Source organism: Canis lupus, chromosome 21 (genome assembly GCF_048164855.1).
Source record: "Canis lupus baileyi chromosome 21, mCanLup2.hap1, whole genome shotgun sequence".
NCBI lineage: Eukaryota > Metazoa > Chordata > Mammalia > Carnivora > Canidae > Canis > Canis lupus.
This window is the reverse complement of record NC_132858.1, coordinates 53966580-54253926: the sequence shown is the minus strand read 5'-3', so window position 1 is coordinate 54253926 and position 287347 is coordinate 53966580. Positions and strand designations below refer to the sequence as shown.

At 51.5% G+C, this 287347-nt stretch overlaps 2 protein-coding genes and 2 long non-coding RNA genes across 9 annotated transcripts; 2 read left to right on the top strand and 2 right to left on the bottom strand.

The window, feature by feature from the left end:
• Window positions 1-1516: 1516 nt before the first annotated feature.
• On the top strand, window positions 1517-4642 carry LOC140613551 (uncharacterized). The gene is made up of 2 exons (XR_012014542.1): window positions 1517-1868; window positions 4432-4642. It is a non-coding gene; the product is annotated as an uncharacterized lncRNA (long non-coding RNA).
• Window positions 4643-41175: 36533 nt separating this feature from the next.
• LOC140613196 (protein cordon-bleu-like) lies at window positions 41176-66960 on the bottom strand. Of its 5 annotated transcripts, none has more exons than XM_072791701.1 (8): window positions 66283-66420; window positions 57969-58063; window positions 57682-57755; window positions 55249-56993; window positions 54296-54415; window positions 53213-53479; window positions 44594-44752; window positions 41176-42496 (listed from the first exon to the last, which is right to left on the bottom strand). In XM_072791701.1, the coding sequence occupies exons 4-7, from the start codon at window positions 56932-56934 to the stop codon at window positions 44609-44611; spliced, it is 2217 nt and encodes a 738-aa protein (XP_072647802.1). In that variant the 5' UTR covers window positions 56935-56993; window positions 57682-57755; window positions 57969-58063; window positions 66283-66420; the 3' UTR covers window positions 41176-42496; window positions 44594-44608. The 5 variants fall into 5 exon arrangements, with proteins under 5 accessions (XP_072647802.1, XP_072647804.1, XP_072647801.1 ...); XM_072791703.1 differs by having other exon boundaries at window positions 66265-66402; XM_072791700.1 differs by lacking the exon at window positions 57682-57755 and having other exon boundaries at window positions 66402-66960.
• A 28199-nt stretch (window positions 66961-95159) lies between these two features.
• LOC140613197 (protein cordon-bleu-like) lies at window positions 95160-239369 on the bottom strand. The gene is made up of 8 exons (XM_072791705.1): window positions 239294-239369; window positions 192109-192312; window positions 181690-181900; window positions 179538-179766; window positions 173162-173259; window positions 147080-147262; window positions 105134-105272; window positions 95160-95363 (listed from the first exon to the last, which is right to left on the bottom strand). Exons 1-8 carry the CDS (start codon window positions 239362-239364, stop codon window positions 95320-95322), a joined length of 1179 nt encoding a protein of 392 aa, XP_072647806.1. The 5' UTR covers window positions 239365-239369; the 3' UTR covers window positions 95160-95319.
• Window positions 220148-221826, top strand: LOC140613198 (uncharacterized). 2 transcript variants are annotated; one of them, XR_012014362.1, is made up of 2 exons: window positions 220148-220412; window positions 221533-221826. It is a non-coding gene; the product is annotated as an uncharacterized lncRNA (long non-coding RNA). The 2 variants fall into 2 exon arrangements; XR_012014363.1 differs by having other exon boundaries at window positions 220148-220420.
• Window positions 239370-287347: the final 47978 nt, after the last annotated feature.

The window sequence follows — 287347 nt, the reverse complement described above, 5'->3', positions numbered from 1 at the left end:
TTCCGTGTCCAACACAGCACGTGTCCCGAGGCCCGGGGGGGCTCTGGGCGCCGGGCAGGGGCCCGAGTTCCCTCTCTTACAATGTGAGCGATCCCACCGCCTTGCCCGCAGCATCGGAGGGCGGCCAGGGAGGTCCTGGGGGCATCTGTGCACAGACGACAGCGGGCCATGGCTCTGGCTCGTCAGCACAACGTAGTAGGAATGACCAGACGCCTGGTTTTGCTCACGCCAGTGCTGGGGCGGGGGTGGGGGGGGTGGGATCCCTTGGGTCTGTGGCCCGGCCTGCTGTTCCCACTCCTATGGACGGACCTTCGGGACTGGCCCTGTCGGATTAAGCCCAACACGTTCCGTTGACCCTGGTGTTACCGGGTTCTCACTCACGGCGTCGGGCCCCGCACCTTTCACCTCTTGGTTGTCTCGGGGCGCCGGCTGTCATGCCTTCAGAACCACTTACTGAAAAAAAAAAAAAAAAGGAACCACTTACTGAACCGATGGGAGGTTTGGGGCGAAGCAGCCCCTGCAGAAAGCGCCTGGCGGCACCGGGACCCAAAGAGCACGTGCAGCAGCGCAGAGCTCCGGTGCAAACCCGGAGGCCCCACAGGTGGTGCCCAGTCTGGGGGGCCAGGCCCTGGGTTGTGCTTGGCCCCCGCCCCTGTGCCCCGCGGCCTTCCAGCCCCATCAGCCTGGCCCACAAGTCTGCCTTCCAGCCGAGCACCGCTTATGAGCGCCGCTCTCCCTCTGGGGTCCTGCTTTTCCTTCCACTCAGGTTCGGGGATTCCTGATCACCTGCCAGACCTTTGCTTCTAAGAAGAGTGACTTGTCTCAGCTGTTTCACATGATTTCTTATTATTTTGAGCAGTCGTGGGGGCGCCCGGGGGGATCCAGGTACTCCAGGCTGCTGTTAAGGAGGCAGGAGGAGCCCCTCACGTCTGCAGAACTTACTGTTCCTCCTTAAGCCTCAGTTTCCTGGGATGCCTGGGGGGCTCAGCAGTTGAGCATCTGCCTTAGGCTCAGGGCATGACCCCGGGGTCCCGGGATCGAATCCTATGTGGGGCTCCCTGAATGGAGCCTGCTTCTCTCTCTGCCTGTGTCTCTGCCTCTCTCTCTCTCTGAGTCTCTCATGAAAAAATAAATAAAATCTTTTTTCAAAAAGCCTCAGTTTCCTCATCTGTAAAATGGGGACAGCCAATCCCACTCATGCTGCAGGTGAGGCGTCTGGCACCCCTCCCTGCCCATCACTAATATCAGATTTTCAGATCTTTCAGTTTACAAAGATGTACAATTCTGCAAGCTTTGGGAGAGATCATTGCCTCCTTCCCTGAAGTGCAAAAGAGGAGCCGTGGTGGCAGCAGGCCCGTTCCTGTAAGGCACGCTTCCCGGGGGCAGCCAGCCGATCCCGGGGTCTTGCTGACACACATAAATCAGAAGGCATCCGAGCACGTGCAGAACGGGCACACCTGTTCAGCGCTGTAAAACCTTCCCAGCTGCGCTCGGCTGGCACTCGGGTCCTGCCCAGGCACAGACTCCGTTTCCTGTCCCCAGTGGACACAGGGTGCCCGGGACGCAGCTGTCACCTGCCTCAATCCTGCTCGTTCTCCAAGAGCAGCTCTGGTGTGAACAGTCTCGCTTCACAAGCCTTCACAACACCCTGGGCCTCACCTGCCTTTTGCAGCTTCTGTGTGAATTGATTCCCCCCCCACCTTCCGTCTCCACACTGGTCCAGAGCAATCGCGCAGGAGCTCCGGGTGTGGAGGAAATGCGCTTCCCCGTGACGGCAAGGTGTGGGGTGAGCAAGGACGCACGGAAGGACCTTGGTCCACAGCAAGGGGAGCAGTGCTTTCTGCGACTCTCCTAGGAGCAGCGGTCGGGTGAGTTTCGCACCTGCGTAAAGTCCAGCCAGTCCCTGTTGCGTAGGTCCATGTCACCCCGAACCCAACCCAAACTGAGGTCAATTCTGGGGGTCTCTCATCAGCCATTTAACAATGACCAAATTCAGTCAGGAACACTAAAAATGACAGCAACAAAGAGCAATCAGAAAAAAAAGATAATATAATAATGATAATAACAGCAATTGGCAAGCAGGCCAGAGCCAAAGAGTTCACAGAAGTCCCAAACCCTCCATTTCCATATTTGCACAACACGTTTATTCTAACCCCGAACCCTGAGACCCTGAGGCACGGGGAATGAGATGCAGCAACGTAAGACGAGCTGCTCTGGGAAGAGCCGTCTCCCGAGTCCACCATGAGCAGAAGCAGGGGGTGGTTTCCTGGTCTCTTGTGGCTCGGGGACCCGGAGCTGCACGTTGGTGGCCTGTCGGGGTCACCTCCTGAGTGCCGTGGGGGTCGCGCGGACGCTCCCTGGTGTTGGGCAGCAGGGCAGCCTGGCCCCTGCCGGGGCCCCAGGGGCTGTCGCAGGGATGGTCCTTCTAGAAGGAACGGCTTCGTTCACAGTCACCCTCTGACCCCCGCTGGCCTAAAAGATCAAAGACAATAACTCGGGGACTGGCCTTTTCTTCCTGGCTGTCCTGGGCAGCGTCCTGACGGCAAGAGCACCTTGGCCATGGGCATTGCGCATCGCTGGAGACGAAGTCGTGCAGCCGAGGGCTCACAACTGGTCAACGGCTGGGCCTGCCTCCAAGTCCGCGCCCCGACCTGTGGGCTGGGTCCCCGTAGCCGGAGGCTGAGGCTGCAGAGCACTGTGTACTCCCACAGGCTCCCCTGCCTGCCTCCCGTATGGCAGGAGGGCTGAGGCCTGTCCGTCCAGCCGTTCCGAGCACTGACTGTGCGTCAGAGGCGCTGTCGGAGGCCTTGGGAATTAAATACGAGCAAGACACAAGAGGTGGACGGTGCGAGGCATAGCATGCCCATAACAGGGGAACAAGAGGGTCGACGGTGCCACGCTCTCTGGCCCAGGGGACGCGAGGCAGGAAGGGGAGGGCTGCTGGGTGCAGGGCCAAGCCCACAGAGCCTGAGATCGATGGAGAAGGGGAGGACATCAAGCGCCGGCCCAGGAGGAGGAGGATGGCGACCAGCAGCCACGGGAGGTGTGTCCAGGGGCCCTTGGGGGCAGCCAGCGTGGTGCGTTAGAGCAGAGCTTCTCAGCACCCCTGCATTAGTCAGCTCGGGCTGCTGTAACAAATAGCACAGGTGGGGGGGGGAGGAATTTATTCGCACGGGGTTGGGCGGCAAGACGGAGGGCGGGGCTGGTTCCTTCCAAGGCCTCTCCCCTGGCGTGTCCTCAGCAGGTCCTCCCTCTGCGTGTGTCTGTGCCCAGTCTCCTCCTACTATCAGGACACCCGTCACATTGGATTGGGACCCGCTGCAATGACTGCGTTTTAACGGAATCACCCCCTTTGGAGGCCCCGTCAGTAAACACTGTCGTGTTGGGAGTCAGGGCTTAAGCTTTCGAATTTGCGGGGAGCGCAGTTCAGTCCGTGGCGCAACCTGAGGTCTCGTTACAATCCAGATGGCCAGGCACAGCCTCTGAGGCCGTAGGTGTCAGTTGGGGTCTGAGAATCCGCATTTCCAGTCAGTTCCCAGGTGCTGCTGCTTGTCCGGACGCCCAACTGTGAGGAACCCTGCACAGTGACCGAAGGTCCCCGAGGTGGCCCCAGAGCGAGCAGTGACCAGCAGACAGATGGGGAAGGGACCTGGCCCTGGCCTGCGTGTGCAAACCCCGGCTTCACGTCCTGTTAGCCCCGTGACCTTGGGGAGTGATCTAAATGACCTTAACCCTCGAGCCCTGGTCATGCATGGACGGCTGCCAGGGGCTTTCGTTAGCAGGAACAGAGGGCGTCCAGCCTGGGCAGGGGGCTCCCCCCACTGGAGACCCTGCAGAGGAGTTACACGCATCACCCCGGGGACCCTTCCCGCCTTGTTCCTGTGGCTCCGCCTCGTGAAGCCCTGGCCTGGTCCCAGCCATGCTCCTGGGGGGCAAGTAGGAGAGAGGGGCCCACCCCATGGTCACCTCCTTGACCTCCGCAGGCAGCACACGGTGTCCAGGGCCGCAGATGCTGGCTGCTTCTCGGGGTGGCCGCTCAGGCCGCCTCGGGCTGGTTTCCAGGCTCCGCTCTCTGGGGGAGCCACCAGCTGCCCCTCGGTCCTTCCGTCCTCTGCAGGGGGGCGAGGTTTGGCCTCTGCAGACCTGGGGAGGCTGAGATCCACACCACGAAGGCTTCTTTGAACCCAGATGACTGGTCTTTAAGGAGGCACAGGGGCTGAAGGCCAAGGGGGGGCTGGGTTCAGACTCCCCCAGTTCCGCTGCGACTGCTCTGCGTCAAGCGGTGGTTTCCCCATGACGGGGGTGGAGGATGCCCAGGCACAGGGCCAGCCCCGAGAGGCCGCAGGGCATCCTGGAACTCTGGGGGCACACGCCTGGCTGCACTGCGGATCAAGGCAGGACCCCTCTTTTTAAAATAACTTTCATTTGCAGGGACGCCTGGGCGGCTCAGTCGGTTACGCCTCCGAACCTTGCCTGCAGCTCAGGTCATGACGTCAGAGCCGTGGACTGAGCCCCGCGTCGGGCTCCGTGCTGGGCGTGGGGCCTGCTTGAGGTCCTCTCTCCCGGTCCCTCCGCTGCTCACTGTCTTTCTCTCTAAGGTACTAATGATGATAAAATAAAATTCCCTGTTATTAGGAAATCACTTCAAAGCTGCAAAGTCATATATGAAAACAGGAATAGCACAAGGATCCTTATCCAGAGTCCCCCGTTGTTGACATAAAAAAAAAACTTTCTTAAATGGACTTTTAAAAATGTCTCAGATATCATATTACAAAAACTGTACTGCAAGGACTTGGGCTCGTCTCTGAGCCCCTCCTGGCCTGTGTAAGAGGTGGGAGGATGTCACAGAGTCGACGCTGCAGCGGGGGAAGCTCCGTCTGGCTCCCACGGGTGGGCGCGGCGTCGGGGCCGTGGATTTGCAGCTCCAGAGGAGGCTGGGGCCCTTGGGGCTGAGGGGGGCCTGGGCCAGGAGAGACTCCTCAGAGCCACACTCCAGGGCAGACGGCATTTCCCTCCGGGACAACTGGCCTAGTCGGTATTCCCAAGCCCAGAAACAAGACTCAACCTACTTGGACTGATCCGTGTGTCCCGAAATTCATAGGTTGAGGCCCTAACCGCCCCCCACATGTGACAGCGCTGAGAGGGGAGGCCCGTGGGAGGTACTTAGGGTTAGGTGAGGTCGTGAAGGTGGAGCCCCGCGATGGCACTGGTGGCTTCACAGGAAGGAGAGAGGGATGACTGTCCACGCCCTGGGGACGCAGCAGGAAGAAGGCGCCTTCCAGCCATGCGGGCTCCTGGCCCCGGACGCCCCGCCTGCAGACTGGGAGAGGCTGGCCCCTGCGGGGTGGGGCCCCCTGCGGCGCCCTGTCATCAGCCCGAGCAGGCTGCACTCCCTCCTGCCCACCAGCCCCAGCGATACGGAGTTAATTCTAGAAAAGCCCATGCTCCTCCCCACCTCCAAGGCTTCACCCCCAGAGCACGTCCCCCCACCCCTGCCGTCTTGTTTCCTGCCTGTCACTTCCTCGGAGGCCTCGCTTCCCTGGGCACCCTGAGAAGATGCCCCGATCGGGGGGGCTCTTCCCTCCGCTCATGTTTCAGGGCAGAACCTGAGCAAAGCGTGGAGTCCCCTAGCTCACGTCCCTCCTCGACTCAGGGCTCAGGCATGGGCTCCTCGTCCCTGCCACGCCCTGGCGACTGGCTGGTGCAGGTGCCCCCAGATCCCAGATGGGCGGGGGTGCGGAGTAGGCCGTGCTCCCTGGGTGGGCTGTCGGGGTGGGGGTGCCGGGTGGGGACTCGGGGAGCTGCTGGCTCAGAGCGTGAGCTGGGCGCTGGCTGGGATTCCAGGTGGGTGTCACCACCTGTACTGCACACCTGCCGTCCCCAGGGCGGCCTGGCGAGGGGAACGTGTCAGTGTGCCCAGCTCGCCACAGAACAGCCAAGTTAGCCCCCTGCCTCCCGCCCCCTCCCTCCCACACCTGCTCCTGCAAACCGCCTTCCCCTGTCACCTTTCTGAAAGCCAAGCTCAGGTCTGTCTTGGGGAATCCAAAGCCATCCCAGGTTCTTAGCCACAGAGGACTGGAAAGGAGACCCGTGGTTTAATTTATGTGCCTCGAACAAGCACTGGAGTCTTTATTTTTTTTTGAGATTTTATTTATTTATTCATGAGAGAGAGACACACACACACAGAGGCAGAGACACAGGCAGAGGGAGAAGCAGGCCCCATGCAGGGAGCCCAACGTGGGACTCGAACCCGGGACCCCGGGATCACGCCCTGGGCCAAAGGCGGCGCTAAACTGCTGAGCCACCCGGGCTGCCCTACACTGGAGTCTTTAAATAGCAAGTTTGATTTTTTCCCCCTCTTTCATATATAGGATGACAAGCTCAAAGGAAGTTACACAGGAAGATGAGTGATTTGCTTTTCCTCTATATATTTCTGTAATTCCCCAGGTTTTCCCTAATGACTCTACATGATTTTTACAGTCATATAAAAATAAAGGTCATTTCTGTACAAAGGCCCTAAAGTTGGAGCTAACAGTATGGGCAAAGCTGATTTTCCTAATAGCAGAATTTCCTTAAAGAACATTATTGACTGGGATCCCTGGGTGGCACAGCGGTTTAGCGCCTGCTTTTGGCCCAGGGCGCGATCCTGGAGACCCGGGATCGAATCCCACGTCGGGCTCCCGGTGAATGGAGCCTGCTTCTCCCTCTGCCTGTGTCTCTGCCTCTCTCTCTCTCTGTGTGTGACTATCATAAATAAATAAAAATTTTAAAAAAAAGAACATTATTGACTAATGATATAAGACTTTTCAAGGGAGGTTTGCTGGGATATCCCAGAGGGGCAAGTTCCCCATTAAATCAAGGACAAAGTCAGACCCAACAAGCTGCTCCTTTAGTTCCTGGGCCCAGGGAAGGGCACTTGTCACCTCCATGATATGAATGAAATGACCCAAGAAGGGTCCCTGGGCCCCGTGGGCTCCAGGACTTGGAAATCTCCCCCAGGACATGAAACCCTTCAGGATAGAACATTTTCGTTGCAAGAGGTCCCCACAGAAGTGTCGCTATCTGGATGGAGCCCTTGCTAAGCTTCTTCAGCTACTGATGTCTTAGTGTCATTGAAATGATTGGATTTCCTTTTTTAAACAAGATTCCACCAACATGATCTTGCTGGTGCTGGGGAGGGTGGGGGGCGCTGGAGATGTCGTTCAGAATCCGAGTCCTCTCTGTGACCAGGAGCGCCCTGGCTCGAGCCTTCCCGTGGGTGAGCCAAGGGCTTCTCCTTTCCTTGCTGTCCTCTGGCCATGACACACAGCGGCATTGTGTGCACACCCATGTGCCAGAAAGTGTAATTCAGTAGTCAAAGGGGAAGGACTTTAGGAAGAAGGGATGGGGGTGGGAGGAGGCTTGAATTTCAAACCGAAAGGACACCTGCCAAAGTAAGATGACACAGAGGACACTTGAACAATTTCACCCAGATTGACCTACTCTTGCATTTCCCCTCTTGGCTTTATCGTCTGCTCTCCGTTTTGCCCAGAACCAGTTGAGAGCATGCTATGCACACCTCGGCCCCGAGGACGCGGTGCACACGTCCCAGGAGGAGGGACGTTCCTCTGGGAGCCACACAGGGCACCCACCTCGCTGTGTGGGAGCCAACACAACACTCAGCTACCTCGGCCTTCCTTCCATTGCTGGCGCCTGCCCGGCGATGTCTGTCGGGCAGGCGGGTCCCCTCCAGGAGAGTGCCAGGTCAGGGACTACATTTTCTGGTCGTGGCTCTTTCTCCTCCAGTCTTCCCTTGTCTTTTATAACTTGGACACTTTCGAAGAACTCAGTCCCAGCCCCCAGCCTTTTTCCATTTTAGTAGAACAGCCCTCATGTGGGCTTCGGTTGATGCATCCTTGCGTCTCTGCACACTTATTTCTGGCCCTGAGGGTTAAGCAAGAACCCTCCCTTCCCCCCCACCCCATTAAGTGATAAGTCAACATACTTATTATTGGCGTGGACTCCTACGAATCCCATTTTCCCTAGTGGTTTATAATTTATTGCCACGTCTGTTTGTTCGGGGGCTCCTTGGTGACGGAGGACGGGCCAGTGGGCGCCCTTCCCGCTGGCTCCACTCGTCCTGGTGACATGTCCCCTCCTTTGTTGGAGCTCTTCCTCCCTTTCCAGGGGAACAGGCTGCTCTGGGCTCCACCTACTTTGCTCCAACCTGGAATCTGTTATTTCTCTAAGGAGCCCTGGTTGCCTTGGAGACCAAAATTGAGCTCATGTGATTGGATAATGTTCTCAATACTTCTAAGGTGCCTTTCTTTCTTGTGTGGACAGAGCCAGGCCCCCCGATTTAAGTCCATCCCTTCAAGGTCTTTCTCTTCTTTGCCCAGGTCATGTCTGTGTGTCCTTCCTACCACAGTGGAACCCTAGGTCCCATGGATCCTGCACGTTCATTCCTTTGCCTAATCTTATCATAGATCAATTATCGTTTCAGGATAGCTTTCCCCATACCACAGCAATGGCTAATAGGAATTCAGGATTTCCCTGCCATTCTTCATTCTCCTTCCCACCTCCCCAGCAACCCCCCCAAAAAAAAACCGAGAGAAATTTAACAACAAATTATAGTAAGAAATAGGATACAAGTGAAGTAGGAACATTATCCCCCAATTACTTCTAGTTTGATCCTAATTTGCAAAGGAATTAAGCAACCAAAGTGGACAAGAGCGAGTGTGGGTTGGCGGGAGGAGGGAATGGAAATACATTGTAATAACCGGCCAGCTCTCCCCACAGTAACCAAGAGCTAACTTCACTATGGAGATGGGGATAATGTTTTTCTCTGCCAGGAGAATAACTGGGATTGGCTATGTAAGAAAGAACTTGGTGCTCAAACATGGACAGAAATACATATAATAAAATTCAGAGTGGGGACAAGGACGCTGAGTCTAACTGTTGAAGTCCTACGCTGGGCACACAGATGGGTTCTCTTTTTCTCCCCACCTTTGCAAGGTGTCAAGGCGGGGATGGCTTGATGCTTGCTGTTCCACATCACCTGGCTTTCTCTCTGAGTCTCTCCAACGTACTAACAGGTTGTGAGATCCAGTCATAACTGCAACAGCAGAGCAGCTCCCAGAACCATCAGACTCATCAGATAGGCAGCCATTCATGTAGAGAACAAAGCTTGCTTTGCACATATTCTCATAAACCTTATTTGTGTCAGACAGACCTATTTTCCACTTAGACACCCTGTATTTTAGTTGAGAGGTGGCCCCTTGTCTTTACGTAATGAGCACTAGCCTGAAATTCTACATCAAACCCACAGAAGGGTTTCAAGCAAGAGATGGCTTGAGTGGATTTTTCTATCAGAAGGACATGAGGTAACCCAATACCTTTGCCCGACTCCCCTATCCATCTTTCCACCTGTCCAGTCATTCAGAGCATGTTTAATATTTAGAATCTGCAAAGGACCAGGCTATGGCAGGGGGCTGGGCAGACAGGAGTTGTGCACAGTGAGGGCTCCCCCTACCCCAGAGGCAAGGGAAGCTGGGAAGGTGGGGTGTTCTTTGAGGAAGTAATGTTTAAGCCAAGTCCCTGATGTTGAGTAACGGGTAATCCACCCAACAAGAAGGAAGTGTGTTCTGCAGGGGGAAGAGCATGTGGAACAGAGGATGGAACAGCGGTGAAGGCCTGGGGTGAGGCCAAGGGAGCCAGGAGCCTCGGCTTCCCTCCCCAAACCCTCACTGGAGCCTCTAGACCACAGCACCCACATCTGACCTCTGTGGGGGTGGTGGTCACAGGGTGGTCGAACTTCTTACATGTAGCTGCCTTTCTCCACAGTGAAGGACCCACAGAAGTCAGGTGGAAGCTTCACAGCCTTTTATGACCCAGCCTTGGGCATGACATAGCCTCACTCCCACCTGACTCATTTGTTGGAACAGCCCCAAGCCCACCCAGGTTCAAGGGGAGGGACGCAGGTCCTACTTGTCCACGTGGGAGTGTGAAGGCACCAGAGGAATGTTACAGAACTGCCAGAGTCTGCCTTCTGGTCTCCCGTACCTCTAATCACACATCATTTATATTCCTTCCTTCAAGAAAACCCACTTCCTTTCCTTGCGAGCCCCTTACAGCCCTTCCATTATAGCATTAGGCTGCAGCCTAAGGGCTGGAATCTCATCTCTTAAGTGACACTCAGGTGTGGTGAGGTTCATCCCATGCAGCTCCTGGGATATAGCTCCTCAAGGCACTTTTCCTGACGTGAGCACCCATGAGGTCCAAAGTGATCTACGCCCCCTTTGCCCCACATGTGATCACAGGAGCGGAATAGGATACCTGCTTGCAGTGGATGGTGAGTGGTGGACCCCCCACTACTACCACCAAAGATGTGTCCCACTCCTAACCCCTGGAACCCTTATTTGGAAAAAAAAAATCTTTCAGGTGTAAGTAAGTTAAGGATCTCAAGATGATATCATCCTGGATTTAGAAAGGTGACAGATACCCTCATGTGAGGAAGGCAGAGGGACATTTGAGAGGCAGAGACACAGAGAAGGCCCTGTGAAGACAGAAGGTGAGATGGGAGTCCTGCAGCCCTAACCAGAGGAGCACCTGGGGCCACCAGAAGCCAGATCATACCTGGAAGGACCTGCTTGGAGACCTCTGGAGGCACCCCTGCCATTACCTTGATTTTGGACTTCAGGCCTCCAGAAGTCTCTGCTGATTAAAGCCACCCTGTTTGTGGTAATCTGTCACAGCAGCTCCAGGACACTATATACCCTGCTCTCACAGTCCACTCACAGGGAGGCCTGAAGGCCCCGGCTGCCACTGGAGCTTGAGCCTGCCCCCTTGCCGTGATTCACGGCAGCGCTTGACTCTGCCATCTGGGGCCTCAGCTCAGGCCAAGGTCATCCTTTCCTCTCTGGCCTTGTTTGGGGTGGATGCATCTTTCAGATAGCCCTCTCTGTCACAGCTGGGGGTCCCACATCTCCTTTCACTTTCCACCATCCCTGGCCCTTCCAGTCTAAGATGATACCATTCCCTTCTCTGGTTATTCCAACCATGCCAACTGCAAAGTATGAAAACAAAGATCCTGAGCATGAGCTCCTAGCTCGGAGCTCAGAAGGTAAAATGGAGGTGAGCACAGGTGTTAGTATCAGCTACTTAATTATACTTAGAAATTTTTCATTAAAATTATGTCATCTTTTTTGTTTGTTTGTTTTTAATTGTGGCAAAATCTATATAACATTAAATTTCTCATTTTAACCATGTTTACGTCCACAGTTCGGTGGCATTAAGTACATTCACCTTGTTGGGCAACCACCCCTACCATATAACTCCAGAATTATTTCTTCTCAAAGTTAAACTCTGTACCCAGTAAATAATGACTCCCCATCACCCGCTCCCAGCTACCGGCAAGCACCATTCTGTTTCCTTTCTAGTAGAAGTGGAACGAGACGGTGTCTGTCTTCCTGTGACTGGCTTATTTCACTTCTCATAAAGTTTTTGAGGTTCATCCATGTTGTAACGTGTCAGAATTTGCTTCCTTTTTCAGGCCAAATCCTATTCCACTGTATGCACCTGCCGCATTCTACTTATTCCCTTCGTTCATCAATGGACGCTTGGGTTGCTTAGAGTTTTGGCGATTGTGAAGACTGCTGCTCTGAACAGGGATGTACAAATACTTCGTCAAGACCCTGGTTTCAATTATTTTGAGTTCATATCCAGAGGTGGGATGGCTAAATCATATGGTTATTTGATTCCTAATTTTGTGAGGAGCCACCATACTGTTTTCAATCATGGCCACACCATGTGACAGTCCCATCAGCAGTGTGTAAGGCTTCTGATCCAAGCACGTGAAACACCATTTACAATACAAATAGCTAACTCCACACCTCCCCCTAAGATAATTTTCTTCTCTTTCCTCCTTCAACAATAGGAATAGTAAGAAGCATATCTATTACTGTTTGGTCTGCTTGGTCACCCCAGCTTATCACTTGCTCTATGATATTCAGTAAGGACTAATTAAAAATTTCAAAGGATGCTTTAGACCATGTTAATAAGAGTTGCCACAAAGCTGACAGGAGAGACACGTCACGATGTGATGTGTACGTGAGCCAGATGGTCTGGCTCACTCACCATAAGTGATTCTCTGAGGAATACATGTGGCCCAACATGGTACCTGATTTGAGGAGGCTTCAATGATACTCCTTCCCTCTAGGACTGGAACTAAAAGTTAAATCATTAATAATTCACACTGTTTGTCACCTTGTCACTGATTTTTAAAAATGTTATCAGCTGAAGAAAGTCATTTTCACATAAAGCTGTACATGGGTCCCCAGTATATAAATAAAGGAAAGGGGATTTTTCTGATCCCCTAAGAGGTGAAGTGAATTGAGTAGGAAATACCACCTCTCATTCTTTCTCCTACCTAAGGAATTTCCTTCAGAACAGTTTGAAAACAAATACCCTAAAACCAGGATTGGCTAACTATGGCCCATGAGCCAAACCCAGCCCACTGTCTGCTTTCATAAATAAAGTTTTATTGGAACACAGCCATGTCCATTGGCCTATGAATTGTCTATGACTTTCTTGATACAGCGACAGCATTGAGTCATCACAACAGATCCCATAAAAGCCAAAAAAAAATTACCTGGTCCTCCACAGAAAATGTTGGCCAATCTGCTTTCTAAAATTGAGCCCAATTGGCGGAGAGACGTAGGAATAACCATGATCACAAGGGCACAAGACACAGCTGTCCAGGGGCAGGGCTCTCTGACGGGTCAGCGGGGGCACACACAGCCTTCTGTGGTGAGGGGATAGTGCGTGGTAGTCACGGCCTGGCCAGGAGCACTTCAGGTAGGAGACTGGTGGTTCCTTGAAGGGGAAGAGGGTGCTATTTGCAGAAAGAGGACAAAATACAAGCCGAGGAGAACAAATAGGGATGCTGCAATGTGTGTTTTTAAGAAAACAATGGAAAACTAAAGAAACGATTAAGTAAATTTTAAAAAATAGGACACGAGTGTTTTCTTCACAGACATGCATATTGTCAGTTCAATTCCTCTTTAAAAGGGAAGCAGGAAGGATGGTGTTGTGCCCAGACATTGGCAAACGCACAGAACACTTTTCAATGTCCAGCCACCTGGGCTTCCAGCCTTCATCTCAGAGAAATGCCGCGGTCCCACAGCATTCCTTAATTACCCGAGAGCAGGTGGGAAACCAAGGGGCTCTCCTACTCACTCTTACCAATTCGACAAGCCACCGCGAAGGATGCCAAAATTTAAAGATATAATTAGCAATCTGAAATTCATCGCCACCTGGTCTTGAAGCCAACGACGTGGACAAGTATTTGATGAATGTGAGTTGGCTAAGAGTTCTGCATACTTCGTGGTAGAGAAATAGCAAGTGTGTCTCCCCCTGCACCGCTGCTCCCTGTGTTTGCTGACAAGTCTTCCTGCAGCCTTCGGGCCCCAAACCCTGCTGAGATCAAAGAGTTTTTGAAAGGAATCCAGACATGCTAGTGACATGTATATAGCCACCCTCGCTTTTTGCACATTGTAATAATCGGAGCACTCTATACTTTATTCCAGGGTCCCACACGGTAATAAACATGTTCTTTGGAGACAAAGAGAAAATTTGAAGAGTAATCAATTGTGATATCACTCCTTGATTATGTTCATATTTTCTCCAGTACTGTGTAATTAGTAGCTGCGATTGCTTAGCCAAGTAGGGATTAGGAGGAGGGACCTAAATGTCACCCAGCTGACAGAGTGAATTACTCATTCCTCCCAGTGCACATACATTCAAATATTTATGGGATTTTACCTCCAGCACTATCGCGGCTGCCCAAGGTCGTGATACAATACGGCACTCAGCTTACTGACTCTGTAGCCACGTTGTAAAGAAAATCCAGGCAAGCTGAATTTGTCTCGAGTAGACTATTTCATTGAGTTGGCTGATGCCTAGAGTCTATGTCATGGCCACGGTTGACATGACTAGAACTTTCCATTCACGTGGGTCCGTCTGGGCTGCGAGTTCTGACGCAGGTGCTCCACCGCACATACCTAGTGTCAGCGACACCCACCTTCAACCCACCTACCGTCAGAGCTGAACGTGGGGTAAAAGCAAAGTGAAGGAGCAGGGAAAACTTGAGGGTGTGGCGGAGTCTGGGTCTCGAGCCAGATCCTGAATCGTGTCCTGGAACCTGGCCACCGGGACTGGCATCCCTTTGTCCTCCGAGTGACGGGGAAGGGCCTTCTTCTGATGCAGGCAGGACCTACAGCTCTACGTTCTGTTCAGTGGTTTGAGCAAATTCACCGGACAATATTTTGCTCAGATGGATCAGACTGTAAAACAATATAGGATTGCTGATTGTCTTTTTTGCTTCATATTTTTAATGTCTTTTCATCTAACTAAACATATTTCAATAACACCACTAATGATGGCTGCAGATGTTGCTTCTATTGAGCTAAACCACAATTTATTTTACCAATTCTCTGTCACTGAACATTTTCTCATACATGTTTTTATCTTTTCACTGAAACTGAATTCTAAGAATAAGAAACGCTAAATTATAAGTATGTCCATTTGTAAGGTTGAAATATATTTTCAAATGGCCCTACAGGAGCACTTTAATCATTTCTACTCTCACCAGTAGCTACATGGAAGGGTGATCGCAGCCCAACACCTCCTTCAGTATATTTGCTCATTTTTTTATTGCCTTAGATAATTTTGAAGATGACAGGATTACCTCACTTGTGTTTCAATTTGCATTTTCCTTAAGCTCCAACTGTTCACAATGACAGCCCACGGCCTTCGTCTGGCGGGTTGTGGCCTGCTCCCTGGGGTCCCCTGGTCCTCCTTCCTATAGGGGGACCTGCAGTGCCTGCGCCCTGTGGGCTGTCGGGCCAGGGCCAGCACTGGGACCCCAGCGTACCCGGCGGGCAACGGGGACCCTCAGTGCTGGTGGTGGCACAGCCCCGTGTGAGGATGGAGGATCGCCAGAGCATCCCAGTGCCGACATCCCAGAACCACTTCATTTCCAACACCGGCTAAGCTTGGGCTTCATTCTCTGCCTGTTGAGCAGTATCACCTTAAGATCCAACCCATGGTTCCCACTGTTGTGTGGATTTCTCATGCTATTAAATGCAGAGTTGCTGGGCCTGAAAATGACATCTCGCTGGTCCATCCCTGGCCTGGGAACACCGTCCTGTGGTGAGTCATGGGCTCTGCAGAAGGGGCAGGATGTGGGGTGCAGAAGACCAAAATCTGTGTCTGATTTTTCCTGTTGGCTGTCTCTGTCCCTTTTTGTCCTTCTGCTCAGTTTCTTAATCTGCAAAAGGCAGTTCATAAGGGGCACTGCTTCAGTTTTTGTGAGCATCCAATGTGGCAGCCACATGCTAAGATCCTGTACATGTGTAATCTTTTTTTTTTAAAGATTTTATTTATTTATTCATGAAAGAGAGAGAGAGAGGCAGAGACACAGGCAGAGGGAGAAGCAGGCTCCATGCAGGGAGCCCGATGCAGGATCCGATCCTGGGTCCCTAGGATCACGCCCTGGGCCGAAGGCAGACGCTCAAGCGCTGAGCCCCCCACACCCCTGTACATGTGTAATCGTATCAACAATGGTAGCAATGGATCTTGGCAGTTCTGTGCCACCTCCTTTGTCTCCTGTTGTCACAGCGAATCATTCTGTGAGTGGTTCTGGGATTTTTTCCCTTCCTGAGGCACAGGGGGTATGGACCGAGGTCTGAATGTGTGGTGCCTGCCGTTCCCCCAAAGGGGCTGGCTGGACCCGGACCTTCTCCAGGGCAATTCATGAAGACGACGACGTGTCTACACTACAAAACCCAAGCGGATGGCAAGAAGGGTGTGGTGTGGTGAGAAAGGGAGCCCTGCCCCTGCACTATTCCCATCCCCTCCAACTCCATCTCCTCTAGCACGAGCCCATTTCACAAGCAGCAGCGATCTGTGGAGACGTGCAAAGTGGATGCTGGCGAAGGACCCTGGTGCCCTCAGGTTGGAGGTGCTGAGCCACAAGGATCTTACTTGCCAGCTGTGATGGCTAATTGTATGTTGGCCTGACTGGGCTAGGGGGTCCCAGATATTTTGGTAACCCTTGTTCCGAGGGCGCCTGTCAGTGTGTCTCTAGAAGAGATAAACGCTGAATTGGTAGACTGAGTGACGCAGAGTGCCCTCCCCGCTGTGGCAGGGACCCTCTGAAATGGCTCCACAAGAGATGCTTCTTCCCGCCTCACTGCCTTCAAGAGGGGACAGGGGTGAGCTGTCATCGGACTCAGAATCCAAAGGAAACTTTTGCCAATAGCTCTCCTGCGTCTCAGGACTTTGTACTCAGGTTGGAAGCACATCACTGGACCTGCTGAGTCTAAACTTCTCAAACTCTGTTAACCACATGAGTCGATTTCTTAAAATAAACCAACACATGCACACACACACACACACACACACACACACGCTCCTACTCCTGTTTCTCCAGAGATGCCGACGGCCACAGTGACCTGTCTCAGGATGTCACCATGAATGAATGCTTATCCTTTGTACGCCTCCCCTTCTTCTGTGCAACAGGGTTGATAATGTTGACGTCATGTGTAAAGATGTTGAAGGGATGAAGGGGGAGCGCTTAGCATGTGGTGTTGGGTTCATAGTGAGGCTCCCCCGGCCGTGGCTTTGCCAGAGGCTTTACAGAGTGGATTAGGAAGCACACGGCATTTCAAGCCGCTGCCTTCTTGGGTTCGGGTTCTTACCCTCTTTGGCAAGCCTGCCTCTGGCCCCTGACAGGAGTCTGCAGGGCTCACGTCTACCACGCGCATCTCTTCCTCCTTCCACTGCTGCTTCTTGCTATTCGGCAAGTGCTTCTCAGTGCGCCGTCACAGATACATGCACTAGAATTACCTGTAGATTTACGCGTGGATCAAATAGGCAGTTCTTGAATCCCACCCAGAGCCACACTCAGGACACCCTGGCAAGGAGCCAGGGAATTTGCATTTTTAACAAGCTCCCTGGGTGATTCTCTGCCTTAGGCCCTGCTGAGGCCCTTTATTCCACGCAGATGTAATTAAGCCCTTTAATTACACTCTGTGCCAAGAATTAACAGTCTTAATTATCTGAGACATTGACTGACAATAAAAAGGCATGAAGTAGCTTGGTTTTTATTCAAAACGAAGGTAGGACTTGAGCATCACTGAGAGTAGCCATTCCCTGGCATAACTAACTGGGGCTTCAGTGTGAAAATGCGGTGTTGGCCAGGACAGCTCCCTCCACTCCAAGGTGGAGTCCAGTTAGTGAAATGGGACTCACAGGGACGCTTCTGCAGATCTCCAAGGCTCTAGTGACATCAAGGGGTAAACTTCTGAATGAAAGGGGGGCACATCCCTCACATGGTGTCCATTCGGATATCTACAGATGTGACCCCAGGATAGGTGGCTATCCTGCCACATCCCAAGGAGGAGGTCAGTATATGAGAATTACCCCCCATGAGTAAGGCGAACGTTAGCTGCCATCCATTTTCATGTGCCTGTTTTACTAGAATAAGAATGGAGGCGCAGAGTGCGAATTGACCTTGTAACAGCCCAGATTTTCGATTCTGACTGCAGGACCAACAAGACCATTTCTGCTCTTCCTTAATCTCCATTAATCTCAATGGTCTGTTCATGTTCAGGCCAGGCCCAATCGAGCAGGAGACATGTGAGAAGAAAAGTGGGTTCTTGGTCCTGCTGTAAAAAGGTCCTGATCCAGGGAGCTGGTCTTACACAAGTGAAATAGCCAGTTATTTATGCAGCCCAGCCAGCCCAGCCAGGCCCTACTCCACTCTCCCCTCATCATCACCTGTCATGAGTGGGAGGCCTTGGACCCGGACAAGGCTGCTGAGTTTCCTGGGAGTGGAACACCATAAGCTCTTACGCCCCACCACTTGCGTTGTATATTCCAAGTCATCCTTTTGTTGAATGACTAAACCACAGTGAAAGCCCCTTAAAGAATGGGATGGAGCCAGAGTCGTTTAGATGAAAGCTGGGGGGAGAAAGGCTTTCAAAGCCTCAGTTATAGACTGTTCGTTCATAGGCTAGTGGCAGGTGCAGGTGGTACAGAAAGGGATGGGGAAGGAAGTACAAGGACAAATGAAAGCACAGGCTATAAATCTCCTAATTCTGACATCTGCCTCTGCTTTTGCTGCTTCCTCAGATTCTCCTTCCCAACCTGAACAACGAGGGCTCTTTATGATGGCCGGAGTCGTTGAGCTCAGGAAACTCTCAGCCCTGGGTTATTGGAATATTCATTCAGGATTCAACCTTGTAGTTTTTTCCCCTTGAATCCTTGGTTACACTGCTGTTGTTTGTGACAATATTATCTGGGACTTGCAAGATAATATAGAGAAACAGAGACTTCCTTCTAAGATGTAGAAAAAGGAGACTGGATTTGCCCTCCTGCTTGAAATGATCAAAATCAAGGCAAAATAGATGAAACATTCACTTTTTAGACTTTGGAAACCAGGCAATGAAGGCTACTGATCCCTGAAAGATGGGTAACAAGCCAGGTGGGTCCTATAATTTTCCCACTTTCCTGCCCTGAAAATGTTTTCAGGCTCCATGCATGGAAAAGGATTGAGATAGAGCTTAGAGGACACTTGAGGTAAGGAAATTGAAGGAAATTTACTGATTGCTGGGTGCCGTAGAATGGAAAGCCTCAGAGAAGGAGAAATCCAAGATCTGAGAAGGTTCTGGCTCACGTATTCAGCTGAGTGCCAATGTGGGGAAACTGTTTGGGGCTGGGGAAAGAACCATCAAGAGGATGGGAGGGAGCAGCACCCAGCAGTTACATAGGTCAGGGAATATACTGTTCCCTTAGACTGGAAGCCTTGGCATCCATGTGGAATTAGGTAAATCAAGCAGAAGTATCTTGTCTAGGCAGCAGAAAATAATCACTCCTGGCCTGAGCGCTATTCTAGTTCCATTTAACCAATTTGAAAAGAAAGATCTGAAAGGATGCAACAATTTCCAAGTAACTTAATGGTATCTCACAATAAGGACATAAATCAAGGAATCAAAACTACCCCCAAAAAGGGGTGCTTGGGCAGCTCAGTTGGTTAACTGTCTGACTCTTGATTTAGGCTCAGGTCATGTTCTCAGGGTCCTCAGATCGAGCCTCGCATCAGGCTCTATATTAGGTCTGGAGTCTGCTTGACATTCTCCTTCTCCTTCTGCCCCTCCCCTCTGCTCTCTCTGTGTCTCTCCCTCCATCTCTAAAAACAAAACAAAACAAAACAAAATAAAAACTAACCTATAATGGACAGATGCTAGAATCAACAGACAAGGATATCAAAATAGGAACTGCAGCTGTATTCTATATGTTGGAAAGTTAAGTTGGAACATGGAATATATAAAAAGTACTCAAAAATTAAAGAGATGAACAGTATAGTGGATCGAGTCAATGGTGGAGCAGACATTGTAGGAGACAATTTTAGTGAATTGAAAGAGTGATAGCAACTATGCAAAGTGAAATATGGGAAGAAATACCAAGAGAAAAGAGGATTAATAAAGTAAATGCAGTGAGTTGTGGGAAACTCTTAGGAAGCATAACATATATGTCATTGTAGTCCTGAGAAAGAGGCAAGGAACTTGAGACAGAAAAAATATTTAAAGAAATAACACCTGAAGTTTTCCTAATTATGATGAACACCATAAGTCCACAGATTCAAGAAGTCCAAGGAATGCCAACTATCAGGAACATGAAGAAAGCTACAGGGCATATTAAGACCAATAATAAAAAGGAAAAACTAAAACTAGCCAGAGGACAAAAAAACAACTTTTTTTTTTTTTTTGGAGGAACACATAGAGACAATGAGCAGATTTCTCATCAGAAACTATAGAAACAAGAAGACAATGTATGGACATGTGGAAAGAAAAAAACCAATGATGAGCCCAGTCTTCTTTTCCCAGTGAAAATATCTATCAAAAACTAAGGCAAAATAAAATATTTTTCAACGGTGAAAGCTGAAAATTCATCACCAACAGACACACACCATGAGGAATGTTAAAGGAAGTTCTTCAGGCAGAAGGAAGCTAATGCCAGAAGGAGTACAGATCTACACAAATGAATGAAAAGCTCTAGAAATGGAAACTAAATACCTGAGATTTTTTTGGTACATGTATATCAAATCACTATGATGGACATTTTAAATATCTTAAAATTTGTTTGCCACTTATACCTAAAAATACTTTTTTCCTATCTTTCAAATCTCTTGAAGAGATAGTTAGTTGACTGTTTTCAGCAAAAATAATACCAATGTAGTGCAAGGTTTATTGCATATATAAAACTAAAATGTGACAAAAATTGGAAAAAGGATGAGAGGGAGGATGGAAGTTACTAATAGAACATATTACATGTGAAGGGGCATGATACCACTTTTTTTTTAAGATTTTATTTATTTATTCATGAGAGATACTGAAAGGGAGGCAGAGGGAGAAGCAGGCTCCCTGCAGGGAGTCTGATGGGGAATTCAATCCTGGGACCCCAGGATCATGACCTGAGCCAAAGGCAGACACTCAACTCCTGAGCCACCAGGGGGCCAGGCATGATATCTCTTAAAGGCAGATTGTGATCAAGTAAACGCATATATTATATATCCTAAAGGAACCACTAAAACAACAAAACAAAGCATTATACTGATAAGTGAAATAAAAGATAACAAAATCATAAAGATATTATTATAAAATATTATCTTTAACCTCGAAGAAGGCAGGGAAAAAACAGAGACTACAGATAAGAAAGCAATATCCAACTACACACTGCTATGTTAGAATAGGAAATATATATTTAGTTTTTGTCTTAGGTCCTAGCACAGAGCTCCTTAAAACCCTTGGAATTTCCTGAGCAACACAAGTGATAGAAGCAAATTTTTACTCATAACAATTCACTTTCCACCACAGCTGAGTTTATCCTAATGAGTTATCTCTTGACTGGCCCCTAGCCAGCTCCAAGAGGGGACCTGATGGCTGGAAAGATTGGGCTATGATTCAAAGGTTGGAACTTTCCATCCCCTGACCTCTGGGGAGAGAAGGGAGGCTGCAGATTGAGTTCAATAACCAATAGCCAAAGATCTAATCAATCATGCATGTGTAATGAAACCTCCATAAAACACCCTAAACAGTAGGGTTTAGAAGCTTCCCAGTTGAAGAATGTTCCAGGAGGGTGGCATGTCCCAACCCTATGAGGAAACAGCTATCCAGACACCTTGGGACCTTGGCGTATGTACTTCTTCATCTGGTTGTTCATTTGTATGCTTTATAATAAATTGTAATAGTAAATATAGCATTTTCCTGATTTCCGTGAATCTAGAAAATTATCAGACCTTAGGCAAGGTGGAATTTGTGGGAACCCCTACACTTGCAGCCACAATAGAAAGAAGTGTCGGTCACCTGGGGACCTGTTGCTTATGACCAGCAGCAGGGTTATGGACAAATCGATCTTTAAACCTATGGGTTCTGATGCTGACTCTGGGTAGTTAGTGTCAGAGTAGGAGTGAATTATAGGACACTCAGCTGATATTTGAAAATCAGAGTTGGAGAATTGATGTTGGAAAATGCAACACATATTTTGTGCCAGAAAGAACTTGCTACAAGAAATCCATTTCAAATGTAAATGCAGGTCACCTGGGTGGCTCGGTTGGTTAAGCATCTGCCTTTGGCCCAGGTCATGGTCTCAGGGTCCTGGGATCCAGTCTTGCATTTGGCTCCCTGATCAGCCAGGGGTCTCCTTCTCCTTCTCCCGATCCCCCTTCCTTGTGCTCTCTTTCTCTCTCAAATAAATAAACAAAATCTTAAAGACAAAAAACCCCCAAACTAACCAATGTAAATACAGACAGGTTAAAAGCAAAAAGATGGAAAGAGTTATGCAATGCTAATGCTAAAATAAATAAATAAATATATAAAATGACTATATCAACATTGAACAAAATAAACTTCTGAGCAAAAAATATTTATAGGGACATAAAAGGCCATTATAGAGGTCAATAAAGGGATCAGTTAATCAGGAGGATATAACAATGTTAGAAGTCCATGGACCTTATAACAGAGCTCCTAAATATATTAAACAAACTCTGATGTAACCGCATGGAGATACAAACAAATCCACAATTATAGAAATAAATTTCAATGTTTCTCTCTTAAAAATTGGTACAACAAATGGAAAATTATTAGAAAAGACTTAGAATAGTTAATGACCTAATTTATAGAACATTTATAGAACATTTCACATAATGAGAGTAGAGCAAATATGAACATAAATATTTACCGAAAAAGATAATATTCTGGATCAGGAAAGTAGCTTTGATAAGTTTAAAAGGATTCAGGTCGGGATCCCTGGGTGGTGCAGTGGTTTGGCGCCTGCCTTTGGCCCAGGGCGCGATCCTGGAGACCCGGGATCGAATCCCACGTCGGGCTCCTGGTGCATGGAGCCTGCTTCTCCCTCTGCCTATGTCTCTGCCTCTCTCTCTCTCTCTCTGTGTGCGTGACTATCATAAATAAATAAAAATTAAAAAAAAAATAAAAGGATTCAAGTCATACAACTTGTGTTCTCTGACCATAATGGAATCAACACAGAAATTAATGAGAGGAAGACCACCAAATACTTGCAAACAACACACTTCTAAATAAAACCTGGGGCAAAGAATAAATCAAAAGTAAAATTAAAATGTAATTTGAGGGGATCCCTGGGTGGCTCAGTGGTTTAGCACCTGCCTTCGGCCCAGGGCGTGATCCTGGAGTCTGGGGATCCAGTCTTGCATCAGGCTCCCTGCATGGAGCCTGCTTCTCCTTTGCCTGTGTCTCTGCCTCCCTCTCTCTGTGTGTCTCTCATGAATAAATAAATAAAATCTTTAAACTGAAGAACTGAAAGAAAAAAACACAACAAAATATTTTAGATGCTTTAAGTGGGAAATTTTAAAAGTTAAAATCAATGACCTCAGCTTCCACCTTAGAAACTAGAAAATAAACCCAAGGTAAAAAGAAAAGAGGCCACAATAAATATCTGAGTGGAAAAAATGAAACAGAAAAACAGTAGAGAAAATCAGTGAATCCAAGGATGGTTTTTGAGAAGATCAACAAAACTGCTAAACTTTTAGCCAGATGAGAGATGACACAAAATATAAATTTCAGAACTGAATGTGGTGGCATCACTACAGATATTAAAAGAATGCTAAGGGAGTGTTGTGAACAACCTCGTACTAGTAAATTTGACAATTTAGATCAAATTCAATCATCTTTGAAACATATACAGTTATCAAAATTTATATCAAGAGAAAATATCTAATATAAGTAGTCTTATATCTATTAAAGAAAATAAATTTACAGATAAAAACATTCCCCGGAAGAAAACTATAGGCTCAGGTGACTTCACTGGTAAATTCTATCAATCATTTAAGGAATATTAAATAATAAAAAACACTAATACCACATTAACTCTTCAATAAAATTGAAAAAGAAGGAATACTTTTCAACTCATCCATGACAGTTACTGAAACCAAAGACATTATAAGAAAACTGTAGACGTCAGTCATGAACATAGACATAGCAGTCTCAAAGCTAGTTTTAACAAATGAAATCCAGCAATATATAAAAAGGATATTATAATTAAGTGGGTTTTACCCCAGGAATACAAGATTGCCTTAATACAAGATCGATTTGCTAAGTAATCAATACAATTCATCAAATTAACAAATTAAGAAAGAAAAACCATATGGTCATCTCAATAGATACAGATATCCACTCCTGATAAAGTCTCCCAGCAATGTGAGAGTAGAGAAAAAAAACTTCAATCTGATGGAGGACATCTATGAAAAACTAATGGCTATCATTGTATTTATTATCAAAAAACTGAATGCTATTTCCTAGGATAAGAAATAAGTATAACTATTCACACTGCTTCTATTCAAGTTTTAACTGAAGGATTAGCCAGTAAAATAAGGCAAGATATAGAAATTGAAAACATTCTGGTTAGAATGAGAGAAATCAAACTGTTTTTTTATTCAACAGATGACATGATCATATACGGAAAAACAGGAGAATATACCAAAAAAAAAAAAAAAAAAAATCCACCAGAACTAAATAAGTTTAGCAATGTTAGAGGAAACAAGACCGATATAGAACAATTGTATGTCTATATACTAGCATTGAAGAATCAGAAATTTTAAAAAATAATAATTTACAATAGTATCTAAAAATATGAAACATTTAGGGACAAATCCAACAAGAGGTATAAGCTCCATACATTGAAACCCACAAAAAATTGCTGAAATGCACAAAAATTGAAGAATACCATATAAGTGAAGAAATATACTCTGCTCACTAAGTTTTGGGCACTCAGTATTGGTAAGATTGATCAATAGTTTCAAAACAACACCAATTATAATCCCAGCAGACATTTTTGTAGGAATCAATAAGCTCATCCTAAAATTTATATAGCAAATCAAAGGACTCGAAACAGCCACAATGAAAACCAAAGGTTTGCAGAAGAGAATAAAGTTAGAAAAAAAATACTCTCTGATGTCGAGTTATGATATACACCGACCATAATCAGGACAGTATGATATTAGCACTGAGACATATAGAACAATGCAACGGAGAGACAAATAAAATAAATAACGTGACAAATAGAAAATATAACAAACAGAATATTGTAACAGACAAATAGAACAATGTAACAGATAGACAAGTGGAATAATGTAACAAATAGAAAATATAACAGATAAACAGGGCAATGCAACATACAACGTGAACAATGTAACAGGTAAATAGGATAATGTACTAGAAGGAAAAGTCTAGAAATAGATACACATGAATACAAACAACTGACTTTTGATGAAGCTGCAAAGGCAATGCACTGGATAAAGGATAGACTTCTCAATCGGTGCTGGAATAACTGGATATCCATATGTAAAAAAGGGGAGAAAAAAGAACTTCTAGCCATATTTTTAATCACATACAGAAATTAGTATGAAATAGATCACAGACCTAAATGTACAGCCTAAAGCTGTGGAATTTCTAGGTAAAAACTAGATGTCAAACTTCTGTGACATGGACCAAGGAAAGATCTCTTTGATAGGACACTAAATGCATTTTCTAAACAATAAAAAAATCCATCAATTGGATTTCATCAAATTAAAATTTCTGCTCTTCAAAATAAATAGTTATGAAGATGAAAAGAGCAGAAATTTTAATTTGATGCATTTCCCCTTCACTAGACACAAACGCCTCAACAGAAGGGAGCCGCCCCGATATTTGAGGGAGAGAAGGCGCTCGCTCACTACACGTTGGGAGAAGGAATGGACAGATACAACTTGATTTGCTCTGCGGTTTCTGCGTTTCTACAGATTCTCTCTAGGAGCAGAGCGTTATTTGGGGGCATAGATATAGGTTCCCACATCAACACCCCTGTATCACGGTCCCCCGAGACCCGGGCTTGTGGATGCCTTTCTGGATCACCTGATCTCCGGCAGCAGACCCCCTGCCAGCCTTCCTTCCGCAGCCCCCCTCCCCTCGGTGGGACGTGCTAAGCACCTCCCCTCCTATTCTTTCCCAGAGTTCAGCTTCTCTTTTTATCAGTTCCGGCTGCTTTTCTCCCTTCACCAAGACAGCCCCTTGGTTATGCTCACTTAGGCGCAGACGGTGTTCAGCTGGGGCTGGAAGGAGCCCCGGCCAGGAGACTCTGCTCTCCAAACTCTCAGTTTGCTTCCAGAGGCAGCTCCTCCCAGTTGGGGGAGAATCAGAACAAAGGGGGTCCCGCCCTGGGGCTGGGGGTGGGGGTGGGGAATGAAGATTCCCCTGGTGTCTGCACGCTCGGGGGCAAAATCTGACCTCAGGCTGTGTTTGTCGAGTGAATAATTGACAGAAAAATGCGCACCGTACGTACGGAGATCACCAGCTGTTTGCTTTCCACAGTCCTTAAGGATTTATCAGTGTTTCACAGATTTGTGCTCTTTATAAATATTATGAATATTACAGGACATATTGTGTATTTTTATTGTTACTATTAGGTTATCGCTTAGTGAGGATGAGCAAGGGTTGACCAAGTCATGTTTCCTGGGGCTGATTAGTGAGTCTCTCTCCTGATAAGACTTTAATAAGGTTCTTTCTACCAACTTTCCTGAAACAAAGGTTTTCCATTTGTAGAGCAAAGCAGGTGATGGGCAGAGGATGGTCTTTGCTACCACCTCAGGGCACAGCCAGTCGGCATGCTCCTTTCTAAAAAACACAGTGCAAAAAAAAAAAAAGAAAAGAAAAAAGAAAAATGAGTGGGAAATATCAGAAAGGGAGACAGAACATGAGAGACTCCTAACTCTGGGAAACGAACTAGGGGTGGTGGAAGGGGAGGAGGGCGGGGGGTGGGGGTGCCTGGGTGACGGGCACTGAGGGGGGCACTTGATGGGATGAGCACTGAGTGTTATTCTGTATGTTGGCAAATTGAACACCAATAAAAAATAAATTTATAAAAAAATAAAAATAAAAATAAAAAAACACAGTGCTGGTTTCATCTACTTGTTTAAAAGTCTCCAGATCTCACTTTTCAGCACCCGCCATCTCCCGGTGTTTACCCAACATGCTGGATGACAGAGGAAGAAAATTTGCCACACAAGAAAAAGAAGAAAAAAATTCTAATCCTTTCCCTCGGAGGGCAAAAGGGAAAGCGCTAGTACAATATTTGAAGCAGATCTTACTTAGTAAGTGATTCTCTTTCCATTTGAATCATCCTCCTGATGCTCTCCCAGTATTTGCCATCCTCGAGTGCTTCTTGGGTGGCAGTCAACGCAAGCGACACTTTCAATACAGCAGCACCTGGGCCTGCTGCGTGTGCTCAGAAGAATAACAGGAGATGAGACCACTATTAATATCCGTGTTATCAATTCCTTAATTTTAACATTCAGGAAAAAAAATGTTAGGCTTTGGCTAACAATTATTTTCAGCTGAGGCAAAGGCGTCCGTGGCTCTATTACAAGAAGAGAAAATTTTCTCGTCTTCTTTTATTTGGAACGCGCGGATGTGATCGGAGGTTTCAAACGAAATATTTTAAACACCACGACGATTGACGTGAAGCCCGGAGGAAGCGGTTCTGGGTAAAATCAGCATTTCCAAGGCTCCTTTCAATAGCGTACCCGATATTGAGACTCCCCCGTGGGACTTTGGATACACGCTCTCACTTTCCCCTCTGGCTTCTAAGGCACATGAAACATGTGGCTCCCTGTCCTCTGTCCCGGGCACGCGGCACCGAAAGCCCCGTAGTATCTGCTGCAGGTGGCAAGGGCATCTCTTGCCCTCATATTTAGTTTTGTTCTGTTAAAAAGCCAAATTGAACTGAGTAACTCTGGGGATCTGACTGGCGCTGTTAAGGTGGGGGGGGGGCGCCGAGGAGTCTAACCCAATAGCAGGTTTTTGTAGGAAGGAAGGTGGGGCCAGCAGGTTAGCAGCAAAGGAAAAGAAAGGATTGTTTTGGGCGCTGGGTTTCCCTTGGGGGCAGGGAAGTGGGCCTCAGTGTGCGGATGACCTCATCTCCCTTGGGAGGGAGGGGGCCAGGCGACAGGTCGCCTCACCAGGCCCAGCCCTTGAGCCTGGCCGGCTGGGACTGCGTCTCCGTCTCCGGGGGAGGTTGGAAGGGCCGTCAGTTAGGCATTCACCCCGCTGTGGTGACTCGGCCTGGCCCAAGGGACTCCATTTGGGGCCTGTGGTTGTCTTTTTACCTACTAGCCGTCCCGAAATAGTTGCAGCATGAGGGTGAAATGGTATCTATTGTTAGCTGCACCGGGAGCCTCTGTCAACCACACCTGAGTTTCTGCTAATGTGACTTGGGGCAAGCCCCAAAGGATGGGGGCTTGTTGCCGCGGAAACCAAGCAAGTGACTGGAGGGTTGGAAGGTTCAGCCGACCCCCACCTCCAGGGAGGGGAGAGGGGCTGGGGATTGAGATAATCACCCCTATCTGTGTAATAAAGCCTCATAAAAATCCAAAAAGGAGGGGTACGGGAAGGGTGAATCCGTGAGCACGCCGAGGTGCTGGGAGTGGGAATTTTATTTAGTGGTGAATTTGGTGGTGGCGGTGATAGCATCCAAAGGAGACTTCCGGTGGCCCTGGAGACTGTGACACCTGCAGGTGCAGCACCGCAAGCCCTTTGAGTGCTCGCTCTGACAGCTTCCCAGGATGGGATCCGGGATCCAGGGTCCGCGGTCAGCTGACCTGGTGGATGGTTCCCCCTGCAACCTGAGGCCCCGCCTGTGGGGGGCCCACAGTCCCCATTTGTTGGTCTCTGCTGGCCCAGTCTGTAGCTGCCGGTGGGGAACTGCTACTGGATGCACCACAGGCCTCTGGTGGGGGCCCCTATTTGGTTACTGCAGGTGTCCACAGTCCCCTTTCTTCAGTTACTCTTGGTTTCCGTTACCGCACCCCGGAGGTAAAGGCTACTGACAAACGGGAATCTTGAAAGTCACAAAGCTGAAAAATTTGTGAGCATGGGGTAAGGCCTTGAGAGCGCCTAGAGCCCTCACCGCCTAACCCTGCGTGTCCCGTGTTAGCAGAAGTTGGTCACAGAATGAGGGGCTGACACAAGGTCACCTGCCAACCTCAAGAACATTTCTATGCAACATAGTGTAAGACACCACGCAGTCCTCAAACCAGCAGCACACCCTTCATAGGTATTAGTTTAGCTCTGAGAGACCCAAGACTTAAGTAAAGAAGTAAGATCCTTAGAATCCCAAAGAGTTGAGTGCACTACTTTCTGGTGCACCAGCTTATTTGTGTCTAAGAACGATAGTCCCCAAAAGCTACAGACATCTAAAAAATGGTGAAATGGTACTAAAAACAACCTAGAAACACAATAGCCACTATGAGGAATGTTCCAATGAGACACGATGGTGCATTTAAGAAGTGTGTTTACAAGCAGGGTTTCCCAGGGGCTCCTGGATGGTGCAGTCGGCTAAGCATCTGGCTCTTGGTTTGGGTTCAGGCCCTGATCTCCTGGGTGTAGGATTGAGTCAGGCTGTGCGCTGAGCAGAGTCTGCTTGAGACTCTCTCCTTCTCCCTCTGACCCTCCCTGCCCTGCTGCGCTCTCTCCTTTTCAAATAAATTAAAAAATATATATATATATATATTTTTTTTTTGGGGACACCTCTATTAATAGGTATGCAGAAGCTTCCAAGAGCTGCAAAATTCCAAAATAGTTTCATTGAAGAATTCATTACAAAAGGCTAAGGAAAAATTTAAGACATAAGAGGCATCTAAAACAAAGGACAGTACGACTAATATGACCTCTATGCTCTCCTTGATCCTTCTGTCCCCGAGCACTCAGGTTTTACCGATGCTCCATCCCAACAGCTTTTCTGCTCTGAAGGGACTATTTTGTCCCCCGAGGCTGTGGGGGACCCTCTGCAGGCATCTCAAATGCCAAACCAGGAGCAATAGCTAAAGAACTCCCCAGACGCAGGGAGGTCCCCAGAAGCATTTTGAATAATTTAGAGTTCTTCTCGGGGCCTCTGGCCCTGGGCTGCCAAATCTTTCTCGGTTTGTGCGCCTGTGAGAGAGAGGGAACTGGTGAACCCCCGAAACGGATGTGTGAACAGACATGGGATGTGTGACCCCAAGAAGAACCTTCAAGATTTTTATCTTCCACAGGGTCCTCTTACGGACTAGAAAAAGCTTGCAACATACCAACCAAGCCTTTGAAAGCCTTTCCTCGAGTCCCCCCTGCCCACCCTGACTGGTCCGTTACTCAAACATGCCTACAAAAGCCGAATCTGTGGCCGACTTGAGGGCCCCTCTGGATGCACTCTCTTCCCACAGCATGCTGGGTCCCGTACAATACATGCTGCAACCCAACCAGCTCTCGCTGCCCTATTTGTAAATGGATAAACTCCTGAGATTAGCGGATTGATAAAAAGGCAGAAAATAGGATCAGAGGCTACTGGTTTGACTGAACATGTGACCGTAGCTGAGTCCTTTGGAAGGACCTTGGAGCAAGTCTGGAAGCAGAAGTCTGCCAAGTTCTTAGCCTTACAGCTGCAGCAGCCCCAAGGCCAAGAGCCTGAAAAGACACATGGGCCTCCCACATTGCACCCTCCTCGGGGTCTGTCATCAAAACACTGGCCCACGGTTGGTGCTCATTTGTAAGCAATTGGAGTACTGGAGAAAGGCATGACCTCGAAGGTCCTGGGCCAGTCCTCCACAGCAACTCAAACACCCCCATGTCTTCCCCCCAAAGAGGCTCCCCCCAGGCCCCTCCCAGAGCTAAGACTCTGGGGGATTCTCCTATATATGGCTACCAAGTAATTATGTAATCGGCCAAGGGGAAACTAAAATTAGATCAGTGGAAAACCTTGCCAAATTCTGTTTGATGCTAGGGCTACACTCTCTACTTTAAACCCCACTGTCATAGGACTACAAATCTCTTGGCGTTCAAGAGAAATGTCATGGTAGGGATATCTAAGAAAATTCAGAGAGTCTCTATCTCAAACTTTTACTGAAAAACACCCCTTTTTTGCCGTGTGACACAGCCCTCGTCAATCTGTTTGGCACGGACCTGCTTTCCAAATTAAAATACCTAATCTATTTTGCTTCCAGGGGAGATCTCACCATAGAATTTCCTGAACCTGATCTTTTCTGTTCCTTACAATCTGCCCTAGATATAGAAATGGAAGAAGTTCAACGGAAGTCCCCTTATCTAGTCAATGTGCCCAATACTGACCTTGGGAGAATAAAAAGGGAGAGCCTATAAAAATTCAAGTGGACAGAAGTCAGCCTCTCGCTGCATCACCTCAACATGCACTATGCCTGAAGCCGTATCAGCCCTGATGCCCACAGTGGAAGGTCTCATGACCCAGGGGCTCACCACTGCCCGTACTACCCTCTGGGACAGGCCAATCTTGCAGGTCTGGGTGCTGATTTGTCCAGGACTTGAGAGCCACTAACACTACAGTTACTCCCTCTTCCCTAGTAGTTCCAAACCTGGACACCCGCCTGTCCTGAGTTCTTCCAGGCTCACGGTCACTGTTGGGGACCTAGGTTCGGCCGTCTCCAGCATCCTATGGACCCCAACAGCTGATCTCTGTTTGCTTGACCTGGAACAACCAGCACTGTACCAGATAGTCAGGCCTCCGGAGTCCGCTGATACCCCTTCTTACTTCCCAAATGCTCCACCAAGAGTGAAGCACCTCCAGGAGCCCTGGGGGAAATTGGCCCTCTGCGCTGTGTAGATGACCTCTTGCTGTGCTAGTCACTCCAGAGGCTTCCATAAAACATTCTGTTTATTTGCTGCAATAGTTTGCTGAAGAAGAACATGAGGTTGCTAAGGAAAGATTACAGTCATCTCCAGACGCGGTAGCTGGGTCACAGCGGAAGCACTGAAGGGATCCGGCTATCTCCAAAAAGAATTAGGCTGATCCAAGGGTTCCTGGGGCCCACAACGAAGCAACAGCCTCAGGGGCTCCCAGGCCGGGCTGCATACAGTAGACTACGGCTTCCTAATTCTCCTCTGCGGACTTACTACCCTTCAGCTCCCAAAGCCCTTCCTTGGGAAGACAAACATGAATAAACAAGAGTAAAACAAGCGCTACGAGAGCCACCGACTGCAGGGCCAGCTGACTGTTCAAGGCCGTCCACCTCGTTGTGCCTGAAAGGGACCCCGGGGCCCTGGGGGCGCTCGCTCAGCCAGGAGCCAGGAGCCGTCAGCCTGTGGGCCTGGGGCCTGTTCTGCACGCAGCCCTCCTGGGCTCGCGCCCACCCACCGGCCGGGAGGCTACGGCCACGGCTCCGGAGCTGGTGGAGGCCTCAGAGATCTGACCCAGGAAACAACATTTAGTCACAGAAGCCTCAACTCTGAATCGGTTCAACATTTCCCCGCAAGCAGAGGAGCCTCCTAGAGATGCTTCAGCTTTCCCCACCGAGTCTGCGTCTGAAACGCAACGTCCTCAACCCTGCAACGTTACCACCCCCGGCTGAGGAAGGCGAGCTCCATGGGGGTGAGGTAGTAATGCCCCGGTTCACGACACCGTGTCCTGGTTTACCAGATGCCCCTTTCACTAGTGCTGATCTAACTCTGTTGGTCGATAGGTCACACAGTAAAAATGCAAAGGGGAACTTCCAAGCTGGTTAAGGCTGTTACTACACCCGGTAGGAACCACTTCAGAAGAGAAATCTCCCACAGGCTAAGTCAGCCCGAGAGGAGGAGCTTCAGGCCCTCCCGGGACATGACAAATTGTTCATACTCATCTGGCAGCCAGCATGCCTTTGGGATCGTCCATAATTTGGGGATGTTATGGAAACAAGGGGTTTTCTTGCGTCCTCTCTGACCCCAATCAAAAATGGTACGACGAGTAAACCATCTTCTTACCGCGATTCCCTTACTTCTAAAGTCTCTGTCTTCAAAACGGAGACACTGAAAGGACAACCTGCGCATCAGGGACCCGCCCTGGCTGCCCGTCATGTAGCGGCAGCGGCGACTGAAGCCATGAAGCCGTGGCAGCTGCGGGTGAAGTCCACTCACTTCTGGCCCCCCCCGGCCCGACCTTTGCCGGCCTGCTGTCCCTGCAACATGCAACACTCTGCTGCCGAGCCAGGGAGAGTAAGGAGGGGGAATGGCTGTGAATCAAATGCGTAATCGAACTCGGGGAAACCCACGACGGCCATGTGGTTCTTCCTGGCTCTCTCACAAACCTGACTTTATTTTTTTTACATGTCTTCACTGACCATTATATAATTAAGATGACTCAAATTATAAATAGACATTGGCGGGGAGACACCTACAAAACTGCAAAAAACAGTCTACTGGCAATGTCTGACTTGTCAGGTCCATAGTTCTGGAAAAACTAATTTTGTTTCCAGAGCCCTGAGACCTCCCCTTTCTGGATACTTTGAGCACCTGCAGCGGGACTTCATTCAACTACCACTTAGCATGAGTTATCAATATGTTCTTGCTATTGCAGATGTGTTTTCTAGATGGTTTGAGGCCTTTTTCTGTTATAAGGTTAATGCCTTCATGGTGGCAAAGAAATTGTTGGAGAATGTGTTTCTCACTTGGGGTTAGCCTTCCATAATCTCTAGTTATCGAGGCACCCACTTCACTGGGCAAATCATACAAGCCTTAATGAAAGCCTTGCAAACTTCTTGGTATTATCACTGTCCTTATCACCCTCAATCATCAGGCGAAGTTGAGAAAACTAATGGGATTCTCAGACTTATAATTTCATTTTTTTTTAATTTTAGAGAAAGAGAAAGAGAAAGAAAGGGGGGAGGGGCAGAAGGAGACAGAGTGTCTTAAGCAGGCTCCATGCCCGGTGTGGATTCTAACGTGGGGCTTAATCTCACCACCCTGAGTTCATGACCTGAGCCGAAATCAAGAGTCAGACATTTAGCCGACTGAACCACCCAAAAGCTCCTCAAACTTATAATTTCCAAACTTGCTTAAACCACTGGACTCCCTTGGCCTAAGATATTGACCTTGGTCTTATTGACTGTTCACAGTACTCTCTTTAGGAAACATACTCTCTCTACACTAGTCATGAGCAGACCAGTGTCTATTGGTAGACAACTTCTACTGATCCCTTGTCTCATGCCACTATGACCAGCTACTGTAAGTCCTTATTGTTTTATGCTCAAGCCTATCACCAAAAGGTTAAAGAGGCTTCCCCAGATCCCAATTCAAAGGATCCTCTTGTTCACAGTCTGGAACCTGTTGGCTGGGTGTCTTGGGAATGTCATCAGAGGAAGACAATCTTTGAACTCCATTGAAAGGGACCCTCCAAGTGCTCCTGACACTGACATTGTTGCCAAACTGAAACATATTGAGTGTTGGGCACACGTGGCACAGCTAAGAAGGCTCCACCAGACACCTGATCCTGTGTAGGCTCTGGAGACCTCCGAATCCAATGGATGTGGAAGAGAAGTAGCTAACTTTGAGGTGGACTGCTTCTGCCCAAGACATGGATCAAGACTTCCTACTTTAACTGAATGTGAAACACCCCTTTTTTCTCTTTCTTTCCTTTGCTCTGACCTTGGTATGAGAAGATAACACCATTATCTGTATCTTCCAGGCCACCGCTAGGAGGAACAATCTCTCAGACTGACTAATTTATCCTCAAAAACCCCAATCCATGGTTCTATAGAACTTTCATCATGCCTGTGACCAGTATTTCGTCTATACCCAATGTCGCCATAAACTACAATCAACCCTCCTTAGAAGTCACTCACTTATGGAGTCAGACTTTTATGGACTGAACATCGTGCCTTGTTTTTACCTTTCTCTGGTTATACTACTTGCTCAGACATGAATACCTACATCTGCACCCCCATGTTCTCATGATCATCCAGATCAGATATGCTACCAGCCATGGGAAGATCTCACCAGCAGCACTCATCTCTGCAAGGAATTTAAAACATCTTTTTATTCTAAGCTAAGAGGTTTACCTCCCAATACACCGAAAACCTAGTTGAACCTGACTTGGATGGGCAAATGCAACAATCCTTGTGAATGAATCTATTAGCAGAGCCACCTTAGCAGGAGTGGCATGTGCTCTAACAGGATTTATCTTTGTCTGTGATGGCTTTCATTCTCTTTGGGCCTATGAATGCCCACATGTCCAGCATTGGGTGGATGTATAACCCAGCAATGCCTCTGAGGTTATTAATTATGCCCCTAACCACCCACAAACTGAGACATCTTATTGGCCACCTCCCCAGAATTTACATCATCAAACTAGAAAGGACCTACTTGGAGTCATTCAGGATTCAATATTCACTTCCTTTGGCAGATCCTAACTTCCTGTCTAGGTGTGAATACAAATGAGACTACGATCCAGAAACTCTCCTTAACTCTTGAAAGTGTTGAGAAATCCACTGCCAAAGCAATAGCTGCTCAACAGAAATCCCTGGACTCTCTGACCAAGGTTGTCTGTGATAACAGGATAGCCCTTGGTTGTCCTTTAGCTGCTGAGCCCGGAGGTGTCTTGTGCTGTGGCCAGCACCACTTACTGTACCAGGATCAACACTTCCCAGTTGGCCTGGGAAAGTGACTCCTTCAGTGGGGTCTCTTTTTTTTTTTTTTTACTTATTGGATTTTGATTGGTTTGGGTCTTGGGGATGAAGGCTGTGAAGTGCACTGCAGACATTGGGAATTATCCTGCTCATATAATCACAGTAAGTGCCCTAGTGCACTGTATTCTCTGCAGAGCTTCAAATGTGTGTTTATAGCTGCTAACCACCAAGGAGATGATCTCTCTAAAACTGGAATATCAGAAAAAGAATGAAGATAATGACCAACTTAAACAAATGTGAACCTAAGGCCAATATCACAGAGATTCAGCAAAAAACATCGTGAGTTGTGAATACCATACAGGATTAGCAGAAGGTGCAAGAAGCTCGGAGCAGTAGCTGGGGTGGTGCTAAGGCCTTAAATTTTGATCACAGCTTCCAGTTAAGCTGAGAGTCTGATCAAAGGGGTGTAGGGGAGGGATTGTTGAAAAGACAAGAAAAAGACAAGAAGCCTAAAATGGAGTCACCTGTGCTAAGCCCACATACCAAGCAGAGGCTTAATACCTTATCTTAATCTCAGTTCAATCTCTCAAAGGGCCGAATCCTAAATCTAAACCACTCAGTCTGAAATCACTTGGTCAGCACTAGAGAGGCAACCTGCCTGCTGGACCCCGGCGTCCCCCAGAGGAAGTTGACTTTGCCACAAACAATCCGCTCATTGCTAGGAACCTCCGTGTCCCACTGCCTGCTTTTCATGAAGACTAAATCCTTCATTTTATACAGTTCTTTGGAGCCCCTTTCCATCTGCTACATGGGATGCTGCCTGGCTCACAAATAGTTGAATAAAGCCAGTAAGATCCTTAAAATGTACTCAGTTGAATTCTGGGGTTCACCACTATCAAAGTCATTTTCTAAGTAAAAGTTTCCAGAAGAATCTTCCATTTAGGTTGATGATCCACTTCAAGGTAACGTTTCACTATAGAAAAGTTTTAAATTTTCTTTAAAGAGTTTTAATTTATTTATTCATGAGAGACACAGAGAGAGGCAGAGACACAGGCAGAAGGAGAAGCAGGCTCCCTGTGGGGAGACTGATGTGGGACTTGGTCCCGGGACCCAGGATCATGACCTGAGCCAAGGGCAGATGCTCAACCGCTGAGCCACCCAGGCATCCCACAAGTTTGAAATTTGTAGACTAGTTCTGCACAAGCCACGCAAAACCCTTCTGCATGTGCTACTCAGTGCTTCATGAGACACAAGGTTCTGCAGCCTCTCCTACGGGACAGGCACCCTTCTCAGCCTTGCGTGAGTCCCTCTAGTCCTGTAGAATGGTTCCTGCTCCTGCCTCTGGTGGCTTCCTCACACACATTTACCTATTAACACTCAGCTGAGTATCTGGGAGGGACCCTGTGCAGGCTCTGGAATTCCCTCTGTGCAGCAGGGCTTCCTAGGACTCCTTTCTGGGAACTCCAGTTGCCGCGCTGTCCTTGGACTCTCAGCTCCATCTACTCCAGGACAGTCTCTGCCTGGCTTCCTGCTCCCCGCCTCTCCCTGGAAACACTCCCAAAGCAAGAAGCTGAGAACTGTAGGGCTCACCTATTGGTTTTCTTTCTTTTAAGGGTCACTTAATTGCCAGACGTTCACTCTCTGTCGGTTTTCAGTTGTTTCAGGCAGGAGGGCAAATCTACTTGGATAACTCTACTTTGACTAGTTATGAAATACATATTAAAATAGTACATAACCAGTATTACAAGCCAGACACATTGGTTAAATTAATAAGTGTAAATTGGCTTAGCTCACACAACAAAGTAAAAGATTATTGTATAAACTAACAGAGCAAAATCCAACTCTGCTCTTTGCAAGACTCTGGCTTATATGGCTAAGATTATGGCTAAAAGAAGGAGATTCAGAATGTTCAAAATAAAAGTTAGAGACAAGGTCTTGCCAGGCAAATACACATAGCAAGGAAATAAGAGTTATGGTCTTGGTGGCGAGAAGGGACACATCAGGGCAGTGCTCACATCCCTCGTTCTGTCTTCCACCTTCCAACTCTTGTTTCTTTCCATGATGGCTTTGTCTGGCACCCACTGTCCCTGTTAACCATGAGGCAGGCCAGAGTGCCAGACGATTCACATCTTCTGGGAGCATCCCAATCAGTCAGTGACGGGAGCTGGTATTTGTGCACCCTGGCACCTTCTCCCCTTGGATAGAATAACTGTGAGGCATGGAAGCTGGGATTGCCGAGTGGGATGAAACCCCAGTGCACTGTGGCACATGGTTTTATGATGTGCCGTTTACTGGCTGCCCACAGTTCCCGGACACCCCTTCCCACACTTTGCCAGTGTTTCTTCACTTCCCAAATAAGCCACTTGCTTTTGAATCCCCCATCTGAGAGTCTATCGCAAGGTGACCCAAATGAAGAGGGTATCAGAAAAGGCAGAAGGCAGGTCCCCAAACAAACCCAAACACAACAAATCCAAATATTAACGGTGTTAATGGTTAAATTTTGTAAAGAAGATAGAAGAGTTGTGAATGCCTGTGCCTTCAGTATCGGGGCAGTATATTTTACAAAGCAGAAACTAGAGAGGACGTGAAGGGAACTCACCCAAACACATTCAGGATAGGAAACTTCTCAGTCTAAGATAGGTTCTCACTCCGTGGGGAAATCGGGAGAGTCCTTTCCACCAAAACCTGGGGGACATGGATGCCTCCTATCACCACTGCTACTTACCACCATACTGGAGGAATCAAAGCAACGCAAATCCAAGCATGGGAATAGGATGTCTATTTACAAGACATCATTGGGTATCTGCCAATCCAAAAGAATTGATGGAAAATACTACTAAAAATAATGAAATGATTTATAAGGTAGCACTAACAATCTTCAGGTATATAGACAAATCTCTTAGCAGAGATGATGCTATCATATACAGCAAATATATGTAATTACAACAGCAAAAGTCTTATAAAAGAACTAGGGATAAATCTAGCAAAAATGTGCAAAACCCATATGAAGAAAACTATACAATGAAAAATAGACTTGAACAAATGGATAAACGGATATTTATCTGTGTGTGTGTATGGGCCTATTTTCTCAAATTTAATTTATAATTCATTGATATCTCAACAAAATACCTTTTTCCCCCTAAAGCTAAACAAGTGGGTTTTTAAAATGTATTTAGGGGGCACCTGGTTGGTGAAGCATCTGACTCTTAATCTCAGCTCAGGTCACGATCTCAGGGTCCTGAGATGGAGCCCGCACTGGGCTCTGGACTCAGAGTGGAGTCTATTTGAGATTATCCCTCTCCCTCTGTCTGTCCCCTGCTTTCAGTCTCTCTTTCTCTCTAAAATAAATCAATTTTAAAAATATTAAAATTGATTTGGAAGGATAAATGATCTAGACTTGCCAGGAAATCCTGAAAATGAGCAATTTTTGCAGGGAGGGATAGCCCCTGCATACATTCAAACACAATACTAATTAGTAAGATGGTGGCAAAAACAACGTGTCTTTGTGCATGGATAGACAGTAAAACAGATGCGGAAACCCGGTCATATACCCAATCGCATGCGGATATTTAGAGAGTTGGCAGTGGAAGAGGAGAAAAAAGGACAGAATGAAATTATTCTTGGTTTTTATGAAACAAAATGGAGCATTTTCACCGTGGATGGTCTAGGGGATGAGGGAGAGAATTCCTTCTGGGTTTTTGGCTCATGTGATGGATGGCGTGGCAGAAAGGTAATGTGGGTGGTTGACCTACCTAGCGCCTACTGCCTCTGGAATATTGGAAATGCAGGAAAAACTCCCTTACCGTAGTAATAATTAAAAAAAAAAAAAAAGAAAACCCTGCAATAATAGAAGACAGAACATAACCTGTAATTGTGTTAATTGCATTAATCTCATATGAATGACGGGAAGCTCCGTGGGTCCTTGGCGTGACGCATTGTGTTCACCAGGTCTGTGGGTACCTGCACCGGATTCCCTTGTTGGCCACGTGTGGCTTATCTTGGTGACCCTGTGCCTGCTTTCAGCTGACATTTTCTGGGCCCCGCCTGAGCTCGGGCTCACAGGTAGCCAGGAAACCCCTCCGTGGGTTCCCTCGAACTGCCAACTCCTAGGCCTCCCTTTCCTGGCGTGGGAGCCTGCACTCCCTCCTCAGTGCCTACCCCTGCCCATCCAGCCCCTGTTGTAGGCAGAGACAGGTTTGTAAGTGAATTGTGTCACTATCTGCTTACACACCCCACAGGACACAGTCCGTGCTGGTGGCTTAGAAAGCTCCCGTGCATTCAGGTGTCCTTGTGTGACACCACGGCTCCTATGTTGCTCTCACCCCTGCTTTTTGCACAGCTACCTGCTTCGGACCCGTTGTGCTTGCCTTGAGCCTTGATGTCCTGTGGTCTCGGGGGGTTTTGGGTGGTCAGCGTTTGGGTGGCGGCTGGAGCTCCCTGAGCTGGGATCCCCCTCCACCATCTGAGGGGAGGACTTTGACCTTTCCTGGTCCTGTGCTTGTCCTCCGTGCTGTGTCCCCACGCTCCTGGCCCGGCTCCCAGTGGCTGCCCCCCCCGGAGCCCCCAGCCCCCCTGAGTCCTAAGCCTCCAGATGCCCCCTCTGTGGTTGCAGTAATCCGACTCTCCTTCCCAGCTGCCCCTTCCCTGAACTCCCAGCTGCCTCCTGAGCGGGCTCCCCTGCTCCCCACAGTTGGCCCTGCTCAGTGGACATTGACGAAGAAAGTCCTTCTGGAGTTTTCTCCCTGGGGTGCTCTGCTTTCCTGCCACAGGCCGCGCAGCACAGACCCAGAAGTGCAGGCCACTCCTGGACTCCGGTCATTGGGCAAGCTGACCCTGGGGGCCCCCTGGGGCAGGCCCGCTCCAGTTCAACCAGCAGCTGAGGCACTGGGCTCGGTTCCCGGACCTGCAGACCCTGGGTGAGTTCGAGGTGGATCCCTCCTGCCGCAGAGGCCAGTGGATCTGTGTGCAGGTGCCAGGCAGCAAGAGATCGGGACTGTGCGATCTGGGTGGTATTTGCTTCTCTCTGCGGGGCAGGACAGCATGGCCATCGGAGAAGGTTCCCTGTGGGGGTTGTCTGGGTTTTGCAGGATGAATAGGAGTTCTGGCACCCGGTGTGGAAGTGCGAGCCCCTGCGGTGTGTTGGGGACACACAAGCAGGCCAGTGTCTGCAGCTGGGAAGGCTGGTGGCCCGGGCCGGCGGCACCAGCAGCCACAGCACAGTGGGCTCTGGGAAGGCACCAGCCGGCGCTGTGGTTTCACCTTGGCCTCTGGGGCTGAGTGTGTCCATCAGGGCTGGCCCAGCGCCCGGGCCTCAGGGTGGCCTCAGAGGGGTGCGGGGGCACGTGGGCATCAGGGGAGGCGTCTCCAGGTTCTGCAACCAGCGGGAGGGATTCGACACCCTGGCCCTATCATGTGACCCAGGCCGTGGGGGGGTAGTAGGTGGACGCCCACCTTCCACTTTGCCCCCTGCTCCTCGGAGTCTGCGCCCATGGGGGCCTAGGACCTGAGAGTCCAGCAATGTCTTTTTTTTTTTTTTTTTTAGAGAGACAGTGAGCGAGAGAGCAAGCACTGATGCGTGGGTGGGGGGTGTGGGGGCAGGGGACGCCGAGTCTCAGGCAGGCTGTGTGCTCCTTGTGAGGCCCCTGCAGGGCTGGACTTCATGACCTGAGAGCGTGACCTGAGCCCAGATCAGGAGCCCGACGCTCTACCGGCTACACCAGCAGGTGTTTCCCAGGGTCCAGCAGGTGCTCTGGGCCCAAGAGCCTCTGCAGACCTGCCGCCTGCCCCAGGGCCAAGGCTCAGGGGTCCCAAAGGCTGGGGCAGGCTTCACCACGGGGAGGGTAGTGCTCAGGGACAGAAGAGCCTGCAGGGAAGTGGGGAGGGGAGCAGACCCTGTGTGTGCATCAGAAGCAGGGCTCTGAGTGCAGGGCAGGTCACCTGCCCAGGGCACCCGGCGGCAGGTGCATCACTGGCGAGGGCATCGCAGGTGAAGGAGTGAGATGTGGGTCGTGAGGTCTCCGGGGGCATCGGGCAATGATGCAACAGGGAAACAGGTGGGGGGAGGAGGGAGCAAAGACAGCGGGAGCCCCCCAGGTGGAGGGAGGACCAGGGTGAAGATGGCGGGAGCCCCCAGGATGAGTCGCACAAGCTGTGGCATAAGGTCATGGAATTCACACAACAGCTACAGTTTCATTTTCTTTTATTTGTGGCACTAAAAGACACAGAGTAGAGACAGCGCGGTTTACGAGACCCCGGTTGACATTCTAGCCACAGCAGGGAGGTGAGCCGCGGCTGTCAGACCGTGCAGAGCAAAGCTTCCACTCTGGGTGATGCCTCGACGTGAAGCAGTCGTGAGACCTTAAAGTGATCTCCCCGTGTCTGTCATTCCATCAGGACAGAGATTTTATGTCACAGACTCTTGATTTCCATTCGTCTCTTTAAGAGCTCTTTTCAAATAAAGAGGCTTTAGATGGAGATGTGGAAAGTAGCGCTGGGTCTACGTTTCCTCGTAACTACCGGTGGCTAAGCACCGGGCGTGAAGATGAGCCTTCTGTAGGGCTCAGGGGAGCCACCGATCTGTTGGGCCAATGAGCCCGCACCAAACCCAAACTGTGAAATACCAGCATGGTCTTGACTCAACGGTGGCGACACGTGGACACCCAACGTCCCCGCTCTTGGCTGTGCACAGGGTTTCAGAAGGTTCTCCGGTAAGTAAGTCACTGGGCTCCGTACACGGCCGCCGTGGGGGAGGCTCATTCTACTTCACAGCCCACCGGGGACGCCGGCACTGGGGGGCACCGACCGTCCACACCCGGGTCACTCTGATCTTTGTCACCGCTGCCCTAGGAGGATCAGAAGTGCCAGACGTCAAGTGTGATTTTATTCTGGTTGATAATCATTGGTTTTCTACAAAGCTTAGTTGGTCAGATCGTGGCCTGTGACCTCCCGTTAGGCTGTAACCCCCAAATTTTTGAGGCATGAACATCCAAAGGTTTCATTACTCAACAGTCATCTTCCAGTGCTGTTCGTACTCCTAAAACGTCAGAGTGTATTACACTCAGATCGTTTCCTCTGATTTATGCGTATTTCCTTGGAATTCAGAAGATGTCAAACCACTAAGTGGTCTCAACCATCTGTATGCGGTAAAGCGTCAAAGGTCCGGAATCAGTGTAGTCACCGTAAGTAAGTGTAGTGTTGGGCTCCAGCGTTTGTATCCCCATTAACCTGCCAACAAGAGTAGGCTATTGGCAACTTCAAATATTCAGAGGCAAACACGTTTCCTTGGCACACCAGCCGTGCAGCCGAGCAGCATCTCGCCCTCCCTTGGAACCGTTTTGCAGGACTGGAAATCGATTGTGTGAGTTTGGCCTGTAGACAAGAAGATCCACCAAGTTGTGATGTCCTCGCCCCACTCCCCCCGCCACGTGGCATCCTCGTGGAGGGCTCACAGGTGGGTCTCCGCCACGGTCTGATGTTCTTGATGATTTACACGAGCAAGGGCACCTGTGGTGGAGAGAGAGCCACAGTTACTCGGGGGACCGGGAGGAGCCAACGGGGTTGGCCCAGGACGCGCGGATTTGTGTACTAAGGAGCCAAGTGCAGGATCACCCTTGCGATTACGTTCCCGGCGTGAGCTTCTACATCAATACCTGTTGTACTCGCAGCCCCAAGGAAAGTATTTCTGAACCACAAACGTGCTTAAACACTTCCAGGGACTTGCTACCACAAGTCTTTCTCAGGAAACAGTGTGTACCCACTGGAGATCTACAGGTCACCTGCCATTTGGCTGGAGCTGTTGGCTGCCCCCAGGCTCCAGCCCTCCCTGAACCCCTCCTGGCCTCTGGGATCTGCTGGGGTCTTTCTGTCCTCTGGACCAGCTTTGCAGGGGGTGCTTTTCTGTTGGGGATGCCCCTTTCTGACTGGAAACCTATGACTCCTTTGGGCTATCTCCAGAGAAAGGCTCTCCTGACCCCAGTCCTCGTCAGGGCCAACCCGATGCCCAGGGGTGCTGTGGGCTACCCCAGTTCACTACTGTGTCCCAGACTCTCTGCTCCCTCACTGCCTCAGAGCGGCTCCTCCAGGAGGAACCGTGGGACTCTCACTCCCTCCTCTGGGCGCAGAACTTACTGAGTGCTCAGTATGTAACTGTGGTATGAACGAGTGGATGCACACACATGACCCCATTCTACTAGACGCACAAGCTCAAACGTCCACTCTTAGCTCCGCCCTGCACCCTCCTGTCCAACTGCAGAAAGTCTGATTTGTAGAATTCCAAAGGAGATCTTTCACTGGCTTTAAGGGCTAAGGTTAGGGTGTCCGGGTGGTTCAGTGGGGTAAGCATCCGACGCTTGATCTCAGCTCCGATCATGACCTCAGGGTGGGGAGACTGAACCCCATGTAGGGCTTTGCGCTGGGCACAGAGTCTGCTTGGGACTCTCCCTTTCCCTCCGCCCCTCCCTCCATTTGAGCTCCCTCTCTTTCTCTCTCCATTTCTCAGATAAATAAATCTTAAAACTAAAAAAAGGCTAAGGTTAAGCGGTGTTTTGATGACAAGTAACAGGTTCACGTGAAGTCCTGTGAAAGTGACAATGGATTTCTCCATGTTGTTTCGCTGGGTTCATGCATTTGAAATCCGACTGCGCTGAAGCTCAGGCGTCTTGCTCCACCTTCTCCAGGGTGTCATCAAAGTGAACACCCAGAGGTCACGCCACAGATCGCCTTGAACACAAACAGCCACCACCACCACCACACACAGAATATTCCTGTGTGTGCCATGTGCCAGGTACCACGTGTGCAGGTACCACGTGTGCAAACCGTGTGCAAGTCTCTCACTGAAACTTGAGCTCAACCAATCAGTGATGCATCGCTGCCATAGTATCATCGCAAGTACTGCCTCCACTATACAGATGAGGACACTGTGGTTTAGACGAGGTAACCTGCTCCCGATCAAATACCAGGAAGCTGTAAACCCGACTCTGCTCACCTGACAAGCGCTCATGGCCCCAGACCATGGACCCACGTGGCTCTGCATGCGTCATCTGGACAAGCACACCAGCCCTCAGCCTCTTGGCTCCCTCAGCCTCCCCTTGGCTTCAGGTGCCTCCATTCCCAGCTGAGAGATGAAATAGGACAAGAATTGGGGCGTGGGGGGTACTGAGGGAGACGACTCTGTTCTGAGCCTCTTGAGGCCGAGCCTGTGGAACACACTGTGCATGTCAAGGGGGGGGGCTGGAGTCAGTGTCGCCTGTAGGCCCAGGAGGGGGACAGTCTGGGGCTTGCGGAGGCCCAATGAAGGGTCTGCTCAGGGCAGCGAGGGCATTTGCAAGAGAAGAGGTTGTAGGGCTAAGTCCAGGGGCCTCTGCATGGAGCCCAGGACAGGCCTGGGCAGGGGAAGGGGCGCCCAAAGGAGACTCCAAACACGTGGCCAGAGGTGGGGGTCATTGGGAGCCTGCTTGTTGAGAGGCAGGGAGAGTCTCGCAAGGAGGGTAAGTAAGCACATCAGCAGCAAGCAGTGCCAGGCGATATGAAGAGCCCAGAACGCGGACCACATGGATGAACGCACTTTAAAGGCGTATGTTAGCTTCTCCAAACACTACACACCTTCGCAGGCGAGTGTTAATCTGAAAAAGCACAACACGTTCCTCGCAGAACGTCCAGGAGGTCCAGAAATATGGCAGACAGTGTGGGTGCAGGTTGAAGAGAAACAGTGCGGCCAGCATGCTGCTGACAATGTCGCTCCATCTCCTGACCTTGCAAAACCTAAGGAGCAAAGGAGACGTGTCCAAGGACACAGCAGCAGCGCTGACCTTGCCGAGGGCAGTTCTGGGAGCGGTGGGCACAATGTGGTGGCGGAGGGACGGGGGCGCCTGTGCCGTATGGCTGGGAGCCTAGCCGTGAAGGTGGACACAGCGGGACAGGTGACCCACTTTGACCCACTCATGACCTTTGCTAAAACCAAGAGTTGGGCGCTCGGGGGCGGGTGGACACGGCGGAGGGAGGGACTTAGAAAATATTTACTTACTGTTACTGTTTTCACGGTGTAACTGCACGTTTAAAGTGTGAAATGTGATGCATTCTGATAGACACAAATGCCCATGAAGCCATCGGCACAATCGAGATCGTGAACATATCTACCACACCCAAGGGTGTCCTCATCCTCCTTTTAATCCCTCCTCCCTCCAAATCATCTGCTGATGATCTCTAACACCCTATCCCTATGGCTTAGTCTGCATTTTCTAGAACCTTATTATTTTTTTTTTAAGATTCTATTTTATTTTGAGAGAAAGCAGCACACCTAGCATGTGCGAGAGAGGGGGAGGAGGAGAGGGAGAGAGAATCTCAAGCAGACTCCCCGCTGAACGTGAAGCCTGACATGGGGCACAGCCTCATGACCCTGAGATCAGGACCTTCGCCAAACCCAAGAGTTGGGCGCTTAACTGACTGAGCCACCCAGGCGCCCCTCTAGAACTTTATACAAATAATGTACTTCTATTTCCGGTCTGGCTTCTCTCAGCCTAAGTATTCTGAAGTTCATCTATGCCATTGCAGGTACCCACATTCCTTACATGGCGATGTAGTGATTCACTGTATGGATTTACCGCAGTTCGCTTATCATTAACCTGTTGATGGACATTGGGTTGTTTCCAGTTTGAGGAAATTACCGATAAAACTGCTACGTATACTGCATGTGAACACGGTCCCTGTATTTACATAGGTTTCATTTCTCTTGGGTAAGGAGCAGGATGGCTGGACCACATGGTAGTTGCAGGTGTAACTCTTTAAGAAAAGGTTCCTAACTCTGGGAAACGAACTAGGGGTGGTGGAAGGGGAGGAGGGCGGGGGGTGGGGGTGACTGGGTGACGGGCACTGAGGGGGGCACTTGACGAGATGAGCACTGGGTGTTATGCTGTATGTTGGTAAATTGAACACCAATAAAAAATAAATTTATATATATAAAAAAAAGAAATGGTTGAACCAGATTTCAAAGTAGTTGTGTCATTTTACATTCCCACTCACAGGTCTTGGGAGTCCCATCTTGTCGACACTCTGTGCTATCATTTTTAAATTGAACTGCAGCCATTTTAGTAGGTACGAAGGCGGGTATCCTATGGTTTTAACTTGCATTTTCATGATGATCAAGATGTGGAGCATCTTTTTGTGTGTCTGTTTGCATCTGTGTATCATCCCTATTCCAATATCTGGCCCACTCTCTGACTTGTTTGCTTTCTTATGGTTTCTTTATGAATCCTAAATATATGTCCTTTATCAAATAAACGTTTTGCCAATATGTAGTCATAGTCTGAGGCTTGCATTCTCATTCTTCTGGTATGTTCTTCTGAAGGGCAGAAGGTTTTAATTTCAATGAAATCCAATTTATCAATCCTTCTTTATATGGATTGTGCTTTTGGTTTCCAACCCAAGATGTTTTTGCTTAAGCCAAGGTCACAAGAATTTTTCTCCTATGTGTCCTTCTAGAAATTTTATAGTTCTCAGTTTCAGATTTAGATACATGATTAATTCTGAGTTTCATAATGTGAGGTATGGATCAAAGTTAATTATCATGCATAAGAATATCCAATGATTGCAATGCCAATGCCATTTTTGAAAAAAAAAAAAACTGTCCTTTCTTCAGAGTTGCCTCTCTACCTTTGTCAAAAATAATTTATGTAAATATGTGGGTCTATTTGTGGGCTCTACTCTGTTTCATTGCCCTATCTGATGTCAGCACCAGATTGTCTTAATTACTTTGGCAGCATAATAAGTGTTGAAATGAAGAAGCAATAGTCCACCATCTTGAATCTTTTTCAAAGTAGTTCTGACTATTCTAGGTGTTTGCATTTCTATCTCAATTTTAGAAGCAGTTTGTCAGTTTCTATGAAAAGCCTGTTGGGATACTGACTGGGTTTACATGGAATTTACAGTTCAACTTGGGGAGCATAATCATCTTAAGTTTGCAAAATAGGATATACCCACCTATTTCTTTAGGTCTTCTTGAAATTCTCTCAGCGATGCTCTGTGGTTATGTACACCTTTGATCAGATTCATCCCTAAGTGTTAATATTTTTTTGATTCTTGAGTCAAAATAATTCTTGAAAATTATTATTTTAAAAAAATAGAATTTCTGATTGTTGCTAATACTAGAAAATACAGCTGTATTTGTAATGTTGCTGTATCCTCTAACATTGTCAGGCTTATTTATTAAACTTAGAATCTATCTGTAGATCCCATTGGGTTTTCTAACATAGACCATTATATGGCTTTTTTTTTTGCAATCAGGATGCATTTCTTTCCCCTCTTCCTTCCTGAATAGAAGCAGTGAAAGCAGACATTCTTGCTTTTTTTCTGATTCCAGGGGAAAGTGTTTGCTCTTCCATCATGATCTATGATGTTAGCTGTGGGTTTTTTATTGATGCCTTTTACCAGTTCTTTTTTATTTATTCATGAGAGACACAGAGAAAGAAGTAGAGACACAGGCAGAGGGGGAAGCAGGCTCCCTGCGGAGAGCCCGATGGGGACTCGATCCTGGGACCCCAGGATCATGCTCTGAGCCGAAGGCAGGTGCTCAACTGCTGAGCCACCCAGGTGTCCCTTTCATCAGTTATTTCTTTTCCTACTTTACATAAGTTTTTTTAAAATCAGATATGAATGTTGAATTGCCAAATTCCTTTAACGTGTCCTTTTTTAGTTTGTGAACATGAGGAATTCTCAAATATCAACCCAACCTTGCATTGTTGAGTTAAACCTCACTTGAACATGATACTCTTGTTACATATAGTTGGATGTGATTTGCTAAACTTCAATTTATATATATATATATATTTTTTTTGCATTTGTGTTCCTGAGGACTATTCTTCTATAGTTTTCTTTCCTTGTGATATCTTTGTCTAGTTTTGGTATCACGGTAACACTGTCTTTGTAGAATGAGTTGGGGGGTCATCTCTCTTCCTCAGGAAATTGTGAACAGAATTTCTAGAAAATTTGGATATGCTGCTCAGTGAATGTCCTGTGTTTAGCAGAACTCCCTAGTGAAGTCACCTGGTGTTGGTGTCAGTGCTTTGTTTTTGTTGTGTGTATGGGTAGAGGAAGACTTCTGAGTTGTAATTAAATTTAATAGATATGGGGCTACTTGGGTTATCTATTTCCTTTTGAGTGAGCTTTGATTTGTGTCTTTCAAAGAATTTGTCTATTTCATAAAGTTGTTCATAATGTTACCTTATTATCCTTTTAATATCTTTAGAATCTATAGTGATGTTACCTCCTTCCTTGCTGATCTTGACAAATTGTCTTCTTTCTTGTTCCTGATAAGTCTGGCTAGAAGTTGATCACCTGTATTGGTCTTGTAAAAGAATAAGCCATTAGTTTAAATGATTTTTTCTTTTTTCTTTCATTGATTTCTGCTCTTTTATGATTTATCTTCTTCTGCTCACTCTAGGCTTGATTTTTACTCTTCTTTTTCTAGTTTCTTAAAGATGGGAGTGAGGTCATTCATCTGTGGTCTTTCTTTTCTAGACAGTGATGTGGTGCTATATGGTGCTATAGGATTCTCCCCCAACTACTGACTTTATAGAAGCAAATGTACTTTATATTGTGTTTAAACCTACATTTGGTTCAAAATACTTTGTAATTCCCCTTTTAATTTTTTTCTTGACCCATGGGTGATTAAGAGCCATGTTATTTAGTTTTTAAACATTTGGGATTTTCCAGGATCATTTTGTTATTGATTTCTAATTTAATTCTGTTGTGGTCACAGAACATAAATGGTAATATTTGGTTTCTTTAAAAATAATTATATTAACTGTCTCCATATCCTCCTCTGCCAATTCTAACATCTGTGTCTATTTTAGGGAGGTTTTCATTGATTCATTTTCAGCATACAGTATTTCATATCCTCCTGACTCTTTGTGGTAAGGGTAATCTTTGGTTGGGTGCCGGACACTGTCAATTTTACCTTGTTGGGTGCTGCATATTTTTGGATTCCTACAAACATTCTTGAGCTTTATTCTGGGATGCAATTACGTGGAAACAGTTGGATGGTTTTGGGTGTTGCTTTGAAGATGTGCCGTGCAGCCTGAGAGCCACACAAAGTTTTCTAGTCTGGCTGTGTGAGCTCTAGGTGCTGTTTCTTCTGACCCTCTTAAGTTTTTGAACTCACCAGATGGTGCCCTTAAGGTGTGTGCATTTCGTTGTACAAACATTTTGTCTCAGAAACAATTAAAAAATATGAGCCTCTAATAATATGCACATTAAAATATTTAGGAGGGAGGTGTACTGGTGTTTGTAATTTACTTTAAAAATCCATAAAAAATAAGACTTTGTGTGGGTGGGTAGGGGGTGGATAAGTCGATAGATAGGCTAAATAAAGTAAGTCAGACAAGAAAACTACTGTATGATCTCACTTATATATGTAATCTTAAAAAAATTCAAATGCATAGAAAAAGAGATCAGACCTATGGTTACCAGAGGCAGGGAGAGGTGAGAGGGGGAAACTGGATGAAGGGGGTCATATGGTACAAGCTTCCAGTTATAAGATACATACGAACCAGAGATGTAATGCACAGCACGAGGACTACAGCTCATACCGCCATAAGGCATGGAGGGAAGCTGTTGAGAATGTAAATCCTAAAAGTTCTCATCACAAAGCAAAAAAACAAACAAAAAAACAAAACAAAACAAAAAACCTTTTTCTTTTTCTATCTCCATAAGATGAGGAATGTTAACTTACTATGGTGATCGTTTCACAGCATATGTTAAGTCAGGTCATTCTGTTGTACACCCCAAACTTACATAGTGCTCTGAATCAATAATATCTCAATTAAAGTGAAAAAAATTAGGGGCAGCTGGGTGAGCTGCTCAGGTGCCCCCCACTGTCTCCTTTCACTGAGCTTTCCGGCGGATGAGTTGGGGTGACAACTGAATGAGGGTTGGGAGTGGGCAGGAGTGGCTTGGTGTGCCTCTGTCACCTGAAGTCGGGCACATGGGGAGAAGCTGCCTTTGTAGAGCGGTTCTGTGCTGCTATGGTCAGTCTCTCAGGATCTAGAGGGTCCAGGGGAGTGTGGGTGGCTGGGCAGTCGAGGGCAGGCTGGTGAAGCCGGGATGGCCTGGCCATCACCTCCTCCCCCGGCAGCGAGCCTGCTCCGGGCGGGCCCGTGACACCCGAGTGTCAGACCGTGGGAACCCTGGGCCGGTGAGTATTTGAATCGATGGCCGGGCTGGAGACCTGGAAGGCGTGCTCACCACTGCAATTACCAATGTGATGGTTGGATCCAGATTTGAAAAGGTCTCAGTAAATTAAGAAAATATTGAGAAGGGGAAAGGAAAAACTCCTTAGTGTTGTATAAAAATGGAAATGCATGAGGACAGCACTAAGAAGACCTGGCTCACACAACAATTCAACGGCAGGGAGCTTGGTGAACCAAGCAGTTTACCAGAGTCAACCCTACGGATGGCCGCTGGCGTTGACCCAAATTTAAGCCACGTCGGTAGGTGACTGCTCTCTGGGCTGAGGCAGGGACAGCGCCTGCTGACATGATGAGTGGGCCAGCGCCAGCACAGATGTGACCAAACCAAGGTGAGCACAGAGTGGGGTGGGCGCCCACCCAGGCAGAGGGTGTGCGGACGACAGCACCGCATGGCCCAAGAGCATCGGGATGGTCCCCTGTGTCCCAGCAGCTTCAGGCTTCCCGACAGGCCCCCTTTTGTTTTGGTTGAACAAGAAGAAAGTCAACGAAGGGACAAAGCTTAGGGTTTGAGGCCAACCCAGAAAGTCGTAAAAATATCCACGACTCGTGGTGTTTCCTTGCCTGCCAAGAGGAATGATGTTAAGATGGAAAGAGGCAAAAGGGACAGTGGTGACAGGGCAATGGTGTCCAGTGGAGGAAAGGAAGTGTGGGAGCAGCAGGACTGTCTACCGAGCTCCCTGCTCCCGCTGCGGACAGATTAGCTCCGTCCGGGGCGCTGCTGAGCTACTGGCCAACTTGGAAGAATGGGAACAGGACGAAGAAGGGGACACGGGGGAGGTAAAGAACGCATCTAATTTTCCAAAGGAAAAGAGGACAGTTTTTTCCAGCTTGAAGCCGGTTCTCGGCACGGTGTTACAGGGCTGATGGAATAGGAGGGCGATGGGCGTGCGGGCGCAGGGGGTGCTGCGCTCCTAGGCGGGAGCCGGGAACCCCACCAGGCTACGGGTAAGTTAGTTCCCTCTGTCCCTTGTCCCTGGGAACCGGTACCCAGCACCCTCTGTGCGCCAGGCCCGGGCACGGTGCTGCCGTGCGCTAGGAGGGGTGAGCACCAAGCCGCGGCACTGATCATTCTAGAAGTTAGAGCTGTGGTTGGGCACGAAGGGAGCTGGCGTGATGCTATGAGAGGGGAACCCACGCGACGTTTCGGAGGCCCTGTGTGCTGAACGCAGGAACATGTGGGGTGTCGGGGGTGGCTGGGAAACCACGGGGGACTGGCTGCCAGGAGGGCTGCAAGGGGTCACCGCACTGGTGTCTTCCCAGGGAAACAGGTAACCGGATAGATGTGAACCGGGCCACACGGTCCCATGCCCCAGGGCAGCACAGCCAGGACTGACCCGCCTGAACTCTGACCTTGTCCACTTTGACCCACACGTCATCGAGGTTCACATAACGAGCGGCCCAAACTGAGCGAGCGGCGCAATTACGGCTCGGGGTGACTTGCATGTTCCCACACAGGTCACCGTTTGTGGCTTCTCTGATTGCCCCCAGGAGGACACCCACGGGCCTGGAAGCAAGAGGTTTGCCTCTGCCATTGGTTTGTCTCCTGGGCATTGATGGAGATGGGGTCACCTGCCTGATGGCGTCTCTTGGGGTCCATGGTCAAGACCATGCATCATGAGGCACGAGTGGCCGGCACCACTCCCCTCCCGCAGTCCCACGAGGCCCCAGCAGAGGCGGGAACGGGGGCAAGGCCCCTTGCGGGGTCCCCAGAGCCACTGGGCTGCCCGCGCTGGGCCCATAGGGAGCCTCAGCAGCAGTGTCCCCCCTGGTAAGGCCTGGGGTTAGTCGTCATGTCTGCCCCCCGCCTGCCTGTCCAGGGGACAGAAGCCACAGCCTTTATGCCCAAGTGGGTGACAAAGCATAAACCTGGAGGAAAGCTACGACACACGAGGAGGGATCTCTGGGCCTCTCATCACGTCCCTAAGTTGGTGAGAAGGCCCTAGGGTCAGCGACATGCTCCACACCCTCCCTTTGTGGCTGAGAGCCGGCGAGGGCGCAGACCCTGCCTCGCCCATGGTCTGTCCTGAGCAGGACTACAGCCCTGGACCCCGGGGGCTCCTCGGGAAATGCTTGCAGCCTAGATGGTTGGACGTGTGAATGTCTTATATGTAAACACAGATTAACCGGGTGCCTGGGGTGCGTTCCAGGCTCCCCAAGTTACGCCCTTACGACAGACCAATGAGGGCTGTCAGGTGCATGCAGGCTCCCCGTTACCGTGAGCGCAGGATGGACTCGGGGAAGGAAGTGGGTGCTGGCCGTCCAAGCGGGCCCTGCATTCAGGAGGGGCAGGTGCCACTCAAGAAGGACCCACAAGTGCTCTCACCAGAGCTGGAAATTTCTCCCACAGATACGGAGGCCGAGAAATTATCTCGTTCACGCCCTGAAGGCAAATGTACTTTTAATTGCCTTGAAAAATGCCAGTCGTTTTTTGACTTTTTTTTTTTTCTAAATAGGCTCCACTTCCAGCGCGGGGCTGGAACTCAGGACCCTGCCATCAAGACCTGAGCTGAGACCAAGAGTCAGGTGCTCAACTCACTGAGCCAGGTACGCACCCCGGTGCCGGCCATGTCTAAGGATGATTCCTTCTGTGTCAAACCGACCCTGTTGCATTTTCCCGTAAGTAGCATCCCTGGCAACGCAGAACTTGTATGATATGGGGGGGGGCTTCTGAGTTTTACCCCGATGGTCCTGCATCTCTGAGGGTCCTGCCAGAAAGGCTGGGCACCCCAGGGAGGACGAAGAGGTTGGCGTGACAACAGGCCGCCGGCCTCCCCTGGACCAGAGCGGAGGGGGTGGTGCAGATGCAGTTAGGGGTGCAGGTGCGGAGGGGACCCTGCTGGGACCCCGGAGTTGGTCTGCAGGCGACCCCATGGTGAAGGCGCTCTCCCTCTGCTCCCTGGGGCGAGGGACTTACTGCCACGTGGCTCCTGGGTGACCTCCCAGGCCCCCCACGAACGATCGCACGGCCACCCACTGTCACCTTTCTCAATCTTGCGGCCCCTGTGCCGGAGCGGATGGCGTCCATCAGGGCCTGCCTGGCTTCGGCGGGGCTGCCTGAGCTGGACCTGGATGCCGTCCTGGGCGCAGGGGGAGCCTGGGTGGCTGGAGGGCGCGGGGCCGGTGGGGCTGGCGGGGCCGGGATGCCAAGCTCAGGTAGTGCTGGGGGCTCCAGCGGCGATCCGCATTCCTGCTGTGACAGCTCGGCGTCCCGGAGGCTCCGCAGCTCCTCGGAGGCGAAGGAGGACACCTAGCAATGACAGTGGTACACGATAAGGTCCCAGAGGGCATCTGGGGGGGGCGCCCGCCGCCTCGCTCAGCCCGCAGTGCCCCCGCGGGTGCAGCCTCGCTGCCTCAGTTCCCCAGCCAGCGCTGAGGGCAGGGAGCGGGGTGGCAGTGCCGCCTCCCTGAGCCACCCTGCCCTCCTGCTGCGCCTCGGCGGGTGAGCACACACCGGAGGCCACCTGCCCACTCCGCCCGGTTTTCGGGGAGTAACACATTGTCACCCTGGGCCTCGGGTTGTGCAGCGGGATGCTGGAGAACTGTGTCCTGCCCCCAAGCCCGAGCACCTGGGCTCCTGAGGCCTGGCCAGGCGAGCATCCCGGCAGCAGCCCCTGTGCCCGGAGGTGAGGCAGCCCCGCAGCCACGCCGGGTCCCCAAGAAGGTGCGACATGGCCCCAGCCGACCCGGCAGGTGCACGGCTCTGGGGGCGCCCAGGCCTCAGCCACCCCGGGTCCCCGAAGGGGCGGGACACAGCCCTAGCCAGCCCAGCAGGTGCACGGCTCCAGTGCACAGCAGATGCACGAAGCCCAGGCCTCGCATGCAGGGGCTGCCCGTCCCCGCAGCCACACCGGGTCCCCGAGAGGGCAGGATGCAGCCCAAGCCAGCCTGGCAGGTGCACAGCTCTGGGGTCACCCAGGCCTCGCGTGCAGGGGCTGTCTCTCTCATGGTGGCTTAGCAGATGCTCCCGACCCGGGGGGAGGGGGCGGCCCCGGCCTGCGTGGCGCCGCAAGGGGGCTGTGGGGATGGGGGACGGTGCCACCGCGCCCTGCCAGCCTCCTCTTACCTTCCGCAGGCTGCAGGCCCCGCTGTGCCCTCGGATGGCCGCCAGCAGCGCGGAGCGCTCGCCCGCTGGCTCTGCGGAGGACGGCTTCCTCGGGCCGCCCTCGGAGCCGGGTTCTGCAACCTGGAATACTCAGGGTCAACACGGGTCACCCGGAAGGGGAATGCGGGCTGGGGGCGGCCCGCAGGAAAAGCAGTAGCTGCCCGGAGGGCTCTGGGGTGATGCACAGCTCCCCCCCACCCGGAGGAGGAACACCTGTCACGGGGCGCTGGGGAGGGAACACTGCAGACTGGGCTCCGGGCGCCTAAGGAGCAAAGGGCCCGCGCGCGGGTGAGGCTCGGCACGACGGACTCATGCAGCCGGTGTGCGCCCTGAAGCCTCGCAGGCCTGAATGAGGACCCTGGTCCCTGCCTTCTGGCAGCGTGACCTAGGGCGTGCCCTCGACTGTGCCCTGCCTCGGTTTCCCATCTGCAAAATGCAGCAAGGCTCTCCCCGTCTTGGCCTTCGGAGCCGAGTCCCCAGTACGTTTGGGGGTGGGGGTGGGGGCAGCGTCACAAACCGTCCCTATCGTTACTGAACGGCGACCCTCCGAGCTGCTGAAGTGCAGGAGCGTCAGGTGCGAGGGGCCCTGGCCTGCCTCCTCATGGACTCACCCCTGGGTCCAGGACCGCTCGGGGATGCTCTGCCCCGACCCCCGACCCCCACCCCGCCGCTCCCCTGGGCCCGGATGTGGACATGTTATTGTTGGTCCCCAGGGGAGTCGGGGGCTTAAAGGCAGGGGGGTCGACCCCAGGCTGTTGGTTTGTGTCCCCCCCCGTGGTTCTATATACTGTGAGGCAGCCGGGGGGAACCGGAACCCGGGCACCCGCCCCGCTGTCCCACTCGCCCCTCCCCTCCTCTGGTGCCCCCCGGCACCTGCGCCCACGCCTGTGCCCTCACGTGGGCCCGCTGCTCACCTTGCGCAGCCTGTCCTTCCCTCCTGCCGAGTGGATGGCCTCCATCAGGGCGCTGTGCAGCGACGTGTCTTTCGGAGCTGGCTTCTGGACCACTGGGCGGAATTTCTTCTTTGGCCCGAAGATGCTGGGGGGCAGGGTGCCATCGGGTTCGTGTCCTGTGCACGGCACACTCGGTTTTTCCTCCTGTTCCAGGGGCTCCTGCCTGGCGCCATCATTGGTGTCCAGCCCGCCCGGGGAGCGAGGGGGCTTGGTGTGGAGGGGGACCCACCTGGACCCATTCGCCAGGGTCCTGCCAGGGGTCTGGTCGTCTCCTGAGCGGGGGCGGGGGGGACTGTCCAGCTTGCACTGGGGGGCGGACGCGGGGCTGGTGCCGGGGTGGCCTGGGCTTTGCCTTCCCCGGAGGCTGCAGCTCTGCACCGTGCAGACGCGATCGTGCTGGGACACGGTGACCGGGGGGACACAGGGGCTCCTGCGGAGGCCAGCAGGAGGGGCCTGGGCGGACGACGCTCCCTCGAGGCTGCTGCCCTGGGCGCCCCCGGCCGCCGCCCCCGGGTCAGCACGGGCGGGAGGCTGTAGGGCCGGCGCCCGGCCTTCCCCGTCCTGCTGTGCGTTCCCGGGCATCCTCACCGCAGCGGCCGGGGCGCCCTGGGGCCCGATGCGCTTGGCAATGGCAGAGGCCACGTACTGACTGGAGGTCCTCCTCTGAGGCTTCAGAAATGAGACTTCCGTGGCGCTCGCTGCTGGCACGTTCACGGGACAAGTGGCCGGGGCGGGCAGCCGGCTTCTGGCCTCCTCGGGGCGCGCGGGCTGCTGCAGGGGCTGCGGCGCTGCGGGGCCCGGGAAGCTCGGTTCCGCCCCGCGTCCCACATCTCGAGGCTTCGGCTTCGGGGGTGTGATAGGGCCGGGGGTCCCCTGGCCTGAGCGTGTCTCCGTGGAGCCGGACCTCCAGAATTCTTTGACTTTTCCAACGGGCTGGGTTTCCACGTCGAGAGTGGATGACGACGGGGTTATGGTCCTGCCCCCGTGCGCGTGGGGACTCACCAGATTCCCCAGCTCGTCGATCTTGATGGCACCCGTTGAGAGCGACACTCCTCGGTCGTAACACCTCATCTCCGACCTCGGGGGGACGATTTTGTACGTCGTGAGGCCGTATTTCAGTCCGTAGCTTCCCCCGGGGCTGGGGTCCCGTTGATACCAGGGCGGTGGAGCTGGGCCACTACCTGCCCCCTGGGCCTCCTTGCCCCTCGCGGGCTGCAGCCTCGCCGCCTCGTGGGCCTGCGCCTTCCCGCCGAGGCCAGGGCCGGGCCCCTCTCCGCCCCCCTGCGTGTCTGGGGGGTGCGTGTGCAGCGCCGCCGCACAGCCCGTCTCGGGCTCTGTTTTATTCAGATTTTCAGCATCACAGGGGTTGGCCGAGGCAGGCTTGCTTTCTGTCCCTATGTCGTGGGGAGGAGCGGGTGAGTGGGGCACGTGTGTCCTCCTTCCGAGTGGCCGGCTGTGCTCCTCCGGCGGGGGCGCGGGGGGCATGGGGGGCGCCCCCCTGTCAGCCACGCCCCCTAGGTCAAAAGAACCAGCGTTGTTGTTTCTATTGGAAAACAGCCCCGAGTCCACGGGGTCATCCAAAACCTCCCCGATGAAGGTGACCGGGATCACGTCGGCCTCTCCGTCGGGGCCGGTGGCGTCCGGCATGCGGTGGTGGGAGACGCCGCTCGCGGGCCCGGTCGGCAGGTGGGGGGTCCCGTCTCGTTCTGCAAAGAGGGACAAACAAGCACAGGTTGGCATCACTGGGAACGGTTCCGGGCCAATTAGTACCACATTTTTGCCAACATCCTTCAATTATGAACAAGATCTGTGGGTTGGGGCCCCTGGAAACAGCCTCCGCATGGAACCTGAAGGGGACTTTGGGGTTTCGACCTTCAGCTTGCTCTCGTTCATCAGAAGCACCGCGAGCCACATGGGACGACGTGCTCACGCCTTTAAGACGTAGGTGATGAACCTCGGGCATCTCTGAGGGATGCAGCACACGTGGTCCGAGCCACAGGGACACGGGACGCCCCACTTAGCGTTTCAGCTCTGTTTACCACGTCTTCTGAGGACAAAAGGCAGACAACGAGGGGACTACCCATCGGCTCTGCCATCTGTTTCCTTCTGGCTTTTGTTTTGTTCTCCCTTAAGGCCCGGCCAGGATCTAACTTCTGCACCACTGTCGCTGTGGGCTCTTGTTTGGAAGGCTCCCTGGTGGCCTCCTGGGAGCTTCTGCATCTGCTGCAGCTGTGCAGCACTATCTCCCCACCTCCCAAAACCTGTCTGCACAATAGCAGGTGCTTCACCACCAGCGGGTGGGTGGTCCAGGCGGTGCCTACGGAGTCGCCCTTCGAAATGTGCTATAGGTCAGCAAGCAGCGGGGTGGACATCTCAGTCAGGGAAGCTGCTCACCTGTGTCATCCAGGGTTTCCCAAACCAACTTGGGGCCGGAGAACTTTGCTTTCCTGACGTGTGTGGAGTCCCTCCTAATGTGCAAAGTCGGGATGGTCCAGAGAGCATGTGAGCAGCTGTTAGACGTCCCCACAGCACCAGCCCCGATGGAAGGCGACCTCTGGGGCTGTGCTCACCCACCCAGAACCTTCCCTCCTGCAGCTGCATGGAGCTTGATGGGACAAAACAACCCCCAGGGTCTAGGGCCACAGGGTGCAATACTGCAGCAGGAGGGAGGGGGGCCTCACCTGCCAGCTCCTCGTCCAGTTCCTCAAGGGTTTTCTGGAACCGCCCGGTGATAGACAGGTCTTCCTTGCTGTCGGAGGTTAGGGCAGCTTCAGGTCTAGGGAAGACCAGACAGAAAGGAAGGGCATTCATTTCTCTCATTCTCCTTTTTACTATTTTCTGGAAACACGTGAGGAAGGCACAAGGCACAGTCATGTTTGCTCGTGGGGGTCCTGCAGCCCCCGGGGCACAGACCAGGTGTGTGTGTGTGTGTGTGTGTGTGTGTACACGTGTGTGCACGCAGAAGCAACAATGACAACAGCAGGGACAGTGATGACCGTCCCCTCGAGACTGGAGGAAACACCTCCCGGGAGCCCAGGGCAGCCTGCACCCGCCACAGATGGGACTGTCGCACGGATTATCTGGTTATAAACCCCACAAGCCATGTATAAGGCAGGTAGTGCTCTCGTTGTTTACAGATAGGAAACCAGGTGCCCAGAGATGGAGATACACGCCCAAGGTCACCGGGGCTCCAGACCCTGGGCGGGGGGCAGGGGAGGGGGAGCCGGCCAGGTCTGAGGTCCAGAGGCACGATGTGGCCCCCGCCACCCGGACATCTAGGAAGATGTCAAGCCGCCCACGGAGGAGAGCCGGATCTCGCCTTGCGTCACCGGGGCAGTACCGTCCACGGGGCGACGGGTGCCAAAACAATTTCAGGGCAGCCTTTGCAAGGGCTCTCGTCTCTGTTCTCTCCGCGGCGAGAGAACAGAGACATGTCGGGGGCCATTGTCTCCCTTCCGTGAAAGCCGGAGGTCTTTTCCGCTGATTGTTAAAATTGAGGACCAATTTCCATCGTTGCTAATCAGGGCCAGATAATGATGCACCACATGGGCTCTCCGCAATCCTCACTTACGTAGCAGAGTTTGTGTTCTGATAAATGAGTCTTTCTTACTTGGTGGCTGTGTCCTTTTAGGAGTCAGGAAGCGGCTTCCAGATTAGTCTCCGCTAATGTCCTTTGACAAGCCAGACAAAAGGGGCTGGTTGGGGATGTGTGGGCATGTGGGCCAATTACTAAGGATCGGACGGAGCAAAGGCTGCTTGCCGACCGCTCTTGCTGGGGCCCTAATTGAGTGCATTTTGTTAAAGTTGTGGTTTTCTCTTTCATGGAACCTGATGGTTTAAATACATTTAATTTAAATAGGTAACAAAGTACGGGGCAGAGGGTTTTTTTTTTAACGCACGGTGCTACGTTAGATTGTATTTGAAACCGAAAACCGCGCTTTTTAAAATGCTTGCTCTACGTTTGGGGATGCTTAAGGCCCAGCTAAATAAAATCCTCCAAGTGTTTTTGCTTCAAAGTACTTGCTTTTGCTTCAAAGTATGTCAAGCCACAGAGCTCTAAGACAGCAGGGAAATATTGGTATGAATTAGAAACCCATTTAAGACAAAAATCCCACTAATGCCATCACGTTATAAACGTTAAACTAGACACAAGTCACTGCAAGCTGACGAAATGCAGCAAAGCTGAGACCCTCACACATGTTGCTACCGGAAAGTCGTGGAAATGCGCGTTGAGAAACCAAAACATCGCGTTACGTTGGTAAGAACAGTTGGTTCACGAGTCTCCTTTGGTGAGTTGCCTTAAGGAAATGATCCCATAGCAAGCGGAATGGAAACACGAATGATGTTCGTCGAGTTTATGGGAGGAATTCCAGAATATCCAGCAACACTGCGTGTTGATTTGAAAGGGCTTTAAAATCTGTGAATATGATGAGCCTGGAGTCCATGTGGAGACACAGATCAATGCTTAAGCCAGCGCGGTTGCGTGGGAAAAAAAAATCAAGATATATGCACACGGGGGAGCATGGTGATCTAGAAATAGCACACGCCCGTGGACGAGGGTGGTAGAAATTCAGACAACCACCACTAACCACTGTGATTTGTTGAAATGGAGGAACTACACTATTTTATCATTTTTGCCATGGATTCTATAGCTTGAATGCTAAGCAATTTCTTAGCAAATTTTTAAAGACTATATTTATTGATTAGAGAAAGAGAGAGGGAAACATTCAGGCAGATTCTGCACTCAGTGCAGAGCCTGATGCAGGGATTGATCCCACGACCCAGAGATCACGATCTGAAATCAAGAGTTGGACTTAACCAACTGAGCCACCCAGGTGCCCCATTGGCAATGTTTTAAATATTTTGGGGCCCTTCTTGACCATGAATGAGAACTCTTTTTTGCAAACTAGTTCACATTTTTGTGAAATACGCAGGGTACATCATGCTTACGGTTTGATTTTGTTACCAGTATGGAACAATCCCAGTGAGGAGCTGTCAGCCTGACAACCATAAATGGTGGCAGAGACCAGGCCTTCGTGCGAGCTCTTCTCTGTCTTTCTCATAGCCAGACCCAAGCCTGAGGCTGCCCCCTAAGAAGCCATGAGGAGCCAGACTCCAGGGTTTGGGGCTCCTCAGCTGTTCCCCACCCTGCCACAGTCCGAGCCTTCGTGCTGAAGTCTGGGGACCCTGCGCCGAGTCCTATTCCCTCCTGCCTGCCTCTGCTCCCTTGCACCCCCTCACCTCTGTTGGCCTCAGTGGCACCGCACAGACTCCCCCAGGTTCCGTTGCTCAGTTTTGGCTCTGCTGACACTGTCTGATCCCCCTCTGTCCGCCTCAGACCTCACATGGTCCTGTGACCAGATCCTCCGACCCAGGCCTGGTTCCTTGGAGCCCTGCCTGCACAAGGGGACGGGGTAGACATGTGATTGGAGCCAGCAGCCTGGGAGGGAGGGTCTGCCCGCCGTCCTTGGCCGGGTATTGCTCCCGAGGCTGCAGACCCCCTGGCATCTCTAGGCCTGGAGACTACTTGGCTCCTCTCTGATGCAATGCAAAGTCCCTGTGCTCTGGGCCCTGTGCTTCTCGCAAATGGATTATTTGGCAAAACCTGGAGCCAATGTCAACACACCTATGTTGCCAGCTCATGTGAAATTTCCCGAGGGAGGGATTCAGCGCTATCTGCTTTTCCTTCCTCACCCAGCCCTGTCTACTTGCCCCCAAAGGGTTAGTCATGGATTGCAACCCTTCCTCTGTCCCTGCAAAAATCAGGTCTAGGGCAGTTCATCCCAGAGACTGAGGCTGGCATTCTGTGGGCTGAGCAGGTGAACCCAAGAACGTGTGTCCCCGGAGGCAACAGCTGGCAAGGGGCGTCCGCTCTCTGGAGCTGAAAGTGAACGTGCACAGATGTTGCTCTCCTGGGCACCGTCCGCACCCCCAACACACCCCAGTCTGCAGCTAGGCTTCATGTTGACAGTCTGTTTTGGCTCAAGACCAAGAAAAATGAAGAGCAAACAAACCCGGCGCAGACACCCTGATACTGAGTTGTACACGCTGAATAAAGCACCAACAGCCTTTTCTCACACGGAGTGTGACTGCCGTGAGCACGGTGTGCGGGCCACTGCTGCGTCCACCTCGAGCGAGGAAGGGCAGGGGGTCAGGGCGTCGGGGTGGCCGAGCCCCGGCTTCGGGCAGAAGGACGATGAGGAGCAGTCCTGTCAAATCAGACCTCGGTACGTAGGTGTTTTTTGTTTTTGTTTTTTTGGTTGTCATTTTATATGAGAAAGAATAAAAAAAGAGCATGGGCTGATTCTGACCCATTCAGTCACATGAGGTCATTTCTCCCTTTTTAAGAAATTTTATGTATTTATTTGAGAGAGAGAGTGCAAGTGGGTGTCGAAGAGAGAGAAAAAGGGGTGCTTCCACAGCAGGGAGCCCACCACGGGACTCGATCCCGGGACCCTGGGATCATGACCTGAGCAGAAGGCAGATGCTTACCTGGCTGAGTGGTCATTTTTCTTTTTGATGTAGCTAAAGGAGTTTCTTTAAGTAATTTATCTGATGATAGAATCAAAAAAAAAAAAAAAAAGTCCCTTTCAGGAAGTGATTCAATTTGCTGATGATAACCAAACCGATTCATGCATTTTCACAACAATTACTTGGTACATGAAAGGCAAGAGGCTTGGGAAAATATACAGTTGATGACACTCATATGTACTTGAATTCCCCTCCCATTTACAAGCGCTCTTGTATTTATGGAGCTTCTGAGTTCTAGACCTACCGCGTCCCCTAGAAGTGGAATGGGAGCCACAGGTGTCATTTAAAATCTTGTGGTTGTGGGCAGCCCCGGTGGACCAGCGGTTTAGCGCTGCCTTCAGCCCGGGGCGTGATCCTGGGGTCCCGGGATCGAGTCCCATATCGGGGTCCCTGCATGGAGCCTGCTTCTCCCTCGGCCTGTGTCTCTGCCTCTCTCTCTCTGTGTCTCTCATGAATAAATAAAATCTTAAAAAAATAAAAATAAAAAAAATAAAATCTTGTGGTTGGAAAAAAAAAAAAACAACCCACCCCCAAACCACAAATCATAGTCCCATTAAAAACAGTAAGGAGAAATAACTGAGATTAATTTTAATTAAGCATTTTAACTTCGCCTTTATAACACCTTAATTAGCACACTTGATTTAACCCGATACCTAAGCCACATCATTACCGTCGTTACATATCATCAAGTAATTAATATGAAGAGTTCTTTCCTTCACCCGAGTCTGTGTATTCGACACTGAGAGGCACAGGTTGTGCAAGATCTGGAGTGGTTGGCATTTATTTATTTTTGGAGTGGTCTTTAAATGCTCCTTTGCAAACGTAATTACAAAGTGTCCGGGTTCCAGGAGACAGTTTGTAAGCGCTCTCCAGTCGCGAGGTTCTAGGGTTCGAGAGATGTGAGATGCTCGCACGCGCTGCTGGTCACGGAGTTCCTGTGGCTTTAGGGTCCTGGGGCCCCGGGCCGGGACCAGCTGCTGGAAAGGCAGGACCCAGTCTCTTCCAGCCCCCCCGTGGGCCTGAGCACCCTCAGTGCCTCGACGTGACCCAGAAACTCATGCCCTATAGGGCCTAGCAGGGTCTACTTCTAACGTCCTCGTGCCACGGCACGCTGTCAAGTGGGGCTCCAGGCAGAGGATGGGGGCACGGGGGATGGCAGGTAAGGCAGGGGGGCCCCTACTCCTAGAAGGGCTGCACCTTCTGTCCTCTGGGGCTCCATCCCTGCCTTCAGTGGGGTCCTAGCATTAACGAACACAGCCACAACCTCTCATCTACTCCCTGCTGCTTGAACCGGTGTTCCCCAAAGGCACCCCCAGCTTTTAGAGTCCCACAGCGCTGGTACCCCGACAGACACATTGCTCACAGCGAGACTGCCTTTAGGATTTGAGGGTTTAGAGGTAACACAAGCTCACTGTGATGTCCCCCAGGCAGGTAGGAGGCACAGCCTGTCCGTGTTCTCCCCTCATCACGCACAAACGCACGGAGACACATTTCGCTTCCCTCCACAGGTGCGATGAAGACGCAGATGATCGGAGCTAGATGCAGAGTGTACACACCAGCAAATCCCATTTCTGTTCTTCCTCGGGCAGTTGTGATACCTCGACGGCCACGGACAATAGCAGCTGTTGGCTTTGAGGGCTGCAGGGGAGGCAAGCACTGTTCTCAGGGTCGGGGCCCCTGCATCTTTCCACGTGCAAAGGAAATCCATGCCAGGTGAAGTCACGGGCCCAAAGGCACAGTTGCCCTCAAGGAGCAGATGTGACGCAGGCAGTCTGACTCTGGCCTTTCGCTGCTCCTACGTTTTAGGCCTCGTGTTAGCCCAGGCCGCATGCAAAGGGAAAGCACATCTGGGAGGAGATGTCTCAGCAAATGCAGCTAGGTCCCATGGGGTGATCCCAGCCCCGGGGGGAGCTGTGCATGGGGCCACCCCCCAGCGTCCCTGGAATAAAGGGCGTCCCCACGCATGCATCTGTGCTGCGCCTGTGCTCCTGGGCTGACTTCTACCTTGGGCTTCTTTACCGGCTGCGCCGAGTCTAGCGGAAACTGCCGGCAATGTGTCGTCCCGAGTTTGCGTTGAGCGCACACTTATTTTGCCACCAAAGATTAGAACTGGATCCAACCGAACGACTTGATGGAAAACATGTCATCTGCAGATCACGGCGCACAAGACGCATGCCAGCTATTACCAAGCACTCACACCTGCTCTTTTTAGAAAACCAGTATTAATTCTTGAGAGTCTCGCATTCAAAACGTGGCTCCAAGGGCCGTAGGCGGGGCCCGGCCGGAGGTGGCGGCTGCAGCAGCCAGAGTGGAGCCTCCAAATCAAGCGCGGGGGGCACGGGGCCGCGACTGTGCCACCCGGCTGAATGGTGGCGGAAGGCCAGGCCCAGCCGAGGCCAACCCGACAGGAGGCCTCAGGAAGTCGCGCTTGGCCTCAAGGTGGTCGGCGTGGGCCTGCGGCGATGCTAGCCAAAGGCGTTCGCGTGGCTCCCGTGCCTGCAGGGTGCGGAGAAAGGAGAAGAACCCGAGCACCCGGGGACTTGGCTCCAGAGGCCCCGCACTCGGGTCTTGTCACTCCCTCGCGGTGTCTGGCACCATAGCCAGCAGTACTCGGGGACACCCGGGTGACGAAGGGGCGCCCGAGGGACGGGGCCCCTCACCGCGCCCACTCACTGGGGACAGGCCCCAGGTGCTCAGCCTGCCCGGCACCGCAGAGGGTGCCCCGTGCTCTGCGTGCCCCCGGGGCCTGGCACTCGGACGCCACACCGCCTGGGCACTGCCACTGGCCACATGGGAACGGCCCTTCTCACCTGCGCAACCTGCCACCGGAGCCGAGGCTGCACCGGGGACCGGCAGGGCCGCGAGGACAGGCTTTGCCCTGCTGTCCCCGCGCGGCTGCAGCCCGGGAGCACAGGCGTCAGGAACTCGCGCCTGTTCCGACAAGGTCTCTGTCCCGGTGGCCGAGCTCAGCCCCGTGAAGAGCGGGGATCTTCCAGGGGGATCCGGAGCCGCCTGTGCCCGGCCTGGGTTCCTGTCCCGCGGAACCGCACCACCACCCTGAGCCCCACCTGGCTCGCCCGAGTTCCGCAGACTCGACCCTGGGCCCAGGCCCCATGCCCCCACCCGAGTCTGGCCGCAGCGCTCCCGCCCCCTGGGGCCCCCCTGCTTCTTGCTGCTCAGGCTCTCGGCGCCCCTGGCGCACACAGGCCCACAGAGCGCGCCTCTGGAACCTGCTACGCTCACGCAGAGGGATGCACCCTTCCCTATCCACGTAAGCAAGTGTGCGGCTTGCACGGGCTTTCCGTGTGACAGTGCAGACGGAAGGCATTTCAAAAACAGTGCTGATCAGAGCCTCATCCCATGAACATCCCACAAACATCCTCAGCTGCGGGGGTGAGCAGCACAGAGGCGGGCTGTTCAAACAGGCTGCTTTCCTGCAGGACTTGGAGAAGGCTGAACCGCGTGAAGAGGAGGCTGCAAGGAGGCCCTGCACCCTGCACGTATCTATCTGTGAGGATATTTCTCAAGAGCCGTCCCACAGGGGACATCCAGGCAACCCCAAAGGTATTCCAGCTCTGGAAAAGCCGCGGGCAGAGGAGGAAGGGCCAGGGCGCCCCTCCACACGGGGGTGGGGGGGGTGCGCATCTGGGAGCGACCTCACCCGGCACGCAGATGTGTTTGGTTTGGCTCTGAACGTCTGACTTGGTTGCCAATATTGAAAACTTGGGAGACCTCACGTAAAAATCTCCATTTCTGGCTTCTCTTCAAAAGCCGGCCTCGCTGGGTCTGCGATCCCTCCTGGTGAGTCTGGAAGAAGGGTGCGAGGCTGCTTTCTGGAGAGAAGACTGAGCTTTCGGGGCTGCCTACCCCCATCATCACCGGCCTGGCCCCTATGAGCCTCTGAGCTGGCAATTCCAGCTTTGTACCCGCTTCTCAGGCACCCCGAACTCGATGGAAAATCAGACATTTGGAAACAAATACGTGATAGGTCACACTGCGGTCCCTGAGGGGGTCTAACTTGTCAGTGGAGAAAACTGTAAAATAAACTTTTTAGGTGTTTCCAGATTCAAGGGCAAGCACTCCTCTGACACCAGCAGGCTGTCCAAGAATTCAACTCACTTCTGACACTAGGGACCTGGAGACACCATCCGACCCCACAGGCGGAGGGCTCAGTCCCACTGGGCTGCTCCCCAGCCCCACAGTTGGGACGCCAGCTCCCCCCCGCAACACAACCAGATTGGGGGCTTTCCAACGCCCTCCTCCTTAGGTTCAATTAATTGGCCAGGACGACTCACAGAACTCCGAGAAATGCTTATTAGGTTGACCAGTTTCTTAAAGGATATCATAAAGGATATGAATCAACAGCCAGAAGAAGAGATGCGTAAGGAGAGGTGGGGGGCAGGGGCACGGAGCTTCCATGCTTCTCCAGGACCCATTCTGGCCAACCTGTTGGTGGTTACCAACCCAGCTCTCCTACGCGGTCCTTTCTGGGTTTGGAGGAGGCCTCATTGCATCACTAAGTCCACGGCCATTGGCTGATTTTGCTTCCCAGGAAGGTCAGGAAGTGGGGCTGCAAGTTCTACCTTTTAGTCATTAGGTTGGCTCCCTTGGCAACCAGCCCCCACCCAAAGGTGCATTCCAAAAGGCACCATTAACATAACAAAAGACCTTTATCACCCTCAACACTCCGGAAATTCCAAGGCTTTTGGGAGCTGTGAGCCGGTTACTGTGGATGAAGACCAAATACTTATGAGGCTTATGTTTGGTCCTTTGAATGAGCAGACAGATATTTCTTATGAATCACAATATCGCACTGACGATGGTCATTCCCTGAGAAGTCAGGGGCAGAGGGTGGATCCCTAGCCCGTGGCAGATAATGGAACAGAACAGACAGACCTGGGGGGCTCAGAGGCTATCTCCATCCTCCTTCATCCACCCTTAGGAAAGTGACCTGCCAGGAAAATTCATGGTGCCCCGTCTCCTAAACGAACAGTAGTAATTTTGACAATGCATCCTGTTTGATAGCCGGGCCATGTGTACTGAGCCAAGCACACTGGGCATTTATAGGCTTCCCAGACCTCTGAGAGGTGGGAGGCATTAGCCCCGCCTGCAGACGCAGACCACAGGGCTGTGCCAAGTCGGGGGCTTGCAAAGACCGGGCAGCTCCTTGGTGCTGGGGGACCCAGAGCCCCCCCCTCCCTTCCCCACCACGCTACTCTCAAATTCCATGGCGCCCCAGAGACGGGGGGCAGAAAAACATGCCCTTCTCCCTGCTGGTACAAAGCGTCAGGTTCCAAAGACGGCATGATTATCCTGGCTGCGGCCACAGGCAACATTAACTCCCAGATTTGGATGGAAGTCAGCGGGGATTTTACATCAGGAGCCAATGCCAGCAAAGCAAAGGGTGACTAACGCGAGCATCCCTAGGGGCCAGAATTAAAAACGTCTGATTAGCTTCAGATGTAGAGCTCGGGGTACGCGATCCCCGGGCAAACTCACAGAAGAGACCTGGAGATGACCGTAGGGAGTTAAGTTTTGTTTTTGTTTTTTTTTTTTTTTAAGTGTTTACTGGACTAAGGAAATACCATCATTTTTCTCTGCTCTCATAGATGCAAACGGCACAGGCCAACACCTTGTGTTGGGGGCGGGGCGGGGGGTGGGCAGGGAGGAAGAAAGCAATTGCTACCTTCTAATTTCCTGCCAAATGAAATACAAACTTGGCCTTGAAATGGTCCGTAAGACGGACGAGCTGGACGTTAAAATTATTAGACAGTACAATTAACAAATGGGCAAATGCACATGATAAATCCGTAGGTAAAAATAAATAAAAAATACATTACTATTGACACTACAATTACATTAACCAGGTACAAGATTTGTGTGTCCAGAGGGACTTCGCTGGAACAAAGCATGAAAAATACAAAGGCATGCATTTGTTTTGGTTGATCAACTTAGGAAATTTTTTAGAAATTATTATTCCACTTTATTTTTGTTAATATTTCCCTAATGTTGTTTGTGTTAAACATCTAAAGGGTGAAAAAAATGGATGGGCCACAGAGAATTAACCTGCCTTTCCTAGGAAGAAGGAAGGAAGGAAGGAACAAGGGCAGTGGGGGGCTGTGCGCCGATGTCAGACAGATGAACCAGCGCTAAGGAACAGAGCGCCGGGGGCATACGTGGGATCCAAAGCAGAGCTGGGAGTCAGTGGGAAAAAAATAGATCTCCTTCTTCACATCAACCCGAAAATAAACCCAGGTAGTTGCGAAGCCCAGATGTGAGAAAGCAACACTAAACTTTCATAAGAAATTCAGATAATCTGTAGTCTCTCAGGGGATGAGATGGGTCTCTTACGTATGCAAAGATCATACACTTTCAGGAAAAAAGGGACACATGTAAGAATATTAAAATTAAAAAGCAATTTTTAAGCAACAAGAGAAAATAAGTTACATTCAAGGCATAGTCTTAAAGACTCTCTGTGTGTAGTAGAGAACTGATTTACAGATTAAGAAGAAATCAATGAATTTTTTTTTTAAATTAAAAAAAAAATAAAATTCCAGTTGTTTATTTTTCAAAGGGCAGTCTATGGGGGTGCCTGGGTGCCTCAACCCATTGAGCATCTGACTTTTGATATTGGCACAGATCATGATCTCAGGGTCATGGGATCAAGCCCTGAGTGTGGCTCTGAGAGTGATCCACTCTCCACCCCTCTACCCCTCTCCCCACTCCAGGGCACACTCTCAATCTCTCTCTCAAAATAAAAAATGTAAAAAAAAATTAAGAAAAGGGCAGTCTGTGGAAAGGCAACTCCTGCAAGAAAAAAATCAAAGCGCTAATAAACATATGGCAAAATGCTCATTCTTACTAATCAGGAAACTGTAATTTAAAAAGCACATGAAGGGGCACCTGGGAGGCCCAGGGGTTGAGCGTCTGCCTTTCAGCTCAGGGTGTGACCCTGGGGTCCTGAGATCGAGTCCTGCATCGGGCTCCCTGCAGGGAGCCTGCTTCTCCCTCTGCCTGTGTCTCTGCCTCTCTCTTTCTCTGTGTCTCTCATGGATAAATAAATAAAATCTTTGAAAAATAAAAAAAATAAGAAGCACTGAAGTGTCATCAGACACCTGTACGAGGCGCAATGAACAGGTGTACTGATCACAGGTGTTGAAGCTGGTGTGGAGTGGCAGCCCGTTAGAGCCCACTGGAGGGGCTGTAAGCCAATCATTTTGGAGACCAATTGGTCAATAGTCTGTGGCTGAGGATGAATTTTCCTGAATTTCTCTTCTAAGAAGCTCTCTATGTGAAAACTGAGACATAGGCCCAACTTCCTCATTGTTTCCAGTGGTGTGGAAAACCAGAATGACCTAAGTGCCCATTAATTAAAAAGTAGAAAAATAAATGAACTCATAAGACATATATCATCATGGATTGATCTTAAAAAATATGATGTTGAGTGAGAAGGACACTGAGCATATAATGCTATTTACATAACGGGAAAAACAAGCCAATCTCAGGTATTACCTATAAACATCTGCGTGTCTAGAAAGAGAACGAAGACAGGGGCATGGATAATGAGCCCCTAAATCAGGAGCGGCAGCTCTGGAGGGCACCCGGCGTGCCTTGGTTGGGTCACCGTGAACAAAAGACCTTCCTCCCTGAGCCTCGGAGGGGCTCCCCCTCTCCAGCTGTCCCGAGACTCACCTGGGATGCCAGTTCCCAGAGCTGCTCCACTCCCACGTGGGGCTCTTGTGGGGACCCAGTTCCGGGGTTCCAGCCAGGTCCTGGTCACTGCTGTCCTCCTGGTCTGTGGCCCACTTATCTTTGGATTTCATGCTGTCGTGTTGGGAATCCAGGGAGATGATGTCCGAGGGGGAGCTCACCACTCCGGAGTCTTCGGTTGTATCTTCTGATGCGAAACAGCTGCTGACAGACACCGTCTCCTCGGCCTCGGACAGCGCGGGCAGGACCCTGTCCGTGCCACAGGGACTGCTGGGCCCCGAGGGCAGGCTCACTGGACAAGATGCAAGGACAAGTCAGCCGGCATGGCACATTCCTACCCTGCTGAGCAAGAGCAAGGTCAACCTGCCTGACTCACCTGGAAGCTGGAATTCGGGTGCTAGGAGTTAAGCAAGACCCGTTCTGACCCACCAGCTCCCTCCAGAAACATTTTAACTTGGAGGAAGCCGTAGCCATATATGTGGTCAGAGCAGAACTTTCCCTCAAAAATCACATTATGGATCAGCCTCTTAGATTCTCAGGACTATGGGCAAGCACATTTAAAAATTCGGACTAGTGACACTGGTGAACGACAACGGTGAAGGCTTTCCAGCTGACCCCGGGTTTCACTGAAGATGTTTTAAAATGAGTTTTCTCTGGGAAACCAACTGGGGGGGTGGGTGGAAGGGGAGGTGGGCAGGGGGTGGGGGAGACTAGGTGACGGGCACTGAGGGGGGTACTTGATGAGATGAGCACTGGATGTTATTCTGTATGTTGGCAAATTGAACACGAATAAAAAATAAATTTATAAAAAAATAAATAAAATGAGTTCTTTTTTTTTTTTTTAAATCATTTCCAAATAGAAACAGACTGAGAATGTTCCACACGAACATCTGAAATCTGGCCTAAAAGTCTTAACAGCACGCTTTGTCTGGCACCGCCTTCACTTTTATTTTATTTCTTTTATTTGCTCTCTTCCTCTCTTCATTTTGACATGAGAGACAGGCAGATCTGGCCCAAAGAAGAGGTGATCTTGGAGGGATAAGAAAAATGAGAAAGAACCAGCACAGAAGTGTCTTTGGTGGAGGTTCTCTGCCCTCTGAGCACTATGTTCCTGCAGCAGAAAGAATGAGATGCAGAGGTTTGCAACGGTCAGAGCCAGACTTCCACCAAAGTGAAACACTAGTGGTGGGAGCGTGGAGCCATCTGGCACACCTACCAAGCAAGCTCTTCAAAGATGCATTAAGTCTATGAGTAGAGCAAGCTCCCAGGTTCTCTGGGGTCACGGAGCTCCCGGAGCCTGGAGAAGCACAGGCGTGCGCGACTCCAGACGGGCTCCGTAGCAGGGTTGTTTTCTTTTAATTTAATGTGGATGCAGATTTGAAACTGCAGTATCTCAGCCCTGCCTGGTGAGATACGGACTGTGGAAGGGAGGAAGGACTATGCGGTGTTGCAGTTTCAGTGTATTTTGTTTTATTTATTAATTAATCCATGCATTTAGTATTTTTATTTATTTTTATTTTTATTTTTTTGGTATTTTATTTTAAAATCATTTCCTCCAGCACACAGCTGCTGGGTGCCTCACGTGAACACGTCCATGGGCTCCCTGCACATAATCACACACGGAGAGTCAAGTGCATCCCCGTCCCCAACGTCACCAGGGCTTTAACCGGACAGCCGACTGGCAACGTAGAATTAGCGAACCCAAAAGAGCGCCAAGGGGAACGTTCCTTCAGGGGCTGGCTTATTCGAGATCCCCAACAATAAAATAAACAAAAGAACAAAAATTAAAAAAAAAAAAAAGAAGAAGACATTTCACAACAGAGCTCGTAAGTAAAGACGGGAGCACAAAGGAGGAATTGTTCGGAGAAGCTCGAATGCACAAGGCAATGTGTCCGGACGCAGTGAATGCTTTCAGCGATACCCGCCTTCCTGCCGCGTCCTTCCTGGCTTTTGTTGCGCGGCTCTTAATGAGGGTAAACACGAAGAAACACTGGCCCGGGATTAATACGACCAGACCCTTCCTGCCAGGGCTTTGCTGACCAGCGGTCACACCTCGACGGCCGCCCTGCCCACCCAGCCGGTGACTCTGCCCCGCGCGGTCATGCCGGGGACCCCACTCGGAGGGGCTCCTCTGCGCAGCCACCAACGGCGGCCCAGATGGCCAGGCCAGACCCTTGTTTCCTGCCTTTCTTTTTGTCACTGTCGCTGAACAAGTAGGTCAATTAAATTCACACTCTTTCTTCTATACGGTATAGGCCGCAGTGAACGAGCATCAGGGTTTCGGGTCACCGAGACCTGTGTTCAAATCCCTGCAGAGCAGCTGAACGGCAGCCAGGGCGGGGGTCTGGAGCCCTCTGTCTCAGTTCCATCTGGGAGGTGGTCTCAGGGGCCACCGCAGGACTGCGGCGGGGGCCGCACTGTGATGCCCACCCGCAGCGCAAGGCCCCGGTGTGTCTCCACTGCTGGGTGGCTGGGGGGCGTGTGCCAGCCTGGAAAGGCCCTGTGATGGGAAGTGGGACACACATTTCCGGCCCAAGAGTCCGGGCAATCTGGTGACACCCAGCTTAGGAGGGGACAGACAGGAGGACCGGCAGCCGTATGCTAATGCCAACCCCAGGTGTGCCTGCACAGGGCCCCGCGGGTGGCTGCTCAGAAGCAGGTGAGCGCACAGCAGGCACCAGACAGGTGCTCAGTCCAGCCCCAGGCCCCCCTTCCCACCGCAGCCATCACCGCTGGAAGGTGAAGCGGGAGCAGAGCCCCTGCTCCCCGAAGCCCACCTCTCAACCGGCCCCTCACGGGGCCTTCAGGACCGCGTGCAGCTCCGAGGTTCTGCGGGTGCACGCATGCCCTGGAAACTCCGAAGGCACCCCTGGCCGAGGACAGGGGACCCCAAGCCTGCCCCACCCCCTTTTTTCCCGGTTATGAGACCCAGAATGCCAGTCTGGGCTGACTTCGGATCCTTCAGAAGTTTTGAGGTGGGGGGAAGTTAAAAGTCACTGCTCTAAATTAAGCCAACTGCAAACCGAGGTTGATGAGGTGTGAGAAGTCTATATTGAGTGTGTACGTGCGAAGCCACTTCAGCGACGTATGGGAAAGTCTGCAGCTACCAGCTCCCCCTCTTGCCCACATGAGCCTTCCCCTTCCCACAGGTGGCCTTCCCGGGGCCTCAGCAACTGCATCCTTGAGCCCCCCGGGGCAGGTGTTCCGAGCCCACCTCCCCCCACCCCCACCCCGCCCGGCCCACGCAGCACTTGCAGGGGCAGGAGCAGGTGGCCGTGGCCCCACTCTCAGGAGGGTGATCACGCAGGCCTCGGGAGGACAAGCACATCGACGCCCCGGGGAGAAGGAATGGGAGCCCTGCCACCCGCAGCAGGTGGTGGGGACGCGTCGGCCAGGACAGGAGGCCAGAAGGGCCGCAGGGATGTGCGCACCAGCCCCGGGACAGGCCGGCGAGACAGCCGCGCACCAAGGACTCAGACTCGTGCGGGCACCTTCCTGACACACTTCTGGGGGAGCTGTCAAGGGCCGCACAGATTTGGAGGTAGAAGGGGACGTTCCCACGAGGCTCCAGCCTGGCTTAGTGTGGTTCTCACGTCTGTCTGTAGCCGCCGGGGTCAGTCTGACAACCTCTGCTTGGAGTCAGACATCCCCACCTCCTGGCCCTGCGCCGACTTCACGTCCTCCCTCTGCTGGCCTGGTTCCTGCCTTTAACCCCGAGAGCTGGAACGGGTTTGGACAATTTCTGAGTAAGATAATGGTGCACGAGACTTGTTTTTTTTTTTTTTTTTTTTACCTGACACACAGGAGCCCCAAACCTAAGAGCTCGGACCTGCTTTGGTCGGCAGGAGGCTGGGGCCCTCTAGATCCTTCTGGGAGCCCCTTACGTCCCTCGCTTGCCCCTGATTCCGTGAAGCCAGGGGCCCGGGGACCCCAGCCCGAAGCCTGGAGGCAGCACAGAAAGGGCTGGATTCAGAGCCCGAATCTCACATGCAGGTCCAAGCTCTGCCCCGGAACTGGGCACAGCCTCTCCTCTTTCTGTAAAATGAGCGCGGGGGTCCTGCTCGGCTCTGAGATCCCCGCTAGATTCCCAATACTACAGTCCTCGGAATCGCAAGTCAGGTGCACGGTGCAAAGCTGCTTCGCACAGTTCACTGGAGACTAATTAGGAAGCAGAACAGCAATGCAGCATTGTCCACGTCCCTCCTGCCACCTTCCGTACGCCCTGAAAGTGTAGCTCATGTTTTTATTTTTTAATTTAATTTAATTTAATTTAATTTAATTTTTATTTTATTATTTATTTATTTATTTATTCATTCATTCATTCATTCATTCATTCATGAGAGACACACAAAGAGAGGCAGAGATGCAGGCAGAGGGAGAAGCAGGCTCCATGCAGGGGCCCGATGCAGGACTTGATCCTGGGACTCCGGGATCATGACCTGAGTGGAAGGCAGATGCTCAATCACTGAGCCATCTAGGGATCCTGATATCAGGATTTTTGAGCGAATTAATCCGTTGGAAAGTTTGCTTTTCTCTTAAGGCATGAACAGCCTTTTTGAGCCAAAAAGTTATCATTGCAGGATTTTTCCACCCGAATTTTATCATCTCATGGTTCAAGAGCCATTCAATCTAAATGAGAGCTTCAGGAAATTTCTGTAGCCAAGACATAAAGAAGGAAGCACTAACCTAAGGTGCCCCCCCATTCCTCAAGGTGAACACCATCAGGCTCCGTTCAATTCCAGTTTCACGGGGTTTGTCTCTTCCAAAGTCACCGAAGAAGATTTCAAACAAGAAGTGTAAGGATCTTCCAAGGACTTTTGTAATAGATTCGTTTTTGAATGATTTTATTAAATGCAAATGAAAGCTCTCGATATTGCTAGGATATTGCTCGGCTGTCGGTCATTACCAGGGGAGATTTCTCAAGGGTCACTCCCACTGCTTTCACAGGACCCGAGAGAATGTCTCATGGAAAGGAGTCTTCCGGGGTACCTGGGGGGCTCAGTGGTTGAGCATCTCCCTTCAGCTCAGAGCGTGTCCCTGGGGTCCTGGGATCGAGTCCCACGTCGGGCTCCCCGCAGGGAGCCTGCTTCTCCCTCTGCCTGTGTCTCTGCCTCTCTCTCTGTGTGTCTCATGAATAAATAAATAAAATCTTTTTTTTTTTTTTTTAAAGAAATGAGTCTTCCCCATCTCATGCTGTAACCTGAGGTTTCCGACCCTGCCATTCACAGCCCATAAATGATGGTCACCCTTCGTATCCACCTGCTTTTGGTTCCCTATGTTCTAGGTACTGGGAATAAAGGGAAAAATAAGGGAGCGACTGGCAAAGTGCTCCCGGACCAGTGGGGCAAACCGATAGGGGCATATCAATAATTTCTGTCCATATACATCCCCCAATAGTTTTGAACCACTCTGAACCCCTGACATTTTTAATGAACACCTGAAAATTTCATCATGAATTCAATGGGTTGCAACGGATATAATTTCTACTGCATTGTACATATTAATATTTAAAATTAAAAAAACAAAAACTAATTTTTTTTTTTTTTTTTTTTTTTTAGAGAGAGAGAGAGAGAGCATGAGTGGGAGAGGAGTTGGGGACAGGCAGAGAGAACAGCAGAGCCCTCAACGTGGGGCTCGATCTCACGACCCTGAGGTCATGACCCGAGCTGAATAGAGTCAGACAATTCAGAGCTGACTGCGCCACCCAGGTGCCACAAGAATGTAGTCATTTTTAAATGTAATCAAAGGCATCCGATGTGACAGTATTTTGATGCCCAGAAGTCTCCATGTAAAAAGCGGTGAGCAAATTCTTCTTTAACAGGCAGTCTTGGGGCCCTGGGGGCTCAGCGGCTGAGCATCTGCCTTGGGCTCAGGGGGTCCTGGGATCGAGTCCCGCATCGGGCTCCCCGCATGGAGCCTGCTTCTCCCTCTCCCGCGTCTCTGCCTCTCTCTCTCTCTGTCTCTCATGAATTAAAAAAAAAAAAAAAAAAATCTAACAGGCAGTGTTTTAGAGTGTCTCATTTTTCTTGAACTAATTTCTGTTCCACGACCCCACAGCCTCTCATCCTAATTGAACTACTCCACACTTGAGAGTGTTTTTATTTATGCAGATTTCTTTGTATAAAATACATATATAAATTAAAATTTAATTTTTATTTCCTCTCACTGTAGCAGGGCAGCATTAAAATTCTTTTCCTACGCTGGGTGGTCATCGCTGTGAGAATGAAAAGTGAACAGTCAAGAGAAACCGCATAAATATTTTAGAAATTTTGACACTTATTACACAGAAGCATAAAACTTCATCAAAAGTGCACCTCACCGTGAGGTAGATGAGGCTTGTTTCAATTAATTCCTTTAAAATGACTGGATTATTTATCGTGAGCACAAGGGAAGGTTTGGCCTAAGTGGCAGCTCCTATTTTTCATTCTTACTGATATGAAGCACCGGACAGCCGCCTTGTTCACATAAGTAGAGGTCAATTAAGCTTTTAAACTTCTCCTCTGCTATCTAGCTCTATATATAGATAAGCTTGATGTGTCACAAAATGTATGCTTAATGAACTATGATCCAATGACTCCAGTAGATTCTTTGTCAGTTTGGGTGGAAAGGAGACTTGGAAATCAGCTGATGTTCAAAAGGATCCGCTGCCGAGTCCTTTGACTTCTTACCTGCTTATCCCTCCACCGAGAATTCCCTTTGTCCTTTTGCCAGGCGTCGGGAATAGGTCTGCACACCCCAGGGAACTGCACCCAGGGGGGATTCCCGATGGCTGCGTGCTATGCCCAGCTTCTGAGAAGCGGGAGAAAGGCATTCCCACAGGTGCAGTCCGGGGGATGCTGGCATTAGGGCTGCCCCTAGTGAGTTCTCAGGCGCCTCACTTGTAAGAACAAACATGCAGAGACATGACCCCTGGGAGTGGATTTCCTTGGAAAGCCTTCCCAGGGAAATGCCTCCCCCCTGGTGAAACCCACCGACACCCACAATACGAGTCCGTCGTTCAAGAGGCGGGAGCACACGGAGAATGTCGCAGGAGGACAGAAATGGGGTGGCTCCTTCTGGCTGGAGGGCACGCGGAAGCGACCAGCGAACAGGGTCTCGAAGCAAGCATGGTGTGGGCAGGTGGAAGACAGAAGGATAAATGAGTGTGCAGAAGCACGGACATCCGAGGCTGAACAGGAAATGCCAGGTTCTGCTGGAGGTGGTTGGGCGCTAGGGTGTCTCATGTGCTGCGTGGGCTCGTGTCCCTGTGTGGGCCCGCGTGTGCAAATGTTCAGGGGGAGGACAGGGGAGAGGCTGGGGGTGGAGGAGACCCTGTGTCACGTGGTCTGACTGGTGGCCCTAGTCCTGCCTCCTTTCTTTTCCTCTCATTAATCCCGTAGGTAGTTTGCTCCAAAGTGCAGGCAGGCATTCATTCCTCTTCGAGAGGACACCTTCCTTAGTTGGATGGACATTATTTAACATTGAAGTTAGCATTCGTGTCCAAAAGCCCCACAGACCCAGGCCTCGCAAAGATACTGCAGGATGCGGACAATACTACGGCCAGCTCACTCTAGGGCATTATTACACACACACACACACACACGCACGCACACATTCACACACACTTTTCTTCAAGAAGGCAGGATAACGAAGAACTCGGAAGTACCTATGAATCTAAAAGAGACCTGGATTCTCTTAAGACTCAAGTAACATATTCTCAGTATCAATCGACCCCTATTTCTCTAGAGCCTAATCTTAGAATCCTGACGTGCCCAGAGAATTGAGCAGAGAAAATTTCCACGTCCACCACGGTAAGGCAGGGCTGTGTCGCAATCACTGTTCTGCTAAGACAGACACAGGCAACAGATGCTGCTTTTGGGTCTCCAGCTCTGTCCCCCTCCCCGTTGGTGCCAAATGAATCCTGTCTTCCTATGGCTAACCTATTTCTCAACATCTGGGTGAATCTGACAACTGCCCCTACCTACCCCTGGCCATGAGGAGTTGGCATGAGATGAACCAAAATCTAGCCAATTTAAACCGTGCACCCAATGGGAGGGCTCAAGAAGAAGTGTGTGTGTCCTAGGCTAGACAAATCAAGGCCTGTCCTCTGGACCTTCCCACCAGAGCTCCTGGGGAAGGTGGTCTCACTGGGCTGGAGTCAGTGGCATGGGGGTGTCCTGGAGGAATGGCAATCATTTGGATTAGCACACGGAGAGCGTTTGTCTACAAAAGGGAGAAAAACACAGTCCTAAGACAGTAATTGGGTACCGGGACTCAGCCGTGACCATAAAGAGGATTCATCTCTTGGAATTCCCAGTTATGTGAGCCAAAAAACTCCCACAAAGACTCATTTTTCTTGACTAGTTCAAGTCATGTTTCTGTCTCTTAGAACTAAAGAATCCTGGGATCCCTGGGTGGCGCAGCGGTTTAGCGCCTGCCTTTGGCCCAGGGCGCGATCCTGGAGACCCGGGATCGAATCCCACGTCGGGCTCCCAGTGCATGGAGCCTGCTTCTCCCTCTGCCTGTGTCTCTGCCTCTCTCTCTCTCTGTGACTATAATAAATAAATAAAAAATTAAAAAAAAAAAAGAACTAAAGAATCCTGTTTAATCAATGTGTAAGTTGTCCTGATGCTTTCATAAATATGCCTGCATTTTTATTAAACGTAAGTATTGTAATGTCAACTATATTTACCATAAACATTAGCTATATTAATAAGCTTATTAATATATTAACTGGAAAGAGCAAATATACAACTCAAACATATACAAATTAATTATAATAAGTAGAGTACGTAAATATAAAATATAAATTTAAAATACACATCTATTTGGCATTATGGGGTTTCCATTACAGGATCTTGTATGAAATGAGATGGTTGCGCATCACATGGTTCTCTTTTCTAGATTTATTTTCCATTATTTGGATTACACATTTCAGTAGTTGTATTTTCAGGACAATCCAGTTTGGATCCACTTTACTCACTGAGCCCTCTTGTGTGTGAAGGCTGTCTTCATTTAACCTGCATCCGTGACCATCAGTATGGCTAAATCTAAGCAAGATTCAGGTCACAATCCTCCTTTAAGACTGTATTCTCGGTTCCTACTTTTCTGGCATCTTGCCTCGCAAAGGAGAACTTGAATATATGGTTCTTTCTAGCTATATATAACCTTACCAGCGTGTAAGAGTTTTCTCTTTATCTGTGAATGTCAAAAATTTCACCAAAATGTGTCTGTATTTAATTTTTGAGAACTTTTGGATGTTCTTTTATTCATTTATTTTTCAGATACATACCTTCAGAAATACCCTGCTCTTGTTTTACGTATGTGATACTCTATTACAATTCTCTGAAGCAATGACCAAAAAATATATATATTCAAAGTTCTATTCTGTTTCCTAAAAAACTCTACTTCCCTTGGGGTTAGTGCTTCTGATCAGTTTGTTGTCCCACCTTCATGCATTAGGGAAAACATTGTTTAGTGATTTTTGACTGCTTTCCTTTTTTATTTTAAAGACTATTTATTTTAGAGAGACAGAAAGAGAGAGAGAGAGAATGCAAGTAGCGGGAGAAGCAGTGGGGTAGGGAAAGGAGGTGGGAATAAAGAATTTCAAGTGGATTCCACATCGAGTGTGGAGCCTGACACAGGGCTCGATCTCATGACCTGAGCCAAACCCAAGAGTCAGACACTTAACCAACTGAGCCACCCAGGCACCCCTCCTGACTGCTTTCATGTGTTAAAATGAGGGTGTCAGTAGCAGACGAGAGTGGATTTCTTTCACACGCATGGACATCACGACTGACACCCTCATTTAAACACAGGAAAGTCCTATAATGGTAGCTGGATGTTGACACTCTGCTCTGTTCAGCTGGATAATATCTACCTCCCTCCAGTTTAATCCAATGCCCTCTGCAGTGTGGATATCGTTACTCCTATTTTGCAAATTACAAAAGAAGCCCCAGCCAACACATTATTTCATCTACCCCTGACGGTACACGTTGCAGAAAGTTACTGTGCCAGGCCCGTTAAAGGGGCAAGCCCATTCAAAAACCGCACAAAATCACGTGTTAGCCAAGAGCCAAATTAAGGTTCTTTCACCAAGAAATGAATCTTACAGAGACTCCCTACCTGTAAACTTTTCTAAGCGAAAAGATTTTCTTCCACGTTCTAAGGAACAAATCTTGGTTCCCTTTGTCCCGGGATTTCAGTATAGTCTAAACTACTTTTGAGGAAAAAAGCTCAGTCCTTTCTTAAATACATATTTCTGGGGCCTCACCTCCCAGGGACGTGTACACTTCATGCTGGCAAGAATAAAGCTGAGGGTTTGGTTTTCATCATCAAAACAGAAACCCTGTCTCCAGGTAGTCTAGAATATTAAAGCACATGAATTGCATTTAATCAACACCTCAGAAAACTTGATGTTCAGGGACTTTCCAAGTTGCCAAGGGACTCGATTTTGAATGGACTATGAGTCAGAAGCAAAGGTGAGTCATCTGGCGTTTCAGATAGGCAATCTAAGAAAAACTCTGCCCGTCTTCTCTGCTAGTTTCTTCCCCGTTCTATCCCTTACCGTCAGAACCCTAGGGAGCAAAATGTGTGGTCTCCTTCTGCTTAGCTTCCTGGGACACCCCGTCGGCCGCTGCTCCTGACCTAACGTTGGCATCAAAGTGATCGAATGAAGGATACGCCGTCATGTACAGAGCTGCTGTTACCGTCCATTAGAGTACTCAGGCTTTCATCAAAGTCACTATTCTAATTTATCCTAAAATTTAGATCTTCCTTTTTCCCTCTTTTGATTAAAACAATGTGTGCCATTGGACCAAGTGTTTTCCCTCCTCTTCCTGTCCCCTGGCCCCTCGTCCCTTGGTTGTACCAAGACGTGGAGATCGGTGGGTACACACAAAGTTGTCACTGCAATTAAACATCTCAGTGGGTGTTTTTAATAAAAACCAAACAGAAAAAGAAAATTTTTTGTTTTATTCTTTCTGAAATGTATGTTAGATTACAAAGTTCTTTTTTTTTTTTTTAAGATTTATTTGTTTATTCATGAGAGAGAGAGGCAGAGACCCAGGCAGAGGGAGAAGCAGGTTCCCTGTGGGGAGCCGGATGCGGGACTCGATCCCAGGACCCCGGGGTCATGACCTGAGCCGAAGGCAGACACTCAACTGCTGAGCCCCCCAGGCGTCCCCCAAAGTTCTTTCTTGGTCAGTGTGACTGCTTTCTTGCTGATGCCTTCTGAGGTTCCACCATCTGTAACATCTACTAAGTATATTAGCGTGTCCAGCTGATGGGCGTGAGAATATCTATTTTTCCTCTCCGCCTTGGTGCTCGGGCCTGGGGACCTGAGGAACTCCTGTAGCCCTCGCTGCTCTCTGGGGCCTGGCTGGTTCATCAAGGGACTAAGATTTGGGGCAGCCCTGATGGCTTAGCAGTTTAGTGCCACCTTCAGCCCAGGGGCTGATCCTGGAGGCCCGGGATCGAGTCCCACATCAGGCTCCCTGCATGGAGCCTGCTTCTCCCTCTGCCTGTGTCTCTGTCTCTCTCTCTCTCTGTGTGTCTCTAATACATAAATAAATACATCTTAAAAAAAATAAAGAGAGACTAAGGTTTGGGCTCCTGGGTGGCTCAGTCGGATGAGTGTCTGACTCTTGGCTTAGACTTGGGTCATAATCTTAGGGCCATGGGATCAAGTCCCGCATCGGGCTCTGTGCTCAGCATGGAGTCTGCATGTTCCCCACTGGGGCGATGGGGGGACAAGTCTGCTTTTCCCCCACTCGCTGTCTTTCAAATAAAGAAACAAATAAATAAATAAATAAAATCTTAAAAACAAAAGAGACTAAGGTGTTTCGGTTGAATAGAGGCTACTGTAATGCTTTCCCCCCACCCTGGACTACGGAGAAAGGCTCTCTGAATTTTGGGTCTTCTTGCCCTTCTATGCTGTGACTCGCCCTCACTTCAAGCCCCCAAGATTTCCTTTACTCTCCTGCCAGCTCAGCTATGCTTTTAAAATGATGATCATTATGTAAGATCCAGCGCCTGGAGATGCTCTGTAGCAGAAGGGGTTTGGGGGGCGTTCCTCTCCGTCCCGCTGGCGACGTGAGGAACCTCAGTTTATCACCTTGGAGTGTGTTTCCCACCCACAGTCTTTGTCTCAGCTGTGTCCCCATCATCCAGGCTCAAAACCCTTCCTCCCTTCAGAGCAGACGCCTCAAGAAGTGCGGTTGGGAGAGTGGCTGCAAGCAGATGGAAAAGCAAGAGAGGACCCCCTTGCAAAGCACTGGCTCCAGAAGGTTCCACCGGGCAAAGCCACTGAGTATCTGATCTCAGGGTTGACCACCCCAAGCACTAACAGGTGCTTGTTTCAAGAGAGGGTCCCTAAAATACTTTTAGAGATTCAAACAATGCTAACCCGCCGTCGAAAGCGCGTACTTAGGACTTGTAACAGCGATACTTGAGCGGTCACCTCCTGTCCCCTTAGGAAACAGACACGGTTGTTTTCAGCTTCGTCCTAGGTCACCAGGCTGCACAGTCAGTAAAGTTAAACATGTCACACGCAAACCACCCGTCTCACGCACTACGACGGCGACCCCAAGTACCTTGGCCTTTTTGCCCCAAAACGCACTAACACCAAAAATAACCTCCCCGGAGACACCCAGGCTCCAGCCTCAGTTGTCAGGATCTGCTGCCCCGATTCCGACTTGGACGCCGCCACCGCCTTGGGAAGCCAGGGATGCGTCCTATGTTCACCCCCTCTCTTCCATCCCACTTGGGCTTAGTGACGCTCCCCCTACAACTGCGCCTTACCAGACCTTTTCTATTAAAATTCTTTTGAGTTTTAAGCTAAAATTTCTATTTTTTCCCCAGTGGTATTCAAACAATTGGGGGAAAAACAAAAACAAAAACAAAAAACAACAACTAAAACCACTCATCCCCAGGATGACATTACAGTTTGGGTGCTCTCCTTCTGGTCTTTATTTTTAAAGATGTTTTTATGATAAATTTATTATTAAATTTCTTTTTTTAAAAGGTTTTTATTTACTTATTTGAGGTGGAGTGAGTGAGCGCGAGAGAGAGCAAGCGCATGAGTTGGGAAGAGGCAAAGGGGAAAAGAGATGCAGCGGGGCCTGACTTAGGATTCGATCCCAGGACCCTGAGATCACGACCTGAGCCAAAATCAAGAATTAGACACTTAACCCACTGAGCCACCCAGACGCCCCTGGGTAGGGAAACTTCTTCAATATGTGAAGAAAAGCAGATATGTCCCCCTATTCGTGTTTATATTCAGCCTTGACTGCGCACAATCCCTATTTCCCTCCTACATCCTTGGTGTCCCTTCGAGCAACTACGGTGCCGACTCAGAGGTGGCCTCGAGCAAATTAGTGCTGCTGTCTGACCCTGTCACCTGCAGATGAGAAGAATCACAACCCCTCATTTGAGGACCCACCGTGGGGACCAGACGCCGCTGCACAGGCACACATGAGGACAGCGCCTAGACATCCCGAAGGCTCCCTCCATCACCACGAGGCTGCGGTTATTCTGACCCCTCAGTCTACAGTGACTGTCGGGGCTCAGTGTCTCCCCAAAATGCCAAATCCAAGAGCCACCTTGATGCGTGGGGTTTCAGCAACTGCAGTCTGAAGGCTCAGAAGCACCGCCCCCCCCCACCTCCTTGCCACGGGAAGGGCACATGTTCAAGCCCCAGGCCCAGGAGTGTGGGAGGCCAGCACAGGAGGAGGTCCCTGGAGCGGGGCCATCGCTGTCACAGGTGCCCTAGCATCAGGCTGAGGGCCCCCGGCCGACCCAGCCTCCACTGAGAGTCTCTGTCTACGTTGAGCCACCTGACCATGGGGATGGCTCGCCCTGGTGTCTCAGTTCCACCGCAGAGGGCAGGACCCTGGCCCAGAGAGGTGACAGGTGGAGGGCTTGGGAGGCAAACACACTTGGCGACGCCACTGGCCGGGAACCTTTGCAGACATGTGTGCGCAGAGCCGGGAAGGTCAGCAGCCGAGGGCCTGTGTCTGTCCTCCGAGGGGGGCTCAGTCTTGCCTCCCCCTTGGGGTGGTTCCTGCCCCAGGCTCGGCCTGCACGCAGCCCCCAGGCCCACCCTGCAGTCCAGGACACGCCCTGCCCCCCGCACTCACTTTGCTCAGGGGGTCACCCCACGTGGCAGCCGGAGGATGCGGAGACATCCTGATGGTCCAACGTATGAGCAAGTTCCCAGGAGGCAGGAGGCACTGGTGAAGAAGTGGGAGTTCCTGCCTCCGCCCCCGTGTGCTTCGGCTCTGCCTCAAGCATCAAATCCATCCCCACGGACAGCCCAAGATGACAGTCACTTACTTGCCATTTCTTCCAGTTCTGGGGAGACCCCACGGCCTCTCCTCCATGTCCCCTCTGGAGGTTCACATGGATTCCCTTCCCGCTGGTCCTCGTGGCCCTTTATTTGCACTTTTCATCTCAACAAGTCCCCTCCTGCCCCCGGAGGGAGCACGAGAGAACCCTGGGTCCCCCGTGTCCTTGTTGGAGTCAACGGAGATGCGTTAGCCCCATCTGTATGGCACAGATGCTCCCCGGGCCTCGCCTTCCTGATGGGCATCTGCCTCAACTCAGCCGGATGCTTGTCTCAGCTTGGGCATCGCACGGCCCTTGGGCACCACGCCACCTGCTGCACCCTGAGCGCTGTCCCCGAGGCCGCTGGGGCTGGCAGTCACGTGTCTACATGGGTCAGATCTCCCGCGTGATGGCCAGAGCCACGGGTCCGCCCGCAGGGAACTAGTTCATGGAAAGACCGCGTTGTCCCGATTTTCCCGTTCCCTGAAATCTCCCTGGACTCTTTCTCGAAACAGACAAGACCGTGGAGCCTAATTGATAGAAGTGCACTTGCCATAATCCCCCTTCATGTTTCTGTTATTTGCTCTTCTCTGGACTACAACGTCTCAATGATTAAAAACCACAAGTTCTTATGACTTCTTCCCCATGTTCACACGTCCAGCACAAACAGTGTTTTTTTTTTTTTTTAAGTTTTTTTTTTCTTTTATTTATTTGAGAGAAAGAGACAGGCAGAGAGAGAAGCAGGCTCCATGCAGGGAGCCCGACGTGGGACTCGATCCTGGGTCTCCAGGATCATGCCCCGGGCTGAAGGCGGCGCTAACCGCTGAGCCACCCGGGCTGCCCACAAATAGTGTTCTTAAATGAGACGCTCCGTGAGAGCTGAGGGACCTTTAAATTCAACACACACACACACACACACACACACACTTTGCTGTTTGTGCTGCACTGAGTAGAGGGCACAGGTGGGTGGATTACTCACGAGCAATGCTTTTTACTGTTTTCCTGCTGTCTCTCCCTCACTCTCCTGCAGTAGATGCTGGTCCTTGGGTCCCCGGACACTACCAACAGCCCAAGTTTGCACTAAAGATTAGCTGTCCCGAGACGTTCTCTTTCAGGAGGCCCAGCACACGTGGACCTTCTCTCGGCCCAGACTCCGAAACCGAAGCACACGGTATTCAGAGAATGAGGAAGAACGTGGATGCTCTGGTCCAGATCTGTATCTGTGAGGCCCAGGGAGGAGATGGCTTGGGAAAGGTCACGCTGCTCGTGGTCACGTGGGGTGAGGTGTCCCAACAGCCCCATGCTGTCCCCTTCCACGTGCGGCCTCCTTCTGGGGCAGCTGAGTCCAGAGCGTGATAGCGCTGTGGGTTATTTTAGTCAGAGCATGCAGCAGAGGGGCACCGGGGGGCTCAGGGGTCGAGCGTCTGCCTTTGGCCCAGGGTGTGACCCCGGGGTCCTGGGATCGAGTCCTACATGGGGCTCCCCGCAGGGAGCCTGCTTCTCCCTCTGCCTGTGTCTCTGCCTCTCTCTGTGTGTCTCTAATGAATAAATAAGTAAAGTCTAAAAAAAATAAAAAAATCTAAAAAAAAATTTAAAAAAATATTTTTTTATTTAAATTATTATTTTCCACAGCTCATATGGAAGGCCCCAAGAGTATTAAAATGGTCCCAATTAAAAGGACCCACTATGTTTCTCAGGCTTTGAAATTGCTCCGAAAGGTAAAAGCACGGTCTGCAACAGGCGGATGCCTCACTTCCGTCCGTACAATCACCCCTGGGTGGGCACACCCGCGGCCTGGCGGGGGATCGCAAGGCCACCCGCGGGAGGGCGCAGGGCCACCTCCATCACTGCCGGTCAGCGGCATGGGTGGGGGCCCGGTGCGTGGGCCCTTGGGCTGCCTGCTGACACCCGGAGACAGGGGGTGGACGCCGACGGGCAGCCCCGAGGGCTTGAGAGCAGCCCCCGGCCTGGGGAGCCCACAGCCGCCGCCACCCACTTGCTTCGGTTTCACCGTCACGCGGTCACACTGCGTTCACTGCCCTGCAAGCGGCCCGGCCACCGGCGATTCCTCGTGGACCCCGGGCCATTCACCAGGTCCCGGGGGGGCAGCTCAGAGCCCAGCGGGCACCAGGCCTCCATGTTGTCGGGTGCGGGGCGGGTGGCCCGTGTGGGCCTGGCCCCCTGGGAACGCTGCAGCCGAGGGCACACGCGGGTGTCTCTGCCGCGCTCTCCCTCCTGCAGCCCCTACGGCAGGGCGAGGGCTGGGGAGTGCGGGGCACTTTGTCCTCGTGAGCCGCAAAAACGCACACGGTAAGAGTCTCTTCAAAGGCCACATGAAGTGTCCCCTAACATCCTGGGCTCCAGGAGGAAGACAGAAGCAGGCCGCATCCTTGCTGGGAGCATATGAAGGGCAAGAGTCAACATTTTGCTCAGGCCTTACTTCACAGTCCAACATTTCCATTTTTTTAAAAGATTTTATTTATTTATTCATGAGAGACACACACACACACAGAGGCAGAGACACAGGCAGAGGGAGAAGCAGGCTCCCTGCAGGGAGCCCGACGTGGGACTTGATCCCGGGACCCCAGGGTCACACCCCGGGCTGAAGGCAGCGCTAAGCCACCTGGGTTGCCCCATTTCCATTTTTTTTTTTTTTAAGATTCTATTTATCTGAGGGAGAGTGAGCACGAGCAGGGGGAGCAGCAGAGGGAGAGGGAGAAGCGGGCTCCCGGGACCCCAGGATCACAACCCGAGCTGAAGGCAGACGCTTCACCAACTGAGGGCCCGGGCGCCCCTGCATTTTTCTGTTTTTTTAAAATAAGGGTTTGAATTACTTTATCGTTCCAATTTGATGAGAGCAGGGACCCAAACTGACATGCCTACGGGGTCAGGAACCATCTGTGAGGGACGGACGTGAGGCGGGGTGTGTGATGGGTCACAGAGGAGACTCCGCGTCCATCTACGATGAGCAGCTCATGCTGCATCCTGCAGTTCGTTTCCTCAGTTTTGATGTTGCCGTATCTGATTTTTTTTTTTTTTGAAAGAGCAGAAATCAAGATTTCAACGCATGATCTCCTCCTGCATTTGAAACGTTGCCCACGTTCATTCATAATAGTTAACCTTTGTTGAGACCTAGCCATTGTTCTAGATACTTAACAGGTACCCACACGTGTCGTCCTCTGAACCACCTTTGCCGTCAAGGTAAAAACTCAGGTGCAGAGACGTGGATAAGATGCCCAACGACACGGCTCTAGTCTGACCTCCGAACCCTTGTGCTCGACTTGAGCTGATGCGGTTGGACTTCTTCCGGCCCAGGTGGCCTAGGAGGTGGACGCAGACCATCCAGTCAAACACGGGCAACTGGTCCGTGCATTCTAGCTCAGCCCGTGGGTGCACAGCACCCCTGGGGCCACGGTGATTGGTTCTGAACACTCACTCATGCCCGTGTTGGGGTGAAGAGCCTGCCCGTCCTCCAGACTTGCAGCAACCTACACATTCCCGTGTGGGTTAAGGCAGCTGGAGTTGCTCTGCGTACCAGCAAATGCACTGACCAGCTGGCTCGACCAGCAACGCCCTTGGGGGTATATGTACCCAGCAGAACTGAAAGTTGGGTCTTGAAGACCTAGCTGCTCCCTGTGTTCGCTGAAGCACCAGGCTCAGCAGCCAAGACATGGATGCAAGCCCAATGCCTATTGACAGATAATGGATGAACAAAACATGGTGCACGCAGAAATGGAATAGTGCTCAGCCCTAAAAAAAATACATATATATATATAGGAAGTCGTATCACGTGCAATAACAGGGATGACCCTTGAGGATGTTGTGCTGAGTGGAAGAGGATAGTCACAGAAAGGCAAATATGGCAGCATTCAGCCTTCTGAGGTTCCTAGTGTAGTGAGAGTCACGGAAACACGAAGTAGAATGCTGGGTGCCGGGGCCCCAAGGGGAGCTAATGTTTCATGGTTATAAAGGACTGGCCCCGTGACACCATTCTGGAGATCTGCTTCACGACACCATAAATGCACTTAACGTCACCAAACTGTGAACCTAAACATGGTTATGCTGTTATATGTTGTTTTCAAGGATTTTATTTATTTATTTGAGAGAGAGAGAGAGAGAGAATGAACTCCAGCGGGGAGAGAGGGAGGGAGAGGGAGAGAATCTCCAGCAGACTCCGTGTTCAGCATGGAGCCCAATGCAGGACTCGATCCCAGGACCCTGAGATCTTGACCTGAGCTGAAATCGAAAGTCAGATGATTAATCCACGGAGCCACCCAGGTGCCCCTAGATATTGTTTTTAATCACAACCTAAAAGAGGAAAAGCCTACTAGTGGACCCGGCAGCTCACGTAGACGACCGAGGAAGGCCTGCATGGGCTGAGCGCAGCCCGAGGCTGGAGCAGAGTCCCCGACCCGTCCGCCACCCAGCCCATGACAGCCCTGGTTCATGTGCAGCCCCCACTTCCTCAGAAGTCCCCCCAGTGGGGAGAAACCAGTGACAACATGGTAACTTTGTAGATACAATTGGTTATGTTAGACCCGTGTCAACATCTCTGATTTCGGGAGGAGCATTTAGAAGTTGGTACCCGTGAAACATCTTCATGGCGACAATACACACGCGGAAGGTGGAGGGAAAATGAGGGTGTGTTGTGCTTATTACGAATTATCTCCAAAGCCCCAGGGTTTCTAAGGCGGCTAAGAGACAAGGCAGGTTTGTGTGTGTGTGCATGCATGTGTGTGCGTGTGTGCATGCGTGTGCACATGCATGTGGATGCGCATGTATGCATGTGTGCATGCGTGTGCGCGCCCATGTACATGCATGTGTGCGTGCATTTATGCATGTGTGTGCATGTGTCCGTGTGTGTATGCGTGTGTGTGCGTGTGCATGTGTGCGTGCATGCATGTGCCCATGTGCGTGCATGTTTGCGTGTGTATGCGTATGCATGTTGTGCGTGTGCACGTGTACACATGCTCACAAATGCCTGTAAGAGCCAGGTGAAGGCCAATGGGTGTGTGGGGACAGGGCAGGGGGAGTATCAGGGACCTTCTATGTGGGAACTATGGGCTGCCGCAGTCGGGGCAGAGACAGGACACGCATGCCACGGTAGTCCAGTGGTGACATCGGGACGACCAGGCCACAGCCTACTTGGGGCAACATGGGCGCAGCCAGAAAGGTGGCGAGGCCAAGCCTGGGGGCCACCCTCCACTCCTGCCGTGGGTACAGCTCAGATGCCGCAGCCTGTGTCGTACCCCCGGCGAGCGGTCCGCGTAGGCGCTGCTTGTGCTGGGCTGAGTGGCTCCCTGTTCCCTCCAAACTCCCGCATCCGAGTCCCAACCCCCAGCACCAAAGGAGGTGGCTGTACTTGGATGGGGTCTTTAAAGAAGTGATTCTGTTAAAACGAGGCCCTTTGGGTGGGTCTTGCCCCGATGTGGGGGGCGTCCTGTGTGGACCCCGACTCCACCACAGCTGCAGTGGGTGAGGCTCTGCACCTGGGGGCCCAGGCTCTCCTCAGCCGCCCCAGCCCAGGCAGGTCAGCATGCTTTTCTGGCCTCACCTTCCCCTCTTTGTAAACAGAGGGGACTCAGCCCTTTGGAGCGGGGTCTCTGAAGGCCACTCTGCGACAGAAGCCTGGGCACAACTTAAAGCCCTGATGTTTGCCATTTGCAGCTTTGCAAGGGTCCAATGATGGGACGGCCGGGCTCCCCTTGGTGGTCCAAAGAAGCAGGGCCCTGGAGGCTCCTTCCTGGACCAGAAGCCGCCCCTTGGCTGCACGCCCACGGGGGGACAGGGCTGGGGGCAGCAGGTGAGCCCCGGAGTGCAGCCGCCGCAGCCTCCCTTGCCTCCCCCGGGGTGGGCGGCTGGGCTCCTCTGGCTGGATTCACCCTTGTGCAGCTTCGTTCACACACACACACACACACACACACACACACACACACATCCCTTTAGCAGGAGAAAATTATGCAGTGGAGAACAATCTTTTTATTTCCTCTTCAAGATGTGGAGCAAGGAGGAAGCTCAGTGGCCGGTGCGAGCCCAAGAGCACGTGTATCACGTGTATCGACAGGTCCCATGTCATGCGTCACACCTGCCGCCTCGACTAAGAAGGTTGTGACTAGTTTTCCTTCTCGTCGGATCAATACACCACCTGCTCTATCACAGACAATCACCGAACACTTCCACATTCGACATCTTAACCTCCGTCTAGTCAGTTATCGAGGAATTTTGCTTCTCAATCAATAGAATTTTGGCCTTTAAAAATCATATTTTGTTAGCTTTTCCCATTAGGTTTACAGAAGGTTACCTGTGTAGTTAAGTGTATGATGTTTCATTTGTGTGTTTATACAAATGTACTGATTAAAAACCACCACAGAGGACACGGGGAAGCTGGCGTGGGTGCTGGATGCTTACAGTCCTGACGGGGTCAGTGGTTTCACTGGTGTTGCAAGTTTCTGTGTGTGTGTGCGGGCATGTGCGTCAATTATACATCAGTGAAACCGTGTAGAAACTACAAAATTGCATCAGTTTCCTTCCTCTCAACCAACTTGAAGGATTCCGTGGAGACTCACTGTTCCTCTCCTGGAGACTATAAAAATCTCAATCTAAAACCATTTATTGATCTTGGGACGCTTGGGTGGCTCCATGGTTGAGCGTCTGCCTTTGGCTAAGGGCGTGATCCCGGGGTCCCCGCATGGAGCCTGCTTCTCCCTCTGCCTGGGTCTCTGCCTCTCTGTGTGTGTGTGTGTGTGTGTTTCATGAATAAATAAGTAAAATATTTAAATAAATAGATAGATAGATAGATAGATAGATAGATAGATAGATAGATAGATAATAAATAAATAAATAAAACCATTTACTGATCTTTTATATTCGCCCAACTTAATGAGCTCTGTCCTCACATATAATGCATGTGTCACTGCCTCGGGAGCCCCCTGGCCCCCAGCAGAGTACCATTTTGTCCTTACTCATGTGATGACAGTGAGGAGAGGGTCAGGAAAGGGGCTGGCGCACCCGGGAGCCAAGTGCTGCCTTCCAGCGCCGACCCCGGCTGGCTCTGTCAACACGGACCCAGGGCTTGCCCGCACAAGGGAAGATGGGCAGGGGAGCACCACTGAGACCCTCACTACATTCGGGCAGAAATGTCAACGAGTGGAACAGGTCAGAGGTACAAATGCCCTTTGCTTCCACAAGAACATCATTTTCTCTAATTTTTGTTAAAATGGCAGCTCTGAAAAAAAAAAAAAAATGGCAGCTCTGTAGGTTTGTGCTTCCTGTCTGGACGTCGCCCCACGAAGAGTCTGGAGCTCGACTGCAAGACACAAGCACTTTCCCTTCCACTCAGTCCCTGAGGATGAAACAACAGCCTGAGACGAACGATAAGTCAAAGGAACCCCAGGGTGGCAGGGCCACACGGAGCGTGGGGTGAGCTCCCGGCCTCGGGGGGAGGAGAGACAGCACGGAAAGAAGGCTCTTTGCATATTCTAGAGGCAACAGAGTTTTGGGACAAATCTAACTTAATATTGGCAACTCTGCTGAGCCACGGGGGCGTGTCTGTAGGCCAGAGATGACAGCCTGCTGTCCACTTTCGCATTTTAATTCAGAATTTGCGCTATTGAGTAAATCTTTACATTCCTCATTTTCCAGTTCTCATTCACTCAAAACATAGGAAGGTATGCTCTCTCATCAATGATAGTTCCACACAAGCCGAAGAAAAAAGGCTGATGCCCACAAGCCACTGGATTCTGACTTAGATGGTATGTTTGGCTGTTTCCTCCCCCATCACTATACTCCCTAAAGGCTGGACAGCACATGTATATCGCCCTGGAAACAACGTAGCCGGTCTGAATAATCTCAGTGCCTTTCATCTCGTTTAGTTTTTTTTTTTTTTCTTTGCTGAAGATGGGAAGATACAACCTCCTGACATTTACACAGCCTCGCCCCTAGTAATAAAAATGTATTATTTTCTTAAGAAGAAAGAGAAAGGTTATAGAAAGTACTGAAGGGCAAAATAAACACAGAACGTGATGATAAATGTAATCTTGCCGTTTCCAGGGAAGAGAGCTTTTGGTAGAAGGGTTACGGATTCTGTGTTTCTATGGGTAACTAGTGAAGCAAGGGACTACAAAATAAACCACAAATAAGCCACAGATAGCTGCGAGACTCACTTCATTTAAGACTTGGACCTTCATCTTCAGTGAAGCGTTTGAAGCTTGCTTGTTGTTGTTTTACCATGGTGATTAACAAGGGCCCAAACTATTTTGAGTTTTTTCCTGCTCCACATTCCTTGGATATGAATGATGAAGTAGTTAAAACACGTACACACGTGCACACACACGCACACACGCCTTATTCAGAGAGGACAGAAGCGCTCCGCGGATGGATGAACTCCTGGACGCCGTAGAATTGGTGCTGATCCAGACACCTTCCATCCTTGAGGGTGGGCCCTCACCTCTTCTCCTCCGTTTGGAAGAGGTAATATCGTCTCTATCACAGAAAGGTGTAGATTGCGACAGAAAATGGTAGTCCACGCATGGACGTGTTTTGCATCAGATTTTATGAGATACGGAAGTTGTGAACACACAGGGCCAAGCTACAGACCCAAATCAACAGGGGAACTGTGATGATGGACAGTCAGTAATAGGCACCAGCAGCACGCAGGTGCAATGTGTGAGTGATTGTAATGGGGACTAAAATAAGAAGACACGGGTGCATAAACTGTGTTAGGAGTTTTCCAAACTGTTTCACCTGCAGAACTAGGAGCATTTATTTACAACTACATAATTTTAGAATCCTTATAAATAGGACGGCATGAAATTACAGCGACCTCCATTATCCACTGCTGATATTGTCTCTATGGTGAAGATAAAAGGATTTATGTGAGTTGCGGTTGAAAAACTAACATAGAGTTAATTTTTTCTTTCGTCTTAGCACTTGGTTTAGAACCCATATTCCTGAGGGGCTCCTTTGTTGACAGGCATGAGGACGAGCCAGCCGCCAGGTCTGCTTCATCTGTGTCTCTGCTTAGAAAATGTGAACGGCCTTGAATTTATTTTCTTTTACTGTAACTCTTGAGAGCATGTGTCACATTATAGACCAAAGAAGCATTTCTCCTGCTGACTTCCAGGGAGAGTGACTGAGCCCCAGGAGGGATGGGTCTGGGGTCAACCAGAAAGGAAAAACCTCTCTGAAATGCAAATGCTTTGAGTCAAAATGTTTCACCGAGTTAATCTGGTACCTAAACCGATTCTAACGCTGGTCAGTCCAGTGTCATGATTATATGTAGATCCCGTCACTGAATTGCCCTGATTTTCCCCCCAGCTCTGTATCAGGCCATCACGGTGAAAGAGAGCCCTGAGGTAAAATAAAAATCCATGTCTTTGGCTAACTTCATGGCTGAGTCTATTCGTCATGTGACTTGGTGCAGCTCCATCAAGTTTCTTCCTCATATCCACACGTACACACCTATGTCCTCTTGCTTTCAGTAGAGTTTGCTAGGTTTCTCTGTATTTTATGTTTTCATAACCAATAATTCTATGGACAATATCACCTTTCCCTGTTCTCCTTTTTGCTTTAAGGTTTTCGACCACTCTTTTTCTTCAGCGTAATAGCTACTTCTGACACAAATGCTCATTGCTGTAATTATATACAATCTTCCACAATCTTAATGTCTGGATCATAAATCTTGATGCTTTCCCCAACATTCAGGTAAACATTATCTTTTCCTGTTTAGACTTTCCCCACTTAATGATTTGAGGTCAAGTGATTGCTACTTATCAGACAAAAGTTCTTTATTTCAATGCAAAACAAAAAAAACATGCACGCACACACACACGCAACAAACAAAACAAAAAGACACTAACTTGTTCTCTTTCCTTGTGAGTGATTTCTGTAACTTTCTGGGCTTTTCTCCACCAACACATGGCACTAGATTGGTCATATATAGCTTATATATTTCTGTAAGCTCTAGCTTATATTTCTTAATTATTAATACCAATATCAGTTGTGACAATTCCTACGTTAATCATCACTAACACTCTTATTGTGATCAACCGGACAACAGTCATACAAGTAAAAAACACTTACTGATTCTTCTTTCTTACTTTGAGCAATAACACTTAAAAAATCTTTTGGAGAGAAACATGATAAGCCTCTCGGGTTCAAGTGCGTCTCTGTACGACGATCAGAGTTAATCAAAGCAAGCACAGCTTCTTCATAAATCCTGAATCTTAACATGATTATTTCCACCTGCTCTGTCTGCCTTAGGGCTGCCAAGGTGACTCGTTCTCAATAACTGGATGGGCTTCCTCAAGATAGGAAAGGGAACTTTCCTAGAAAGAAAGAGAAGGCAACACTACCGTGCGAACGTGGCTGTCATGCCCTTGAGCATCTTCAGAACTTGGACAAACCTCCAGACTAGTGTTTATCCAATGGAATCATCATTACTTCTTTTCACGTACATGGGGAGTCACTTCACAGATGAAGGCCACGTGCTCTTCACTGGACTAGCCTCCAAAGTTGGCACAATGCCTAGCATCAAGCAAGTTCTCAATGTTTGGTGAATAAATGGGTGAATGACTGAATGCATAATTAACGGATGAAGTGGGACACATCCTTCTTCCTCTGTCTTCTTTTTGCAAACTGTCTACATGGTGGAGAACACAGTAAAGAAAGCTGGGTCCTACGTATCCGTGAATGTATGTGTGTGTGTGTGTGTGTGTGTGTATGTGTACTGTGTATATGCACGTGTGCGTGTCTACGTGTCTATGCATATATATATGTGTGTATGAGTTGTGACTTCCTCCAGATTGTATATAGAAAGTTCATGTATTTTAAGCAATTAAATTTTACCAGGTAGACAATATTTCAGGTGTATCTAAACTGACTACACTGGTCACTTTGTGGACAAATCTACTTTATTTATTTATTTATTTTAAAGATTTTATTTATTTGCTCATGAGAGACACAAAGAGAGAGAGAGAGAGAGTCAGAGACCCAGGCAGAGGGAGAAGCAGGCTCCATGCAGGGAGCCCGATGTGGGACTCGATCCCGGGACTCCAGGATCACGGCCTGGGCTGAAGGCAGATGCTCAACCGCTGAGCCACCCAGCGTCCCCACAATCTACTTTAAATGGAGAAGATATTCTGCAATCGAGTATCAAGTAAGAAAAATGTGAATTGATAATGAATCAGAATAAAGCAAGGTTCTTAACAGAAACATACTTATGAACCAATGAAAGGGTCATTTCAGATAGGTCAAGGTCATCAACCTAGAATCTGCACAGACAAGGCTTGACCTCCCGTGAGGAAATAAGAATGTCGGTCACACAAATCTGTTGTTTACACATTTATATGTAAATTCTAGAGAAAGTACACTGCAGGGGGTACAAATGAGCCCTTTTATGCCAACAGGTGGAAGAACAGGAGAAGGAGAGTCAGGACAGCAGAGGCACAGGGAAAGTCAGAGGTAAGGAGCTCCAGGAAGGGCCGTCCATCAGAAGCGCTTGGCATGAGGAGGGAATGATGCACAGCAATACACTGTGGGAGGGAAATAAATTGCAACATATGAACACAAACCCTGGCAAAAAATAAAAAAATAAAAATAGACATCATCAACTTCACCCACTTTCCGGACCCTGGAGATTTAACACTGCGTAGACGGTGTTGTTATTGGCCCCGTCATATGATGATCATTTCCTCTATTTCCTCCTACTCTTTGTGGATGTCAGTTGTTAAAAAGGTCTACTGATCCAACGTACACAGTTCTGTCCCTTGGAAGAACCAGATCATAAGCATCACTGAACTCACTGCTGTCTTTTAGCCTGTCAAATACAACGATCAGATTTACTACAACCTTAAAGACCTTGCAGGTGGAGATGGCCAGCTGGTAGGCAAAAGCCATTTGTTACTGTTTGGCCAAAACGTCCAAGTTACTTGCAGGGCTCCAGGGGAAAACAGATAATATTATTTCATGACACCCTCAATGGCAGATCAATCCATCCGACCTTGATAATGTTGTTCCTGAGCAGGGCTCAGGCATCAATTGAGAAAACACGGATTGATTTGCTTAGTTGGAGAAAGACCTCATCTGCACATACGTGTTGAGGTCTACTGTTCTGAAGTAGCACACCCTTTGGAGAGGCTGGTCAGTGGGAGACTGACCCATCTGAGAAAGGGCCATTCCATGTGAGTAGCCTAAGCTACTTAGACAAATCCTAAAACAATAATCTAGAAGACTAGTGTCAGCAACAGAATGCTTCATTCCTATTCTGTTTGTTCTTGAACTAATAAAGCCATGATATTTAACAACTATCCTGAAAACTCAAGCTGTCCATTCCTTACTTCCATGAAGAACTTAAATTTACGCGAATTCAGAAAGAAGTTCCTATATCTTTTGAGGTTTAAAAAAAAATAAAAAAACGTTTTTGTGCCTAAACCTGACTTCATGTTACAAGTTGAAGCTTCAAGAGATACAGACACCCATTGAGATTCTTGGTGTCACGTGGGGCTTGGCAAACAGCTTATGAAAACCAAAGATAAGTTTGCTATCAGCATTCCTACTTCTATTTGCTATTCTTTTGCAGTAGTAGAAAGGGTGAATGATTAGGAACCAGCTCCCTGGAAAAAGTAAAAGGGACAGATCGATGAATCGATCAGTAGATTGATAAAGTTTTACTGATATAGAGCATGGATAGGGGATCCCTGGGTGGCGCAGCAGTTTGGCACCTGCCTTTGGCCCAGGCCGCAATCCTGGAGACCCGGGATCGAATCCCACGTTGGGCTCCTGGTGCATGAAGCCTGCTTTTCCCTCTGCCTATGTCTCTGCCTCTCTCTCTCTCTGTGATGACTATCATAAATAAATAAAAATAAAAAAAAATCTAGAGCATGGATAGCACAAAATCTATAAGCGATAATATAATTTTTTATTTTTAATTATTTTTCTTAAACAGTAGAAGTTATTTATTTATTTTAAAGATTTTATTTATTTATGAGAGACAGAGACAGAGAGAGAGTGCACTACAGAGGGAGAGCAAACTCTGTGCTGAGTGCTGAGCCTGACCTGGGGCTCGATCTCAGGATCCTGAAATCATGACCTGAACCAAAATCAAGAGTCAGATGCTATCAACTGAGTGACCTAGGCACCTCTCTTTGTTGTAGATTCTACGTAACCCTCAGCTCTCTCAACCCTCTATGATTCTTGATCTCCAACTATGGATGCCAGTCGCTGAATGTGGCATTGGGAAGGGATGTGCAGTGTTATATAATATTTTCACTGTCATAAAGTTATTGAATCATATTGACTCGCTGTATGTATTTAACCTCAAAACTCTACAAACAGTAACATCATAAAATCATTAGGGAGTGATGAATTTTCAATATCTGCTATGTTTTTTTTTAAATATTAATTGTCGGCTTACATAATTGACCTTTTAATAACGGTCCCACTCAGCGATTGGCTTGCAAAATTCCTGAGATTTCCACAGTCTGTTCTCACTAGCTGCTGTGAGCCAGGGCCAGTGCGTACATGCTGCATGTGACTCGTCTCTAAATTTTTCAATTCTCTCTCAAGTCAGGGACATAGCAGCTTGTAAATAAAGCACTGGAAAATAATTAGCAAAGGGAAGTAAGCTCACGTAGTTTTAAAAATGCTATCCATAGCTCTACCATGGGTCTCACTGCTTTGCTTCTAAGTAGCATTCAGCCTTTATTTAGTTCATGTTGGGTGGATCTCATGGTTTTCAAGGTACAATAACAACAAGCTAAAGATCCAATGCACTTTTTTTTTTTTTTCCAATGCACTGCTGAGGAGGGACAGGCTCTGCTCTCACAGTCACCAGTTTCCTTCTATTTGCTCACTACCCACTTCCTGTTTTCCTGGATGCTCGCCCTTTCCCATGACAGTGGGAGAGGCTGTGTGGCTGGCTCTCTGGCCCCGGGAAGGAAAGCAGCAAACAAACACCCGACAATTGCAGGAGTGCTTCCCTGGGCTCGCTGTGAAGTCCACACACCTGCAAGGCTTCAAGGGTGCTTCCACCATGAGCAAGACTCCCAGAATTGTCTTTGTGTCACAAGCTTGAAGATTAACTGCTTTGTTTTGAGACACGCCAAGGGTTTAATTTTGGTTCAGATTTTAGACTACGATGATAGGTGACTTTAAAAAGAGGACGGGTCTCAACTGAGGGGCATCAGCAAAACTCTTGCCTCTCTTCTCCTGCTTTATGCTCTGTGCTCAGGCGAGCTCATGGCTGATCACAGAGCCAGAGCCTTTAGTGAGCATCTGGCCCGGAGTGTGGGGATTTGATTACAGCCATTTGCCAGTAAACCACTGAACTGTGCCCAACGTACTCCTAGATTCTCAGTTCTTCTGCTGAGTCACACGGCCTAACATAAGAATTATTATTATTAGGAATTTTTACATGAAGCAAACTCAAATTACTATTTCTAATTGAAAAAGGCTAGCTGATTTCTTGCATTTTATTTCCCTGTCTTAGACTTTCCTTAAAATCCATTAGACAGGATACTTAATCACAACCAACCTCCTAGAAACCACCACGGTGTCACCAGTGGTGCTTTGACCTGACAGGTCATTTAGATCAGGGGACAGTGACCCATTTTTTCCTGCATGGCTTTAAAATCCTTTGCCAACTACGCAGCGATGGATAGCCAAGGAAAGACTGATTTACTCAAACCTATTATAGGAAAATGTCTAATAGAAGGACTGTCATTGAATGGTTTGATTTTAAAAATACAAAGCACATCGAGGATCTGTAATTTGAATTCTCTACGCATTGATCTTTAAATCTCCAGGGTCTTCTCACTGGAATTATGTAACAGATGCCTTGTTAACAGCCCAATCAAAACCAGCTCTGCAAATCTTGCAAACACACAAGTCAATGCAGCTCATGGCCTAGGCTCCATCATCATCATCACTCACAACAAAGCTTCCACTAAAATCCAATGTCATCAGAAAGCAAGCTGGTTAGAAAGATACGGGGGGAGAAAAAAATCCACGTGCACAATTACACTGGTTCAGACATACACCTGAAGCACTTACATGATTAGATGTGGAAAGGTTAGTAGGAAAGCTTACTCACACGAAACACACGATTGCATAACACAGCCCCGGGAAGCACCACTGCACCATTACTATAATTGTACTCACGGTGACTTTTGTGCCATGAGGCTGAGGCATGACACAGCTTAGACATTTTCCTCCTATGTGTGTAATAGGCATAGACCGTCTCACACTCCACAGGCCATCCCAGCCACAGCTGCCAGGAAGAGCTGACAGCAGGACCCGGGGACAGGCCGCCTGATTCTGCCTCGGGAGATGGCCGAGAGCACGGCCTAGAGCTCTGGGCACTCGCGCCTCACGCTGGCCACCAGCTGACTTGGCAAAGGCTGTGTCGTGGCCACTTCATCTCGCCACTGGCACACGGTCCTCTCTCTGCACCCACTCACAACATGCCCTACATGCTCCACATGGCAACTGGGTTGCAACCCCAGTATAGTGGACACTGTGGGCTGTTTACACAGCACGCATCCCCGACACTTCCAGGTCACAGAGCTCCGGCGTTGACCAGTGACTTCCACACACCAGAGAAGCTGACCCTGTCCCCAGCTGTCGGGATGGGCCTCCATCACCTTGGGTGATTCCATTCTCACCAAAGACTGGGGCAGTGTCTTACCCAACTGTGGTCGATGAGACGTAACAGAAACCGCAGTTGGGGGCACCTGGGAAATGTTCCCGTGAAACCATTAGAAGAGATGGTCTGTCTTGCTCCTCTGAAAATTCCAGTGTCTGGATGTGGTGCACAGGGCACCCAGATTCCCCACAGTACCAGCCTGCGGTCAGCCAGGGGAGGCTGGCAGTGGAAGGGAACGTTGGCAGCTGCAAAGGGGGGTTTGCCAGCAAAGCACGAGGGCAGGGGCTGTACCAAGATCCTACGGAGATGGGGTCAGGCCAGAACAGGAAGTTCCAGGGATTATGGATTATGGAAGGTGGTGCTGCGTTAGACCCACTTCTCTTCTTGCATCTTCCTCCATCCGTGTACAGAGCAGCATCTATCAGCTCTTTCATCCTTTTCCTCTGTGAGGTTGGCCGAGCTCACAGTTTTCAACAAAATGCACTTTTTTCCCCCTTTTTAATAACCTGGCTGGACTATACCATCTGTTGCAGAACTAACAAGGAGTACGCACAGCCAAAGACATCCTCGTGGGAGTTTCTGGCACGGTGGGGAAAACTGTAGGGAGGAGGACAGGACAGAGACAGCGGGACGAGATACCCTCTGGAGACCTCCTGCCCTACCTAAACCCTGGTAAGACCCCGGGTCAGCGACCTACGTCTTTTTGACTCAGTTTCTCCCAGGGAGAGAACCTCCACCCTGAGCTGCGGTGGGGACTGAGCGAGAGGTCACGTGGGAGACACCGTGGGGACCGCCCGGCCCTCGCGGGTCCTGGGGGTAAGTCTCCACCAGGAGCACAGCACCTCTTTTCTAAGGAACGCAGGCCTAACACCAAACTCAGGAGACGTCCGAGAGCTGGTGGCTGGCATAGAAACATCTCTGCTGAGCTCCCTTCCAGGCAGCTACAAACAGCCACAGGTCTGACTTGGAAGAGCAGGTGAGATGCATGTGCCAGGAAGGGGCCCGGTTTCACACCCAGCCTCCACGTGCCAGCAGCCTGTTAGCTCCCGTGAGACAGGTGCAAGGCGTCCTCTGATTCCAACGCCTCGTGGGACAATGACACAGGTGACAACAGAGGATTTGTTTTCCTTCACTGCTCTGAAGTCCTGAGTCAAAGAAGGCAGGTCGCTCTCTGCCTGGCTGGCCGGGAGATCCCGGTTTTAAATGCTGCAGAAAATGGTCAGGAAAGTCCTGCCCATTTGGTAAAAGAAAAGCTCTGAGTTGGATGCATCAAGCTCAGGTGTGGGAGCACCTGGGAGCCAGGAGCCTGGAGGAGGAGGGAGGGAAGGAGGGAGGAGGAGGAGGAGGAGCGTTGGTGGAGCTCCAGCTAGCTGCGCAGAGTGGTGCTGCTACCTCACAGCCCCCCCCCCCCCCATTTCTTCTTGCTCCTCTTCACTCTGCTACTGGCATTTGTGGGCACACGAGAGGGATGGAGAAGGGGAGAGAAGGAGAGGGAATTACAACCAGAGGGCCAAGGGGAGTCTGGTGACACGTATCTGGGGCAAGGAGCCCATGGGGAGAGCACCCTGGGCCCAAGTCTGGGGTCACAGGGGCAGAGTCACGAGGCAAGAAGTCTGTGTCTGTTCCTGGTTCCGTTCTCTGAAGGCACAGGGCCGGGAAGTGATTTCACAGCCACGTAGACACCGCGGGGGGAGCCTTTGGAAGTCGCCCTCCCAAATCTCGCCTGCCAGTCTCCCCAGCACACACCACACGCTGATGATGCCCCCCAGGCCCGGGGTGGGTGGGGGCGGGAGCGAGCGGGGACCTGCGAGTTGGCATCAGTTCAGGTGCGGGCAGGTGTGCGAGGCCTGGCCGCCCCACCCCGGGAAGGTGCCTCGACCTCCCGGCCTCGGGACTTTTCCCCGACTGCTGATTTCCCTCGGCTCCTCCTCCCGCACTGGGTCCCCCAGGGAGGACGCGGCCACGGCGCCCCTGAAGCTCGCGGGCTTGGCACGAGGGCTGGAGCCCCTCTTTCTGCTGCGATGGAGCAGCCGGGGCTGTCGACGCCTGGGCGGTCACCTTCCCGACCGTCATGTCCAATCTTTCACTTTTCAATCCCCGTAGACCTCGTTCGCTTCCAGGAGGGTGCCCGACGTCAAGATGATCGCACGGATTTGGACGGGAAAGGACGGAGAGGCAGCATTTGTCAGGCCCGAGGCCCGAGTCGGGGTGACCGATCCCGCAGAGGCAGAGGACGCAGCTGGCGGTTGCTTTCTTTACCCAGAAGCCGGCGGCGAGCTAGTCAGCCCTCCCAAAGGGGACAGAAGCCCCCCAGGGGCATGACAGCAGAGAAGTGTGACCCCCCGCCCGAGGCTGCACCCCCGGTGGCCCTGGCGGCTCGTGGGACGGGGCACAGAGTGGCACGCCGCTGTATCGAGAACGTGCCTCTTTATAACGAAGCATCGTCACCACGCTGAGCCGCCTCAAAGGGTGAGCACAGGCTCGCGTGCCCGTGGCGCCATCGGAATATATATGCTAAGTATCTAACCCCCCTGCCCCCGGGGGAGGCAGGAGTGCTATACACGGTACTTAGTAACGTCCGAAGCAACCTCAGGAGACATCGGAGACGCAGCCTTGTCTCAGTCAGGGGGCGACAAGAAGCAGAAAACGAGACTCTTAATCCTGGCCGCTGCTACATGAACTCAAGCTATTTCCCCTTCTGCTGCCTCAGTTTCCCTTTCTGCGGGGAACCGCTACTACCGCCTGGTAGTAATTGCTGAGCCGGATCGCGTGGGCTCTTGCCCCCTGCGGACACTGCGGTTAGCAGCCCCTGACTGACGGTCCCCACCCACGCCAGGCGATGCTGGCGGGGGTCTGACCACAGAGCGAAGGATTAATGGGTTAAGTCACTCTTTCCAGGCCCCTGCATGGCCCTCCGGGTGCATTCACTGTTAAGTCGGACACACTGCGTCGAGCATTTAGAAAGAAAAGCTGGAGAGGGAAGTCACAGGCCCCCCACCACCAAGGCAAGAATGGAAAGTCTGGAAACCCCGCCTTGACACCAGTGACCAGAGAGATGGGCGGTCAACACGTATGGGAAAGAAAACAAGAGGCACGTACGTGTGGGTCTTGGGTCCAAGGCCTCGGAGCCAGCACTCTCCCCGGGAAAGCCGAGAGGCTCTGCTTCGTCTGTGTCAGGAGGAGGGTAGGGTGGGGGTGGGGGTAGCACTAGCTGGGGGGGCCCCCGGCCAGTGCCTCTGGGAGGCTTTTGTGGCACCTGCCGTCCAACACCTACATGGAATCAACGGGGGTTACTTCAGAAGGTTAAGCCCAAAGACTCTCTGCCCTCCAGTGGGAGACACGTGGCCTTCATCACCCGGGCATCAAAAACAATCTCGTGGCACCAAATCCAACCACACCCAGCACCGAATCCAGTCCCGTGGCACCGAATCCAGCCACACCCAGCGCCAGATCTGACCACACTGGGTACCAGATCCAACGGCAGTCAGTCCCCAAAGTCACCCTCACCACGCATCAAATTCAACCACACCTGCCACAGAATCCAGCCACACCCAGTGTCAAATCCAGCCATGCGTGGTACCAAATTCACACTCACTAGGCACCAAATCCAGGCTCACGGCACCAAAGGCAACCACACCTGGTACCAGCATCGGCCTCGCTGCACACGGAAGTCAACCACATCTGCCGACAGACCCAGCCACGCCCAGCCCCACATTCAAGCTCACCAGGCATCAAATCCCACCTCACGACACCAAATCCCACCTCACTCACACTTGAACATTTTACACACACCGCGTCCTCTCCTTGGGCCAATTTGAAAATATCTACTCGTTTGCAATTTGTTTCTGGCAGGCACACCTACTCGCAAACGCCAGGCTTGAAGTCATTCTTAAAAAACCCCCTCAGTGGCTCTGTCCCCTTAAGAGGAACTCCTTTTTTACCCATGACTTTTGATTAGGATTTATTTATATGTATTTTTAGCTTCCTCTTGTTACTTCATCTACTAACTCCTGTGGCCACTAATTGAGCTGGCCTCCTTAAGCCCATTTAACTCTTGGAGAAAGAGTTAAGGGCGGTGTCCTGCTCCATCCGGCCTCCGGAACCTTGGGGCAGCCCTCGGTGCTCTGCTGACATGCGGGGCACCCGCCTGCCATTTTATATGAAAATGACTATCTTCTGCTAATAAGATTTTTGAAGATCAATGACTTAATACAACAAAGCCACATAAATCACTTGGGTCTTAAGTCATCCTTCCCAGTATTTCTTTCAAAAACCCCTTCTTCGGGCTTTTATGTTTAGAGTCGTGCAGTAACTCATAGGTTCTGTGCTTCAGGCCCGTCATCAGATTATCAATAAAAAAAATTAACAAGTAATTTCTTCATTGAGAGACATACCCACGTATTCCTTCTCTTGATTAGGGTTTTGTAGACGTGGGAAGATACCGACGTCCCCATGGCCGGACATCATCTGTTATCTCAGAGTGCAAAGGGGCCTCGGGCTGGCAGTCTGGATGAGCATCGTCTATTCGTCCCCGGAAGAACCATTAGAGGAGAAGGCTCCGAGGCCTGCCACCCCTTTACCACGAGAGTGGGTGAGAGCTCGGGAGAGCCGGGGTCTCATCACCACAGAGGAGACGACTAGGTTTATTCTGAGCAGCTGCTGACCGTGTGTTCTGGAAATCTGGGTGTATTTCCCTCTGGTAAAGGGGATCAACTGGCATGAAACGCGGGCCAACAGGGAGGTGTCGACCAGGGGACAGAAGCTGACAAACGGCCAACTAGCTCGTTATTAGAGTCTCAGACCCTGGCAATGCAAGCGCTTATCCCTGGGAGTCTTCCTTTTGGGGGCCACAGCCATGGGGTCAAGGGCAAAAGGTGAGGATGCCCAGTGGAGTAGGTGGCCCAGGGCCCGGCCCTCGGATGGCCTCTGTGATGAGCAGATGCACCTGCAACCTCAGGCAGCCTCTGCTCCACTGTTGTTCCCACACAAATGGAATAACAAACACTGGAGGGTCTTAAAATTAAACTAACGGTCCCCAGCTTGTGGAGCTAGAGACCCCCTGCCACTTCTCTGTCCGCCACCTGCGACACCAGGAGGTGGCATCTCATGATCTAATAGGTTTCCCTGCTCACAGGTCTCACGATTCCATCCTCTTTCCTTTTGCTTCATTATTCCCCCAGAATATCAGGGTGTTGGAGGTCGACTCCAACTGGGCAGTCAAGACATTATGCAACTGCTGTCGACTGACTTCTAGATCTGCTGGGGACAAGACGTCTTTCAAAACAGCCTCCAGGGAGGTCATCCTAGGACCAAGCATCCTTCCATCAGGAGACTCACACGTGCACACACGCACACGTGCACACTCACGCTCACCCGTCCGGTGGTCCAGAGCCACTCACCCCCTCCTGACCATCCTCAGCAATCCTCTACCCTCACCACCCCCCAGCCCCTCCCCGGCGACCTGCCTACACGATGCCCGGGAAAGATGCCTGTAAGATACCGAGGGAGCCCGCGAGTGTTTATTTCCAGACTTTCTTTCCTTAGCGCACATGCTGCCCGAGCGAACGGCCCCGCGAGGCGGCTGCAGGAGTTAACAGCGGTGCTACCATTCCACGCAAGGCAGGGCTCAGAGGCGTGCAGACGGCAACGCGGCGCACTCACCCGTGGCGCTCTTCCTGTTTTCCTCCCTGTCCTGAGTGCGAGGCGGCACCAGGGGGCTGGACGTCGGGGGCTGCGGCGTCGGGGGGGCCGGCGCCCGCCTCTTCTTTTTCTGCAGGTCAATCTGTGAGCCCAGAGATACCTGAGGAGCACAGAGGAGGCCACGTCAGTGTCGGGGCGGCCCTGTGGCGAGGGGCATGCATGCGCGGAGAGGCTGGCCCCGGCCACCTGCTGCTCCAGGCACACCGCCGGGCTCCTTTCTGGGGTCTCAGGCCAGGTGGCGGATGCCCTAGTGGGGCCGCTTGCTGTGTGGCCCTGAGGGGGCCCAAGGATGCTCACAGACACCCCAAGACCCCCCCGAGCAGGGGCACTGCGCTCTGCCCAAGGGACTCCAGCCACTCAGGGGACTTGGTAACTAGCCCTCAGCATAAACACGACAGTGGGGACCCCTCAGCCCTTCAGTAAACGCAGAAGATGGGGACGCCTGGGTGACTCAGCAGTTGAGCGCCTGCCTTGGGCTCAGGGCGTGACTCCGGGGTCCTGGGATCGAGTCCCGCATCGGGCTCCCTGCATGGGGCCTGCTTCTCCCTCTGCCTGTGTCTCTGCTTCTCTCTCTGTGTCTCACATGAATAAATACATAAAATCTTAAAAACAAAAATAAATGCAAAAGAGAACTACTCCTTCTGGAAACTTGGTCAAGGGCCTCGGTGAGTTGTGGCCACGCAGAGGGAGAGGGCGAGGGCCCCGGCTCTGCTTGCTGCCCCATGCCCACCGTTGCCCAGCAGCCTGGCCCAGTAATCGTCCACCAGCCGGGTGACAGGGACGTGGGTCTCCGCGGGGCTCATGGTGCCCGCCGACAGGACGCAGAGTCCCGCCCACGCAGAAACCCCATTCCCACCAACGACTTGTACCAACGACAGAGTCACGGCGCAGAAGGGCCGCTGTGGGGCAGGGCAGGTGTGACGGTCGAGCAGAGGCTTGGCTGGGTGGGTAGGGCCGTGGGCAGGGCTGGTCCCGACTCCCGCTCTGCCTCTCAAAGGCTGCATGTCCTCCTCCTTGTCGCAGCCTCCGGCCGTTCTGGCCAATGGACATCGACCCACCCGCGCGTGCAGAGTGTGTGCAAGTACGCCGGTCCCTGCCCTCGGGGAGCCCACGGCCGAGCCCCAGCCTAGAGTCTAAACCGGCGCTGCTGGTCCCAGGCGGCTGCCCACAAGCCTGCCCCCCGCTGCGTCTCCTCGGCCCGGGTGCTCCCCGGGGTGGGAACTCAGACCCCACTGGGCACCCGCCCCGTTCCCACGGGGGGCAAATCCTCCTTCTGGGCCGAGCCTCGAACATCCTCCGTGTGCACGTGTACGTGCGTAAAAAAAGCCTTTTAAGTTTTTCTCAGTGATAACGTATGTATCACAAAATAAATTTGCACTTAGAAGTCATATAAACCAGAGAAAGAAAAAAATCGCTTGGTCAACACTCGGATTCTAACTACTAACAGTCGGCATATATTTTTCCAGGCTTTACCTTTTCTTTTCAAAGTCATATACTTCCACAAAAAAAAAAAAAAAAAAAAAAAGACAAGCATCCTCCTATACTTTCCATCCTTCTACTACAATATTCAAAACCACATCCTGCACCGGTATGACCTGTAATATATATATTTCATGCAAAACATGAACCGAAGGAAACGTCACGTCCCTCCACACGGCTCGGGGTCTAACCAGCAGCTCCTGGTCCTCGGACGCTACCCCAGAGGAACCGCCTCAAACTCTTTCTCTCTTGACATTTACTCTTGTTTTTAAAAATAATAAACTTATTCTGCTGTTTTTTGACTTCCCCGTGTTAGATCCCGGCTTTCCGCTCCGGAACATGAGACGTCAGCTCCCTGGGACACACACGTGCACGCACACCCAGAAACGCACGCACACACGGTTCCTCCTGGATCTTTCCAGAAATCACGGCATGGGGTTAAATGAACCCTATCTCGTTCTATGGGTGGTGTTATGATAGATATAATTCCAGAAAACAGGAATCTTCTCTCCCGCTGCGATGTTAAATGTCTACATGTCTGGATCGTGTTGACGTCTCTGAACTTGGTTATGTGATTGGTTTTCCAACTTTCTTTTGGGGCTTCCTGGAAACAACTTTTCTGCGACTTGGCTATTTTTCTCCCTCGTTTCCCAAATCCACTGCACTTTTTTTTTTTAATAAAGATTTTTTTTTAAAATTTATTTATTCATGAGACCCAGAGAGAGAGAGAGGCAGAGACACAGGCAGAGGGAGAAGCAGGCTCCCTGCGGGAGACTCGATCCCAGGTCTCCAGGGTCACGCCCTGGGGTGATGGCAGGCGCTCAACTGCTGAGCCACCAGGGATCCCCTCCCCTGCATTTTAAAAAACAGACTTCCTCGTTAGAGGGGGGCACAGTCTCCGTCAGAGCTCCGAGGCAGGATGGCTCTGCGGGCAATCGAGGAGGCCTTGAAAATCCGAGACTGTTGCGATTCCGTTGGGCCCAACTGCCTCGGAAAAAGACCAACAAGCATCCTCATATACTCTCCACCCTTCCACTACCACCTTTCAAAGCAGGTGCGGGCCCTGTCTTCTCCGTGTGGCCTGCTTCCCCTCCGCAGCTCTGAGGACCCTCTCTGGCCCCCGGAGCTGGCGCGCCCTTGGCCCGGGTGCTCTCCGCCCTGCTCCGGGGCCTCCGTGGAGCTCTGAAATCTAGGAATCCTCTCATCCTGCAAATGCTCCAGCATCATTCCTTTCGGACTTCTACCCCCCCCCCCCCCCCCCCCGTTTTCTCTGTCTCTCCCTGGGTTCTGACGAATGAATACTGAGATTTCAAAATCAATGTTCTAAGTTTTCCGGAATATTCTTGCCTAGTTAAGGGAAAACAAAAATAAAAAAAGCTTTCCCCGTTCTTGGAAATTTCCTTGAAAGACTTCACCGTCCAACTCTTGAACTGTTCAAGTTTATGTTTTTTATTTTGTATTTTTACGATTTACATCTGTATTTAAAATGTATATTTTTATTTCCAAGAGCTCCTTCCCATTATGTATTTTCAAAATAGTATCATGTCTTCTTTCCTGGATATAATAGCTTCTCTTTTCTCTCTGAGGTCATCATCGTTCATAGTTTTTGAAGATGCTTTTATTTTTTCCTTTTGATGCATTGCTATCTCCTGCAAATTCCTTTCACCACCACCTCCCCCCCCCCCCCTTTGGCCTCTGTAACATTGCAGCCTTCCCTCAATTTCCGGGGATCCTTGGCCGATTGCTTATAACTGTGTTTCCGTGGACAGAGCCTGCAAGACACACCAATGGGATTCCGCACAGGTGCCTGGGCAGAAACCCGGTTAGTTCACTGGGGGGCCCCAAGTGCCCGTATGTGCAGGGTTTTCTTCCACGCAGGGGCACCTTCCAGCCTCCCGCCAGACGGTGTGAGCTGGTCTTGCAGAGTGGAGCCCAGCGGGCAGCCCCGGGCCCATCGGCACGTCCTTTCCCTTCTCCCTCTGCGTGGTCCTCTCAGAGTGACTCAGGTCTTGGAGGCAGCCCCTCGCTTCTTCCCCTTCTGGAGTCCGACACTCCTCCCGCCGTGTGGGCCCCCCAGGGCCAGGGGTCTCACAGCTTCATGTCTACACGTCGGCCAGCCCACTGTCCTCTGCTCCCTCTGCTCGCTGCTGTGCGCAGGAACCGGGGCCCCACGCCGCCCCCCTCGCCAGGCTCCGTCCCTGCTGCTGGGTCTCTCCAGCCAGAGGCCCACTTTCAGCTGCCGGTTTGGCCCAGTCCACACCCCCTGGCTCCCGGGCGCCTACCAACCACATCCTGCTCCTCTCGCCTTCTCTGGGTCGTAGTGGCCTAAGGCTTTTTACTCATTTTAGTGGGGTTTCAAAGACACTAACTCATTTCATCAGCCATATTTCCCTATGTATTTTTAAAGGGCTGCCTGGTAAGCCAGGGGACCCATGAGCCAGAATGAATTCAGTCCAGCCCATTAAGGTTGTTTGGTTTTGCCCAGTAAAAATGAGACTACTGACAAGACCCTTACAGTTTCATCTTTTCTCACATTTCTTCTTTCTTGTCTTTGTCTTGTTTAGCTTCTAAAAGTCCCTTTACTATCACTTCTGAGATAAGGAACACGTGACACTGGAGGGACGCACCGGTTGTAAATCGCTTTCTCAATTTTAAGAATCCTTGCCATGTGCTTAGCTCACCCTGAGTTTGTGATGAACTCACACCTGGACTCTTTCAAATAAATGGATAGCAAACCCTTCCATGTTTCTGTTAATATCCACACATTACTTTGCTCTGTTGTGACTCAGGCCCGGGTGCTGGTGTGGGGCAAGGACCCGGGCTCTCAGGAGGCCCTGTCTCGCCGTGCCCGTCGCCACGTGCACCCGGGGACGGGGTGGGACACTTACCCTGCCACCTACACTCTCACAGCCCTGCCTCTCATTGATGACAATGTGGGAAGGCATATAGCTTCGCTCTGGTACCTGGATTTCTCCCTTTGGGGTTGACATCAATGAATTAATTAATCATGATCGTTCACAGGCTATGGATTTGCCTCCACGCATTATTTCCCAGTTCACATTTCTCACGGTCCTTATTTCTAAAAGAGGAGAGACTCTCCTCAATGCCATGCCTTCATTTACTCCTTTAATTAACCAGCCAGCAGGTGCTGGCTCCTTATCCTGTGACAAGAATTGCAGTGGATTCAAAGACATGAGAACTTCCTGACCTCAAGCTGTTCACAGCCTAATGAAGGAGACCTAATCCTATAACATTGACACAATCTCCTAGGCTGGAGACGCCACCCAAAGCTGTAACTTGGAGTTTACTCGGGTGCCTTTTGGGAATTCATGGTGGTTGATCAGAGCCTGCGAAGCTCCCACTGACGTCTGTGTAACTAGGACATGTTCCAGAATTCTGCTGAGGGTCGACATCAAGGTGCAAATACGTGGAACTCCGGGCCGGGGAAGCAGTTCTGGCTTAGCCCGTCTGGAAAAGCAATTCACCTGCTAAAAGAAAGTTCTAGCTCACTGCTTGTTACAAATTTTGGAGAAGCATCGCATCTCTGGGGCTCTGCTGAGATGGTCCAGCTCTGCCAACAGAGATAAGGTCGGACCTTGCAACAAACGCTTGGCGAAGGCCACCTCGTTCCCAGATATAGAGCGACTCCTGATCAATTAATTAAGAGAACGTGTTTGAAAAGCATTCGGCAAGCTCTGAGGCCACTAGTCAAGAGGAGTACCAATGGGCAAGACATCTTTCCCTGGAGCTTTTTGTTAGTGGAACGTGTTTAAACAGAAGTGTTCTAGTAGGTGTGCTTATGGGCTTCAAAGGAATATTAATTACATTAGCAGCTAAGATTGAGTAAACATTTACTAGGGGGCCAACTGTATCCCATATGATTACCTCAAAAAGAGAGCTACTTTTCCTATGTCTGGTGGGTAAAGGGAGAAAGCACCGAAGCTTTGGAACTTACGGCAGATAGCTTGCCCAGGCCGCTCAGCTCCCGAGTGGGCAGGGCCGGTACTTGGCCTTACTCTGACTCCAACTGTCCCTTGGAAAAAGTAATGCCTGCGGTTTTGAATGGAAATGTCACTCCCTGGGAGCCCGTAAACAACGGAAGCCCATGGAGTTCTCATGGTCCCCGGTGGCAAAATATCCGTCCACAGGGTGGATTGGAGACCACTCTGTGCTGGAGACTGTTGCTTTAGAAAACGTTTCTGAGACCTGATGCACATCTTCCACTCATTCTTGGAGGAACACGTGAGATCTGGGTCTGCTCACTCTCTGGAGCTTGTGCCCATCATTTCCCCCTTCTTGGAATCGGGACATAGCGTGGTCACCCTGGGTGGGTCGTGGCTGATTCTGACGCGCCGTCTGTCTGTGTGTCTGTGCACGGTGGCAGGAAGCTGTCCCCGATAGTGGAACCTGAATCCTGCGGTGTCTGGTCTTTTTGGAAAGCATCCCTCTGCTGTGGCTCCTTTGGTCTCATAATCTCTTCGTGACAGTTATGGGTAAGGCCAGACTAGAGGTCAGAAAGTGTTTAGGGGAGGGGAGGTTCTGCTTTAAAGACAATGGGTCGGACTCGCACCATGACACAGAGCCTCCTGCGGCCTCCTTGCTCCTGCAGCTTGCTCTGGGCGTGGCACTTTGTAGGATGCCAGAAAAAGTAGTTCATGACTCGTGTGTGTGTACATGTGTGCGTGCATGCAAATGTGTGAATATGCACGTGTGTGTATCTGTGTGTATCCACACCTATGTATGTCTGTGTGCCTGTGCACACGTGTGTGCACATGTGTTTTCCACATTTCTTCACAGATTTTATCTATATGGATATGATGTTCACATTATTTTTCAGGGAAGTGGACATGTTCCTCTAGATTTTAAGCACTTAGCTAGAGGACAGAGATACCTGTAGGTCTGAGGGTCTATGTTATGAAATAAAATTAGTAGGGTTCAGCACCTTGTAGTCACTTATGTGTTCATTCCTTCCTTCTTCCTTCCATCCACCCACCCACCCATGCGTCCATCCTCTCATCCTTTCATGCCTCCACCCATCCATCCACTCATCATCCATCCATCCATCCACTCATCATCCTTCCATCCATCCTCTCATACACCTATCCATTCATCATCTACCCATCCATCCATCCTGTCATTCTTCTACCTATCCATCCACTTATCATCCTTCTATCCATCCTCTCATATATCTATTCATTCATCATCTACCCATCCATCCATCCCATCCATCCACTCATCATCTACCCATCCATCCATCCATCCATCCATCCATCCATCCATCCATCTTGTCATCCTTCTACCTATCCATCTACTTATCGTCCACCCATCCATCCACTCATCCATCCATCCACTCAATATCTACCCATCCATCCATCCTGTCATCCATCCACCTATCCATCCATCCATCCATCCCATCCATCCACCCATCCATCCCATCCATCCATCCCATCCATCCATCCATCCATCCATCCATCCATCCATCCAGACACGTGGGTACTCCATGCAGGCACACACCAGTGAGAGAAGGAACACCAGGTGCATTTCTTCCCACTGCACTGAACTTGCCTCATTGTGCTTGGCAGTGCTGTCCTGAGTCCCTGCTTCCCACCTTTCCCAGAATGCCCATCCTTGTCCAATGCTTCTGTCAGTCTCTGCCCCTGCTGAAATCTTCTTCACTCTTCAGGAGGCCCCCCTGAAATCCTCTGGGTGGGTGTTAATGGCCTGTCCTCTACACTTCAGCACTTGGCTCGGACGTAGGAGCAGTGCCCTGCCTGGAGCACCGACCTTACTGGCTGCTGCTGGCCTGCTCCCCTGTGACCTCTAAGCTCTGAACAGGAAAGGGCCTGTCTTATTAGTCTCTGAAGGTCCACAGTCACGAGCCCCATACTTCTGCATTTTAGGAATCAATAAATGTGTGTCAAATACAAGAAAGACTGAAGCAGACACTCTACATACATGCAGCTCACTGGGGAAGGAGTTTATAAATACTGATTTTCAATGGGAGCTGGCAGGTGCAACTGAGCCCTGGCCTCATATCTCATTTCTCTCGTCTTCGAAATGAAAATACCCTATTGTGTTTACGCTGATCCAGATGAAAGTCACATATTCTCACTGGAAACAGTTTGAATAACAGAGGGACATATCAAGTGCTAAGGGACAGCTTCCTTACCTCTGCCCACAAGAGGTAACCTCTATTACAGCGGGACGCGCGTCTCCTCAGGCTTTCTCTCTGCATATCTAGGTACCTGAGGATTCATAAAAATGAGAGCACTCTCTCTTAACGACAGTGGCTTTTGTCACCTATGGGGTGCTGTCCACTGCTGGGCGTAGATCTCCCTGATGTCCCGAGAATGGGAAGGGTCCACCTACGTTTATCTGAGCTCCAGGTTTGGCATTTCGGTTGTGCTCAATTTGTTGTCATTTCAAATTATATTGCAGTGAGCGTCCTCATCTAGTTCTCTTTTCCCACTTTGTTTATTCCCTGATGATCCCGCTCTGTAAACTCGCCGGCTCACAAAAGCAATAGGATTTTTAAATGAACTGAAATTGGAATCTAGAAGAGACAGCCATACTTCCGTGTTCCCAGCCATTCACAATAGCCTAGGTGTGCAAAAACCTTAAACGTCTATTGACAGACGAACAGGTAAAGCGACTATAAGGTATTCATTCATACTCAGCCTTCCAGAGGGCGGGACTTCTGCAGGATGAGGCAACATGGAAGGGCCTGCAGGACGTTATGCAAGTGGAAACAAGGCAGGTATTAGGACCAAGACTGCATGACTGCGTTCACAGGAGGCATCGACAGCCGGCAAACTCATGGAACCAAAGAGAGGGGTGGTGGTTGCTATAGGTTGGGGTGGGGGGCACCTGCCACTCGACAGGCCTGAGGTTTCAATCAAGCCGGGTGAGGCGGCTCTGGGATGTGCTGTGCACCTGGTGCCGGTGGCAACGTGGCGCATTGTGCCCTCAAACCCTTAGGACCGTAGCTCTTACGGGAAGACCTCTTGCCACAATAAAGTACGATGGCAACAGAAGCGTGACATGCGCCGCCTGCTAGGCCCTGAGCAAGGCTGCACCAGCTTGAACCTGCTCCAGCTGCCCCTTCCTCCCACTCAACAAACGTTGGCGAAAAGCATCCAGATCACCTTTGAAATCACGTTCTTGGAACTCTAGGATCAGCAATTTGTAATGATGGTTGTCCATCTGGGTGCGCGAGAGAAAGAACCATCGTTCGCGTCGGCTAAGCTTTATTTCTTCCCTCTCGCGCCTGTGGTGTTGGCCGCCTCCTAGTGATCTCTCCCAAGTCCCATATACCCTGTGAATATTGTCCCTAGTTCGTTGCGGGGTTCTAATTTTCTGTCCTTTAACTCTTTTAAAAAGTAAAAATTTATCTGATTCAATCTGTCGGGTATCTTCTGTCTTTTTTGGGGTTGGCAGTGGTTCCTAACCCTGTGTCATACATACCAAGAAAGGGATTCTTGCTTCCAAATTTAGATTCCTGTTGCTTAAACTACTTTCCTGGCTTGATTTTATATATATATATATATATATATATATATATATATATATATATATATATTATTTTTTTTTTGCCTTTAACCAACCCGGACTTAGTTTTGCTCTGTGCACCACTTTTCCTCCAAGTGCAAACATGGGCTTACTACACAAGTGATGCTTATTTCCATAAATCTGTAGGTCCCGCCATCACCATACGACAAAACCCAGCAATAATCCACGCAGAATGAGGAGGTGACTTGTGTTTCCTGTACTAACTGAAGCACCTCTTCCCTGGAGGATCTGGCCTCCTGGAAATCTCCCTCCGTGGAATCCAGGGCTGAACCACGCAGTCCCGGGTCATGTCCAGGGCAGGGTGCAGGAGGGCGCCCTGGCCTGCCTGCCTGTCCCCGAGGGCACCTGATCTCATCTCCACTGAACAGGAAACCTGACCTGTCCTGCAGAGACTCGGTGCCAAGCCTAAGAATACAGAGTCGCTGGTGATGCATTCTACAGAGACTTCCCTCTAAACTGCTTAAATGATTTCCCAAAAAGGGGATTGATCTGTAAAGAGATACATCTTTCACCATCCGAGGTAGATATTTTTTTACTGCGTTCTCATTTCCTGGGACATCGGGGCGGCAATTCTTTAGTATAATGAGTTGTTCCAGATGGAAACTTAAACTCACACTTGAACCTCTTCTTCTTTAACATAATGATTTACACATAATTTTCCTTCGAGGCCATTGGTACTTTTAGGATGACCGCCTCAATGATGAGGAACCAGAATAGCCTAGAAATAGGCTATGTCACAGTATACCTCGCTGGGGTGGGGTGCGACACAGACGTCCCTGCAGGGTCTGTGGTCCCATTTTCACTGGTTCCAGATACACAGTCAGGAGAGGGATTGCTGCACCGTACGGCGATTCTATTTCTAATTTTCCGAGGAACCTCCATACTCTTTGCCACAGTGGCTGCACCAGTTGGTATTCCTATCAACCATGTACAAGGGTTCCCCTCTCTCTGCGGCCTCCTGGGTTGTTAATTTTAGCCATTCTGACAGGTGTGAGCTGCTATCTCATTGTGGTTTTGATTCGCACTTCCCCGATGACGCGTGATGTTGAGCATCTTTTCATGTGTCTGTCGGCCGTGTGGATGCCAATCACAAGAACATAATATAATATGTTAAATCTTGGGTTAAAAAAAAAAAGTACAGCTGACCCTTGAATAATGTGGGAGTTAGGCTCTCTGAACTCTGCACTGTTGCAAATCTGCGTGTAACTTCTGACTCCCTATAGCTTAGCTACCAACAACCTACTGTTGACAGGAAGCCTTACTGATAGCATATACAGTCAACGAACACATATTTTGTCTGTTACGTGTATCGTACAGTGCATTCTCACCATAGAGTAAGCTAGAGAAAAGAAAATGTCACCAAGAAAATCCTAAGGGAGAGACAATACATTTACGGTACCGTATTTGTAAAAGAAAATCCACAGCAGTTCAAACCCGTGTTGTTCAAGGGTCAACGGTACACCTATTCATCTTGAGGACGTTAAGGTACAGGGGGCAAGTCAGAGAAAGACGAATGCTGCATGCTATCACGTATCTGTGGACTCTAAGGGAGCCAAGCTTGTAAAAACAGAGAGCAGAGTGATGGTCATGAGGGCCTGGGAGGCAGGAAACAAGAGATGATGTGGGACAAACCTGGGACCGGCCGTCAATAAATCCTGGAGAGCTAATGCGTCTAACGTACGGTGCATCTATCGTAACCATCACACCTGCTAAGAGACCAGATGTTTGTTATTATTCCTGGCACCGAAAAAGCAATGACAGCCGTGGGATGTGGTAGCAGTGCTTCCGCTACCCTGACAATCATTGCAGGACACAAACGCAGATGTGCCGCACGACTTAAATCGATACAGTGCTGTGTGTCAAATACATTTCAACACTAGAAAAGGACAATGAGGAGTCCTGCCGACGCCAGCGTCACCCGACCCCCACGTGGAGCCCCCCAGGTACTGCTCTCTGCCTCCAGGCTGTCCCTGTCTGTGCCCGGCTGCCCTCCCCCCGAAGTGCGCTCTGTCCCCGCTGCCCGTCCAGGGAGCCCACTGACCCTCCCCACGCTGCCTGCCCTCGGTCATCCCTGCCCGCTCACCTGCTTTCTCACGCTTACATTTCTGCACACCTGCTGAGGGGCTCCTGCTCTAGAATATAATCCCCATAAGAACAGCAGGTTTGTTACCCATGCGTGGAACCTCCACACGAGTGACAGCGTGCAACACAGAGTGGGTGCTTTGTAAATGCTGGCTGAGCAAATGAATGAATGAATGAATGAGTGCCTGTGAGTGCTGGAGAATCCAGGGGAGGAGGTGTCAGGGGATGGGTGGGAAGTTCTCTGGGAAAAGGGAGACAATGCTCTAGGAGATGCTGGAGGACCGGGCCCTCAGACACCAGAGGTATCCTTCCTCCCCAGGCCTCTGGCAGAAGCGGCAGATAGAAGGCAGGATGCCCACGTGGACTGAGGTCTGAGGAGTGGGGGAGCTCTGCCCCCTGTGACCTGGCCGTGGGCAGACCTGCGGGTAGATAGATGCACTGGGGTTTGCAACTGGGGCAGCTCCAACCGCAGCAGCAGGTGACCAGGAGCCCGGCATGTGGACTGTGGGGCTGGCCCAGCTCTGTTCTGGGCACATGAGACACTGTGCAAGAAGCCACACAGGCCGTGATGCTGCTGCCACAGGTGCCTCCAGGGAAGGGAGGTGAGAGGGAAGTAAAGGAGGCAACAGGGTTCCAAGTTGGGGGCTTTGGGGCAAAGACCAGGTGGGGACACAGCCTGGCCTGGGCTCGCCCCGCGGGCACATTTCTATTTGTGCTTGCTGGCTCCTGACAGGTGACTTATTTATGCAGCCTTGATTTTCTCGAGCGCTCTCCTTCCAGCACAGCTCCCCGCTGCTGGCCAACCAGCCCTCCAGGGTGTGGAGACACCTGTTCCCTCCACCCCTCTTCAGGTGGGAGCGGCTGTGGAAACAGCGCTCGGGGTTAATACTAATGCTCCGCTTCCCTTCTGGGGATTTGGGGAGGGGTTCAGGGAGACGGTGACATTGCACCTTGGGCTTGTAGGCAGCATGTGGGCATGCTCTGCACCTCCCCAGGTTCCCCAAATCCCACCATAAGGAGTACGTCCACCCTGGTCACCAGTGGAAGGTCATATAAAATGCAGGGACTCAGAGTCTTACTGAGATTTCCTGGTAGAGTCTTCATCTCAAAAGTTAATCTTTCTGGCTAGTGGTATATGCCACCATTTTATTTTGGTCACTATAAATAAAATGATATTGATCCTGTGTGAGCAAACAGCATCCTTAAGGTAAGGATGACACCCATCTACCCGGCTGGGTGTCATCCGGGTCAATGGATGGGACAAATTCAGATTGAAATGATTTGCAGCCATTTCCCTCCTAAATTATAAAATAAAATAAAATAAAATAAAATAAAATAAAATAAAATAAAACAAAATAAAATAAAATAAAACAAAGCAAAATAAAAATAAAATGATAAAATAAAATAAAATAATAAAAAATAAAACAAAATAAAAATAAAATGATAAAATAAAATAAAATAATAAAATAAAATAAAATAAAACAAAATAAAAATAAAATGATAAAGTAAAACAAAACAAAGCAAAATAAAATAAATCCTTCCAGGACCTTCCGAACCATCCAAGGTGTTGGATTTTTTTTTTTTTTCTTATGTAAGTTCCATGCTCTGAGATCAAGACCTGACTTGAGATCAAGTTACCTGGGGCTTCCCTGCCATTACCTGGGTTAAGCTGCTCAACCGACTGAGCCCCAAGATAAGCATAAGGTGTCCTTATTTTTGGCCCTTGCAAATGTCCCTCAAATGTCTCGCAATTGGGCCTTATCCTCAGGCTCCTAAGAGAGGATGAATAGATTCCAGCCAAACTCCGAGGCCGTGGGTCACCCCGCGACCCCGTCGGCTGCCTGCCTCCCATCAGCTAAAATGCCAGCCCTCCTTGCTGCCAGGTAAGCGGGCCCATCCCCGCCGCAGTTGGGCAGTTGGCCGTCCAGCAAGAAAACCACCCGCGTGCTTCGCGGAAAGTCATGAAAAAGTTATGAAACAAAAGTGTTGTCTGAGGACTTCCTTTCTACCTCACTGAGAACAAAGTGCCCAAAAAACATTTGCTTTATGGGCTTCTGATGTTTCAATGGAGGTTTTAATCCGAAATTCTCAGGTCTGGCTTCCCTCACATCCCCCTCCCCCCCCCCCATGTGCCCAGCTCGCCGGGACCACTTCCACGAATATTTATGAAGTGTTCATTTTTCTGCTAAAATCGCACCAGCCAGAAATAGGCGTATGGCCAGTTATCAGGGTTCCAGGTAACGGCAGGGAAGCCCCAGGTAAGGGCAGGAAAGCTCCAGGTAATGGCAGGGAAGCCCAGGTAAGGGCAGGGATGCCCCAGGTAATGGCAGGGAAGCCCTAGGTAACGGCAGGGAAGCCCAGGTAATGGCAGGGAAGCCCCAGGTAACGGCAGGGAAGCCCTAGGTAACGGCAGGGAAGCCCAGGTAATGGCAGGGAAGCCCTAGGTAATGGCAGGGAAGCCCAGGTAATGGCAGGGAAGCCCTAGGTAACGGCAGGGAAGCCCAGGTAATGGCAGGGAAGCCCAGGTAAGGGCAGGGATGCCCCAGGTAATGGCAGGGAAGCCCAGGTAAGGGCAAGGAAGCCTCAGGTAATGGCAGGGAAGCCCAGGTAAGGGCAGGGATGCCCCAGGTAATGGCAGGGAAGCCCAGGTAAGGGCAAGGAAGCCTCAGGTAATGGCAGGGAAGCCCAGGTAAGGGCAGGGATGCCCCAGGTAATGGCAGGGAAGCCCAGGTAAGGGCAAGGAAGCCTCAGGTAACGGTAGGGAAGCCCAGGTAAGGGCAGGGATGCCCCAGGTAATGGCAGGGAAACCTCAGGTAACGGCAGGGAAGCCCCAGGTAACAGCAGGGAAGCCCAGGTAATGGCAGGGACCCCCAGGTAATGGCAGGGAAGCCCTAGGTAACGGCAGGGAAGCCCAGGTAATGGCAAGGAACCCCAGGTAACAGCAGGGAAGCCCTTTTTGTCAAAGCGTCAGAGGCACGTGGGCGGGAAAGGCGCGGCTCCCTGCCCAGCACACCCAGGGTCCGGGGGTGCTGGCTGCGCGCTCCGCAGAGCCCAGGGACCCCGGCAGAGAAGCGGGCCGGGGCCTGTCCAGCCCCCACCCACAGCTGTGACAGTCAGGAGGGCTGGAAGAGGCAGAGGGACGCCCAGAGGCCGTGGGACACCAAGCCAGCGGGCGATCTCGAAACCCGGCGAGCGGCGACACGGAGCGCTGGGGGCCAGGAGGACGCCCGTCCCGCCGGCAGCCGCCCAGCGGTCCCACTGCCCCCGCGCTGCCCGCCTGCCCAGCCGTGACCTGTGTCTTCAGGGTGGAGGCGAGGAGCCTCCTCTGGCCCAAGCTGTGCCATCCTCGCAGGTTCTCCTGCTTCTCCCCATTGCTCTCCTTTATGGGACGGGAGGGGGGGATAAGCAGGGGAGGGTCAGAGGCCGAGGGAGAAGCAGACCCCTCACTGAGTGGGGAGCCCCACACGGGACTGGACCCCAGGACCTGAGCCCAAGGCGGATGCTTCCCCCGCTGGGCCACCCAGGTGCCCCTCTTTCCCTTTCCTGATCCACTCCCATATTCCCAACTATTTCCCACGCGGGACAGGTGGCAAAGTGTCCACGTGGCCGCACCGCCCTGCCCCAGGCGCAGTGCCAGGCACTGGTCCCCATGAAGGGGGCAGAGCCTCAGAAAGGGCCGATGCCTTCCTCCTACTCCCAGAGCTCCCAGCCTGGTGACCGAAGGTGCGACAGAGAATTAAATCAGAGACGTGGTGGGGAGATGCGCCTGTGGGGCTGGGGACAGCTACCGTGAGAGGACTGAGGAGGGCCTCTCCGAGGAGGTCGGCATTTGCCTTGAATGATGCGAAGGAGCCCCCTGGGCGGGAGAATGCGGAGACCTTTCCAGAGAGCAGGAAGAAGGTGGGAAGGCGCCGCTGGTCTAGCTACTCCAGGGCAAGCATGGTTTCCAGGGCTACTCCAGGGCCAGCGCGTGGAGCCTCAGCCCGCCGTTGCCAGCCTCGGAGAGGAGCTTCTCTGTGGGCTCAGCCAAATGAAGCAACAAGTGGATCAGCCCCAAGTGACGTCTGCAGCAGCCAGCTCCTCGGTGGGGCCCTGGCTCCCCCTCCCGCCTCACCTGACCCACCGGCCTCCCACACCCTGGCCTCAAGCACTGCCACAGCCCCTTTACCGAAGCCATCCTGTCCTCCGTCTAGCAAACCACTAGCCACCCTTCAAGACCCACGTAGGACGTCTGGTCTCACGCACACAAGAGTGCATATCCACCTCTCGTGTGCTCCAGGATGGCTGCACACCCTTCGGCGTCACGGGAATGTAGGCAAAGCTTCTTCCTAGACTAGGGCCTCCTCAGAGCCAGGGATAAAGCTTATCCACCTGTGTGCTCAGTACCCAGCATGTACCGGCCAGGACGGGAACGCCCCCAATTATACGTCTGCACCAATAGCAAATTCAGTGCGTGTATTCCCGAGCAAGAAACTCGAGAAAGACCCTGGGTACGTACTGTGATTTACGTATATTACTGTCTTCCGATTTATCCACAGGGACACAGGGGAAAGCACATCCCATGAAGGCGTGAGGACAGGCACTGGGGCCATCTTGAACAGGCTCAGCTGGATTAGCCTGCATCCCCCAGAGATTTTCAGGTGGGCATCCATTCTCTTTTTCCCCAAATACTGTCTCACGCACACAGCTGTGTGGGCCCGGACACAATTTAAGTGATGACCGCAGACGTATCTAGACATAGATCTTACGCCCTTCACGAAAATTAACCCAAATGGATTCTAGACCAAAAATATACAATGCAAACACAGGACTTCTAGAAGGTTCCATCAGAGAAAATCGACAGGAGTGTGGGTTTGGTGACGACTTATAAGACACGACACGTCAAAAGCACGATCCATGTAAGAAATAACTGATGGAGTGGACCTCATTATAGCCAAAAATCTCTGCTCTGCAAAGGACAGTTGGGAGAATGAGAAGCCACGAGTCAGGAGAAAATATTGGTGAGAGAAGCAGCTGAGGAAGGACTGTTGTCTAACGTGTGTGGAGAGGCCTTAACACCCAACAAGTCGGAAACAAAAACATTGATTAAAAACCCGGGCCGCGGGGATCCCTGGGTGGCGCAGCGGTTTGGCGCCTGCCTTCGGCCCAGGGTGCGATCCTGGAGACCCGGGATCAAGTCCCACGTTAGGCTCCCGGTGCGTGGAGCCTGCTTCTCCCTCTGCCTGTGTCTCTGCCTCTCTCTCTCTCTCTCTCTCTGTGACCTATCATAAATAAAAAAAAAAAAAAAAAAAAAAAAAAAACCCGGGCCAAAGAGCTCAGCAGAGATAACACACAGATGGCGAACAAGCACGTGAAGAGGTGCTCCGCGCGGTAGGGTGTCAGGGGCACCTCGCACCTGCGAGCACGGCCCAAAGCGGGAACGCTGCCGCCGCCAAACGCTGGCGAGGACGCCGAGCGACAAGGGCCCCGTCCATCGCTGGTGGGAAGGAAAAGGGCACAGCGGCTCTGGAAGGCGGTTCGGGGATTTCTTACCAAACTGATCACACTCTTACGGGATGGTCCAGCCATCGGGCCCCTTGATGTTTACCCGAAGGAGCCGAGAGGCCTGCACGTGGACGTCTGCAGCGGCTTTGTTCCTCCCTCCACAGCCTGGACGCAACCAGGATGCCCTTCGTCAGAGAGCGGGTCACTAAACCGGCACATCCAGACTGTGGGGTATTCTTTAGTGCTCAGGAGAAATGAGCTGCTAGGCCACGAGAGAGACACTTAAGTGCATATTCATAAGGAGAGGAGTCAGTTGGAAAAGGCTAATAAGTACCGTATGATGTCAACTCTGACATTCTGGAAAAGGCAACGCTATGGAGATAGTACAAAAGTCAGTGGTTGCCGGGGGTTGGAGGGTCGGGTGTTGGGGAGGAGATACAAACTGGGCGAAGCACAAAGGATTTTTAGGACAGAGGAAGTACTCTGTGTGATGTCCGAGCAGCGGACAGATGTCAGCACACGCTTGTCCCAAGTCCTGGGATAGGTAACACCCAGGGCGACACAGAATTGAAACTACAGGCTTTGGGTGATAATGTGGCAATGTGGGTTTATCTGCTGGAACAAACATATCACTGGTGGGGGATCCTGAAATGGGGAGGGGGGCATGCCTGAGTCCCGGCGGCATGTTAGGGGATTGGCAGTCGCTTCCACACAGTTTTACTGTGAACCTAAAGTTCCCCTAAAAATTTAAGTGTGTGTGTGTGTGTGTATTTAAAGATTTCTCTTCTCTTTAATTTCATTTTTAAGTGATCTCTATACCCGTCGTGGGACTCAAACCTACAACTCTGAGATCAAGAGTTGCCAGCCAGGCGCCCCTAAATATGTATTTCTTTTTTTTTAAGATTTTATTTATTTATTCATGAGAGAGAGAGAGAGAGAGAGAGAGAGGCAGAGACACAGGCAGAGGGAGAGGGAGAAGCAGGCTCCATGCAGGGAGCCCAAAGCAGGACTCGATCTCTGATCCTGGGATCAGGACCTGAGCTACCCGGGCATCCCTAAATATGCATTTTTTTCTTTCTTTCTTTCTTTCTTTCTTTCTTTCTTTCTTTCTTTCTTTCTTTCTTTCTTTCTTTCTTTCTCTTTCTTTCTTTCTTTCTTTCTTTTCTTTCTTTCTTTCTTTCTTTTTGATATTTTATTTATTCATCCATAATAGACATGGGGCAGGGGGAGCGGAGCAGAGACACAGGCAGAGGAAGAAGCAGGCTCCATGCTGGGAGCCTGACACAGGACTCGATCCCGGGTCTCCAGAATCACGCCCTGGACCAAAGGCAGGCGCTAACCCGCTGAGCCACCCAGGGATCCCCTAAATACGCATTTCTATTCCAATTTCTCATTGATGGAATTTGGACTGCCCTCCTGAAAGTTCTGTGATTAGTTTGTGTGTGTGTGTGTTTTGTTTCTGATTTTTGTTTTGTCCCCAACGAAAAGTTGGAAGCAAGAAGTATGCAGAATTTCTAACACATGGGCCATAAATAAACTCTAAAAATTACCTATAAATATGAAATTACCTCCTGAGGCCATCAAGACAAGCAAGCAGCCCTGGAGCTCCGTGAAGTCCCCATTCGCCCCCGGGGTCCCTGGGGGTGGGGGTGAGTTGCAGAGCCACTGTGCTCACCAGATCTTTCAGGGACTCTCCATGTGTTGCCTCCCCGAGCACCAGGGTCCGACCAAGGGCCAGGACGCTCCCTCTGCACCTTTCTGCACTGCCCTGTGGCCCACGTCAGCTCAGATACACAGCACAGGTACCTGCGCACGCCCAGGCAGTGCAGCTATCCAGGCCGTTCCTATCAACTCCGCACCACGCCCTTGTTATCCCTTCAACGCTGATAGAGTCCTACTAACAGGCCACCTTTCTCTCCGCACTGGAGACTTATGTCCTTCCTTTCCCAGACCAGTCGAGAGGAGCTGAGCCTTTGGTTGATCACTTCAAAGAAGCAGCGGTGGCTTCGTTCAATTTTCCCTTATCTCCTTACTTTTGGCTTCACTGACTTCTCTTTATTTTCTATTTTCCTTGGATTTATCTTGTTCTATTTTTCTTTTCTGGCTGCATAAGCTAGAACCTGTGAAGTCTTCGATGTTTGACTCTCCTTCTTGTCTCATATAAACCTTTAAGAGTACGAGGTTTCCCCGTAAGTATTGCTCTAGTGGCAACCCACGAATTTTAATGCTGTATTTTCATTTTTATTCAGTCCAAGACACAACTGGCCCCTGAGTGACATGAGTTCAAAGTGCCCGGGGTCCGCGTCTATGCAGATATTTTTTTCAATAATTTCAATAAATTCTTAGGAAATTTTTTGGACATTTGGAACAATTGGGACAATGTCACAGATGAACTACATGGCCTAGAAATGTTGAATAAATTGAGAAAAACTCATATATGTCACAAATGAATACAATATATGAAAATATTAGCCTATTTTTTGTTTACTGCTATAGGATATGCGCAGATCAATTATAAAAGGTTAACATTTGGGATCCCTGGGTGGCGCAGCAGTTTGGCGCCTGCCTTTGGCCCAGGGCGCGATTCTGGAGACCCGGGATCGAATCCCACGTCGGGCTCCCGGTTCATGGAGCCTGCTTCTCCCTCTGCCTGTGTCTCTGCCTCTCTCTCCCTCTCTGTGTGACTATCATAAATAAATAAATTTTTTTTAAAAAAGGTTAACATTTGTCAAAACCAACACACACACACACACACACACACACACACACACACCGAACACGGTTCAGTTGAGAGACACGTAAACAAACATCAAGATGCAGTATTAGTCAAAACTGCATAAAAGAAACTACAGTACCTCCTGTACTGCTGTGATAATCCTGTAGCCACCTCTTACTGCTACCTTGGGGAGCTCGTGTTACCGGGAAAATGCCACTGGGACGCTAATCAGCCCTGGGCGAGCCGTCTGTGTCTGTGGTACACTGAGTATTAATAGTAAAACGTAATCTCTTGTGGTCTTTGCTATTAATAGGTGCGTTTTGGGGTTGTCAAAAGTCATATGTGCACTTTCAACTGCACAGTGTGGTCAGTGCCCCAATCTCTGCCTCGTCCCGGAGTCAACTGTATTGTCTAATTTCCGATGTTTCTTCTTTGGATTAGATCATTCATTATTTTTTTTCCCCCAGCTTTAATGGGATTGAGTTAACAAACAATGTGTCAATGTAAGGTGGAGGACATGATGATTTGATATATATATATATAGTGAAATGAGTTAACATATCCTTCATTTTATGTGTCTTTTTTTTATGAGAACATTTAAATTCTACTATCTTAGCAAATTTCAAGTATGTATGATATTATTATTATTATTATTATTATTATTATTTTTAGAGAGAGAGACAGCGAGCAGTGGGGCAGGGCAGAGGGAGAGGGAGAGAGAGAATCTTAAGCAGACTCCATGCCTAGCAGAGTCTGATGCAGAGCTTGATGTCACAACCTTGAGATCATGATGACCTGAGCTGATGTCAAGAGTCAGACGCTTCACGGACTGGGCCACCCAGGCGTCCTGCAACACAGCTTTTAAACTACAGCCACCCTTCTGTACTTCCAAACCCAGAACTTACTCTTCTAACTGAAACTCTGTACCCCTGGACCACCTTCGTCCCCTCTCCTGCCCCTCCCACCCCCCAGCAACCACCCATCTACTATGTCTATGCAACTTTTGTTTTGAGATTCCACATATAAGTGAAATAACAGTATTTGCCTCTCTCTGTGTGACACTTTACTTATCATGATACCCTCCAGGTTCACCCATGTTGTTGCAAATGGCGGGATCTCCTTATTTTTTTGTGGGGAGAAAATACTCCATTGCATACATATGTGACGCATTTTATCCATTTATCCATCCACAGACTTTGGTTGTTTCCATGTTTTAGCTATTGTAAATAATGCTGTACTGAACACGGGGGTTGAGACACCTTCTCAAAAACCTGATTTCATTTTTTTCCAGATATATTCCCCTAAGTGGGATTGCTAGATCATATGGGTATTCCATTTTTAACTTTTTAAGGAACTGCCATACTGTTTCCCAGCCTGGCTGCAACCGCTCTGCTTTGCATTCCCATCAACAGTGCGTGAGGGTTTCTCCACATCTTTACCAGTATTTGTTATGTCATTTTTTTGATGAGATTCCTTTTATTATTATTATTATTATTATTATTATTATTATTATTTTCATTTTTAATTTAAGTAAGTTCCATGCCCAACACGGGGACTGTGACCCTGAGATGGAGAGATTGAGATTTGTATGCTCTCCTGATGGAGCCAGCCAGGTGCCCCGAAAATAGCTATTCCTAACAAGCGTGAGGTGATACCTTATTGTAATTTTCACTTGTATTTCCCTTGTGATGACTTGTGATGTTGAGCATCTGTTCATAAACCTGCTGCCATTCTTATGTCTTCTTTGAAAAAAAAATGCTCAAGTCCTTTGCCCATTTTTTAGTTGGATTGTTTTATTTATTTTTTTTGCTATTGAGTTGTATGAATGCCTTATATATTTTAGATATTAACTCATCAGACATATGATTTGCAAGTATTTCCTCTCATTCTATAAGTTGCCATTTCACTTTGTTGATTGGGCTTCCTTTGCTGGACAAAAGCTTTTTAGTTTGATATAATTCCACTTTTTATAATTCCACTTCCTCTTTTTAGTTTGATATAAATGGGGTGTCTTTCCATTTATCTGTGTCTTCTTTAATTTCCTTCATCAGTGTTACAATTTTCATAGTGCAGGTCTTTCATTTCTTTGGTTAAGTTTATTCCCAAGTATTTTATTCTTTTTGTTGCTATTGTGAATGGGATCATTCCTTAATTTTCATTTTGGATAGTTTATTCCATACAGAAAAGTGGCTGATTTTATATGTTGATTTTATATTCTGCAGTTTTAATGAATTTATTAGTTGTGCCAGTTTGTTTTGTTTTGTTTTGTTTTGTCCTTAGAGTATTACATATCTATGATCATGTCATCTGGAAAATGATAATTTTACTTCTTCCTCTCCAATTTGGGTTTTATTTCTTTTTCTTGTCTAATTGCTGGCTAGGACTTCTATGTTGAAAAGAAGTGGTTCAAATGCGCATTCTTGTCTTGTACTGGAACTTACAGGGAAAGTTTTCAGATTTTCCGTGTTGACTCTGGGGTTAGACATGCATTTTTCATATATGGCCTTTATTATATTAAGTTCCTTCTATATCTATTTTGCTGAGAATTTTAATCATGAATGAATGTTGAACTTTGTCGAATGCTTTTTTCTACATCTACGGAAATGATCATGTGTGTTTACTGCTTTCATTTTGTTACTGGGTATATGACACTGATTGATTTGCATATATTGAACCATCCTTGTACTCGAGGGACAAATTTCACTTGGTTGTGGTTTATAAGCTTTTTAATGTGCTGTTAAATTTAATTTTCTAGTATTCTATTAAGGATTTTGGGACCTATGTCTATCAAAGATATTGGCCTATAGTTTTCTTGCAGTGTCTCTGACTTTAGAATCTGGGTGACATAGCCTTATCAAATGAGTTTGGATGTATTCCAGCTTGTCTTTTTTTTAAAAGGGTTTAAGAAGAATTGGCATTAATTCTTATTTGAATATTTGGTAGAATTCAACCCTTTAAACTATCTGGTCCTGGGCTTTTCATTGTTGGGAGGTTTTTAATTATTAGTTTAATCTTATTTATTACTGGGGTGGAGACATTTTTAAAATCCAAAGTAAAGCCAGAAAAAAAAATTGAAGTGACAACCAGGAAACAAATAACAAACTGGTATAACAAATTGTTGATCATATCAACAATTACATTAAATACTGGCAGACTAAACATTGCGGTTAAAGGACAATCTCTAAATTCTCAGAATAGATAAAATGCTGTATACAGGAAAATTATTTTAAGTAAAAAAGACGAATTGGTTACAATTGAATGGATAGAAAAAGATATCCTGTCAGCAGTAAACACAGAAGGCAGGTAAGAAAGGGTATCACCGGAGTTAAAGATGAATGTTTCATGATTATAAAGGAATCGATGCATCAGGATGTTTTAATAATCGTGTATGTGCCGAATTACAGCTTCAAAATACAAGACGCAAAAATCAACAGAATTAGAGTGAGAAACACACCAGTCTATAGTCACATTGGAAGATAACATAGCTCAGCAGGGGAAAAATTTATCCACTGGCTTTTTAGCTATACCCTCTGCATTATTTGTTCTTAATGGGTGCTGTGAGGATTATACGTATCCTGAACATCTACAGTCCATTTAGATTAATTATTAGTGCTTTATATAAAATGTAGATACCTTGCAATCATATAGATGTATTTATCCTGTCCTATGTTTTATGTTAGAGTTGGCATTTCTGTAACATTTACATATCTTGTAATTTCTAGAGGCAATAACCAGTCCTTCACATTTACTCAAATTTTTACCATTATTTATATTCTTCATTCCCTTCCAAGATTCCAAGTTTCCATTTGGTATTATTTCCCTTCACTCTGAAATTTTCCTTTAGCGTTTCCTTTGTGCAGGTCTGACGGCAATACATTCTTTATTTTGTTTTATCTGAAGAGGTCTTTCTTTTGTCTTCCTTCTTGAAGGCTATTTTTGCTGGATACTAAATGCACTGACAGTAGTTAATGTCTCTCAGCACTTTGAAGATTATGTTCCACTATTGCGTAGCTTCCATTGTTTCTGATGACAAATTCAGCAGTTCTCAGAATATGTTATTTTTCTCTAGTTGTTTATAAGACTTTTCTCTTGAAGTCTGTTTTTAAGCCATTTCTTTATAATGTACATAAATATAGTTTGTTTTTTTAAATTTTGTTTGGATTTGCTGAAATTTTAAGTCTATCAATTGGGGAAAAATTGGGGAAACCTTTTGGCCCTTGTATCTTCACATGTAGTTTTCTCTTTTTCTTTTTCTGGGACTTTATTGAAAACATCAGACATTTTGGTGTGTTTCACACATCTTTGAGGTTCTATTTTTACTTCAATTTTTTTTCTCTCTTCTTAAAATTAGAGAATTTCTATTGACTTATCTTGAACCTCACTGCCTTTTTCTTTTGTTACTTTCACTCTGCTGTTATCCAGTGATATTTTTATTTAAGATATTGTGCTTTTCCACTTTAGGGTTTTGATTTGGTTCTTTTTTATAGTTCTTATTATCTCCTGAAATTTTTCCATTCTTTTCATTCATTATAAGCCTATTTTTCATTTTGCCATTAAGCATATTTGTAAGCCGCAGCAAATTTTTTGTCTGCTAAATCTAACACCTAGGTCATCTCGGGTTGGTTTCTGTTGACTGTCTTTTTTCTTGGGAATGAATCATTTTCCTGGTTTTTTATACGCTGAATAATTTTAGCTTATATCCTACCCATTGCAAATGTTATGCTTATGAGATGCTGCATTCTCTTATATTCTTATGAGAAGTATGCTTTTGTTTTAGGAGGCAATACGCTAAATGGACCCACAATGAAAATTCTGCCCCTTGGCTGGCAATTCACATCTTGGTTCAGTTCTTTTACTCTTAGCGAGGCTACGAGGCTGCGTGGTGCCCACTGCTTGCGTGCATTCAAGGTTTTAAACAGAATTTACTCAGAGACTTTCTGGCTCTCTGGCCTTCTCCTTTTACGTATTCTCCCCTCACTTTCCAGAGGCTGGTGGCCACGTGAATTCTGGTCCTGGTTTTCCAGACCAGGAAAACTGGTGATCATGAATTACTTTCTTGAGTCTACATATAAGCTACTGAATATATATTAATTTTCTATTGCTGTGTAGCACATTAACATAAACTTAGGTAGTTTACACACACACCCATTTGTATCTCACAGTTTCTAATGATCAGCAGTGTGTGAGCCTGGCTAAGCTGGGTCCTCTAAAGTATTATCCAGGCTGCATTCCCATCTGGAATATCCACTTGCAAGCTCACTGATTGTTGGAAGAGTTTCTGTCCTTGCAGCTGTCTGACTGAGAGACCTGGCTTCTTACTATGGGCTGGGGGGTCATCTTCAGGTGCTAGAGGCCACATGCATTTCCCTACCACATGGTATTCAAAGGCAGTTCATGTCATGAGTGTAGCCAGTCTGAGGTCGGCACAGGAATCTTATGGAACACAACGTCATCAAGTGACATCCCATCACCTTTACCATATAATGGAATCTAATTAAGTCAGGGACATCCCATATTCCACAGGTCAGAGATGAGTTACAGGTCCCAGTGTATCCAAAGAGAGGGGATTGTACAAAGATGTGAATAACTGGGGACTACAGTAGGGTATGTTGGCCACCAGAACCAAAAGTATACTTATAGTCTTATATTTTGGGGCTTTCAGAGGTAAAATAACTTCTCTATGGTTATAAAGGTTAGTGTTGATGTCACCTCAGATTCAAATCCAGGCAAAGCCTTATCTTTCCAGGTATACCACGTACATCCGAACAAACAAAGCTATGCTCTACACTGTGGGAACAGTCTGGATTCAGCCACAGAGAAGCAGCAATAAAAAAAAGCATGACATCTGCAAATCACTGCTTTCCAATCTCCTGGGAGTCACGGGAGACACCTCATCAATGTCTGCAGCTCATAACTCTCCAACATGAAATTAGTTTCCAAAGTCCCAGACTTGCCTGAAAGCTTTTTATTTCCCCATATGTATTTAAAATCACCAGAGAGTTCATCATATCAGAGAGTCCCACAAATGACACGCTTTAATTCAGGAAAATCAAAATATTAAAACACATCTATCGAAATTATAGGAACATTATCTGGCAAAGAAAATTATCTTAGTGTGGTTATAAATCAAATTTCTCTGGTGATTTTTATTATTTCTCTTAAGTCACCAAAGTAGTCAGGGTCTATATTCTGGAGTCGGTTGTAATCCTAATGATATGTATGATAACACAGTTTCTAATGGTTCATATCAGGAACTAGTTCGATACTAACAGAGTTATTAATTTCATAAATAAGAGTTATGAAGCATCAATCTGAGAACCAAGTTCTTTTCCAGAAGCCGGAACTTACTAGCTGGCTTGTGTGGGCAAGTCCATTAACCTTGCGCCCTTGTTTATAAAGTAAACGAAGGAGAGAGCTAAGCTGTGTTCTGGATCTGCAGAAGGTCCTTTCACCTCTAAAATTAGAAACTGTGCCTTAAGCCTCTCAATGTTAATATAGAAATTGGAAACTAAGAAAAGTTCGTAAGGGGAAAAATAAGATTTTGTATCTCAAATATAGGTCAGCTGTGTGTTGAACTAATGCCTTTGCAGTAAACCGATGTGACCCCCACACAAACAGGCAGATGCTGATAGTTGTTATCTAGATTTCCCAAATTATTCCCAGGGTAAGACTGTTCACTTGAAAACAACGTCCATCTACGCAGGGCTTTATGTATTTGAAAATTCTTGCTAATTTCGTAAGCACTGTTATAAGTCCTATTAATACATTAGCCTTTCAAAAGCACGTTGGGTATGTAGACAGGCACGGGTATTATTCTTATTTTACTTTTGAGGAAACGGAACCCAGGAAAGTTGACTGACGAGTCCTTTTGAGCGACTTGTCCAAAGTTATACAGATAGCATATGGGAGAGAAAAACCCTACAACCTCCAAACGACTAGATCTCATTTATTTATTTATGTATTTTAAAGATTTTATTTATTTATTCATGAGAGACACAGAGCAAGAGAGAGAGAGGCACAGACACAGACAGAGGGAGAAGCAGGCTCCATGCCGGGAGCCCAAAGTGGGACTCAATCCCAGGTCTCCAGGATCAGGCCCTGGGTCGAAGGCAGGCGCTAAACCGCTGAGCCACCCAGGGATCCCCTAGATCTCATTTAAATGAGTATATCTCATGATAGGTGTATATTTCCTGCAGCAAAGACACGCTACACACTTTCATGCTTCCTGATGGAATCCTGTTTTGGAGACCTTTAACATTCGGGAGGAAGTAAGTAGTAAATAGAGTAGAATGGAAAATAAAGAAAACCCCAGAGCCCTTTATAACTCCAGCCTGAGTGGACTGGAGAGGGACAAGACAAAGTTGTAAAGATGGTGTGCTGAACGGGAGAAACGAAGTGCATGGAGAGGGAGGGTGGAGGATCTTAAAGCAGAAGTTATTTCACGGACAAATCTACCCATGAAAAGTGTTTCAGACATCAGTGAAGCTTCACTAAAAATATTTTCCTAAATGGGGCACTTGGGTGGCTCAGTAGGCTGAGCATCCAACTCTTGATTTTGGCTCAGATCATGATCTGAGGGTCCTGGGATCAAGTCCCGCATCGGGCTCTGCACTCAGTGGGGAGTCTGCTTCTCCCTCTCCCTCTCTATCCTTCTCCCTCCGCTCCTTTTCTCACTCTCTCTCTCTAAGATAAAAAAATAAATGAAATTCATCAAAAAAAAATTTACTCACAAATATACTGTAAGAGAGGCATTTGGGGAAAGTGCATTTACCATGTCTAAATAAAAAGATATTTAAGATTTTGCTTTTGGGATCCCTGGGTGGCGCAGCGGTTTGGCGTCTGCCTTTGGCCCAGGGCGCGATCCTGGAGACCCGGGATCGAATCCCACGTCGGGCTCCCGGTGCATGGAGCCTGCTTCTCCCTCTGCCTGTGTCTCTGCCTCTCTCTCTCTCTCTCTCTGTGACTATCATAAAATAAATAAATAAAAATTTAAAAAAAATAAATTTAAAAAAAAAAAAAAGATTTTGCTTTTTAAAGGAAATGGTGAAATCACTTATCAATAATCATCTACCGTTGTGGTGAATCACTTACTATACAATCTTTAGTTTTAACTGCAGTAAAATACACACAATATGAAAATAAGCTCTAAGGACACAAGTCAGTAGTGTTAGGTCCATTCAAAGTGTATAACCTGTGACGCCCGGGTGGCTCAGCGGTTTAGCGCCACCTTCGGCTCAGGGTGTGACCCCGGGGTCCTGGGATCGAGTCCTGCCTTGGGCTCCACACATGGAGCCTGCTTCTCCCTCTGCCTGTGTCTCTGCCTCTGTGTGTGTCTATCATGAATAAATAAATAGAGTCTTTAAAAAAAAGTGTATAACCAGCTCCTGACCTCTTTTCATCTTGCAAACAGGAAACCCTATACTTACAAAACAACTCCCCCAGCCCCTGCAGCCTCCAGTGTACTTTCTGATCCTATGATTCTCACTGCTGTGGGCACATCCTGTAAGTGAAGCCATACGGTATTTGTCTTTTTGTGATGGGCTTACATCACTTAGAGCAATATCAAGGGTCAGCCGTGTTATAGCAGGTGTCAGAATTTCCTTCCTTTTAAAGGCTGAGTAACATTCCATTGTATGCACATGGATATACAGCATTTTGTTTCCCTTTATCAATGGATGGGCGTTGGGTGGTTTCTGCCTCTCGGCTACTGTGAATAATGCTGCCAATAACTTGGTTGTGCAAATATCTCGAGACTCTGTTTTCGATGATTTTGCTTATAGATCCCAAAGTGGACCTGTTGGATCATACGGTAATCCCACTTTTAATTTTTCCAAAAACTGCCACACTTTTTTGTAGCGGCTGCACCATTTTACATGCCCATCAAGAGTGCACAAGGTTTCCCCATGGCCTTGACCACATTTGTTATTTTCTGGGTTTTTTTTTTTTTTTTGTCTGTTTTGGTTTGGTTTTGATAGCAGTCGTCCTAATGTGCATCAAGTAGAATCTCATTCTGGTTCTGGTTCGTAATTCCCTCACAACGAGAGGTGCTGAGCACCTTCACCTGTGCTAACTGGCCCTCTGCATGTTTTCTTTATGGAAATGTCTATTCAAGTCCTTTGCTCCCTTTTGAGTTATTTTTTATTGTCGTGTTATATGCGTTCTTTATATATTTTGAATACTCGCATTTTCTCAGACATACGACTTGCAAAGATTTTCTTGCATTTTGTAGGTTTCCTTGTCACTCTGTCGATTGTGTCCTTTGATGCAGAGAAGTACAGCTTCACAGAGACTGGAAACTGTGTGAAGTTGGCGGAGAAAGAAATCAAGTGTCTCTAAACACGAAGGGCAGGCAACCACAACGAAGCCAGACAGAGGAGGCTGGGAACGGAAGGTCAAGACCGCAGAGGACTTGTGCGTGGCTCCGCACTTGGCTCTCAGTTCCTAAAGCTCAATGGTGCCTCAAAGAGAGGAATTAGGGCCTTTTGCACGATAAATTCAGAATTCTTATTTGAATTCTAAAGCCCATTGTTCAGCTTGCTGGATATCAGGGTGGTTGGAAAGAGTCCTAAAAATATTTGCGTACAAAGAAGCAAAATGCAACCTTCAGAAAAATAACGAAATCATGATTTTACCAGATTCTCTTTTTTATAGCAAGAAACACAGACTCTTCGTTAACAGGGTTGGCGGCCAAACACAAAGGGACCGAGGTGACAGTGTATGAGCGAGCAGGAGAGCAACACAGTTAGTGAATATCTGAACCACGTGAGGTTATGACGGACAGCCCGACTTCGCGTCCTTTGTGTCGCCGCAGCGTCAATGTGTAGGAAAGCGGCGAGCTCCCTCTTCATTTTGATTTTTATCTCAGGGGCCTCCACAAATGTCACACCCGAACGACAGCTAAAAATACATGAGAACCTAATCTTCTTCAAATAAGCTTGCTTCTGTGGCTGGACGTGTCAGGGAGGAAGGGACCCGCAACAAAACGGAGACGTAAAACCACCAAAATAGCTCCCGCTTCCTCTCTCTGCGAACCCTCCGTATCCTCTGCCCTGTTATCTCGGCCCAGGGAAGTTCGTCTGCGCCCCGACTGTTTTCCTAGGCTCTGCAACGGGATGGGGCTCCGCAGGTTCACATGGATGTTTGTTTTGATGAAGGGATAAGACTTCCTCTGAACACAATGCAGATCCGCATCTCGGCCTCCTCGCGGAAGAAGGAAGCGTCCCAAATATGCAACCTCCTAGCATTTCCACTTCCTCCAGCAGTTAAGGAAAAAAAAAATTTTTTTCTGTACCATAATACATTTTGTGTTTGCTTTTCCATATTTTAGGATCTAAACAAAACCCGTATGTGGTGGTTTCTTTCAAAAGGAGTTCACGCAAAGCTGTTGTCTAATTCTGCACTAGTTTTGTTCATTTGCTAACCTGGCAGATATACTTTATATGCAGAACATTTGAAGACTAAGTGACAGAAATATTTCTTAGAAGGGCTGACTCAAAAAGCAGCCCGAGTCAGGCTAGGTCCGAAAGACCCTTACACGGTCCCACTTGTTTTATCCTTAATTCCCGTGAAGACTTCTGAAGCCCCGCAACACACGGGATGAGCAGATGAACAGATTTCTGCAAATTGGGTAGAGCCAAAAAGATAATAAACAGTATCAATGGGTTTCAGGTTAGCCAAGCTTGCGTATCTTTGGCAAACGGGATGAAATCCACTCCACCGATCTGCTGGTCTCACCCAGGGAACAGCAGGCGAGCATTCCTCATGACTGGTTTGCCATTTTGCTTCATTTCCTTGACAAACGGCACACAGGGAGGGGAACGGATTGGGTCATGACTCTGCCAGATGTTCCAGCTGTAAGGTCCCCCCCCCCCTTAAAGCAGAGTGGGCTGCTGAGAAAGAGCTCCATGGCCTCGGGGCACCGGGGATTTGCTCTGTGAAGAATCAGGGGACTCGCTGTGCAGAATGGAGCATGAAGATGTTCTTCGTCCGAGATCTTTAGAATTATTTGTTTTTTTAAAGATTTATTTATTCATTTTAGAGAAAGATGGAGTGAGAGAGAGCATATGAGGAGGTGCAGAGGCAGAGGGAGAGAGACAGCAACTTTAGCGGACTCTGCGATGAGCACAGAGCCTGATGCGGGATCTCATGACCCTGAGGTCACGACGTGAGCCCAAACCAAGAGTCTGATGCTTAACCAACTGTGCCACCCAAGGGGCCCTAGAATTGATCCTAATCCTGGGTGTTTCGTTCTCCACCAGCAAACACACGCCTCCTCCATCAATGATGAGGAAGTGAGTGTGCTCCTCTGTTCCAAATCTTCCATCCATTTGAGAATCTCTACGTCACACGAGATGAGGGCAGCAGCGGCGGCACGACCCACCAGCACCTGCTGCCCCCCCCCCCATGGCATCTCTTGCAGAAGGTGCAGCGCTGGGATTCCAGCCCACCTGTTGCCACTCAGGCACGATGCCACTTGATGGCCACACATTTCCCTCTGATCCCCGTCAGCGCCCATGGGAGAAAACTTCCAGCAGGAAAGGTGTTTGTGGCAAGTGTGGGTTTTGGCCCTTACCGGTCTGGCCCCGTGACCTCCACCTGCCTTGGGAAACCCTGTGTCCGCACTGGCACGATGAAGACAGGAACAGTACCTCCTTCACAAGGACGTCCTACTGATCAAGGTAAACGCGACGACGATGTACCTGAGTCTCAGCAGAGGAGCTGAAACGCAACAGGGACTGAGCCATCTTTGGGTCATTGTAACTCTTAGTGCTGACCTTGGGACCCGTCGGCTGAGGACTGGATGACGAGCCTTCTCTGTCCAGCTGCCCTGGAAACTGCTGGGGAAGAATCTGGAGGTGACACCTTCACCCCGTCTAGTCTCTGGTCCCTGGCATGCGGATTACGGGACATCCTAAAAAGCAAAGCTGCGAGTGCGAATTTCCCATGGATTGGACTCGGCCCTGGATGGGCCCACACGCCGCGATGCACCCAGACAGAGGCCATTTGCTGGGATTTGGGGACAGAAGATCAGAAGATGCTAAATGCTCCATCAAACACCGTGAACCTTTAAAGTACTGAATCTTATTTGTCCTTGAATTCCCAACGGTCACGAAAACTGTGCATAAACAGAAACCCAGCTTCCCTTTGTTGTTAAATTCTGCTCCTGCCCCCAAATTTGCACCTGGACGTCCCAACTCCTGGTACCTCAGTGGTGACTGTAGTTGGGGAGAGGGTCTTTAAGGAGGTGATTAAGTCAACATGAGGCCACTGAGGCGAGTCCCATGTTCCTTGTCGAAGAGGAAGAGACACTAGGGATGTGCGTGCTGGCAGGGACGGCCCCGCCGGCCACAGGGCGTCTCGGGAGCGCCCCGATCATGCACTAACAGCCTCGGGACCGTGAGAATAAATGTCTGTGACTCAAGACCTCGAGTCCATGGTGTCTTGTGGTGACAGCCCAGCAAACTGGGTGCCCTTCACCTCAGGGGGCAGGTGGCCCCTGGGCCCAGGAACAGTTCAAACCACCATGGGTTCCAACAACAGTTTGCACAGACAGCACCTCGACCGCCGTGGCCTCGAGAAAGCCACTCACCCTCCGCGCACCCATCTCCTGTGCAGAGGGGACACGGCCCCTACAAGGGCGGGTACAGAAGCCTAAGGAAGCATGGCCTGGCCTTGCTGGGAGACCTCGCGAGCCAACACGCGACCTAACCACCACGGGGTGCTTCTGCGGATTCGTCACGTCGGCGCCCCAACTCCACATCACAGGGGATTCTTTCCTACATTCCATGAAAACAGACATTTCTAGAATAGCAGGCCCAGGCACTGGTCCCCGTCCTGTCCTCTGGGCACAGCCCCCACCCAGGACGGGAACTGGTCCCGTCCCAGTGAACCTTCACAGTTCTTGGCTTAACTATTCTAATTTCTGCTCTTTCTTCTAGGACTCTTCGATGTCTAGAATGTTCTCTTCTTGGCATTTTTTAAGTTTTTTCCTCTCCAAATGCAGTGCGTCCCCGTCTGTCCAGGCACCAAGTAGTGTGGGACAGGGCCTCGCCACCCTACCACCGCACTGCAGTGGGTTTGGGCGAAGGCTGCTGTAAGCTCCTCCCAGCTGGCTGCGGGCACGTCCAACGCACCCGAGCCTTTTCCTCAGCTGCAGCCACTCTTACACGCTGGGAATCGCGGGGCTCAGGGTCGGCCTTGGACTGAGGCACATCCTGGAGCCTCGATGGGACACAGGCCTGGGGATATGCCTGTGCAGGGTCTACAGCATGGGGGGCGCGGGAGCGACGGGCGTGGGGGCGTCGGAGACCCTGGGGCCTCTCCCCCCAAATGGCAGCTCACTGAGGATCCCCTGATGCCGGCAGGACCCCTGTGTAGCTGCCCCCTCACACCTGAGCCTCCGGCTGGATACGCCTGCCATGTACGACGTCTCGGGCCGCAAGGCCCGTTCTCCCCGTGTCACCGGGCCTTCCGGGTGGGCCGCGGCTCACGTCCAGGGCTGAGCATACGCCGCAGGGTCTCGCAGGCCTCGCCCCGGCCCTCGGGTCGTTCGGCCCACACACAATTGTTGATAAAACGCTCACTGATGGGCCACGGCCCGCCAAGCGTTGTGCATGGGGCTGGGACGCACCTACTGGGCCCCAGTCGGGATTCAGTCACGGGGACGGCGAGCATATACTGTGTCCTCGAGGCCAGAGGTGCTGGGGGGGGGGGGGCTCCTGAACCTGTCACCGTGGTCCCCTCGACAGACAGAGCGGCTCCTTCCTGACCCCTGCTTGCGCAGCCCTGGGGAGAGCTCGGGGCGAGAGGTCACGGCAGGGCCGTCACCCGCCGATGCTGACCAGCGGCCTGCGTGTCCCGGGCCTGGGGAGAGCTCATCACGCCGCGGGCCGGGAGGGTGCGACCCCAAGCCGGTCGGAGGCAAACGTGCTGAGGGCGTCAGTCTGCTTTCACCCCGAGGGAAAGCCCAAAGCCACCCACACAGGCTTTAGGCTCCTCGGAGGGGAAGATGCAGCAGGAAGGTGCTGCTTCTCTCTGCAGACCCTCACCTGCCACACCTGCTTTGGACAAAAAGCGGGGGAGGGGCACCCAGGGCCCTTTCCTTGAGGACGTCTGAGTCCCCATGAGGAAAGAAACGTGCCTGGACAGACTCAGAAATAAACCCACAGGAGACACCCCGGCCTCAACATCCCCTGCTGTCTGCCCCGGGGCCGAGGGGCTTTCCTGCAGGGTTATCGGGGGTGAGAGGGGCCACCTGGGTCCTCTCCACCTGCCCCCCCTCCCCACCCGGGGCAGAGGTGCTCTGCTGAGGCATCAGCCTGCAGCCCCGAATCACAAGGCTGCTGCCTGCACGGCTTTTGACCTCAAAGAGGGCCGGGCCCTGCAACAAGGGAAGGAAACGCCAGCGCGACGTTCCCACGGTGTCCAGGACATGAAAGTGCCGTGCAGCCAAGGCTGGGGAGCTGGAAAGCCCCCTGGCACCCCCGGGAGGAAGCCTGGCGGCTGCTCTGGGCTCCTACGATGTCCACGCAAACCCTGCGGTGACCCCTGACACACGGGACCCCCCACCTCGAGGCCGGCACCTCTTCCTCTCCAACGTCTGTTTGTCTCTGAGGAAGTCGCAGCAGGGACGTGGCCCGCTCGAGGCACATTCCTTCCACGGCTCCATCTGTGCACCTGCGGAGACAGGCCCCGGCCTCTGCAGCTTAGAAGGGCCGCCACGCATGGCGGAGGATGCGCAGGGAGGGCCGGGCCCTTGGCTGCGTGGTCTCTGACCTGCAGCCTGGCCTGACTCAGTTTCCTCCAGTCGACGGAACAAGAGCCATCGTAATGGGCAAACTCGCCATCTTAAGGAGGGTCACGTCAAGGATTTAAGTGGCCGTGTCTTTTACCCGTGGCAAAAAAGCGCAACACACAGGCACACACACGTCTGTGCAAGTGTGATTCTGAAGAAACGTGGTTAAGAAACAGTAAAAGACCAAACCAGGGGTGCCCAGGGGGCTCAGTGGTTGAGCATCTCCCTTTGTCTCAGGCCATGACCCCGGGGTCCTGGGATCGAGTCCTGCATCGGGCTCCCTACAGGGAGCCTGCTTCTCCCTCTGCCTGGGTCTCTGCCTCTCTCTCTCTCTCTCTCTGGGTCTCTCAGGAATAAAAAAATAATTAAAAAAAAATAAAAGACCAAACCGACATAAAGGCATTTAGCAGGATACGCAGATCGCAGGCAGGACAGCCTGGGAGGAGAAAATCAGCGAAACACAGAGAGGAGGTGGGGGTGGGTAGGGACGGGAGCTTCCCGTCCTGCTGGTGCTCCTCTGGGGCTCCTTCCATTCTATCTGCAGCCTGCGTGAGGCTCCTGCACCCCCGGAGCCCACGTGAGAACTGTATTAAGTGGCAGCATCCAGCCTCCGGCCATTCCTGCGGCCCCTTCCCCTTCCTGGGGCTACAGGTGCCCCGTCCTGCTCATCCTCACGGAGCACAGACGAGGTGGGGTGCGCGTGCGTGGGTCCCGTCTTCAGAGGCCAACCCCTCCCTGGGAGGCCCGGTAACCACGGCAGCCCCGGCCGCACAGCGCGCAGACTTCGCACACCCTCCTGTCTCCACGCACCACTCGCACAGCCCCGCCGTCTACACCACACGGTCATTTCTAGCTCCGGCATAGGGCGGGACCTGCACGCGAAGGGCTCCTACACTGTGGCTTCCTAGGGACGGGGCTGCCCGACGTGCTGCCGGCTGTCACCTCCTTGCATCATACTGTGAGGTCAGTGGTTCTCCGGTGGAGAGGGGAGCTGTCTCTACGCACCCAGTAAACGAATCGCGAGCGGAGGAAATGCATTCACACGGATGCTCACCCCCGTGGTGGCACCGGCCCTGAGGCCCTGAGACATGTCGGCGGCACTGAGACAGAGTTCCCTGCCCCTGGGCTTCGGTGTCGGAAGCTGGAAGAGAAACGGGACAGAGGGAGGAGGTGGCCGCACTGGCCAAGTGGCCTTCGAGCGGGGCACGGGCAAGGGGACAGGACGAGGGCAGGGCCTCCCGGGAGCACGGCGAGGTCGTGGAGGCCCGCAGGCCTGGCTGGGAACTCGGGTTACCCTCCGATGTGTGCAAAGGGCAGACAGGCCCCCGCTTCTCTAGTGACAAGTGCGGCTCCGGAGGAGTCTGTAGACGGAGCCGGAGGCCAGTGCAGGGGGGGTCGTCCCTGGGGAGCCTGCTGGGGTGGGTGCGGGGGAGCCGGCTGGCAGGCGGAGGGCTGGGGGCACGGGGGGTGTGCAGGTCTCCCCTCGCCGTTGCACACAGGGGGTCGGTCCACGGGGGCCTCTCCCGAGCCACCCCTGGAGTACCATCTGGTCAGCAGAGCGCTCGGGAAGCCAAAGCGCCCAGTCGCTCTCACGAGAGCGCCATCCGCACGCCGCAGATCATCACAGGTCTTTGATTATTACGAAGAAGAGTTTTTTAGAAGTCTCCAAGCATCATCCACTTGGCCAGAAACAGTCACTGCCACCGTGAGGCAGGAGCCTGCACCCCAGGAGGAGGACCGTGGGCATGGCCCTGCGGGGACAGGGACCCCGGACGTTCCAGCCTCTAAGCCACGGCCGTGAGTCCTCACAGCAGAGGGGAGGAGGCAGCAGGGGCCCAGCCTGGCCCGTGGCCCTGCTCGGGGGGCACCAGGGCTCCCACGGCTGCCTCCCGGGAGCCTTCTCTCTGTGGGCCGGGAAGCAGAGCAAGGCCAGGAATACTCCAGAACGAGGTGAAACACCTTCGCAGGAGCGCTCAAACACGCACTTCGATCCTGGATGAGACATTTCACTGGGGGTGGGCTCAGCCAAGCTCTACGATTCCCCGTAATCCTCTAATCACCTGGTTCTCATGATGCTTCCAGAAATGGAACCTCAGGTGGGAATGTTTGCCCCTGATTTCTAACGCGTGCAGATCACCCTAATTATTTACAACACTGAACAAAGCACGCTGCGTGTTTGTGTGCACGTTGCACCGAGATATTCAAGGAATGAATATTAGTTCATGCTCTCAAGTGCAGGGCTTGCAAGCAGCAGCCGTTCGACACAGATTTATCGAATGCATAAGCCATTTTTCATGGAAAAATCCATTTTGGGTAGTACCAATAACTGATCATAACACCAACCTCCCCCATCGCTCACTGGCATGGCCAACACCACCGGTTATTTTAATCCCAATGCAACAAACTTGAGATGGTGCAGAAGTGTGCTTGTCACGTCGGGATTTTATGGCGCTGAAGGCTTTCTGCAATGAATGTGATGATTCAAGTCCTATAGGACAAAAGAAAGCCGGGATAGCTCAAATACTTTCGGAATTACTTGTACTTACAATAAAAAAAGGATTTATAGCTCTTACGGGCACAAAAGCTGCGTAGAAGAACCGCGTGTCGGCTGAAAAATTAACGAAGAGCTGTTTATTCGGCAAATCGTAACTCCAGTTAGCACCGCGCTTTCTAGTAAGCTTCCACACGTTATTGCTAATCAATCGACAGAGACCAAAGCGAAAGAAGCTACTCTGTACCCGGGGAAGCACTGTACGGTGGCAGAGGTCAGCACGTGGGGTTTACTGGGTTGCTTTGATCCTGAATAGGTAAACTGAGTCACCCAAGTACGGGTTCCTTCATGGGATTCTATTCTCGTTACTCTCCGAGGCTCCAGAGACACAAAGGGACGAGCGCCTGTGTCCTGAAAATCTCTGGGAGCGCAGACTAGTGAACAGGGCGTGCGCCGTGTGTGAGCGACGGGCAACATGCCTCCACGGGGTGTGGCCCTGTTTAACAGAATGAACCTGCCCCAGGGCCTGGGCAACTCCTTGCTCTACGTCTGATGTTTGCGGCAATGGAGAGTTTGATTTTTAAATGTGATCTGCACCTGGTTAATGCAGGAGGCCGGCCGCGGCATAGAGCCATCGCCCCCACCGCCCGGCCCTCCCTGCCTCGGGCTCCTGCAGCCCCCGAGGTGTGGCTCTAGCTCCACCTGGCCGTGCAGGTTGCACACCTCCGGGTAGTTCAGGGACTCAGCAAGGCGACACTGCCAGGAGTGACAAGAGCTGGGATCTGGGCCCAGGAAGCCGCTCCAGGGCCCATGCTCTGACCTCTAGGTCACGCACCTGGGAAGGCTGCTTTTAGTGTTCCCGTTTTGCGGAGGAGGAAAACTAAGGGCCAGAGAGTGGGTGGAGAGGTGCCGGCGTGGGCACCTGTGTCTGCAGCCCCACTCACGATCTGAGATCCATGCCGACCCACAGCCCGAGGGACAGGTCGCCTGGCCTCCTTGGGGACAGCTGCTAAGACCCAGCATATAGAGGGGGCTCGGCCCTCGGTCGGGGTCAGCACAGAGCAGGGCGGAGTGAGGACCCTGTGGGATCTCCAAGGCCAAAGGAAGACAGACCCCGTCACCCTGTCCGGAATGGGCAATCCCTCTGTCCCTGACCCGAGCGCTCGGCGGGTCCCAGCAAGATGCAAGAGCTATTTATTCATCGGGACATCCAACGTCAGGCCTCGCAGATGCGCTCCCTTCCAGGTAGCTGCCCTGCCGGAGAATCCCTCCAGGTCTGTTAAAAATATTGCCGCCGGGTGGATCTCTCGGACATGTGCTAGCCCCGCGTCTGAGTGGGCGGATCGGGGCTGTGGCATCCTGCGGCCCGGCGGTTCTCAAAGTGGGGTTTGCCTGGGAACGTGCTGGAACGCAAATTCTCAGGCCCTGCCTCAGACTTACTGAATCAGAAGCTCTCAGGATGGAGCCAAGTCGAATGTGTTTTAACAAGCCCTTTGGGGGTGATTCTGATGCTCACGTAAGTCTGGAAAATCCTGACTTAGCATATGGTGCCCTCACACAGGCATCGTTCCCGTCTGAACGTTGCGCTTGGTCGGAGCTACATTCCGGGTACCGGGAGGCGGGATGGCATCTGGCACAGGGAGCCATCCTCTTCTGCAAAGATAGCGCGTGTCTTCACCCGTCTTGCCAGTTTCTCTGCTAATGGGCTTGCACAAGGACACCCTGAGTCTCTCCCTTGGGCTCCAACACCCCCTGGGAAACTCTCTTTGAAAAGAACTTCCAGAAATTGTGAAGACTGATGATCGCGCTGTACGTACATCATCAGGTAACAAAAACGCGGACACAAAGACTGCGTTTTTGAGAATGTTTCCCATGAGCCAGGACATGGCTGAAAGGATTCCCTCTTTAAGACCTGAAGTAAGGAAGCACTGAAGTTTTCAGACCTGATGATAAGAAAAAAAAAGAAAAAAAAAGAAAAAAAGAAAAACAAACAACAACAAAAAACTTCTAAAATAAGAAAATCTACACATTTTCCTTTTCCAAAACCAGTCATGTCCTTGAGAATAAGCCTTTCCTTTTCATTCAGGATATTGGTGTTAGCAACAGTTGCATATAAATAAGGCTTTCCAAACAAACATCTTATCTTTATATGGAAGGAAGTTCATGAAGAAGGAATTGACGTTTTTCCCCAACAACGACAACAATACATTTTTGGGTTCCTTTCCCAGAAATTAGTAAATAACAAAATACCTTTCATTTAAAAAGGAAATAAAAAAAAAAAAGGTCATAGCAAATGCTTAAATCTAATCCATATGCCACTCATATGCTTACAAAAGGAGAGGGTTTCTGTGAGCCTATTTCTCTACTCATTCCGTGCCAAATAAAACAGATTTCAGTAAAAAGCTTTTACCGCCTCACAGGGAACTCTGCTCATTCTTCGGGGTATAGAGAACTATTTATTTTTCATTCAGAATTCCCGGTTCTCTACTTACTATATACATTTTTGCACTCCAGCACACTGTACCCACTCTGGAGAAGCACGGTGAAGTCTGAAAAACACAACATCTTCTCCGGATGGAAGAAATTTTTAAATTTTTATTTATTTATTTATGATAATTACAGAGAGAGAGAGGCAGAGACACAGGCAGAGGGAGAAGCAGGCTCCATGCACCGGGAGCCCGATGTGGGACTCGATCCCGGGTCTCCAGGATCACACCCTGGGCCAAAGGCAGGCGCCAAACCACTGTGCCACCCAGGGATCCCGGAAGAAATTTTTAAAATGCTGATGTGGTTTAGCATCTACATTCTATAACATTAGGGAAATGCAATTCTCAATGCAAAAAAACAAAAAACAAAAAACAAACCAAAAAACTCGTACATGATGATCCTGGAATTCGTCGTGACTGTCACTGCTAAAGAAATATCTGTCCCAATCAAAAGCAAAAAAGAGGTCCCCAGAGGGAGCCAGCTGAAAAAGTGCTAAATACTAGAAATATGGTCTGTGGGTTATGAAAAAGTTCAGACTCTAAACCCAGGAAAGGGACACCTGGGTGGCTCAGTGCTTAAAGCATCTGCCTTCGGCCCAGGGCCTGATCCTGGAGTCCTGGGATCGAGTCCCGTGTCAGGCTCCCTGCAGGGAGCCTGCTTCTCCCTCTGCCTGCATCTCTGCCTCTCTCTCTGTGTCTCTCATGAATAAATAAATAAAATCTTAAAAAATAAACCCCAGGAAAATAAAGAGGCACACCATACACACCCATAGGAAGTAGCTTTGTGTTCGATTTGCACCATTCAATCATGCAAGGGTACAACCAAGTGAGGTTCCACGAGTGCCTGAAGTTCCTCGCATCAAAAGGTAGCTGAGATGTCACGGAGAACCCAAAACCACTGCGAGGCATTAGGAAATGCTTAAGAAACACAAAAATCAAAATGCCCTCTTCTAAAATATGTCGTGCTGCAGGCTTTGCCAGCGGAGCGCAAGGGCACAGCAGGGAAGGTCTGTAGATGGGAACGGCGTGGTCTCCAGGGATAGAGATTCCCTCTGGAGGGACAGAGGAGGATTCGGTAAAATTTATGAAACGTGATGGACACACGGGCGCCTGGCAGTTGCACGTCCGTCTCTGTTTCGGCCCAGGTCATGATCTCAGGGTCGTGGGATGGAGCCCTGCATCGGGCGCCACGCTCAGCGCAGAGTCTGCTTGGGATTCTCCTCCTCCCTCTACCCTTCCCACTTGTGCATGCTGCCCCCCCCACCCTCTCTCTCTAAAATAAATAAATACATTAAAAAAAAACAACTGATAGACTGATAGACAACCAGGCTCAAAAGGAAACCAAGCAAGAAGTCGGCTGCTCCAGAGAGACCCTCAGGGAACTTCTTTTTTTTTTTTTTTTAAAGATTTGTTTATTTATTTATGATAGACATAGAGGGAAAGAGGGGCAGAGACACAGGAGGAGGGAGAAGCAGGCTCCATGCCGGAAGCCCGACGCGGGACTGGATCCCGGGTCTCCAGGATCACGCCCTGGGCCAAAGGCAGGCGCCAAACCGCTGAGCCACCCAGGGATCCCCCCTCAGGGAACTTCTAAGCATGACCCCGAGACAGGGCTCCCACCTGGGAGGCACGGACTTGGTTTCTAGTTTATTTTAAGGAAAAGCGATTTTACAAATAAGCACAGAAGGGTTCCAGCTAAGACTCTCGGGATCGTGCAGCTATGACCGAGGCAGAAGGAAAAGCATGAAGGCCCCGTGGGGGAATAACTGTGTGCCCCACCAAGTCCCTGTTCCTGGTGTAGTGTCCTCCTTGCCCCCGCCCCCCATCTCCACCTCCTGGCTCAGGAAGCTGGGCCATCCGCCCCTGGGAAACCTCTGAGCGTCATGAAGAATAACGCATCCTTCTTGACTCTGCAGGTTGACCTCATGCCTTGCGATGTGGATGGAGTAGGCCCCGCTGTGGGCTCGGGTGGTTTGCCTCCGGGACCTCATCTTCCAAAGCTGGTTCCCCTCCCGGCCACCCTAGGGGCTGTCCCTGCTGCTGCCCACCCAAATGAGGAAGGACGCATCTCAAGAGCACAGACCACACTTCCCAGGTTTACCGTGTCCCATCCCAGCCCACGAGAGGAGGAGCTACCGTCAAGGAGCAGCCGAGCCCCCAGGAGCGGAGGGACTGAGATTTCCAGGGGTGCTTCAAGGTGGCAGCAGACCCGCAGCAGGAAAGAAGCCCGGTCGAGACCCCGGCTGCTGGGGACAAAGGCTCTTTCCTGTCCACATGTAACGACAACCGTGCAAAGCCATTTGGTTGCTCTGAAGACAAACTTAACACTCCTGGCTTCCTGCGTACGCCGTCTCCACAAATGTCGTATCGCACAGAGAGCGACTTACTGCAAACACCGCTCCCCGCTCTCTGCTGTGAACCTGACGTCTCTGGGGCATCTCGTGGCACATTACCTGTCGTCCCTCTCCCAGTCAAAGCCCAGGTTCCTGCCGGGGACCCGACCCATGCAATTCTCTCGGGAAGTGATCGTGACGATGCCCTAAATTTCAATGCTAGGGATAGCAAGCCCAGGCCTCTTAACGCCTAGAAGCACAAAAGGTCTCCTCCTACCTTCCGTAACTGAAGGGGCTCGGCGTGGGATCTCACCTTGACTTCCACATAGACCTTAAATATTCCCCTGAAATGCTCTAGGGGTGAAGCCACACGTTGGAAGGGTCATAGGGCCTGCAGGGAGCTTCTAGAAGGAACCCCCGGTCCACATCGCGGATGCACCGGCCCGGAGAGCCACCCCACTACCCCAGCCTACCTTTTCCGAGGCCTTGTCCTGCACCGGTGGCCCCGTGCCAGGCGAGGTCGGGGGCGGAGGGGCCCGCCGCTTCTTCAGGTCTGACTTCACAGACACCCCCGAGATGTTGCTGAGCGACAGCGATGGACCCAACGGAACGGAACGAGGGTTCACGGATGGGGAGTTGGGCGTTGTCAGGCAGCCCTGTGGGGCAGACAAACAGAATACTCTCATCAGTGTCCCACGACTGCTGTGCGGGCGGGTGCTCCAGGCCGGACACAGCGCCAAGCCGCTCGCCCAGGCCCCCGACATCATCTCCACCACGATGGGCCTGTGTGGCTGTGCAAAACCCACATTCGCCCTGTCACGAAGGCCCGGGTTCTCCCTTTTAGGAGAAGATGCTGCTGCGCGACGGCCTCCGGCCGCAAGGTCTGTTTTCGGGATCATGAATCAGCCGGCATTCCCGCCCAAGGTATGAGGGAGCCTCGCTGAGACGTTAGCCTGCCATCTGAGGACGCCCTGGGTGCCAGAGGGGAAGGAAGGGCCGAGAAGCCTACTGCTCCCGGAGAAGAGGACTGTCTTCGCTGGTGCTGACGACACTGCCTGCACCTCCGGCCGCCCGGTGATGACCCTCACGGCACCTGTTCCCTAGGACACCGACCACCACCCCTTTAGGAACACCCACTGATGACATGAATCTGTTGCAGGTAAACACAGGCTTCGGTCCAATTAAAGGTGGAGTTGCCGAGGTACCTGTGAACCCCCTGATCTCGTGCATCCCTGTGCGCCCCCACCCTGTGCATCCCTCGCGCCGGAAATCCTGCGGCCCAGTGTCTGGACTTTGCAGAGGGTGACTGCAAAGCCACGGGGTCACCTTCCGCCCGCGTCTCCCCAACAGCCAGCTGCCCCGGACAAAGCTCTGCGTACACCCCGCGGAGTCGTCTGCTCAGCTGCCCCGTCCCCAAGCGCCTCCCGCGTTTGGGGGAACCATGACTGCCCCCTCCGCCCCACCTTCCAACACCTCCTGCCGTCTGGAGAAGTAGGCCACCTGCTGCCAAGGCGGGGCGTAGGTTTCTTTGCACGGTCAGAGGTCGTGGATGAACGGACGAACTGAGCAAACGGCGCACCGCGAAGACCGCAGGGGCGCGGAGCACAGTCCCGTGTGGTGGGTCCCTAATGCACGGGAGACCGACGCCAGCCAACCTGCTCATGAGCTGCTTGCAGGGAGCAGTTGCTCCTCCTGGGTGTGGGAGGGGAGGCTGGCCCGCTGGAGGGCACACAGTTTTCAGACTCTCCCCTCCCAGGCTCTGCTTAATCAAATCATCCAAGAGTTGGTGCAGAAAGAGGGTTTAGAGAACCAACACTCCAATTTCAAATGAAAAAAAAAAAAATGATGAGGCCCCCCGGGGGGCACAGTCGGTGCAGCGTCTGACTCTTGATCTCAGCTCAGATTTGGTCTCAGGGTCATGAGGTCAAGCCCCACATTGGGCTCCACACTGAGCGTGGAGCCCACTAAAAAGAAAAGAAAAGAAAGAAAAGAAAAGAAAAGAAAAAAGAAAAGAAAAGAAAAGAAAAGAAAAGAAAAGAAAAGAAAAGAAAAGAAAAGAAAAGAAAAGAGAAAAGAGAAGATCTAAAGCAAAACAAAATGGAAGCCACCCTCTGCCCTGGAGCCTCTCCCTGTCCTGACCTGCCTTCCTCCTCCAGTGCCCGTGCCCGAGGCATATTCCACAGCGAGGCCCATGCAGCTGGGAAGGTAGCGCACGCATGATGGAGACACGGTGTCTGGGTTCAATTCCTGCTTTTGTCACTTAGAAGCCGCATGAACTCAGACACAATTTTTTTTTCGACTTTTAAAAAAAATATTTAGTTTATTTATTCCCGAGAGACCCAGAAAGAGAGAGAGTGAGAGAGAGAGAGAGAGAGAGAGAGACAGGCAGAGGGAGAAGGAGGCTCCGTGCAGGGAGCCCGATGCAGGACTCGATTCCAAGACCCTGGGGTCACACCCTGGGCTGAAGGCAGATGCTCAACCGCTGAGCCTCTGGACAACTCCACTCTCTCATTTTACAAAAGCATCTTGTGGGGAAGCTTTCATTTGAATGATGGGTTTTCTGAATTTAAAATAAATATGCAAAAAAATTTTTTTAATAAATAAAAAATAAAATAAATATGCAGCAGGGTGCCTGCCTGGCACAGGTGGTGGAGCATGTGACCCTTGATCTCAAGGCTCAGAGTTTGAGCCACATGCTGGGTGCAGAGCTGACTTAAAAAAATAAAAATAAAAATAAAAATACGTAAAGGAAATCCATCATATTCAGTGACCGCCCAGGATGACCTGCGCTGCATCTCCAATCCTCTTCTGTTCCTCGAGAACATTCTTGAAACTTGGGTTTTCTTGCCCATAAACGTTAAGGCAAAGCAAACAGCCACCCCTGGAGGTTGCTCTGAAGCCAGTCCCTGCCTCCCTTCGAGACGCCGAGCGGGGCTGCAGGGCCTTGTCCATCCCGAGCAGCCTTCCCACGGGGAGCGGGTCCGCGGGAACGGCCCGACAGCTGGGGAATCTGTGGCGGCCCCTTGCTGCCACGGCCGGTGTGGAGGGGAGTGTAAGTGCGTCCCGGTCCTTGCACTCTGCAGGCCCTGGGCTCGTTACCACGCACTTGGGGCCGCGCACAGAAACTCGGAGGTCCCTTCCCGGCCTCAGCGCGGCCGCCGCGGCCGCCAGGAAGACCCGGAGGCCCGAGTCCCAGTGGCTTCTGCACGGTGCACCTGCTAACGCGAGAGAATGAAGCCAAGTGGGGGGCCCATCTGGGTCTGGAGCGGCTGGAGCACGGCTGGCCGCCGGGACCCGGCGCCGGGGGTGCAGGCAGGGACCCGGGGACCGTGGAAGCCCGTGGCGCGGGACGGAGGGGCACACGGCGCCTCCACGGCCTCCGTTCAGCCCCCGTCGGGCCGCAGAGCTGCGATTCCTCTGCGCTCGGCCGGCCGCGCAGCTGCGGGGCCCGACGGCCGGACGCCCGGGCACGGAGGCCCCCGGAGAGGTGGGCCACAGGCCGTCCGCTGTGTAGCGACCCTGCCACCCTGGCGCCACCACGCGCGCCCACCTCCCCAAGACGGAAATCCCAGCGACTTCCAATTGCCGTCCACACCGGCATGTCTCCGTCACATCACACGCGGTTTCCTTCTTCTCTGACACGTAGTTTTGGGAGGAATGACCTCGTGAGGGCCAAGGAAGGTGGCCTCACACGGGACAGCGCCGGAGGCCCCGAGCACCCCGCATCCCAGGCTGTGTGGTCCGCGGCCCAGGACGGTGGGCTTCTCGCCGGCCTCACCTGCGTCGGGGGGACAACGCTCGATTTTGACACAACAGGCTTGATTATCCCCAGCTTGCTCCACACGGACGCCACGCGGCTCTGTGCCAACACCCACCCTTCCCACCCACAGGCCTGTTTTCGGGTTCTCTGGACTGGGGCCCATCTGCCTCACGCAAGGACTCTGCTATTCAGCAGCCTTTCCCAACCTTCAGCCCATGAGCGGCCAAAGTATTCAAAACATTTTGGCTGCCCAGAGGATACCTACGGCTCAACTTTTATTTTCCCTTTTTTCCCCTTTTCCTCCCTTCACTCCTTTCTTCACCTTCCCCACCCTCCACCTCTGGCAACCACCAGCTTTTTTTTTTTTTTTTTTTCTTTTTAGATTCCACATAGAAGGGAGATCATGCGGTCTTTGTCTTTCCCCCTCTGAATTATTTCACTTAACATGATGCCCTTGAGATCCATCCATTTTGTCACAAGTGGCAAGAAGACTTCATTCTTATTTATGGCCGAATAATCCCCTACTGCACATACACAATGTATATATTCGTACACACAGACTTACATGCATACACAAGCTTGTGCATTATGTGTATATGTACAGTTTCTTTATACATTTGTCTGTAGGTTGTTGGGTGTTTCTCTACCTTCCCCATTGTAAGTAATACTGCAACGAACATAGAAATATATTTATCTTTTCTTGTGCTTTTATTTTCTCTGGATGAATACTCAAAAGGGAAATTGCTAGATCATCTGCTGGTTCCAGTTGGAACTTTGGGAGGAGCGGTGTTCCCTAGTGGTCATGCCAATTTACGTTCCCACCAACAGTGCACGAGGGTTGCCTTTTGTCCACACGGAAACTCGTTATTTCCTCTCTTTTTGACAATATCGATCCTCACAAGCATGAGGTGGCATCTCAATGTGGTTCGGATTCGCATTTCCCTGACCACGAGTGACGCTGAACATCTGCGCATGTTCCGTTGGCCATCTGTATGTGGTCTTTATAAAAACGTCTATTCAGACCTTCTGCCTGCTATTTAATTGGATGTTTGGCTTTTTGCTATTGAGTTGTAGGAGTTCTTTATATATTTTGGCTATTAACCCCTTACCCCATGATGTGCAAGTATCCCCTCCCCTTTGGTAGGCTGCCTTTCATTTTGTTGGTGATTCCTTTGTTTTGCAGAACCTTTTTCGCTCTCTAGATGTAGTCCCACTGATTTATTTTGCTTTTGGCGTCAGATTAAAAAAAAAAGAATCATCACTGAGACCGATGTGAAGGAGCTTACTGCTTGTTTTCTTCTAGGCATTTTATGGCGTCCGGTCTAAAGTGCAAGACTTTAACCCATTTTAAGTTAATTTTTGTGTAATGGTATAAAACAGTGGTCCAGTTTTCCCAACACCATTTACTAAAGAGACTATATTTTCCCCATTGCACATTCTTGGCTCCTCTGTCATACATGCATAGGTTTATTTCTGGGCTCTTTATTCTGTGTCATGAATCTATGTATCTGTTTTTTATGCCAGTCTTATACTGTATTAATTACTACGACTTTGTAATACAATTTGAAATCCAAGGCCATGATGCCTCCAGCTTTGTTCTCTTTTCTCAAGATTGCTCTGGGTGTTCAGAGTCTTCCACGGTCCTCTATAAATTTTATGATTATCTGCTCTATCTATCTGAAACATGTGATTGTGATCTTGACAGAGATTGCACTGAATCTGTAGATTGCTTTGAGTCATATGGACAACTTAACAATATTGATTCTTGCAGTCCATGAGCATGGAATGTCTGTCCATCTATTTGTGTCTTCTTCAATTTCTTTTATTAATGTCTTACAATTTTCAACATGTAGGTCTTTCACCTCCTTGGTTGAATGTATTCCTAGCTATTTTATTCTTTTTGATGGAATTGCAAATGAGACTGTTTTCTTTATTTCTCCTCCTGATGGTTTTTTATTAGTGTATGGAAATGCAACCAACTTCTGCATATTGATTTTGTATCCTGTAACCTTACTGTATTGATTTATTAGTCCTGACAGCTTTTTTGATGGCATCTTTAGGGTCTTCGTAGAAAATCATGTAATCTGCAAATAGTGACAGTTTTACTTCTTCCTTTCCAATTTGAATGCTTTTTCTCTCTCTTCCTTGCCAAATTGCTATGGTTGGGACTTCCAGTACTGTGTTGAATAAAAGTGGTGAGGGGGACATCCTTATCTCATTCCTGACCTTAGAGGAAAGTCTTTCAGCTGTTTCACCACTGAGTATGATGAACACAGGTGCAAAAACCCTCAACAAAACATTAGCAAACTGAATTCAACAACACATTAACAGGATCACACACCATGACCACGTGGGATTTCTTCCAGGGATAAAAGGCAAATCAGTCTATATGATGCCCCACATCAACAAGATGAAGGACAAAAGTCATATGATCATTTCAGTAGATCCAGAAAAGGCGTTTCACAAATGTCAACTCCCATTTATGATAAATACTGTCAACAAAGTGGGTACAAAGGGCACGTACCTCAACATAATAAAAGCCATATATGGCAAGTGGGTTAACTCTTACCTTCCTTCTTTCCCCACTTCTGGAATTTGTATATAGAATATAAAAAACAATCCAAATAATCATTTGGGAAGAAAACACTATTAAGTCAAACATCCTTTAAAATGCTTTCTCATCTGTATTAAATAAAATGGAAAAACAAGGATAATCTATACAGCTCAGAGTCAACATAACCTGGTGCATGTCTTATTCCTGTTTGGGGGCTTTTCTCCTGCTACAAAGTAAAGTTCCATGAGGGGCAGACCATGGCTTCCCTGCTAGAGGGATTTGGTTTCCTGTTCTGGTCCAGATGGGTCAATATATATATATTTAAGTATCAAGTCCTTTCTTGTAGGGGAATGAGTCATGCTCTTCCTTAATGGTTGGCACTGAAATCCATATCTTAGCTATTACAATCTTATTTTTCAGGGAGTTTTCTCCTGTGAGTTCAGCCCAATAAACCATTAAGGAAAAGGCCATGGATAATGGAGAGGAAAAGGAACAAAGTAAAAGCACCCTTCAGGGACTTCATACTGTGGGGTGTAAGCTCCACCAGACCAGCGGCTGTCAGCTCGAGGAGGTCAGATCGGAGACCATGTTAAAACCCTGTGCATTCACAACACCACCGACACTCATTCCTTATATTCAATGTAAAAGGATAATGTAATCCTATCTCACACGCACATCTGGGAGAAGAATAAAGCAAGAAGGAAACTCATGATTTCAGGATCTGAGTGTCCACTCAAAACCAATGCTGTGAAAAAATAATACCAAAATAAATAAATAAATAAATACCAACGCTGTGATGAGTGATTCTGCTATTGATCTCTAATTATTGTAAAGTAAGATTAATAGCTGTTTGTTGGCGATCTCCTCCTCATCTCAGCCTATTCGCCTTGTATCTGATTGTCGTTGTGACCCTAGGGTGCTGCACTGTTGGCTGGGACGGTAGGATCTGCACACATTCCAACCAGCCGCCAGGACTTCCCCCGAGGGGGATGCAGGGACACCCCCACTGCCGGGCTCACCAGGGAGCTCCAGTGTCAGAGCAGCCCCGAGCTTCCAGGTGGCCAGTGGATGCCCTTGACTTGGCCTCCAGAATGAGCTCCGCCCTCGCCCATCAGGATGTGAATGTGGGCACGAGGCCCTGGGTGGGGTCCACACCCTATAGCCGAGGGCATCTCTAGCTGTCCCAGCCTGAGGGCTCCACGCACCGTGACCCAGGCTCTGGGAGGGCTGGGCTTCCCCACAGCGACAGTGGAGTCCACCGCACCTACTCACCCAGAGGTCAGTCTTGAGCAAGACTCAAGGTAAGTCCTGTTCTTCTCAAGCAAGCCCAGATGGCTGTGTTTTCCTTTGTGTGCGATCTCCTGTGCGTCTGCACGAAGAGTTTTACAACCACAGCGTGGTGTCCCCCAACGGGGGATCGTTCATCCACGTGCAAAGAACGCGGGGAACTCTGCTCAGGTGCTTCTAGGCGAGACACACATGGTCAACCTGTAACTGCCAGTTTCCTGTTCAAGAGAGATCGCCTCAAAAAAGGAAGGCTGGGGAGTCATTTTTGTTCCCATTCCTCAAATCCATCCATTCTTGCAAACCGACTCTACCCTCTGAGAACAATCGAGTGATCACATCTCCCGACAATGTGAGCGGATCTTTTGACGTGGCTAGTGAGGAATCTGGACGCGGTTCCTGCTCAAAGATTAAGGAGAGCATTTCAGTTCCAGTGGGTGTAGTTAAACAGCTGCTGGCAATCCTATCGGCCTCACCTCTCCTGAGCTAGAGCAGATGCTCTTAGGATGGCGCGATCCTGGGGTGTTAATGGGGAGGAGACAACTGAGCTGCTCAGGATGGCCCTGCTGCCTGGCAGCGGAGTTAAATGGGGTCCAGCAGCCGGGCTCCCGTCTCTGCACACCAGACTGCCCCCTTGGAAAGGCTTTGCCATGACCCTTCTGTTGTTAACGCCGTGTCGAGGGATGAGGGAGAGAGAAGGTGCAGCCAGACCTGCTATCTCCGTCGTCTTTCCTTCCAGGCTCATGCAGAATCCAGAGCGGGACCATGTATGAGGTTGACCCCAGCCAGCAGAAGGGCACAGAGACCCCGCTGTCCCGCCACACTCAGGGGATCCGCCTGGCTGGCCGGCCCACACTCAGGGCAGAGCTCCTCCTACGCTCTGGCCAGAAAGGAGAGAATATTTGTGTTCCCATTCCAGCACCATCCTGGGCAACGGGTGGGGCAAAGTTCCCTTCCCAGGACGGTGCTCTCTGTCTTTCTCTTACCTTCGGGGCACGGCCACCCCAACAGACATGCCCTTAGCTGAACCCCTCGGCCAGAGCAGAGGGTGGTGGGCGTTGGGTGCCTGGGACTCTCGAGTCCGTCTGGAGTAAACGACCCCAGGAGGGACAAAGCGTGTCAAGTTCACCCCAACCAATCCCCGTGAAGGGCGGGGCGTCGGAACGTATGGATCCAGTTTCTGTTATGTGAGGTGATGGGAAATGGCCATTCTCTTGGCCACGGTCCTCCGTGAATGCCTGAGGGATGGCACTTCTTTAGAGGAAAAGCTGCAGAAGCTATTTAGTGGGGATCGATATTTCCGCCAGCAAAATACTGGGTCCCCTAAGCTGCCTGACGGTTAAAAGCATCAGAGCAATTCTGGGACATTTCTCTGCAGGCAGGATGTCTTCGTAAAAGGAGCTAACCATGAGCACCCCCACTGGTCGTATTCGATTTTCTCTTAATGAGGCTCAGCGAAGGCCCTGGGAGTGAGCCGTGGTCCTCCGAGGCTTTTGCTGTAGGACCGTCTCAGGAGCAAGGGCTGTTTGCAGACACGAGAACGCATGGAACGTGCTGCTTCCTTGTGACAGGCAGCTTTAATACTGGCAAGTTTAGGAAGCCAGAACTTTCTGAAAAGCTCGTGAACGAAAAGGAAATAAGCCCGTGTAGATCAAGATGTTTAATACACGCTGCCTATGCTCAAGGAGGTCGCCATCCTGGTGGAGAGCGTGCCACAGCTCAGGGATCTGGGAGATGAGCCCCGAGCCCAGCAAGCCCCGTGTCAGAGAGGAGACACAGGCCAGGTATGGAGGCTTGGCGGGCTATGCAGAGGGAAAGTCAAAACGTAAGCCATACGTACAACGCATTTGGAGGGCTAGAGCCAGGGGACCTGCTACATGGGAGGCTCACGGGGAGGACTCCGGGGAGGACGCCAGCAGAGAACTGTGGGCGGAAGACGTAAACCCGCAGGATGTGTACGCGTGAGATGCTTGCTGGGGTCTGATGGGTGATTTCAACTCAGGAAACTCAAGCATCCCTTCAGGGGGAAATGCTAGTCACATAATTCATGAAACCCTAGTGGCGAGGCAAGCAAGGGTTCCCCTTTCAAACATGCATGCACATCTCTTACCATCTCCACGGTGGTGTGTTCTGAGCTACCTGGGACGGTTAGTTTAACTGTGGCTCGTCAGGAGTAAGATCTCACACGTGGAGCACTTAAGACAAGTGCATTCCCCCAAACCAAATAGGGCCTCTCACAGGGACTGGCTGGCGAGCGTAGGGTTAATGCCACGGGCTGCATGAGGCAAGGGAATGAGAACCCGGGCCGCACACCCACCGGGAGCTCATCCGAAGGCGGACTGAGACGACGCCACCCTGTGATGCAGACGCAGAGGCAAGGTGAGAACAAATCTCTGTGTGTGACATCGGACCGTGTTTTATACTCGTATCACATCAGGGAGGCTCCTCTGTACCTGCAAGTGACTGAGTCGCCGGGTGGAGGAAATCAAACTGAGGACATTTCTCTTGTGGTGAAGGAAGCCTCGAGGAAAGCGGGCGATTTTTTTTTTTTTTTTTTTTTTAAGAAACAGAAAGCACAGGGCAGCTCAGGTGGCTCAGTGGTCCAGCATCTGTCTTGGGCCCAGGGCCTGATCTTGGAGACCTGGGATCGAGTACCACGTCGGGCTCCCCTGCAGGGAGCCTGCTTCTCCCTCTGCCTGTGTCTCTCATGAATAAATAAATGAAATCTTAAAAAAAAAAAGAAGAAGAAGCAGCAGCAGCAGGAAGCACAGCTGTGGTCCTACCTCGGCTCTCTGGGTTGAGCTAACGCTCCAAAGCATTGTTCAAAAGCACTCAGTCCTCATCTGCACGTTCATCATCACTTCTGTCTTCAGCTACCGTGTTGTACAAGAGAGCGGCCACAAAATTCAGGGTCCAAGGGGCGCCTGGGTGACTCAGTCGGTTCAGCATCCGACTCTTGCGTCAGCTCATGATCCAATGCACATCTCTTACCATCTCACGATCCTTGGGTCAGATCATGAGATCATGGGCATGATCTCAAGGCTGTGAGATCGAGCCCCACTTGGGCCCCTGCACCGGGCGCAGAGTTTGCTTCGGATTCTCTCTCTCCCTCTCCCTCCATCCCTCCCCCATTGCGTGCATGAACGCTGCCAAAAAAAAAAAAATCAGTATCCAAAATACGATTATCATCCAAGTGGTCCAGGGAAAACGCCACACTGCAAAGAACATGAGGCCTGTCCTCGACAGAGCGGCACCATTGCGCTCCCCGGAAGGGCATCAGAGCTGACACCTGCCGAGGGCGGAGGGAACCCGGAGGAGGAGGCCCTCTAAACTTCAGGTGTCCCCAGTAGCAGCAAACATGGGGAGGCATTAATTTTCCACATATTAGCCCGGGAGATGCTTCTAACAAGTCTCAGAGGTAGGTCATCAGGGGATTCCTGTTTTGCAGGTCAAAACCCGGGGCACAGGCAAGAGGCCAAGGGGCACTGAGTTTCTGGAGCGCGCTCTATCTTCCTCTGCAGAGGTTAGGGCGCCAGTCTCCCCCCTTCATCGGGGCCAGAGGCTCAACAGCTTTTTCATGGGAAAGAGTGTTGCTGCCTCAGGGCCCAGAGGCCCTGGCGCCGGGCTTGGGTCTGCGGAGTGGCTCCTCCCAGCGCCCATCTGACGATCCGTCCGCAGAGCCCAAGGTCTGGGAAGGATGTGGCCTGCAGTGCACACACGGGAACACCACCCCTGTGGGGCTGCTGACTCACGGCCCACAAGACCCCCCGGGCCTCCCCACGTGGACCACCATGGACTCTGATCGCAACGGTCTTCAACCCAAATGCATCATTTACGTCCCAGGTCTGTGGCCTGTGCGACGGGCCACCAAGATCTCTACAGATGTCGCTTGTCGGCTGCCCTCCCGCCCAGGCTTTTGCCACCTCTGGTCGGGAAGGTCTTCGTCTGCACAGGCCCGCAATGGGGCCGAGCTCCCGTGCCCGGGACGCCCACGGTCCCCTCTGTTCTGGGCACCGCAGGCTGGAAACCAGGTGCCCGGCGGAGGAAGTCCTGTCGCCTCTGGAGTCCTCCCCGCCCTCCTCGGGGTCGGGGGATTACTGACGGGAAAGAAGCCGGGGTAAATATGCCAGTTTCTAAAAAAGAGATTTAAGCCCCAAGAGTTCCAAGTGTCCCTTCCATGACCAGTTGAGACGACGTGAGGATGGAAAGGGCAGGCCGTCGGGGTCGGTGGCAGGTGACCTGCCATGTGCAGCCGTCCCTAAATGTCTCAGTCGAGAGGTCGCCGAAGGCCCTACACCAAAGTGACAAGCAATCATACCCCATGAATTAGTGGGGCAATGTCCCAGCTGACTCGGGGCCCGGGCTTCTTTCCTCAGGAGCAGAGAGAGACCCAAGGGCCGGGCGTGCACTTGGCTCGCGGCGGGTCCTGGGGCGCTCGGGGCGCGTGTGCCTGGGGTGGCCTCCCGCTCGCTCACCCACGGCCCACCCGCGGCCGGTGCTTCTGCCACCTGCTCGGTGCTTTCAACGGCTGGGTTTAGAGGAGCCACTTCTGCTCATGCGTCACACGATCACGTGACAAACCACCCCCGAGCTTAAAAAGTCATGATTTTTAATCCATAGACACTACAACCAGGTCACGAAGATGCAAGAGGCGTTAGAGGAGATGCTGAAACACACCCCAACCCCTAAGCCCAGGCGCCAGCGCCCCCCAAGTCAGAGCCTGGCTCCCTGGCTGGGCCTCAAGGGTGTCTGGCAGGACCCCGGGCCCGCTGCAGGCCCCCTCCACGGTCACGGCTGCGAACACCCGCCCTGGGCCCCGGGGGTCAGGCCTGTCCCGTGACCTGTTCCACAGCAGCGGCCCTCAGCTCTCGGACTCCACCCCTGGGCCCGGGCTGGGGGAGTCTCGGTCCTCAGCTGCCCTGGCCCCTGCTAGCTCACAAGGCCCCAAGCCGCAGGCCCCGCAAGGACGTCCTTGCCCCGGGGGTGTGAGCAGGCCAGGCAGGGGGCCCTCGGCCCTCTCCTGGGTCTTTCCGGAAGGCGGGGCTGGCTGTCCTCTGTCCCCCAGGGTCCTGTGGTCCTGTGGTCCCATCTCCCAGGGCAGCGCCTCCACCACCATCTGCCCAGCAAGGGGCTGGGGCCTGGGGCGGGCGGAGAGGATGGCGCCTTGAGGTTAGTTCAGGGAGGCCTCTCCTCTTCCTTGTGCCTTCTTGACCTCCTCCCTCCCCCTCCTCCCTCCCTCCCTCCCTCCTCCCCTTTCTCCTCCCTCCCCTTCCCTACTTTTTCTCAACATAAACTATGCTAATTCTGTGAATCAAGATGCAGACTTTAAAAAAATCATTCCGTCGAGCGCTAAATAATGTAAAACTACCATGTGTGGTGTCTGGACAGACACCCACTCGCTACCTTCATTAAAACACAAAACCCTCAGAGGGGTGACGACCCTCCGGGAAGGAAGGAAGGAGGGCGCGGGCTATGCCAGGCGCTTACGGAGGCAGCTTCATCTGTGTTTGTTGTGCTTCTTAGCAGTTCACAGGACGGTAGGAAGCAAGCGTGGCTCCCTGTGAACAGTGGTTAGCTGTGGGCGGACGGCACCTGACTCTACGCTGTGACTCTCTACAGATCGGGACCACGCTGAAAAATTTCCCAAAGGAGAGCCCCTCGCAGTGTGCTTCCTGTTGAAGGATCAGAGCCCAAGCCCAAGGAGGGGAGGGGAGGGGAGGGAGGGGGTTGGGGGGGCCAGGGATGGGGAGGGGACTGCATGGGAGGGGGAGGGGGAAGAAAGGGGAGGACAGGGGGAGGGACGGGGAGGGGGGAGGCCAGTGGTTGGGGAGCAGGGAGGGCGGAGGAGGGCGGAGGAGGGCAGGGGAAGGCAGCGCCAGGCCGTAGCCCTGCTCACTGTGAGTCCAGGCCAGCAGGGACAGCTTCCCGGGAAGAAAAGGAAGGAACCCAGATAGAGGTGGGGGAAGTTATGATGGAAAAATCAAGAAGGTGGCCCTGCAGAGACGTCCTAGGCGCGGGCCTGGGGGGGGCAGGTCCCCGACAGTGGCAGGAGGGGGGGACTGGCACGTGGTGGCTCCGCCCCCGCCCACAGGCCCAGCGAGGCCCCGAACAAGCTGGAAGAGAAAGGCGTGCAGCTCGGAGGCCAAGGGCGGCCCAGGAATGAAACTCATTTAACAGAAGGTGGCGTCTGTTCCTCCGTGACCAGGGACCTGGTGGCCCCAGAGTGCAGGGTCCCTGTGGACGGCTCGGGGTCACGGAGGGCGCAGGCCCGGCCCCCTGAGCACGGAGCTGCCACCTGCCAGGAGGGGACGGATGCCAAGGGCCGGGAGCCGCCTTCCCTGCACCTGCACTGGCCTGGCCGGGCTTCAGGAGCAATGTGCGAGCCACCCGCTGCAGGCCGCCGGGCCGTCAGGGGGCAGGGAGCGCGGGGGACGATGCAGACAGGAGCCAGGGGGCAGCCCCATGTTCCTTGGGCACAGAAGGCACACGGGGACATCTTCCAGCGCTCACCCTACAAGCAATACACCTGCAGCTGAAAGGTGAGGAACTTGTGTTTCTTCTTTTCAGTCTGAGAACCGAGGGCTGGCATCAGGCGCCGCCTGTCACCTTCAGCTGTGCCCTTTCCCCTCTGAGAATCACATGCTCGGGGCCGGGGCTCAGGCGGCGGAGGGCCCCACGCTGGATTTCGGCTCAGGTCCTGACCTCAGGGTCCTGTGTCGGGCTCCACACTGGCTGTGGCACCTGCTTAACACTCTCCCCCTTGCCCACCCTCTGACCCCCCAGCACGCTCACACTCTGCACACCCACGCATGCTCGCTCTCTCTTGCAAATAAATAAAATCTAAGAAGAAAGAAAAGAAAGAAAGAAAGAAGAAGAAGAAGAAAGAAAGAAAGGAAGGAAGGAAGGAAGGAAGGAAGGAAGGAAGGAAGGAAGGAAGGAAGAAAGAAAGAAAGAAAGAAAGAAAGAAAAAAGAAAGAAAGAAAGAAAGAAAGAAAGAAAGAAAGAAAGAAAGAAAGAAAGGAAGGAAGAAAGGCTCAAGGAAACCCCCCAAGTCCCAGGGAGCCGAGCGGGGAGTCCCCATCCCACTTCTACAACTCGCCCCATGCCGGGTGTCCCCTAATCCCGAACACGAAGGGCTGTAGGGAGGCTCGCAGCCACGCAGGCCGCTCCTCACACTGGCGTCCACCCCACAGGGGCTCCACGTCACAGACGCGTGCCTCGGCCTCCTCGGGACACAGCTTCCTCCGGGACGTTGCAAACACAGGGAAGGGGAGCTTCTGCAGGCCCAGCCCGCGGGGAGACGCTGACCCCTCGTGGCGGCAGGGACTCAGCACAGCCTCCCCGGAGTCCGCTCCGTCTTCCTGCCCTAGAGGGATGGGACGGGGGGGGGGGGGGGGGGGGGGCCCCCTGCAAGGACGCATCCCTGAGAACCCGGACTCAGGGCAGCTGAAATTAGGCAATTTGCTTTTAGCTTAGTTTTTTGTGACGTCCTAAAGAGCTGGTGTGCTGGTGGGCGTCCCCATGAATGTCTGGGCTCCCAGGGCAGGCCTGGCTGCTGCAGTGCACCCGTCGGGCGGGGCAGCTCCGTGGGGACCCCCCCAAACTGCACAGGGCTTTGAGGTGGAAGCCACTTCGTCCCTGAGAAGCCAGCGCTACCAGGACATGGGATTTCCCTGCCTGCCTTGTAACGGAGTAAGCGGGAAAAGGGCCCAAGGTAGCTGTAGCTTTGTTTTTTATTTGGTTTTGCTTTTTTAAATCGAGATAGTGATTTTTAAAAATCAGCCACTAAAAGACTTTCTAACTCCTTGGTAACCACCCACAGTGCGATGGCATCTGAGGTGGCTCACCTGGATAGACTCTACCTTGGTCAAATTTATGGAATCTGGCAGGTGTTTTTTTCTTTTTTCTCTTCCTTTCTTTCCTTCCTTCCTTTCCTTCCTTCCTTCCTTCCTTCCTTCCTTCCTTCCTTCCTTCCTTTCTTTCTTTCTTTTTTTTTTTTTTAAAGATTTTTATTTATTTATTCATAGAGACAGAGAGAAGGAGAGGCAGAGACACAGGCAGAGGAAGAAGCAGGCATCATGCAGAGAGCCTGATGTGGGACTCGATCCAGGGTCTCCAGGATCACGCCCTGGGCTGCAGGCGGCGCCAAACCACTGCGCCACTGGGGCTGCCCTCTTTCTTTCTTTCTTTCTTTCTTTCTTTCTTTCTTTCTTTCTTTCTTTCTTTCTTTCTTTCTTTCTTCTTTCTTTCTTTCTTTTCTCTCAACAAAGGCAAGGGGCTCATGAAAGGTCAGTTACCACTGTTCGTTTGATGACTCGCCCAGCAGCCCACAGCTGGAAACACAACCAGGATGAGCACTGGGCTCACTTTTCTCCTTCCGCAGAGCACTGTTCACTTTACGGGACCGATGTGGTGTTTTTGTGCAGGGAACTACAAATCAACTCAGGAACCTCCTTCCATCAATGAGCGTGACCCATCGCTGCTGCGTGACTTAGGGACAGGACAGGGGATGGAGACAGAGCCCCGGGAGCCATGTCCCTTCACCATAAATCACATCGGTGGTGGCGGACAACGTCCCCTCGTGGTGTCTCGGGTCCAAAGGTGACACATGAGGGGACTGGGTGTGCTCCCTAGATACGGAAGGGAGGGTTTCCCAGAAAAATGCAAAATCCCAGGAAAACCACTTGACGTTATATTTATCCAATATAAATTTGGATTATATTTACTGATTCAAGGACGCTGCAATTAAGAAAACGAAGATGATTCTTTGACTAAACTATCGTTTACCTCAAATTAACTACCTTTCCAGGGAAGATCTGAAATCCTTGGCCATCCCCATTAGGATATTTTCTTTTAGGGGCACCTGGGGGGCTCAGTGGGTGGCGCGGCCAGCTCTTGATTTCAGCTCAGGTCATGATCTCAGGGTCATAGGGTCAAACCCTGCCCTGGGCACCATGCTGAGCACGGAGCTGCTGGAGATTCTCTGCCTCTCCCTCTTTGTGCACGTGCTCTCTCAAAGAAACAAATCTTTTTTTTAAAAGGTATTTTTTTTTTAATGCACATCTATTCTCTTCAGACTCTTATGGGGAACCACTCCTATTTTCTCAAGGAAAGAATAAGCAATAGTAGTATCTGCAGACTTTCTAACAAAGCTCTGAACAAGTTTACTCACATTTCGGAACGCTTCCCAGCGTGTTAGGTGAGCTCTGTAACTGCAGGTTCTGCAGGGTAAGGTCCTGTTGTACCCACTATACAGACGGGAAACGTGGGGCCAGAAGGGTCCCCTCTGCTGTGTGGGACTGCAAGTCTTGCTCTCACACCCCAAGGCCAGGGTGCGCAGCTACACATCACTGGCTTGGGGGAAATTCATCAAAACAAGAGCAGAGGGCTCATGAGAAAAGTTCCGTCACCAACACAACGCGCTTGAGAGCACGAGCACAATATCACACATAAGTAAGATATAAGGGACATAAAAAATATGAACATGAGGGGCACCTGGGGGGCTCAGTCAGTGAAGCGTGTGTCTTTGGTTCAGGTCATAATCTTGGGGTCCTGGGGTCGAGCCCCACATCGGGCTCCCCGCTCAGCAGGGTGTCTGCTTCTTCCTCTGCCTCTGCCCTCTACTCACGCTTGCTCACGTGCTCTGTCTCTGTCTCTAATAAATAAACAGAATCTTCTAAAAAAAAAAAAACTGAACGTAAAATACTTCAGCAAACATAAGCAAGTGTCCCGATCTGGTCAACCATTTGGCCTCGGGAGGCCAGCAGGTGGAGGAGGACGGAATGTGATCACAGAAGGAAGCACCGGCCTGGCACAGGCTGGCACGCGCTGGCCACTGTCTCCATCTGCCACCATTATTTTATTAAGTGCTGTCCTGCCCTATGGCTTCAAGCCCAGTCAACTCTTCTCCGGAGGCCAGTAATTAATCTACCCGCTGCAAGGGCAGCTTCATCTATTAGCTTTGGTTTCCAGTAAAAATCACCATTCATTTAAAAAATGAAAAAAATTTCACCCTGGAAATCACTCCATATCAGTATATCGTGCTCTTCCTCCTTTGACAGCTTCCGTGGTACAGAGGCAGACAGACCACAGAATGAGCGACAAGTGGAAGCTCACTGGGGGTTTAACTTCTCTGTCTCATTATGAGCGAGTTGGAGTACTTTTTCATTTATTTATGCACCACTTACATTTCTTTTTCTGTGAACTTTCTATTTTTATATTGGTCAGGATGTCATCTTTCTTTTTTTCTTTCCTTTTTCTAATTAAAGTAGATGCACGATATTGTATTAGTGTCAGGTCTACGACGCTGTGAGTCGACAACTCTATATATTATTCAGTGCTCACCACGACAAGCGTAGCGTCGTATTCACTGTTACCACAATGCTGTACTTTTCATCGTTGTGACCAGAAGCCTGTATGTCTTAATCGCCTCCACCTACCTCACCCATCCCCCCCGCCCCCTCCCCTCTGACAACCACCACTTTGTTCTCTGTATTTATGAGTCTGTTTCTGTTGGTCTTTTATTTGATTCTGTTTCTTTTTTAGATTCGGCGTATAACTGAATGGATAGAAAAGCTGTGCTATACGTACACATGGAATATTAGTCAGTCATCAAAAAGAAGGAAATCTTGCAAGATTTCCACATCCACATCCATGTGGATGGACCCCAGAGGGTATGGCACTAAGTAAGGTAAAGTCAGAGAAAGACAAATGCCCTATGATCTCACTTATTGATGGTTGTCATTGCTTTTCTATTTCCAAAAGCCCCCCTCCCACATTTGTCACTTGGATTTTTACTTTGCTTATCGTATTCTCTCCCTCCATCTCTGTTTTGTCATTCAAGAATTTTTTTTTTCCCTCAAAGTCAAATTCACCAGTAATTTTGCAAAGTATGCCGTATGCTCAATTTATGGATGAATTCACTCCTGTTTTCTGCTGGTACTTGCATGATTTTGATTTTTTACATTCATATTTCTGTTCATTTTTTTATCCTAGTATTTATGATTGTATATGATTTTATCTTTCTCTGTAGGGCTAGTCAATGATCTCCGATTCCTGTATAAATACGTTTATTTCCTTCCACCGATTTGACGTGTAGCCTACATTGTATATCAGTTTTAGTCTTCAGCTGGCTCTGGGATTTCTATTCGGTTCCATTGAGCTATTTGTGGTCAGTACAACAGAGGCTGAATTACAGAGGCTTTAGGAGCTATTTTAAAACCACTTAGGTTTATCCATCCTCCTTGTCTTTCAGAGTTTTCCTGGCTAGTTATTGCTTGTTTGTTTTTCCAAGTAAACTTTATACCTAATGTATTTAGTTCTACAGCAAAACCCGGTCCACATAATAATGTTGACTCTTCACATCTAAGAACATGGCATGTCTTCCACATGTACAATTCTACTTTTGTGTGTCTTTGTGGTATTTCATAATTTTCCTTATAAATGCTCTGGATATTTCCATAAAGTTTTTGCCTAGGCTATATCTATTTACCTATGTCATGGGTATGTTTTCTTATGCAGCATTGAGACAAAAATATTCACACAATTAGCAATGCCCACTACAAATTTTAGGCTGCCATTCGTTGCTGTAGAAAAAGTTATTAATACCTGGCACATTGTAGTAAACAATGAGGTCTGAGCAGCCAAGCCCTTTAGTGTATTAAAAGGATTCCCCACTCAAACACACATGTAGCCTCTAGAGTACACGAAATAGGAAAAGGCATTTTTCCCATAATTTGTGGCCCAAATTGAAACTACAACTGCAGACTAATGAGTCAATGGACATTTCAAATCATTCTCAGTTGATTTCAGTCTGTTTTATAGCAAAGCAAACGGCATAGTGGATGTGGTCATGGCACATAAAGACTTGATTAAGATTATACAAGTAAAGAAGAGATTTTTTTAAAAAAAATCATTAAATAATTTTACTCAGGGTCATTTGAAAAGAGGTAAGAACTATAAACATTTCTGTGGATGAGCTGCTGTACCCGGGTCAAGTACGACCTTAGCTCCTACCACATGTGAAATCCTTCAGATTGGGAACCAATAAGATTTGGTTGTCTTGACAGTTGAGAGGTGATTTTTCACAGAGCATTAAAATGTGGCCATTAAAAGGGAAATGTAGCATTAAATTTGGGGCATTAAATTCATTTTTTAAAAGATTTTATTTACTTATTTGAGAGAGGCAGAGTGAATGTGTGGGGGAGAAGGCAGGGGAGAGAGAACCTCAAGCAGACTCCGCGCTGAGCCTGGAGCCCAACATGGGGCTCGATCTTACAACCCTGAAATCATGACCTGAGCAAGAACCAAGTGTCAGACGCTTCATTGACTAAGCCACCCAGGTGCCCCTAAACTCATATGTTTTTAAAATGATGCGTAAGGAATCGGAGCATCTCAACACAGCTCCTGTTAGATTCAGAAGTGAGAGAACCGTCATGCAGACACATAATAATACACTTACTTAAATTTAAAAGTATAACTTGACTTTTTTAACCAAAATTAAATTTGATTTGGCTTTATAGTTGGGCAATAATGGCTTATTTTGAGGGACACCTGAGTGGCTCAGAGGTTGAGCGTCTGCCTTCAGCTCAGAGCATGATCCTGGGGTCCCAGGATTGAGTCCCACATTGGATTCTCTGCATGGAGCCTGCTTCTCCCTCTGCCTGGGTCTCTGCCTCTCTCTCTGTGTCTTTCATGAATGAATAAATAAAATCTTTTAAAAAAAGGCTTGTTAAAAAAAAAAAAAAGGCTTGTTTTGCTATTGAGTTTATAGGGCAGACATTCTCCATAAACTGAATTAGCTAAATCTATAATCCTAAGACCTTAAGAAAAAGAGATTTAAAGTTTGAGATAAATATAAAAAATAGTGAAAGGGAATAAAGGGGAAAGGAGAAAAAATGAGTGGGAAATATCAGAAAGGGAGACAGAACATGAGAGACTCCTAACTCTGGAAACAAACAAGGGGTGGTAGAAAGGGAGGTGGGCGGGGAATGGGGGGACTGGGTGATGGGCCCTGAGGGGGGCACCTGATGGGATGAGCACTGGGTGTTATGCTATATGTTGGCAAATTGAACTCCAATAAAAAAAAAAAAAACTTAGAAATCTGTATAAAATTTGGTCAAATGTGTAAATAAAGATTAAAAAATAAAGTTTGAGATAAGATTTGTTTTTAATTTCATTAAAAAACACTATATTGGCCAATGTGAGTGAATGCTGACAATATTTCAACTTCCTCGAACCTACGGATAATATATTAGGCTTAGAAAGTGCCTGGGGAGTGAGGACATTAAACTGAACGTTCTGGTCATTTTACAACATACACCTATATCAGATCAGTATGTTGGGCGCCTATAAATAATATCATGCTACATATGTCAATTACATCTCAACAGAAGAAAAAAAAAAAAAAACTGGTCAGCTTTGCCATTCCTTAGCCCCCATCAGCATGCCAGTAAAATTAGTTGCTGTGAATTCTAAGTTGAGACTACTGAGAAACATAACAAGGATAAAAACAAGAGTAGGATGTCCAATCAGTCATTTTTACTTTTTAAAATGTTAACTAGAAAACAATTCAGTAATTATATCAAATTGTAATATTTATTTATGGATATATATAGAATGCTTCATAAGCTAAAAAATTCTTTCACGTATATTTGATTTCTACATCCATTTCTATTGTACTTGTTTCTTTAAGAAAGATGTTTTAAACATTACTATTATTTGATTTTATTTTATTTTTTTAAAAAGGGCATCTGGGTGGCTCAGTTGGTTGAGCATTTGACTCTGGATTTTTGCTCAGGTCATGATCTCAATGTCCTGGGGCTGAGCCCCATGCCAGGCTCTGGGTTCAGCGGAGAGGCTGCTTGAGAGTCTCTCTCTCCCTCTGCCCTTCCCCCTGCTGGCATGCTCTCTTTCTCTCTCTCTAAAATAAGTAAATTAATCTTTTAAAAAAGAAAGTGTCTCTAAGTCAAGAGTACAACTGTTATTTGTTGTTAAATGTTGGTTATTTCTTAAACTTTCCAGAAGTAACTTCAGTGTGAATGAGTGGCAAATCCCTTACAAGACAAATGGCTTTCAAATCTTCGCTACTGATAGATTTGAAAGAGAACCTAATCAGATACAGAGAGAAGGGCATTCAAGTCATTTTCATGGTACAGGACTCTGTGAGTAACCAGAAGGGATGCAGGGACCTGAAAGGTAACAGAACTTTCCCATCCTCATGAACTTGTTCACATAAGATGTTCTCCAAGCTTAGTATAAATTAAAAGAGTCACAAAATTAATGTGGAAGCTTATCTAGTTTCATCCATAAATTATAGTCATTAATGGATCTATGAAATAAATGAAAAAAAAACCCTTCATCCTATTAAAAGGTGGTATCTTTTTCAAAAATTAATTTTTCATGCTCAACAAGTATGTATCAGCGGTCATCATATATTTATACCATTTTTATGTATTTGCAGCTGTAATAAGAACTTAATCTACTAGAATGTTTTCCTACTTTACAGCTTTAGGATCACATGAAATTTTAAAAATCTAATTTAAATAGACATTTTTATCTTAGATCACATTTTACATCAAACATTTATAAAAGACTTTTAAGTATAAAATATATATTAAATAGAATAAAACAGTGCCTGATGACTGGTAGGAATGTGAAATCAAGAAAAAGAATAATAATGCAAAATTTCTTATGGCTACAGAAGAGTCTACCCATATAATTTTTAAGTTATGATATTCAAACTTTTTAGCTACACTTTAAATGTCAATATTTTTAAGATGCTATGAACTATTTTCCTTCAAATATTTAAAATTGTGAAGAGAGGTTTTACATGCCAGCTTGGAAATATGGGACACAGGTAGTTTTAAAAAATCCTTATGGGGTCCCTGGGTGGCTCAGTCTGTTAAGCATCCGACTCCTGATTTCAGCTCAGGTCATGATCTCAGGGTCGTGGGATCGAGCCTGTGTCAGGCTCCGTACGAAGCATGGAGACTGCTTAAGATTCTCTCTCCCTTTCCCTCTGCCCGTCCCCTGCTGCTCAAACACCCATGCTCTGTAGAAAGAAAAGGGAAGGGGAGGAAGGAAGGAAGGAAGGAAGGAAGGAAGGAAGGAAGGAAGGAAGGAAGGAAGGAAGGAAGGAGAAGGGAAGGGAAGGGAAGGGAAGGGAAAGGAGAAAGGAAGATCCTTCGAAGTATAGTTAGGGAGTTCAGGAACTGGTAGATTCATGATGGAAAAGAGGTCCGTGTGGCCCCCAAACCATCAGCTGCTCCTGAAGGTGGGGAGGCGATTCCAGAGGGCATAAATTCAGTTCATCTAACCAAGGACCTCCTGACCGCGTAGACGGTACAGATAAGCAGGAAATCGAACACCCCACATCTTCCAAACTAGCATGGGCGCGTTAACGGGCAGCCCTCCGCAGCCTCGTGCCTCGGTCTGGACTGAACATACAAAAACCAAACAGCTACTCGCATCTACACTCCCGTTTTCTAGAAGGCCCGTGAAGCAGTGAGAAGCCCACCGGTTAGCAAGAAGCACCTGCAGGGTTAGTACTCACGTTCGAGCCCCTTCCCAAAGCGGACTGCGAGGCGTCCTCATCGCTGTCCACCCCGGCCTGCGCGGTCCGCTCGGCCTGCAACACAGACACGCACGTCAGCTCCGCGGCGAGGTCGGTCCAGACAAAGAGTCACCGCGGACCCTGGCCTGGATGTGGGAGGCCACGGCCACGGCCCTCGGTGCAGGAACCCAGAAGCCCGTGACCCAAGGGCTCACTGAAAACCAGTCCGGGAACCCATGCTCCACGGGCATGTCCGTCTCTTGTCTTTTTTGCCTAGAAAAGTCCATCTTTAAGCTTAGAGAACATGCGATATGAAAAACAGTACTTTTGTGGATCTGGGCGGAAGGAATTTGCTCGGAAAACCAACTAACTAACCGGTGTGGGGAGACTTCTGAGTTTTACATTCAGTTTACCATCTCACTGCTCATCGACTGAGCACGTACAGAAATAATTCACCAAGTGTCTTGCTGTCCGTCCACAGACGATAAGTGATAATGGCATCTCACTTCATCATTCAAGCGAGCTGGCCACCAGTGCAACAGAAAGGTACGCTGGCTCCGGGGTGCCAACCTGACTCCCCCCACCAAAATGAGCATCTTTGGGGAGATGACCCAAGAATCCCATTGTTAGGCTACATCCTAGGGTGATTCTTAGGCACTTTTTCAGAATAAATAATCTTAAAATCGTACAGAATTATCATGTTTTAAAAACAGTAAAATAGGAAGTTTTAAAAGAAGGAAAGACATCTACCTCAGCCAAAATGATATTCCTTAAGTGTATCTTATGTTGAGATTTTATACACACACACACACACACACACACACACACAGATGAATACATTTTTTTTGCTTTAAGGAGATGTTATAAAGACCCACGTTAGCTGGATTGCCTTGCTATTTCCCCATTAGTGTTTTGTCCTCTTGAGACATTTGTAGACTATCTGGCCTCACGACATTTTAGAAACCATTGAAATGATGATTTCCTGCAAACCCTCTCCGTATTAATGAAGAAAAGTGGCGTCCTGGACGAGTCAGGCATGGACGGTGTGACCACGCAAGGAAGAGTCAGGGTTCTGGAAAAGACGCGGCAGCTCAGGGGTGTGCAGCCCTCCTTCCTTCACCTGCAAAATGAGGTGGGCAGTGCCCCTGGCTAGGCTTCCAGAAGACTAACTGAAGCTGCACTTAGCATGGCATTTCACACCACGGAGGGAAAAGAAACAGGGAATAAAGAAGTCAGTGCCCCAAACGCCAAATAATCTGGTGAGGATCTGCCCAAAGAAAAGAAGTCTAAGGCAACGTAAAATAAGCGGGAGGACGAGAGGACACGCATTAGGGAGGAAAAATCAGCCCCGCTGGCTGAGAGGGAGCTGGGGCAGCCAGACGGGAGTCCCTGCAGCCTGTGGCCTATTCATTTCCAGGGTCCTCCCGTGGTTGGACCTGTGGCCTCTCTTCACGGACCCTCGGGGAGGGAGAGAGTCTCTAGTCTCCCACACCACAGGCAATCTTATTTTGCTTAAAACAAAAATATTTCTTGATTTTTTTTTTTAATAAACTGGCTTTGCTGGCAGTTTTGTGTCCCAGAAAGAGGAAGACACAAGAGGACTCTTGTGATCTTGGGGTGAGGAAATGGTAGGTTTCACCACCAACTGGGACCTTCGGGGTCAAGGCAGACAGCGGGGAACCTGTCCTTGCAAACTGGACCTCCCGAATCTCAGGAACCAGGAAACCCAACATGTATAGAGTGAAGGGAGATTCAAATGCAAAAGAGTGAATCTGTCTTTGAAGGGAGGGGAGGGGAGAGGAGGAGGAAGAGAGAGAGGGGGACCTAGAGGAGAGAGAGGAGAGTACGGGGTGGGAAGCCAGGATGGGGAGAAGAAAATGCCAAGGATTTTTTTTTTTAAGATTTTATGTATTCATGAGACACACACACACACACACACACACACAGAGAGAGAGAGAGAGAGAGAGAGAGAGAGAGGCAGAGACACAGGCAGAGGGAGAAGCAGGCTCCATGCAGGGAGCCCGATGTGGGACTCGATCCCGAGACTCCAGGATCACGCCCCGGGTCAAAGGCAGGTGCTAAACTGCTGAGCCGCCCAGGGATCCCCAATGCCAAGGATCTTAAGAGAAACATGATGAGCAGACTTTCAAAGGACCTGTGGAAAGGCGACGATATAACCTATCACAGTAAAAGGAGATTCACAAACCAAAATCCCAGCATCAGGCCGCGTGGAGAAAGCCAGGACCTTGGCTTCCAGGGCTGGGGCACACCATGAGCCTTGGCTGGGGGCAAACCCCGGGGCTCCAGTCTGACCCCCGGATCTAAGCCCCAACCCTAAGAGCTGTACTGCCTTGCACTCCCCATCCTCCCCAGCAAAGGGGCCTGAGTCCTCCCATCAGCCTCGGAGAGGCCGGGAGATGAGAGGTGCGGCCGGTGCACAGGCGCTCAGGTGCCCCCTGCCGTGGCCAGGCCACGCTCCCTCCCGCTCTCACCTGCGCACAGGTGGGCCCGCCAAACCGAGCTGCCGGCATCGGAGCTTCCGCAGGCCGGGAAGGCTTAGTCGTTTTGCAAGTGAAGGGGAAAATACCTGACACTAGCAAAATATACCTGTGGCCAAATATAGTCGGTGCAGGAGCAATTTCTTTTCTTGGTAGTGGGAAGGCGTTTATGGTTTGGGGGATGTCAGAAGGGACCGTAAAAACCCTTGGTCTCGGGGATCCCTGGTGGCTCAGCGGTTTAGCACCTGCCTTCAGCCCAGGGCCTGATCCTGGGGTCCCGGGATCGAGTCCTGCTTCTCCCTCCGCCTGTGTCTCTGCCTCTCTCTCTCTCTGTGTCTCTCATGAATAAATAAATAAAATCTTAAAAAAAAAAGACCTATTGAATGAAGACCAAGATGATCGATCAATAAAATCAACTCATCACACAGCACATTCCAAACTACTGGAGACCCCAAAGGCCGCCTAAACGTTACTAGCAGGGGACCCGTTCAACAAGTGCGCTCTTCTCCCCCGAGAGGCCCAAGAGCTCCTCCGCGGGGCTTCGGGTGCCAGACAAGCTCCGAGGGTGTTTCACTGGTAGGAACATGGACTGTGCTCTGCACTCACAGCTGCCCCGCGCACGCTCGTCCACTCGTCCACCAAACCGCGGGGTTCCAAGCCGCAGCTTCACGCCAGGGGCCCCGCGCAGGCAGAGAAGCTCGTGGCTTCGGTCCCGCCGGCAAATACACCCCTGCCACCCTGCCCTAGGGATCCAGCGAGGAGGCGTGTCGGCCTCCTTAGTGCACGTGGACAAGCGCTTTTTGCCCGAAGGAATTCATGTCCCCCCAGAATATTTAGAAGATTCCAAAACACCCCAGGGATCTGTGTGGACATCGTGCAGAATCATACGTGTGTTTCATCCATTACCTTACTGCTGCTCCTCTTATTAACTTTGAAGAATCCCAGAAACTTTTTCTTTTCTTTATCTGTCTCATCATTGCCAAGTGACGATTTTCTAAAGGTTTCTGGGGAAGGAAAAAAAAAAAAGGTCTATTATCAGCATCTGAAACGAGGTTAAAGAGCTCCTTAAAAATCTCAACAAATTGCTCTGCTCTTAAACTTGTAGTTTTTATAAGGCAGTGAAAACATCAAGCTTTTTTTTTTTTTTTTTTTGGAGCGTTTCAAGCCACCTCGAAGCCTCCGGTCTCATTGGTGAAATCACTACAAGTTCTTAGGATGCCCAGGGATTTGGGTGGCATCGTTCTCTGGGTGGGATGGAACCCTGTATGTGATGAAAAAACAGTCACACCACAAAGTCCTGGGGCAGTACCACCCCCCAGAAAAAGAAAGTGAGCCAGACATGCGGCTTCACACTCCTTGCAGGTGCAGCCTTCGTCATGTGTTCCACGTAATCCAACAGACCTAAAATATGATCATCGCATCATACAACCCATGGGAAAATTATTGACAAGATGTTTTAAATTCGTTTTGGAACCGAGTCTTCCAAACGCAGGGTGCAGGTCATGCAGCACAACTGGGCTTGGACCGGCCACATTCCCAGTGCCCGGGAGCCACACGTGGCCCTGGGGACCCGGATGTCTGTGTAAAACATCTGCTTTAGGAATTAGGAGCGAGGCGGAAACACGGACTAAATAAAATAAACCCACAGCTTTCCGGCTCGGGGAACCCCACTCATCTCCGGAACATGGAACGGCAGCGAGGGTTCCCCCGGGTGGTGTCGAAATAATCACGCGTGACCCTCGACATTCACGTTTCCAGATCCGCCTTCCTCGGGCTCAACCGCAATGTTCTCCTCGGTCACGTTCTCAAGGGGGCCCATTCTTCCTTCATCGATTGTTCTGGGATTCTTTTATTTTATTTTATTTTATTTTATTTATTTAAATTTTTTTTTTGTTCTGGGATTCTTGAGCTCCAGAGCATCACTCTTCTCTCTCTCTCTTGCTGTTTCATCCTCATGAGACGTTCCCAGCTGGAAGGAGCCCCCTGGTGCCCCAGCTGGAGCCACCGAAGCCCCCGCTCGTCAGGCGGTGGGGCTGAATCAGGTAAGTGCCCACCGTCCTGCACACCACGGGCCTGCTGACACGCCACGGCCACTCCAGCCCCCGGTTCTCCTCTTCCAGGGCACACAGGGACGGCGACAGGGGAATTGTCCAAGTATCGAGCTTCCCCAGCCCACCGCCAGCTGCTGCAGGGCCAGGTCGCCAATCTACCGGTGGAAGGAGGAAGGAGCCGGACTGGGACTGTACCACGCAACTTCCAACCCGGACAATGTGCCCACCAGTGACCTTCCGTATCTGCTGGCCTAGGATTTCAGGCTCCAGTTAGAGAACACACACGTTAGCGTGTTAGCAGTCAAGGCATTGCTATGGCTACTGTGTCCCCAACAAGGTAAAAGCCAAACAGCTCCATTCACGCAAGTCATTGTGTCAGTGGCAAAGGCTCAGCTCTCAGCAGGGGGCCTGGGCTCCGGGTTACGTGCAGGCGGCTCCCGCAGACCAGGGCGCCCTCCACATCACGCGGCATCCAGGCCAGGGAGCGGGGAGGCTCCAACCACGAAGCATGCATCCCTGCACGCACACATGTGCACACGGATTTCAAGGCCAATCACGCTGAAATCCTGCACGCGAGGCTCAAAGCCACGAAGATTAATATAAACTATGCCACAGGGTAAAGCTGCATGTGGTGAACGGCGGCATACACGAGTGTGTGTATTTATAACCGGTCACGTTTCCAGGACGGAGGGACGGGTGACATGGATGTAGTAAGACGCCTGTCATCACAGCACCCCAGGTGGACAAGAGGGTGGGGCACTGGCGCACAGGCGGTTACACGAACCGCAGAAACGACAGACTGATCAGAAAACTGTCCCAGAATCGAGCCTCTTTCTCTCCCTGAACAGCAACAGAGGATGGTCGCCAACCCCAGGGGGCTGGAGGCCCAAGGGCAGGCCTGGCCCCAGAGCCACCCTGCGGGGCCTGAGAGGTACCCCCCTGTGTGGCCGCAGGCTGCGGCTCTCTGGAGGCAGCAGGGGTCTCAAGCAGAAGGTGTTGCACGGAGGGGCGAGGGACTGGCAGTTCTGTAGTGACAGGTGCCGCCCGTGAGGACTCGGAGACGCTGCAGGAGGCCCGGCCTGAGGGCAGAGCAAGAGCACCCAGTGTTCCTCAGTGTCGCCGTCAAGCAAGGTGCTTGCCATGCATCAGAGCAGTCACTGGCCACGGACACACAGCCAGGCGGGGCGGACGTACGCCTAGGCCCAGAATCCATGGCTCCAAACACATGACCACCTGAGTACGAAGCCTGTTTTCTTTCAGTTGACCCTGATTTACTGAAAGTTCAACAGTCATCTGAGTTTAGGGGCAGACGTGCTCCGTCCCTGAAAATGCACACACTGTGTTGAGGACGAATGTGACTCGGAGAATAATAAAGAACTGCACAGTACAGGGGGCACAGGACGGGGGGCAGGGGCCCCGGAGACCAGCTAATCCGAACTGTGCACTTTTCCAGATGAGCCAGTGGAAGGTCAGAGCCGGTCAGGGGCCCGAGCGTGGTCACAAGCAAGGAAGCACTGGAGCAGACTCGGGCCTGCATTTTCCAAGTGTGCAACGTGGGCTTCCTCCCCACGGCAAGCTGCTGAGCTCTGGGACCAGCCTGAGCCCGGGTACATTGGGGTCTTTGGCAGACTCTGCTGTTCTCCGTCCGCTCCTTGCCCCACATCAAACCGATCCAAACTGAAGAAGGCTTCATATATATGACTTTTCTGCTCCTAACAAATGCCACTCATGGTGCTTCTTAAAAGACAGCCGTTCTGGGGCAGCCCCGGTGGCTCAGAGGTTTGGCGCCTGCCTTTGGCCCAGGGCGCGATCCTGGAGACTCGAGATTGAGTCCCACGTCGGGCTCCCTTCATGGAGCCTGCTTCTCCCTCTGCCTGTGTCTCTGCCTCTCTCTCTCAAGAATAAATAAATAAAATCTTATATATATATATATATTAAAAAAAAGACAGCCGTTCTGTTGGCAGCAGATGGTATGATGGGGTCCGTAAGCAACGAGGACCTCGGTCAGATGCAACATGCACAGTCTCCTGTTCCAGGCCGGTGCCCAGTTCTGTTTCTTGAAACTTTTTTATGTGAAAGACAAATACTCACTGGGATTTTAATGAACTTTTTGGAGGCTGTGTGTGTGTTTAGTCCAAAAAGTTCCCATAAATTCCAATATATGTGTAAGTGTATATATCACACATATGTGCACGTGTACACGTAACCACACATATGTATGTATGTAAAGGGTATACTGTCGGAGTAAATACAAAAGCGGGACTGATCATGGGCATACTCGTCTGCGACAGAGAAGATTACGTTTCACAATCGGTGCGGCCCCCGATTCTGCAGCACACGGAATGGACCTCGAGGGCAGGTGAGCACAGGTGAGCACAGGTAGAAAGGAAGACCGCGTGTACTCTGCATGTGCCCCTTTGGCCCCGCCCTGAAGTCCTGTGCTCCCAAAGGGCTCCTTTTCTACAACACCCTCCTTCATTTCCCAGCAATTGGAACCACACTGCAAATCCGCACGCAAGGGACATTCTCCTCTCAGGCAACCCGGGAGCCGAGAAACCAAGCCAAAGCCTCATGTCAGCCAATAAGACGCCCCCGACGTGGTGCAAGGCACACCAGTGGCACTTCCATGCACTGTCCTAGTCAGAGCCATGCAAAGCCCGGCCGGGTGGGACCCGGCTCACTGTACCTTGACAGCTCAGGGAAGGCTCCGACTGAGTTTTGGTCAGAAGAACTGGAAGAAGCAGGTAACGAGACAGTGAGACCCAGCTCCCCACCTGCAGCAGCACCTGGCCATGGCCGCGGCCCCCCCAGGAGCCTTGCAAGGAAGGCGGTTGTCTGTGTCCCTGCAGGACAGGCCAGGAGCCAAGCAGGCCCGGGATCTCCAGCTGCCAGCTGCCAGGCTGCTAAGCCCTCCGGAGGAAGCAGGTGGCAGCAGAGACTTGTGTCATTTCAAGCTGCCGCGGCCAGGAATTCCAGAGGAGGCCAGCCCCTGCCTAGCAACATGCCTCCCCCGGCCATGGCCCCCATGGCCCCTGTCCACCGGAGCAGCTGCTGGCTGGGGAGGGGACCCAAGGAGAGGGCTCCCTACAGGCATCTTCTGGAATGTTCTCCTTTCTTCTCAAATGCTGGACTGCCGGTAGGGATACAGGCATTTGGCTAAAGGCCTTTGGCAGGGATGATGATCAAATACTTTGCAGCCAGCACGGCACATGGCACAGTATGATCCCGAGGAAAGGGGGGCTGGCCACGGGCTGGAGCAGCTCACCCACCAAGCTGGCTGCTGCTCCTTTATTTTCCAGGGAAGATGCTGGGGTCCCAGAGGGGAGGGGCCCTCAGAAGACGCCCAAGGCAGTGAAGAAGGGCACTCAGGGCTTGGGTACTGCTATGCCCCCAAGTGAAGGACTTCCAAATCCGACTCTGCATGGGGACAGGAAGCGGGAGCCGTAGGCCTACAGAGGTGCCCGCCCTTGAACACCTCGCTCCGTGTCCTGGACCAGTGTGAGCTTGCTGGGATCCCCTCCTTCACGGGGCGGCCAGTTTTCTAGGTCTCTCTCCAGGTAATAATAGGTTCTACATCTACCTTCCAAGATGTAGCTGATTATCGACCTAGAACAGAAATAGCTGTTTGTGTAAGACTTCTCCGCATACTTGTGTGGGACAGTTTTTCTTTTCTTTTTTTATCTTGCCAAATGAAAGCTGTGTTTCCAAAGAGGCACAGAAACCAAATTTAAATAGGGCTGATATAACCAGATAGACGTACCCAGTATATCCAGGCCCGTGTAGCAGATGCTGGGAATAATCTCGTCTGGGTTTTAAAAAGATGCTGCAGAAAGCACAAGACGCCCTGCTCTCAAATGTCAGAGCACTATTTTTTTTTTTTTTTTTTTTTTTTTAAGGAATAGATGGTCTATGCATTTTCTACGTGATTGAGATAAAACCCTTTCTGGAATGTCAAATGAGACCTGGGGTCCAAAGCATCTAGAAGATTTGAGGGAGGAGAAGAGGTTCCATTATGATCATTGATTTTGCAATAAAACCGGTAATCAGGAAAACAGATTTTCTTGGAAGAATCTGAAACAAACTGTAGGAAAACATGAAAGAATGGGATATATTTCCACAACCCAATTTACTCAGTATTTTTGGAATAAATAAAAGGCTAAAAATACCGAATGAACCTCATGAACATAAGACCCTTTTATGAAGTTCATTTTAATAATGCTAAGGTCAAGGAACAGTCATTTTTTTTTTTTCATTCACTCACTCATTTATTTATTTTGGCTTCACAGCTGCTGGCATACAGTCCGCCCTGGGTGTTAATCAGGGAACTCTGCTCACACGCGCATCCGCCTCTGTGCCAACACCGACCCCTGCCCGGTGGTTCTGGGCCCTCGGGTCAAGTACCAAACTCACACAAAGAGTGAGATGTCTCTGGCAGTGATGGTGAGGAAGCTCCAGGTGGCATCGCGGGCTGGGTTCAGGGACTCACCACATCACGAACTCGAATTTCGAGCAGTTTTAGAAAAACTGCAAAGTGTGTTTTGCCATGGGGTTTTTGTTTTGTTTTGTTTTAAATAAAGATCTTATTGGGGCACCTGGGTGGCTCAGCAGTTGAGCGTCTGCCTTTGGCTCAGGGTGTGACCCTGGGGTCCCGGGATCGAGTCCCACATCGGGCTCCCTGCGTGGAGCCTGCTTCTCCCTCTGCCTGTGACTCTGCCTCTCTCATGAATAAATACATAAAATCTTAAAAAAAAAAAAGGTTTTATTTATTTGAGACAGAGAGAGAACTCAGTTGCTTCACTGACCAAGTGACCCAGGTGCCCCCTTTGCCACCGGTTTTGATGATGAGCGATGTTTGAGACTTGGGGGCATTTACTGGTAATGGAATAAAATGCAAGAGGAGATGGTTCACGTGCGCCTTCTGAGTGGTTCTGTTAGAGAACTACTTTTTATTTACCTCGAGGGAGCTCACAGGAGATGGGGTCATGCTCAGGCCATGCTCAGGCCATGCTCAGGATGAGGGCGGTGGGAAGGGGCATAGTTATAATTGAGGGGAACAGGAACAGACCCAATTTATTTTCTGTGACTTCAGCTGTGCTTTGGAGAAAATTGGGGTCGCCTGAACATTCAGGTGCAGGTCTCCACCTGGCACCTGGGGTGCTCAGGGGCGGTGGGCGTGTGCTTCCCACACATGCCCTTACCTGGCAGGTGTTAGAGACGTCAGGTGGCCTCACCTCGTTTATTGTCCCAGGCGTAGAGTTCCTTTATCCCCAGCTCATTGAGAGACTTGGAAAGCTCCAGCTCCTCCCCAGCAATGTTGTCCCTGAGGAGGACCACGTGCTCCGGGCTGACTTCGCACTTTGCACAGATGACTGGGAGAATGTTCTGGAGCGGCACCTCGGGGCTCACACGCACAACGGCCTTTTGCGTTCGTAGGTAATTCACTACCAAGCGCACAGATTTCTGGAAGAACACCCCGGACGAAGGAGCTCCGTTAAGTGTGTGTTGTCACGCGGCTTCCACCCTCTGCCTGTGTGCTGGGGCTGACTAAGGCAAGCAGCCCCAGCCCTTTGTCCCCAGCTAGGCGGGGGGGGGGGGGGCACGGGGGAAGCTGAAAAGCGAACAGAGAATACCTGCAGTGATAAACTCACCTTAGGATCTCTCACTAGGGAACGAGCACTGTGAGGGATCTGGATTTATGATCTAACACCTACGCTGTCTTTCAAGGATCCCAAACACACCCAAACACGAGGCGCTTACATGTATTTTGTAAAGGAAAATCGTTTCAAAGTGTCATGAACAATTCAATTTAAAGAAAAGCCCTCGGGGCCCCTGGGTGGCTCAGGGATTGAGCATCCGCCTTCAGCTCAGGGCGTGACCCTGGGGTCCTGGGATCAAGTCCTGCATCGGGCTCCCCGCATGGAGCCTGCTTCTCCCTCTGCCTGTGTCTCTGCCTCTCTCTGTGTGTCTCATGAATAAATAGATAAAATCTTTAAAAAAAATAAAAGCCTAAGAAAAACCAAGATATCACATTTTTATTTAAGTAGCCAAAAGACCCATGTAAATATATTAATATCTATGTAAATATATATAATGTGTATATGTGTCTGTGCAAACATATATTTTTATAGATTCTGCACACATATTTAAACCAGAAAAGGATAACTGATACACAACGGACATATATGTCTAATAAAGACAGACATCATAATCAGAAGAAAAAAATCAGCGTGACTAAAGCTGATTCTAAACATCTACTGATAAACTGGCCATCAAAAAAGAATTAAATATACCAAAGTTTCACGCAGTCAGCTTGTCGTTGGCCTTTACTGATGTGACATTGTCTGAAAATGCTGGAAAGTGGCCACAGTAAGTGTTGAGTTGGATAAAACCTGACTTAGGTGGGTCCATGTCCCTTTCCAGGGTACGGATCCCACCAATTACAATTTACCAAGCCCCCAAACCTAATATTTACAAAAGATGGACTGTTGGCCAAATCTCCATTTTTTAGAAGCAGAAAAATTTAGCACCTATTTCCAAGAATCGAATACCTTTTAAATGGAGCTAAAAGACCCAAAGCAAAGCTTTATGAAGAAGTGCCGTAAGCAGCCGGACTTCCCCGTGATCAATAAGCGAAAGCCTGAAATAAATCTGCGTGTAAGATACTCTCCAAGTGCAGGAGTAAACATTTCTGACCTCTGTGTCTCCAAAAGCGAAAGCTTCTGGTTTTCCCATCTCTTTCGGAAGAAGTTCAAATCTCCCCCCATTTTTTTCCCCTCGGCTTCCTGGGCCAGGAAGGCCTCCAGGATGGAAAAGGAGAATCTTTATGACTAGCTCAACAAGGCAGCGGCTGGGTACTTGTGGTTAAATTTATTTATTTATTTATTTATTTATTTATTTATTTATTTATTTAAGATTTTATTTATTTATTCATGAAAGACACAGAGAGTGAGAGGCAGAGACACAGGCAGAGAGAGAAGCAGACTCTATGTAGGGAGCCTGACGTGGGACTCGATCCCAGGACTCCAGGGTCACGCCCCGGGCTGAAGGCAGGCGCTAAACCGCTGAGCCACCCAGGGATTCCCTTGTGGTTAAATTTAAATTGATCAAAGATTAAATACAACGAAAGGCTCCGTTTCTCAATCACACGAGCTGCCTTGCACCTGCTTAGCAGCCACATGTGTCCAGGAGTGACCACTGTGGAAAGTACAGAATTATAGCCCATTTCCACCTGCGCAGGGCGTTCCAGCGGCTAGCTCTGCTCTAGACTGATCCTTCTTCTATAATAAACAAAGGAGCTCAGTTACCATGACGAGTATTATTCAAGTCATGGGCCCTCAGGTAACAGAGGGGACCCCTTCCCCCTGCCTCCACTGCCTCACTGACCTCAGGGGCCTTAGGTGGGCCGGGCTTCACCTTCTCTTCAGGAACTTTCTCTTTGAGGAATACAGTGTGAACGTTCAGGGTCCCAACTAAAGTATTTGGCTTAAAACTCAGAGGCTGTTGGGTTTCCGAAGAACGGATCTCGAGGGCGTGGTGGGATGGATTCAGGTGGTTCTGAAGGCAAAGTTCAACCAGTAGGTCCATCATGGCATGGCTGGAAAAGGGGAACACAGCACACCGATTAGGCAAGTTTGCACCCTGCCTCCCGTCCAGCTGAGTAAGGGTCAAACCCACACACCAGTAGGTGAGAGCAGATCGGTCATGCATAGGACGGGCAACCACAGCTCGTGAATTCTGGTGCCCGACTGGGCAGCGCCATCCTCACATCTCCAACGCTGGTAAACCACAACCCAAAGAGCAGCTGTAAGAGGGTTCTATTTGCAGTTAAGTCCATGGATGCGTGGACTCGAATCCTAGAGGCTAATTAGCAAGAGCAATACTGCTAACCACTGAATATTCTGTGATCCAGAAGTATAATGTGCCTTAAAAAATGAACATTTAAAAAAAGATTGTATTGACTTATTTTAGGGGGAGGAGGAGAGGGAGAGAGAGTCCTAAGGAGACTCGGCGCTAAGTGCGGAGCCCAACGCGGGGGCGGAGGGGGGGGCTGGGTCTCCTGACTCCGAAGTCATGACCTGAGCTGAAACCACAAGTCGGTTACTCAACCAACGGAGCGCCCCAAAACTGAAAATTTTAAGCTGTAGGTGATAGCTAAAAAGAATCATGTCTTTTTAAAGACAAAAAAAAAAAAAATCCCTAAGAAAATGACCTTGTTTGAATGTCAAAGATGGTCATAATGTCCCCATCACAGGGAATCACTCACGAAGGGAGGGGAGTAACAATCCAGATTACCCCAAAGAATTTCCTTTGCCACATTTACATCCACCTGGCAGACGGTTTTCATACCTAAAGCTGGTCCCCCTGCCCCTAAATCTCCCCGGCAGTGGAGCATCACGCCGCCTGTGAAGAAGGCACAGGTCTTTCCCGGGATCTAGTTCTTAATCAGGAAGTGACATGGCAGTTAATTCAGGCCACAATCACGCTTTTGCAGGCACCTGGGGGCCCGGGTGTGCAGACCAGGGGCTGCGACACACAGATGGCGGCCCAGGCACCCGCCGCCCACCCTGAGGGCCGTGAGCTGCTGGGGGCCCCGGCTCCAGGCAGGAGAACCCCGGGCAAGGCCCCGGCCAGAGCAGCTCCCCCAGGTGCCCTACTCCTTGTCCAACTGCCTCAACAGAAGATTAATCAGTCCTGCTCGGATTGGCACAAGGTTGCTGCGCCCTCCTCTGGGTCCCTGGACTCCGAGGGGGTACTTGGTGGGGCCGAGGCCGAGCACAGCCTCGTAAGTGCTCCAGCCACGCTGGCTCCTCATCCTGACACTGATTCCTTGGGCTCCGGCGCTAAGACCATCTTTACTCCGACAACTGGCTTAATGCAATGCAGCCAAAATGCTCCGCGACATGATGCGGCTGCGCGGAGAGGCCTCGGTACAGGAAACAGGCTTCTAACCGGGCTCACACGGCGTCCCAGCAACCAGGTCTGGGACGTGGGGTCTCCAGGGAAAGGGGCAGGCTCGGACCTCAGTCTGTTGGGGGCTCCTTTCCTGTCCCGCTCCTCCCATGCGGGGAGCCCGATGTGGGACTCGACCCCGAGTCTCCAGGATCACGCCCCGGGCTGAAGGCAGGTGCTCAACCGCTGGGTCACCCGGGTCACCCTGGGGAAGCAGCTTCTCAACAAAACATTTGGGGGGCAGGGGGCAGGCGGATGAAGCAAGAGTTCCCAAGCAGAAGATTCTGTGTGCGGGAGGGTTGTCTCCTCACACTTAACTACTAAATTCGGGGGCGGGACGTCTGGGGGGCTCAGAGGTCGAGCACCTGCCTTCGGCTCAGGGTGTGATCCCGGGGGCCCGGGATCGAGTCCCACGTCAGGCTCCCTGCATGGAGCCTGCTTCTCCCTCTGCCTGTGTCTCTGCCTCTCTCTGTGTCTCTCGTGAATAAATAAATAACATCTTAAAAAATAAATAAATAAAGTTGGGGGAGGTAAAGGCAAAAAAAATTAAAAAAAAAAACAAAAAAACAGAAACAAAATAAAACACTGTCCGAGCACGATCCTGAAGCCTGGCCACCGTGCGTGCCCGTGCGAGGATCGCCGAGGCCGTTGCCAAGCACCCGGGCCGGGGCCACGGACTGTCCTTCCAGCGGCAAGAACGCGGGACAGGATGAGGGGCTCCCGCAGGGCATCGGAGGGGAGCTCAGGTTCCGAGAGCCGCGTCGTCCTCCTTCCTCGGGGCTCCGTCTCTGTGACTCCCGGGGGGACGCGGCGCCCCGATAGGCCCAGACGCGGGCTGCGCTTAGGAAGCGGGACGCGCACCAGCCCCAGCGGGACCCGACCCACTGCTTGAGCTCACCTCGCGCCACTGCCCGCAGGGCCTCCAGTGTGTGTGACCCTTCCCAGGCCCAGTCCAGACGCTACCTGATTTACCACTTCTCGGCCACACGCTTCTTAGGATCATGTCCGCATAAAATGAGGTGCAGGCGGGAGTGGGGGGCCTCTCTGCCATTTCCCACCCCACCGGTTAACCCGCCCCTGCTGGCATTTAAGGTGCCCAACTCCCAAGAGTATGCAATCCCTCCAAAGCTGCTTTGATGCCCCTGCAAAAATTTACCCAGAAAGATGGGGCGGGGGCGGGGGGAGCCAGAGCACAACGGCAGCGACCGCCCCCCTGCCGACGGGCGGGGATGCTCTGCCCCGTCCCCGTGGCCTTCCGTTGCGGGTCTGCAGCCCTGGGCTTCCCTGACCGGTGTCACTCGCCCCCGCGGGGCCTCAGCTGGGCCCTATGCCGCTGCCACAGGATAGAACTTTCCTGAGCCTGGAAGAGGCGGCCTGCGTACTCACACGCATTCTCGACGCCTCTGGAGCCTGGCCCTCCACACCCGGCCGCTGCCCCGCACGCAGGTGCCCCGCGCCGGCCGGCAGCTTTGCCCACCCCACGCCCGCTCCGGGAGGTTGCACATCCTTCCGCGGCAGAGAGCTGCCTGGGCAGGAGTCCTGGCACTGCCTCTCACCCATTCTCCGACCTGCCTCCCTGAGCCTCAGTTTCCCCACCGGTGAAGGCGTGTGGAAGGCGCGCACCTGTTAGAGACTTAGATGAATGAACGCTTGTAAGGCCGCGAGCCTGGGGCCGGGCGTGTGGTACGTGTGATGTGCTTTGCAAAACGCAAGAGTCCATTTGTTCACGTCTTTTCTACGTTGGGTTCCTGCGTGGAGGTGCCTTCTGTGGCTGGAGCAGAGCATCCCTGCATGTGGCTGGACTGCGCTCGGCTCTCAGCAAGCACCACGGTGGCCCAAGACTCTCAGGAGCTAGCGTCCTTGAGACGCCGCTTAGTCAGCTTTCCCCAGTCTGCCGGAGAAGGAAAATAAGGCAACCGGCCGCCCGCAGAATGCCGAAAGAAGAATCCGGTGTATTGAGAACAGGGGCTGCAGGGGCGCCTAGGGGGCTCGGCCGGTGAGGCACCTGCCTTCAGCTCAGTCATGAGCTTGGGGTCCTGGGGTCGAGTCCCGTGTTGGGCTCCCTGCCCAGCGGGGAGCCTGCTTCTCCCTCTCCCCTCCCCACAACTCATGCTCTCTCTCAAATAAATTTTTTTTTTTTTTTTAATAAAGTCAACTAGATCATCAGTGCTAAGAACCCAAAGCACACCCACGGGGCCTCAGGGGACACCGAAGTTTAACTCGTAATCCGAAAGTCCGGGCAGGTTAAAGGTAAGAGAGCTGGGCCTCCCCTCAGGGTTTCTGAGCCTCTAGGACTGGTCTGCGGGTCTGCGTTTCTACCAAGTTCCCAGGGATGCAGCCACGGTTGGTCGGGGCCCACACTTTGAAAACTACTTTACTCCTAGTAACTCATGAAATGAGCATTTAGGACAAATGCCCCAATTGGATAGAAGGTCCCCTCAATGCTGAGTTTACAAGTTACATCGAGGTAGCTACTTCTGGGGGCGCCTGGGTGGCTCAGTGGTTTAGCACCACCTTCAGCCTGGGGAGTGATCCTGGAGACCCAGGACCGAGTCCCGCATCGGGCTCCCTGCATGGAGCCTGCTTCTCCCTCTGCCTGGGTCTCTGCCTCTCATTCTCTCTGGGTCTCTCATGAATAAATAAATAAAAAATCTTAAAAAAAAAAACAACAAGCATCTGACTCTCGGTTTTGGCTCAGGTCATGACCTGGGATCGTGGGATCCAGCCCCGCATTGGGCTCCCTGCTCAGTGCAGAGTCTGCTTCTCCGTCTGCTTGCTCCTCCCTCACCCTCTCTTTCCCTCTCTCTGGAATAAATAAATCTTTTTTTTTTTTTTTTTTTTCAGGCAGCTACCTCTGGACACGATGTTTAAACGAACACATTTAACGTGCACTTAGTTCGACTAAACTGGTCGAATGCAGCTTAGTTTCTTACGTGGAACCAAGGACAGCAGGTGGCCCTGAGCCGTGAGTAAGGCCAAAGCCGAGAACGCGCGGCCTAGCAGCTTTGTGTGGCATCGGAGAGGCAGGATACGGCAAGATGTAAGCGGGCCCATGGGAGACCCGTCCCCATGGATGAGGTCAGGTACCAAGGAACACACGGACAGCACATCCAGCAGGACGACAGGGAGGCCAGGAGGCAGAAGAAGCCACAGCCAGAGAAGTCCATGGGTCAGAGGCTCGCCTCCAGGCTGGAGACTAGGGTCCCTGACGAGAGTCTGGTCTTGGGGAAGCCAGGGTCCTGGGCCCAGCAAGAAGCCCCGAGGGCCGCAAGAGCAGCAACGCGGCCAGGGAGGGATGCCTTCACCTCGTGCAAGTCAGAAGCCAAGTCATCAGGACGATGGCTCCCCCTCACAGACCCCAAATGCCTCTTGGGGCCACACAGCCCCCACAGTCTGCAGGAGGCCTCCGTGTGTGGCACCAGGGAGAGCAGGGGGGTTGCCAACTGGAGAGACGTGCCGTCTCTAAGGAATTCAGCCTTTCAATATGCCAGTCAGAGTGTCTTGACCTAGAGTGACACGTGCAGAGGCTGGGAGCCTGACAGTTTTTGTGGTCACATGTGATTCCACGAGCTGTTCCCTGGACGAGTGTGGACAGGTGGATTCAACACGAGGAGCCTGCTGGTTAGGTTCTCACCTTGGTGGCCTGTGCTCTCTCTCTCAGTCTGGCCTCACACTCTTTGACCCGTATCTTTGGAGTCTGAGCCCAGGTCTTCCACAAGTTGGCCTTCACTGTGTGCTTCCCTCTTGGCCTGTGAATCAATGCACTCTCTTGGGGCTCCATCTCATGACCCTGGGATCACGACCTGAGTCAGACACTTAACCGACTGAGCCACCCAGGTGCCCCTGGACGCTGTTTTGAGGAGGCCAGTGTGCCCTACACGTGAGGAAAGTCAATGTTCTGATGCGTTGGTTTCCTTATGACTTGCCTGCTGCTAGGATGGAGCCTTGTGTGCCCACTGGCCTGCATACTCTTGTTTGATGGAGACTCGGGGGCTCACGACGGCCCATAGGAGACTCATGAGCACACAGCCGCTACCCCGTCCAGGCTCCTGCATCTCCCCTCCTCAGTCCAGGTTCCAGCAGTACTGAATTCCCCATTTCTTGCACAAATTGGTGCAAATCTTGCAAATGAGTTTTATTTCCTTCTGCTCACTGGGATGTCTTCCTCCCCGTTTCTTCAGAAATGTCAGGTATTCCGTATGCATTTCGCTCAATGAATAAATGATTATTTTCTTTCTCTCTTTCTCTCTCTCTTTTAATATATCAGGATCCCACAAAGTGAGAGTTCCCCGCTCTATGACTGGGATCACACCAAAACCCGACCAGTAACGGCACTCACTGTGCGCCATTAAATAGCGGGTTTAGCAACGAATACACCTTGTCACGGTAGTAGTGCGCAGTTCATGACCTCCGGTCAGCCCCATCACCACCTTACCTCCTCCCCCCAGCAAAGATGCTCGGGAAGAAAATCAGGTAGAACCTGGTGTCTGAGGATCAACGATTCTGACACTGTCATCGTTCAGCTGCTCTTGGGTCTCACGCAAACAAGCAGGAAAATGCAGCCTTCATAGGGCAGAAGCATTTCAGAGAGGTGGTCCCTAGGAACAGTGCACCAGGGCCTGGAAGATCAAACATGGTCTCCCGGCTGATTGGAAAGATGGTCTAACCATTCACGTCTGGCCACTGTGACCCCCGCAGGCTTCGTGTCCCAGGAATTTTTTCTGGGCAGATTTCAGGGCGGTGAAAGCACTCCATAAGGTACAGTGCAGTGGATACGCATGCAAACCCACAGCTCATACTACACTGGGCGTGGAGTCTCATGCTGACGATGGAGTCTGGATGAGGACATGTCCGTGTAGGTTTACTGATCACAAAGAGCACCCCACTCTCCTGGGGGATGTTGATCCGGGGGCAGGAGGTATGTGGGAAATTTCTGTACTTTCCTCTTACTTTTGCTAGGAAACTAAGACTGCTCTAAAAAAACCTGAAGTCTTCTAAAAAAAGATATTCTTCAAAAAAAAATGTAAATCAAACTAAACCAAAGCAACCTGTTAGCCAGTTATTTCAAGAACTGTCTTCACCCGGCCGTCTCCCCAGAACCTCTTTAACTCACTGGGCACCAGAGAAGAGCAAGCTCCCCCTTCAGCTCTGGGCATCAGGAGCAAGAGGCCCTACCAATGCCTCGAGGGGCAGGGTGGATGCAGGACACCCAGAGCTGATGGGTGCTCCCAGCCTCCCTCCTCTCTGTCCTGGAGCAGATGTGCTCCATCCAGAAGGAACACGCAGACCCAATACCCATGTTGTGAGCCTGGGCTGTTTGATAAGCTCCAAGACCTAAAAACTCTTGCACAGCTCTAAGCACATCCACGGTGAAGAGGGTCTGACGGCTTCTAGAGGAAGAATCACAGGGATGAACACAGAGGGAGATTTCCTGGATTCTGCAAAGGAGATGTTTGCCTTTTCCTGCCCCGGCCCCTTGGGCACGTGTACCAACGTGGACCTGGCTGCTGTTTACATCAATGCAGCTCCAACTCTCTAGAGGCTGACGCAGGTTATGAAGCGTACCTACGTCAGTGTACTCTTTTGCCTACGGGCATTGTCTTCTCAAGAATCTTCTTTAAAAAAAAAAAAAGATTTTATTTATTTTTTCATGAGACACACACAGAGAGAAGCAGAAACACAAGCAGAGGGAGAAGCAGGCTCCATGCAGGAAGCCTGATGCAGGACTCAAGCCCAGGACTCCAGGATCACACCTTGAGCCAAAGGCAGATGTTTAACTGCTGAGCCACCCAAACATCCCTCAAGAATCTTCTCTCTCTCTCTCTCTCTTTTTAAGATTTTATTTATTCATTGATGAGAGGCACAGAGAGAGAGGCAGAGACATAGGCAGAGGGAGAAGCAGGCTCCCTGCAGGAAGCCCAATGTGGGACTTGATCCTGGTACTCCAGGATCGCGCCCCGAGCCAAAGGCGGATGCTCAACCACTGAGCCACCTGGGCTTCCAAAGGATCTTCTTTTTTTAACTGTGCCCCAATAAAAGTGATGGAGCTGGTGGCCTCCTTCCGCCATCCATATGCAGTGCGGGGAACGCCATCCCTAAATATACCCCGGAGCGTTTCCCTTAGAATGGCCTGGAACATGGGAGTGCCTGGGTGGCTCAGTTGGTTGAGTGCCTGACTCTTGATTTCGGTTCAGGTCATGATCCCAGGGTTGTGAGATCGAGCTCTGAGTTGGGCTCAGCGTGGAGTCTGCTTGAGATTCTCTCCCTCTGTCCCTCCCCCCCTGCTCTCTCTCTCTGTGGCTAAGATAAATGAATCTTAAAAAAAAAAAAAAAAAAAAAAAAGAATGGCCCAGAACACAGATTCTCATGTCATAATCTCTACAAGAACAGACTGGGACTTTTATCTAAATTTCTAAATCCAAAGGAAGCTTTAAAAAAAGAAAAAAACAAATCAGTCACATGCAGAATGCAACCCCCAGACTGCAATCACTAATGATTTCTCTAGGAGAATCTTTCGTGTCAGGAAAAAGCCCGGTGAAGGGGCCAATTATACGTTAGGAAGTGCTTGCTGGTCCCACAGGAAGGTAGGCATGCTCTCTAACAGAGCAGAAGAGGAAAAGCACATTGATTAAGTTAGTAGATCTATTTTAAGCAGGGGCCAGGAACTGGACCTCGACCCGCTGTGGTATTATTAAAGAGGATGACACCTAAAACCACGTCCCCAAGCGAGCAGCTGCTGAATCAGCGCCAGTCATGATGCCAAGGACCCAGTTAAGGAAGCCCACGGGCTGCTGCTCCAACTCCCTTAATCCTGCAGGAAGCCTGAGAGAAGGGATTGCAACCTACTGCTGGAAAAGAGGGAGGTACTTTAACACTCAACCTTTAAGGCTGCACGTGTTCTCACGGCGCCACCGCCGTGCTACAAAATGGTAGTTTCTACTCTGCAAGGGGAAAGAAAAAATTTTTTTGAAGATAAAATTGAAGAATGAACTGAAGTTTGAAAATGGTCCTCAAAATAATATTCGTGCTTGTCAGGCAGGCGTTCCATCTCTCTGCGTGCGTGTGCAGAATGGGACTCATGGATGAGAGTATTGGAGACAAGGACCCACAAGGCCAATTTCCTAAGAAATATGTAACTAGGCTGAGAGTGGCAGGGGTCTCATGGGTGTTCGCCTATCGACAGACTCATCGAGGAGGACGCAGTAAACGTGGAGTTTCTATATGTTAATCATACCTCGATAAAGTAGTATTTTTTTTAGTGTAACTTAAAATTGGGTTGGGGGCACCCAGGTGGCTCAGTCGGTTAGGCATCTGCCTTCAGCTCAGGTCATGATCTCGGGGTACTGGGATTGAGCCCTGCATCGGGCTCCCTGCTCAGTGGGGAGGCCTGCAGCAAGCTTCCTCCGGTCACTGTTCAAATATCCCATGGAATAATTTTTAAGAGGTATGCACCGATTTGCACATTAAGATGCCACCCAGGATTTTCATTCTAAAGCATAAACAGCTGAAGAGTGTGAGATTTCATCAAGAACCCAAATACTGATATTTTATTTATTTTTTATTATTTCTTTCTCTTTCTTCTTTCTTTCTCTCTTATTTATTTATTTATTTATTTTTAAAATATTTTATTTTTTTCATGAGAAGCACAGAGAGAGAGAGAGAGAGAGAGAGAGAGGCACAGACACAGGCAGAGGGAGAAGCAGGCTCCCAGGAGGGAACCCGACACAGGACTCGAACCCGGGTCTCCGGGATCACACCCTGGGCCGAAGGCAACACTAAACCACTGGGCCACTCGAGCTGCCCCAAATACTGATATTTTATAAAGTTTTCCATCGCTCTGTCGGCACATCCACCAGAATAAAAACACCCATGGTGATGTGATCTCCACCATTATCCATTTTTAAAAAAAAATATTTGAGCAAACTGCTTTTTAAGATTGAGATATGTCCGATCATTCTCTGTTCTCATTTTCTGAGAAACGCGACGCCTATTCCCTCCTGCCTCAGAATTAGACAAATATGTCTTTACGCCACGGTTGATCGCTCCATCATACTCTTATCGTAAAAACTGTACGAACACTGAGATTTAATCCTTTGCTCCCTGTGACTTTGTGAAAACATGCTCTTATACACTGAGCTATCAGGAACAAGGGTCGTAGCCCCAAATCGATCAAACAACATGATGCATTTGGAGAAAAAAAATCAGGAATTCTTTTGGTAATAAAATTCTTAATACTATGATTGCAGGAGGCTTTGCCGATGTTTCAGGTGTGCCTGCAGTGGCTGGCGTGCGAGAAGAAGGGGCCCGTGACCTTGACCGCAGGCACATTCCCAGGCAGGTCAGATCTAAGAAAGGACTCGGGTGGACATTTCGGGGCTGGAAGCTGGTTGGGTCGGGGTTTGGTCATCAGTGTAAACATGCATTTGGAAAATCGACCGCTGGTTGTATTTCCACCTCTACGGGCCAGCCTGTCAGTGGGCACTGGAGGGGTCAACTCGGGAGGCTGCCCCACTGTCTAACTTCGACACCCAGGGTGCTGGCACAGGCTCTGGGGGCTGGCCACCTGCGTGGAGATGCCCACGGGCCTGTGATGCCCTCCTCCGAGCACCCCCTGCGCCAGGACGGAGCCGGGCAGCCCGTGCTGCCCAGGGATGCAGAGGGGCACTTAGCATATATGCTAGGGCATTTCAGGTGAGCCACTTCGGCTTGTCATCTAGGCCCAGATCTGTACCCTGGGCCCCACGTCCCACCGGATATGGGAGCGAGTGCAACCCAGCAGGGTCCGCGTCCCAGGTCTCCTCGGCCCCGGGCCTGGATGGCGGGGACCCGGCCCCGAGGCGCACCGACCCTTACCTGCCATTGACCACGCTCTTCTTCTCCAGGCCGCTGGGCAGAACCACGGTGACGGCCACCGCGCTGTTCCGCAGGTTCTCCTTCATATGCAGCAGGTGCGGCGGGGGCCCGGGGGAAGCGTCCCGGCGCGGCTTCGGTCCGCTGTGCGCGTTGGGCGTCGCGGGCCTTCCAGGAGGCGGGGGAGCCCGAGCCTTCATCTTCCTCCTTAAACAGCACAGAAGGAGCGCATGAGGCGACGGCGTGCGAGCGTGCCCTGAACACAATCGCCGTGAGCATCGGCGGCTTCGCGGGACCTTCCCTCACGCCAGAGCATCCTTACGAGTATTTCTCCCTCCTCGGAAAAGCCTCCCGAGGGATGTGACCTTTTTAAAATCGTTATATCGGGATCCTTCGATACTAACAAAGGGGCCTCCACCCGTGGGCGGCCTCACTCTGGCTTCCACCCCTGGCCCCGCTCCGGATCCGTGACGTGCCCAGCCGAGGGCCCGGAACGCCGCCCCGTGACGCCAGGACACGTTAGGATGGCCTGAGGACGTCCTCAATTAGCCCAGGAGTCCACCCAACCAACACCCGCCCACAGACCAGGGCGCGAGGGACACGGGTGAGCGTGTCGTCACCTTATTCCTCACTACGCTTGGGCCTCTCCGTCCACTCTGCCAACGTGTGCACACGTGACACCGAGTCACCCGCTCTGATCAACATGAACATTTTGAGGGATTCTCGTCTCTGCTAGATTATTCAGGAAGGCGGACGACCTCCTTGATACGTGTAGCTGGTTCCATACACGGGGCCATCTACGTCTACGTGTGTGTAGAGATGCACGCAGAGACATTATGTGCACCTGAGGGCCTCACTTTACGTTTCCCCAGGTATTTTCTAGGAGCCAGCATTCGCCCAGCACCGGGGCTGATGCTAATAATAACCTTAGGAAGGTCACCTCATTCAACCCTCAAAATATCTGGCGGCTGAGAAAATAGCGTGTCCCAGAGATTGGTGGCTTCCCTGAAGGCCCATGGTCTTCGGTGTCGGACGAGGATGGGAAGCAGACGTGCCTGGTCCCGGGGGCCGCTCCGCCCGCCTCGCCCTGCCTTCTCCTGCTCATCCACAAAGCGCTAAGGAGCTTAAATGCTCCCGCAGCACGATCTTCTTGGGGACGCTTGGGCCCAACGTATCAGGCGTGGAAATTCCACACCTAGAAAGTGGTCCTAAGAAATAATCCCCCAAGAGGGCCCGTGGGAGGCTCAAAGGCGCTCCGTCCCACATCATTTCCAACGGCAAACAAAGTAATCGAGCCACAGGTCAACAAGAGACAATTTCAATAAAATACGGTGCTTTAAAGACAATGTTATACTGGTGCTCGGAAAATACGCTCTAACGGCTTGTAATCTGCCCAAATAGTGGCTACAGGTTTTTTTTTTTTTTTCCCTTAGGAAAACAGAGTTTTTTACAAAATTTCATTTTTAAGAGAACTATGCATTATAGCGATAGGTCATCAACAGCCTAGAAAGACGCACTAAAATATCTCCGGGTTATGTGTATGACTTTTTGATATTTTCACTCTTCTGCATTTCCTACTTTTTCTATAAAATCACTTATATATACATTACTTGTAAATCGAAAGAGGTTGCTTAAACTTGGCGGGGGGGGGGGGCGGGGGGACGGGGGACAGCAAAGGGGATTCAGAGCCGAGCACAGGCCACTGCCATTCATGTCACTGGTTAAGGCCAGGATTCAGGGTGACCTTCCGGTCTCCTCCTCTATGGTGACAGGGAGACATAAACTAATTCCCTTTCCTTCTTGGTAAAAACCTTACATCTGGGTCATAATTTTTTTTATCACTTGACATACTTTCTTCCTTTCAACTTACAGGAATGACAAAAGTGAAGTAGCCGTCACATACTGAGCGTGTGGAAGGGCCGGGTCTCATCGGTTCATCCGCCCTCCCGATGACGCTCCGGGGAGGTACCAGCCTTGTCCCCCCTTCACGGGTGAGGCGTGCGGGGAGCTAGCATCAACCCGGACGGTCTCGGGCGCTGCCCTCTGCAGCCCGTTAGGAAGAGCAGATGTCCCCCCATTTTACAGACAGGAAAGTCGAGAGGCGCAAAGGCCGGTCACAGAGTCCTTCATTAGTGCGCCTCGGGCCTAGGGCTGGGTGCTTGGGCTCTGAGCAAAGCCACCTGCTATTCATGTTTCCTCCCAAAAGTGCTTTCATGGCGGAAAACAAAACAAAAAATTTCCATCCTGGGGAAACAAGTCCATCTGCCCAGGGAGCGCTCTGTTGCTCTCCGGCACTAATAAAGCCTTCCCGAACTCCTTCTGAGTCAAAAAGGAAGCAGCTCCTGATGCGTTTTTTAGTGTCTCGGCTGGCGCCGCGATGGGAATAGTGGCAGAGAGAGACAGAAGAGACCCCTAGGTCCCCCAGCTTCTCCCCCACGGACGTCCCCAGCCGCTGTTGCCTGCACGCATGCAAGGTCCTCCTAGCCGCCGGCCCCTGCCCATGGGCCCTCCGGCCTCCTGGGACTCCCGGATCCCACACCCAGAGGCCGAGCGCCCGCCCCGGGGGCTGTGCGTCTTCTCAGAGCTGACCCCGCGTGCTGCACGCTGACCCCAGCCCCGTGCAAGACCTGCAGCCCCGCAGGCCGCAGGGATCCGGGGACGCTTCCCGTCCAGCACGGTGGGATGTGTGCACGTGCAAGTTTGAGCGTGTTACGTACACACTGAAGTCAGCCCACGTTGAAAACACTGGGGAAGAGCAAAAGGATCCAGAGAGGCCCTGAACTGCTTCAGAGCACACGCCGGGTGTGTGCTTCCACTTGGACTCCGAGACCCGATGCCATCGCACACCCGCCCCCCTGGGGCTGCAGCTGCATCCAGGCTCCCCGGCAGAGCCCGAAAGCCGGGGCTCCTCCCTGGCCCTCAATTCTGGCCCCCCTCGCTCTTTCCCACTCGCCTGGCAGTGGGTCTTATGATCCCAGCTCCTGGAAAAGCCACAGCACACCCCCTTGCCTCTGCCCCGGCACACCTGCCTTGAAGGCTCTGCTCAGCTCCAAACCACATCTTCCCAGAAACCTCTGGGTGCCCCGGCCTAAGGACACACGGCTGGGGCCGGTGGTCCCCCCGCTGCCCTGAGGAAGCCTGCGGGAAGCCTACCACATGCCCAAGTCCCAACACGGACCAGGGGGCTCCGTGTCACCCGAGGGCTGGGGAGGATAATGGATCGCGCCGCTTCCCCAGGATGGAGCCCCCTTACCATCACGACAGCACGTGGTCTTAGTCGCAAGTTCTGTATCATTTGCTGGAAGCAACGGACAGATTGTAAATGTAGACATCGATGAATCTGTGACTTCGCATTTTCATTTTTCACGGAACAATATCTGCATATTTTGAGGCGCGCACACGAGCCACTTTGCCCACACCCAGCACGGTGCCCGAGGTGTAGATGGAGTCGAGGCCCCAGGTCAGAGGCCGTGTGCGTGACCCTGAGCGCACAGGCCCCAGGGGAAGAAAGCTGCTCCCCGCTGGCCGAGACACTGGACACACCACCCGCCCCCCGCTGTCGACCTGCCTTCCCCACACGCCAATCCTGGTGCCTCGTTTCTTGGATTGCATGTAACATCTCTGGAAGACAGCAGATGCTTGAATTTTTAAAAGATTTATTTATTTGAGAGAGAGAGAGAGAGAGAGAGCATGCATGAGGCAGGGGGAGAAGCAGAGTCCCCACTGAGCGGGGAGCCCGACGTGGGACTCGATCCCAGGACCCTGAGACCATGACCTGAGCTGAAGGCTTCGCCGACTGAGCACCCGGCGCCCCGACAGCAGAGGCTTTATCAGGACTATTTAAGCCCTCAATATTTAGACACCTCCCGGCACATCTATAGGCATTTACAGACCCCCCTGATGGTGGTGCCGGCCAAGGTGCAAGGCACACAGGGCCGAGCCTGCAGGGACAGAGCCGACTTAGCAGCTCTCGAGGCAGGAATGATCCTGAAGGCATCCGTGCAGCGTGCCTTCAACAGGCCGGAATTTGGAGACATGAGGGAAAGACAAGAAGGGAGGCAGGAAGCGCTGGGGAAGAGATGAAGCAAAGGATGGCCTCGTGGGCCGAATCTGCTCGGTGCACCGAGCGCCGCGGATGCTCTGCACCTCCCGGGTCTCGCTGGATCCTCGGTGCACCGTGCTCAGGTGGTTCCGAATAACAGCGTCCCACAAATATTTGTGGATTATCTGCATCAAGGTCGCTGAGAAAGTGGGAAGGAACCAGAAGGTGGTTTTCGTGTCTGTTTTGTTCGAAAGAGAGGCCCGGCTCCTGTAGGAGATAGGGTCTGATTGGGAAGCGGGGCCGAGGAGCTACATGATCCAGAGCCAGTTGGGGATCCCGGATGATCTGTGGGACCCAGGGTCGGGGGTGGGGGGAGCCCTGCTGGAGGCGGCCGGACCGCTGAGCACAGTTCTGGGGATGAACGGCCCGGATGAGAGGGGAGGCAGCCTGTGGGGAGGGTGTGTGGCAGGAAGCCTGGTGGGTCCCCGAGAGGAGGAGGAGGGCCCCACAATGTTTGGGGTCCTTAGCCTCTGACTCCAGTGCAAGGCTGGAAACAGAGGACGTGCTCTGGGAGGCGATGACCAGGTGGCTTTCGGTGGCCTGGCTCTGGGAGGGCTGTGACCAAGCGGAGCCAAGTGCAGGCAAGGGAGGGAGCACCTGCACGGACTGAGGATAACTACTCCCCGAAAGCTACCGAGGTCCCCACCTGGAGCCTGCACGGCTGCAGCCCCAGCCGCCAACATGCCCTCCAGTGGGATCCCCTGCACCTGGGGGGCGCACGTCTGCAGCGGGGAGGGGGTGAGGGCTGAGCGGATGCATGGTGCTCACCACTTGGCCTGAGCCCGGCCTGCTCTTAGCCTCGGACCTCACCCTCCACGTCCCAGGCAAGCCAGCAGGACCTCAGCCTCTGTGCGTGGGTCTCTTCTTTCTGGGTCTCAGCTCCACTGGTGGCATCAGGGGCTGGGCCGTAGGACACTATTCTAGTACACTAACTCACAGATGATGAGCCCCAAACTACCACTATTACATTATGATTAGCATTAGGGCAGTCGCTACGCAAGAAAAAAAAATCGGAAATGTTGGCAAAGATGTGGAGAAGTTGGGACCCTTGGGTTCTGCTGGGGGGAATGCAAAGTAGGGCAGCCACTATGGGAACTGGTATGGAGGCTCCCCCTACAAAAAAAAAAAAAAATTAAAACTAGAGAGACCAAAATTCCTCTTTTGAGTCCAGGAACACCTTGGTCAGAGTACAGGTTTGTTTCCAGAACGCCGCAGCACAGCCGCTGTCACAATAAAACCAGTCAAATGAGGGGTTTTTTTGGTTTCCCAGTGCATATGAAAATCACATTTACACCGAACTGTGGTGTTAAGTATGCAAGAGCATCACGCCTAAAAGTACAATGTGCAAACCTTAATTTAAAAATACTTTACTAAAAAAAAAATTTAAAAATTAAAAAATGAAATACTTTACTGCAGGGCCCCTTGGTGGCTCCGTCGGTTAAGCATCTGGCTTGATTTCAGCTCAGGTCACAGTTTTAGGGTCACGAGATTGATCTCCCCATCAGGCTCGACATTCAGTGTGCAGCCTGCCTGGGACTCTCTCTTGTCCTCTGCCTCTCTCCTGCTCATGGGTGCTGCTGTCTCTTTCTCTCAATAAATAAAATAAAATCTTAAAAAAATATTTTACTGCTAAAAAAGGCGTCATCTGAGGTCTCAGACAGTCATAATGTTTTCACCGGTGGAGGGTCCACCTCGCTGCTGGCTCAGGGTGCTGGTGGCTGAGGACAGCGCGGCCACGGCCATTTCTTACACTAAGACAACAATGAGCTTTGCTACGTGGATTGGCTCTTCCTTTCGTGAATGTTCTCTCCGTAGCAGGTGATGCTGTCTGATAGCATTTCGCCCACAGAACTCCTTTCAAAGTTGGAACGAATGCTCCCCAACTCCATCACCACCGCTTTATCGGCGACGTTTCTGTAATGTTCTGAATCCTCTGCTGTCACTTCAACAATCTTCACAGAGTCTCACCAGGAGTAGTTTCCATCTCATGAGACCACCGCCTCCGCTCATCCGTAAGAAGCAACCTCCATCCATCAAAGTTTGATCCGGAGATGCAGCAAACCAATCCCACCTTTAGGCTCGACTGCTAGTTGTGCTCGTCTTGCTATTTCTGTGACACCTCCGGTTCCGTCCTCCGGGACAGTCTTGAACCCCTCAAAGTCATCCATGATGGCTGGCATCAGCTTCCTCCCAACTCCTGCTCGCGTGGACAGTTTGACACCTTCCCGTGAATCACGAGAGTCCCCAACGGTATCTAGAGCGGCGAATCCTTTCCAGAGCGTTTGCAATGGACTTTGCCCAGATGCATCAGGGGAATCGTCGTCTAGGGCAGCTAGAGCTTTAGGAAATGTATTTCTTAAATAATAAGACTTGTATGTATACAGTGGGATATTCCTCAGCCATTAGAAATGACAAATACCCATTTGCTTCAACGTGGATGGAACTGGAGGGTATGATGCTGAGTGAAGTAAGCCAGTCGGAGAAGGACAAACATTATATGTTCTCATTCATTTGGGGAATATAAATAATAGTGAAAGGGAATATAAGGGAAGGGAGAAGAAATGTGTGGGAAATATCAGAAAGGGAGACAGAACGTAAAGACTGCTAACTCTGGGAAACGAACTAGGGGTGGTGGAAGGGGAGGTGGGCAGGGGGTGGGGGTGACTGGGTGACGGGCACTGAGGGGGGCACTTGACGAGATGAGCACTGGGTGTTATTCTGTATGTTGGTAAATTGAACACCAATAAAAAATAAATTTATTATTAAAAATAATAATAATAGGAAGACTTGAAAGTCAAGACGACAACTCGATCCATGGGATGTGGAATGGATGTTGTGTCACAGGCATGAAAACGACATTGATCTCATTGTCCATCTCCACCAGAGCCCTTGGCAGGTACGCTGCCGGCGAGCAGTCCTATTTTGAAAGAAATCTTTTTTTTCTGCAGGGGGTCTCAGTAGTGGGGTTAAAATATCTCATAAAACATGTCATAAACTGGGCAGCCCTGGTGGCGCAGCGGTTTAGCGCCGCTTGCAGCCCAGGGCATGATCCGAGAGTCCCGAGATCGAGTCCCACATCAGGCTCTCTGTATGGTGCCTGCTTCTCCCTCTGCCTGTGTCTCTGCCTCTCTCTCTCTGTCTCTATGAATAAATAAATAAAATCTTAAAAAAAAAAACATGTCATAAACTGATGTATCAGGCCTTGTTGTTTTATTTACGGAAAACAGGCAGAGTGGACTTTGCACAAATCTTCAGAACCTTATCATGCAGCATAGACTTTGCACAAATTTTCAGAACCTTACGATTTTCAGGATGGCAGGTGAGCATCGGCTTCGGCCTCATGTTACCAGCTGCAATAGCCCCTCGCGAGAGAGCCAGCTGTCCTTGGAAGCCAGGCGCCGACCTCTCCCCCGCTAGGAGGTCCTGGATGGCATCAGGGCCCCACACAAGGCTGTTCGTCCACACTGGAAACCTTCATGAATTCTCCGAGCCAGACCCTCCGGATGACTTGCTGCGGCTTCTCCATCAGCCCCTGCTGCTCCACTTTACCCTTCTCTGCTACGGACTCCGCTTCGTCCCTTACACTTCACAGATCAACCTCTGCGAGCTTCAGACTCTTCTCGGGCGGCTTCCCCACCTCTCAGCCTTCAGAGAATTGAAGAGTCGGGGCCTCGCTCGGGATCGGGCTTTGGCTTCAGGGAATGTTGTGGCCGCTTTGATCCTCTTTCCAGACCTTGAAGACTTCCTCCGTATCAGCAATAAAGGCTGTTGGCCGTTCTTATCATTTGTGTGTTCACTGGAATAACACTTTGAATTTCCTTCGAGAGCTGCTCCTTTGTGTTCGCAGCTTGGTCGTCACAGGAGATCTTGCTTTCAGCCTGTCTTGGCTTTCAACGTGCCCTCCACACTGAGCTCGGTCATTTGTAGGTTTTGATTAAAATTGAGAGACCTGCGGCTCTTCCCTTCACTTGCAAACGCACGGGGCATTGTGGGGTTATTAAGTGGCCTCATTTCAGCCCTGTTTTGTCTCAGGGAATGGGGACACCCAAGGGGGGGGGGAGAGAGAGAGAGAGAGGGAACCGTGGTCTGCAGGGCACTCAGAACTCACAAAATAGTTCAACGAAGTCCACTGTCTTTCATGGACATGGTTCGCGATGCCCCAAAATAATTACAATAGCAACATGAAAGATCGTGGATCACAGAGCACCCGGACAAATACAATAATACTGGAAAATTTTAAAATATTGTGAGAATTACCAAGATGTGATACAGAGACCCAAAGTGCTGGAAAAATGGTGCCAAGAGACTTTCTTGTAAACCTAACATTTACATTAAAAAAAAAAATGCAGTTTCTTGTAAACCTAACATTTACATAAAAAAAAAAATGCATCTGTTTGGTGCAATAAGGCAAAGCACCATAACATGTCTCTGTCCATACCCCAAAGGACTGAGAGACCTGAAAAGGTACCCCCCTCTGTCCACAGCAGCCTTATTCACAACAGCCCAAAGGTGGGAGTGACCCAAGCACCCGTCCCTGGATGGAAAAGCAAAATGTGGTAAGTACATATTCTGGAATATTCTCCAGCCCCAAAGGAGACACATTCTGAAGCTCGCTACAACACAGATGACCTTGGAAGACCGTATCCTAAGGGGACAAGCCAGAGACAGACAAGCAAGTAGGCTGTGATTCCTATTACTTGAGGTTCCTACAGAGTCGGACTCCGGGAGATGCCAGGGGGCGGGGAGCTGGGGGCACTGATAGGTTTTGAGTCGCGGGTTTCACAGAGTTTCGGTGGTGCCAGATGGAGAGTTTGGGACACTGGCCTCCTGATAGTGTGACCAAGGCCCCATGCAGACCACACGCTGGCCAACGGTTAGCACACTTAATTTCACGTTACTTGTCTTTGGTTACAACTGAATCACAAAATTTCATCCTAATAAAATGAGATGCTCATCCTGGTGAGTTTATCACGTCCGGCCTCTAAGCCCCTCACAGGGCTCCCTCCCAGGGACCCCTCAGCCCCCACCCCCAGCTCCCTGGCACAGAAGGAGTTCTTTTTGCTGAGCACCCTGGGGGACAAGAAGGCGATGCAGAGCTTGCCCGGGGTGGAGGGAGGCTGAGGCCCCCTTAGAGCGAAGAGGGTGGGTGAGGCTGTCCCCGCGTACCCCCCCGCCCCGGGAAGGACGCCTTCGGGAGCCGGGCCACAGGCTGGGCTGGTGTTGGGTTAGGCTTGGCTGTGCCTGGGGGCACGGCGATGGGGTCTCCCCTGCCTGCCTCTGAAGTCCTCCTCCATCCAAGGAGCACCCACAATACCTGGGGTCGGGCTTGTCTTTTCGAGGACGTAACCGTGTGCCAGGTGGAAAGCAGAAGCCGCCCAGGTGGACAGACAGCCCAAGCTCCTCCGAGGCTGAGCACTGTCTCCACACCACGCGGTCACAGCGCCGCCGGCTTCGTCTCCGTGGGGCGCACTGCGGCTGTTCCCGTAAACCCGCTCTGCCTCGCTCCGCGCTCAGAAGCCACTGCCCTGCCAAGCAGGCGGCTCCCTTCCGGAAGGTCCCAGCAGGTGCCGTGCAGTCGGGCCTCCCCGGGCCTGGGGAGCACCTGGGCAGTGGAAAGGGCAGGGCCCCTCCCGGGCGCGCCCTGGGCAGGTGACCAGCTGGCACACCGACACAGGCGCCCTGCCTGCCTCTCCCTCGCCGTCAGGAGAGGCCGGGCCGGTCCCACGTGCCTGCGAGACTGAGTCAGCCAGCAAGCACCCCACCCCCACCCCACCCCTGCTCCCTCCGGGTGTGGGACTGGGTGCGCCCCCACAGAAGCTAGAAAACAAAGTAATATCTACAGAAACATCTCCGGCTTTTCCAAGGTCATCAGTCAGAGTGCGCCACATGGCTTTAGCTTAAAACCATCGTGGGTTTCGTGTCCATGGGCAGGGCCGGGGCCGTCCACCTGCAGCGGGGGCCGCGATTCCCGGGGGGGCCCTCGGGAGGCTGCGGCCTGCTCGGCTGGCGCCTCCTGGGCCCGAGAGTGCAGAGTCCAGGGCCAGAGTCCAGGCAGCTGGACGAAAGCCTAACTGTGGGGCGCCCCGCCAGCCTGGGGGAGCCCCGGGCACGCGGGGCCTGCACAGCGAGAAGGACAACCCCCACCTCTCGCTACTCTTCCTCCCCAGAGCGAAGTCCAAAGGGCTCTCCGCCTCACGGGTCTTTTTCTGAGCCTCCGGCACCTTCTCAGTGCCCAAGACCTGCAGCCGCTGGAGCCACTGGCCACCGGCTCAGCGGCCCGGCACGCCCGCCCGACGTGGGTCTGCTTTCCCCCTGGGGCAGAAGGGAGCTGCTGCTCTGTGCCCTCGAGTCTCCCAAATTAAGGAGTCTGCTTTCCTCCTCGAAGATTCTGGAAGTCAGACACGAGCCGCCCGTGCTTGGGGTCACGTCACTGCCAGCGTCACCCTGGTCTCTCCAGCCAGCAGGTGGACGAGCCCCCCCGCCCCCCACCCTACCGAGGAGCGGCCTGGAGGCATGCAGGGAGCCCCAGGAGGGTCCCAGCCTCCCGGGCCTCTTGCCCCCCGACCTCCCCGGTCTGGGCAGGTGGCTCCTGGGAGCAGGCCTGGCTGGGAGGGATGTAATCCCGACGCCATGGGACCATATTCTGCGCCCTTACTGACCGCAACCATGGGCAGGAACCAAGTGTGTCTGCGAAGATAACCATCTGCCAAACAAACACAGTTGGCCCATCATGTCCCCAGCCTCTCCAAGGCGATGACGACTATTCTAAGTGGCCCTCCACAAGCTCCGGGCTCTGAGGGCACGTGGGTATTACCGGGCGACTGCACCAGACAGGCTGTGCTCAGGGTTAGGAAGGTCTCCGGGTTCTGGGTGGGTGCAGGAAGCGGCCTGCGAGCCGCGATATGAAGTCAGCGCGAGGTGGTCAGGATGGGGGGTGCACGAGGCTGTTCCCAGCAAGGGCAACGGGTGGGGGGGCGCTGAGCATGGACTGGATTGTGGAGGGGGGTGCTGATGAGGGAGGACTGGGTCGAGGAGGGAGCGGGGCTGAGCATGGACTGGGTCATGGAGGAGGCTGAGCGTGGACTGGGTCATGGGGGGCTGAGCATGGACTGGGTCATAGAGGGAGGTAGGGGGGCTGAGCGTGGACTGGGTCATGGGGGGGGTTGAGCATGGACTGGGTCATGGAGGGAGGTAGGGGGGCTGAGCGTGGACTGGGTCATGGAAGGGGGCTGCTGATGAGTGAGGACTGGGTCATGGAGGTAGGGAGGCTGAGCATGGACTGGGTCATGGTGCTGATGAGCATGGACTGGGTCATGGAGGGGGGATGAGCATGGACTGGGTCATGGAAGGAGGTGGGGGGGCTGAGCGTGGACTGGGTCATGGAAGGGGGTGCTGATAAGTGTGGACTGGGTCATGGAGGGAGGGGGCTGAGCGTGGACTGGGTCGTGGAGGGCCTTTTCATTCCCAAGGAACCACACCAAACCACACGGCGTTGGCTCCTGAGGCACACGCACACGCGCACACATGCACCCGAACAGCTCTGGGAGGCACGTCCACAAGCCAGGGCGACTCAAGGCGGCGGAGCACCAAATCCAACGGAGACCCCACGGCCGGTCACAGTGCAGCAGAGAGGGTGGGGGTTCCAAAGACTCAGCAGAGCGCTCCCCGCGCGGGCCGGGCACCAGCACCTTCCAGAGGAGCGTGTGCTGCACGGGAGGAGGCGCGGCGGGCTGGTACGGAAGCTGCTGGGAACGGAGCCCACTGATGGTGCCAGGCCTCCCGATGGAGGCCCTGGGCAGGCCCCGGGAGACAGGCACTTGGGCAGCTGCCCCCACACCCCGTACCCCAGCCTCTGGGGGTCTGGGGGGACCCCGTACTTCCAGGTCGCCCACGCTGGCGGGGTATGGGGCTTCCGAGTGGAGCGGGTCCAGGGGCGGAGGAGACGCGATAGGTGCTGTCCTAAGAGCGCAGGGCCCCGGAGCCCCCTCCGCACTGGGCTGGGACTCCGTGGGTACCCCGCGAGGATGAGGACGCGAGGACCCGTCAAGAGCCTCCAGGGAGCTTCTGCCCTGCGTTCTAGCAGGAACTACTGAACTTCGTGACTGAGGGAGATGGTTTCGGAGCCGCCCACCCGTGCACACAGCAGGCCAGGAAGCGCTAGCTGCATCAGCGCGGCTTTCCCCACCGAAGGCACCAGGGACTCACAAGGTGCGGGCACGGTGATGGGCCTGCAAACACCCCGGGCTCTGTGCCCACAAGGCCAGAACGGGTCACAGGCTTGAGAGCTTGAGTTTCCGTGTAGACCGAGGCAGGTAACAGATACAAGACGAATGGTGCAGGACCCGGCCAGCAGTGGAGGCTCGGGGCCCCGTCTTTACAAACTCTCTTAGGCCCGAAGAGGGTATCTGACCCAAGGAGAAATCTAAAACAGACTCGGTCCAATGTGAAGTCCATCTGCAGCAAAAAGGTGCCCCTCGGGGGTGTGGAAACTTCATCAAGTTACAATGCGCTTGGGTGCACCCGCTTATGTCTTTAGAACAATGTTCCAAAATAATTATAAAATTCTTAAGGAAAACTTTTGTGCAGAAAAGACCTCATCTCTAAAACACGTTTTTCTTTGAATCGGGGTTTATTAATCTCTAAAGATCTACAAATGGATCTGTTGACAACCTAAAGGGTAAAAGATTTTTTTAAATGGTGCAATCAGATCTAGATACATATACATATATACATATACGTGTGTGTGTGTATTTAATTAGTAGCTTCCCACACTCATCATCTGCATTGTACTCACAGCCACACTTGTTCAGTACCAGTGTTGGGTGGGGTTGGGACCGGGTTGGCAGCAGAGACTGAATGATGGATGCCCCCTGCACTGCCAGGGTCAAGGGCTCCCCCGTAGTTCAAACCCAAAGTCTTGTGCTGCTTCACAACTGAACATGCTTGTTCTCTGTTGCCCAAAAATGTGACGAGAAGGTCCTGCCTTTTAACCAGCCATACAGTGTTACATAGGCAATGAGGAGTATTTGATTTAACTACTTTTGAGTGTTGTGTTTGCATGCATTACCAAACAGACCCGTCAAATTAACGGGATCTTGTTTTTTTGGGGGGGGAGGGGGGGATCTTGTTATCTACACTGAGAAGCAACCATAGGCGTGTCTGGGTGGCTCAGTTGGTTGAGCGTCTGACTCTTGATTTTAGTTTAGGTCGCGATCTCAGGGTAGTGAGCTCAGGCCCCACGTTGGGCTCAGAGTCTCCCTCTCCATCTCCCTCTGCCTCTCCTGCTCATGCTTTTTCAAATAAATAAATCCTAAAAAAAAAAAACAACCATAATTCAGATGGCATTGATGTAAATGGTGATCATTGTCTTAGAGATTTTTTTTTATTATTATTCATGAGAGACACAGAGAGGGGCAGAGACAGGCAGAGGGAGAGGCAGGCTTCCTGCGGGGAGCCCGATGTGGGACTAGATCCCAGGACCCCGGGGTCACGCTCTGAGCAGAAGGGAGATGCTCAACCATGGAGCCACCCAGGCGTCCCATGATGATTATCATCTTAAAATCAAAAGATTAATGTGCACAGTAAGAAACTGACCTACATAGACGTAACTTTTTACCTGTCAGATTGAATGCTGGTGATCTCAGTCAAGTGTCATTGTCATGTAAAGGGAGTGGAGGGTTGTGATTCAGAGTGAGAGCCACTTGGCTACTGGGCAGGCAGCCTCAGATCAAAGCCTGGCTCTGCTGCTTACTAGCTGTGTGCTCTCAGCAACTGACAGAGGCCTGTGCCTCAGTTTCCATATCTGGAAAATTGGAACGATCTTGTAGGATCACTATGATAATCCAACATAATGATGCAGAGACCTCAAGTTCATAATAAGTATTAGCGACAACAGCCTCACATTAACAACTAACACTTTCATTACTGTGACTTTTGTGCTTTATCTTGGGTAATTTTATAATCTACTTTCATTTAAAAGAGCCTACATACCTAGCTTTATGCCTGTAGGTACTTAAGAAAACTGTAATACATTTAATTTAACAAAAGGAGTCGGGATCATTGTTTTGGGGGAATCGCGAGACCAATTCTTATACCATACACACAAATAAACTCAAAATGGATTAAAGACCTAAATGTGAGACCTGAAACCATAAAACTACTAAAAGAAAACCCAGGCAGTAATCCTTTGGACTTAGGCCCTAGGAATATTATTCTGCATCTATCTCCTCAGGCAAGGGAAACAAAAGCAAAAATAAACTATTGGGACTTCATCACAATAAAAAGGTTTTCCACAGCAAAGGAAACCACCAAAAAAAAAAAAAGACAACCTACGGGATGGGAGAAGATATCTGCAGATGATACATCCAATAGGGGGTTCATGTTCAAAACATATACAGAAATTATATAACTCAATGCCAAAAAACCCCACAAACAATCCATTAAAAATTGGGCAGAGGACCTGAAAACGTATTATTCCAAAGAAGACATCCAGTTGGCCAACAGACACATGGGAAGACGCTCAGCATCACTCTTCATCAGGGAAATGTGATTCAAAACCCCAAAGAGATACCACCTCACACCTGTCAGGATGGCTAAATCAAGAAGAAAAGAAATAGCAGGTGTTGGCAAGGACGTGGAAAAAAAGAAACCTTCATGCACTGTTGGGGGAGATGCAAACTGTGGAAAACAGTATGGAGGTTCATCAAAAAATTAAGAATAGAAATAGTTTTAGAGACATCTAGTAGGCCCTAGGAGGCAGATAGGTCTAGGTCAAGTTGCCTAACGTGTATAGAGCGTTCTGGTTTAAGTGGATTACAAGCGGCTACGCTACACGCACTTGGCCTCTTGCACTAAGGTGTCTGCGAGGCCACTCTAGCACGCGCACTATGAGTGCTTCAGCCCCTGGGCCGAGCCCTCCCATGCCAGTGCCTTCCCGTGATGTTGGGGCTCTTCCCCTTCAGCACAACCTTCAGACCCGTGAAGGAGAAGGAGGATTCTGAACAATGCCGCAGAGCCCTGGGACTCCTAAAACTACGCAGATGGGAGTTATGCAGGGCTGTGTCTTCCTCTCATGGAAGTTTTTTTTTATTGTTTGGTGTTGGGTTTATTTTGTTTTTTGTTGTTGTTTGATTTCGGCCATGGGACAGTGGCACAGCCTTGCCTCAGTGGGAGATGCAGCATTGAGTATCAAGGGTCAGGGGATGGGGAATGATTTTTCTGTGAGTCTTTCCACCTACTGCTAAGCGGTATTTTTTATACGGAGTCATTCTCCTTTCTAAGATAAATATGCCCTCCAACTTTAAAAAATAAAAAGTGCCATAGTGCTATCTAGTAATTCCATTGCTGGTGTTTACCCAAAGGAAATGAAAATACTAATTCGGAAAACTTTCTGCACCCCTATGTTTACTGCAGCATTATTTACAACAGCCAAGCTATGGAAACAATCCAATTATCTGCTAATAGATGAATGGATAAAGAAGGTATACATATATACGAAGGTACACACACACACCTATATATAGGTACCTATATACATATATATATATAAATATATATACATATATATATATGTATACACCCACACACATATACATCTATCAATATCTATATATACACAGACAATAGAATATTACTGAGTCATAAGAAAAGAATAAGATCTTGCCAGTTGCAACAACATGGATGGATCTAGAGGGTATAAAGCTAAGTGAAATAAGTCACACAAAGACAAATATCTGATGATTTCACTTATATGTGCATCTAAACAAACAAAAGAAATAAGCAAAGAGAAACAGGAGACTCACACAAGGAGAGAACAAACTGGTGGATGTCAGAGTGGGGGACGGTGGGGGATGGGCAAAATAGGTAAAGTGCAGTAAGAGCTACAAACTTCCAGTTAGGAAATAAGTTAAGGGGCAGCCCGGGTTGCTCAGCGGTTTAGCACTGCCTTCCGCCCAGGGCCTGATCCTGGAGTCCTGGGATCGAGTCCCAGATTGGGCTCCCTGCGTGGAGCCTGCTTCTCCCTCTGCCTGTGTCTCTGCCTTTCTCTCTCTCTCTCTCATGAATAAATAAAATCTTAAAAAAAAAAAAAAGAAAAGAAGTCAGAGGGACAGCAAGTAGAGCACAGTGTCTACAGTCAGCAGGACTTTACAACATGGTCAGGTGACAGATGGCGACCACTCATTGTGGTGAGCACCGAGCAACGTACACAACTGTCTAATCACTATGTTGTATGATGAAACTAATATAATGTCATATGTCAACTATACTTCGGTAAAAAAAATAAAACACAATAAAATATTTAAAAATAAAATGGGTCCCTACACTATCAACTCTGAGACAGGCAGTCAGATGGGAGTCCCAGGGTTCACTGGGTGTTTGCCGCTGCTCATCCAGGCTATTTTAGATTATTTCTAAGTAGAAGGGCTGAATAGGAGGGGGCAGGGGGGCCAGCACTCCACCAATGGCCAGGAGTGACCAGGCCACACTTAGTCTCAAAACTGGAGAGAAGGCCCTTCCCGACCTAGCACCTTCTAGGAAGGGGTGTGTGGTATCTGCCCTGCTAGACCCTCCTCCCTACTCCTGGCCACCCACCGGACCTCAGGGCAGGTCATGTCTATCTTCAAGAAGAGATTTATACCTTCAAAAAAGAAGAGGATCTCCTGGTCCTTGGGTCATGGTCACAGTGACAGCTGAGATTCCAAGAACATTCTAGAATCTTTTGTGAGTGACGGATGCTCAGCTCTCTTCAGGATTCTCCTTCTCCCCTCCCGTCCTATGTAGAGGGGCACTAGCATGGCCTGTGTGGCCGACCACATCATACAGTGTCCACCAGGCCCCCGTGTGCCAGTCCCCTCCCCTGTGACTCCTATCACCCTATCCACTGGGAAACCACGCCCTGAGATTTGGATTTCAGAATGGGGCCTGCAGGTCACCCTATACTTCAGGGTCATGCTCTGTAAGAGTCTTCAATAGGGTTGGCACAACCGAAGAAATTAACCAGTTTTCTTTTGTGAATGTGTTTTATCTAATGGGTAGAGTTTCCCTTTTGCAAGATACATCTACAATTTTCTAAGGAAATTTAATGAAAGTTTAAGCATATCAAGTGCTTGGTACGCGGAGTCCAGGCGAACGAAGGGCCTTCTGCTGGCACTGGCCAGGTCCTTCCATTTATCCTTCTGGGGACAATCAAACTCCAGAACAAAGGGGAGCAAAGACATCCGATCCCAACCGCTGATGCTAGAAATGGACTAATTTGGTTGTTAGAAACAGGGCGGGGGGAGGGGGAGAGCCCTCGTGGAGGCAACAGGGTGGGGAAGTGGTCTTCGCAACCCTTCTCAGTAACGTAGCCAGAGCGCAGAGTGGGCGCTGTGCCTTCCGTTCCACCCAGGCAGCAGCAAGGGTCAGGGAGGGTGGGTGCTGCCAGGCAGACTCGCCTCTCAACGGGGACTCGGAGCTATTCCAGAGGGCTCTGCACTGGCTTGTATGGAATCCCCAGCAGGAGTGGGACACTGCCTGTTAGACCTAATGCCCTCATCCCCCCCTGAGGTCCACAGGCCCACCTCTCACCCTCGCTTCCTGCTATGAGGTTCTGCGTTCGTGCTCATTCTACAAGTCCCTTCTGCACTTTGCTTTGTACCTGTAATAGAGTACATGCCTTGGTGCCGCCTCGAAGGCCTGAGCCTGCCCCCTTGGCTCCCCGCCAGCCTCAGTACTGCCACCTGCCACATCCCCACGGCACGGCCTCCTCCATCCTTGGAATAAGCGAGTTCGCCTCTGTTGAGGCTTTGCACATGCCGCGGCCCTGCTGGGCATGCTCCTCCCTCTCCTCGACTGCTTTCCGCCCTCCACGACTCAACCTGACACATGCACTCCTCACAAGGCCATCCCCTAATTCCTAACAGGGCCCCCCAGCAGGGTTGCTGGCTCCTTTGCCAGCGCCTCTCGGGATCTGCGTTCACAGGGTCACCGGGCTGCTCCTCACTGAGCGAGCGAGTTCTCTCCGCTGGGATTCAGCTGCCATGCCCCTGGCCACGTTTGCCACAAACCAAGATGAGGTGTCCCTACTCCCTGTCCGGACACCCAGAGGACAGCAAGCACTGCTGAAGGCACCCGTGTCTGGCTAGGGAGCCCCCAAGCACCCAACGGCTGGGAACCAGCTCTCATGGCTCTAAGGACAATATTCATCCAGTTTTGAACTCCCAGCTCCTGAACACTTAGGAAGCAGTCAAGCACCGTGTGTGCTCGCTCCTCACATACCAGGTATGTGCCCCCCATTTCCTGTATGGGCTGACTGAGGCTGCCACCAGGTGAGTACCTTCCTCATGGCCCCACCGCTGGAGAGACTGCAACGCCCGCTGAGTCTGACGCTGCTCAGGCCATGATGCACCCCTGGCCCCTCAGTTACGTCCCAAAAGCCAAAGCCCAGGGGTACCTGGCAGGTTGGTATTGCGCTGTGCAGGCCCCGTGCCCTGTGCCGGAGCACTGGCGCCCTGGGGGGCAGCAGCCATGGAAGGTGGTAGGCCAGGAGGTCAAGCTTCCGGTGCAGCCACAGACACAGGCTGTCTGCTGTGATGTGGGGTCTGAACAAGCCTTGCTTCTAGGTAGAGTCAGAGCCCCCAAGAATTTCATTCAGGGCTCCAGGTTCCTTAGGGATCCCACGAATCACAGGGACCATGTTCAGCGCCCTCGGGGAACAGAGGAAGAGGCAGCGTCAAGGGGAAAGGTGGGGACCTGTCCAAGGCTGATGTCAGGAGCTGGGGCAGCCCCCGGGTCAGTCCTCGGTGTTCTCGGTGCCTGCAGGGTCGGGGACTCCGTCGAGGATCTGATGAGGGCTATCCATCCTCTCTCCAGGCAGGATGCCCTTGTGTGTGCACATGAGCTCCTCGCACACCTGGGGCGCTCGGGGACCCTGGGCTGGGCCCTCCGTGGCACTGTGTGTCAGGGCTGGGCTCCTCCCAGGATCGGGGCCACATTCACTCTAAGACGACAACTCCGTCTAATGCAGGAGACATAAGGGAAGTCCCCCCGCCCCAGATGCTTCCCCTACCAGCTCCGCCGTTAAAAACTAAACCTAACGCAGGGGAACATTTGCCAAGAGATGCCGAAAGCTAGATACTCAGGAAACCCTCAAACTAGGAGGCCACCTCGAAGCTGCAGCCTGCAGGTGAGGACAGTAACGCCTCGCCGGCCGGCAAACCAAGTGCCACGACCGCCCCAGGAAAATGCTGCCTTTTGGGGGCAGCGCAGACACCCCGTCTCGGAGCGCGCCCCAGAACACGTCATGCGGCCGGGAGGCAGCCGACAGCCCCCGCGACACCCTCCGCACTCGGGGAGACCTAAGGTCACATCCAGCAAAGGCGCTGACTGGCTGCGTGAGCTCCAGCAAACGAGCTCGCGTGGGCAAGTTACCATCCCTTGCCAGTCTCAGTTTCCCCCAGAGCTGACCAGACAGCACTTTCCACGTCTGGCTGATGCGTTTACACAAGGTTTCGGTGTTTCTCAGGTTGTGCTGCTGGGCGCACACCGCTCAAGGACCTACAGTTCGGTCGCGAATATTTTTATCGCTATTAGCAGGCTTACTGTCGGCGACAAATAAAACATAACTAAAAAGCCAGCCTCCAGCCTCCAAGTGGGTAGACTGCGTGCGCCCCAAAGGCTCACTGATGCAGCAAATGCATTCAAGTCCGCATTCAAGGCCGACTGAGAAATCCTGCTCCCGACACCATCTCACCGCTCGGACCGGGCTTGGCGAGCTTCCGTAACCCAACACGAAGAGATTAGCTCTCGTGGCAGGATTCTCAGAGCCGTAATGACCAAAGGTATGGTGCCCCTCACCAAGCTCTACCCTCGGGCCCGCGTACGTGGGCACGCTGGCATCGGGGCGCCCATCGGGGCCACGGGTGAGCCGCGCCCACCGCGTCCCCCAGCTCCCGACCCCCACGACAGCTCGGGCCGCGCGGATCCCGGGCCATCCCACAAAGCCAGAGTCACGGCGCCGTCGGACGTTACAGGGAAAGGAGCCCTCGCTCCACGTCGAACGGACAGTGCTCCTTTCCCGTGGCGGGAACGTGCACCTCAAACAGAATGACACGGGGCAGGGAAGACTTACTGGCTGCCGAGCCACCTGGCCATGTGGGCACACATCCCGAGCGGGCCCGGCCCCCGCCTGGAGTCTCCTGCGTTGTCCCCCACGAGCAGAGAGGAGGGCCCTCTAGGCCGGCGACGACGGAGCTTCCCGGGCCGGAGGCAGAGCAGCGCCAGGCCTCGGAGCCGACGCAGCCTAGTGACTTATTCATAAAGGTGCCACCCGATGCAGGCTCCTTCCCAAGCAAGGCCGCGCCGGGCACTGTGCTCGCCGAGCCGCTCCCGCCGTTGCCCACCCGGGGAACAACCTCACGAGACGCCCTCGTCTGCTTGTTCAAAGTCACGGGCCTTTTAACCTTGGAAGATGAAATCGTTAAAAAGGAGGAGCTACGGGGAAGAGGAGCGAGCTTCCTCCTCCCTCACCAGGATGCCTGGCCACCACCCGCTTCTTCCTGAGAAAAGCTCACCCGCCGCCTTCTCGCTTCTCAGACGGGACCCACGTGGGCCACGCGGGAGCTCCCTCGGGGGAGACGAGCCTAATTATTCTTCGGGAGCCCAGTCGGGCCTTTCACTTCGCCGCCCACCTCGTGCAACCCGGCGTCTGTTGAATTTGGAGGAAGCGGCTCTCGCCGTCCACAGGCACGATTCAGCAGCTTCTTTTCCTGAAGAGTGTTTATTTTTCTTTCCTGCCCTCCGAAGCGGCTATGCGACAAGCAGCTCATTGTTTTCTTGCAGCCAGACCTGCACTGGTGTGGTTTTTCTCAAGCTCGAAACCCATATTCAGTTTCCACCAAATACGACTGTCCCAGGACCACGGATGATGCTGCCAAACAGATAAGGCGTGTAGGCAGACACGCCGAGGAGCCCGACGTGCTCCGGTTCCCAGCGGAGCCAAGGGCTTGGGGTCCCAGTGAAAGCATCTTCAATCGAGCTTGAAGATGAGGGGATCTGGCGGCCAGGACGACACTCTGCCCCCTTAGGTCTGCTCTGTGTCACCCGAGTCACCCGCTTCCCCCAGATGTCTGGTCAACCTCCCTCTCGGGCTGGGAGGCAGGGCCGGTCCAGCGCAGGCCCCTGGAGGAGCCAGGGAGCGTTTTGCGCCCCCGCCCAGCTGGTTAGACGCCACTGTCACCGCACGGAGGCCACAGCCACACCTGGCCACCACCTCCCTCCCACAACCCCAGAGACTCTGTAAATCCGCAGGGCTGTGGGCCATCAGGAGCCCAACCAAGAGCTCCTCTGTGCAAAGCTGCTTGCTGCCTCCTCTCAGTCGGCGGTTCCACTGTGCCCCAAGGCCTCCACCGGGCCTTCATCTCCCCCTACCTCCCCTCCTCCCTTTACGCTCCCTTCCCCTCCTCCAGGATCTGTGCCACGTTGGTTCCAGCTCCGCCAGGCTCCTCCCTCTATCCTCTTCCCATTGCCTCTGCTCCACCCGTGTTGAGGCTGTGGTCTTCCCTCTGCTGGACTAATAGCCTCTTAGAGTCTCCCCCTGCCCCCACCATGCCCCCAGGCCCATCTCCATGGCCTAGGATGACTCTCCCACAAGGACAACTCCATCCAACCATGCTCCCCGGGCAAGCACCTCGATGCTCCCACTGCCTGCTGTGTGAATCCCAAACCTCCCTGCCTGGGATGCCTTACCCCAGGGCTGTTTCCCCCATGCTCCCCCTTACCCAGCTGTGGTGACCAGGACCTCGGCGCTGTGCACACAGAAGGGCCTGCCTCCCCTCCAGACCATCTCCAGCTGTCAATCCTCTGCCGTGAACCCTTCATCACATCTCAGCCACCGCCGCCAAGCAGCAAAGACCCGACACGACCTCCAGGCCAGCAGCCTCCACTTCCTCCTCCGTGCAACGGGGATAATACCCGAGCCTTGTCCACAGGACCATGTCAAGGTTAAGTGATCTCCCTCTTCTCAGGTCCACGGACAGCACCTGGCATCTGAGCCTTCAGCTAGCAGCCGTGTGACACAGCGTGAAATGGGACCTTCCCATTCTCACGTATCTGTGAAGCCACAAAGCTGAGAATCCCGTGCCCTAGAGGCCAGAAGTGCCCCCTGCAAGTCTTTGCCTGGGGGAAACCCTGCCGGCTGCCCATCCCCTCCCTGGCACACTAACAAGAACACTAAGGTCTCCATGGCTAGTGTGTCAGGTTAGTGGGACACCATGGTGCCCTATCCCTCACCTGCTGCTTCTCTGTCCTCTCCCAACCCAGCCAGGGGGCTCCCGGAGAACCGCACACAGGGGGGCTGGGCCGGAGGCTGGCAGAGGCGGAGGTGCAGACCTACGGGACCGGGGCTGTGGGGGAAGCACCGTGACGTGGTTCCCTGGGGGTGTGGGAAGCTCAGGAGCGGAAACCAACATGTTTGTTGCCTACGTGGTTTGGGAGGGAGGCTGGCTGGGACTGCCCGCGTTAGTGGGTGACAGAGAGCGTCAGCGGTGGGCACCCTACAGGCCCACTGGTCAAAACCCAGAAGTGTCGAGTTCCCGGGCCAGTGGACACTGCAGGACTCAGCAGACACAAGAGCCCTTCGAGGAAATCCGAATGAGAGGGATGCCTGCGGGGGCTGGCACCGGGGCCAGGGCCCGGACCACGCTGAGCTGTGGGTGCCATGAGCCAGGAACCCCACCAGAGGACACAGCGTGGGGGCGTCCGCTGCACCAGAGGGAAGGACAGAAAGCACCCACAAAGGACATTGCTGGCTCCTTCTCCTCTGTGAGCAGCCCCACCCAGGCCACGAAAACGGCCCCCCGGCGCCCCAAGGAGGAACCCAAGAGTGGAGTGGATACAGCAGCCTCCCCCGCAGGTGCAGTGGTGAGGCCAAGCGTGGAGCCTGGGTGGGAACGGGGGCGGCCGGGGGGCTTCAGCTGCACATGCCAGTGAAACTGCACTTGTTGCTCGACACCTGAGAAACAGGACCAGTCTGATGGGAGGCAAGACCGAGGTCTGTGGGGCCCGACCTCGACTCCCAGATGACATAACTAGCAGAGACCCGACAGTCGTTGTGCTTCCCCAACCCACCGCCACTCCAGAAGGTTCAGAAACGGAAATGGCCTGGAAGAGAGAAGAAGAGAGATGCGTAGGGAAGAACCTACATCCTCCCTTTTCTCCTTCTCTGGAAACCACGAGGGAGGGCAGGCTTTGGGATTCCCCAGGCCCTACCTGGCTGTGGTTCTGGGAGAGCTGGCGTAGGAGCCCCACAGCGAGAGGCAGGAACACCGAGCCACGCAGAAGACCGGCGCCCCCAGAGCACCCCTAAACTGGGACCTGGACACAGGGTCCATTCGTATTCCCGAAGGAAAGAACAACCGGGGATTTGTAGAATGTTCTCCTCAACCCTGACGAATTTCTTCCTGGGCCATGTGGCCCCCTTAGTAACCATATCCCAGGGAGCCACTGGGGCACTCGTGTGTGAGTTCACCAATTAAGATGTTCCAAGGATAAAAAAAAAAAAAAAAAAAAAAAGAAAAAAGAAAAAAAAAAAAGATGTTCCAAGGATAGATCGATCATTATAGAAATGACCAGGATACATAATTACAGAAATGGCCAGGGTACATAATTATGGAAATCACCAGGAATATATTTCAACCTACCACTGTGGAAATGACAAATACCTCTATCGTACAAGAGGCATTGGACGAAATAGATACAGACGGTAATGAAATTCTGGAATGAAATATGCCGGAATGAAAGTCTGCACACATTAATTAAAGTGAGGTTTTCTTTTTCTGGTCTAAGCACATTTTGGGGTATAAGACACACCCAACTATCTGCAGTGATAGAAAACCCTTTGTTTCACATCACCCTCCAAGGAGCCACGCTGGCCTCTGGGCGCCCACTCTTAGCTCACAAGGCCAGTGGCAAATCCTACAGTTTTCCTCCGGATTCACTAGCAGAACTGTCAAGGGGCAGGAAAGATCATAGCTGGGAGATGTTTTTGTATTTTTGTTGTTATTGTTTCAAATATCAGTTTATCACTTGCATATTAACAACAATAAAAATAAGGATTTTCTGATGAGAATTTTAGTTCTTTTTTTTTTTTTTGATTTAGAATTTTAGTTCTAAAGTATTTGGACAGCTATCACTGAAATTTTCATTTTGACATAAGATGCAGCAGGATATGGAAGACACCAAAACAAAGCACAAAAGTTATAATATTATTTTCTTCTGTACTTGGTTCATTACCAATCACATTTTCTGTATCTAATTGCAGTAGCTTACTAAGCTCCTGCATTAACAATCCAGGTTTATGCCACAAATACTTGTATTAAATAAGTTTTATTATAGTTATTAGTATATTATTAGTATAATATAATATTATTAGCATAATAAAACAATTCTTTATTACTTTATTATTAAATCAGTAGCAATTATGAAACAGGTCAACAGGTAGTTGTGCATCTAAATCTGATATAATATCAAAAAATAGAGAAATCTGTTCTTGTGTTTTGGGGAACATCAAACCCGGGACCTAAGGAAATCGCGGGGATATGGATTCGTTCTCAACAAGATGCACACGAGAGTTTTTCGTTGTCGTTTCTTTCCTTCGGGGGCTGGGGGGTGGGGAGGGAAGGACCACGACTAGATTAAGTTCCTTCAAGCAAAGTGTGGAAAAAAAAAAAAGAACGAAACCAAATGGGAATTCTAAGATAAAGGTGGCAGGACAGGAATTTCGAAAGGATGCCACACAGTCTGAAACGCACCCGCTGCCTGCTGATAAGCCGGTCCTGTTTCTATTTACTTTTCTGAATAACTGAAAAGCAGTGAAACCCGACTAGCTGGCTCTCGGCAGAGCCCGTGACTGATTGGAAGAGAACAGAGCTCGGGGCATTTCTCAGGGAAACGGACCCCAGGCCCTTCCCCTGAGGCCACAGCCGCGGCCCCTCCGGCGATGCCCCGCCGCCCGAGGTCTGCCCGGGCGGGTCTGGCTTCTGGGCCTGCAGACCCGCTGTGAAAACAGCCAAACCGTGTGTCCACCGCCTCCAGCGTCATCACCTGGAGCCTTACTTCTGTCCATTAATAAACAGGACGTGGACTGCCTAAAATACATGGAAATGGCACTTTATTTAGGTTGACATTAACCTGCGACCAAAGATACCTTCAGCAAAAATAGCAGAAGGGAAAGGAGGCATGAGAACACTCGCAGAAACAGAGGCCAAGTGTCAGTCCGTGTCCATACGGACATTTCCTAGGCCGGAGAGCGGGGCGCTGGGGGCCTTGAGTTCTCCTCTGAAAATATGACACTCGTAACCTCGGAACCGTGTCCCAAAATAGGGCCTGGGCCCCACAGCGGATCCCTGGACTGGCGAAATCTGAGCTGGGTGCTTCCACGGCCCTGCTGGAGCGCGTCCTGCAGACCTACTGCCATCCACCCAGGGTGCAGAGCTAGGAGCCAAGCCAGGCCCACTTCCCCAACGCCAGGATATCGAGAGCGTAAACAAGGAACGGTGGCTGCAGGAACAGGGGAAAACAAGGCTCTGGGCAACCAAGGCCATGCTGGGTGTCACTACTCCATCCACACCGCGGTTCCCAGGACAGGAGGCCTTAGGTCTCTAACCCTGTGCAAGGGAGAAGGGGGGCGGGGAGGGAGAGGAGAGCCGTCTTCCCTCATGTCCGGGCCCAGGTCCAGTTGCCGGCCACTCTCTTCCTGCTGCAAGGGCACCTAGTTTGGGCCCTGTCTTTGGCTGGCACCTGCCACAGCTCTTTTATCTGGTTGTTCGTGGTGGGTGGAGGCTTGCCCAGGACATCTGCACCCGCATGGCTGGCCCCCAGGGGTGGAGCCTGGTTGGGATGGGTCCTGCAGTCCGTCCCGCTTTAAGAGAAAGAACTCAAGAGCAGCAAAGCAGGTCACACGCAGATGTGGAGCAACACAGGTGGCCCGAAGGGTGCAGCCTCAATGCAGAAAAGGTGAAGGGGCAGGTGGGCCTTTCCACCCAGCAAGCCTCTGCCCCCGGCCCTGCTCTGAGTTCATCCTGGCCACCAGCCCCCACTGGGCTTCACCGGGATTCACCAGCCCCCACCTGGACCCACCTGTCCCCACCAGCCCCCACTAGGCCCCACCTGGACCCACCAGGCCCCACCAGGCCCCACCTGGCCCCACCTGGCCCCACCAGGCCCCACCTGGACCCACCTGGCCTCACCGGGACCCACTGGGCCCCACCGGGACCCACCAGCCCCCACCCAGCCCCACTGGGATTCACCAGCCCCCACCTGGCCCCACCGGCCCCCACCCAGTCCCACCAGGCCCTACCCAGCCCCTACCTAGCCCCACCAGCCCCCACCACCCCCACCCGCAGGAACCTCCCTCCCCCCGCAGTCAGAGCCCCCACCTTGCAGGAGCAAGCCGACCCTCACAGAGTCAGAGGGGCCAGCGCCAGTCCTTTCACTCTGACCTGGTGGGAATTACCCCCCGGACAGATGAGGAGCAGGTGGGCGCAAGACCTCAAAGTAAGGAAGCCGTTCCTGCTCACGAGTGACCGAGTATCGGGGGGAGTGAGTCGTGGGACAGCTCAAGTCCCAGCCCAGCTGAGGTCCCAGGAGCCGCGCAGACGACGACACAGCCAGGTCTGCAGCCCAGGGATTCTCTCCCTCTCCCCCTGCCCCTCACGCACACGCGCTTGCTCTCTCAAATAAATAAGTAAATCTTAAAACAAAACAAAAGGCTGCCCGTACCTGTAAAACGAAAGGGGAGTGCTACTCCCAGGTGAGGACCGGGCAGGTGGACGCACCGGGAAACAAGCAGCGTTCACAGGGAGGCCGGCAGCTTGCTCTGTAAGCTCCCCGCCCACCCGGCTCCCATCCCAGGGGCAGCCAGCGCCCTCTGAGGGGGCTCCCTCTTGAAGTCTGAACCCCCAGGACAGAGCTGCAGTCTCGGGGCCTGGTCTGTGCAGGCTGTTCGCCCAGCGCCTGAGCCGGGCCTGCAGCGGGGCGGCTCGGGCCCGGACGAACCCCCTGCAGTTCCCACCAACTCCGGCCGGGCCGGTTGCTTCTTTCAAATCAAACAGCACAAGGGATGGTGCAGAATGCCCCTCAGCACGCCCCTTCCCGGGCTCCGGAAGCCCCATCCGACCCCGGCCGCCCGGCCGGCCTCCACGTGGGCCTCAGCAAAGTGACTTGCAGCCCTATCACGGCCCTTGAAAGTTAAGACGTGATCCTCAGCTTAGGTCTAACCTGTGGCTAAGGAACACACATTTTAAGCCAAGCGGTGCACCGCCCTCCGTCGTCGTCAGGGCAAGCCACCCACCGACGGCATTCCCCGCGGCCTTCCACAGTGACACGAGAACCGCTGAAAGCCTGCAAGCCTGATAATTTTCGAAAAATAAATTCGCCTGAGGATGTTGAAAAATAAATTCCCCTAAGACCAGCAGCTGAAGGCATGTTGGGCTTTGCTCATCTCTGTGCATGCAAACCACGTGCCCTAGAGTCTCCGAACCCCTGGAAACAGGAGAGGCTCTCATATGAAATCATGCCACGCATCTGCACAGGGTGGTCGCTGGCTTTTGAAATCTTAAACGTGGCATTACTCAAAAATACAGTGTTGTCCTATTTTCTCCAGGAGAAGAGCCCTTTCGAGGGGGCTGTTCCAGAAGCTGCCTCTACGTCAGGAACCGCAGCATGTTGGTCCTGAGAACGGAGGGTGTGTTAGGATAGAGCGTTACTCGGGGATTACAGGGTGATAGTTACGTGGCGTTTCAGGTAATGAGCCACCGGTCCCCAAGAAGGATGCAAGTCCTCCCAGCTTCGAGGTTCATCTTCTGTTGCAAAGACAACTGGTCAGCTGAGGCCTGGAGACCCAGCCCAGGAAGGGGGGCTGATGTCATAGGCGGCTTTGTTGACACCTCCGGTGTGGGAGGACACGGCCGTCCCCGCGGGTAGCACAGGGAATGCAGCCGGAGCAGGACGTGCCACCCAAGCTGAATGACCGAGTTGACCGGGGACAGTGACAGGGAGGGCCCCGGGCCCCGTCCCCCCGCCCAGCTCGGCGGGCAGGCTTCCCCAGCAGGGACGTCTATGCGGTCATGAGCGGCCGGCTTGGAGTGTGCGGAGGCCCTCGGAGTTCAGCTTGGTCACCTGTCGCTGCTGGATCAAACGCAAGTGCCAAGGAAAGCCCCTCTCACAAGAGGTGCGCAGGTTTGTCATCTTCCCCGTAAAAGCCCCTTTGCTGCGGTTCAAGGTAGCCCCGGGGCAGGCCAGTGGCGACCTATGCCAGGTGATGCTTCACCTGCCAGCTCTGACCGAAGCAGAGGTCCCCAGCTCAGCCTTCTGGAAGCTTTTCTTCTCCTTGGGGGAAGAAAAAAAAATTCTCCTTTTCTTGTAATTTTCACAAAAGCGGAGCAGAGTGGATCCTGGAGGCTGCCACGTGGGCATGGCCAGCCGGTGGGACGCTAGCAAGCACGGCCCTTGTCACCAAGACGGTCACTGGGCCGGGCTGCAAGGTGCACCCTCCCCCTCCCAGCTACACGCACACCACAGCCCCTTACAAACACGAACAATCGTGCTGCTGTCGAGTATGCACCAGCCACGATCTTTTTTTTTTTTTTTTGTGCATTTGCAACACAACCCGTCAGCTCGGGGGTGTCTCCAACGACCATCAGCCCCCCCCACCCTAGCCAGCATGCACCAGGCCAGCACCCTGATTCTGTGCTGCTGATGCTCACCCGCGTCCTGAAACCTGCCCTTCCCTCTGCGGTGAGGCTGTGGTGACACCTGTCATTCCCTGGCCCCTTTGCCTCCTCCCTAACCACCCGGCTCGGGAAATCCTCCTTTCAGGAACGGTCCCCCAGGGAGAGGACGCCTCGCCCCGTCCTGGCCGCCCCTCCCCCCCGGGGGCACCCCCACCCAGGCACGCCCTGGACCTGCCCCCCCCACCGTTCATGTCTTGAGGAATGTTAGTGACACACAGATTATTAGAGTCGTGTTATGTTATGATTAAATAAACTACATTGGAGGGGACACCTGGGTGGCTCAGTCGGCTAAGCATCCGACTCTCTGCTGGGGCTCAGGTCATGCGCTCATGAGACACGAGACTGAGCCCTGCGTGGGGTTTCACACTCAGCCCAGAGTCTGCAGGAGGTTCTCTCTCTCTCTCCCTCTGTCCCTCCCCCCTACTCATGCTTTAAATAAATTAATAAACTCTTTAAAAAATAAAAATAAACCGCCTTGGAAATGAAGGCAACACGTACTCAGCACCGACCACTTCCTAACTGTTTCACTGTTGTCTATGCCCTCGCGGTTACTTCCAGCTACGGCGTCTGTGGGGGAAGCAACCCTACACGAGGGACTGGCACGAAGTCCTCCCAGCCCTGCCTTCCGACCTCGTGCCCGGAGCTGGGAAATGGCCACCCTGTTTTCACTTCGTCGCTTTGTTGATTGTCTGGATCAGGGCTCAGCAAACATCTTCCATAAACAGCGACAGTAACCATCCTACGCCTTGTGGGCCATTCGGTCTCTGTTGCAACAGCTGAGCTCGCCGTCTTAGCCCGGGAACGGCGCGCCAATGAGTGCACTTGTGCTCCAATAAAAATCCCAGATACGGACTCTGGACTTGCACTTTCATATACTTTTCGTATGTTATGAAATATTGCTCTTTTGGTTTTTTTTTAATAAAGCAAAGAAAATTGAAAGTCATCCTTAGATGACACGCTGTCCCCAAACCGGATCTGCTCTGCTGGCCCGCTGGCCAATCCCCCTGGTCCAGACTCAAGGAGTGACGGAGACCACCTTCAGGATGATATACTGGCCTTAGCAGGGGGGTCGTGTCTGTGGGCACCACATCGTGAACGGCATAAAAAACCCAGGAGATGGGAGGTTCATACACTGTGTTGTGCTCCGCAAGGAGGTCTTACGCCTCCGAGAGAACTGGAAGCTCCAACTTCCCCAGCCATACTTTTGTCTTCCTTGTTGAAACATCCATCAATGTTCACCCAATCCTGCACCTGCCATCGAGGCCACTGCAGAGCGTCCATGGGGTCGTGAGTTAATGGGGGCAGCCGTGATCATGGGCTGGCTTCATGCGATTCACATTATGAGGGAAGCCCTAACATCCGTTATAGGAGTAAAATTTGTAATAAAACTATCACTTCTTCAGAGACTTGCTGCCTCACCCCAGAGGATCCTGACTGTTGGCTCACGTGAAGGGGGCTTGCTGCCCACCCCTTCCAGCACATTCCAGAGAACGGGGGCTGAGTGTGCCCTTGCCCCAGAAAAGTGCCCCATAAATGTCCACCTGGTGTCCAGGCTGCACAGCAAACGAGCACACGAATGAGCAAGCGAATGTCCGCCTGTCCTCCAGGAACTACACTGAGCCTCTCATCTTTCAGGAATAATCAAGAGATAACCAAACCCCGGTCGCGAATGTGGTGCTTCAACAGTTTCGGTGAATTCTCAACACATCCGTTCAATAACAAAAGCGAGTACATTGCACGCAAAGTTCAAAAAATAATTCCACCGGTAAGGTTTTCTGCGTGTGACCCAGGGCGATCTCGTGTCTGAGCTCATTGGGACCTGAGTGCGAACGCCTGGGCCCGCGGGAGCCCCTGCGATTACAGCACAAGCCACCAAGAAACACGCAGCTCACGCTCTCAGGGGCATTTCCATTACTTCTTTTCTTTTTTTTTTTTTTTTTTTTTAAGATTTTATTTATTTATTCACGAGAGACACAAAGAGAGACAGAGAGAGGCAGAGACACCGGCAGAGGGAGAAGCAGGCTCCATGCAGGGAGCCCGACGCGGGACTCGATCCCGTGTCTCCAGGATCATGCCCTGGGCTGAAGGCGGCACTAAACCCGCTGAGCCACCCGGGCTGCCCAGCTTCTTATTTGCATCATAAGTACCTGGCTCCCCCTCCAGGCGCAGAGAAATAAACTAATGTCCTATCTTCAAAAACGATGATAATATCACGTAAAAATAAATACGCAATTAAGAGAAGTTTTAGGAAAGGGAAGTCTGCACGCCTAACAGACGAACTAAAAAGTATGGAAAGCAGAGCAAGCTCCGGCCCAGGACTCGGGCAGTCACGCTGCCAGGTATAAATATTTCCTCGTGCCACACGTTTCTAGGAAGATAACAGCACTAAGAAGCCTCACGCTCCGCGTTCCACCCTATAACGTCCCGCGGTTCTTCAGGGACTAACTCCCTCACGTGGGATGCAACAGGCTGTCCTGGCTGGATTCGTTTCCGCATTGAATAGTGTAAAGAAGATGCCAGAAAGTTCCAGAGCTTTCTACACTGGGCAGCTGTAGGAAACTGGGCCGGCCGCTGACGCTCTTCGCCTCCAATGCCTCACCGGTCAAACCACTCGGTGCCTGTGTCAGGGTCACCTACTCTTGTCGCTTAATTACCTTAAGGTTCTAAGATCCACAAACAAACAAAGTGCATTTGGGACCTGAACACAGCTAGAAACCTTTGCAGGACCTGAGCTGGTGTGTCCTGTAAGTGCTGGTGGTTGCCCTCCATGCCACACGCACATGGAGCTGACACCTTTGCCGCCTGCGCTCAGGCCCGAGCCAGGGAGGGGGCCGCACCCCTAACTCGCTCCCGGACTCCCCATCCCAGGGCTTTCCCAGGCGCCTCCAGTCCAGCAGGCCTTGTCTGACGCTGACACGAACGCCTCCGGGTGCCCAAGTCCGGGGGGTCAGGGAGGCCCTGCCCGCAGGAGGCGCTGCTGGAAGCGGCCAGAGCACACGGGTGCCGGGGTGAAGGCCCGCACGGGGCACCGGGGCCAGACCTGGGGTGTGCCGCACGGGCGGGCAGGTGGTTCCCCTCGTCCTACTGAGGACAGGCGGGCAAGACGGCCACAAGCGACATAAAGACCCAGAAGCGGGCCCGGCGGGGCGGGGTCTGTCTAGACGCTGTGCCCTGAGCATGAAATGGCCCGTCCCCCCATCGGACGGACGCTGGTGGGGGCAGAGGGACAGGCACAGGCCTGGGGCTCACGGCTCTGCTCGGGCTCCCGGGCTGCCCGCGTGGGGCTCCAGCGCTCACACCGGGTGACAGTGGCGCCGCCTCCCTCCTGGGGTCGTGAGCATGACACGCGCGAAGCCTGCAAGCCGCTGGCCACGAACGTCAGCTGTCCTCGGGGATGAGCTGGAAAGCTAAATCGGGGGCTCGTCGTACGACGTCCACGACCGGCAGGAGGACGCGGCAGAGACCATCATGCAGGGCCCCGGGCTCAGTGGGCTCCATCCACTTCTGCAGAAATACCCAGTGTGGACGGCTGCGCTTCCAGGCTTTCCCCGCACCCTGGGAGCCTGTGTGTGCACGTGCGCGTGAGTGTGGGTGGGAGCGCCCGTGCGTTCTTCTGCTCGGGAAGTGCAGGAGTAAAACCACCACCCGAGGGGGGCCGCTGAACAGAATCTTCCAGAGCTGCCAGGCGGGGTGCAGAGCAACCCTCACCCCACCGGGAAGCTGACCGTGGCCAGTGGACTCCCCCCAGAGGGGACCAGAGACACCTGGTTGTGTGCTTGGGATCTGCCAGCGTTGAAGAAAAGCACACCAGATGGTTTAGGGCACAGTTTTGCTTCGATTCCCAAAAGAAATGCTGGTTTCTGCGGGCATCACCTTGTCCCGCAGAGCAGCCCAGGGCCAAGCCTGCCCCCGGGTAAGGGAGAGGAGACCCTCCCTTTTCCAACCACGGGCTTGTGCCCCGGTGACCCCACACCTGCGCCCCCACCTGTTCACCTGCCCGGCACCTGATGGGGCTGCGGACTCACACAGACGTGAGCTGAGGCCGTCACAGGGCTTGTCCCCTTTGGCACGGGGTCCCATCTCGGTTGCCTGTTCCCTCCTGCCGACGGTACAGAGTCCTGGGCTTCGAATTCAGGACAGAGAGCTTGGGTGTGTGCACACACCATCAAAGTCAGGGCGGGAATATTCCTCAGCCAACAAAAAGGATGAAATCTTACCATTTACCTGGACATGGACAGAACTGGAGGGTATGATGCTGACTGAAATAAGTCACTCAGAGAAAGACAATTATCACACGGTCTCCCTTGTATGAGGACTATAAGACGCAGCACGGAGGATCACAGGGGAAGAGAGGGATAAAAGGAATGGGAGGAAGTCAGAGAGGGAGATAAACCATAAGAGACTCTAAAGTCTAGGAAACAAGTAGGGTCGCTGGAGAGGAGGGAGTGGGAGGATGGGGTCACCAGTGACGGGCATTAAGGAGGGCACGCGATGTGATGCGCCCTGGGTGTTACATTACATACGACTGATGGATCACTGACCTCTACCCCTGAAACTAATAATACACTCTATGTTAATTAGATAAAATTTAAATGAATTTTTAAAAAGTCAGGTTTGGGGTATTCTTCAAACAACGTTCGGCACACAGACACCGTGCTCCATGCCAAGTGCAAGAAAACACTCCACGCCCGACGGGATCATTGGGAAAACTGGGCGGAGGGCACACAGGACCGCTCTGGGCTCTTCCAAACTGGCCGGGAACTCTTCTCAATCAACAAAGAGCAGACCAGGGGAGGCAGCGGCGACTGGGGCAACGCTTTTCTCAGGGGGTGGCCACGGGGTCCCGGTGCACCCGGCCCCGCAAGGTGCTCCGCGAGCTACATCCCTGCACCTCTGGCCGCGCTGCGCCCGCTGTGGGGGCTGCCCTGGGAAGAGGGCCTGTCCGGGATGCCCACCCCTCAAACAGGACCCTGGCGCCGGAGGAAACAGAAAGCCAAGCCCCGCTGACACCCGAGAAGCTGCGGCCCGGACCACACGCCCGCTTCGCCCAGCACCCACGGCCGAGGCTCCGTTCGCGCTCACCCTCCGCCCTCCACACCTCGCACCATCCATGGACACAGTAACTCTGGTTCTTTCCAACGCTTCCTGGTTTCTGGACTTGGCCCCGTGACAGCCACTGACACAGCCACTCCCGTGTCCCACGTCCTGAACCTGGCGACCGCAAAACCTTGTGGGTGCTTCTCCCAGGCCTGGTGCTGGGGACCCTGCTCTGAGGCACCACCGGCACCTCTCGGTCCCACGGCCTCCCCGCGGCTGCAGAGCCAGGCACAGATGACGGCCCACTCGTGCTCCATCCCCCGAGGACCCCACCCCTGCAGCCCTCAGCGGCTGCCTTCCCGCCCAGCAGGGCCTGTCAGGCCTCGCTATGCCCCCCGGGAAGGCCAGGAGGGGCCACGCAAACCCCACCCAAGAGGCAAGGCTCCATCTCCCTGAGGCTTTGCCTCCTTCCTCCCCAGCTTCCCACGTGTGGCCTCGCCCTACCCCGGCTCACTGGCTGGGGCCGCCCTGTCCTCTCTGTCCACACTCCTCCCTCCGGAAGGGGAAGCTTCCCGAAAGAGCAGCCAGTCACTCACTGCCCTGGCTCCACCAGAACCCCTGCCCCCAGAGCCAGCTTCCACCTCCAGGCCCCAACTGCCCCCACCGGCTTCCACGGGCCTCCCTGCCTCCCTTCCCGCCCGTCCTCCTCTGTCCTCACCGTGACCAGCGTCCACACCTCCGGGCTCTCAGGGACCACGTTCCTCTGCCTGCAGGTGCCCTGCAAGCCCAGTGGAGACCTCAGCTCCACCTACAAACCATCTCATAGCCTTTCTTAAGCCCTGTGCCCCAGCCCCCACCCCTGCCAAACTTAGAAGTAATTCCTGCAACCTCGCCAGGGCGATTCCAATTTGGGGGTCCCGAATGCTTTGTCCCTGTGCTGATCTCATCCCCTCCCGGGCAGTGTATGCTTTTGTCCCCAGACAGACTCTGGAGCCACCAGGAGCTGCTGGCAGCTAGTGCTGATGAAAACCTGGGCTCAAGCCCAGGGAACGGATGCCATCCACAGAGGGAAAGACAGACAGAGAATATAAAATTTCAAATGCAACTTCACACATTCCATCAACACGTATTAGAAATTTGCTGGGTGGCTCAGCTGGTTAAGCCTCCGAGTCCTGAGGTCAGCTCGGGTCGTGGTCTCGGGGTCCTCAGTGCGGGGTCAGCTTCAGGTCCCCAGTCTTCAGGTCCCACGGGTCTCCCCCCTGTGCCTGCCCCCACATGCACACACGCTCTCAATCAATCATCAATCAATCAAATCTTTTAAAGAATGTACGACCTTCCCGGGACTCTGTGACATACATCGTCGCATCATCGATGGTCCCATCAACAAGCCAACGGTCCAGTAGATGTGACCAGATATACGGCGAAGGAGAGCACGTGGTTAAGTGACGTGAACTATAAAGAGCCCCCGGCGAAAACCATAAAGCACTTCTCGAATGTTGGTACTTTGAACTGCGATTACCGACGCTGTGCGGTTATGGAAAACGAAGTCAGGGAAGAGACGAAGCCCGCCTGGGGGGCACCTGACAGTTTTGCAAGGGGATTACCTTAGTCCAAGGAACACATCTTCTAAAGACTCGATTTTCAACGCGGCAAAGGTCGGTGCAGATGCAAAATCAGACCTCGATGAAGGAGACCACGTGGCCCTTCTGTGTCACTGGCCTTGACGCAGAGAGGACTAAAAGTGCCCCGGAGCAGCATTTGGAAGATGTTCCCCACTTCTTTTCGTCACTCCGTCCATTCAAAATGAAGAAAAATAAACAAACTTCCTTCCCTTCCTCTATTCTTGCAGAAAAGCAAGTTAAGCCTCGAGATTTCCTGCCTGGAGCCGGAGGAGCGCGCTATCCGGAGAGCACCTTCCTCGGCGCCGGCCGGGGGGGTGTCGGTGCTGGCGCTCAGGAGCCCGGCGGCCCCAGCCAGCCTTGCGGCGTCCCCACGCCCAATAGAAACGTCGCTCCTTGTCTGCAGGCCCCAGGTGGCAAAGCAGTCCCCTCCCGGCCAGCGCCTCTGGCTGCCCCGGACCCGCTGGCCAGGCCTGCCCTGCCACCTGCCCCCCTGGGTCACGCCCCAAAGCTCCTGCGGTGGCTCAGCTGCTGCCCTGGGAGGGCAGGACGGGGCGAGGGTCGGAGCACGGCCACACCGCCTGTTGCATCGCCGCAATCACCGGGGCTCACTAGGAAAGTCTCACCAGGGAAAAGCCCGTCAGGTCTCGGGGCGTCTCTTCCACGAGGTCCTCGACCCCATCTCGGTCTCCATTACCTACATACAGCTCGTCTTGCAGGCTTCTTTCGAGGTTTGGGACAAAAGGGCTTATTTTATGCAGGCGGCTTATTTACATGTCTCTACACTGTGAAATGCTACGAGGCCAATTCGGCTGTGCCCCCCCGAAGCCCCCCGGGAAGCCGGCGGAGGATCACCCAGATTTTCTTTTTTTTTTTTTTTTTTAATTTTTATTTATTTATGATAGTCACAGAGAGAGAGAGAGAGGCAGAGACGCAGGCAGAGGAAGAAGCAGGCTCCATGCACCGGGAGCCCGATGTGGGATTCGATCCCGGGTCTCCAGGATCGCGCCCTGGGCCAAAGGCAGGCGCCAAACCGCTGCGCCACCCAGGGATCCCATCACCCAGATTTTCACCCCGGAGTTCTTCGTGCCCGTGACCCTGGAGGGCAGGGCCGGGCTGGGACCCAGCTCCCCTCGCATTCCCTCCGTGCAGGTGCCGCTCAGGGCACTCCCTTCTCAGCACCTCATCTAATCCTCCCACCCACCGGGACGAGCCAGGTATGTGGAAACAGAGAACCACGTCCCCCCCTCTGCTCCGTGCGTGGCCTCACAAAGACTTATTTCCTGCAAACACGCTCGTGCATCCTTCATACACGGTCTTTTCCTCCATTTCAAGGCAAAAGGGATGTCCCTCATGCCGCCGCCCCCGCCCCCCATTTGTCCTAAAGGACGGCAGGCATCCCACGGAGGACACTGATCCTCCTCCTGCGGATCCTGCTCCTGGGGCAGGTGAAGAGCCGGCGGGAAGGAGGGACTTCACTTCCGAGGAGGCATCCATGGGTCCTGCCCGTGGGTCTGTCGAGCAGAGTGCGAGGTTCCAGCCACGTGGAGAGGAGGTGGCGCAAGTGCGTAGGGGGCGCCGAGCGAGGCGGTCCCGTGATGTTCTGTGGGGTTCTGAGTCCCAACCGCACAGGCTCGTGGGAGCACTTGCAACGCCAAGATGCTAATGGGCCGCTGCCCACAGCACGTGGCACAGAGCGAGCCGTCCACTGACGCCGACGATCACTATTACTTAACAAGGATGGGACCGTCGAGCTTTGTTAACGGTTCTTTGTTGTCGCCGTTGCTAAACTGTAGTCACCTGCACGGTTAAGCCCCCCCGCCCCCCCGCCCCCGCATCCTCCATCCCACTTTGGGTCTCTAGGAATCTGACTGCAGTAGGGACCTCGGGCGCCTGGAATCACTCCGTATCTGTCTTTTTGTGACCAGCGTATGTCACTCAGCACAACGTCCTCGAGGCTCACCCGTGATGTGAGCATGTGTCAGAATTTCCCTCCTTTCCAAGCTAAGCAACCTCCTCCTGCATGGAGATGTCACATTTTACTTGCATGCATTTTACATTTTACATTTTACTTGTCTGGGGGACACTCATGTGGCCTCCCCCTCTCGGCTGCTGTGAATTAAAAGGTGGCTCTGAGTGTGACAAAAATGAGAAGCTCTCTGAAGGTCCAAACATCTGGGGCAGACACATGAGGACAGGACGCTGGGACAGGGCCCCATCCCCGCGGCCACAGGGAGGGTAGGAGAATGCAGACGCCAGCCAGAGTGGAGGACCAGGACGCCCCCAAACCAGACGCTCAGAGACGACCCGACCCCAGCCCTGGACGGTCACAACCGGGGAGTGAAGCGTGGAAGGGGCAGCAGGACAAGCCAAGAGCTGAGAGCCACAAGTCCCAAGGCCAGCAAAGCGCCACGACGGCCTCAGGGGGAGGAGGAGCGACAGCTCAGATGTCCCCAGAGCGCGGCAGGGGGCGGAGATCCGGGGAGCCCACCTTCACCACCCCCTGCTCAGGGTCAGGGTGGGCTGGCTGCCCTGGTCCAGCCCGGGGGAGGGTCCCTACCCACATGCCACCCCGCCCCCTCGACAAACAGAACCCGCTGGACCTCACTGGGCTGCTCTCCTGAGAACCCGGGCTTCTACTGCACGGTCGGTTCCTGTCTGGGGCGCTCACAGTGGGGACCACCAGGGGACCTGCTGAAGGCAACACATTTGCAGAAATCAGACACTAAACGAAAGCCGCCTGGAGACTTAGCTGGCGCGACAAGTTCCTGGCCAGTCACTCCCAGGGGAGAGTCTTTTGCTCTTCACGCCTAAGCGGACCCGGCAGACACGCAGGACGTTTTGCTGGTGGCCGTCTGCCTCTGCACAAGTGGCAGCTAGCAAGACGGAGGCCGGACGCTAGAAGGGAGACGAGGACTCGCCTCGCCTCGCGTGGGGCAGCCCATCCAAGTGCGCTCATCAACCCGGCGCGGCCCGAGCCTGTGCCCAGCACAGCTCCCCCGGCGCCTCGGCGGGGGCCACACCCCGGGCAGCATCGCGCCTTTGCGGTGCCTTGCGGCCGGCTGGTGCCTTCGAGCACCTCCTGAGTTCTGCAGCGCACGCGCCCTCCACTCGTCAGGCGGGGGCATCCCCTCCCTTTTGCTTCCTGCCTGCCACGCTGTCACGGGCCCGCACCCCAGACATCGGGCCGCCACGGGGGCGAGCCTCCCAACCCCACCCTGCACTGCGCGGGGGCCCCGGGGAGCTGGGACGTCCGCCTCTTTCCGAGCCCTGGCCTCGTCGGCGACGCCGTCTCTTCCTCTTACCCGGCGGGATCGTGTTCTCTCCTCCCTCTCAACTATCAAGACCAGCCTTCCACATGGGATCGCCTTCAGGATCTTTCTAGCAAAGTAGAAATGACAGATAAGACTATACCTCCCCAGGCACAGCTCTGGAGCGAAAAGGAAATAGGAATTAAATTTTTTTTTTTTGATTCTAAACTTTGAGAAACAAAACCTGGTTGGTTGGTTGGTTGGTTGGTTGGTTGGTTGGAAGAAATGGTGGCTTTTTCTATATATATATATATATATATATATATATATTTTTTTTTTTTTTTTTTTTTTTTTTTTTGGAGAAAAGTGCACACAGGTGGATGGCTGGACAGGCCGGGGCAGGCAGCCTCAAGGCACGTCCACGACGTAGGCCATAGAGGACGAGGCTGGCTATTCCGTCTCCTAACAAAACTAGGGCATTTCTGAGGCCGTGGGTGTCTTTCCCCTTGACTCATTCGTGGTGGATTATTAAAGCTCTGAGTCACTCTGGCAAATAACCGGCTAGGGCGGTTCTGGCTGTAATGGAGTTGGCTGAAATTGCTGCAAGGCAGACTGGTCCTTTGAATTACTACTGACATAAGACCAAGAGGGTTTTTGTGTTTGAGGGTTTTTTCTGTTGTTTTTGAAGGCTTTGCACACAGCGCTATAACCTTAAGGCAAACAAACAGACAAGAATTTAACCTAAAGAATGAAGAGGCTTTACTGCACAGCCTCCGTTTATGACATGGTTACGTTTGTCAAAACACACATATAAAGCAATAAGGCTCTACCCTCTGGGTTTATAACATGGATAAGTGCATTCCATGCATATATGTGTGTGTGTGTGTGTGTGTATGTGTATAATAAAATAAGACCCCTAATCTTATGGGGGAAACACAACCGAATAGGCACCCACATGAATAAAGAATGCTAAAAGCAGCGGGCAGGGGGGGATCTCTGGGTAGCTCAACAGTTTAGCACTTGCCTTCAGCCCGGGGCGTGATCCTGGAGACCCAGGATCGAGTCCTGTGTCGGGCTCCCTGCAGGGAGCCTGCTTCTCCCTCTGCCTCTCTCTCTCATGAATAAATAAATAAAATCTTTAAAAATAAAAAGATTAAATACTTAACTAAATAAATAAAAGCAGCGGGCCCGTGACCCACGGGCTTTGCAGTTCCTCCACGGACACCAGCAGGGCCTGGAGAAGACCTGGTCGGCACAGACTCTCACAAAACCCTGTGGGACAACCATCTGTTCTTTTCATTCACCCCCACATTCTGCTGGATGCATCGCACAAGATGGGAGGGCAGGAATCTAAAAATGTGTACCTTGAAAGCACACTTAATACACATGTGATCGATTGTTCTGTTTCACAAATTGGGAACAGGTGGTTCTTTAAAGATTATTTTCTGGTGACACAAAATATCTTCACTTGAGTGTGTATCCATCTATCCTTCACTTACCCCCATCTCTATATCTAAACAGGAGCTTACAGTTAGAAGAACTAGAAAGTATTTTTAAGCCCCACAAAGAATAATGGCCCTCGACACGAAATTGCTGCCAAGGGGTGAGGCTAGATCTCCAGGAGAAAATTATTCAACGCATTTCAAATCCTACAGAAGTATCTCAAAGTAAAGTTTAATTAATAGGGATTTTACAACCTTTGGAAATAACTCACTTTTCCGGCTGATTTCAGGAATCTCCCCAATGGTCTAAGATCTGCAAGATATGCTGGAATAAACTCACTCTGAATGCGTCCTTGTCTGAAATATATAGTATTTATTTATACAACTATGCTTTTATGCCTACCCAATACATCTAAATGGTGGAGCTTTTGAACCAATATATCTTATCCCCTTGGGACTGGCTTGAAGCAGATCCAGATAAAGACTCACGATGCCAGGCTGCTTCTGACAGGTGAGGCGGAGCGGAGGGAAGGACAGGTCCCTCCGGGGACTCCTGCATGGAAACACCTCCACGGGAACATGGGAGGGTCTGTGACCCTGAAAGCAGGGTTTTAGCGGTGTCTCCAAAAGCAGCATCTTTGCTACGGAAAGGCATGAATCGAAAACAACAAACAGACAAGAATCTACAACTAGCCCCCTGGCACGAACGCTCCCCGTCATCCCTCCTCCACCAGCCACAGGGCGAACAGAAGCCAGGAAACCTGACCGTGTAACCACTTTTCACTCAAGGAATCAGGTTTTAACCGAGGGTGGATCGAGGGATCCTCCAGTGAATTTTTCATTGATCCTTCAGTGACAGATCATATGAGTTATATCCTAAAAGATTTCCACGTCCCTCTTTTTACTTTATTCATTTATTTTTTAAAAGATTTTATTTATTTATTTATTCATGAGATACTCAGAGAGAGAAAGAGGCAGAGACACAGGCAGAGGGAGAAGCAGGCTCCCTGCAGGGAGCCCGATGTGGAACTCGATCCTGGGACCCCGGGGTCACGCCCTGGGCCAAAGGAAGACGCTCAATCCCTGGGCCCCCCGGGTGCCCCCACTCATCAGAATGTTAGCAACGGCTTCCTGGCACCGCTGCCAGCTGCACAGAAAATGCATCACAGCTGCTAAGAGACTAGATCTTAAAAGTTCTCACCACACAAGCTGTCATCGCGTGGAGCGATGGATGTTCACTTACGGGAGCAATCATTCAGCAATAAATACAGATTTCAAGTCATTACGTCGTGCACCAAAAACGAATGCAGGATCACATGCCAGTTGTATCCCAAACAGTAAAGTCCAAATAAAATAAAAAAGCAAAGCACGAAACAAATGCAGTGCAGAGCGCCCCCTTCACCAACCTCCATGACCCGCGGCCTGACAAGGGCAAGCGTCCGCCCCATGCTAGATGAGTGTGCAGGTGGCAGGGATGGGGACACGCGTGAGAATTCCCCCCTCCCCCCAGTGGCTTTTACAGTGACCCAAGCAAAGCAGGTTTTGCCTACACATTTATCACTGCCAGTTGTGTCTGGGTTACTACAATCACATAATTTAGTCAAATATTCCATAAAGTGGAAATGAAAAAAACTAATGTTTTCATGAAAACTTTGTAAAAGACTGTGGACCAATCTGATAAAGACTATTATCTTTATTTAAAAAGTGGTCTCAAGGGGTGCCTGGCTGGTTCGGCTAGTAGAGCATGCGACTCCTATTCTTGGGGGGCCCGAGTTTAATCCCCACGTTGGGCATAGAGCTTACGGAAAAAAATTTCTTCCAGGGGGGACACCTTGGTGGCTCAGTTGGTTAAGCTCTGACTCTTGATTTTGACTCCGGTCATGATCTCAGGGTCTTGAGATCGAGCCCCATTTCAGGCTCCAAGTTTGGTGCGGAGTCTGAATTTTCTCCCTCTTCCTCTGCCCCTCCCTCAACCTGCAATCTCTAAATAAATAAATAAATAAATAAATGAATTACTTTAAAAAAAACTTTTTTTTTTTTTAATTTACCTTTTTTTTTTTTTTTTTTAAAGGGATCTCAGGGTGGCTGGGTGGTGCAGACAGTGGAGAACATCCGAGTCTTGGTTTCGGCTTGGGTCATGGTCTCAGGCTCTTGGTACCGAGCCCCACCCACATCAGGCTCTGTGCTCCGCACAGAATCTGCTTGAGATTCTCTCTCCCTCTGACCCTCCAGCTCATTCTCTCCCTCAAATGAATAAATAAATCTTAAAAAAAAAAAAAAGCTGTCTCAAATTAGTTGTGGATAAGGAAATCTTACAGACAGAGTAGGAGAAACTGTCAAAAATGAGGAAGGACTGCCACGTGGGCGTGTGTGCAAGCACTTCCATATTATCTTGCACTTTAGGGAAACTGAGACTGACATTTCTAGTTCATGCATTAATGAGATGGTTCATAAAGATGCTTTCAAATGTTACAAGATGGACCTGTAGGCCTAGGCCAGATGCGCCTAAATGTATATTGAGGAAAGGTGGGGGGGCCTCCATGCAGACACAGCCCTGGAGGCACAGCTTGGTGGGTGCAGGCAGGCTGCACCACAGCCCCCCGGCCACCACCGCCGTCCCCGGCACCATGACAAACGAGTCCAGCAGCTCTCCCTGCCGTCAAGAAGGAGACGCAGCACTGGCACATCTCAGAATGAAAACAACCCGTCCAGGTACGTATCATATTTATGATTCCCTACTAAACTTTTTAAAACAACTGACCACGCAGCTCCATACAAAAGAATGAAACTGGACCACTTTCTTACACCATACACAAAATTAAATTCAAAATGGATGGAAGACCTACATGTGAGGCCTGAAACCATAAAAATCCTAGAAGAGAACTCGGGCAGTAAGCCCTTGGATATCAGTCTAAGCAACATTTTTCTTTATTTTCTTTATCTTTTTTTATTTTTAAAGATTTTATTTATTTGAGAGAGAGAGAGAGATAGTGAGAGAGGGCATGAGTAGGGGTGAGGGGGCAGAGGGAGATGGAAAAGCAGACGCCCCCCTGAGCAGGGAGCCTGGAGCGGGGCTGGATCCCAGAACACTGGGATCATGACCTGAGCCCAAGGCAGATGCTGAACCCACTGAGCCACACAGGTGCCCAACATTTTTCTAGAAATGTTTCAGTAGGCAAAGAAAACAAAAGTAAAAATCAATGATTGGGACTATACCAAAATAAAAAGCTTTGGCACAGCCAACGAAAACCATCAACAAAATAAAAAAGGAGGGATCCCTGAGTGGCTCAGGGATTGAGCATCTGCCCTTGGCTCAGGGCGTGACCCCAGGGTCCTGGGCTCGAGTCCCGCATTGGGCTCCCTGCATGGAGCCTGCTTCTCCCTCCGCCTGTGTCTCTGCCTCTGTCTCTCTCTCTCTGTGTCTCTCATGTATAAATTAACAAAATCTTTTTAAAAAATAAAATAAATAAGACAACCTGCCTTTATCTGTATTAGATATTTGCAAATGATATATCTGATAAGAGATTAATATCAAGATATGGAAAGAATTTATACAATGTAACACCAAAAAAAAAAAACAAACAAACAAACCCCAAACAATGTGATTAAAAATTGGGCAGAAGACATGAATACACGTTTTTCCAAATAAGATCTACAGATGGCCAACAGACACATGAAAAGATCCTCAGCATCACGGATCTTCAGGGAAATACAGAAACAAGACCATAGTGTGATACTGCTTCACACCTGCCAGAATGGCTTTTATCAAGAAAACACAAGAAATAACAAGTGTTGGTGAGGGCGTGGAGAGAAAGGAGCCTGCGCGCACTATTGCTGGGAAAGCAAACTGGTGCAGCCACGGGGGGCAACAGTGTGGAGGTGCGTCAAAAACCACGTGTTTGGCGGATGTGAAGCGATCATGCTTTGATTTGCAAGTCCCTCATGGCTAATGGTGCTGAGCATCGTTTCGGGCCTGTCGGCCTGGGTATCCCTTCATTGAGAAACACCTGCAGAAATTCTTCAGCCATTTTTCAACGGCCGTTTCAGCGGCCATTTTATTTGTCTTTTTGATTGTTGAGTGGTTAGGAGTTCTCCATCTATTCCGGACACAAGTCTTTACCAAAGATACAATTTGGACATATTTTCCTTTATTCTGTGGGTCATCCTTTCACTTTTTTGAGGATGCTCTTTAAAGAACAGAAGTCTCTCACTTCTGTGAAATCCAATGTACCCGCCTGCTTTTGTCATTCGTACTTTCGGTGTCATTTCTACAAAGGCGTTGCCTAACCTACAGCCACACAGATCACGCCTCTGCTTTCCTCTAAGACCTTCATAGTTTTGGCTTACGTAGTTTTTTTTTTTTTTTTAATTTTTATTTATTTATGATAGTCACACAGAGAGAGAGAGAGAGAGAGAGGCAGAGACATAGGCAGAGGGAGAAGCAGGCTCCATGTACCGGGAGCCCGACATGGGATTTGATCCCGGGTCTCCAGAATCACGCCCTGGGCCAAAGGCAGGCGCTAAACCTCTGCGCCATCCAGGGATCCCGCTTACATAGTTTTGAATCACTTAGAATTCGTTCTTACATGTGGTGTAAGCAAGGGATTCCTCTTCCTCCCTCTGCAAGTCAACATCCAGTCGTTCCGGCACCGTCGGCTGAAAAGAGGATTCTCTTCTTGTTGAACACACTTGGCACCCTTGTAGAAAGTCAACTGAACATAAACATGAGGGTTTATTTCTGGACTCTGAATCCTGCCCCTTGTTCTAAGTCGATCCCGATGCCTGTACTATGCTCCCTCGAAGACTGTAGCTTTGAAGAACGGCCAGGCCATTTCTCAAAGTGGCTGTGACATGTTACGTTCCTATCAGCAAAGCACGAAGGTTTCTCCACGGCCTTGTTGTTTGCAAGTATGTAGACGAGAGAGAGAATTCATACTACTTGCGACCCGCTTCTCCCAGTCACGATGACTCAGTGCCCAATAATGTCGGGGGGGGGGCAGTTTTCTCTTTTGTGTTCCCCGGAAACCTCGGCAACATCATTTCGGGATTACCACGCCAACCCCACGATCAACCATAATGGAACCAGGCCACCCTTGAATGTTCTTTGCCATTTACTTTGTGCTTGAAATATGTTCCTAAAGGTCGATCGTCACGATAACTCTGTTCCAAATTAGCCAGGAAAAAAGTCTTTCTTCTGGGTGCGGCTGTGTCACCAACTTTATACAGTTAGGTTCACGCGCTCGTCTGCTTGTGGCCGACATTTCCATCTCCCTCTGGTTTTGTGATGCCAGTTGATTTTCTGAACGTGGTAGACAAGCTGTGGTTCAAAATCGAAGCCACAGAACAAGGCGCGCTCCAAAAACCTCAGTCCTATTTCTACTTCGGCCACATCATCCTTACACACCTCTGCCCTTCCTGTTCTCGATGTTATGTTTTTGCAAAAGAAGGCAAATGTAGGTGAATTCTCATTTCCCCTTCGGTCCTGCACAAAAGGGAGTTTTCCTCAACCGCGTCCATGTGAGCTTTGTCCTTCGACAACGGGCCCGGCAATCGCTGTGTGTCAGCTGCTGACGATGCTTCCCTCTCACGTGTTCGGCTGATGCAAAGTGATTTTAGGAGATAATGCAAGACCGTGACTAACATTTTCTGTACAAAAGGACAGGATGGGAGGCATACGACTTTTGGTGATTAATCTGTGGTCCTTCCATTACAAAACTGAGCATTATCTGTGTTAAATTGAGAACTAAATGGGAACCTGTAAATAAGGGAAAATATGCTATTGAGTCATAATAAACGGAAACTCAAACAAAAAAAATATCTATTCCATCTAGTCCGGCTTGACCTAAGCCAAATCAAAACAAACTCATCGTCCAAGCTTCAAACAAGACGCTAATGAGACCCGTGTGTGGTCCTGGAACACCTGTTGTTCTCTCCGTCCTCCTCATCCCATCTTCTTTGAGGTCATCAGGGGGGAAAATTCCTCTCTTCTTTTCTCCAACGCTCTTCTGGATTCGACTCTGCAACTAGAGTTGACCACCTAGAGTTCTCTGGAAAGTTCTCATGAGCCTGCCAGCCAGTGTGGTGTGATCTCCACGCTCCCTGACCCTGTCGTGACCACCACGGCCTGGAGATGGGGGCTCTGCAGGAGAACACCGACCCCCGGCTGGCTGCACTCAGTCTGTTTTCCTCTTCCTCCTCCTCATGATCATCCTCGGAACTTAGCACAGGGCCAGCAAATGTGGATGATTATCTCCGTCTTTGAGCAATATTTAAAAGCTCTAAGGGTTTTTTTTTAATATTTTATTTATTTATTCATGAGAGACAGAGAGAGAGGCAGAGACAGAGGCAGAGGGAGAAGCAGGCTCCATGCAGGGAGCCCAACGGGGGACTCGATCCCAGGACCCCGGGGTCACGCCCTGAGCCGAGGGCAGATGCTCAACCCGAGCCACCCAGGCGTCCCGCTCTAAGTATATTTAAAAGGTTATTTCCTATAACTGACTTCAATCTTTATCCCTCCCCCCAACTTAGCACTTTTTAAGAAGTATTCTGTGAATAGTCTGAGCTGTTGGCCAAACATGCATTTTCCTAAAATGGCTCCTAAGAAACTAAAGTGCAGCCTCCCCGTAATGCCAGAATCAGTCTGAACACCGCGTCCTATCTCTGATCCTGCTGTTTACAAGAGGCCGACTCCTGTGCCTTAAAGTAAGGGTTATGTTTCATTTTGGGTTTTTTTTTTTTGGCGGGGGGAGGGAAGGGGCAGAGGGAGAGGGTGAGAGGAGAAGCCCAAGCAGACCCCACGCCCAGCATGGAGCCCTGGTGGGGCTCGATCTCATGACCCTGAGACCACGACCTGAGTGAACTCAAGTGTTAGATGCTTAAGCAACTGAGCCCCCCCCACAGGAGCCCCTGAAAAGACGTGTTTAAAGTGCAGTACGTAATGAGAAGAGGGATGCTCCCCGCCACCTGGTACCTCGGTTGTGAGGACCGCCTGCAGAAAGTCCGTACAGGGGCCTGAGATCCTGCTGAGGGCACGGTGCACATTCCAATGATTCACGTGGACTCGTGCACCTCGCTCTCTGGGGAGAGAGTCCAACAGCTGCCCTGGCCCTTTCCCGCGTCTCCTCTTTATTGTCTTGGTTAACGGATAACCACGCTGAAGAAATAAGAACAACTCGCGTCGCCCAGGGCCTCGCCTGTTTGTGGGTGAGCTAGTGGCCTTCCAACCTCAGGGCGCGTTGACCCCCATGCAGATCTTCACTTCTGCGAGGCTGGAGTCTCAGGGCCGGACGTCTGGGCAGATGAGGGCTCAATCAAGAAGCCTGAGCATGTTCTAGGAACATGCTGTGGCCTGACCAGGGATGCCCCTGGCAAGACCGCCGTCCTCTGGCAGGCATGAGAGGTGCGCAGGACCCAGGGTGCATAGGTCCTGGGGTGCACAGGTCCTGGGGTGCACAGGCCTCGGGGTGCGCAGGCCTCGGGGTGTGCAGGTCCCGGGGTGCACAGGTCTCGGGGTGCACAGGTCCTGGGGTGCACAGGCCTCGGGGTGCACAGGTCCCGGGGTGCGCAGGTCCCGGGGTGCACAGGTCCCGGGGTGCACAGGTCCCAGGGTGTGCAGGTCCCAGGGTGCGCAGGTCTCAGGGCGGGCTGGAAGGGGCCACACAGTGAATCCTGGCCTGCTGTGGGCCAGGCCCTCAGCCCATGTAATCTGGTGAAATTCTGATAATCACCCACGAAGGGAGGCCGGATGACCCCATTAGCGACTCAGGAACGCGTCCGCCCCAGCAGGCTACCCCAGTCAGCCAAGGTCCCGGCCCTGGCTCCAGGCCAGCCCCGGCTCTGCCCTCCGAGCTCCTGCACCATGTGGGAAGCCCACCCTGCGAAGACGGAGCCGTATGGAGACGGCCGGGGGCCCGGGGGCCTGTGGCCACCCCTCCACCCAAGGTCCGGCGGCTATTTTACCCCTTGCTCTGCCATGCCCGCGGTTCAAGCAGCAGACGCGTGCAATGGGAAGCCGTGGGCTCAGCCGGGGCCTCGGCTGTCGGGTGGCGCTGCGGTGGCAGCCGTCGGTGCAGGCGGCCCCACGCACAAAGGCGGCGTGTCCCCGGGCAGCGCCCTCCAAGGCACCCACTCCAGGGCCTCCCACTGAGTACGGCCCCGGCCCTTTACAGGACGGACGGCAGGTGAGCACTCTCGGTCTCCGTCTCCTCGCGGGAGCCCAGGCCCAGCACAACAGGTGTGGCCGAGAAGCCCCGCGGGAGCCCCCGCACACTCCTCTGGGGACCGCTGGAGGCTGCCTCGCAGTGCCACCCACACGCAAGCCTTGTGCTCCCAGAAAGCCCGGTGGGGGCCTCGGGGCGCACACGATGCCCGGCAGCCAGCACGGTTGTAGAACATGACGGCAAGGCGGTGGCCGCACCGCTGGGGCTCCGCGGTTTTCCTTGGAGGTTGGGCCCCCTTGGAAAAGGCTGGAGCCTCCGGCCACGCGCAACAGCATTGCTTGGGATCACACGCGCGCGGCCCCGCCACTCCGACCCTCCCTGTCCTGTCCTGCCGCGTGCAGGTGGTTTCGAGTGGGTTCTCCGCCCCACGCCACCCCGGCGGTCCCGCGACGGCCAGGACCATCGCCCCCGCGTGCCAGCGAGGACCCGAAGGCTCACAGAGCCTCTGAGGCTCGACAGAGGTCGCCAGCTGGCAGCGCGATGACGGGGTTGTCACGAGAAGTTTTATTCCCTTTCTGTGTTGTTGAACTGAAAAGGATTTCCTGTCCGGAATCCTGTTTCCCTGCGTTACTGTTTACAATGAAAAAAGTCTTGCTTGTCACAGGTGTGGGATCTTTACGTGGAAAATCATAGCGCAGCTCACGCGTCCTCTACTGAGGTCACGTGGTCGCTCGGTATTTGGCAGAGAATTCGGACAAGATCTGAAGAGGGAGTGTCCAGCACGTTGGCCAAGGTGGGGCTTGACCCCACAACCCTGAGACCTGAGCCCAACTCTAGGGTCAGATGCTCCACCAGCCAACCGAGCTACCCAGGCGCCCCCAAAGCACGCATGTCCAGAGGAAGCGGACGCATGACACAGCCCTGCTGCACGAAGCACCTCCAGCATTTTGCAAAATAGGGAATTAATTTGGTGGATCCAGAACACGTCCAAGCCATAGGTATACACACGTTGACTCTGTATAAGCAAGGGAAGCTTATAGGCTTGTTTCAGTCAAAGATGCTTCTGCTGGAGAACATGTGAATTCGTTCCAGGATGACTAAAAGTCTATAAAACGTACAGATCAGACAGTCACAACTGTTCTCTAAAAGGGCGGTTAGTAAAATAATAATAATAATAAAATAACAAAAGGGTGGTTAGTATTTGCCATCAGTCACACGAAATATGAAAGCAAAGAAGCTGGGGCCATTTGAATGATCAACAAAATTGTTTGGTCTGAAAAAAAACAGACACTAACGAAAGTACTAAAAATTCACTCAGATTCGATTAAATCTCCCTCCTCTGTCCTCCTATAAGAAACGATCTTTAATCAGGTATCAATAATCAATGAGGAATATTTTTGCTTAACAAATCAAACTTTATTTTTTTAAAGACTTTATTTATTTATTCATGAGAGACCCAGAGAGTGGCAGAGACCCAGGTAGGCGGAGAAGCAGGCTCCCTGCAGGGAGCCCGACACGGGACTCGATCCCAGGACCCCGGGGTCACGCCCTGGGCCGAAGAGGGACACTCGACCACTGAGCCACCCAGCTTCCAGGATGCTGCAATTCCTTGTAACAAAGGAAACGCATTATTTATTGACCTGTGATTTAACATACGAATTTTCTGATTTTGAAATTACTTTTCCTGGAAATTAGATAGCTGTTTTTCTAATGTATGTTGTTATAACTGGAAATAATACTTGTCACTGCTCTTAATGAAGGAAGCTTCAGTTTACTGTCCTAAGCAAATTGAGAGAGCAGGTGATTTTTAAGTGTACGATTCTTGGGGGTTCCCTGGGGGGCTCAGGGGTTTAGCGCCGCCTTCGGCCCAGGGCGTGACCCCGGGGGTCCCAGGATCGAGTCCTACGTCAGCCTCCCCGCATGGAGCCGGCTTCTCCCTCTGCCTGGGTCTCTGCCTCTCTCTGTGTGTCTCTCATGAATAAATAAGTAAAATATTTTTTAAAAAGTAAATAAATAAACATCTAAGGCAAATCATGAAACGGCTCCTCTATGGCTGATTTACAGAACTGTGGACCACCTGTTTGCACTGAGCACTTAATGGGAGGAAGACTGCATGCTTTGTACCCCCTCATTTGTGCTAAAGGCATTTGCTGCTTATCACCTGTGGGTCCGTCCTTGGGATGGAGGCTGGACACCCCCACGCGCCCCCTCCTGGGGCGAGTCCATGGCTGGTGGGAAGACAGACACAAGCACCCAGCAGACCACACGCTGGTGACGTCGCGGAGACCTCCAGGAAACGCATCAGGGCTCCGGGTGGGGATATTAATGAGGTCAGTCGCCTCAGGAGAGGGTGGTGGGCAGGGAACGTCCAGGAGCCTGGGCTTCGTGCAGGGATCGTGTGAGGACGCCGCCAAGAGGCGAAGACACAGAAAGCCAGGGGCGTGTGAAGAACGGACTTTGCAGGGAGGTGACGGCTGGACGCTGACAGCAGTGGCGGGGAGCAGGGGCCAGGCCTCATCCCCACGGGGACAGGAAACCCATGGAGGGCTGCAGGAAGGGCAGGAACAAGGTAGCGTTGGCCGTTCGCCATGCCTCCCCTGCAGGGGTGAGGGGAGCAGGTTCAGAGCACATCCTGCCTCGGCTCGGAGCTTTCTGAGAGCATCTCATAAACTTTAGAAAAGATCAGCACCCATTTCCGGGCTGCTCTCCGACCGCCCCTCCTGCCGCTCTCCCCATCCTGGCTACTCCAGCCACACGGGCTGCCTTCGCAGTCCAGAGCTCGGCCCTGCCCCAGGACATTTGCACACGCTGGCCCACGCCCTGCCATGGCCACTCCTCTCCTCCGAGAGCTCTGTGCAGAACGAAACCTCCTCCAAGAAGCTCCCTGGACAGTTCACCCAGAACACCAGCCCTTTACACTCTGTCTACCACCTACCACTCCTGGAATCATGTTCCCGTCTGTCTCTAGGATACGCCACATGGATGCTAACAGCTGTGTCCCTGGGTACAAGACGCTGGGCAATCCTACATCCACAATAAGCTTCTGGGCAGGGGATGAATGAACAGGCCCTGGTCCCAGGAGGCCAGGAAGGGGCGGTCGTCTCGTGGCGGAGGACGGAGCCGGGGAATCAGGGCCGAGGGGATGTCAGGCAGCGGGGTGCTGTGGGCAAGGACTCTTGGGCCTGAGCAGTGTGTCCAGGGCAAGTGAGCAAAGGGCTGGGCCAGGCTCCGTGCCTGTGCCAGGACACAGCATGGCCGGGCCTCCATCCCCGGCAGGTGCACCTACTGTCCTACTCACCTCACCCGGAAGACGGAAAGCAAACAGGCAAAACAGAGTGAGCGATCAAAGTAGGTTCAGGCGTAGTTGTGCTAACACAGCCACGGGCGGCGGGGCACGCATCCTGCCCGCGAGCCAAGGCCAGGGACTCAGAGCAGCACAGAGGTGCTCAGGGAAGAGGACAAAGGACGTGGCCCTGCCCCGGGAGACCTGCAGGCGCCCCGTCCCGGAGCCAGAAGGCCCAGTGAAGTGGCTTCTCCCGCAGGAGGCACTTCAAGGATGGCCTTTGGCAGCAGCGGGAGGAGGGGAGGAGAAAGGCCTGAAGCCTGAGCCTGGCAGCCGCGTTCCCGGAGACGGACGGAGCGGACCAGGGCTGCCCCGGGAGGACAGAGACCACAGGCGGCGTCTACACAGCCTCCAGAAGCTGCGGAGGGTGGAGCCGTGGGGGGGGCGGTGAGGGAGGGCACGTGGGAGCTCCGCATGATGCACCTGCTTCCCTGCCCGCACCCCGTCCCCACCCGGGCCTCATGACCCGTGGCTGTGACCAGCTGCCGGGCCACGAAGTCGGTTTACTGCCTGGCTACATGTTGAAAGGGGGGCAGAGCAGATCTTGAGGTCCCCCCAAGATCTCGGCTTGGATGCCTGCCTGCTGCAGATCCGCGCAGGCGGTGGCGCCCTGAGCCCACGACACTGGCCCAGCTGGCCAGCCTGAAGGGACCCCACTACTTGGGGGTGCAGGGATGGAGGAGGGGCGAGTCTGTGGCTGGTGTTGCAGGTCAGATGCCGGGCCTTCGGAGGCTGAAGGGAGCCCAGCTGTGGCTGCCCAGGCCAAGGGGCGGGTTCCAGTTGGTTCCGGTTGGTTCCGGTGGCCTGGTCTGCGGGTTCAAGGACTTGCAGGCTGCAGAGGGAGAGAACCTGCCCGACCGGCTCGGCCGGGCCCGATTGTTGCCTGTGACACAATCCTGCCACCCTGGCAACCGCGCATTTCGTAATGATTCCCTGAACAAAGCAGCTCGATGCCAGGAGCACTGTCCTCATTTGAAATAAGGGAGAAGTGACGGCAGGTGACGCGAGGGAGCGCCCGTGGGGCACCCGAGCTCCCGTCCATCCCGTCCATCTCTGAGATGAAGGGCCAGGTGACGGCAGCACTTCTGGACCCCCTTCCAGGTCGGGGCACGCCTGCCTGCCCTGGGGTGCGCTCCGGGTCCGGACGACGTCGCCCCAGATCCTCGGAACCACCGGCTCCAACCACAGGGACGGAGAGGCCCGCGGCCCGGGCCAGGGCTGCAGAGGCCTATGGTCCAGCGGCTACAGGATGACGCTGCGTCCTGAGGGCTGAGTACGATGCAGTCCCTGGGGGAGCCAGCCCAGCTACACGAAGGAGTGAGGCTGCTCTGTGCAAAGGTAGCCGTTTTAGTTGCTGCTAAATAATAATAATAATAATAATAATAATAATAATAATAATAATGAGCTATTCCAAAAGCTTGAAGCAAGAGGAACCAAATGCTGTTAACTGTAGGTTCATCCAAAGCTCTGCAGTGGGCTGGGAGGCGGTGGGTGTGCGGAGGGCCCCTTATAACGTCCCTCAGACACACAGGTGAGTAAGTAGATGGGGCACCGTGTGTGTGTGTGTGCACCCACCTATGTGCACTCACGCACAAAACGAATTTCACATTAAGTCTTCCATAGGTAAATGCCATGTTTTTAAGGATGACGATGGCATGTCCACCTCCCTTGGGTTCCAGGATGCCGGTGTTCCCGGTGTGAGGGCCTCCTGGGAAGGCAGGGTGGGGGCCCGTGCTGCCCGGCCCACCGGGAGGGCCCCACTCCAGAATCCAGGCGCAGGCTGTCCCCAAAGCACTCTGGAGGCTCTTACCCCTGTGTCCCCAGGCCGGGGACAGTCCCGTGCCCCCTGTTGCAGCTCCACAGGGTGTTTGCACTCTGCCTCTGAAGTCAAGGGCAAAGGGCTCAAGGGTCAAGCAGCTCTGCAAACAGAGGAGCCTCAAGGAGCGGGTGCACAGGGTCCCAGGGCAGGGCCTGCTCCCCCTGCGGCCAACCCCAGAGCGCGGCAGGAGGAACCCCCAGGGCCCAGGTCGGGTGGCAGACACGGCTGGCAGCTGGGGGCTCGGGGTGGGGGGATTGATCACCGGGCACAGGCTGCACAGGTACAGCCCAGGCACCAAGCCCTGTGCTCCGAGAGTGCGGACAGGAGGCAGTTTGCTTTCCGGCCCAGGGAGCAAAACTCATCTCAGGACAAAGACCCAAAGGCGGGAGCTCAGACAGATGGGAGGGAGATGGTGCGTGGGCAGAAAGCACTCAGGCCCCCTTCATAGCCACTCCCCTGCAGGGTGGGGCTTGGAAGAGACCCGGCTTGGGAGCCCCAGGGATGGGGGGGAGTCCGCAGCCTCCCTCTGCCCCAGCCTGTGGCCCCCGATGCCCGGCTCCTTGCACTTCCCACCAGAGGTTGCAAGTCACGTGGGTCAGCGGTGCATAGGGACCCGCAGGTGTTTTCCCAGGTGAGAAACTTGTCCCTCTGGCACCACCTCCCAAGGCAGCAGCTGTAGGGGGATGCGTACCCCGTGTGAGAACACACCTCGGGGCTTACATCGCGGACGGAGTCCGACGTGCTGGGCTCCTGGGCCGTGCACGTTCCGGGGTCCCACCTGGATGATGTGCGCGGATCCCCCCGCCCCACACGCCCTGGGGAATCCGCTGGCTCGACATTTAACATCCCTTAGCCACGAACACAATCTTGACTTTGCCCTGTTGCCGCGGCTTAATTTCGAGAGACGGGACTTCCTAGCAGGCGACTGAATTACAAAGCGATACATGATTTTCCTTTTCTGGATGGAAACCAAATGCAGTGGAAAATGGGTCTTTTGTTTCTTCTTGTAGTTTGTGTTCATTGCTTTTGCTTTAAAGACCTACAGGCCGTGATTTTTCGTGAGAAACTGAGAAGCTGCTCCTTGCAAGTCCTTCGCCACAAATAACATGGGATGATGACACGAGGACGTGTGGGGTGGGGGACACCCCATTCCCACGAAAAACGAAAGACACGAAAGAAGAGATTAACCCAAGAGACGGGCACTGAGGGGGGCACTTGACGGGATGAGCACTGGGTGTTATTCTGTATGTTGGCAAATTGAACACCAATAAAAAATAAATGTATATAAAAAAAAATTTCATTCAGCAGGTCCCGGAGGAGTATCTCCTGCAAATCCGCCCAGGGAGCCCCCTCTTTATCCTCCTCCTTAGCTCACATCTCAGCGCCCAGACGCCCGTGCTGCTCACTTTTAACCTGTGATTTATTTTGGAGCTAACGTAACGAGATCACAGACAAAAAGCATGCGACAACTGCACAGCGGCTGGAGTCCCAGAAGGGCGTGTGATAAACTCAGACTGGTTCCCAAGACCCCTGTCTGGCTTTTCAAACCTGCCCTTCTGTCCACCTGCCGCAGCTCTCCCTCTGCACGAGCGCAGGGGCCACGCACGGGACGCACGCGCGACAGAGAACCCGCAGCACGGAAATGGGTCTCATCACTTAAATTTGATTTTTCGGCAAATAAAATGTGAGGCCACTGTTCTCTCTCCATCATTGCAATGTCAATCCCTGGACATTTTCCGGAGCCGCTGGGACGGAAATCACTGCCCGGAAGCTCTCCTGCGGGCACATCCGCGCAGGCACCCGCCCAGGCTGCTCTGATGTGCACGGACGACGGGGGGACAAAGCAACACCGGGGCACATCGACCCAGGGCAGCCACTGGTGCTGGCGAGCGGGGCCCACGGTGGAACCATCCCTGCCACGCGACCGTCTCCCGGAAACACCTTAAGACTCCTACCTGCACTTCTGGATGCATATTTATTTACAACTGCGTACACATGACTAGGGCAACCTGAACGTTACGGAAGTTACCCAGAAGTAAAACTCTGCAACGGAAAAAAAAAAAAAACAACAACTCTGCAACGGACGCAAGACAAAAACAATCACTTTCTCCCCTGATCCCGGCGGGTGGGAGGCAAGCAGACTGGGACGCTCGCCTCCCCTCTGGAGACCAGTCGTCTGGGAAACTGGCAGCTAAAACTTGCTGGGGTAGAAGGCCGCCGGCCGGGTGAGCTCTCTCGCCCTCCCTCCCCGGGGCGGGCAGGTGCCCACGTGCGGTCGCCGTTCCGGGCACACGTGCCGTCCGGGGTGTGATTCCCGTCCATCCTCCAGAAGGAAGCTCTCCTCTCCTCCCTCCAAAAGGGCAAATAACACGCAACGGGGACTCTACTCAGAACAAGTGTCACGGAGCCTGTGGAAGAAAGCAGCCCCAACCCCACTAACGGGTCCAAGGGAAACGGCCGCAAGCGCACGCTGCAGTGGGGGGGGGCACCCTCATCGCTCTGCGCGGGAGCAGAACAGGTGTGGGGTCCCCCTCCTGCTCGAAGATGGTCTTTGCCACCCCCTTTCACGTGATGATGACACATACTAATACCCCAAGCTCTGGAGCGTTCCCCGTGCAACGGGTTACGGCGCTTAAATAACCCGCTCGCCGCAGCGCCACAGGCAGGTGTCTAATTCCTCCCTTTTCGCAGATGAAGAATGACACACATGGCGCCTAGTCAGGTGCCCCGGAAAACAGAGCCTGAGTGTCAGCGCTGAGGCTTCTGGGGCCTGTGCGACCCCAGGGAAGCGAGGGTGAGGCGGGGGGAGGGGAGCCGGGGCAGGCGGGCGCGGGCCGGGGCGGCAGCTGTGGCCGTGACACTCCAGGCCCATCCCACACAGCTGCTGCTGATCCTCTCTTTTCAAGTGGGTTTATCCACACAGCAAGTGGGTCCTAAGTCATGTCGCACTTCGGGGCTCTCAGGGGAGGAGAGAGGAGGGGGGTGGCGCTGGGCAGAGGCCAGGGGTGGCCAGGCCGTAGTCGGACGTGACCCAAGGGACGAGCCGCAGCCGCCACGTGGGGCTCCCATCTGAGCCGTCAGAGAGCAGAGCACACGCAGAGCTCGACTGGGGCAGCGGGGCGCCAGGGGGACTCAGGCGTGACCCCGGGGTCCCGGATTCGAGTCCCGCGTTGGGTCCCCCGCAGGGAGCCCGCTTCTCCCTCTGCCTGGGTCTCTGTGTCTCTCTCTGTGTCTCTTGTGAATAAATATATAAAAACTTTAAAATACAAAGAACCTGCGGAAGCTGCACGCCCGCTGGTGAATTTGGGGCCTCAGGCTGGGGGGCGCCTCCCACCCTTCCCGGGAGCTCCCCCGCTCTCCCCTTTCCTGGTTCCCTCCAGGGGGCCACCCAACACTTAGCTCAAACCAAAGCGAATGCAATTGTCCTCCTGGCTCCTCAGACTAACCTCCGAGGACGGGTGACAGCGGAGCCGGGGAGGGAATGAGTATTGTGCGCTCTTGTTCTGGACCGTTTGTTTCACGTTTCAACCCGAAACCGAGATGTTCCCAGTCCATCGCGCTCCTCCCCGTCGCAGAAGCTTTGGTCGGGAAGCAAGGTGCGCTTGGCCACCCTGACCGGAGATGGGGCAGGATCGGGACCAAAGAAAGTCCGAAGGCCACTGATTGTCGTGCTCCCCGAGGACGGTCGTGCTCCCTTAGAGGTGCTGTGGGCGCGGCTTCCCACCCCGCCATCAGGTCAGCGAATTAGGGAAAAGGAGGGGAACCAACAGGTGCATTTCCACCTCGGGCCTATTATTCGCCCCCGAAGTGGGTGTAGGTGGCAGGCACCCTGCTGCCTCAGAAGCACTCTTGGCCAAGCGTAACCCGGACACCCGTCGGGGCGCCTGCGGCCCTTTAGGAAGAGGGTGGGAGAAACCACGCGCCCCAGAAAGGCTCCTTTGTGCCGCCCCGATGCCCCAACCCCAGAGCCCGCTGGGATGCGGTGAATAGCACTAGTTCCCTTCCAGAAAGACCTCAAAACAAGGTTTCCTCCCAAGACGCCGATTCTTGGTTAGACGCCTGAACTTCCTCAATACGCTCATTCATGCGCACGTTATGTGCCTACTGTGTGCCAGGCACTGTTCTCCCGAGGCTCGGGGGGCGGGGGGGCGGGGGGGACGCAGGGTGCATTCTGGCGGCGGAGGAAAGCCTCCGGCTCGCGGACCGTGACTCCCTGCAGAGAACACTGCTCTGCTCAGCCGAGGTCACTCCAACACAGACGTGCGCAGGACAAGTCAATGCACCGACGGGGATTCAGGGAGGCTGGAGCTCAGGACGACAGTATCTCTGGGGAAGGGGCCTACATTCCGGCTCTCTGTCGGAGTGGAGTCCTTGTTAGCTCACTGTTCTGCTGCCTCCTCCCCTGGAACACAGGTTCCGTCTTCTCTCCCACCAAGAGGGTGCTCCTGGCCAAGAGCTGGTCACCTGCTTCTAGGAGAAGCCATCCTGGGAAGCTAGAGGTTCCAGCTCACCAAATTAGTTGAGATAATGACCTTCACAGAACCGAGGGCTCCTTCAAGAGTGGGCCAAGAACTCCTTTTAAAGACCACTCCTACAGAGCAAGATTGGTCCTAAGAATGCTCTTCCAAAAAAGAGATTCCACGCCTTTTCACAATGACTTAACAAACCCCGCCCAGTGGAACGTTCTTCCTAATTTCTCATCTAGAGGAGCTTTACCTACTAGGTCCTCTAACCAATGCTTTGATCATTTTCCTGGCTGAACTGCAGCATCCCCCCAGCTGCCTACAGTATGGATGTTGGGGGTGGAATCTGGGGTCTGTCCTTCTTTGCATTTTCTGCTTTTCTCCCACTGCCCCAGGCACAGTGGTGGACATAGGGCAGTAATGTTATGCTGGGAATGAAGCAAATGATTGTGCAGTTACTGAGAAGAAAGGGTTTTGTTGTGAGTTGATTTCTGCCTCCCCCAATACCTTATACACACAAGAATCCTAACACAGGAGACTATTACCTTATGCTAACATTACACAACCCTAAATTTATCATTATATCCATCCACACCATTACAAAAACCTGTATCTATCAAGCACTGACAATGCTCAAACCCTCAGGTTCCTAAGCACTTCCCACACAGAAAAAACAAAAACAAAAACAAAAACAAAAACAAAGCGGACAGGTGGAGACCGCCCGGACAGACCCACAGGGCGTCTCCTCCACGGTGACTCGATGGCAACGTGCTCATAGTCACGACGGGCCTCAGACACGTTTGCTGTGCAGCTTGAAGACATGCACGCACATGTACACCGAGCAACGTCGGACTCTGGAAACCCGCAAGCATGTGTCAGGATGCAGTACGGAGGGCGTACTGATTTGGGGGGGTCAAGTTTAACCTCTTTCTCTACGGATTCTCCAGGGTGAGGCTCCTTAGCAGACGAATGTGGATGGGCCTCCTCAGCGGCCACCCCAATCCTGCTCGTCCTCTGTGGCCTGCACGGAGGCCCCGGGATGGATGACCCATCAGACAGGTGCACGCGCGGGTCAGGGCGCTACTTCATGAGCTTTGACATAGAAAAGAGCCACCCAGAGCGCGTCTGACAGTTCTCTGGGAGATTCTGATTCCTGAGTGTTTGAGAAGCATCCTGGGTGACGCTCGGCACCTCTGAGAACCACCGGGGCGTGAGCCGACAAGGGGCAAGCGAGTGCCACGGAGACAAACAGCCCTCGATCATAGGTCCAATCTATTCAATTGATCTCAGCCTACTTTCTGGAAAATTTAGCCCCGGGACTTAAAAGGGATAGACTAAAATTAGGATGCCCAGGAGTGAGTGTAAGCTCAGGAGGCGTGAACAGTGGATTGTCTCTCGACTTCTCTGGTTCAACTGCGTGGCATCGAAGGCAAGGACGGTCTATCGCAGACGTCAGCCAACGCCCGTCTGCTGGGTTTGTGTACGGCCAGCCCGCTAGGAAACGATTTGGGGGGGGGGCAGGGAACGCAGTAGAGAAATGATATTTCCTGCCACATGGAGTTACATGAAATTCGAATTTCAAGGTCCATAAATAGGCTTTATTGGAACCCAGCCTTGTGCATCCGTTTAACATATGGTTTGAGGCTGCTTCCCTGCCACGACCGCAGAGCCGAGGGCTCCCCACAGAAGCCAGTGGCTGGCGGAGCTGGAAATAGCCCCAATCCGGCCCTTGACCCCCGAGCGGGCGGACTCACAACGGGCAGTATGCGCTGGGGCCTGGCTGGGGGCACAGATCCTCTGGCACCTGCACGGTCACCCTCAGCATCTCGTTCCCTCTGGCTGATCCTTTCTGGAAACTCCCCAGGCTGGTCGCTGCTGCCGGGGGGCTGCCGGCCGGTACACCGGGCCCCTGGGGCTCCCTCCCCAACAGGCCACTGTGTGCTTCCCAAGCTGTCTACGCCCGCAGTCCGTGACTGTCATCACGTTACTTAAATAGAAAGTTACGGGATGTAACGAGCGGAAAGCGGAACAGTATGACGGTTTTCGGGGACCCTCAGTTAGACCTTTAAGGAACCCAAAGTGGGAGGTTAAAAATAATAGATGCACGAAGGAATGGACGCTTATTACTGAGGCACCAGAGAGGCCACTGAACAGGAGGGAAAAATGAAGTTCTCGGCACCAGGAAGGGTCCGCACTCGGATCTTTACAGAAATTGTTTTGAAATTCTTAAGCTGACTTTAGGGAACCCAAAGCTGGAAGCCGCAGGTGATGGTTTCTGGGTATGTGGGTATCCAAGGACTGCAAAAGGTATAAATGCATTTGGTAAAAACACTCAGCCCTTTAGCCCACTGTATTTAATCCCATGACCCATCCTTGATCCCGCTCGGGTCAGACGAATGGTTTGTCATCCTAGGCCTGCTTCCCCCACACTCCCCGCTGCCTGCATAGGACCCGTGTCCCCACGGCACAGGTGACGGGGCTCAGCCCGCCTCTGAGGCAGCCTCCTCCATCGTCTGCTCTTCGGACTCCAGAGAAGCTGGAATCCACGGACATTTACAATGACAAGACTGGGCCGCTCGGGTGGCTCAGCGGTTGAGCACCTCCCTTCAGCTCAGGGCGTGACCCCTGGGTCCCGGGATCGAGTTCCGCATCAGGCTCCCCGCACGGAGCCTGCGTCTCCCTCTGCCTGTGTCTCTGCCCTTCTCTATGTGTCTCTCATGAATAAATAAATAAAATCTTAAAAAAATTTTTTTAATTAAAAAAATAAAAATAAATAAAAATGACAAGGCCTATAGACAGTTTTGCTATTGAATACTCCATTCCCCCCCCCTCCTGTGCAAGATAAAAGGGATTCATTTCCATTTGGAACGTTCAAAAGAAAAATCCATTTGACTGAGAATAAACACAGTCCGGAAGGAGACTGAGCAGAGCTGCACTCCAGGCCCTCGACACCAGGGTCTCAGACACCCGGCCATGCACACGAGCGCAGGCCCAAGCGCAGGGCCGCCGGGGGCACCCACGAGGGCACCCACGCTCACGGGGCGCTTTTCTGAAGCCTTCCCACCAAAGCCTGCATTCCGGGACCGCACTCATCTGACCCGACAGCCGGCGGGAGCAAGCAGGTGGCCCACGGCCCTGAGCCTCCGCGTGTCCTCATCTGAGCACCCGTCCCTGGGACACGCAGCAACAGCCCCACAAATGTCCTCCATCCTATTTCTAGGACAGAAAGGTGACTCGCCTCGACTGCAGAGCAACCTCAAAACACAGAGCTGTACACACTGCGGATTTTTATTGGGCATTGTAGCTTGTCACTAACACAGTCGGGGCAATATAGCAGGCGCCTCTATTTACCATTCCCCAGGGACCAAAAAAAAAAAAAAAAAAAAAAGCAAAGACACCCACACTTGCAGTGAGGTTTCTGGAAAAACTACCGCAGGAGCAGGTGAGAGCAGGTGCCGAGGCTGACTTACCTTCCCGCATGTGCTTCTGCGGTGGGGAAGGGAACGACTCCCCGTGGGCAGGTCTCCCCTCCCACGCGCCCCGGGCCGCCCCATTCCCAGCATATTTATACGGACGGGGCCCATCTGACCTCTGAAGTCAAGATTCTAAAAACGAACTGTGGTTTTCACCAGCCAGCCACACTGACTTTACTGATCTGGAAACGGTTAACTTTCCTAAATACTTCAATGATCACACACGATTCCAAAAATACTTAAAACGCTGCTAGAATTAGAGAATTTAGAATTCCGACGCCTCGTAAAACTTATTTTAGGTATTTGTATCTCAAAGGCCACTGAAGGACCCGCCCAGCTGTCTCTTGAGCTCCACCTGTAGCAGTGGGCCCCCCGTCACCCGTGTTCTCGACTCCCACCTGCACCCCCGGCCTCGGATCCTGCCTCCTTCCCTGTGGCTCAGGCCGGGGCATCCCTCCTCCTCTCTGGCTGAAGCCCCTTGTCACCTCGTCACCGTGTGTCCACAGCTGCCACACTCACCACACACACACCGGGGCCTCCAACTCACGCCAGCTTGTCCCTGCATCCCCCTCCCCAAAAGCACGCCGCCCCCTGCGCCGTCCCCGCCGTCCTCGCTGTCCGCTGTGCACAGAGCATCACTCCGCTTCAATGACTCCTCTTGTCCCCACGTTGTCGTCGGCGAGCCGGCCACAGCCCGCTGACCACACCCCTGCAAGAACCTCGATGCACCCCTTCTGGTCCATGGTCACTGCCGCCACTCTAAGGGCAGGTGTTGAAGGGACTTCTGAGATCTTTGATTAGAATGAATTCTTTGGTGCAAACAGTCTGCGTCCATGTGCAGGTCTGCATTTTCTATACGGCGGTTTTGGCCAAAGTGGGAAATACGGATATTATCATGTTAACGTAAAAATGATCTGGCCGCGTTCTTATGCCCTCTCCGGCCCAGGCCTCCAGGGTCCCAAACAACAGGGCAGTGAGGATCCAGGACGGGAGAGTCGGGAAGCATGGGGGGGGTCGGGGTGCGAGTGACAGGGAGGCCCAGGGCCAGCTGGCAAGGGACAGGGAGCAGAGGGAGCAGGGGGACAGCTGTGTGCCCCAAGGCCTGAGACGCCCCCAGCTGCAGGAGCCGCCTGGTGTGACATAGGAGATGCACCAGCAGGATCTGTGCCCAAACCTCGAAGCACAAGTGCCCTGGAATCTCCAGGGAAGCTCCGTGGCCAGGCTCAGGAGGAGCCTTACAAGGAGGAGCTGTTGCAGGGTGTCAGGGAACCCCGCTTCCCGACCTGCATCATGGAGCCGCGTCCACAGGACTGGGCCACGCTGGAGCTCCGGCCGCCGTCCTGCCCGTGGCCGTCCCACTTGCCAGAGCCTGTCCGTGGGGACCCAGAAGCAGGGGATGAGGCTGCTGGAGAAAAGGCTTCAGGAAATGCCCAGAGGAAAACAGAAACAGGGGTCCCCGCCACCCCAAAGCAGGCGGCAGGTGGAGGCTTAGCAGATGCCGTGGCCTCCACCACCTGCCACTGCTGGAGTCTCTTGGACGACGAGCAAAACACACAGAGGCGGGAGGACCTGGGGCCCGGGGAGGGCGAGGCCATGCATCCGCTGGGCGGCTCTGATCTCTGGCATCTCCACCGGGCCAGAACAAAGAAGCTTCCAGAAGGTCAGAAATTCCAGCTGCTCCCCACAGTGGAAAATACAAAGCAACTGTCTCCGTTTTCCCGACACGTGTCTTTGAAGAGCGACTACACTTGCAGCCCCCTCCTCCCCGGTCTCTCCTCTGCTTCCTCGCATCAGTCTGGCTAGGCCGGGGTTGCCCTGTTGTGATGAGGAAGCCCGTAGCACCCCCTCTTGCTCCTGGGGGACGCCCTCTGGTTTCTCCAAACAAAGGCTGCCGCTGTAAACGCTGGGGCCTGCGGTTGGAACAAACTAACATCCAGCAACATCAGCAACTCGCAGGTGAAGATGTGCACTCGGGCACCCACGACACACACCTCCTTCTGGTCACGAGGAAACAGGAATTCTCGGGAAGCCAGTCACCAAGGGGCCGCAGGCTCTGGGCTGTGGGGACAACACGCATCGTCGGGCCGCTTCCAGCCTGTGAGGCCATGTCCCTCCACTGCTCCCAAGCCAGCGACACAGGAGGCTGGAGCCTCTGCGGGCAGGACGGGGAAGCAGTGCCCGTTGGTCCTGCCGCGGCTGCTGGGGAGCCTGCAATCCGGGCTCCTTCCCGGCAAGGGCGGGGTGGCTGCCCTCTGGGGGAAGGGGTCACAGGTCAGTGGCAGCCCCGTGCGGTGACTCATGCAGTGGCCGCAGGTGGCGTCCTGCGTTTGTCCCTCAGGTCCTGTTCTTGCAGGAACCTTCTGGGAAGCTGGAACAAAGAGGCAGCTGGACCCTGGTGCTAATCGGCCTGGAGGTGTCGGGGGCCACGGGGAGGGGTCCCCAGCCCCAGGTAGTCTGGGCCTCCCAGTGGGGAGGAGTCATCGGAGACTCTTAAGGAGAGAGTAAGTGGCCAGGGAGGAGTCATACAGTGGAGCAGAGAGCACGAGGAGGCTGCGTGGCTGGGGCAGCACCACGGCCTCGACCCCGTGCAGGGCCCACGACTTCTCCCACATGCTGAAGCCTGAGGCAGACACAACCCGGGCCCCTCCAGTCCTGGCTCCTGGGAGGTGCCATCAGCGATCTCTGCAGGGGCAGCAGCCAGGGCTGGACCACAAGCCGAGCCAGGACAGGATCCATGGGGCTACGGATGCCCGGGACCCGAGGCCTTCTCTGCAACCAGGACGGCCGTGGATGCTCCAGGGTCCGAGACCTTCTCTGCAGCAGGGACAGTCGTGGATGTCCCAGGGGCTGAGGCCGCCTTTGAGGCCAGGACGTCCGTGGATGCTCCGGGATCCTAGCACACGTAGGGGGCAGCCCCAGCCTGCCAGGTGTGCACCTGTGAGGCTCTGTCCGTGAACTGCCCGACTCCTCCCCAGGGCTCCAAGGATGGGGCTCCCCCAGCCCACCCCTCCTGGAGGCGCACACGAGGCCCCTTCCCTGGCACCCTCCACATGGACTCCCCTGGAGACTGACACTGGTAACCACCCCCCCACCTCCTAAGGACCCTGGGGAGGGAAGGGAGCCAGGAACTAAGCTGATTATAATGGCACATCTCTAGCCTGAAATTGTTCAGAGGCTTCTTGTATCTTAACAATTCAAGGAGGGGCGCCTGGAAGGCTCAGTCGGGGAAGTGTCTGCCTTCGGCTCAGCTCATGATCTCAGGGTCCTGGGATTCAGCCCCACAACAGGCTCCCTGCTCAGGGGGGCGTCTGCTTCTCCCTCCCTCTCCCGCTGCCTCTCCCCCTGCTCATGACCCTTTCTCTCTCTAATAAATAAATAAAATCTTAACAAGAAATTCAAGAAATAAATGGATAACTAGCATTGGTATGAATTCTACCTAAATAAAGCTGTTGATCTTTACAAATTATGGAAATAAAATTGTCAATGTAAACTTTTCAATCTACTAAAACTCCAGAGTCCCAAGGAAACTTCTAGAACTGCCTTGAACTTTCACTGATGGGTCTAACTTTCGTTGCTTCTTTAAAAGGCACACTCTTCTCTCCTTGCTTTTCTTCTCTAGAAAAAGTGCAGCCTTAGCCAACGGGGATGATGGGGTGAAGGGGTTGGTGACAGGCAGGAGATCCACGTGACAGGCCAGGACATGGAGGACCCTGGGAGTCCGGGTCGGGGGGGGGGGGGGGGAGGGAGGCAGGGTCACCTGCTGGGAAGCCCGGGTGTGGACGGGGAATGAGTCGTGCTTGGAGGCAGGAGCCTTTGCGTGTGCGCGCGTGTGTGCGCGTGTGTGTGGGTGTGTGTGGGTGTGAAGCTGCACACACGGACTTAAGGAGGCAGAGACAGAGAACAGAGCAAATGTACATGTTAGTAACCGGGGAGCGGGCCTGGGAATCCCTGTATTTAGCATGTATAAGATACAAACATTTAAGAAGAATTTCAGAAACCTTATTTGAAACCATTTTATTGGTAATTGGGTTTTATTGGTTACTTTTTTTTCCAAATAAAAGTCATGGTTACATTTTTTATTTTTAGAAGTCTAATAAATGAAAAGTGCTTTTAGAAAATTGTTTTCTCTCTGGATTTAAAAAAACAATTATTATTGCTATTATCATATTATTATTATTATTATTTACTTAAAATAATAGGGCCTTTTCTCTTTCTGTGGGTAAGTTATCCCTACCTTAAAAAATATCCAGTGATGGGCACTGAGGGGGGCACTTGACAGGATGAGCACTGGGTGTTATTCTGTATGTTGGCAAATTGAACACCAATAAAAAATAAATTTATTATTAAAAAAATAAAAAATAGTTTGTATTTTCAAAAAAAATAAAAAATAAAAAATAAATAAATAAATAAATAAATAAATAAATAAATAAATAAAATCCAGATTCTGTGGCCCTAATGAGCTCGGTGACCCACGGGTAAGTAAGCAGCAACCAGTAACAGGCGCGGACAGACGGGACGATGGATGGATGGATGGGCCGGTGGCCAGACGCAAGGATGGACACTTGTTCTCCACGGCTCTTCCTGCCCTGCCGGGGTTGCTCCGGGAAGCCCGTCCCCGACCCCCCGGGAACACAGGCCGACCCAAAAGAGCGATCAGTGAACAGTCACAGGTGGGGGGACAGATCACCTCCCCGAACCCCGGCTCCCCGAAGGCATTCGGAACCCCCGTCAGGTTTCAAAGCCGCCTCTGAGGAGCCCAGGAGGGGAGAGGGGACGCCCCTGTCAACGTTGCAGAGCAGATGAGCTCCGTGCCACCTACCCGGCTCTCCGTGCCCACGTGGGACGGGACACATGGACACAGAGTAGGTAGCGCGGCCCTGACGACGCCTGAGGACAGGCGTTATCTCTGTGCTGAGGGCCAACGCCACAAATACTACAACTTTTATTTTATCTTATTTTAAAGATTTTATTTATTTATTCATGACACACACAGACACACACACAGAGGGACACAGGCCGAGGGAGAAGCAGGCTCCCTGCGGGGACCCGATGCGGGGCTCGATCCCGGGACCCCGGGGTCACAGCCTGACCGACGGCAGACGCTCCACCGCCGAGCCCCGGGCGGCCCGAGTGCTACGACCTTTAAGCACCCGCATCGAATGGTAAACAAATTCAGAAGCTCCACAGTCACAGAAACTCCCACGCGCACGCACAGCAAACAGGGTGAATTCGATCCGGGGATTAACCGAAGGCGAACCAGGCCCGGGGCAGGCGCACGCAGGAAGAGCTGCCCCTTTTAAGGCCACCTGCGTCCCCCCCCCCACCGCCGCCCCAGGAGACAAGGGCGCTATATTTAGGCAAGTCTGACTCCGTAGGCCAAAGCCAGTGAACCGCGGAGGCCTCGTCCACGTGCTCTTCTTCCAAAGGCAGAAATGACAAAAATACCAAAATGAAACCATAATAAAATGACCAGCATCATCTATGGAACTGGGGGGGCGGGGGGGAGACAACCCCTCAACACGCAAGGTGTTTTTCTAGAGGAGTCCAACCCGGGGAGCGCTGGCAAGGACAAACAGCCAAGCCGCCGCACACGCGAGCGTGCTGACCCTCCATCCGCTTCCTTCTGACCAGAGCCTGCGCCCAGGCGACAGCGGCCTGCGGGGACACTCCTCTCCCAGACACTTGTGGCCTCATGAGGAGGGGCACAGCTGTCGCCCCTCTCAAGTTACCAGCAGGGCCCGCCCTGTGTACCAGCCCAGCACCTACAAGCTAATAGCACAGGGCTTAGCGTTTAAAAAAACTCAATGATTTATTGACAGGCCACATGACACGTTTCTGTGAAAGGCACTGTACACGTTTTAAATTCTAAGTTCAATAGTGAAGTTATGTCTTGACAAGTATCTTCCGAAAGCCAGCCATTCCGATAACGGGAATAGCCCAGAAAATGAAAACGTATAGAACGAGCTAACTGAAGTCACGTCCTAACTACAAAAAAGAAAATGAAACGGGTCACATTTACTCCATCTGCTTCTGAAAGTGTGTTACAACTGCTTTTGATCATTTTATTTCCTGTTTTTAAATAAAGTACCTATAACTTTCAACTATATTTATCAAGCCGCACAATTATTTTAATATGAGACCTTTTGGGGGTGCCTGGGTTGTTCAGCAGGTCACGCATCCAACTCGATTTCAGCTCAGGTCAAGATCTCAGGGTCCCGGGATTCAGTTGTTCATCAGGCTCTGGGCTCGGCAGGGAGCCTGCTTCTCCCTTTCTCTCTGCTTCTCCCCCTGGCTGGGCTCTCTCTCTCAAATAAATAAATAAATAAATAAATAAATAAATAAATAAATAAAAGTTTTTAAAAATGAGATCCTTTGGCACATACATTTAAAAAAAATTTTTTTTGAGCAGTTTCACAGCCAAATTTCACAGCAAGATCTCATAGCAAAATTCAGAAGGTACTGAGAGTTCCCATATACTTCCTGCCCTCACACAGGTATGGCCTCCTCAGCTAGGAACACCCCACAATAAGGTAGTGTGTATTAAAACTGATGAACCCAGGCACCTGGGTGGCTCAAGTCGTGATCCTGGAGTCTGCTTCTCCCTCTGCCTGTTTCTCTGCCTCCCTCTCTGTATCTCTCATGAATAAATAAATAAATAAATCTTTAAAAAAATAAACAATAAAAAAATAATAAAAAATAATGAACCTACAGTAACATCATTGCCACCCAGGACAATATGACAAGATTGAACCCTCATGGTGTTGTTCATTCTGCGGGTTTGGACAAGTGTATAATGACATGTGTCCACCATTAGAGAGTCGCACACACCCGGTGTACTGATCCTTTATGGCCCCACCTGCTCATCTTGGCCCTCCACCCTAACCTGGGGCAACCAGTGACCTTTTTACCACATCCGTAGTTCTGCTTTTTCTAGAATGTCATATAGTTGGAATCATACAGTATGTGGCTTTTACAGATGGCCTTCTTTCATTGGGTAATATGCATTTAGGGTTCTTCTATGTCTTTTCATGTTTTGATAGCTCATTTCCTTTTAATGCTAAATATAATCCATTGTCTGGATGTACCCAGCACACGAATTTAAAAAAAAAAAAAAAATGAAGTGGTTCCAATGGGATAAACACAAAATTATCTGTCTCTTACTCACTGCAGCTATAAAAACTGGCCAGATGCATGGCATAGCTGCTAGAGGACTCTGAAAAGTAAACTCTGACAGGTGCATTGGGGATGAAGAGAAGATTCCCAAACCTCCAAACTTGTGCTAAGTGGCTGTTTTTTTTGTTTTGTTTTGTTTTCCAGTCCTGGACTCAATGCAGCCTGAGCCCTACTGAAGGCAAAGACATGGGCAGAGTGCACTGCAGGAGAAACCCTCTGTGCCAGGGTGCAAGGGAAAAAGGGGTACCTTGATGTTCAGAGAGAATGGGGGATTCTCATGTATTCTTGCTTCTCTTCTTATGAGCCCAGGCCCTAAGAATGTGGTAGCAGAAGTGCTGGCAGCAACAGTATCAGTGGCGGGTGCCCAGTGGAGCCTGAAATTCTGAGGGGGGATCCTCTCTCCCTAGAGGGGCTAAGGTCCCATGAGAGCAGAGTAAACCCCACTGTTTTTTCCACTCTCTCTTTTGCTGCCCTTCTCCAGAAGTAGGCATTCATAGAAGTGCAACCAAAGGCAGGCTAAATAGAAGCCAGTTTTCTGGCAAAGGACCAAAAGGGAAGGCCTAGAGCCACAGACCATACTGAAGAGATATTAGAGAAGGAAAGCTCAGGACACTCCAGAAAGTCATTTACAGACTCCTGGTGGCATCTTTGAACTGCACATATGTGGACCTGATCCTACCACCATGCCAGAGGCTTTGAAAACTGCTCCATGAGACAGATCACCAGTCAGGTCCCAGATCGGCCACCAGTAACAGGAACATGTGAAGATGTGAATGCACTGTGAAGGCTCTGTACACAGAACCAACATCAAAACAACCATCACATAAGGCTTAGTGGAAACATAAGCCCACACCCAAATGAGTCAACTGCCTGATACAACAAAAAGACAGTGTCGATATCATTGTAAGATTTAAATAAAAGCCAAGATATTATGACATAAAATTCAAAACACTCAAAATCCAAATCCAAATTTACTCATCATATGAAGAACCAGGAAAATCTCAACTTGCATGGAAAAAGAACTCAGAAGCCACAAGATGACCATATACTCTGGTTGCCTGATAAAAACTTTAAAACAATTGTTATAAAAGTACTCCAAGAAGTAAGAGCTAACTCACTTGAAATAAATAGAAACATGGGACATTTCAGCAAAGAAACAGAAGATATAAACAAGAACCAAAAGGCAATTTTAGATATGAAAATACAGTAACTGAAATAAAACAAAGCTTCATTGGATGGACTCAATAGCAAAATCATCCATTTTGAGTACATATAAAAAATGAACACAGATTAAGGAACCTATGGGACAATACAAAAAGATCTACAATGCATGTCAACAGAGTCCTAGAAGGAAGAGAAAAATAATGTGTATCGGGGGGGGGGAACCCAAACATTTCAAGAAATAATGGTAGAAAACTCCTTAAATTGGTGAAACTTGTAAGCCTACAGATTTGAGAAGTTCAATAAATCCCATATAGGATAAATCCCATATAGGAAACCCATACTCCTATATCATTATGAAACTACTCAAAACTAAGGAAGGACAAGGTACAAATCTTGAGCAACCAGGGAAATCTACATTTCTTATATGTAAATGATTTGAATGACTACAAAAACTAATAAATAGAATGAAGTGGAAGGAAAAGAAACATAAGCCCAGATTTCTATACCCATCAAATATATCTTTTTTGTATGAAGGTAAAATAAAACAATCTAAAACACAGGGAATTCACTGCCTACCAGTGGATCTGGTCTAATAAAATTGCCGAAGTAAGTTCTTCAGATAGAATGAAAATGATGTGAGAGGGAGACCTAGAACACAGAAACAAGAGAAATAATAAACATAATACACTGTTTTCATTTTGAGTTCTTTAATATACAGAGGTAACACAGAATCATGGAGGATACCTATATGACGGTAAGTTATAACCCGCATGAAATGAGACAAGTGTTGATTCTAAGGAGACTATGAAAAGTGTGCATTAAAATTAAAGATTTTAATCCCTAGGAAAACCATAAAAATAAAGAGTATGCTAAAAACTGTAAGGGAAAAATTAAAATGAGTATTAAAAATTATCAAATAACTCAAAATAAGACAAGAAAGGGGAGACAGGAATGTAAAATAGGCAAGAAAGAAAGAAAAAAATAATTAAATGATTGACCTAAAGCCACAAGTATCATAAAAACCATAAATCAATATTTTTCATTCATATTAATGATTTAATAAAATATAATGCTTTGATGTAATGATTTAATGTAAATGGTCTAAACACTTCAGCTAAAAAACAAATTATTCCAATACAGACAGTGCCTGACTTACAATGGTTCGATTTACAGTGGTTGAATTTTTTCCACTTTATGATGATGTGAAAGGAATACACATGCAGTAGAAACTGTATTTCGAGGTTTGAATTTTGATCTTTTTCCTGGGCTAGTGATATGTGGCATGATACTCCCTCCTGATGCTAGCCAGTGCCAGGGAACTGTGCATGAAGGCATGAAGATAACCGGTACACTTGCAACTATTCTGTACCCATATGACCATTCTGTTTTTTACTTTCAATATAGCATTCAATAAACTACATGAGATTTTCAATATCTTATTACAGCATAGGTTTTGTGCTAGATGGTTTTGCCTAACAGCAGGCTAATGTAAGCATTCTGAGCACACGTAACATAGGCTGGGCTAAGCTATGATGTTCAGTAGGTTAGGTATAGCTTTTTAGCGTTATGTAGAACATTCACCAAGATAGAATATCTCCTGGGTCATAAAACAAATCTTGCCAACTGTAAAAATAATTGAAGGCATACAAAGTATGTTCTCTAACCACACTGAAATTAGACTATAAATCAGTAACAGAGAAAACCGTAGAATTTATAAGTACTTGGAAATTAAATAACATACTTTGAAATCATTGACTGTATATATAAATTTAAAAAATCAAGATTGGTCATTGGTGAGATGATAATAAAGTGCTTAGAAGCATCAAATGCTTATATTAGCAAAGAAATGTCTTGAATCGATAATCTAAGTTACACATAATCAATTTTGAAAAAAGAATAAAACTTAAACCATGAGAAGGCAGGCAGTAATAAAGGTGAGAGCAGAGAAAACAAAAAACAATAGAGACAAAATTTGGTTCTTTGTAAAGATCGATAAAGCTGATAAACTTATAACAGAAAAGAGAGAACACACCAATTAGTGACATGAAGAATGGAAAAGAAGAGATTGATACAGAAACTACAGAGTTTAGGATAATAAGGAAATGCTCTGCACCAATCTGTGCACAAAATTCAACAACTTACTTACCTATCCCCCCCCCAAATCACAAACTATCAAAATTCACTGAAGATGAAATAAAGAACCCAAGTATACTTCCTTAAAAATTTGAGTTTGTAATTAAGAACTGTATGAAAAAGGAATCTTCAGGTCCATATGGTTTCATTGGAAAATTCTACAAAACATTTAAGAAAAATAAACTATACCAATTCTACATAATCTTTCCCAGAAAATGGAAGAGGAGGGAACCCTTCCCAAACCATTGTATGAGGCCAAAATTATCCTGATGCCAAAACCAGACAAATATATCAGAAGAAAAGAAAACTATATACCACTATCCCTCATGAACACAGATGCAAAAATCCCCCCAAAATTAGCAAATAGAATCCAACGATATCGAAGAAGAACAAACTACAGACAAGTGGGTTTTATCTTAGGAATGCAAAGCTGGTACAATATTCAAAAATCAGTAAATGTACTTCCAGTTATGGAATGAGTAAGTCATGGGAATAAAAGACACAGCACAGGGATCACAATTAATGACACTGCAATAGCAGAGTATGGTGGCAGATGATAGACGTGAGTGGTGAGCACAGCATAATGTACAGAGTGTTGAATCACTATGTTGTGCACTTGAAACTAATATAACATTGTGTGTCAACAAGGCTCCAATTTGAAAAATTAATTTATTTTTTAAAAGATGGACACGTTATAGGACATTTAAGTCAAAATCTGTCCTTACAAATAAAAATCTGATAAACAGGATGTCTTTTCCATCACTATAGTATATGAAATAGGCCAGTTTGCTTCTTAAATAAATAGATGAATAAATAAAACTCACCATATTGGCTGTGTACACATGAACACATCAACTGAAACAAAGAAAAGCATTTGGCCTAATTTAATACCAACAATTCTCAGCAAACTAGAATAGAAGGGAGTTTCCTCTACAAAATACCTCCAGTTTAAAAAAAAAAAAAATACCTCCGGTTAATTTCATACTAATGACCAAAAGCTGAATGCTTTCTCCCTAAGATCATGAGCAAGGGAAGAATGTAGACACCCTCATTCCTCACCACCAAGGGCACCTGGGTGGCTCAGTCTTAAGCATCTGACTCTTGATTTCGGCTCAAGTCATGACCTCAGGGCTCTGAGATGAAGCCTGTGTTGGACTCTGCACTCAACAGAGAGTCTGCTTGAGATACTCCCTCTCCCCCCTTTCTGTCCCTCCCCCCCATGCATGTGCATTCTCCCAGATAATAAGTAAATCCTTTTTTAAAAGAAGAAACCTCCATTCTTCCTATTCAACCTTAAACTGGAAGCCTACATGACGCAATTAAAGAGAGAAAAAGAAATAAAATATTGAGAATAATGGAATAAAGCCATACATATCTTCTAGACAGATAGATAGATAGTCCCAGATAATCTGCAAGAAAACAAAATAAAAACCTCATAGAATTAATGAATGAATTTTGCAAGTTCAGAGGAGATATGGTCAACACACAAATCAATAATATTTCTGTACAATGATGAACTGGAAACCGAAACTTCAAGATACCATATATGATGGCTCTATAAGGGTAAAATATTTAATTATAAATATAGCTAATATGAAGAGAATCTATATGCTATAAATGACAAAACACTAAATAAAAGAAATTTAAGAAGACTGAGAAAAAGGAAAAGATATATTCTGCTCATGGACTGGAAGACTCAAGTTGATTTATAGATTCAACAAAACTTTAATCCGAATTTCCAGCATGACTTTTTTCTAAAGATACACACTGAGGGACGCCTGGGTGGCTCAGTGGTTGGATGCCTCGCTTCGGCTCAGGTCGTGACCCTGGTTCCCCGAGATCGAATCCCACATTGGACTCCCTGCATGGAGCCTGCTTCTCCCTCTGCCTGTGTCTCCGCGCCTCTCTCTCTCTCTCTCTCTCTCTCTCTGTCATGAATAAATAAGTAAAATCTTAAAAAAAAAAAAAAAGATACAAACTGATTCCAAAACTTGTAAGAGAAGGCAAACAATGAGACTAGCCAAAACAATATCAGTAAAAAAGAAGAAATTTGGAGGAATCCAGCTACTCTAAAACTCTAAAGCTACAACACAAAATGGTGGTAAAGGAACAGATCAGTTTAAAAAAAACCCAGAGAATCAAGAAATAGATCCACATAAATATGATCAACTGGTTTTTGATGAAGGTGTAAAGACAATTCGACACACAAATGACAGCATTTTCAACAATGGTGTTGGAACAACTGGATGCCAGAAGACAAGAAGGAGGAGGAACAGAAGAACTTTAATGTAATCCCACACTTTGAACAAAAATGAACTCAAAATGAATTACATAAGTAAATGGAAAAGTGAGACCACAGGAGAAAATCTTCCTGGCCGGGGCTTGGTTAGGCAAGGGTTCTCAGACATGGCACCCAAAGCATGTCCAGGGCACGAAGCGGGGGGTGGGGGGGGATGGGATTCTAATCTTTTTAGAAAACGGTTAAAAAAAAAACAAAACAAAAAGACAATGCACAGACTGGGAGAAAATCCCATATATGCAAATTCCATATATGACCAAGGAGTCGTATCCACATTACATAAAGAACCTCCAAAATACAACATAAGAAAACAAATAATCTGATTAAAAATATGCAAAAGACTTGAAGAGATTTTCTCTGAAGAAGATACACTGATGGCAGATGGACATATGAAAAATGCTCAACATTTTTAGCCATTAGGCAAATACAAATAAAAACCATGGGGCGTAGGCAGCCCGGGTGGCTCAGCGGTTGAGCCTTCAGCCCTGGAGTCCCGGGATCGAGTCCCACGTCGGGCTCCCTGCATGGAGCCTGCTTCTCCCTCTGCCTGGGTCTCTGCCTCTCTCTGTGTCTCTTGTGAATAAATAAATAAAATCTTAAAAAAAAAATCCACGGGGCGCTATCTCTCAGACCCGTAAGAATGGCTGAAAGGAAAACCCTTGAACACGCCAAGTGCCGATGAGCGTACGAAGGACTAGGAACTCTCTGACGTTGCTGGTGGGAATGGAAAACGGTGCAGCCACTCTGGGAAGCGGCCGGGCAGGGTTATAGCCGTGCACCGCATGACCCAAGCAACCCCACTCCTGGGTATTCACCCCAGAAAAATGAAAATGTAAGTCTGCACAAACACCTGTAAGGGAATATTTCCTGCAGATCAGCCCACAAAGCATCAACACTGGAACGATCCGGCTGCACTCAGGCAGTGGATGGATAACCAACTGCACGTGTGCACACGCCGGGCTGCTACTCAGCCAGGGAAACGGTGCACTGCGGCGCACGCGAGAGGCTGTGTCCCACGGGGATACACTCAGCGACGAACCTTCTCTGGCCCGACTCTCACGCCGCCCGGTCCGGCTCTCTCTCAGCCCACGCCCAGGGCAGCACCGAAGCGCAGCGTGGAACCCATCAGCTGGGGGCTCCGTCTTATGACCTTGGCTTCTGAGTCTGGCAGGATGATGGAGAAAACGGCAGGAGGCCCAGACACGACTGCCCGGGCCTGGGCACCCCGCTGCTGCCCCCAGCACCCTGGGGACCTCGGCCTCCTCCCACCCCACGCTGCGGGCAGGTCAGGCTGCTCAAACCACAGCCCCGCCGGGCCTCGCGCACACTCCTCTGTCTGCAGGAGCACCTGACCTTCTGTCCCAGGCCTGGGGTCCCCCCCTATGGGGTCCTGCCCCGGGCCCTGGGGATGGGGTCCCTACCACCCAGCACTGCCTGGGGGTGAGCCAGCCCCTCTCCCCACCTGGAGGGCACAGTGTCCCTTGAGCATAGCCCTCGATGACAGGCTGAGGATCCCGAGACAGACATGAGCGAGGCCGAGACGCTGACACCTATGCAGGGACTTGGGGTGACAGCAAGACTTAGGAAGGAAACGAGGTGACAGGAACCAGCGGGACATTGGCCAGAAGGAAAACTTAGATCAGATGCCTCGTCTAACTGGTTGTCCTCACCAGTGGTTTTGGCTTGGGAATCATTCTGACAACCCTGAAAGGTGACCTCGAGGGGCGCCTGGGTGGCTCCGCGGTTGAGCATCTGCCTTTGGCTCAGGGCGTGACCCCAGGGTCCTGGGATCGAGTTCCACATGGGGGTTCCCGCATGGAGCCTGCTTCTCCCTCTGCCTGTGTCCCTGCTTCTCTCTGTGGGTCTCTCATGAATAAATAAATAAAATCTTTAAAAAAGAAAAAAGAGAGGTGACCTTGAAGCCAATCCCAGGAGTCCCCGTATGTGTGGGGAAGCCAGCACTGCTAAGGGGTCAGTGTTCGGTTCCTGGGGAGGAGAGGCCGCGGCAACAGCACAGCAGCCAGGGAAGGGAGCTGGTGGATGCGAGCATTTGCAAACCAAGCAACCCGTGGGGACTTTGCCCATAAAGTAACCACGCCAGAGAGACGTAAGAACATGTTCTGCTTGACAGCGGCCACGTGGCAGGTCCCACGCTACGATCGCCACTTCACAAGTGTTTGAAGTGTTCCAGCCTATGTTCTACAAGGAACAATATTCTATTTTTGTCATTTAAAGTCGTCAGCTGGAGGGAGTTAGTCAAATCTTTAAATCAACGGTGGTTTATTACCAAATTTAAATAAGTCTCTTCAAAAGTGACCTATTCCAAAATTATCTCTTTTTATTTTTTAGGGAGATTCTAGTTTGCTTTTTTTTTTTTAGTTTGCTTTTTTAAAAAAAAAAAGATTTTATTTATTGATTTGAGAGAGAGAGAGAGAGCAAGAGCACAGCACAAGAGGGGGGAGGAGAGAAAGAGAGGGAGACGCAGACCCCCTGCTGGATGGGGAGCCTGATGCAGGACTCGATCCCAGGACCCTGAGATCACGACCTGAGCTGAAGGCAGATGCTTCACCCACTGAGCCACCCAGGCACCCCATCCCTAAGAGATACTAGTTAAAAGTTACTGATGAAAATATTTAATTTATTTGAATTTTATTTATTCATTCATTCATTCATTCATTTAGTTGAGTCAGATGCTATTTATTTATTTATTCATTTATTCATTTATTTGTTCATTTACTTATTTATTTATTTACTTACTTACTTATTTATTTATTTGCTGAGTCAGAAGCTGGAGAAGTCCAGCCACCCTCTGGGGACCCTGGGGCTTGCTGGAGGCCCACTCCTTTCCCGTGCTGGCCGGGCTCTAGAGGAGCTGGCCCCATGCACCAGGCCCAGGCACCACCCACCCACTCACACGTGCAGGTGCCCCGCAGCCCCGGCCCCACGCCCCACCCTTGCCCGAGTTCAATTACTGAAGCGCAGAGGTAAGTCCCAGCATGTATCTGATCACCCGGTCAACAAATTCACGCGTAACGCCTAGTAACCCTACACACGGCAGGCCAGTGACAAGTGCAGAGTGACCCGGCCGTTCCACGCCTCGGTCTTTACTGGAAACGACCCCGTGGAACACGGGGCATGAGCAGGGAGTCACGGCGCTGGGCGAGGAGGCTAGACCAAGGAGGCGGTGCGCTGGAGCGCGGCACTCGTGGAGGATTCTGTGAGATGCACACACAGGCCATGTGACACGGAGCCCACGGCCGGCGGCCCGGGGGCTGGTTCAGGAAGACGGAGGTGCAAAGAGGCACAAGGAAACCCTCGGCAGGGACAGGAAGGCCTGCAGCTTGCCGGCGGCGATGGCTTCATCAAGGATGTGAACTGCCTGTCGCTCGCACAGAAACACCCGACTCGGTCGGGACAAGATGTAGTGCAGCCTCCTCGTTGCACAGAGGAAAAGAATAAGTTCCTGGCAAAGGAATCTCCAAAATGCAAAGAACAGCTGTATGAGTGAGGCCCTTCGGGACTGAGAACCAGCAGACCTGTTGCTACAAGACTAGTTACCCCAGGGGCGCCTGGCGGGGCTCCGTCGGTTGTGCACCTGACTCTTGATTGCGGCTCAGGTCCCGATCTCGTGCTTGTGGGGTCGAGCCCCCCATCGGGCTCTGTGCTCAGCATGGAGTCAGCCTGAGGTTCTCTCCCTCCTCCTGCCTCTCGCTCGCACACCCGCTCTCACTCAAATAAATAAATAAAATATTAAAAAAAATAAAAGACTAGATACTCTGTCCCGCATGAAGGGCACTGGATCCCCTACGGTTTCCTCCACGCAGACACTGTACTCAACTATAGGGACTTGCCAAAGAGCTTCATCGGTCGCAGGCTGCGTTGGTCCTAATTTTGTCTACATAAGAGTTTAACATCCTTTCCTCGATCTCACTGGTCACCATCTCACTAGGAACATCCACATAATTTTGTGACCCTAGTAGATCTAGCGTTGCCCTTGAACGCTGCCTGTGCTCGATTTATGTAGACTTTTCACCTGTATCAGCGCTCAAAGTGATCAAAACTGCTCTTGGTGACTTTTAATGATTTAATTAAATGCAAAGACAGGGTCCCGTGAGCGCGTGGCCTTGCACGCCCAGGACCTGGGCGGACAGGAACCTCCAGGCACCCGGCCCAGCTAACGGAACGCCCCGGTGACAAGACGGGACGCAACACACTCTCCGGGGCATCCGATCACACTCCTCCTAACCGTCACTGCCGTTCACTTTCCGCTGGTCTGGACGGACGACGTGTCCAAAAACCGCCACCGAAGCTGGAGGATCCACAGGACAACCTGGTCTCGACTTTCACTGGCCTGAGAAGTGTCCAGTCCTGACAAGTCTCTCAGGTGGCTGCACTTCTCCACACCTCTTGACTCTCCTTTTTGAGCATTAGGAGGGGAAAAAAAAAAAAAAAAGTGGCACAAGCCTCGACTTATTTACGTGAGCTAATCTTGGTGCGGTATTTACAGCTCGGCGGCGTCTGTCCGGAGCGTAAACGAGGCCCTGCGGCCGGCGGCTGGACGGGAAGGCCGTTCATAAAAATAAACCTGACCTAACCTACCGCAGCCCCACCCTGCAGGAGGGCCAACCGCACCCTCTTTTCTGGGCTTTGGGGGGCCACTTCCTGCACGTCTCTCCTGCTGCACGTGTCACAGTTCACGCTCCGAGATCCGTCCGTTTCCATACCGTGGGTCTGTAAGCTCAGGGACAAATGACCCGCACCCAAGACCGCAGCATGTGGATGAATTTTGACTAATCCTTATTTTAAAAAAAAGAAGGAATCTTGTGAGACAAGATTCCATCAAAATCCTAAAGGAGAACACAGGCAACACCCTTTTTGAATTCGGCCACAGTAACTTCTTGCAAGATACATCCACGAAGGCAAAAGAAACAAAAGCAAAAATGAACTATTGGGACTTCATCCAGATAAGAAGCTTTTGCACAGCAAAGGATACAGTCAACAAAACTCAAAGACAACCTACAGAATGGGAGAAGGTATTTGCAAATGACGTATCAGATAAAGGGCTAGTTTCCAAGATCTATAAAGAACTTATTAAACTCAACAGCAAAGAAACAAACAATCCAATCATGAAATGGGCAAAAGACATGAAGAGAAATCTCACAGAGGAAGACATAGACATGGCCAACATGCACATGAGAAAATGCTCCGCATCACTGGCCATCAGGGAAATACAAATCAAAACCACAATGAGATCCCACCTCACACCAGTGAGAATGGGGAAAATTAACAAGGCAGGAAACCACAAATGCTGGAGAGGATGCGGAGAAAAGGGAACCCTCTACACTGTTGGGGGGAATGTGACCTGGTGCAGCCACTCTGGGAAACTGGTGGAGGTTCCTCAAAGAGTTAAAAATAGACCTGCCCTACGACCCAGCAATTGCACTGCTGGGGATTTACCCCAAAGATTCAGATGCAATGAAACGCCGGGACACCTGCACCCCGATGTTTCTAGCAGCAATGTCCACAATAGCCAAATTGTGGAAGGAGCCTCGGTGTCCATCAAAAGATGATGGATAAAGAAGATGTGGTCTATGTATACAATGGAATATTCCTCAGCCATTAGAAACGACAAATACCCACCATTTGCTTCAACGTGGATGGAACTGGAGGGTATTAGGCTGAGTGAAGTAAGTCAATCGGAGAAGGACAAACATTATATGTTCTCATTCACTTGGGGAATATAAATAATAGTGAAAGGGCATAGAAGGGAAGGGAGAAGAAATGTGTGGGAAATAACAGAAAGGGAGACAGAACATAAAGACTCCTGACTCTGGGAAACGAACTAGGGGTGGTGGAAGGGGAGGAGGGCGAGGGGTGGGGGTGAGTGGGAGGGGGGCACTTGACGGGATGAGCACTGGGTGTTATTCAGTATGTTGTAAATTGAACACCAATAAAAAATAAATTTATTATTAAAATAAATAAATAAAATAAATTAAAAAAGAATCACAGCCTAGCACATGCATACATTCTACACAAACGCTACATCAGTAAAAATGGATCATGTCGCTTTTAAACACCCGTAACGTGGAGAGAAATGTGACAAGGATTTTACATACAGACTGTCACACGTACGATCCTAATTCGAAGTGTATCCAAAGACACTGGAAGGCGTTTGATTAAATGATGACGGCCAAAAAAAAACAAAAAAACAAAAAAAAAAAAATGAGGACATCCCCAAATTAGAAATTAATTTTGGCTTTCCTTTAGTTTTTGTGTGCGTGTTTTACCAATGCATTATTTTACACGACATCAAACCTTCCGTGTCTTTTTCTGGATCAACAATTTATTTTCAGACAAATAATCCTGCGGGGAAACTGTTACATAAATGTCCCCGCAAGCGTTTTCACAGAGCGGCGTCTGTTTCGCGGTGGAGGCTTGTGAAGGCTCTACAACCGCTTCGATGTTGGTGGTTACTCAGAGCTAGGTGCTGAGTCTGGGCCTGGCCGTCTTTTTTCCAAAGCAACCTGGCTAAACCACGTGAAGTGTGTAAAACATACACAGAAGGGCCTCCGAAGAGGAAATTTTTGTAACACGGAACAATTGTGTGCTACGTAAACAGTTTTCAGACTAAACAGAGCTCCCTGCCTGGCCTTCGTGAGAGCTGGGACAGTATTTTTATTCAAATTCACGTAAGGCACTCGGTGAGTGGATGAGCAAGTGAATGGATCATCGTCCGTCAGGAGGGGACACCTGAGTCACCCGGGAGTTCCTGCACCACTCACCACTGGATCCCGTCCACGACGGCAGAATTAGAACCTCTCAAGGGAGAACTCGAGGCCTGCCTTCATTCAAAAGCTCCCCCCGCCCCAGGAGAAGCCACAAATAAATGGAAAGATATCCCGTGTTCGACGACTAGAAGAATTAACACTGATAACACGTCCATACAGGGCGCTGGTGGCTCGGTCAGTGAGGCGTCTGCCTTCGGCTCAGGTCATGATCTCAGGGTGCTGGGATCGAGTCCTGCGTCGGGCTCCCTGCTCCGTGGGAACTCTGCTTCTCCCTCTGCCCCCCACCCCGCTTGTGCGGTCTCTCACTCTCTCTCATGTGGTCCTTCTCTCTCTCAAATAAATAAATAAAATCTTTTAAGATTGTATTTATTTATTCATGAGAGACACTAAGAGAGAGAGAGAGGCAGAGACACAGGCAGAGGGAGAAGCAGGCTCCATGCAGGGAGACCGACGCGGAACTCGATCCCGAGCCTCCAGAATCACACCCTAAGCCTAAGGCAAGTGCTAAACCGCTGAGCCACCCAGGCTGCCCAATAAATAGAACTTTAAAAAAAAAAAAATGTCCATACTACCCAAAGATTCCGTGAGATCCCTACCAAAATTCCGACAGCATTTTCAAAGCAGTCGGACACAGAGCCCTGGCTTACAGTCACGGGGACTGCACTGAGCCCCCCGCCTGCTGAGGCTGACTCTGTACCCGGCTGAGTGATCAGAACACACGGGGTCCAAGTGGGGTGGTTGGGGGGTGAGCAAGGACCCCGAGGTCCTACCAAGTCAGCCAGGGCCAGCGGCTGGGGCTGTCACAAACTCAGACATGTGGCCACCTTCCAGGAACTGAGCCTGTTGTGTTTTCTCCTTTTTGACGACGCTCAGTTTTTAGCATTTTGAGGACCTTTATATAAGAACAGTGCATAGAAGGAGAAAGACTGCCACGTGCAGTCCAGCTCTGTGCAAAAGCCAGCCCTCAGCAGGCCTTGTCGCAGGGCTGCCTGCGGGGGGTGTAGTTATGGGAGCCCTTCCAGAGCCCCTCAAGAGTGTGGGCTTTTTTTTTTTTTTAAGATTTATTTATTTATTTATTCATGATAGACAGAGAGAGAGAGAGAGAGAGGCAGAGACACAGGAGGAGGGAGGAGCAGGCTCCATGCACCGGGAGCCCGATGTGGGACTCGATCCCAGAACTTCAGGATCGCGCCCTGGGCCAAAGGCAGGGGCCAAACCACTGAGCCACCCAGGGATCCCCGAGAGTGTGGGCTTTTAACAGCCGTCACGAGCAGTTTAACCAAGTTGCTTTGGCAAAAGGCAGTCAAGCCCGGAGTGCCCCGTGGGTAGTTTCAAAATACGGGCACACGTGTTTCACACTGGTTCCCTCAGAAAGCAGGAGCCTCGCCGCCCCCCGCGACGGCGGGCTCGACTTGGTGGCGTGCTCTAAGGAAGGCAGTGGGACGCTAGGCGACAGCGTGTGGTTCCGAAGGCTCGGGCATAAAGGCACTGCGGCTTCCTCGAATTCCTTCTCGAAGTCCTGGCTCGACAGGAAGCTGGCTGCCACGTGAAGAGGAGGTCCGTGGAGCAAAGAACTGGGGTGTCCTGCCAAAAATGAGCAAAAATGGAAAGAGCCAGCTTCTAGGCACTGTGGACGGCCGGCTGCCACCTCAGGGCACGGCCTGTGTCACAGGCACCCAGAAGAGCCAGCCCTGCTCCAAGCTGCTAAGTTTGGGGTCACCTGTTTTCAGCGATAGACGACTGCTCTGGCCACGGTCTTCACCCGGGTCAGCTTTGGGATCAGGCCGCGCTGCCCTCCCGCAAGCACAGGCCGACACCCCTGAGCGCTCGGGCTCTGCGCCGGCGGGGGGTGCTGTGCACGGCGGAGGCCTCTGCATCAGCCTTCAGGGGTTCACGGGCCCGTCCTCCATCCGAAGAGCGGAGAAAGCACTGCCTGCCCTGCAGGCTCATGAAATGCAGATGCTGGTGCCCTGAAAGCTGCCCGCCGGGGCACCGGTTAAGTCACCGCTAAGTAGACCCCATCCCTTCATGCACTGCAGCATCGGCCTAACTCACCAGGCGTCACAGGGACTGCCTGTGCCAAGCAGGATGGAGCAGCCGCGCAGCAGCTGTGACTCTCTACCATTCAAAGCCACAGCCAAGGGGCACCCGGGGGGCTCAGAGGTTGAGTCTCGCCTGTGGCTCAGGGCGTGACCCCGGGGTCCCAGGATCGAGTCCCATGTCGGGCTCCCTGCAGGGAGCCTGCTTCTCCCTCTGCCTGTGTCTCTGCCTCTCTCTCTGTGTGTCTCTTATGAATAAATAAAATCTTAAAAAAAAAAAAAAAAAAAAAAAAACACAGACAAGCCTGGAGCAGCCTCTTTTGAGCTGAGTATAGAAGACACCAGGCTCTGGGGACAAACCCACCTGTCCAGGATGGCGCTCCTGTGGCAGTAACTCCTTTGTCGCGGCTCTTCCCTCCCCACCCCTCCTCTGCCAAAGGCTCTCCAGCCACCACCCCTGCTGCCTCTCCCAGGCTGCCTGACAATGCAAGCTTGTAGGATAAAGGGAGCAGCACCACCCAAATGATGCTCCCTGAGCCGCAGCTTTCGAGGCCAGGAAAGCCGAGCAGGAAGGTATTGCTGGTGGGCATCTAGAGCCTTCCTGTCCTGCTCTGAGGCCAGAGAGGAGCCTTCAGCACTCCCCCCCACCCCCGAAATGAGCAGACAACCTCCAAGGTCCATATACACATGTGCCTCTACTCCTCTCAGGGCACTGGGCACTGAGAAGACCATGAGGCACTCAGTGAGCTGCTGGCAAGTGTCCCTGAAGCCATACGCCACTACCTGAGTGACTGGGAGCTACAGAGCTGCCTGTCAAGAAACTACTACATTCCAAAGACCTTTTGCAAATCCCCAGTTCCAACGGTGCCGCGGAACGGAAATGAAGGAAATCAGCGGAGACGACAGAAATTCAGATTTCGCGTATCTTCTCCTGCCTGTCTCTTTCTTCCTCGAGTCACAAGTTTCACACTGGCTACAAGATTAATAATCCCAAGCACATGGGCCTAGGTTCCAGTGGGGACTGAACACCTCAGGCCATGTGCCTGGGCTCTACCGATGGTGCTATGACGGCGCTAGAGAAGCAAGAGGCTGGTAGTCCTGCTCAGAAAACGACAGAACATACCAGCAATTGAAAAGGGACATGAGAAGGGCCATGGCATTGCTTTCTGGCTACAGGTATGGGGTCTGTAACCTGAGCAAGTTGGTTACCTCTCTGGGATTCAGTGTCCTCATCCCCAAATGGTGACAATCACGGTACCTACATACAGATCTACTGAGGGGAATAAATGACACAACGCACAGGCCCTCCCACCCCAGTTCTACAACACCAGAGCTGTCTATACTCTGTTCAGCCACATTACATCTCAGACTGGGCACCTGGATGTCACAGCCACATCCGCTTGCTTTAAGAGCTTCTGGTCAGCTATCTCAGCCACGTACTTAGCTCACTGTGGACAGGTCCACAGACTATACTTTGAGTAGCACTGGCCCCCAGGCCCACTGCAGACACAGACTCCAGATCCTTGACCCCCAAAACCCAATTCTTTGCTTTTTTTTCTTACTTTATTATTACAAGTGTTAATGCTTGCCTTTGATTTCGGACTCAAATCATGGTTATTAAAGTGCAGAAGGTTGTTATTCTTGGTGAGGATACCCTGAGGGTTGGTGCTGGACGTGTCCCATGGTGAGTGAGACAATGTGTACTTGGCAGGCCCGGGCCTGAATCCCTGCACCCTACATCCTGCTGCCAATACCTGAGACAGGAATCCGGCTGAGGCCCACTGCCTCCTAAATCAATGGACTTCACATCAGAAGTGCTGGAAGTAAAGTGAAGAATAAACTAGGAGCTGGGCCCTACCTTGAGCTCTACCCCATACTCCACGAATGCCTACTGTTCTCCAACAAAATCTGCACTTCCCCAAGGACCTGACTTTGCTCCCACTGCTCATGTCTCCTAGAAAACCCTCCCCATGTCTCAGACTTCAACTTAGAACTATCTTCAGGGCCCACAGTGACCTCTCTACAAAAATGTGAAGAGTACATGGAGGGGTTAAGAGCTGTGCTGGGTTAACCATGTCACCTCGCTGACCCTGGTCTCACCAATTAACCTCTCCGTGTACCATGTTCCTCATTTACAAATGGAAGAAACAGTGGCACACTTCCTAGACTGTTGTAAGGATTACACCAGGTGACACATACAAGCACTTTAAATAGTGCTTGGTGAGCACTCAATGACATGGGCTGTGGTTGCTGTGCGGGAACGGAGCAGGAGATGGGACCCACGCTACCCACATCCTCACAGAGCTGTCCACGGCTCTCTCCAGAAGGCCCTGACAGGGGGCTTCCCCCCTGAGCTTCCTTGGCCTGGTGTGTCAAACATGCTATGTCCATCTCTCCTCCACCGGATTTAAGCACCTAGAGGATAAGAGTCCTGCTTGATTATCTCCTCACCCACCTCACATTTAGTATGAGTAAGTGAATGACCGTCTTCCACGTTTCCCCCTTCCCTTCCACCCAGCCTGCACCATCCTATCCCTACAGGTCACAGACCTCCCCCAGTTACCCAAGTTTAGAGCCTCACCACTCTGTCACCTGTGGCTCCCACGGCTGCAGAGACAGCATCCCTAACACTGTCCCTTCCTTTCCACTCACACTGGTGGAGGCAAGGACAGGGCTTGGGCCACTAATGATGGCTGTCCCTGCTGGTCCCCGGCCTGTCCCCCTTCTCTGGGTCTCTCACATTCTAGCTTCAGTCTAGCTGTCTATGAATACACTCTGTCCAGGAGGATGGCACTCTTCTGCTAAAAACTGATCCCCTAGTTTTTCGGGATAAAGTCCAGGCTCCCAGGCCGGTGCTTCACTCTTGGCATCATATCGGACATCTAAACATGTGCCGTCCCTCAATCTCCCCTGTCAGCCAGCTGGAGGTCTGTCCACCTGTTGGTGGGTCCCACACTGGTGGGAAGGGGCCTGAGGCTTCCCTCCGTCCTCACACTTCTTCTGCTTGCGGTGGTCCCCTCCTGTAGATGTCAGTCTCCGTGTCCCTATCTAGACATTGTATCCAAGTGTCAACCCCAGCTCAAAACCTGACAAGCTTTTCCTCATCTCCCTTCAGAGACGTCCCCTGCTCTACCGTCAGGACCTGGAAGATTTCCCTTTTGGTTGGTTTTAAGTGGTCTTCTATGTCTCAGCTTCTCCTGGTCCCACTATGAATCCTCCCCATGCTAGCGGGTGCCTATAACATAATCGTGGACCATCTGCCTGGCTAACAAGGGTGAAGATCTGGCCTCACTCCGGCATAACCTACAAGGAGGGGCCCTATAAACAGAGCAAGGGTGCCATCGCTTCTTAGAAGCTCACGTGGAGAGGAAATTCCACTCTGAGATACTCCACTGCTGCGGTAAAAGGAGAAGACCATCTATTTCATTTTCTGAAGAGTCACAATTCTGGTGATAATAGTGCTTTCACTACGTGGGAACTTGCCCTGCGTTCGCCATCACTCCGGTAATGAACGAGTACCACCATTTTACACGATACAGGGCACAAAGCACGGCTGATGGAGGGCGTCGAGACATCCTCGCCACCTCCACCAGGCAGTCGTGGTGACGCATTTTGTGGCATGAGCCTGTGCACGGGCTCGGTCTTCCCAAAGCGACGCTGCCTCCATGGCAATGCTCTCTGGCACAGCTGCATTCCCTGAACTGAGCTCCTGTTGACATCACTGCAAGAGGGCCCTGAACTCTGGAAATCAGAAAATCCAAGCTACATCATCAAGTAAAGATTTCCTAAGCGTCGTTACAAAGTTGATAGGTCAGACCACAATTTTGGGTCTGTGCGTCTACGTTCCCCTGCATGGAGCAGAGGTGTAGAAACATTTCCTGCCCTTTTATAAAATCTGGATGTAGGTCTGACATGGACTTTCTGGAAAGCCCATCATCCCAATCCAGCAACAAGGTCAGGATGCACACGTGCGGTAGCGGGTGGGAGGTGGTGGGTGGGACGCAGAGCCTCCTGGGCTGAAGGAGCAGCAGAAACAGAAGCAGGCCCAGCCTCTCCATCATCATCGCTTTCCTTTAGCGAGAGAGGAGTCATTTTAAGAGGCGGTTTGTCAAAGCAACAAATACCGAGCGCCCACGTGTATCGACCGAGTTAACGTGCTTGGGGGTGGAGGACTGATGGAGCTCCACGGTCCTTCATACGACAAACACAAACTCATCAGATTTGAGGCTGTCGCCAACCTGACTTGGCCAGGCAACATGTACGTGTCCTCTGAGGGCCCTGTTTGGCCCAGCGCTCCTCCCCTGGTGCCTCCCCAGTGCATCCACAGACCTGCTGGGCTCTGTATCTAATACCCAAACATACACTGTAAGGAAATCATGCTAAGATGGGATTGTGCTGAGTCTCGCCCGCAGGGCGGCTGGTGGAGCACGCGTGACACACTCTGTCCAGCGCAGAACTGCGACGCTCACTTTGTACCCTCTGCAGGGGGTGACGGGCATCGTGCAGCGACGTTGGACACAGCCTGGGCTCAGAACGAAGTCCTCTCCAAAAACCCCTCGCTGGTCCAACAGTCAGAGACCAAAAAATCCAGTTGCAGGTTGTTGCACGCACCTTCACCCCAGTCGGGAGGGGATCGAGGGATGCAGAGGTCAGAGCTGCACGTGGCATACGGTGGCCTGAAGGCCTCCTCTTCCACTGCCATTCCTTTTTTTTTTTTTTTAATTTACTTACATATTTGAGAGAGATCACGCATGTGCCTGGTGGAGGGGCAAAAAGAGAGAATCTCAAGCTGATTCCCTGCTAAGCACAGAGCCCAACATGGGGCTCGATCTCATGACCCTAAGATCACAACCTGAGCAGAAACCAAGAATCAGGAGGCTCCATGGACTGAGCCACCCAAGGGCCCCACCCGCCATTCTTTACACCAACATCCTCACCATAGAGTGACCAGGAAGCTGTAAACTGTCCTCGTGTGTGACCCCCCAGCCCCGTGATGCTGGACCCTCACGCGGAGCACGTGGTGGCCTCTACTTCACTTTGACAACAGACCGAGGAGCACAAGTGAAACTTGGTGGCTTTTTTCCCCACTGACATGACACTTCTGCATGGATAAAATAAACGCAGATAAAATAAAAGCAGATAAAATAATGCCCATGAATATTTAGCATCATCAAAAGGCCGCCCTGTTACAGTGGAAATGTTCCAGAAGTGAAGCGTGCGCCACCATCCCCACGCCCGTGGGTGTAATCCCGAAGCCAGTCCCATTTAAAGACGGGTCAGTTGCCGCTTCCCAGGAACACTGACAGTTAAACCCCGACCCCGACATAAGAATCCTGTATAAATTTAAACACACAGCACGAGAGGTAAACAGAAGGAAAACATTTCAAACATGTAATTTCACTGTGGAGTTCCCACCCAGCCGCCCGGACTCGTGAGTAAGGCTTCCCACAGGCCCGCGGAGACAGCGGCTCCATTTCTGAGTCAGAGGTAAGTCACGGGGGGCCGGGGGGGGGGGGGCTGTGCATGGGTTAAGTAAGGTGTCATCAGGAGGGATCCATTCTTTTTGTGAGAGAGACTCAGATTTTAAGTTTCAAAAATATAAGAAGAAAATAGATGGAGGGATGTTGGGCTCGCGAAGGCCTTGGGCGAGCGAAGAACGTGTGGACGTGGGGCCTTCTAGACGCTCCGTTAGCCCCCAGCTGGGTCCCAGGTAGGCATTTCGTACACTCCACCTGGTGATGGTGGCCATCACGTCCCCTCCAAGATCCCCCCCAAAGGGCCACCCAGGGGTCTCTCCTTCCTGCAGTCCCGTCCCTGCTGGGGGATCACCCCTCAGATGCCCCCGTGCAAGGAGCCCACTCACCCACAGGACCCGAGGACCCACGATGCTGAAAGAGCGCCCTGCTCACGGTGAGGCCTACAGCCCAGACCGAGGCCTGGTGAACGCGGCCCACGAGCAAACAGCCAGCGAAGGTGCGCGTTGGGCCTGCGCAGCCCCGACTCTGAAGGAGGCCAAGCAGAACCCCACGCTTCGTTAGGTTACGAGCAAAACACGCAGTGAGCTGAGTCAACCTCCAGGACAAAAGGGAAGGCCCTGAAGCTTCGGTGAATTCCTAAAGCCGGGATCAAGGTAGACCACCCAACCGCGGAGGAACAGGCGCCCGCACCCGCGTAACACAATGATTCACAAACACGCCGCCGCTGGGCGGGGCCCTCACCCACCACACCCCACGCAGCTCGGCCAAAACCCCAAAATCCCATCCAAGACTCCTAGGGGTGATGCATCCAGAGCTGCATTCAACTGTGACAGCCAAATGGGTGACGCCATGAGCCGCCTGCATGGGGAAGAAGCCAGGTGGGCACGAGCCCCCGTGACAGCCGCACCCGTGAACTATCGCTGCCGACTCTGGAGAGCCCGGAGTTGGGGGGGTCCAACCTCCAGGGCCCGACAGGCGAGGACCCTCCGGCCGGCCAGGAAGTGCCACCTCCGTCACAGCTGACGACGCGCTGAAATAAGGCAAGTGGCTGTGTGGCGCGTCTTCGTTTCTTCCTTTTAGAGAAACGCGTAACCCAATTCCGCGTTCCAGAAACGCGCAACACTCCGGCAAGTTAGAAACAATACTGATGACTAAGGAAGGGCTGTGCCAGCTGAAGTCTTCCTCAACTTACATCAGTCCAGTTTCCAGACTTGCTTTTGCCACCCTGTGACCGTTGGAAATGGGGTGCGCTGACCTCACGGAGGACACGTCCTTCAACTGGGGGGCCTCGTGACAGCCGCGGCCGCCTGAGACGTGGCCACGGGGACCGGACAGGGAAAGGCCGACCTCCCGGCCTCCCGAGCCTTCGAAAGACGACGGGGCTGGACGGGCCGGGGCCACGCGGCTCCTTCCTCGCGGGCGCCCCGAGGACGCCGTCCACCTGTCTGGTGCAAGAAGTGCCTTGTGCGCAGAGGGAGAGAAAGATTCCAGTCCGCCCCCGAGCCGAGTGTCCGCGATCGCGGCGGGAAGTCGGGGGCCCTGGGCCACCCCGATCCCCCGGGGCGAGGCCTCGCTGCCGGCCCCAGGACCGTCTCCTTCCAACCTGACGGTTGGTCTGAACACTGGTGGATCGTGCTCATAAGCAACGGGGCTCCAGACAGCAAGGCCGTACTGGAGTCCAGAAGGTAGCCACGTGAACAAAAGCGTGCACTCCTGCTGCATTATCACTCCCACCCGAGCTATTTTTACACTCGACGCTCAAAACATGAGGCTTGAAAAACCTGCCAGGATCGGATTTGGGAATCTGCTGCTCGGCCAAGTGCTGCAAGTGAGTTTAAACTTGACGCTGGCCTCCACACACACACACACACACGCACGTGCACATACACACGCACGCATACCTACATGAATGCACGCACACACGTGCCCACACCCACAGAGTACATGCACAAGTGCACACGCCCACAATCACACATGAATACACACACATGCACACACACATACCAACCACACACATCATTACATACACAAGCACACAACCCACACACACGATTACATGCACACACACACATGCACGCACAGGATTACATACACAAGTGCACACACATGATTACATGCACACACACACATGCACACACACATATCCACCACACACACACAGGATTACATACACAAGTGCACACTCACAGTTACATGCACATACACATGCACACACAGGACTACACACACAAGTGCACACACACACGATTACATGCACACACACAGGCACACACACATACCCGCACGCACACACAGGATTACATACACAAGTACACACTCACACATGACTGCATGCACACACACATGCATGCACACATACCCACATGCACACGCAGGATAGCATACACAAGTGCACACACATACTCACACATTACATGCACACACACAAGCACACACAGGATTACATACACAAGTGCACACACCCACACACGATTACATGCACACACACAGGCACACACACATACCGACACATACAGGATTACACACACAAGTGCATGCTCACACACGATTACATGCACACACACAGGCACACACACATGCACACACACATGCACACACAGCATTACATACACAAGTGCACACACCCCCACACTCACGTGAATACACACACAGATACACACATGTGTACACACTGACCCGTGCACAGCCTGTTTCCCCAGTGAGTCTCTGGACCTCCATCTGCTACTTAAGTGTAAACCAATCAAGCTCTTTCCACATGATTGTACAGCCGGTACAGCTGCTTTTTCTCCTCTTCCATCCTCTGACCCCTAAGACCACACGGCACAGACCCTGAGGCAAATGCTGGACTTCAGACAAGCTCTTTCCAACCCCCCCAGTTCCTGGGCCAGCAGGGAGGCGGGGAGCCCTGATTTTCCCGCCCGGGTCACCCCGAGGGCCGCGAGGTGGCCCATGCTCCGAAACCCTCCTACCCTTATAGGCTGGCAGCCACTCTGCAAAAGAGGGCATGGCAAGAACCAAGACCTCAGAGAAAGCAGAAATGTGGTGGCCTGCGGCACTGCAGACAAAGAGCCCCAGTCGACACCTGGCCCTGCGCGTCCGAGTGCTTGGATGAGGTCAGGGCAGGCGCTGCCACCGTCTCTGTGCTCAGGGCAGCACGTGCAGGGACATGGCTGCCCATCGGGCCTGCATCAAGGAGACCCACGGCCACAGTACGGAGCCCTGCACCATTTTCTGTGCCTTATGCTCAGAGCAAACGAAGGACATGTTTCCCAGCACAGGCCAAGGAACTGCCAGGGGCACCCGTCTGAGAAGGCCTGGGGCCTCCCAGGATCCTGGAGGAAAGAGGACAGGCCTGGCCACCCACCCACCCACCCACCTATGCCCGAGCTCCTCCCAGCCTGTGCAGGGAGGTGCAGACAGGACCGGAAGCTCCCTGGCTCCTGTTCCCTCTTCCTCCAAGACTTTAAATGACCAGGTGACTGACACTGGGCCAACAGCCAGGAAGTGGACAACCTAGAACCCTCATGCACTGCTGGTGGGGATGTGCGGCCGCTGCAGGTGACCGCATGGTGACTCTCCAAAAATGAAACAGAGTGCTGCCATTCGGTCCCTCAATCCCGCCTCCGGCTGTGCACACAGAAGCAGCCAAAGCAGGGACTGCCCCCTGGGTGCCCAGGTTCTCAGCAGCACCGGTCACAGCGGCCAAAAGGCAGAAGCCAAGGTGTCTACTAGTATCTGAAGCGATAAACGTGTGGGAGACACACATTCTGGGGTATCGCTCAGCCTTAGAAAGCAAGGCCGTCCTGACACACACCGTGACATGATGAACGGTGAGGACACTGGGTGAGACAAGCCAGCCCCCAAAGGACACTGTGACCCCCCCATACGAGGTCCCTAGAGGAGTCACACTCTGGGCCACAGAAAGTAGAAGGTGGCAGCGGGAGGCTGGGGGGTGGGGGACAGGGGATGGGCGGTCAGGGTTCAACAATACAGAGTTTCAGTTTAGGAAGACAGAGTTCTGGGGACGGAGGGCTGGACAGCAATGTGAACTGACTAAATACCCCCGAACGCTACAAATGGTCAGCGCTACCTTATGGAGAGTTTACTACAACCACCACCACCACCACCACCAGACGGGGCCGGTGGAGAGGGGGAAGGGGAGTGTGTAACACTCAGGTCGGACCCTGAAAGCACAGGGCAGGGCCTCCTTCCACGTCCCTCCCGGAGCCGGGCTGTAGCAGAGGCAGGCCGTGCCCCGGCCGGGGCAGAGCAACTAGATGCAAAGAAGTGGGTCCATGATGACTTGGCCCCTCCTCTCAGGCTGTCCAGGCTGCTGCCACAGGACGCCAGACTGGGTGGCTTTTTTTTTTTTTTAAAGATTATGCATTTATTTATTCATTTATTCATGAGAGACGCAGACAGAGAGTCAGAGACCCAGGCAGAGGGAGAAGCAGGCTCCTTGCAGGGAGCCCAACGTGGGACTCGATCCCAGGACCCCGGGGTCACGCCCTGAGCCGAGGGCAGATGCTCACCCGCTGAGCCCCCGCAGGTGCCCCAAGACCGTGTGACCTGTAAACTACAGATGTTTGCTGCTCTGCATCCCGGAGGCTGGAAGCCCGCGGTCCGGGCCGCGCTCCTCTGGGCTGCGCACATCTCGCGGGGTTCTCGCTGGCCCGGTCGTGAGGGCTCCCCACCACGGCCCGAGCCCCGCTCCCCGGCACCACCCCTGGGAGGTTAGCATTTCGGCAAATTAATCCTGGGAGGACACGAGCCTCCGGACGGACACCAGCCCCGAAACCCCAAGGTGAACTTTGACCTCAGGGCGAGGGAAAGCCATCGGTCTCCCAGCCACCAGCGACGGGCGTCCACTGCTTTACGCTCCTCCAAATAAGACACCCAACACCTCCCGGGTGTGCAAAGGGCAGGTCTGCACAGCTGGCAAGCCGGGTCGGCGGCCTATTGGCCTGGAATATTTCAGGGACAACTGATCCGCCTGCTGTCATATAGTCTGGCAAAAACAAGATTAAGTGGCAGCTTAAGAAAAAAGTTTATCTTTTTTTTTCAAGAAGGGATTTAGAACTTCTGGGAACACTTCGAATCATATGACTCTTGAGCTCACGTGAGTCTTGGGATCGTCTTATCCAGCACCTTCCACTGGCAGACGGGAGGGGAGGCAGGGCCCCCGCTGGACACACTTGGCGCTTTACATTCAAATTTGTCTTTTAAAGATTTTATGTATTTATTCATGAGAGACAGAGAGAGAGACAGAGACACAGGCAGAGGGAGAAGCAGCCTCCATGCAGGGAGCCCGACGTGGGACTGGATCCCGGGTCTCCGGGATCATGCCCTGGACCCAAAGCAGGTGCCAAACCGCTGAGCCACCTGGGAGTCCCATCAAATTAACAAAAATCAAAGAAAGTGGAAAAGTCAGTGTTTCATGTCAAACACTGGGCTGCGGCCCAGACGCGGAGCATCGGGGTGCAGCTCATGAGCGCAGGGCCGGGGAGCACACAGGAGCCACCCTGGGACCTAAGGGGGGTGCACTCAACCTTGCGGGGCGATCCCAGGGCCCGAGGCTCCCTGTTCCCAGGCCAGCATCCTCCCCGGCAAGCCTGCCTGTCGCTCAGTAGGAGAAAGTCCAACAGGGCTCCTGACCAGGCAGGGGCATCACGAATTAGGGCCACCTGGCCGCGGAGGGCACAGGCATGTCCACGTGTGTCCTCAGGAGCAAGGACAGCTCGTTGTCCCGAAAGACAGTGTCCTCAAGACAATGGTTCCCTCGCTGGGATCCTGGGCCACAGAGTGAGGAGGGCGGGGTGCAGTGGGGAGGGATCCATGAACCAGGACTCCTGACCTATCAGGCTCATTTTGGGGGATTTGCGTCCTTTTTTTTTTTTTTTTTTCCAAAGGGACAAGGACTTCAATGATGACCTAAACCAATCCACGTCTCCCAAAAAGGCATTGCTTGCTTTAGTGGAGGTGGTGAATGAATTTACAGAAGTGTCCGTGCAGAAGCATTTGCGGTCTGCACCTAAATGAAATACATTTTAATGGTCACTTGAAAAGCTTTTTCTTTTTTTCCCCTTTTCTTTTTTTTTTAATAGAAATATTTTTGGCTGTGGAATTCATCCTAATTGGACTTGATCTGTAGAAAGTATGGTCTTGGCAAGCAACAGCTCACCACCTAATTAGGGAAACCAGATGGAAGCCTGTGAAAAACCCCAGAGGCCGCGAAGTATCTCCCAGCTGGGGAGGTGAGCGGTCCCCAGAGGGGCTGCCGGGAAGCACGGGGACCTCCGTACGCAGGCAGCGGGAAGCACAGATGCTGTTGGAGATCCAGTGTCACTTTGTCCCACCAGAGTACACGGCAAAATCCAGTCTCAGATAAATACCGTCAGGTCTTGAAAACAAATGCCACCATCGGGTCTGTATAAAGCAAATGAAACCAAATAAAGTATACTTGGGAGAAAAGTGTAATACTAGCACTGGAAGAGACAGGTGCAAAATAGAGCCGTATGGAAACACTAACGGCAGGTGACAGGAGTCGACACGGCCACCAACTCGAGCGCTGGAAGCCAGCAAGTGGCCCCGAACAAGAAACACTCTCCTGACGCTGTAAGATGAAAAAGCGAAGGTATGAAATGGGAGTGGGGGGGGGGGGGGGGCTACCTTTAAGAATTTGCTTCAATAAATG

Coding starts and splice junctions, on each gene's coding strand:
- LOC140613196 (XM_072791700.1), bottom strand. Junction 53,480..54,295: donor GGGCCTGCAGCCTGCGGAAG/GTAAGAGGAGGC, acceptor TGTCATTGCTAG/GTGTCCTCCTTCGCCTCCGA. Junction 44,753..53,212: donor GGGCCGCAAGATTGAGAAAG/GTGACAGTGGGT, acceptor TTTGCTCCTTAG/GTTTTGCAAGGTCAGGAGAT.
- LOC140613197 (XM_072791705.1), bottom strand. CDS start 239,364: ATGTGCACCGTGCCCTCAGCAGGATCTCAGGCCCCTGTACGGACTTTC. Junction 181,901..192,108: donor AAGAGCGTGGTCAATGGCAG/GTAAGGGTCGGT, acceptor CCCCTTTTCCAG/CCATGCCATGATGGACCTAC. Junction 95,364..105,133: donor AAACAGGAAGAGCGCCACGG/GTGAGTGCGCCG, acceptor TCCCTCCCACAG/TGTATTGCTGTGCATCATTC.